This window comes from Schistosoma haematobium, chromosome 1, assembly GCF_000699445.3.
Source record: "Schistosoma haematobium chromosome 1, whole genome shotgun sequence".
Taxonomy (NCBI): Eukaryota; Metazoa; Platyhelminthes; class Trematoda; order Strigeidida; family Schistosomatidae; genus Schistosoma; species Schistosoma haematobium.
Window position 1 is genome coordinate 64355128 of NC_067196.1, and position 265870 is coordinate 64620997.

At 35.9% G+C, this 265870-nt stretch overlaps 5 protein-coding genes across 8 annotated transcripts; 4 read left to right on the top strand and 1 right to left on the bottom strand.

Annotated features, from left to right (window-relative positions):
• Positions 1-8902: 8902 nt before the first annotated feature.
• Positions 8903-29887, top strand: ITGA9_1 (Integrin, alpha; the record flags this gene model as incomplete). Its single annotated transcript, XM_035733650.2, has 5 exons — positions 8903-10543; positions 11101-12568; positions 14686-14877; positions 17077-17202; positions 28360-29887. The coding sequence occupies 5 exons, from the start codon at positions 8903-8905 to the stop codon at positions 29499-29501; spliced, it is 4569 nt and encodes a 1522-aa protein (XP_035587772.1). The 3' UTR covers positions 29502-29887.
• Positions 29888-33518: 3631 nt separating this feature from the next.
• On the bottom strand, positions 33519-114593 carry MS3_00001857 (uncharacterized protein; the record flags this gene model as incomplete). The annotated part of the gene is made up of 16 exons (XM_012939553.3): positions 114461-114593; positions 110625-110756; positions 107826-108010; positions 103693-104363; positions 81639-81741; positions 73655-74211; positions 67767-68088; positions 62631-62826; positions 53545-54114; positions 52281-52567; positions 46453-46555; positions 41590-42059; positions 38543-38855; positions 37340-37522; positions 34550-35020; positions 33519-33628 (listed from the first exon to the last, which is right to left on the bottom strand). The coding sequence occupies exons 1-16, from the start codon at positions 114483-114485 to the stop codon at positions 33519-33521; spliced, it is 4698 nt and encodes a 1565-aa protein (XP_012795007.1). The 5' UTR covers positions 114486-114593.
• A 15502-nt stretch (positions 114594-130095) lies between these two features.
• DHRS12 (Dehydrogenase/reductase SDR member 12) lies at positions 130096-179877 on the top strand. Of its 2 annotated transcripts, XM_051209361.1 has the most exons (14): positions 130096-130369; positions 146967-147453; positions 148355-148752; positions 150235-150411; positions 150786-151266; positions 153343-153466; positions 159841-161807; positions 162968-163027; positions 164772-164997; positions 168139-168237; positions 174143-174277; positions 177630-177839; positions 178346-178484; positions 179298-179877. In XM_051209361.1, exons 1-7 carry the CDS (start codon positions 130338-130340, stop codon positions 160632-160634), a joined length of 2493 nt encoding a protein of 830 aa, XP_051074814.1. In that variant the 5' UTR covers positions 130096-130337; the 3' UTR covers positions 160635-161807; positions 162968-163027; positions 164772-164997; positions 168139-168237; positions 174143-174277; positions 177630-177839; positions 178346-178484; positions 179298-179877. The 2 variants fall into 2 exon arrangements, with proteins under 2 accessions (XP_051074814.1, XP_051074815.1); XM_051209362.1 differs by lacking the exons at positions 130096-130369; positions 146967-147453; positions 148355-148752; ... (2 more) ...; positions 153343-153466; positions 178346-178484 and having other exon boundaries at positions 161695-161807.
• A 2281-nt stretch (positions 179878-182158) lies between these two features.
• SPTAN1_1 (Spectrin alpha chain, non-erythrocytic 1) lies at positions 182159-212257 on the top strand. Of its 2 annotated transcripts, XM_051209364.1 has the most exons (7): positions 182159-182270; positions 187766-188239; positions 193925-194176; positions 205058-205287; positions 208559-208662; positions 210823-210980; positions 211969-212257. In XM_051209364.1, exons 2-7 carry the CDS (start codon positions 187766-187768, stop codon positions 212035-212037), a joined length of 1287 nt encoding a protein of 428 aa, XP_051074816.1. In that variant the 5' UTR covers positions 182159-182270; the 3' UTR covers positions 212038-212257. The 2 variants fall into 2 exon arrangements, with proteins under 2 accessions (XP_051074816.1, XP_051074817.1); XM_051209363.1 differs by lacking the exons at positions 182159-182270; positions 187766-188239; positions 193925-194176 and having other exon boundaries at positions 197286-210980.
• A 7762-nt stretch (positions 212258-220019) lies between these two features.
• On the top strand, positions 220020-253233 carry SPTAN1_2 (Spectrin alpha chain, non-erythrocytic 1). Of its 2 annotated transcripts, XM_051209365.1 has the most exons (20): positions 220020-220213; positions 223284-223429; positions 223465-223567; positions 223600-223725; positions 223764-223988; positions 224022-225870; positions 228220-229666; positions 230527-230626; positions 230662-230810; positions 238487-239046; positions 239130-239374; positions 243952-244092; positions 244255-244551; positions 245987-246208; positions 246272-246681; positions 246773-247085; positions 248230-248412; positions 248582-248758; positions 248843-249274; positions 249809-253233. In XM_051209365.1, the coding sequence occupies exons 2-20, from the start codon at positions 223290-223292 to the stop codon at positions 249932-249934; spliced, it is 7245 nt and encodes a 2414-aa protein (XP_051074818.1). In that variant the 5' UTR covers positions 220020-220213; positions 223284-223289; the 3' UTR covers positions 249935-253233. The 2 variants fall into 2 exon arrangements, with proteins under 2 accessions (XP_051074818.1, XP_051074819.1); XM_051209366.1 differs by lacking the exon at positions 220020-220213 and having other exon boundaries at positions 223241-223429; positions 223764-225870.
• The last annotated feature ends 12637 nt before the right edge of the window (positions 253234-265870 follow it).

A 265870-nucleotide genomic window follows, 5' to 3' on the forward strand; every position in this document is an offset into this window, starting at 1 on the left:
AGATTTAACTAGTTCCACAGTTGATGCCAGTTTGGTATAGGAATTACTTACAAACTTCACAAGACTTCTATTTATTAAACAAACATGTCAGTACTTCCCATTGTCTAAACTATTAAGCAATGGAATGAAATAAAAAGATTTCAAGAAATAAGATAGTAATTCTCAATAGTACATGCACAATTATTATGATTGTAATTAAGTCAGATCTTAGAATCATTGAAACAAATGCTAAACCATTATCATTAAAAATTGATTTTGAACATGAAATTGTATTCTCGATTCTGTGAACCAATGCTCTTGAGATGATTATAAATGAGCTTTCTAAAAGTTAACATTAATCTTATTTTCATTTTTTTTTCACAGATATCTACAACTTATCACTAAAAATGAGTATGATAATAATTCCAGATGAAAAAGTCACTTAGATAAGAACTGGATCAGATTTTGTTACACACAATTAATTATTGGAATTCCTGGTCCATAAAGGAAAATTGAGGAATAGAAAATCATTATTACTTTGTAAAATGTATACCAATATAAATAGTTTTCAACATTTTATTTTGATAAGATTTTATCTTGAATCCTCTAAATTAATAATTTAGACTGGTAAATGATTCACAGGTTATTTCAAGTTATTTTTTTAGCTTGGTATTTATGGGGTAATAATACTTACCTTCAAACATTGGCTTGTACAAAAACATGATTTATAATAAAAAAAACATTCAATTAGATGGGCTGGCAAAATTATTGTAATTTGAAGTTAATTTTCATCATGGATTAAGATCAACGATAGTGAATACTGAGATGTGAGAATTATTAGAAAGCGATTTCAAAATAGTTTGTCTTTGCAATAATGCGAATCCACAACTGCTATAACTGGAGGTGTGACTAAATCAACTGCTTAATTACACTAGTTTGACTATTAAATTAAGAAACTGATATCGCCAACAACAAGAATAAACTAACATAAAGAGCCGAGCAAATAGAAGCCATTTAACAAAATAAGTTAGTCCTTTATATGTGGCATATCTAGATGTGTCTATCTTCACTTCCTGGCTAATCCCAGCTTGCGTTGACTAGACATACCAATAACTTTGAACATTATTGAATTTAAAACCTTCAATTCTTGTAGTGACCACTATACCATTCACCTACGGATTCAGAAATGGATAAACGATATTTCAACCTTCAATCGATTTGTGTTATAACACACTCCTCAACCGAGGACATTCATTCGTCGATAATAGCCTCTATTTCTATTCGATTTACTCTTTAGAACCGGGTTTCAATCGAAACTACAGGAAATACATCTGGAAGTTAGTACTTAGTGAAAACATAAGTACTTATTCATTTATGTGCTATGCACAGATTAGTTTCATACTTCTAAGTCCCTTTAAGCGAAATAGTTCTCGAATATTTGCTAGTTTTTTCCTCAGATTAAACATGTTTGTAAAGAAAATTACCTTCACATTTACATATTTCTTTGTCAACAAAAAATATCTGTTTAACAGACTATTTATATTTTACATGCCAGAAGTTCTGAAGAAAAGTATTTCCTAGTTGGCTGATAACATTCATGCTATTTCTAACCAGAATAAATAAGTACTAAGTATATAGCAAGCACATTAGTTTAAGAATCCAAGACTTCGAAAATGAACTGGTTAGAGCTGATCAGCTGATTATGTAAGTGATGAAATTAGAGCTTTACTCATTTCAAATGCAAAGAATGAAATTTTTATTTGAGGTTATTTTTGTGAGATATTTTACTGATGCTAAAATCTTGTTTTGACTATCAAACTACAATATAACCATTGTGAAAAGATGGCTGTAGTTAATGTTTTGACCGATACATATAGGTCTTTATTGTAGAGAGCAAAGTAGTCGAATGCATCGACAAATTCGCTATTTTTGGTAGTATGATCAGTCATAATGGGCTGGTGTCCGACGAAATCTTTTCACAGATTCAAAGAACTCGTTTGGCTCTCGCCAACTAATGTCACTTATGGCGAAGACGAGTATACTGAGCAGCAGTCTGTTCTGTTCTACTTTATGGCTGCAAAATGTGGCCATTAAGAGTAGAAGATACTCGTAAGTTACTAATATTCAATCACAGATGTCTTAGAAATATTTCCAGCATCTGCTGGAATCATCGGGTAAGTAATAGTGAGGTTACACACAATGTATTAGCGGTTGATGGCAAACCAGTTGATGATGTCATGAATTTTCGTCGACTGAGATGGTCGGGCAACGTGTTACGTATGCCCGAACACAGATTACCACGATGCACAATGCCGACTAGTGTTGGGGATGGTTGGAAGAAAGTTAGGGCGGTCAAACCAAAATGCGGCATCAGTGCTTGAAGTCAATAACTTGTGGTCTGATCCATGTTGGTAGATGCACACTACTTGGTTGGGGTCCGCGTGACTATCGTAACCAATGGCTGGAAACTCTGGATGAAATGGCTCAGAATCGATCACAATGGTGTAGGTGTATACACTCTCTGTCTTCACTTAATCTGTGAGATTAAAATTACATACACATAGTTCCCTTTATTATCTTAAATAGAGCAAGAACAAAGATTGGTGCGGAATAATATGAACTCATTTTTTTTCGTTAGGTTCTCATCAGCTGCTTACAACCTAAATTATTTGAAATTCAAATTATTACAGATATTGACATATTTATACATAAGAGTGTGATTAAGGATCAATACATGTGTATGATGATGTAGCGAAGATTCAGATAGAGTTAATGAGCTCATAAAATGTTTGATTCGAATAAATAAATAAAGTTTGAGAGGGAAAGTTCTGGAACATTGAAATAGTGATTAGAACTCATGAAAATAGATTAATGGTAATAAAGAAAATATGAATTGAAATCAATCAGTTATGTATGATGTAATTTAAACTTCAGAAAGAGTTGCAATAATGACGCAATAAATAAATAAATAGGAGCAAATGAATAGAAAGGGTGGCGGTTATTGTTACCAGGGTAAAGAAATATTTATTGCTGTCTAATTTGTATACATAGATCTGGTTTTAAACGTTTGATTGCTAACGCTTCAGCGAATTTCAAAAGGTTCGAGTTTGATTGTTTGTTAATCACCTTGAAGGACTTCAGTATATCAACTTCATGTCCTGTATCAAGGAGATGTCTTGCGATGACATTGTTGAATGCGTTCAATCCATTTAACCTTAAACTTTTCGGAATATGTTCTTTGAATCGGACGTAGGCTGTCCTTTCTGTTCTACCAATGTAACTGCTTTGGCAGGCACATGTAAATTTGTATACACAGTTGGTGGTAACATGAAAGGGATACCTGTCGACCTTTGATTGTGTCAAAGAACATGTTGTTTTGGACAGGACAATCAATTTCGCTGCAGGATAAGTTCTTGTCAGTGTAGTTTTTGGTCTCATATTGATTGATTCTGTGACATCGTCACCTTTGAATTGAAGTTGAATAGAAATAGGCTTTTTATTTGCTGTAATTTCTTTCGGTTTTTTATCTTCACATTTGCCGTATTTCTCAATAAATTTCAGTGGGTATCCGTTATTTTTTAAACATTTTTTAACATTCATAACTTCCTCTTCTAGTGTATCGGAAGTACATATTCTTTCTGTTCTGTGAAACAGTGTTTTGACCAGTGCGTTTTTGTAACTGATTGGACAAAAGCTATTGAAATTAAGATAACTACCATTCCATGTGTCTTTCCTATAAACTGAACGTTGAACTGTACCATCCTTTCTTCTTTTCATCGCGATATCGAGAAAATGGAACTTGTTTTCTTTTTCATGTTCCATAGTGAAATGGATATTCGGATGTGCTTCGTTGAAAAACTCTAGCAGATTTATTGCTTTTTGTTTATTATTACATACGATGAAGGTATCATCAACATACCTCGAATAATACGTCATTTCATCAATCGCTCGTTTGAGTTTGGTTCTTCCGAGGTTAGCCATGAAAATATCTGCTAGGACAGGACCTAACGAACTTCCCATCGCTACACCGTCGGTTTGTTTGTATATGATATCGTTGAACTGGAACTGAACATCTTTTGTACAAATGAGTAATAGTCGTTTGAATTCTGGTACTGGTAGAGGTAAGATGTCAGAATGTTGACAAATTATGTCTATGGTTTCAAGAAGTGGTATTTTTGTAAACAATGATGTTACATCAAAAAAACCCATAAACTTGCCAGCAATATTTATGTGATTCATGCTGTCAGCAAATACAAATGAATCCTTTAGTGTATAGGTGGCTAATCGTTGACGCACTAGTTCTAACTTATCTGCCAACCATCGTGCAACTTTGTGGTATGGTGAATTGATCATTGACAAAATAGGTCTAAGAGGATAACCTTGTTTATATATTTTCGGTAATCCATACATGTGGGGCAAACGAGACCCACGAGGTCGTAGATTATTGTAAGTAGAGTTATCGATCATCTTCTTTTTCAGAAGATCTCTGAGTACTTTGGTGATTCTTTTCTCAATGGAATCAGTTAAGTCTTTGTTACTTTTTTCTAACTTGAATCTCATATGGTCATTCAAGATGGACTTCATCTTAGAGACATAATCTGTTTTGTTCACTAGAACAACACTTGAGCCTTTGTCTGACCGTAATATCATTATATCGTTATTTCGTTTAATATTTCGTAATGCTGTTTGGTGGTCTTTGGATAAAAGCTTAGACTGTGGTGCGGGTGAAACAAGATATTGGTTTGCAATATCGACCAGTTTAGATTTAAACCAGCCTTTCTTTTCTTCACTAACTGGGTGCAGCTCTTTAATTTGATTAAATAAATTCTCAAATTGAGTTTCTGTGTCGATTCTGTCGGCATGTGTTTTTGGGATATGAAATTTAAATCCAAGTGACAAGGCTTCTGTTTCTATCTGATTTAACTTCATTGTTGATAGATTATAGAGAAACTTTTCGGGGTTTTCCGGAAAGCCAAAACATAAGTGTTCCTTTGATAGAGTCTTTGACAAAGTTACGTGGAAATTCTTGCATTTTTTGCTTTGCAGATCTTTTATAAAGTTGATCCTTCATCACACTCTTATGTATAAATATGTCAATATCTGTAATAATTTGAATTTCAAATAATTTAGGTTGTAAGCAGCTGATGAGAACCTAACGAAATAAAATGAATTCATATTATTCTGCACCAATCTTTGTTCCTGCTCTATTTAAGATTAAAATTACTTTACACCTTTCTTTCTACGAATTAATTCTTTCTCCCCGTATCATATCGTTATACGCAATCTTTCTTCTATATATTACTACCATTGAAGTAACTACTTCTATGACTTTGGTGTTCATCTAGTTGTGCTAATGAGGTATGGGAACTTGGACCGATGCATATATGTGTCTGGTTCTATGTTGCAGATGAATGATTGATTAAAATCTTTACTCATATGTATAGGCTGTTTGCACAAATTAAGATAACTTTTTTCGGTGCTAAATGTATCTTATTCTTGTAAATTTTCCCAGATTATGAAAGTAAACTTGTAAACCAATAGATTCTACTTGAAGGTAAATAGTTATTGATAACCATAACAATGTCAGACCAAACCAATTATACAAGTATTAATTAGGCTTTACATATTTTTTCAAGCTCCGCCTGCAGCACATCTAGGGTTACTGATAGTGAGAGATTTGCAGATTGTTGGACATTCAGCAAAATGGTTATATGTGGCACTACATTCCTCCACAAACACATGTACAAAGCTCCATGGGTCTCACCGGATCACATTCATATGTGTATCACTAAAAATTTCAGGTCAACGCAAGATGTGAGAACTAGCAGAAGAGTTGACATAGCTTCAGGTCACCACCTGGTGGTTGCCAAGATGAAATTTGAGCTAAAGGAACACTGGAAAACTGGGGAAACAGTAGTACAAAGGTTCAATATAGCCTTCCTTCAAGATACTGGGGAACTCAACGAATTTAAGATAGCTCTCAACGACAAATTTCAAGCCTTACAATATCTACTGAAAAAATTGAAACTACCATGGATGACAACTGGAAAATGATCAAAGAAACACTGACTTCAATGTGCCAGGAGGTTCTGAGCCCCAACAGGCATCGTCATAAGGAATTGATCTATATCGAAAACCTGCACACGATTCAGGAAGACAGCAATTAACAACAGCCGAACGAGAACAAAGAAACTCAAGGTACAAGTTGAATACGATCAAGCGAAGTGGAGAGCACTAGAGATTACAAGCAGAAATACGTGGAAGAGCAAGCAATGACAGTGGAAAAACCTGTAAGAGAAGGAAATATGAGACGAATATGTGACACAACGAAAATAACAACAGAGAAATATAGTGATTTTGTGGCCCTGGAATATTTGACTTTAGTAAGATCGGATGAATGATTGTTATTGAAATACATACATCGTCAATCCTCGTATATAATTATCGACTTGATCCACGTTAGTGAATAACGGAACTAAATAAGCCAAATACGAGAACGAGGTTTGAATGAGTATATTTTTTTACACTCATTGATTTGTACAGGCAATCAGAGGGACGAAGCGCAGAGAAGAGAGCGAAGTGAAATGATGTACGGTGGAGAAGACGTATGAGCTAACTCGATTTAACCACAGTAAACCGGAGAGATCAGTCAAGGACAAAAGCAAGCCAATCACTGAAATTCAAGGACAGATGAACAGATGGGTGGAACACTTTGAAGAACCGTTGAATAGATCAGCATCACTGAATCCACAGATATCGAAGTAGCACGTACAGACCTCGCTATAGATATAACTCCACCAACGACGGAAGAAATCAGGATGGTCATCAGACAAACTAAGAGCGGGAAAGCAGTATGACCTGACAGTATACCAGCTGAAGCACAATCTTAGGATTAGGTATATTATTAAGGTATTAATAATAACGAAGTAGACCATAAAATTACAAATATATATATTTTTTATATCCTAATGAGTGGAAAAATTGTACTTCTGACGTTTCGTGAATTAATGTAAGCCACTTATTCAGAGTAAATTATTAATCGAATCCACAAATACAATTTTTCTACTCGTTGTAATATGACAAAAACCATATTTATTACTAACTTTCTACCCAATACTCAATTTATTTGAAACTATCAAATACAACCTTGACATAATACAGGTCATTGTTGAACAATCTATTGAATGGAACTCATCACTACATAGCAACTTCCTTGACTACGAGAATGCGTTCGATAATGTATATAGGAGAAGATTGCAGAACCTTCTTCGACATTATAATGTGACTGAGAAAATCGTCAACGTCATACAGAATTCATACGACAGACTATACTGAAAAATCGTTCATGGAGGACAGCCAACAAATGCATTCGAAGGGAGGACCGGAGTCAGACAAGTCTACTTAGTCTCACCTTTTCTCTTTCTTCTGTTGGTTGGCTGTATTATGAACACCTCCACATATGGGTGGGTGGGGGTGGAAAATGGAATACAGTGGGTAGGTTGGATGCAACTAGACGATTTGAACTTCACAGATTGCCTAGCTCTTCCATCTCATACACACCAACGAATGCAGATGAATACGACTAGTGTAGCAGCAGTCTCTGTAGCGGTAGTTCTCAACAAACACATGGCATAAACCAACATTCTCAAATACCACACGGAGAACATCAACCAAATCAATCACACTTGATGGAGAAGCTCTGGGAGATGTGGAAACTTTCACCTACCTGATCAGCACCAATGATGAACAAGTAGAATCGGATGCAGATAAGAAAGTATAGGTTGACGAATCAGACACGGTATTGGTATGATTGAAGAACATATGGAACTCCAAACGACTATCAACCAATATCAAAGTCAGGATCTTCAATACGAATGTCAAGACAGTTGTAGTGTATGGAGATGAGACGTGGAGAACTACTACAACTATCATCAAATAGGTACAAGGATTTTAAAAAACAGTTGTCTACATAAGATGCTCAATGTCGGTTTACTGGATACTGGTATAAACAGCGTACTGTGGGAGAGAAAAAACCAGCTTCGCACCGAAGAGGAGATTGTGGACAGACGCTGAGAGTGGATGGGATATATATTACATAAATTATCAAACTGTATCATGTGGTAATTCCTAACATGGAGTTGTGAAGGTGAAGGGAAAGAAAGTGACGAACGATCATGTTGTGTTGGGAATCGGAGGCACATATGAAAATAATGAATAGGAATCGGAAATAAATTGGGAGGAGTGCTCAGGATAGGACTGTTTGTTGAGATGGTGGAGATTTGTAGCTCAGGTGGAGGTCAGAGAACAAAACTCCATCAAAAGGATTGGTTGTTGAATGCTGGTGGTCAGTCTATACTCCTCTTCGAGGGGTAACTGGATTAAGTATGTGAGATATTTTTTTAAAATTGTTAAGTAAAGATAATCCTAGTGCCCATATCTATAATTTATTAACCACTGCCTTTAATCAACAGATTTTATTTTCTGGTATCTACCGAAAATCTAATTTCTCATTGCTTCTTATGTAGATTTTATTTTTGATAGTTCAACAAACTACTGAAGCTGAATATTCACGTCAAAACATAAAATGACTGAAAATTACAATAAAAATATTATTGTGTGTGTGTTAACCACATTAAACAATTACGTGGGCTCATTATAAATCAAAGGGGTCTTCTTATGGCAACACCAATAATAATTAACGACCTTGACCAATCGAAAGTGTATTGGATGGGTAGGGATTCATTATCATTCCTTATTTATCAAGTCTATCTGTTAAACGACATCGTAAACTCTACGACTGAATCATTAGTTAGGAGGATAGTTTTTTCAGTCACTGGGCTCAGTATACGTTTATCCAACAGTTACATTTATATGAGTTTGTCCATCATGAAATATATGAATAACAAGTAACTTACTTTACAGAATGTCCGTTTGGAATATTTACTTTATACGGAATTTAAGATTTCGCTGCTTTTGTTTATATGGATTTTATTACTTCACACTAGTTTTGTCATACAGCTTTTTGGAACAACCTATTTTCAGACAATTTACAGTAACGAATATAAGTCAAGAATTGAAAAATTCTGTTGACAAAATTTTAAAGCCAAATTTCCCCAATGAGTATAATTTGTTTCATTGGACTACGGTGACAGGATTTAAAGAAATTGTTAATAACACTCGTGTAGTATGGTTAATTTTTGGTGGATCAATCGATAGGATAAATTTAAGTTCAGTGAATCCATTTACAAAGAAAGCAGTCGGGGTTATTGCTTGTCGATTAACTTACAAATCTAAGTATGGATTATGGCTGCATTTAGATGAATGTTCTCCAATGGAAGTTAAAAACATATCAAATCAAGAAAACGAGCATGATTCAAAACATCATGATGGCACTACCCTTTTAGGAGTGAGCCTTGGTAGTCTTGAGTTCAAAAAACCCATTAGTGGAGCAGTTATTGTTTATTGTGATCCTCTTTGGCATACTGGTGAAAAGAAATATAGAAGTCAGTCTGTAGTGGACATGAAATATCAAGAACAAGCTGGTGGTAGATGCCATATTCGTTTAAGACACAATGGTCAATGGTCACATCAAAGGAAAACAAACCAAATGGAAGACATCATTCAATTTTGTACTAACTCTGGTTATTCACAACCATGTGGTGGAGGATTTTCATTCGATTTACAACAAACAACAAATATTGATACAACTCCTCGTAGTTATCAAAATTACTATGATCATCTCAATTCACAGTTACCAAATATTCGACTTCTTACCAGTTTATTTTTAGCCAATCCAGGTGAAGTACACATTCTAGATGACATATTAATGAATTTTAAAAACATTCCTGATCAACAGCAAGATGAATTTACGGTTCACAGAATTCTAGGTAATCATGTACAATTTAGTCAACAAGTTAGATGGACACCACTTTCCAAGTCTTGGAAACATTATGTCGATTTAGAAGATAATAAATCAATTTCGGGAGGCGATTTATGGATGCATGAAAACCTAGCTATAGTTTCTTCACTAGGCGATTCCTACGGACCAAATATAAAAGCTTTTAACCCCAAGTCTACAGAAGCAGAAGGTTTGTTGGTTTACAGTATCATAAATAAAAACCGGAGCAACACCGAATCATCTGGTGATTTTACTGGCTTCGGTTTCACTATAGAAACAGTAAATATTCCTCAACGCTCAAAGGATAAGAGTGTTTCACGAACTAATTATGGTATTTTAATTGGAGCCCCCTTTGATAGTTCTACGAAACAATACAATCCTAATCATGGAAGGGTGTATATCGTATGTCCAGAAAAACGTATTACCCATAAAACTGGCTTATTTTTCGTAGAAGGGACTCGAAAAACTGAGTTTTTTGGATATTCCATAGCTCGTCTAGGTGATATTGACGGAGATGGGATTGATGATGTGGCTATTAGTGCTCCAGCAATACAATCAAAGAAGATGGAATTACCTAGTGGAAATTTAAATATTTCATTATATAGTGGTCGTGTCTATATTTATCGAGTTACATCACAGTGTACACTAGATCTACAACCTTTACAGGTAAAAACCCATATAAATTTACAATTCAGAAATATTATGACAATTTCATTTCAGTTTATAAATTCCTGAAGCTTTATCTTGTAAGAAATCACCATTTGTTTAAATTATTAACGATTACTTCTGATGAATGTAAGGTATAAATGACCTATGAAGTGATTTACTCTGTAATAGGTTGATTTTGTTGTAAATGGATGATTATAATTCCATTTTCAAACGCTCCATAAACACATCAGGACATAGAACAAATGTCTATCTGTTCAACTTGAGGTTAAAATCAATGTAATCGAATCTCTTATTCAAAGAGTTTGGGTAATGAATAATTTATTGTAGTAATAAGTTGAGCACATCACCCTGCCACTGGATAGTAAAGCATGTTTCGTTCAACTTTTGGTGATAAATAATAAAACTTTTTATGAGTCACTGTAATTTTAACTTATGGTTGCTAGTAAATCATATATTAATCTGTTGACGAATTCATGAGGATTTAGGTTTAAACCATATTCTTTATATAACTTTTCTTCAGGAATGACGTAGACTGCTTTTTTGGTACTTTCTAGATAATAGAATCTCCTAATCCAGAAATCGGTGATGGTTTTGGATTCGGGCTATCAAGAGGTTTTGATGCCGATGGAGATGGTTGGCCAGAATTCGCTGTTACTTCGCTTAAACTAAATGCTGTACCATATTTATTTACAATGCCTAAATTATTGAAATCACAATGTCGAGTAAATATTCCACCGTTATATTCAATGTTACACTTCAAAAAGGGGACAAAAATACCATTTGAAATAAATGTACGCCTGTATGACCTACATTTGAGACAATATATTAACATTCCTGAAGGATTAATTTCTACTAAAATACGTCATCATCAAGTGAATCCAGATGTACTATGGAATGACTATTTACATTCAAACGGTACCACTCAACTTTTCTCATCTGATTTGTTAATAAAACAAAGCGTTGAGTTATCAACATTCGATATGTTCACTATTCAACTCAATAAATTAAAACCTCGATTTCAACTAGGAGATAAAATAAGTAATATACACTTGGATTCATCACAGTCATATATATTAATAAAATTTCATTTAATAGCAATGTACGGATTAGAAGAAATGAATTTAAATAGTATACCATTGAAAATCTCATATAAATCTGAATTAAATTTGACTGAATGTAATTTTATGCAAAACCTTAAGAAATGTAATAAACAAGAACACCCTTTAATTGATTGGTCTGAATGTTCTCAGTTAATACAACTGGCCCAACCAGTTTGCATTCCAGCGAATGAATGCAGTTCCGATTTGAGTTTTAAGAACATAAGTTGGAGTCCAATACATTCAGTGATGAGTATACAAAGTTATAAAAATTCATTGACTGTAGTTAATAACTCGTTTATAAAAATTATAGAATATGGACATCCGAATGAACAACAACAAGTGATTCGATTGAAATTAATTAATTTGGGTCCAACTAAGTCAACTGGACTTCATATTTTGACTCGTTTTTATAATTGGTACCTAGTAGATGATGAAAACCTGACTTTAACTAACGGTATTCAAGGTAAAATCACTCAGATAAATATTAAGAAGTTATCAAAAAATGAAACAAGTTCAATAAATCTCATTAATTTAACAGACTCAAAAATATGGACTATTAATATAGATGAAAATGGTTTATTTGCACTAATTTCATTATCTCCATATTTATGGATTTATCCGGATGAAATCATACAAATTGATATATATGTGTTTATTCAAGGTCTGTTGTCATTGCCGACTCTATCAACAGGTCAAAAATTGAAAATTGATACTATGTCATTTAGTTATTCAAATATGAATTATAAATATCCGCCAAAATTTGAAATTCAAGTAACATCAGAAACAAATGATAAACGAAAAGAAAACAATTTAGTAAGTATATCATATAGAATTCTGTATAAACCAGTGGTGAATATTTTTGCGGGTATACAACCATCAACTATAATTGATGACAGGTTGGAGCCTTATGTTATTGAACAAAGTAAGAATACGCTTTTTTTGTGAATGTTCATTAGCACTAGTGTTTATAATATTCAATTAAGTTATACTTTAGGATAAAACTTATTTAATTGTCAAAAAGAGGTTTTGTGGAGATTGTAGTTCTAAGTTCGAATCCCGCGGATGGAATCGTGGATGCGTATTGCTGAGGAGTCCCATACTGGAACGAAACGGCCATCCGGTGCTTCCAGGTTTCCCAAGGTGTTCTAGCTTTAATCGACTGATGAATCCAACTATTAAATTTTTTTAATTGTACTGAAGAAGTAATCTCATTCACAATAAAATGTTTAAATGTACTTTGTTTTGTCCAAGTTAACAGAGGAATTATAATAATCGACAGCTGTTACATTAATTAAAACATAATCAATACCTTATCGTTTCAAATATTGATAAACTTATAATAATTTGGTTAAAACGTCTTTAAATAAGCATCTCATTTAAGTTTGAATACTTTTTGGCATTCTGTTAATTAGTATCAGAAGGGGTTTTGTAGAGATTGTTACTTACTTACTTACTTACTTACTTACGCCTGTTACTCCTAATGGAGCATAAATTGTAGTAATTTAAATAGTTGAGAGCATGAGTTAATTGAAGCCGGACCACCATGGAAAACCTGGAACCCCTGGACGGCCGTTTCATCTTATTGTGGGACTCTTCAGCAGTGCGCATCCACAATCCCGCCTCGTGAGATTCGAACTTAGGACCTGTCAGTCTCGCGCGCGAGCGCTTAGCAACTAGACCACTGAGCCGGTTCGAATCTCACGAAGCGGGATCGTGGATGCGCACTACTGAGGAGTCCCACAATGGGACAAGACGGCCATCCAGTGCTCACAGGTTTTCCATGGTGGTCTAGCTTCAATTATCTCATGATCTCAAGTACTGAAATTCTATTAATTATAATTTAAGTATAATCATTACTTCTGTGATAATGAAAAAATTTAAATCTCATTGCATAAATACTTATGTTCAAGTCAGACAAATTTTTATGGTGACCAACAGAATTTTCAGTTAGATTTTGTTTCTACCCCAGTCAAAAAATGTAGAAATAAATTTAACCTGAAGATATTTAATCAATCAAGAGGAATTATACAATGACGTAGATTGTACAATTAAGATCAGATAGGATGATAAATTAAGCGAAGTCTAGATTTAAGAAATAGCTGAGTTGAATGCTGTCTGTTTACTAAATCTTTTCTAACTATGAAAAGATTTAGCTATTGGAAATCTCTTTTCAACACAAGATTAGCATTGTAATTTCCTGTAGCTTCTGTTAAGTATGAAAGACAAGAAGGAAAAATCTAACTGAATAACTCATGATATTTAACCAATCAAATATTTAACTTTATTTTTCCTTTACTGCAAATAACAAAATATATAAAATCCCTTTTAATAATGAAGTAAATATTATTAAGGAGTGTATTCATCTCTTTAAGCATCATGGAGTATAACTCCATTTTTATGAACTCGGCTCTATTTTATTTTGAATGTTAGTAATCAAACCTTTTTTTAGTTATTATGATCGAACGTTGACGGTCATACTGTAAGACTGAGAAATTGAAACCAACTAATGACTGAATAGTGATGATCATTGTCATCTTTATTTAGCATCTAGTTCTGATCTACCAAGTTGCACTATGGTCACAAGTTTAAGTGATTTGGTCCCGTAATCACCGTGAATAGCTAAGTGGTAACAATTTGACTGAGACATTGGAGTATACAATGTATACTGATTCCTTTTTGACCGGAGATATGTACTCTTAGTAAGTAATAACGTGAAAAGATACCAGATGCTTCTGATTGCACCGAATCGCTTGATATATTTATGTAACGATGAAAGCTATTAAAAATGTTTAACTAATAATCATTGTGTTGTTTCTTGTGTTCATTTCTGTCTACTATGTAACTTTGGAAAGCCTAACTTGAATGGTTAATATGATGCTAAGCATGAAAGACGGTTTTTTATATTGTCCTAGGCCGAGAACTATACATTTTCATTTTGTTTTATTTTACACTGTTTTATTAAAACTCAACATAATCTCCAAAAAAACTGTTTACATTATTTAATGACAATAAACAACAACTTGTCTTATTGTTTTCTAGACACAATATCACGTAAAATATTTTCGTATGATATTGGACCACGAATTGAACATACTTTCCTTATCGAAAATCAAGGATGGATAACTCTTACTAATCTCAGCTTAATCTTACAACTACCATATGAAACAACTAACGGTCATAGATTACTTTATTTAACTGATCAAATTCGTGAAGCGTCATACACTAATCAAAGTAAGTTGATTGATTATTTGCACTTTATTGAGGACGTGATAAAACAATTTATTGCATTATATTCAATGAATCGAAATAAAGAAGTAAATATTCTACTTATCTATCGTACTTTTAATAATTATGTAAGCGGTCGCCAAGATCTAGTATCAGTTGGAGAATAGGTAAAAAAAAGAGCCTAAACACGTGATTACTTTTCCTTTACAACTTCAAAATAATACTTCTTATATGACCCAAGTTCAAAGACTTCAAGTCAATTAGACGGAGTAAAACTATTGAGTAAAAGTGGTTTGCAATTCAGTTGTTTATTATTTTTCTCCTTTTGTTAAATAAGAATATTGTATAACTGCTGTACAATATTGTCGGTTAGTATTCGTGTTTTGTTTTACTATGGTTTATCTCATGTTAAATCCATGTCACTTATTACTTATACCTGATAACGAAAAACTACTACAATTCCCATGACGCGAACTATGAACATGGAAGACTGATACAAGTGGAAATTTATTCACTACAAAATAAATACCAAGACAACTCTAGTAGAAAATGCACTCATTTATATATTGATTTGTACACCCATTTTGATCAATAATTAGGATAAAATCACATACATGAAAGATACCCGGAGTTATAATAAATCACATACTGCATATCATGCTGAATATAGTTCGTTTTAATTTAATACAAGAATATCTTATCTTGAATAAAACATCACACTGAAACAAATTAATGTTATACCGAACAAAATATCACACTTGGAAAACAAGCACAAATACTTCACTGAGTAATTATCATACTGAATTAAAAATGGAAGTAATGTTGAACAAAAAAGTCATATTGAGTAATGAAATGTAATTCGTCTTTTTATCCCGTCATATCATCTTATAAATCAAGATTTTTAACAGAAATTTCAAAGGATTAAGGTTGAAGCGATTCATTTATAACTAAGAATATTTTAAGTCATTCAGGTTGTTTGTGAGAAGTTTATTCATTTGAAAGTCATTTTCATCGTCTGGTAATAATTAAATACTATTGTTTCTGTCGTAACACTCGGTTTTCCACGTCTACACGAGTGAGACGTTAATTTATCTCAGACGAATATCTACACTAGATCCCCTCCCAGTGTCTATTCTACAGGACTTCACAACCCAGATCAAGAACACGTAATTAACCTGACTTGAACTTAAATATATTTCCACACCAAAAAACCGACAATCACAATAATAATGAGGACAGGAGAATATATAACTTATCCAACGCCTGTTAGACTATCTACTAGTCTGACTAAGCAAATAGTCAATCATTGCCATCCTCACCCACACATCACTTTCATGGTGACATCTGAAGCTTTATATATACTTTCACCAATGAAAATGTCGTGCAACAGACTGCATATATCCCAATGGATGATGATTATGTCATTTGTTTGTCTAAACAAGTTACACAATGTCTCACGAGGTTAATATTAGTAGGTACCTCTATCAGCATGACTTCAATTAACATATTGAAATGACATTTTAAAAGTATTCTTTATAACTCAGTTAAATTTTGAAAGGTATGAATTAAATTTATCCGATAAGAATGTTAAAAGTTAATTATAAAAAATAATTTATTTGTTTTGAAAACAGATCTCATCAAGAAAGAGAATCATTGATAATCAGGGATCCTTGGTTTGAGATATCTTAGTAATATACACCCACGATGATAAACATGTTTGAACTAAACACTTTTAGTCCCATTAATTTGCTGAAATGAGTTTAAACTTTTTGATTGAGATCATGAACCGATTGATGTTAGACCACCTTTGGAAACCTGGGAGCACTGGACGGACGTTTTTTTGTCCTATTGTGGGAATCCTCAGCAGTGCACATCCACGATCCCGTTCGCGGGGTTCGAACCCAGGGCCTTCGGTCTCGCGCGTGAACGCTTAACCTACTGGACCATTGAGCCGGCACCCAATGGTGATAGTGTCTAACATCAACTGTTTGACAAACAGTTAATCGTCTTTAGAATTGTCTTGACTTCTGGTTTAAAATACTTGAGAACTCTTGTGTGAAATTAATTTTTGTCGAGATTTCACTATTTCGTAATAAATTTTTCAGGGAATTTGTTAACTTAATTCCCCAGTTTAAATGATTTTATAATGGAATTTCTTTAGTTACAAACCTGTTATCTATGTTACTATAACTTACTATCTTACAGCAACTCTGTTGAGGAATATTTTACCAACTATAATCGGTTCCGATGGGAAACAATATGGTACTTGTGAAATACCGAAAAAATTCATTAACCCATTAGAGCTTACATTGATGGATTTCAAATTTATCAGTACGTTTGAAACAAAGTATTTTCCTCTTTTATATCCATTATTATTAATATTATTGAAACTATTCAAATATGTAAATATCAGATTAATGTAAAGATTCTGTTACAGAATAGATATAAGGACCTTTAATCTATTATACTCACTTGATTGTAGATAAATAAATTGTACTATTAATCCATATTTAATAATAATTCATTATATTATGCTTTATTTAGTTAGTTAATCATCTAACTGATCAAATTAAATGATAAATTAAAACAAATGTAGGTTCTAAACAATTGGAAGATAATTTCTGTCAGAAATCGATATCATCCTGAGATTTCAAAATAAATAAACAACGGGCATTAATTAGCTGTTTTTTTTACTTTGAAATTTCTGAGTAGTAAGGTTTTAACTTCGCTAGAAGGTGAATCCATAAACTTTAAGTTTCACAAGTCCAAAACATTTGAACTAATGAGTTGAAGCCCAGTGTTTCAAAGTTTTTCTTCAATCAAGTTATGATCTAGCACAATCCTCATCTAATGTTACTAGTTACTTTAACACTTTTGAGTTGGTTATCGTAGATCATGTCTTTCAACTAAAACGTCAGAAAATCTATCATAAGTTATCAGATGATTTTTAATTAAAGTGATGGTTATATAGAGAGTTTTACAGTTATTTTCATCGAATCCTGATCATTTCAATAGAATAAAATATACTTTGTGTACGATAGTAAATACAAGCATTCTAGTCAGTCGGTTTCTAAAACACAGAAGTCTATCAACTTGTAAAGTCACTATGGCATAATAGAAGCTTAAAGTCTAGTCACTGATACAAGTTTTACCTTTTATGACCACTTTTGATGCATAGAGGATAAGTACTGAAATTTTTTAAACCTGGGTTAGAATTAGGAAACCTTTATGGAAACAAAACAAGCAATCAGTTTGTTCATACACTAAGTATTGAAACTCATACTTTACACATATCACATCATCATAATATACTAGGTGGTTTAATGTGTTCAGTAGCTATTATGATCATTTTCAAATTATTCCATTGAACAGTTTTTCTAATACAATATAAATACTTGTTTACTTTTATGCTATTCGAACCCTGGATATTAAATACAAGGGTGATACATATAAAGTCAGACTAATATTGTTGAAAATAAATAATAATTTTGACTATACAGAAAAACAAAAGGTTTTCAGAAAGAATCTGATCAGTGAACCAAATATAACCTATGCTACCGTTAATTGGAAATCTCAGCTCAAGCTGGTAAACAAAATCATGTTAGGACCAAATTAACTTAATCAAGCTAAGCAAAAAAGTAATACTTGTTGATGATTAAAACGTTGACCATATTTCTATTCGTATAATCGATAAAACATGATGTTGATATTTTTTTGATATTAATTAGTGTCTGGCTTGGTTTCTCTGAATAAGGTTATGCTAAATTCCACTGGCAATTAATAGTTGAATATGAATCTAGAAGTCACTAATGAACAGTTATTGTTCTTCCCAAGGGAACTGTGTGTATGATGTTGTTTTTCGTTTACAAATAATAATAAAGATTATTACTAAAATGGTTTTAATAAAATGAAGTTTCATGAGACTCCATGATTATATGGTAACATACAATTGTCTCTGTTTATATCGAAACAAAGTAAAACAATATTGTCTAATTTACATTCATGAAGGAAGCTATTTATACTGGGTCAGATATTAAAATATATTCTCCTTATAATAAATACATACTCATAACTTGTGTTACGGTTTAAAATACATCTAGATGATACATTTCAGATAAAACAAGTACAGACATAAGATTGTTGCTTCAAGTATCATCTGGTGTAAAATTGTCTCTTTCACTAATAAGCAAGTTAAAACTTGTTTATATTTAATCTTATCATTTATCCACTCATTTATTTACAAATCTATATGTGTGGTAATGTTAATTAATCATGTACCATGTACATCTTTATAGCTCAACTATGTTAAAAAAAATAATAATCATTAATTTTACATCTGGTGGTTAATAAGTAATAGTGCAGAGCAAAATTTAACAATCTATTCTCTGATGTTATTGTATATGTTTAACCCAAATCTCTACAAATACCTTAGAGATGAGTCCGGTGTATGGGTTAATGACGGGTTATGTATCATTTCTCCATTGATATTCATATAAACTAGGTTATTTGATTTAGTTTACTGCATATACTTTGTCGTTGTTTTCACGATTTCATTATAATTGCCAACATTCCTATTTATTTAAATTTCATTAATTATGCTACGCTTATAATAGTGATATTCTTTGTCGTCATCTGATTTAAGTTTCTCTTGGTTTTCTATCAAAAAATGTTCGGTTATCTAAGTTCTATTTGTTATGAAAAGTTAATTCATTGTCTTCAGGGTTATATTATTATTATCCATGATTCAATTGTAGTTAAATAATTTTCTCATTTCTGTTACTCAGTGTTTTATATCATTTCTTGACTAGAACTATGATTTAACCAATCTTAAATTCTATTTTATCATGTGAGGTTATACTAATCAAAAGTGATGTCAGTCAGTCAGTCAGTAACAACATAGGACTTCGTACGTACGTACATCAGTCCGAGTTGTCATACCACATTCAAATCCCATAGTGGTAGAGGTAGTAAAAGTATAAGCAGTAATCGGAAAGATTAGGGTTTGAAGATGTTATTCAAGGAGTATAATCCAGTGAAATAAATTTGGAAAGAGGAAAAAAGGGACACTAAGAATTCAAAATCACAATCAAAAGTGATGATAAATAACCACTTCAATATCTAAGTTTACAGTTCATTTTATTACGAAGATTATATTTTTAACTCTATTGTTTATATAGTTTTGCAAGGTTATCTATATTCTGAAATCCATCTGATTACATATATTCAAGTTATTTCTTTGGAATATTCTATCTACTATGGATTGGCGGGATCTGCTAGCGTAAAGGTTATTACTTTTGATTAATTTGTACTACAATTCTTAACTGATTAGGTTTTGGAAAGTAAATTTTAAGCTTCAATATAAAATGTTAAAAGTAATTTTATGCATAAATATCTCAGTGAGTGTTTAATAAATTAACTGACATATTTTAAGTTTATAAGGATGAATCTGTAGTACCATTATGGAGTAATACTGACAGTATATAAATCAAAAGAAATCCAAAATGTCTTTTGTTTAGATCTAAACTGCTTTGACAACATAAACCAGTAACGGCGAACTCATTTACTGTCTATTTAAAGGTATCCCTCATCTAAGTCTTGTTATTAGTAATGCATTGGATAAAAATGGCTAGTTTCTCGTAATTGGAAAGGTTTACATTTATGTACATACATATATGTGTTTACAGAGAGAGAAAGAGATAGAGAGACAATCACTAAATTCCGCCATCACAGTAAGATTTTGTAGGCCTTTCATTAGACAGCCCAACAAATGGTCAAATACGTAAGATATTTTAACTTTTTAGTGACATTAAATTTTGATCATCATAAACATTTTACTTGGAACTGAAATGATTGTTTATCAGAAAAGTAAAGGTAGCACGAAATCTCATTTGATACATTTATATTTGATCTTTTTTTTAGTCTCGAATAGGTTGCATCGCAATGTAGTGAACTAATATAGGAACATTTTCGTAGAATACTTTTTGATTAAGTTGTGAGTTAACTTACATATTATCGTAGCATTTCCTTCAGATTTCAAGCTTATTTTCTGATACCGTTTAAGTAAAGTTTTCCGCAAGTGCATTTTATGTTGTGGAAACATATCGACATTTATTAAAGGATATTTTTCAGTAATACTGAAAATATAAGAAAATCCACAATATTTCATAAGTTAATAACAGGGTATAGGTTAGGAAATATCTTTTATTTTTCAAAATTTCCTCAATTCATCAAATGTATAGCAAGGGTATGACTACATAGTGAAATGATCTATCATAATCAGTTGAGTTTGCTATGTTTTCCTTAAACCCCTGGGGTTTAACTAACATCATTCTCAGTTTTAGGTTTTAAAGATTATTAAATTTCACTGGAATTATGAACCGAACAATGCTAGACCAATATTGAAAACTTTGGAGCACTGAACAATCGTTTATTCACATCAGTTCTGGATTTGAATCCCGTATGCTGGATTGTGGACACACAGTGCTGAAAAGTTCCATACTATGACGAAAAAGCCATTCAGGGTTTTCAACAGTGGTCTATCATTAGACATTTCATGATTTCAGTAATAACATTTTATTTATCAGGATAATATTCATTTATAAAATCATACAATCAGCTTTTTGGTGATGATGTAATTTGAATAAGTTCATAAAAGTACAAACTAGTGATTTCAGTCAGTCAGTCATCTACAACGTAGGACCGGGCACATATATGCATCGGTCCAAGTTGCAATACCTCATTAGCACAACAAGATGAACACCGGATTCATAAAAGTAGTTAATTCAGAGGTGGTAATATATACAAGAAAGATTGCGATAAGGATATAATACAGGGAAGACAGAGTGTATACACTTACACCATTGTAATAGCTTTTGAGCCATGTCACGCAGCGTTTACAACCATTGGGTACGATAGTCACGCGAACACCAACCAAGTAGTGTGCATCTACCAACATGGATCAGACCATAAGTTACTGACTTCAAGCACTGACGCCGCATTTTGGTTTGGCCGCTCTAACTTTCTTCCAACCATCTCTAACACCGATTAGCACTGCACGTCGTGGTAATCTGTGTTCGGGCATACGTAACACGTTGCCCGACCATCTCAGTCGATGAAGATTCACAACCTCATCAACTGATTTACCATCATTCCTTAATACCCTGTGTCTAACCTCACTAGTACTTACCCGATGATCCCAAAAAACTAGTGAAAACTAGTGAACTGCAATTTCCACTAACTGAACCATATTGTTCTTGCCGATAGTTTATTAGTATGAAATGATTAATATTAAAAAGTCCTTTAATTAGATAAAATCACTATCAAATACACTATCAGATTTGAATTGATTCCCTTATTTGATATAAGTTTATAAAATAAACTATATTGATATATACATTTGTCATTAAACAATGTCTGATTATATTAAGAATTTAAACATTTCAAGTTTATATCACTTTAATAATGTTTATCTATAATAATAGAATATATCACAAAGAAATGTATATAAACAAAGAATATCCGTCTGAATTTATTATTTAAAACAAAAAAAAAACAAACAAAACAAAGATTTACTGTATTATCTGATATACTAAACATTTATGACAAATGTACAATGACATTTAACATATGTACTATTATGTACTTACAATTTATCAATGGAAACTTTATGATTCTAAGCATGACATTGTTTTATTGAAAAAATTCTTTGAAAAAAATAATAAACCCTGAAGTTTATTCTAACCATTATATGATTGTTATAACTATATTGATTGGGTTATGAGTCACATATACGCTTACGTAGGCTGAAGACATTGAATATATATATATATATATATATATATATATATATATATATATATATATAACTTGATAATGTCTGGTATCGGTAACAAATAGGATAATTCAAAAAGACCTTTAGTTGATTTTTCAATATAAATGCCCTTTCAGTATTACCACTAGATAAAATTTAAAATCATTGTTTTGTATCATAATTTGATTGAAAATGGAAATGTAGATAGGTGAATTATAACTTAATGGTTTAATGGAATTATATTTTTTAGATCATTTAATTAATTCTTGACTTGTTTCAAACTAGGAAGGTAAAAGGATATAATCTTTTTATGGTTCCAGTGATTCCCAAGATAATTTCATGTTTTTTGTTGTTGTTATTTTCTAGTAGTAATTATTAATTTATGAACATCTTGTTATGTCTGAGGAATGCTTAACTGACTTGTATTTGGTGGAAACACAATGACTCCTGATATAAATTTATTAAAATAATACATAGATACACTACTTTTGAAGTCATTTATTCAGAGTCAGGTTAGCAGTCACATTGGCAAAAAATGGAACTGAATGTTATTTAGCACCTGTTAATCGATCACATACTATGAACAACATATTAAACTTATTATACAACTAAGCATCTACACCTTATCGAGATGACTAATTGAATAAGTTGTGTAATTACTTTTCATGATGTAGTATCATGTCACAGATGATTATGTAAAATCAACTCCATATCACTCACACTTTGATAGATTCAGTTATTCCTCATCATATCACATTTAATTAGAGAAGCGTTCGAGCGCAAGACCGATAGGTTTTGGGTTCAAATCTCACGAAGAGAGATTGTGGATGTGCACTACTGAGGAGTCCCACAATAGGACAAAACGGCCGTACAGTGCTTCTGGATTTTCTATGGTGGTCCAGTTTTAATTAGCTCATGATCTCAACTATTAAAATCACTGTAATATCCACAAAACCCCTTGTGATACTAATTAGAGAAGTAACAGTGAAATTTCAACGATAATATGTGCACAAAAGTTTTATGAATACCACTTTATTAATTAAGCATTATGTGTCAATTAATGTAATTTAATTTTATTCAAATGTAATGTGTTCTCTTAACTGTAGAGATATTTGTTGGTGAGGATTCTATTCTATTCAATTAAATTCATCTTCGAAACGTACTTTATACTAAACGATCAGAGGCACTCAAAAGTAATCTCTAAACCCAGTTTTAGATATTGTTGACGATCATTAATTAAACCTACCTGTAATACTTATCAGATATTTTACAGACTCATAAAGAACATATCGCTCATCACTAGAATGAAACTTTTCGATAAGCTTTGAGATATTGCCAAAAGGATGGGAGATTTAGTCTTTAACAATCAGAAAACATAATAAAGATACATAATTACAGAATAACATTAAAATGAAATGTCTCATGTCTCAAGCGATCAATACATATGATCGGATTTGGCTTACATATTTTGTCATCAGAAGTTATACTTAGTATTACATTTATACAACATTGTTTATTGGCCATTACTAGACCATTGTACTACATTGACGATAGTTGATAAGAATTTCTTATGAGTTTTTCAATATCTTAAGTGTTTTGCAAACATATTTTAAACTAATTCTTTGTAAGTTATGTTACATTGTCATTTAAGAGATACAATTTTAGACACCATTTTTAACTATAACATCATACCACGTTTAAATGTGTGAAAATGTCTGGTTTTTTTGAAATACTAGAAGTTTAAGAATTATAAAGTAGTCTGATTGCACTGATGTAATCGTTAATAAATCAATCAATGTATTCAAATACTTATTCAGTAACTAACTTTCATATGATACACAGCTGTATCTAATGTATAAATACTTATATAAGTATGGTATTATTACACAAGTATGTCCAAATTTTATTATTTTTTAATAGTATAATGACTATTCATTGAATTAAATGACTAATGAAACCAGTTTATAATCAATTATAATAATATTTAACCATATCGTCAACTCCATTTTCAACACTTCAGAATCAAATGTGTGAATGTTAACACATTCAGAATAATTTCATCCTACAAATTAATCATACAAAGTAATAAATAGCACCTATTGATAACATATTGATGATGACCGTATATATATATATATAGCCTGAATGAGACGATTTTTGTTACACACTGATCTCCACTGACGAACACTTGAAAACCATAAAACAATGGACTTCCGTTTCTGCTTTACTTTGAGAAACCTTAATTATGTGTACTTAAAATTCAGGTTTTATAATAATGACTACATTATTCAGTAATTGTAATACGATTATTGTATTAAAAGGTTGATGGGAAAATGTAGTAGACTTAATTGAAGAGTTCTATTTGTGGCTACTAGGATATAATTTCAGACTTATTTTATAAGTATAGTACTGGCTGGAAATGGGTTAATATTTTTAGATGCCCTTACCAGTTATTTGCAATCAGTTTATCAGCCAGTGATTTTTCCAGCATTATTCATCTTTACTACCTATATGACTTTAGCAGGCTAATTCTGTTCTGGTCAAAGTTCTGATGCCTTCGTCCATTACTTTTTTATTTATAAATATGCTACTGAAACATAAATAAGTAGTTCAAAGCAGAACTCTAGAAGTATTATCAGAATGGGTTTTGTGGAGATTTTAGAAATTTCACAGATTGAAATCATGAGTCAGTTGAAGCTAGACCACCATTGAAAACCTGGAAGCACTGGACGGCCGTTTCGTCCGGGTGTGGGACTCCTCAGCAGTGCGCGGCCACGATCCCGCACCACGCGGAGCTCGAACCCAGGACCTACTGGCTTCGCGCGCGAGCACTTAACCACTAGACCACTGAGCCGGCATCCAGCGGTGTTAGTGTCTAACTTCAACCAATCCACGAAGTTGCACCACCGTACACCATTGTCTTCAACTGACTCATGACTTCAATCTGTGAAATTTCTGGAAGTATTGTTTTAAATTTTTGAATCAATCAACTTAGTTCAGGAAGCAGAGTATCCGTAATGAAAGTAAAATTGTGTAGAATTTCCTGGCTTCTCCCTACCAGAATTTACTTTGTCAGCAATTCTAAGTATGCATATCTATCATTATAGGTTAGTGAATAATATATAAGCTACATTTGAGGATTTGGAAGAAAATTCTTTTACGTGGTGAAGATTTCTAATCACTTCAATCCGCAAACATAAAATAACAAGAATCCCCTCGTAGCACACAAATTAGTTGGACTAAAATGATCTTTGAAGTACTGATTTCTATAATTCTATAACTGTTAAATAGAATTCAGAAAAAACATAATTTAGAAAGTCAAGAGGATTCCAAAATTCGCCGACATATTGACCAAATATTCACTTGCTCACTGACTTCGGAATAGGTTATAACTTTCATAAAAAAATTTCGTATGATTTTTTATTTTTAAAACATGTACCAAAAAGGTATATAAGTAAACTAAAGACATTTTTATTGAATAGTATTGTTAGGATAATTAATTATAGCGAGTCATTATCTGGAGGTGGGGTAGGGTAAATGGTAACTATTAGAAATGTCATGTTCTCTAATTTTTATTTTGTCTCACTATACATAAGCTTTAAAGAGTAGGTATTTTATTCATCCCTTTTTCAAAAAGCCAAAGTCCAACTTAAAAACTCATTATTCGTCTCAGAGTACTCAGATGATATAATTCGGTTTGATAAACACGTTAAAAGGGACAATGAATAAGCGTTCAGAAGGGGTTTCTTTTAAATGCAAATTGTTGTCTCAGGATTCATTTGTACAAATATATAGTCTTGCAATATATGATAGAAAGAACAATCAATTTGACATTTCTGTTTGTTCTACCTCACTACTCTTGTAGGTTTATCTTCTGACCGAATTCTCGTTTAACTTTAACCCCTTCTATCTATGAAGCAAGCAGTGTATCTGTTTTTAAATCAGAGAAAAAGTATATCGCTCACTAATTATTTCTCTACTACTTCTAGGCACGGTTTTGAATATAGAAATATGTAAGTCGTTGTTATTCATAAATAGTAAAGCCCTCTAAGCGGTTGATGCTGGGGTTGGTCGAATAGTTTCGAATAAATGTATTAAATCCCTTGAACTATGAACATTCGTCTGTCTAGGGATTTGAATTATACGTAATTCATGCTCATCAACTATTTAGCCAAACAAACTGTTCTAGTCAGTAAGCTTAGTTTTATCCAGAAGAACACATTAATGACTATGCAGACTAATAAACATCAGGATTAATATATGTTCGTTTGCTGTATTATTTCTTGTGCTGAGATACACTCAAAACATGAACTAATTTGGAACTGATTATGAAAAATGAACTGATATTTAAACAGAATAATGACAGAATTTTTGACAATGATTCATTTGTAAGTATTGTTTCAATTTTTCCGTTGTGAATGTTAAGGACTCCAACTAATCAATCACCTTTGGCATATGTTCATCCTGTACGAATTAACTCGATATAACTACTAAATTATAAGCATTAATTTACCCTCTGAACAAGTAATTGGATAACACCTTTGGTGTTTGAAGCGAAAGGCACTAAGTTCGATTCCTAGTGTGGATATCAGCACGAGAATTCAAGCACATCTGGATGATAAGTCCTAAATAGAACAAAACATGCGTCCTGGATTCAAATACTGGTCGCCATTCAACTTAACTTAAAAATGCCTTCGACAATGATCTTTTTCAATCTGTCATAAGACATCAGAAAGTCTTGTCACAGTTAATTTATTGACATAAAGCTACTAAATTTAGTCCCAATATCAGCTAGCTGATATTATTTTTCTTTTGTCTATCGAATTCTGGAATACTTAATAGAACAGAGAAAAATAGAAAGTTCAAAAATGTTGTTTATCAACAAATAACTCGTTAATAAATGAAATTCATTTATTGATTTAAATTCTTACTTTGATTTCGACATTGTTGGTCAAACATAAAGCAGATTAGAACACTGTATTCATTAAATCACTTGAGCATATTATCTTACATTCTTATAAATAAACATAATATATTTGTAATATCCCAATGAACGGAATACACCCATTAAGACATTAAATAAGAAAGATTAGTTCAGCGAAGAGTTCTCTTTTCGGCGAATTCATTTTCAAAGCTGTACAATCGCAAATATATATACTTATTTTTATAGGATAATAATTATACTGATAATAAGCTTTTTTGGTGGAGTTTTGTTCTCTGAGCTGGTATATATATATATATATATATATATATATATATATATATATTTGCGATTGTACAGCTTTGAAAATGAATTCACCGAAAAGAGAACTCTTCGCTGAACTAATCTTTCTCATTTAATATCGCAATGAGTAGAAAAATTAGAATTTCTGATGTTTTGTGAATAAATGTAAGTCACTTCTTTAGACCTTGATGATGATACCTATTTTACATTCTATTTTATTTATTTTTACCTGTTGAAATATTTTTTAATTTGTAAAAATAACATTGAACTTCGTATTAACCAATAGAGTTAGAATGTTTCTTAATCCTTTGAAGAAGTACCAAATAAGCAGATACAATTTTGATTCTATAAAATGGTAATGTATAAACTATTAACACAGAAATGAAACATTATCATTATGACATTCTAAAACTTATTCCAATCAATTGATTTTCATTTTACATTTACATTTTAGATGAAAAACCACGAAAAGTTGCAAATAATTCACTTGTCAAATTTACAAAACGCATTAAACGAGATATTGAAAAGTCTAATAAATTATCAGTATCTTATTCTCCAAACATACAAAAATTCATACCAAATTTAATACCTGATTTACAACGAACATATAAAAATAGAATCATATTAAATTGTCCACATTTAAAACATTTAACAAATAATATTGAAACTATAGAAAATAACTATTTAATAAAATGTATCAACATTCAATGTCATATAAAACATTTTAAACATGGTGATACAGTAAGATTAAAATGGATTGGATGGTTATGGGCTGAAACATTTTTCAAACTAAAAAAATCTGATATACAATTTATAAGTAGATTAAACATTGATCATTGGGGTGAATTACCTTTAATTATTAAAGCTTATTATAATATAGAAAAAAATCTTTCACAAAATCAAAGTTATACAATAAATACTGAAAATAAGTTTATGAATATCAAATATTCATCTGATAATTATTTTGAACTTAAACAATCAATCATTTTTCATGGTGTTCAATTGAAAATAACTCATAAAGTACCATTATGGCCAATGATAGCCGGTTCAATTGTTGGTTTATGGATTTTAATGATTTTAAGTGCATTATTATATTGTTGTGGATTTTTCACTAGACGAAAAAAATATTCTACATTAAAAACAAGAAATATTTCATTTTCCCATGAAAATAATCATCATCATCATGAAAAGAATCATGATAACAATAGTACTAGTAAGTTGTTTGATTGGTCATCTTCACAAGATTCATTTATTAAAACCGAAGATAATCATTGTCATTTAAAACTACCAATACCGATAAAAAAGAATCAGTTTGAATTCGATAACAATGTAGAAACGGATCAATCCAATTTCAATGATAAATTACTTTCAGATGAACATGTTAAAAAGAATAATTTACAAATGATCAATAATGAATATCAACAGAATTTATATAAAACATTGATAGAATCTAATGAAAATGATGATTGTTTTAGTCCATTATTAAACCAATCAAAATTTCTATTATCTGAACAACATCAATCACAACAATTAGAAGCTATTGAAGAAGATAAAGAATCATCTAAATCATCAATTTCTCTTAGCAACAATTTTTAATTATGAAGATGTGAGAATTTTTTTCTGAAAAATAAAAAAAACTAATCATAGGCCTTAAAAAATTCTAAACACCCCTGTTTTATAGCACAAGTTTCATATAAATCTATGTTTTACTTTTATTCCTTTTATTGTTTCGGTGTCTTTTTTACTCACTGAACCATTATTCAAACTTCAAAGTGTAATATAAATGTTTAAAATGGTAGTTTTGTGTTTACAATCTCAACTTTGATGATAACTTTCAGTATAATAATTTTATTGAATATTTGGAATGTCAATGTATCTCTAGGATACTTTTCATAAAAAAAATAATTGTTTTCCTTTTCGTGTGAATATTTATTCAATAAAAAGACTTATTATAAGTTTCTCTAAATACATTTAGTAAGAATAAAATAGTTTCTGATTGTTTTATTTGATATTTTATCATTTTGATTCATTTAGTTCTGTTATATTTTATATTCAATGATAACCATGGGTTTATTGTTGAGCCTAACTATTATGTAAGTTTAATGAGGGTTACTTTCAGTGTTTATCTTGGCAACTATGATTAGCAAGGAAATCGATTTCCCTAACATCCCTATACAGAACAAGACAGAAACTAGTTAACCAACGATCCTTCAACCATATCTTCATGCTTGATGTCACTCTATACAACCGTCACACATCCAGTTAAGTGCCTCCATAAAAAGCAATGTTCCATTTTCCAAATGATAGACGATATCAGTTGATATAAATCGACGATCTTTCTCATATAATCAAATAAGCTCATCAGTAAGTCGAATATCCCAGTGATAAATTACCACTGCTAAAATCCTATGAAGTAAAATTAATCTTGTACAGATGAAAGCAGCACCTTATTAAGCGAAGACCAGCACGATATTTTGGTTATTAGACTATTTTGTCAGTACAGAGTTGTGGAGATTGTTAAATTTCATTGAAATACCGAACCAATCTAAGTTAAACCACTGGATGGATATTTTGTCCTGGTATTTGACTCTTTAGCAGTGTGCACTCACTACCCTGAACGCAGGAACCGAATTCTGGATCTTCGGTCTCGCAGACGAACGCCTAGCCTCCAGATCACTGACCCGGCATCCAATGGTATTAATGTTTGATTTCAGTCAGTCCACGAAAATACGCGACCATTTTCAACCGTCTCTGTTGGATGACCGACTTACACTCGAAATGGTTGAGCTCCATTGATCATAGCTGCTCACTAGAACTCCAGAAACTTCTTTTCGAAGCTAGTTACTAAAGAACACATGATATTAGACTACTTATAGATTACATCAGTAAGTCTTACATTGAAATGTTTTTTAATTAAAAAAAGCAAATTTGTTTTATTAATGTTGGGTAGTTAACTGTAATATCGTAGAATAAATGAACTATTCTCACTCATCTGAACAAATCACCTAGTTGTACGATAAAAAAGCATACGAGAATAAATGTAAAATGAATAATATCGGCAATATAAAACATTTGCTATTTACATAAGCTGAGTCTTAAACCAGTTTAGACAAAAACAATCCTAAGTGTTAGACTTCTACAAACTTTTACTAATAAGTATATCCACCGAAGCTAGCTGGTTATTTATCCTTTCATCAGAAGATTGACTAATGTCCCATAGTTAATTAGTAGATAAGTATCACCTTTGGATTTGTCACTATGTTGTTACTTATATATTTCTAATAAATACAATTACAATATATGATATAAAAGCACGTCGGCTAGTAAGGGTCTCAAGGTGCAACTCTTAAAAATACTACCAATCTGTTGAACATGTTCACTTCTGAAAGTGGAACGGAACGTATGAGTGAAGAACGATAACATGAAATTATTAGCAGACATATGAAGAAAGGATTATGATAGATCTAACTTTGTAGGGACATCAGGAGTTTTTTCTTTCTGGGTTAATTAGTAAACAGAATTTAAATAAATAGGATATAGTCCTATCTTTGGCATCAATGTCCGTAAGCAAGTTGGTAGGTTAGGATGAATCTATGAGAAAAAAGGGATTTAAAAAATTGATGTGTTATCAAAGTATTCGGAATTTTCTACACTAGTAAACCACAAAGTTATGATGAGCTTAATTTTCTCGCTATACTCTCTGTTGCTGCTGAGGCAACGGTTTTAAACTTAGATACCTGTCATCAGAAAATGATTTTCGTCAGAGATGTAATGTGCAATCGTCGAATATTAGGGGGCATTGAACAGCCGTTTCGCCCCAATGTGGGACTCCTGAGAAGAGAGTAATTGAGGCAATATTCCTAAGAGACTTCAATATTTATACTACTGAGTTCAAATTCGACAGTTCAGGTTGCTGACTATAATCGTTCAGCAATACAGCGCGAAACTCAGTCACTCGTGAGTACACGAGAACTGTTTCGTTCTCAATGGTTCGTCGGTGGACATTAACATGCGACAAAAGTCATTTGCGAATTGAATTAGTCTCTCCAACTTATTCGAACAAATAATATCTACAATGGTCGATTAAGTCAATAAAAATATCAACACGGTAGATATTAGCCGATACAATACACAGAATAATGAAAAAAGGATTACATTAGATTGTGTTTTTTTTTTATAAACAATAATAATTATATTAGAACAGCAGTACCATCACTATTTAAATTAATCTACCCATTGTAAAAGAAAAGCAAAACGAAGGCGGAAGTAGTCACACAAGAATGATGTGTGTGTCTCTGTGACATAGAACACTCACATACATATATATTTACATACAGACGACTAACAACAGAAGGCAACCAAACAAAAGATGAGTATCATAGTATTAATTAAAAACTAACACGAGAATGATGATTATGAGGTGATTAATGAGAATAATAATAATAATTATTATTATTGTTATCATTTAAAAGATTTATTTGTTTTTGTTGGTTTATTTTCTTTAAAGTTTTATGTGAAAGAACTGTTAGTGGTAATGGACAAACATGTTTTTTTCTTTTTAATAGAAAGAGAGGGAGAGAGAGAGAAATACAAACATACAAGCACACACACATCTATCTATTTATTGATTTATGTACACCTGATTTTTAGGGAAAAAAAATGAAAAAAGATGATCTCGATAGAAATTAAAAAAAAAAGAAAGGAATAGAGGTTGATAATAATCCTGTCGAAAAATTAACATGACGACTAATGGTTGTAAAAGATTTGATAAATGTTATAAATATAACTATATACTCTTGACTAAATATATGCACAAATACTGAAAATATATCCAAAATGACACAAATCTATAAAATACTCATATCTGTTTGATAAGTTTATATATAATACACAATATATGAAGGTAAACAGCATATTATATATCTATATATATCAGCTAATTTTGTCTAAAAGAAACTATTTATATCCCTTTGGTATACTCCATCATAATATGTATATAGTGGATAATGTAACGAAATATTACGTAAACACACATAGAAACAAATAACTAACATTTTCAATGAACTCAAAAGAAAGATTTTTTTTTTTAAAAAAAAAAAAACAAGAGTGAAATTAAACATGAAATCACAGTTAATTAAAGATTAAAACAACTGATATCACATATTATAAAAAATAAATTCCATCAATTATGATTCATTTGAGGTAATGAACATAGAATGTTTTGTTTTTTTTAATTTTATAAATAATCTATTGTTAATAGTGATAAATTAAAAAATAACTATTGAAGAAATTAATTAGGTAAGGATATATCCATAAAATGAAATGTAACTAAAATATGAATCTATATGTATATATAGTCTAGAGGGCAAATATAGATGAATTGTGTTCATGAATACATTGTAATATTAGATATTAGATATTTCTATTTGTAACAGTTCTGTTTATTAAATAAATGCTTAATAACATGGAAGATCACTGAAAAAATATTTGATTACTGAGTATTTGAAAAAGATAGAAATATTATTTACACATGAACATTCATGATAATACTAATGATTAGGCTATAAAATGTATTGATTGATTTGTAATATTTGATGATTACTATTACATTCGTCATGGTATTGACTGAGGTGAATTCAACCATACAATAGGTCCAGTATTAGTGAATATGATTTCTTTAACACGGCTATAAGCTGTTTCATAATCATCAGTTGTGATAATTGCTATGTAATCAACAGAAAATAGAAATCAAATGAATAAAGATAAGAAAAGAAGGAATACAGAAAAAATTAACAGAGATATTTGTAAGCATCAACAGAATGTCACGATTTGTACACTCTATGAATAGACCTATCTAGATTATACAAGGATGTTTCTCTGTACACACAGTCGTTCATATAGCTTCATAATATTGATCACCAAAAGCTTCTGTACTATAGCTTATAATTCACCTAAAACAAATCCCAAACAATCGCTAGAACTTATTTAAAAAAACGTCTATGGTTTACTAGTATATATTGATCATAAATATTCTGTTTTCTTCATTAATACTTCGAGATTGGTGTCAAAACTTTCTCGTAGTAGACTGACAATGCGTCAAGATACAATTATTATTTGCAAAGTATGTGACTGGTTTAAGAAAGTATACTTCATAAAAATTTGAAATACTGATTCTGCATAAATTTCACTCTATAGTAGTCTTATTAAAAAACGCTTGCTGATGGACTCGAACTAAAGGTTTTAACAACGACATATTATTTAAATTACATTTTTCTGTTTTTAGTTTAATAAAGTGAGTATCTTGTAACAAATACTACTGATTAATTCAAAACCGAGACGAATAATTTACATTATATTACTTGATTAAGAATAGTTAGTCTTCTAAGATTTCTTCAAAATGAAATTATTATTCCAACTAACCTTTTTAATATTTCAGACACTCATGTGCCAAATTTATTAATCAAAATGCTTTGAAGAACTTTATTTCGCAACAATTCATTATTGTAAGTGCTATTCCGAAACACTTTATACTTGAAGACTATATATACATGATTATATGTTAGTTTCAATCTATAGTATCGCCGTCTTAATTAAATAACTAAAAATTCATCAAGGTATACATTACAAAAAACGACGATACATACCTGTCAAAAAGGAAGTAAAATTCTGCAGTAAACGACTAAGTTTACTTTGTAAACTTTTAAAAGCTGCAGATTCAACAGAAGAGCACTTTTTAAGTTTAAGTTTTTTCTGTTTTGTTTGTTCATTTGAACGAGGAGAACGTCCATCATCATTATCATTACCGTCATCGACATCATCATTAATATCACTTTCATCAGTTGGTATTGTCTCAGGTAGCACAAGAATAGCGATTGGTGGTAGTCCAGCTGATTCTAAACGTTTTAATGCTGGCCCACCAACATCCAATAGGCAATGCAATCCTAATTCAGACACTTCAAATACAGAATCTAAATGGGTTCCATATAGATTGCCATTGTATTCACCAGCTTCAAGATATTTATGAGCAGCTATATCAGCGACCATTATTTCTCGACTGATTACAAAGTGATAATCACGACCTTCAACTTCATTTGACCGACGTGGTCGAGTTGTATCTTTAAACGAACAAAAAACAATGAAATTTATAAGTATTGCAATACCTATTAAAGATATTTTTACTTGGTGAAGAAAGAGTGTGTAGTTAAAGTATTTAGTTGACAATATTTTATGCAGTCAATGTGATATTCTTATTTCAAGGTTGCAGTTATGTCTGAAGGGGAAAAATGCAAAATTCTTAGTCAGAATGGACACATTACAAGGGATCTATGGAGTAATACGACACACCTCTCTATTGCTTCATAGTTTTCAACAGACATTTAACATTCATGACAAAAATCTTCAGATTGAATCGATATTCACAAACAACTTAATTAAACAATAATAATCGGGATGAGAATTTTGCTTTCTATTCATGAGTAAGGCAGAGTCTAATCCAAAAGTTTTCAATATCTGATTTTATTTTAATCTATAGGTTAATTAACCATATAACGTACAGTGGATTTAAGTATTACAGAATATTTAGCTAAAAAAGATTATCATCTTTTAGTTGTAAACAATTTACGGCAAGTAGTAAGATTTTAAAACAATTAATAACAATAGCCAGTTCGAATGAATATGTGTGTTTCTCTTTAACAATGTGATTTTTTTGGACTATACGTGCATTCCCCTCAGTTGATGTTAATCAAATTGTATTAACGAATAATATCATACGAACAACTTTGAAATGGTGCTTTATGACATGTTTATAGTATGAACGAATCAAAAAGACAGTTGACAAAAAGGCTAAAACGGAAAACATGACAACCCAGTTTATCAGTGAAATTCCCAATAAACAGTAATAGATGTAGGTCATAATTTCATGAATTCAGTTTTTCTTTTGAATAAGTGTAAATCAATGCGAATAGTAGATGTAAAAACTCTTCATAATCACATAATTTAACTTTACTTAAAAATTTGAAAAGATGATAAGATTTATGACATGAATAATCACAAAGAACATGTAAAAATTGATAATTATCACAAGAACTGACAATGACTTACTCTTGATATCGATAATAAAAACGATGATAGTTATAAGCACAAAAGACATTTGATTAAAATTAAATCAACTGGTAGTTGGATCAAAGAAATCTGAAATAATATGGCTAATAATACCGATTAAACTTGTAGTGACCTATTGTAATCTTTAATCACCTAAGTCATAAGCATTTGATCAAATTTACGCTTGTATAGTGAATAAACATGATAGACAGGTACATGTTGATGTTTGACGTTTTTTTGACCTTTCCAATGCTTACTGCTAACTTAACCGATTATATTGAATGCAAATATGTCTGTCTTCATTTATTCATATTCACTCGTTCAGTTTGCCTACCCACATGGATGTCTGAAATGCAAATATGCAACACCTATTCAGATTTTAATTTTTACTCTGTATGAACGTGATTATTCGACGGAGGATATATGAGGTTAAATAGACTATATATTTCGTTAACAATAATATCGTTCAATCATTTTGGAGTTAACAATAAGGATTAAAAACTTGTCAGCCAGAACAAAATATGACGATTATCTTTTTAAAAACACAGATACATGAATGAAGAATATTCTTTTCAATAAATTCTCTTCAGATTCTATAGTCATCGTTCAAAAGTAATAATTCCAAAAGAGGTGAGGAGTCTAGAAGCAATCATCGGAAGCGTAGAAAACATTAAATGTTGTTCTTCAGCATCAAAAGTTCTTTGATTTGTCCTACTCAACTTTAGCATTAGCATTTTTGCTGGTTGTTGCACCTTTGAATTGTAGCAGTATAGACTGTTCACCGTTATGACGTCACTTTTCTCTTTTCTTGGATAAATGTTTATTTATGAATTTCTCGGGGTACGCACTTATTTTAGGGAAATTATGCACTGTATTTGTTTCTTCACCAACTGCATCTGGGAAGCATATTGACCTAATTCTATAATGAAGTGTCTTAACCGGTTCTTTTTTATGTTGTAGAGAAAAAACACTAAGAAAATTTGTGCATTGGAAGGCCTAAGTACTTCTCTTGTTTGTTTGTTTTTTCAGTGACCCATCTAGTTTGTTTATAAGTAGAATATCTAGAAAGGCTATTCCGCCTCTATTTTCTCTCGTTTAAATTTAATATACTGATAAGTTTCATCAAATCTCTTTTTTGTCATACAACTAAGTGTGACTATGGATTGATACTTTCACTTGTATCCGACTAAACACATCTCTCATACAAAGTATTAGCAACCAGAAACACTATGTTCTCCAAATAAACTGAAGATAACAAGACCAATAGATAAACTCTAAGTAAACATACTTAAAATAGACATTAGATTTAATTGTTTTTAAAAACAAGTACTCACATGGGATAGCGGTTCCAAAGAGATCAGGAAATTCACATAATAATTCATCAGCAATCCTATCTTTCATATAGCCTAATATAACAACAGGTCTAGCAAAACTTAAATGAACCGGAGTAACAGCTATGTAAGATAAGGGATGATGTTGGTGGTCGCGATGACGACGATGGCGAGATTGACTGCGATCTGTTAATGCAAAAAGAAACGAAATTGCCATAGTCCTATTAAATAAAGACGACCAATAATGATGTGGAAAGTTTGTAACTCAGATCAATACTTTTAGTACTGTTGCATAGTATAAACTGGATGATTTAATCAGAAAACTGAACATGTCATCCAGAAGACGATGAAAACTTTGCAGTAAAACTTCCCAAGTCAGATAATGTGACAGTGCCAAAAATTCACGACGGAATAATTCTAAAACGGTCATGTATATACGGTAATAGTAAGCAGAGTAAAAATTAACAAAATATACATTCCTCAATGTTGCGTGAATGAAGGGACAGAAATCTGTTTATAGTTCATTGAACTGATTCCTAGTTCAAACTCTCTACATAGGACAAATCATCTTGATGGAAACGCTAAATCATTAAAATTATTTTAAAAAGTGGTCAATCATGTTATTTACACTTGCGTCACAGCTAAAATTAGTATTCGATAAATAAATTTACGAACACTGTTTCAATACAAATTAATATCAGTTAAAGTGCTATTGAAAATCAAGAAGATCTAAGCAGACGTCTTGTCCTAAATCAGTAGTGTCATGAAAACTGTGTTGAACTAGTTTCTAAAAATCTCTTCCATTCGACAATATTTTGTGAGTGCTTTCGATGCGAATTCCAGAAGTATTAGTCAAGACCCGGAACTATTGAGGTTCGACCAAGTTGAGTGAGACCTAATTAATTACTGTCGGCAACGAATGTGTCACACTAAATTACAAGTTGATCGGTGATGGGACCACATAGATCACTGGATAACATAACCAAATTAAAAACGTTTTGGAGGAAATGAAAAATTGCTATGAAACCGTAGGTACGCGGAAACGGGTGAGGTATTTATACAAATCAACTATCCTTAGGTATGACATATCACCAATAATCTAGCTTTTATAGAGTGATTTGAAGTGTAAATCGTTTGATAAGATTGTGAATCTTCATCTACTGAAGTGACTGGGAAATATATATATAATTTCATATACAAACTTACTTTTATTCCTTGAACTACGTGGAAAATTATTATTCATCGTATTGTTTTTTGAATAATAAAAATCTTTAGATTGATTAACAGTTTCCACCAAAGAATGAGTTGAGTTAGATGTTTTAAATGACTGTTTCTCCTTTTTTCGTCTTCTTTCATAGGGATCATTTGATTTAATTGGTGTGTCAACAGATCGACTGTTTCTAGCCATAAAATTGACATGACGTGTCTTAGTACGTTCTTTTCTTTCTAAGCGTAAACGACTAGGAATTAGACCGACTGGACCAGTTGGTTCATTGGTTTCTGGATCAAATCTCTGGGCCTAGTAAGTAAGTATTTAAAAAAAAAATTGGAATGTATATCACGGTGGTATTGTACAACACACCCAAAGTTATAAACTAAATATCCCAAAGAATCAAAACACTTTTTTAGTTGAACCAACTTCTATTACTACTGATCTACCATAATAACCAAGTTATTTCCAAAGATTGAAAGCTATTGAACTATTGCTTGACTTCAACACTTATTAAAGAGAAAAACTTATGCTGGTCAATGAAGGGAAGAAAAATTAGTGGAAATAATATTCTGGGACAGGTCAGTAATTTTAACACCAATCTAAATTATCATTACTACCCATCAATCTGCTTATTAAAGAAAAAAATTAAACAAACTGATAGCACTTTTCACATTAACATGTTGAATGAAGTGGAAATAAAACTTAAGTCATAACAATATTTGTGATATCGATTACAGATTCAATATATTTATTTTGTATAAGAAAAGATGAACAAGTTGAGTTCCTTATTCACACAACAATTGGTTATTTTACATAAACATCTTTTAATTGTATACTTGTTTAAATTTATAAATTGTGGTACAGTGTATTTTTGCATTTCAACTGTACAATTTCAAGAGCCATAAATTGAAAACATTCAGAAACTTGTTTTGGTTTTTACTGGTCACCTTGAGGAAATTTCATGATTTATCAAATGTTTGATGTACAGTGTAATGGAGGATGAAGGATTTATTATTAGTGACGTAAATAGCATAATAAATTCGACTTTTCTCTTGACATCATACATGAATAATGAGTTAATTAAAGAAATGCTCTAATTCATAGCGAGTAATATGATTACATTAGAAAAAGATAGAAAAATGAATTTATTCAAAGTTATGCATTATGTGTGAAAGAAGCTCTAAATTAAATTCACTTGGTATTCTTTGCTTGAATCTTCCCACTGATGTTTAGGACTGCAATTAATCAGTCTCTCATTGGCATATGTGCATCCTGTGTGGATTGCCTCGATATTGCCTTAAGTCACAAGCATTATAAGCAAAGACGGATGGTGGCTAGCAGTGGAATCCAGGACGCGTGTTTCGTACTATTTGGGACTCGTTAGCCAGGTATACCTACATCACAGAATTGATGTTCACTCTGGGACTCGAACCAGTAGCGTTCACTTCAATTCTATCACGTTATCGACTTAGCTACTGACTCCTGATGGTCACTTGCTTGTGCAATGGGGTGAAGTTCAAATTCACTCGGTATTGTTTACTTGAATCTTTCCACTGATAGCATTTGAGTCGAACAGTACTGGGTTCGAGTCACGGAGTGAACATCAACTCTGAGGTGAAGATACATCCAGATGACAAGTCCCAAATAGGACGAATCGCGCGTCCTGGATTCCACTGCTAGCCACCATGCATCTTTGCTTATAAGCTCTAAATTAATTGAGAACATCCAATATAACACAGGTTTATATTTTAGTACACCCTATTACAATGCAACAATTTAACTCAGTCTTATTCATTCTACAGGTGTAAGTTCACCCAAGATAGTAGTGGAACACATATTTATTTAGACAGCGGATATGAAATGAATATAAATAATTTAGTAAATTAACTAGCTGAAAAAAAAAACAATTTCATTTCGTTTAGCAGTGGCAATCGCTATTAAATTTTTCTAACCTGACCAATGTATACAGAATAAAAATGTGATTAGCCATTCACTCCTATGGTTTATCAAATAACTTTCATTAAATTTTTCAACTATGCCTGTGTTTTCGTCTTATATTGATCTCTTACATAATCTCATTGATGTTCACAAATTTAATTGATTTTATTTCTTTTCTTGTTGAATGATTATGCAGTCAGTTGTCAAGTTCGTTACTCTTACCTAACCTCTTTGATCTTAATTATGACTAATGATTACTATGAAACATGTTTAACTCGGCGTTGTTACTTTCTAACATATGAATACACATCGGTCTTAACTAAGTTTATTCATAAACTTTGTAGTCTTATTATTACAATTTTGGTTACGTTTCAAATATTTATCTAAACTTTACAAAATAAGGTATGCCAAACATGTTATTAATTATATTAATAACTGTAATTTTAGGTTGTCTGCAGATAATAAGAAACCGTGAAACATACTGATGAATTTATTTTGTTTTGCAACCTTAGTTGATCTTGCTCTATTTAAACATATTAATTTTGAGTATGGGAATTTGTCGGAATTGTAGTATTTTCACGAGTCGATCTAAGCTAGACCATCACTGAAAACCTAGAAACACTAAACGGCCTATTTGTCCTAGTATGGAACTGCTTAGGGTTGCGCACCCACGATCCCGCAAGTGGAACTCAAACCCAGGAGCTTCGGTCTCGCACGCGAACGCTTAATTTCCAGACCACTGAACCGGCATCCGACGGTGTTAATGTCTGACTTTAATCGATCCATGAACTTGCACAACTCCTCATCCATTGTTTGAAGTAGATAACTGTCTCAAAACCATCATTGATTAGACTCCACTAGTCACAGCTTCCACCAGAACTCCAAGAGTTCCATCTTAAAGATGGTCACTGAGGAGTACATGATTATTATCAGTATGGGGATTTGTGGAGATTGTAGTATCTTCACAGTTGTTAATAAAGTTACCAGATACTTCGATTACTCTACTAAATATTATCTATGGTTGATACAATAAATTTTATGTCCATTTAAGTTTACATTGGTAAACTAGGCAAGCCAGAAAAACAAAAAGAAACGCACTTACTTGCCACCATTCAGGATCAACTGTATTAATAACGTGAACCAAATCACCCGATTTTAGAGTGAATACTTTTTTAGGTATAGCCTGGTGATGATTCTCTTTCATTGGGTCATAATCAACTTGAGAGCGTAATAATAATACATGAGGATATTCATTCAATTCATTAGCTTCATTTTCTTCATGTCTTCTCTCTTCGCCAGGTGCTTCATTCGTCAGTTGACGCTTTTGCTTTTGTTGACGACTTTGTTGTCCTTTTTTATCAATATGTTCAGTGTTTTTTTGTTTCAGTTTATCTTTACTCATTCCAGATTGCTTTTTATCTTGACAACTGGTAATTGGTGATTCTTTGTCTATACTGTCTGTCCTTGTTCCATTGGCAGTTTTAGCTTTCAGTGAATGTAAACATTTATAAGATAATTTATGACCAACTGCTTTAAGCTGACGACTGAAATGTTGCTCAAAACTGGCATATTCTATATAAAACGTTTACAAGAAATACCGTAGATTTGTAAATGAATGTATGTAAGTGTCATTCACTAATCAAAAATAGTCTGAAAAACTAAGTAATAACAATTATTGAATAAAAATCATCATGAATTCGAAAAGAAAACTGATAATTAGAATGTAGAAATTGATGGTTTCAAGAGATTACACAGATAAAACCAAATTACACTTTTTAGAAACTGTTGAAATACAGTATTAACTAAAACAAGATTAGTAGTTTTGGGAATACATTACCATGAGATACAGACTTTTATTAAAAATGTTAATCACAATTTTTCAAGTAGTCCATTATCTGTGACGTTTAATTTATTTTCAACAAAGCACTCCATCCAGAATCAAATCAAGAAAAATATTAAGAAATTGAGTCATATTGTAGCATCCCATGGTGCATGAAAAGCCATTAGTTATCGCTTATAATCACAAATCCTTTATTCAAAACTATTGTTCTCAAACCCATAATATTCATCAAAAAAGCCACAACTGTATGATTTTCATGACTTTGTTCTAGTTAGCTATTGAAAGGCATGACAATTTTATTGGTAAACAAACTAATTACTCATTTGTGCAAACAGTAATCTATTTTAAGAATTTCAGAATGATTAAAAATGTTCTAAATAATGATTGCTTCTTGATAAAAGCAATTATTATAGAGGAATAAAGAGAGGAAAGGATGCTGTACCCTAGAAGCAATAACTCAAGAACTCCGATTCAACTGACGGATAGTATCACTAGCCCTAACACAGACGTAACTTTAGGACAAGCGAATCAAATTGTACTTGACAAATGAGTTACAATTACTGTCATTATTATCATTTAGCATAGGACAAATACTAAAAAGCTAAGTAGAATACGTTTCTTTATTCAATCTAATGGACGAAAGGAGCATACAACCAAGGATATATATAAAGCTCTATTTATGACTCATCAACTAGATGTATATTCATTCCACTTCACAGATCCTAAATTAAACCCAAACTAAGTAGACATGGGCTACAACTTAAGATCTGCTAAATCACAACAGTAAGTACTTAACTAGTTATATATATATATATATATATATATATATATATATATATATATATAACCTGGTTGGCGATTTTTTAGCAAGATTCCTATTCTACAGGATGGGGTTCACGACCCCATGCCCAACCCTCCTCCTTTATATATATATATATATATATATATATATATATATATATATATAATTACGGTTCACCTTCGATATCATATTAAAATTTAAGCAAAAAAGTTACCAATTCACCAGTGAACTAAAGAAGTTCAACTTGATAATTAACTTTCATTACGAACTGACATTATTCAGAAAGGCCTTATAAACAATGCAGCTTTAAAAAGCTGTTTCATTCTTATTTGAAACTCATCAGTAGTATCCATTCATGATTTGACGTTTGGATGAAGTAAGGAAAAATATAGAACAAAACAAATCACTTTTGTTCCTTATTCTCAATGGCTATATAAATGGTATCAGTTCATGTTAGTATAATATTTTTGAATTGAATGAATCTTTACAAACTTCATATGCATTGTCATATTTAATTAATCTATGAGCATAGAACTTCAAGTCATACAGAAAACTATAAAATATTATTTACTACACTTGCAAATTAGAACTGAACTCTTGTTTCAGATTTCTTCAGTCCATAAACCATTCACGTTTTTTATTTTATAAATTCTATTTGATGTATAGATATTATAAAAAATTATTTCTTCAAATAATGCAGTAGAAAATTTTGATCTGATTAATATTAATTATTTTATGCATCCTTTTGCTATATGGAAATTTACATTTTTGCAAACAAGATGAATGATTGATGAGACTGAATGATAATTAACGTCAGACCAAAAAGAAATATTTCCCCTTCTGCTCTTATCATCATGAAAGTTGGCAAATGTACCATTCCTATTAATATTAGTAGTAATATTATTATTAGTATCAACATCGGTGGTTACATCATACTGATTTTATGCACATATAATATGAGAAGATAGTGATTAGAGTAAATAAGTAAACAAATACATAACTGTACAAAACTGAATATGAGATATAAAAAGACTACTGTCCATTAGCGCATAACCATATGGTCCAAAATAAAACAGACGAGATATAAATAGAACTACTGTCTAGTTATTATTTGCATACGTATGTACACAAAGTAGCTACTTTAAAATGCCTCGTCAAAATTCACAAAAATATCGTCTTAAAGAGTAGTTTGATTCGGAAAGCTAATCAATAAGAATGATTTGTCTTTTTCGATAATTAATGGTCAGTAGTATCATTAAAGAATTCGATGTGACACAACACACTGAATGTAAGAGGAACTTGACATTATTTCACGTATTTTATTATAACAAAGTAATATTGACTGCTACTGAATTTCTCAGACAAATAAATCGATCATTAATCAAGTGAATGAATTCAACCGACCTAGGGGAGATATATTAGACAACTTAGGCATATATTGAACAAATGATTCCTATTTAAACATTAAAACTACGAAGTTAAGCACAGGGATTCCTTTTCAACGAATTTATTATCAAGCTGCGCAGTCTTACAATCAGATACGGGAACATGACCCAGTGTGGTTCTACAAGGGTGAAAGGAAAGCATAAGGAGTTCCATATTTGAACATCTAATCGACTGTAAACATTTTAATGATCCACAGTTTGATTTTTAAATTGTATATACGATTCGTTTAAATCTATCCAGATTTTTTCATATCCAATTCCTAGAAATAACTGAAGCTCTTCCCATCCATGGGCTCAAGGCAGAACTATGTATACAAAAGAAGTACGTCCTATCGTTATATTTACTTTGGCCTTAACTATTGTTATTACTGCATACCTCCCTATACCTATATCTCATATTGTCATTATTTTATTCCTAATTAGTATCAGAAAGGGTTTTGTGGATATTATAGTAATTTTAAGAGTTGAGACCATGACTTAATTGAAGCTAGACCACCATGGAAAGCCTGAAACCAATGGATAGCCTTTTCGTCCTATTATGGGACTCTTAATTGGTGCGCACCCACGACCCCGCCTCCTGCGAGATTCGAACCCAGGACCTATCAGTCTCGCGCGCGAGCACTTAACTACTAGACCACTGAGCCGGCATCCAATGGTGTTAATGTCTAACTTCAACTAATCTACGAAATTGAGCGACCCACCCACCATTGCCTTCAGTGAGTTACTTTCTCACAACACACCCGGTTGAACTCCATTGGTCACTGCTTCTCACTAGAACGCCAGGAAATACCTCTTGAAGCCAGTTACTAGTGAGCATATGTTGATTAATATCAGAAGGGGTTTTGTGGATATTATAGTGATTTTAATAGTTGAGATCATGAGTCAACAGAAGTTAGACCACCATCGAAAACCTGAAAGCACTGTACGCCCGTTTCGTTCTACTGTGGAACTCTTCAGCAGTGCTCATGATATAACTTTATTTATTTTCTACACCTCTATGACCTATAATAATTGCAACAAAGACATTTTAATCATTTTACGACATTCATGTTATAATTCGTTACTAACTTATTAAGTCTAATGTTATTATTCATTTTACGTAATCTAGTATTATAGTCTTTCTATTACATCATCTGCGTTATTACTTAGTTACATTTCCTCGCAGAACTTGTACTTTAACAAAAAAAAGTTTCCATGTATATACGATTGTACAGCTTGATAATAAATTCGTTAAAAAGAGATCCATTCGCTGAACTTCGTGTTTTTAACATATTGAACAGCCATTAAATAGTAATTAATATCATGCTACCTAGCCTTTTGAGCCTATTAAACTCCACCGATCAGCTTTATAATGGAGCCATTTGGGTAAGTGAGGTGTTCTAGAGATCTTTTAATAATGACCAATGATTATTATTAATTGAAAGTTTCCTCAACTACACTTAGAAAGTGTCACAATTCAATGGTTCAAATAATCGATTGCAGTAATGAATATATGATAATAATATATAATGTTTGTGCGTAAATCAAATTTCTAATTATTATATTTTAATATGATCTGACGAGTAAGTTACGTAACTCATTTACTAAGTGCTGGTCGATGTCTTTCAAAAAACTATTAATTTGTAGAAATTCTACGAAAATAATATTTTCCATTCGCTAAACAGATTAGCTCATATATGCCTGAGAAAAAAACGATGAAATACAATGACTTCATAGCGTTCTGCAAACATTTTTTTCGATCCGTTTTTTAAATTTGTGAAGGTAATTTTTTGAACAAGAATACATAAAGTGTAAGCATTTCTTATGTCAAATTTGAATAAACTCTGCTTAATAAACCCAAAATAGCTCGACTTGTACTGTGATATAAAGTAAGCTTACCTTCAGGACTATAGACTAGAAGAAGATCAACACGATCACGCGCATCTCGTAAAGCTGCAGCCGCTTTCTCGTGCCCATACTTAGAGACATCTATGCCATTAACCTGAGGTAAATGTGAATAAAACAAAAGATGACATCATCTTTGAGAATAATCAATCCTAATCATAAATATTATTATCACTTTACTCAGCACGTGCTTGATTTCTGTGCAAAGTGTCCAATATTGTAATAAATTTCGGCCTTATGTACATTCAACTGGTAGATAATCAAAAAGTGTTTAAAAACGATTTAAACAATGATTATTTCTTATTCACATTCATTATCAAGTGTTAACGACCAGTATTGTTATTTAATGATGTTTCATTCCATAATATATTTGATTTATGAATTGTGCAGTAATCCCTACTTGTTTTTTCGAAAGAAAAGTGAGGAGGAAATTATACCAACCAATACGGCGATTCTTTACAAAAGACATTGTTTTCAGATTTGTAAAAATGCTACTTAAGCACATAATTGTACACGATCATGATGTATAATTAATCGAATAAAACGAATATAAAACTGAAAAATTGTTAGTTTGGGGGGTTGTGGAAAATGTTGAATTTCATTAAAATCATGAACCATTCAATGTTAGACCGCCATTGAAAACCTGCAAGCACTGGACGGCCATTTCGCCCTAGTATAGGATTCATTAGCAGAGCACACCCACGATCCTGAAGGCGGGATTCAAACCCAGGAATTTCGGTTTCGCGCAAACTCTTTGATTTATAATTTGGCATATTGGAATTTATTAGTTATTAAAGTTGAGGAGACCTTCAATTTATATCAAGAGATGAGTAAATATGAGTACGTGTACACAGCAGTAATGTGAGTACAAATAACTACCAACATCAACTTAATTGGGACCATTGAAATATCAGATAAATTTACAATTCTAGTTATATTCATCTACATCTATGACCAATATTGATTAAACTACCCTGATCTGCCTAGATGAGTTATAGGAATCATTACAACACAGACTAGTCAAGTGGTTTGTAAGAAATCCAGAATTTGCGTAGTAAACTGTGATACGTCTTGAATTTGAATGGCTTCTACACTTTCTACTATTGTCTATTCAGGTTTTAATGTCTTTTTAGTAAACGGAATATAGCCATTAAGACATTAAATAGGAAAGATTAGTTCAGCGAAGAGTTCTCTTTTCGGCGAATTCATTTTCAAAATAAATAAGTATATATATTTGCGATTGTACAGCTTTGGAAATGAATTTACCGAAAAGAGAACTATTCGCTGAACTAATCTTTCTTTTTTAATGTCTTGTTTAATCCTCCTTAAACTGGATACAGCACAACTTGTTCATCACTGTAGTGGGAAATTGATTAGTTGTCCAACTTACTAATGTATTATTTAATGATTAATGTAACTTATGTTTGCTGTGGAATATAGAATTTTGAACGTAAACTCAAGGGAGGTCGCACTTTATAAATTTACTAACCAAACTGATCTGTAAGAGACGTTATTGAAGGGATATACCACTATCGAATAATATGCTCGTTATTCATTTGGCCGAAACAGTTATTACCATATTCGTGTGTTAGGTTATACGGCACACTGAAAGTGTTGGATTTAACGGTATCGATAAAAAAAAGTTGGATTACATATATTTAATCGTCAGTTATTAAAACTACAGAGCAACAATTCTATAATACATAGTAATAGTATTTATATACGGTATTTGTAGATAAACACTATCAAAATTATTATTAATCGTCGATGTATCACGAAAATACGTTTTATCAGTGTCATCAGATGAAAACAGTTCGACGAAGAAATTTTTCTTCTCGACAATGTTATTTAGTGAATCTGTAGTAGTTTTAGGCAGTGCATGCAATCTCTTACCCAACCACTGATTGAACATCTTCAGTTTTCCTTTATTCATAACTGTTTGTTATCATCGTCTCTATAATTTTTTTTTCATTTCTTGCTCTCTTTCTATATATTTGTCGAGTGAAAATCACTTCTGACACTTCTGTTTTGATCTAATTATTTTTCTTCAACCTGTTGATCACTGCGCAAGTCACTTGTGACACAAGAAATTTCTAAAAATTATATTATGTAACCACTTTCTAATGTTTAATAAACTACTATATTAAATTAACATAAATAAAATTGTACATTTTCAATGAATGATAATAATAAAAAGAAAGTTTTCCTCATTTGATTGTCTTGTTTCCCATCTCCAGAAATACAATAATTTTATTTTACTGCATTACCATGTATCTAATTTGGGATTTAGTAGAACAAACTAAGTGTAACTATTAAAAACAGTAAGTGAAGTATACAGAGAATCTAACAAAAAATTCATAAAATTCATTTTTTCTGATTAACAACTGTTCAACTTAGTCAACCTGAAGAAAAAAAATAATTCAACCAAAAACATTATTTCACTTTTGACAATGAGCAAACTAAACACCCCTCTTTATAAAAAGAAACAAAAATTGGAAGATACGTCTCTCCAAGTCTTCATACGGAGAAAAATATTTTGCATTTATCAACAATCAGTTTTTCTTTTGCTTCACATGTTGTTTTAGTTTAAATTAATACAGAAAAAAAGGTTTTATCTTTAAAAATGAAAACTTATTTGGTGGATGTCATTTTAAATCAAAGGAAATTTATCATCACATGTCAAGACTAATTTAATCTTGTAAAACGATTAGTGAAGATAGAGAGAAACTTCAGAAATTCAATTCCCTGTTGTTGTTTTTTATGTCTCTCACCACTAAACTGTATCTATGAAGTTTAAGAAAACTGTTGTTTTGTAAGAAAATCAAACACATTTAACACAGTTGTTATTACTAAATTATTCTAATAATTGGAACTAACTGCCAGTGCACAAACATTGGTCGATAAAACTTGTTTAATTATAAAGACTAGACATGATAGTACTGTTTATGATTAAGTAACATATGTAATATTAAAATTTCATAAGTCACTGGAAAAATATGTATTTTTCTTCTCTTCTGTTGATTAGGATGTAGCATAAGTTTAAAATGAAGATAGTTATCATATGGTACAATTTTAAACGATATTTCAGCAAACCATAACACTTGACTTTGCAGGTTCGAACACCTATCTGTCTAACTCGGTTTAGGTAAAGTACGTTATCATTATTTATAACACAAAGTGTGGCTACGTGTGACTTATCTAAGGCTGCACGTGATAAATGACATAAGCTAACCTAATAAAATTTGAGTAAAGACAATAATGTAGCCTTACTGAATATTCCTCTTCTACAATAACTCGATAGATGTTATTATACAATCACGCTTACTATCAGTACTAGACAGATGTTTAAGAAAGCCGGATTCTTAAAAAAATAAGCATATGAAACGAAAGAAACTGGGTTTGAGTTTCATAGAGAACATCAACCCTGAGATGTAGATATATCTAGCTGACGAGCTCCAAGTGCAAGGAAACGCGCGTCCTGGACTTTGCTGATAGCGACTACCAAAACTTTATCTAAAAGCACTTCTACTTTTTTTGTAATCATATGTTATGAAGGATAATTCTGATATGTGTGAATTGACCTCTTTATGTCAAAAGTCCTCAAAACAAAACAAAATAACATTCATTACATTAGTGAACACTAAATAACAAAACTAAATTTTGCTTGTATTATGCCAATTACAAGTAAATAATTAACTCATAAAAACTAATAAAAACAAATCAGCCAATGAGTACAAACTGAAGAGATGGGAAAGGAAAATAAATAAACATATCCCTTTAGAATAAAAAAAGTATTCAAGCTTTCTTTTCTTTCATTCGTTGATTTTGAAAACATACCACTGAAAGAGACAAGAATATCAATATTTATTCTAAATACAAACTTATGACGTTCAAGTCAAAAGTGATGATAAACAGTTTCATTCAACAGGAAAGAAGTATTTTATATTTGTTATTTTTTTAGAAAAAGTAAAACACCCAAGAAAATACATTGTCACTTCTTTGATTTTACTGTATATAACGTGAGGTTAACCTAATGGTTTGTTGCAGGTAAAAATACTTCTCATAGGTTGGTTGATTTGGTAGTCTGCATCATCGACTGACCTTAGATAGAGGCTGATAACCAGGAAGCATAGGACAGTTATTGTGTTGGAGTATGTGAACATCCCCGGTCCTATAGAAGATGGGTCTCGTGACGTGAAAACGGCCTTCAAATCACTTATTTGGCATTCAGTGGTTTACCTTTTTAGTCGCAATAAATCCACGACGCTGTATATCCATCTTCCAAATCCATTGGTTAGTTTAGCTCACTAAAAGTTAATTGTTGCTACAGTGCCTATTTATTCAATAACGGTTTGTAATTCATGTCAATCCTCGTACGAAATCGAATGAGATGTAATGAAAATCAAGTCACAGTAAGGAGTTATATGATCGAATAAGTGTACAATATAAGGAATTAAAGCTGACAGAAATATACGACTAGATAAGTGATCCGATAAGTGAAATTTATACAGATTTTAATACCAGGTTGCAGAAAAACAAGTACATGGATTCCTGGTAACTCGTTCATCAATTAAATTACAACAACAAATATAATTTTGTTTAAAGATACCATAATTTTATCTCATGTATCAATTTACCAGAGTGAAGTTAAGTTGATTATGATTTTATATGACATATCCAGGTGAAATCAGATCTTGATCATTATTGGAATAAGATCAAACAGTAACGTGATGGAATAGGCTTATGTACAAGTTTTTATGCTAAAGTTGTTTTTCTAAGAAAATGTGTAAGAAATATTGAAAAGTGTTCAAAAGTAATACGCTAATTAGTAAATAGACTGGTTGCCATTATAAATCTATAGTGAACAAATTCACATTCTACAAGCTATATATTGTCATTTTTCAAACGTAAAGTATGTATTGTAGTGCCTTATATTCAAAACATCTACAGTTAACTAGTCATTACTGAGTAACCCGGGCTCAAATACGGGACAGAGTATCAAGTCCTCAAGGTTATAGGTATATCTCGATGACGAGTTACAACTAACACGGAATATAGGTGTAGTATTTTTTTGTAAACTGCCTTCAACTGTTTAACACAAAACAAATTTTTTATGTTGCAATACGATAATATTTTATTGCTGTTTGGTATCACATCAAGAAATGTACGTTTTTAAAGAAATTTTTCACATGAGGTATATGAATATCCTTTTCAATTCAAAGATAAAAATCACTATCCACTTTTGCATTTTTATAACTCTACATCTAATCATTCTATATTGAAAAGATTTAGAAATGTCAATTATAAAATTTCAACTCAGCAGCTCGAATGTATTGTGCTCATTAAGAAACTTCAAATTACTTGCTCTTATTTATTACGGACGTTTTAGAATGCAATAATAAAGTTTGCTAGTATAAAACAGCCGATCACTTGTCCTTGGATTCCAGGGTTTCTCTGAGTGATACAGGTCAGCAATAAAGGTTATTTTCAACTCTATTCTTTTTTAAATTTTGAATAGTTTAGTTTAATACTATCTGTCTTATTAATTTTACAATACACAAAAGAAATATGGTGTACAGAAAAGCATTATGTCAGACATAATACAATAAATTGAGTATTGAAAAAGAAATGTTTCAATAAAATATTTTCAACAGAAAATTTGTTCAATCATGAGTGAACGTTTTATAATTGAAAATTCGTTTGTACTAGATAATTGAATTATATTGTACTTTTGTTATGTCTTTTCAATTAAATGAACACTTATTTAGACGTGTATTTTCATCAATTCATACTTTCGCTAATTTAAAATCCATAAAACTTACTGTTAACAATCGATCACCAACCAATATCCTTTTTGATAAACCAGCAGGTTTATCAGGTTGTATATGAGAAATAAATGTTGCTTCTGAACCATCACCACCAACAATATTTAAACCAAGATTTCTCCCACTATTTGATGAATATCCACGTTGATTTGTATCAGAATTATCTGTTTGATTTCGATTCATAGAAGTTATTCGTTTACGACCACTTCGATACAATGTAACTAAACGAGCATTTGGCCATTCATTAAGTAAGTTGGACACTGAAGCAGCCGCTGCATAATCAACTGATGAATTACAAAGAGGAAACAAATGAAAATCATATAAAATGCAAAGAAAACTGTAGCGATCCATCGTGTAGAATGGGAAAATCATTCTCAATATACAGTTATTATTGATTTATAGTTCCTAAGCAAAAGATGATGTACCATTCACAAGTACAAGTAAAAATTCTCAAAACTCATATACTTATAAGACTATCTACAGTTGTTCATTGTAATAGAAAGTCATAATAAAGTGTTGGAATAATTTAGTTCTTTATTCATTGTCATCAATCGCATCTGTGGGGAAATGACTTTAGCCTTAAGTGTGTTGACACTTATCAAACACTAACAAATAAAATATACAGGGTCTTCTTGGTCCCTCATACAACTCTGTATTGTTGTAAACGATGACGCCTCAGTTGAGTAATAACCATTCATATGATACCAAAGTGCTAGTTTAAGGACAGTATATATGATGGTTACTATATGATTGTGTAAATCTCGTTCTACATGTTGGTATGAATCTGAATTAATCGACTAGATTGTACGACTTGGTCGTAAGTCAAAGTGCGAACTCACTTATACGACCCAATTTTGATTACCTAAAACCTACTAAAATCAACAGTTTAGGATTCAAAATCGAGTTGAGTTATCTAAAATATAAACTAGGCAACTATTACACATCAAAACACTGTTCTATTCCTGTATACAACTGTAGAAAAATGTTTCAAAACATCAACAAATATTGCAAATATCTCCATTTAACCTGTTCAAAATATATTTAGTCAAATGGAACAGTGAATTTTCTCGATTTCTGTAAGCCAAGATTAACATCAGTGTCATAAATCAAGTTACTTAAATACAACTACTCACGTAAATTATGAATGAAAACAAAATGCGTTAAAATAGTGAACAATCACAAAACATTTAAAGATCTTTCAACACAATTAAATTACAACATAAATCAAAAAATAGGTAAAACAATAACACTTTCTACTCACTTATACCAACCATTCTATTTTCTAATAATTCTTGACCAGTTGCACCAAAGTATGGATTATTTGTTGTTGTGACGGTTTCGTTTGGTTGTGATTTATGACACTTTTCATTTGATAAATCTGGGGAAGAACGATACCGTTCATTAGGTATTGTAGATGATGAATGAACATTTTTTGTAGTCCCAGATTGACGGCGACGATGAGTATGATTTTGATCGTTATGACTTAAATTACGATCTTGTTTTGATTGTGAAAGTACCGAAGGTGATTTTTCATATCTATTCTGTTCTTTTTGTTTACTTACGTCAGACTCCACTGGATGACCGGATGATGATTCAGCATGATAAGAACTATGTACAGATGGTTCTGAAAGTGGAGACGTATGAGATGAAGTGGAAGGAGAAAAGGAAGCCGATCGACGAAGTGGCGATAAAGATACTGATGATGAACACGATTTAGCATAACATGTTGGTCCAACATTATTATCATCATAACTATTTTTACCACTGATATCATTATTATTACAAATAATTACATCTTGATCATTAAGTGCACTTGATTCAGTTTTTATTTCTATCAAAAGAAACGAGAAACAGAGATGAAAAATGAAAATAATGAGATGATAAAAAATCAATTTTAATCAAAAGATTTATATATCATAACCCAAAACATAATGAAATTTAGTTTTGTTTATTAAGTAAAGGAAATAGAAGGTAAAACAAATGGGTGTAACGAAACATTTCCTAAACATAAATATCAATGACTAAGTACACTTGAAAGTTGTAAGAAATTAATACATTCACAGTGGACATGCTATACAAATTAGACAAATAAAGTGACACACTTATTTTATCTAAACCTGATGATATATCTATTGTTTTAAGTGACTCTATTAATGAGATTGATTGAAATAATCAAGTATATTTAATATCACATAACTATTTATTAATATAGGCTTTAGCTTTAAAACGTATACTAGTTTAATTGATTTTTCGATAATGAGCATAAGAAATAACTAAGGATTTCATCGTGTGATTGTTTTAGTAATTATATGGTGAGAATATATATGGATCAGTTTACCATGATGTTATGAACACAGGTCTTGTTTATGAATGAAAACATTTTTCATATTAATAAACTATCAGTATGATTTAATTAATCTGTTGTGTAATTAACCTAAGTCAGTCAGTAACAACGTAGAACTTCGTACGTACGTACATCAGTTCGAGTTACCACACCACATTAGCACAGAGATGCAGTGGTTGATTCTAATCCCGTAGTGGTAGAGGTAATAAGAGTATAAGCAGTAATCAGGAAAATTAGTGTTTGGAGATGTTATTAACCTAAATGATGGATTTAAAAGTGTAATGAAAATGTAAATAAAACATTTGAAACATACAGGGTAATGTTATGTAAGGAACTTTAGAAATATTATTTCTAATTATAGTTTTAAACATATGCCTTTTTCAATACTATATATTTTCTGACAAATAGGATTAAATACTATTTAGTGAAAGATACTACTAACATAAATCCGTTTTAAATAGTTAATTTTGTTATAAATATCCTAAGTGTAATTTTGTTATTTTATTTGAAAGAGATTTCAATTCCACTGGTTAGCTGTATAATTTGTTTAAAATATTTGTTACTCAAATTTTATTTGAATGAATTAGATGAAATGATAATCTATTCGTAATTAAACAATCTAATTATTATGAGAAGGCTACCTAAAAACGTTCATTTTGTATGAGGGTGGATGATATAACAGCTTTGTTTCTGTCAGTGTTGCATTGTAATCATGCGTTTGTTCTAAAAGACATGGTATATGAATGTTTAACATGATGTCTTTGTCAGTTAAGCTTGATATAACCCGACGAGAATAATGAATGGTAAATGTTGGGATCTATTTATGGTCTAATACTATACGTATATTTTTATCGTATAATTGTTAAGTAATCAAAATATGTAAATTTATATTCCTCTTATTATAAGCTTTATTTTAACCCAAAGACTATTGTTATACGATTTACCATTCTTAAGTTATACCCAGTCTATTAATTACACTTTCCCATATTCACAGTCACTTTTGACTAGAACTTGTACAAACGTTATTTCCTATTTTATGGTACGATGCGGTCTGTTTGGTTTGTGTATAAACCCTTACATACTTACTTACGCCTGTTACTCCTCGTCAAGGAGCATAGGCCGCTCACCAGCATTCTCCATCCAACCCTGTCCTGGGCAATCTTTTCTAGCTCCGTCCAGTTGTAATTCATCCTTTTCATATCTGCTTCTATTATCCGACGCAATGTGTTCTTTGGCCTTCCTCTTTTTCGCTTCCCTTCAGGATTCCAAGTTAGGGCTTGCCTCGTGATGTAGTTTGACGATTTGCGTAATGTATGTGCTATCCATTTCCACCGTCTTTTCCTAATTTCTTCTTCAGCTGGAAGTTGGTTTGTTCTCTCCCACAGAAGGTTACTGCTGATGGTATCCGGCCAATGGATGTTGAGTATCTTGCGTAGACAGCTATTTATAAATGCTTGTACTTTCTTGATTGTGGTTGTTGTAGTTCTCCAAGTTTCAGCTCCATACAGTAGAACTGCCTTGACGTTCGTATTGAAGATTCTCACTTTGATATTGGTTGAAAGTTGTTTCGAGTTCCATATGTTCTTCAATTGTAGGAATGCGACCCTTGCTTTGCCGATCCTCGCCTTTACGTCTGCATCGGATCCTCCTTGTTCATCGATGATGCTTCCCAGGTATGTGAAGGACTCTACATCTTCCAGAGTTTCGCCATCAAGAGTGATTGGATTGCTGTTCTCCGCTTTGAATTTGAGGACCTTTGTTTTCCCTTTGTGTATGCTGAGGCCTACTGATGCAGAGACTGCTGCTACACTGGCTGTCTTCATCTGCATCTGTTCGTGTGTACGTGATAGGAGGGCTAGGTCATCTGCGAAGTCCAAATCGTCTAATTGATTCTGAGCTGTCCATTGTATTCCGTGTTTTCCTTCAGATGTTGAGGTCTTCATAATCCAGCCGACCACCAGAAGAAAGAGGAAGGGAAAGAGTAAACAGCCTTGTCTGACTCCAGTCCTTACTTGGAATGCATCTGTCAGCTGTCCTCCATGCACTACTTTGCACTGTAGTCCGTCGTATGAGTTCCGGATAATATTGACAATCTTCTCAGGAACTCCGTAGTGTAGAAGAAGTTTCCATAATGTCCTCCTATCTACACTGTCGAATGCCTTTTCATAATCAATGAAGTTGATGTATAGTGATGAGCTCCACTCAACTGATTGTTCGACGATGATCCGTAGTGTTGCAATTCGGTCTGTGCACGACCGATCCTTACGGAATCCAGCTTGTTGATCTCGAAGTTGGGCGTCTACTGCATCTTTCATCCGTCTCAGCAACACTCTGTTGAAGACTTTCCCTGGTATTGACAGTAGTGTAATGCCTCTGTAGTTTTCACATTTGCTCAGATCTCCTTTCTTTGGCACCTTGACAAGGTGTCCTTCTTTCCAGTCCATCAGCACTTGTTCCTCCTCCCAAATCTTTTTGAATAGAAGATAAAGCATGCTTGTGGTTGCTTCGATGTCCGGTTTCAGTGCTTCAGCTGGTATGTTGTCGGGTCCTGCTGCTTTCCCGTTCTTGATTTGTCTGACGGCCATTCTAATTTCTTCCGTCGTTCGTGGGTTGACATCTATAGGAAGATCTATGTGTGCTGCTTCGATGTCCGGTGGATTCATTGGAGCCGGCCTATTCAGGAGTTCCTCGAAGTATTCTACCCATCTGTTACGCTGTTGTTGAATTTCAGTGATTGGCTTGCCTTCTTTGTCTTTGACCGGCCTCTCTGGTTTACTGTATTTCCCTGATAGTTTCTTCGTTGTATCGTGAAGCTATTTCATATTTCCTTCTCTAGCAGCTTTTTCTGCCGTCGTTGTTAGTTCTTCCACGTATTTCTTCTTGTCGGCTCTAATGCTCCTCTTCACTTGTTTGTTTGCTTCTATGTATTCAGCTTGTGCTTGGACTTTCTCTGCTCGTGTTCGGCTGTTGTTTATTGCTGCCTTCTTGTTCTTCCTTTCTTTGATCTTGTCCAGTGTTTCTGTAGAGATCCATTCCTTATGATGGTATTTCTTTAGACCCAGAACCTCTTGACACGTTGAAGTTAATGCTTTCTTGATGCCTTTCCAGTTGTCCTCCATACTAGTTTCTTCTTCCTTCAGTAGATCTTGTAAGGCTTGGAACCTGTTGTTGAGAGCTATCTTGAATTCATTGAGTTTGTCAGTATCTCGAAGGAAGGCTGTATTGAACCTTTGTATTGCTGTTTGTCCACTTGTCCAGTTCTTTTTTAGCTTCAGTTTCAAATTGGCTACAACTAGGTGGTGATCTGAAGCTACGTCAGCACCTCTCCTGGTTCTCACATCTTCCATTGTCCTTCGGAATTTTTGTTGATGCAAATATGATCTATTTGGTTCTCTGTAGTGTGGTCCGGTGAGATCCATGTAGCCTTGTGTATACGCTTGTGTGGAAATATTGTGCCTCCTATGACCAATTTGTTGAATGCACACAAATTTGCAAATCTTTCTCCATTTTCGTTTCTTTCTCCCAGTCCATGTCGTCCCGTAATATCTTCATATCCAGTGTTGTCTATTCCGACTTTGGCATTTAGATCTCCCATCAGAATAGTTAGGTCCTTCCTTGGGCATTTCTCAATGATTGACTGTAGCCGCTCGTAGAACTGATCTTTATTGTCGTCGTTGCTATCATTGGTGGGTGCATAACATTGGATAATATTCATTGTGATCCCCTCCTTCTTTGTTTTGAATGATGCTTTGATGATTCTGGATCCGTGAGATTCCCATCCTACAAGTGCATTTCGTGCTACTTTGGACAGCATAAGAGCGACTCCCTGAGTGTGTGGAGCATTGTCCTCTTCGTGACCGGAGTATTGCAGCATCTCTCTCGTAGCTAGCCTTTTCTGTCCAGCTTGGGTCCAATGGGTTTCGCTGATTCCCAGTACTGCTAAGTTGTATCTCCTCATTTCCATTGCTATTTGACTGGTCTTCCCGGTTTCCCACATTGTTCGAACGTTCCATGTACCTATAAAAATTTTTGCTCTGGTTGTTAGAAGGGGCATCGGCCTCGTGGCTTCCGAAGGAGCTCGGCTTTCACCATGAAGCGTCATAATTCTTCTAAATGAAGACCTTCTAACTCCCAGGGCAGAGTTAAAATGGGTTGGATTATTTTTTCTGGTAAGCGTTTTTTTAGCGAGTTAGTTTTCTACGGGATGGGGACGCTAACCCCATGGCCAACCCTCCTCCTTCACCCGGGCTTGGGACCGGCAGTAACCCTATAAGAGCTACAGGCGGAGTTGTGTATAAACCCAGTATGTTTAAAATATATGATTCATATCGCGGAGGGTGAGATCTCTGTTCTGAACTCAAGAGGCAAGGCTAAGCAGGAAGAAGGACGTATATGGACTCTATACGGTTCGTGCTGGTTTATGTGTCATTGGTCTGGTTGATAAGACACTGTTCTCTAATTGGCGATATCATTACGTTATATAATGATAGGGCACAAAGCTAAGAGTTATAACAAAGCTAATGGCCATGAGCTTGGAAAACCGTACTTCCATAGTGCTGCATAAAAAAATAAATAAATGAGATTTTATTGTATTCTCTTTTGGATGACAGTTGAGAATTGTTTTACTCAGATAAAAATATGCTCTCAATAAACCAGTTGGATAAATGAACATATGAACAATGAAAGCTTCGTGATTAAACCATTCAACTCAAAGAACGAAATTCGAGCGAAATCATCCACCTGAGCCACAAATCCCTACCATCTCAAGAACATACTACATAAAGGTATTTGACAAAAAGTTAACCGACCACAATTAATAAAAGGTAGCCATGATTATTCCCTATTAATCAAATTACTGAAATAAGGAATATTTCTGATAATCTACATAATAAACTAATACTGTCTATTTCTCATTGTTTTTGAGATAACAAACTTGTGGTGGATTTAACAAGAAGTGTTAAGTATTGTGTGAGCATTAAAGCCTTAACTTACTTTTACTAGTTCGAATCACACATATTTAAATTTGTAACTGTTTTATTGATTTCATACTTATTAAAACCAAACACGCAGATTAAAGAAATAGCTTTTTAACTAATTAACGAGAAAAACAACTGGTGAATTTTTTTATTTCCACATATTGATGAGTACCACACAAAGACATGTGGCTTACGCATAAGAAAACTATACACTAAACATTCACTGCTTTCTTGAAAGCTAGATTACTGCATTCGCCGAAACACATAGACATGGTATATATATATATAAGACAAGTATTTCGATTACTTAGTGTGAGTACATTGATAACTTGAATAAACATCCCAGTAGATATAAAACTCAAATTCCAGCAACCGTCTTTATCTTAAAATACTGATCATTACTTAAATGGCGTCCAACTAACTAAATCAGATTTTACATCCTCGGAAAAGTGGAAAGGAGTTGACCAGCTTATTAAATCTGTGGAATACTTTAAGAATAACTACTAATTTTCCTCAGTTTTGTAGTCAAAGAGCTCACAATATACTTTTATATTTCATAGGTTACTTCAATGGTGACATTTTAATAAGATTTTAGATTAATTTTCATGAAGAAATGACAATAGTTGAAAAGTATTTGAAACATATGTAGTCACAGACAGTATTATGTAAACGAAATCAAATAAAACGGAACATAGGATACTCAGTGGATACAATGGAATGTCAAAGTATAATCCAAACTTCTAACATTTTGCTTTCATTATTTTTTTATTAATAGCGATAATCGGTAAGTTGTTGTCTGACTGCAAACTTGAATACTAAATCATAGTGAAACTTATAGAGAACTGTCACGTAATCAGTGGTATACAAATAGTCATTACACAACAAGGTGTTTATATGAAGATTCCTGTAGAACTATTGTGGTCTAGGAAGCATTAAACTGACTTTTGTTATATTGCAACAAAAATATCTCAATCCATACTGTCCATCATGACATTTGTAAATTCTAAATTTCACTCTGTTTGTAATTGTAAGTGAGCAGTACTAAATAGACCTTTATGAGTTGAATGGAACAATTCTCCACTTTTCAGTAATTTATTAGAGAATAAAATATTCAATTTCATGTTAATTCATAATGAATTTTAATTTTTACTAAAAACTATTAGCTATCGTGATCCTAACGGCCTCATCAACTTTATAGAAAATAAACATTTATTGATCTATTCGAACTCATTTCATAAAGTTCAATAACGAAAAATGAATTTCTGCCTGAAATGTGATTAGATCTTGTCAAACAATAAACATCCTATAAAGTAAACAGAAAACAAAAAGTACTTCATTTATGACATTATTATTTTTACATTTACAGAAAAAAAAAGAAAAAGAAAATCTTTTTTTTCATTCATTTTAGTTTGTTACTGTTAATTAAAATTCCTACTTATATGTAAACAAGATCGATCGATTTTTCCTTTTATGTATAGTTGATTTTCTGTATGAACTTTGAAGAGTAGGATATAAAAAGAACAATGAGGTGAAAGAATATCAAACCATATCTAGTAGCCTTAAGCGAATCAATTTTCACTCGGTCTATATATATATATATATATATATATATATATATATATATATATATATATATATATATATATATAACAAAAAGGGGAAACCAAAAGATATATATATTTAAGAAAGGTTAAGTACAAGAAAAAGTAATTTTATTCAATATAAAATGAACAAAATTCGGGAAATAACTAATGAATATGTAAATTAGTCAACGATTTACGAGAAATAACAACAGTAATTGTAACGTGTTCTCAACTTTATTCAATTCGTGGTATAGTGAGATGATCAACTAGCAAAATTCATAACGGTTCTTTCACTCATAACACGTTTGATTACGGATGGGATCATAGCTAAGGAAAGACGAAACTTCCCATACCAGGTGCAAATATCTGTTCAGTGGTACCTAGTTTTCAGTTTCACATTAATTATAGAACTTTATGACCAGAAACCAATAACAGGTTAAATTGATCTCTACAAAACTTTTGGAATAAGTTAAAAATGTTGCATTTTTATCATCATCGTTTATACTGGTCAGTTTTGTTTCGTTAAAATATCCATACTTTATTACCTTAGTTTATCAACTGTTTGATAACAAATTGTACATATACATCGGTTAAAATTTAACTACGACCTAAGATTTGCGACAATTTTGTGTAGGGATTCTTAAAACTGTGATTTTATTCTTTTTTTTTTCAAGATCAACAGAAAAATAAATCTGTAATATTAAAATTAATTTATGCTTTGTTTGCATTTTAAATTCACTCTGTATAACATTAAAGGAAATATTTCCTTGAAAAAGCTTGGACCAAATTGTCAGGCAAAACGTTGGATTTACTTTGAATCCTTTCGCTGAGATTTTACAAATACATTCTTCCTCTTTAATGTCTCACATCAACTCGGCGCCCAAATACTGTGAAACTATTCGCTTTGTAAAATTATTATAGATCATATAACGGAATATTAAAGATTGCTTTAGGACACTATGTAGTGTTTTCTTGTAAATTTTTAATCGACGACACGAATATAAATACATCAATAATTTCGGATATTTGATTAACTGAATATGAAAAATACTGATGACAAGTTATGACATGGGACAGCCAAAGGAAATTTCAATGTAAATTTTCAGTAAGAAGATTGGAACATTGTTTATCTAACTGTAGTAAAAAATGAGATACTTGTGATAAAAAATTCAAAAGATTCCAAGTTTTTTTCGGTCATATTGAAGTATGACCGAGACCGTCTAAGGATGGGCAAATTTTCATATAATAGGTGTTTTTAAACACTTTCCAACAAAATATGCTACAATAAAACCACTTATTATTTGAGTAAAAACACATGAACATGTAAAAACCACTTTCATACAACGAAAGATTCATGAGAACGAAGCTATATAACTTCAAATGCTAACGTCAAAATCATGCTATTAGTACTTATAACTGTATACGACTATAACCTGACACTTACCTGTTGATGAAGTTTGATCTGATGAATAATTATTTACATGTTTTACCAGAACAAGTCGAACCTGATCACCAGCTTGTTTTAAAACACGGACTGCTTGTTCATGAGTTACATCAATAAGTGGTATATCATTTACTTGAACAATTCTATCACCAATACGAATTCGACCATCTGTTTCTGCAACACCACCAGGAGTAAGCTAAAACCATTTTAAAAACAAGGAGATATTCAAAAGAAGACATTATAGTTATACACCCAGTACTTGATAAATCATATTCAGATATTCACGTAGCTTTAGTCAGTTATCACAGCTGAACTAATTTCCGATTTGTACATTAATTTAAAAGCTAATCAGATTGTAAATTCTGATAAGAAAATTGAAATGTTTTGATCTATGGATTCTTAAAGAAAATCACATCTGTATTTATTTATAACAAATTTATTTAGATTGAAATCATGTTTCGATCACTACTCATCTGAATTTCAGAGGAACTTTCAGTCAACCTAAATTACTGACATGTCATGAATTTCAGTACTAACAACACATTTCCCTTTAAGAAAAGCTAATAGTGTAGTGAACAAGAACACGAGCGGGGACTATCGAATGTATTTGAACACAAAATTACAGAACATCTCACTAAAATCTGAGAACCATAGAGTAAATAATTAATTTGCAAAATATCAATCCAAAGTTGACTGTTTCTTTTGCAAATATCAGTCCATCGTCTCAGATTTCATTACTTGTGCATTCTAATACCAATTGCTTTCCGTTTCCGTTCTTTCCTTCTCGATCTTCTACTGAAATGCATTCTATTCCTGATCATTATATACTACTTGTGTGGATATAAGTAGGTCACATCACAACAGCAGTTATATACAGCCATGCGTTTTAGAGGCTTCACTTGACAAACAAATCACTGGATATTAAGTTTCTTGATGGTGTTATGGAAGCATCATCTTCAGGAATGAATCTCTATCGAAACCCTGCAAAAATCCAAGAAAGGAAGAACAAGAAGTCAGCAATCAACAACAGACGAACAAGAATAGAGAAAGCCAAGGTGCAAGCTGAATACAGAGACGTAACCAACCAAGTGAAGAAGAGCATTAAGGCTGACAAGCAGAAATACATCGGAAACCTAGCAACGAAGGTAGGAAAAGCTGCAAGAGAAGGAAATATGAAACAACCATATGACACAACGAATAAACTAGCAGGGAAATATAGTAGACCAGAGAGACAGGCCAAGGACAAAGAAGGCAAGCTAATCAGTAAGAATCAAGTATAATGGAACAGATGCGTAGAGTACTTCGAGGACCTTTTGAATAGACCAGCACCACTAAACCCACCGGACATCGAAGCAGCATCTATAGACCTTCCTATACATGTCACTCAACCAACGACCGAAGAAATCAGGATCACCGGTCACCATACAAATCAAGAGCGGGAAAGTAGCAGGATACGACAATATACCAAGCGAAGCACTAATGTCACACACAGAAGTAACTGCAAACATGCCTCACACTCTATTCAGGAACATTTGGGAGGAAGGACAAGTGCTAATGGACTGGAAAGATACCTCATCAAAATACCAAAGAAAGAAGATCTGAGAAAATGTGAAATCTACAGAAGCATCACACTATCAGAACCAGGAAAGATTCTCAAGAGTGTTGCTCAACCTGATGAAAGATTCAATAGGCCTCCAGGTTCGAGATCAACAGACTGCATTCCGTAAGGATCGTTCGTGCATAGATCAAATCGCGACACTCGTTGGACAATCACTTGAGTGGAAATCGTAACCATATATCAACTTCATTGATTATGAAAAAGCATTTGACAGTGTGGATAGGAGAGCATTATAGAATCTTCGATGCTATGGTGTACCTGAGAAAATCTTCAACATCATCCGAAATTCATACAATGGAATACACTGTGAAGTCGTGCATGGAGGACAGCTAACAGACTCATTCCAAGTGTCAGGCAAGGCTGCTTACTCGCAACCTCTCTCTTCCTTATCGTGGTTGACTAGATCATGAAGACCTCCATATATGAAGGGGGAGTATGGAATACAATGGACAGGTTGGATGCAACTAGACGATTTGCACTTCTCAGTTGACGTAGCTCTCCTATCACATACACATCAACAAATGCAAATGAAGACAACTAGTGTGGCGGCAACCTTTGCATCAGTAGGCCTCAACATACACAAGGGATCAAAACAAGATCCTCGAATAAAACACAGTCAATACCAGCGCAATCAGACTTGATGGAGAAGCTCTGGAAGATGTGGGATTTTCCATGTACCTGATCAGCATAATCGATGAACGTGGAGGATCTGATGCAGACGCAAAGGCGAGGATTGACAAAGCAAGGTCTCCACCCTACAGTTGAAGAATGTATGGAACTCAAAACAACTGTCAACCGATATCAAAGTCAGAATCTTCAATACGAACGTCAGGTCAGTTCTACTGTACGGAACTCAAACTTTGTGAACTACCACAACCATCATCATAAAAGTACAGGTATTTATAAACAACGGTCTACGAAAGATACTCACTGTCCGTTGAGCCGATACCATCAGCAACAACCTACTGCGGGAGAAGACAAACCAGCTTCTACTTGAAGAAGAAGAAATTAGGAAAAGACCCTGGAGGTTGATAGGAAATACATTGCGGAACTCACCAAACTGCATCACAAAGCAAGTGCTAACTTGGAATCCTGAAGAGAAAAGGGAAAGTGGAAAGCAGAATAACACCCTACGTCGAGAATCGGAAGCAGACGTGAAAAGGATGAACAGCAACTGGAAGCCACTGGAAAGGATTGTCCAGGACAAAGTTCGATGGATAATGCTGAAGGGCGGTCTATGCTCCTCCACGAAGGATAACGGGCGTAAGTAAGTGGTGGTGCTATGACTGTTCGTCAATTGTTATATCTGAATCGCTTATTACTTATACTTGTAAAACGATGAACCACTCCAATTCCTACGATGTGAAGTAAGAACACCAAGACTGGTACAAATGAAGGTTTATCAACCACACGAGACGACGATCCTAGTCGAAAATACACTGATTTATATATTGATTACACACCTATTTTGACTAATAATTAAGATCAAATGACATATGAAAAATACCCAGAGTTATAACAAATCACTGACTGAGTGTCATGCCGAGCTTAGTACATTTTATTTTAATACAAGAATATCAAATTGAATTAAAACAGAAGTACTGTTGAACAAGAATCACGAATAAAAGAATGTAAGTTTGTTTTCTAATCCCATAGTGTCAGATGGTAACCATATTTACAGATGAAGTAAATATTTGATCTCAAATAAAATGATATTGAAACGATTTATGTGCTATATTATTCATTAAAATAGTACATGACAGAATATGAATAAAATACTATAACTGAAAGTATCCTTGGATCCACTGAGCTCATAGCTATAAATACATTTTAAAAAATTAAAGGCGAATATTTCTAAAACACCATATCCATAAAGTATGTATATATTTATACCGTATTTGGTATAAATTGCACAAAATCTTATGCTCTATGCTTGTTAACAGTTATGATTTTTATTATATATATTATTTGTGTATTATACATCCTACATAACCTAATGATTAATAGGCTAAAATGGTAAACAAACTCAAGCAGTCTGGAAAACACAGATAGTTGGTATTTGGAGAAATCTGAAGATGTCTGAAGCAAATGAATACCAAATATCCTTTTTCTGAAAAGAGTTTTGGTAATCTAGCCATTTGTGTATTCAGCAGGTAGAAATGATATAAAGTCCGTGTATAACAACTGATTTAGATAACAGTAAATACGTCAGTGTGTTATGACTTTATGTCCGGCTAGTTAAAACGTGATTTATCCACCAAATGAGATACGACTATACAATTTTCACATTGTGCTAAACCAAAGACGTTTGACTGGTATGAGCAGCCTAGTGTCCTTATTGGTCCCTTATTCGCCTAGACCGTCCAGTTAAATCAAGAACACCAATACAGCTTCCACCATGCGAATCGAATCAAATCAGTGATTTCAGACACACTGGGTTTTTATGTCAACCAAACAGACCGCAACGCACCATAAAAGAGGAAATAACATTCATACACAATAAAGCCAAAAAGTGACTGTGAACGTAGGAGGCAGTAGTCAATAAACTGAACATAGCTTAAGAACAGTAAATCGCACAATAATAATCTATGGGTCAAAATGAAGCTTATAATATGAATATAAATATACAAAATCTAATTACTGAATAGTTATATCATAAGAATATATAGATAATATTAGTCCATTATAGGTCTCAGAAGTTACTCGTGATTTGATCTTCGCTCGGATATAACACAGTGAACATAACTAGCCAATTAGAAGTGATATTAAAGTATGAAGACAAAATATGGAAAAAACCCGATGAAACTCTAACAACTCAAAGTTCATACTTCACTACACAATTAAAATCATCACACTATACAGATCATTATAAACATTTCAGTTGAGGAACTTTCACTTAAATATTTGGTTGAAGATAATGAAATGGTGCTTCAATGGATCAGACCTACTTGAACGATAATAGTGCATCATTCATGAAAACAAACAACCCAAGTCAAAAGGTCCCGTAAAGAAAAAGAAAAAAGAATCTGATTACTAGAATTAGTTACTGATAAAAAATTTCCTACAACAAAATATGTTCAATATGGCTATTCATGAGGGAATTGATCTAATGAATAAAAATTGTTTAACAGATTACTTTTTAATTTCAGAAAATCTCATATAACTTCTCAAAACTATAAAACAAGGGATAGAGCTTAACTTAGCCATTTTAATCGTGAGAATGAGAATTTATGGCAAAGACACATTTTTAGTACAATGATATAGACACATAAATTCAATGTGTATCGTTTGGCTTCTTGAAATCACCTAATGAACATTGAATTATATAACTATAGAACACTGTTACAATCTTGTTCGTAAATCACAAATTTATCAACCGATAAAGTTTTTCACTTCCACTTATAACACCCAGATATAGAAAATATATAGATGATTCATAATCCAGTTGTAAAACAGTATTCTATATTAAATCAGAAATATTCTAATGTAGAATAGAAGTATATAATATTATTACAAACCTTAGTTACAAAAATTCCTGAGTCACCGTTGATTGTTTCATTTCCAACACCACCAGTTATACTGAATCCTAAACCACTTTTTGTCCCTCTAGTGAGAAATACTTCCACAATTAGCGGACCAGGTTTTGGAGGGGGTGTAGGTCTGGTGCCAAGATTTGTAAATTCGCTAGATTGGACGGATCTTTGAGATTTTGTATTTCCAGTCAACTTTTGTTGGCTAGAGTTTTTACTACTTCCTTGTAGACTATGATGACCACGGCCCAACGATGCACAACCAGCAGTTACGCGTTGCAGCCCACTGCACCAAGAAAAAGCTGGAAATCTGTCAATTGGAAAACACATTACAAAAATTTACATTTTTTCAATAACGAGATATAAAATTACAGCTAATCAGAAAATCAAAGGAAAAATACCACCAAAGTTAAAATCAATCTCTAATAAACAAAAAATCAAATATTTCAATTGCGATGTTAACTACTTTACAGCTTCACATATTCGACATTTGGCTACTGAATTTCAGTTTTTATGGAAAATTAGAACCTAAATCTGGAAAGTTAACACTAAGAAAAGTTAGTCCATAATTTGCAAATATTCAGGACAACCTGGTATAATAATCACACACACTTTTAGATTTTATCTCTGGGTGTCAGAGTATTTTTGTAAATAAATTTGAAAACTTAGTCTTAGATACAAACTATAAATTGTAAACTCCCGTTTAACAAAGAATCTTCCGTTAATTTAACTTGCGTCATAAAAATACTGAAAAAATTACAAAGGTTTTTTATAAAATCCGCCTAAAGTAGTCACCATGAAAATTAAAAAAAAAACTTTGCTTACAAAAATGAAATTTTCAAATGGAGTATAATAAAAAGTTTTCGATGTTTATTTGTATCGATAGTATAAACAATCTGACGACAGGGAAATCTTGAAATTTCACAATAAACAATTAGTTCATGCAACAGAATAATACAACATACACAAACAAACAAAAAGATAGATAGGCAAGACCGAAACACAAATGATCACAGAAATATATATTATCTATATTAATAAAATGTGAAATTATTCAATGAAAGAAGAGAATCAACACATATAGTTCACAAATAAGAATTTGTCAACAGCGATTCGTAATGATAGATGTTGTATTTAAATATTCATAATATGAACATAAAAGTATTTGCACCAACAATAAAATGCATTCATTACCCGAATGAAGCATGATCAAAGTGAATTGCTAATCCTTTTTCAAACATACTTTGTAATAATTCGTTATCTATATGGTTGAAGTGAATTACTTAATTCGTATTTTTTAAAAATGGATGACGTTATCTGTTAGGTAGTACTCACTAATGAATGAATTTAAAAGAAATACTCAATTATATTAGAGATATTAAATAGGATTAGTTTGCTTTCTATCAGCCAATCACATCTGCCATTTAAAAATAAATCGGTATTGAAATAATAAGTGACCTGATAATTTACTTGCCCGGAATTATTAAAGGTTTTAAATGGTTATCGGCATTATCTGTTAAATAAGAAAATGAATAATAATAATAATTCGGAAGGAAAATTGTACTTTGAGTTTGTTGAAGCGTTTACATCAAACAACTAAATAGAATTTATCCTAAAGACGCTTCTATACAAACTAATAATAATGACGACAATAAAGATAATATGAATTACCTAGATGAATAGCCTTGTTAAACTATCGAAACTACTTATTTATAGATGTTTTGGTATTATTCAAAGATTTCAACATAATCCAACATTCCTATGTTACTCATTTTTACCAGAAAATGTTTCATTATTTAATGTACCTTCAATATATGCATAAAGTATCAAAGGTAAAAATGTATCATACGTACAAGTTGACGGAATCTGAAGTGAGTCTCTATAACATCCATAAAATATTAAGTAGAAAAGCAACTGTTAAATACTTAAAAATTAAAACACTTATAAGATGATCAGAATTTTACTGTTATTTATGTACATATTTTATTTATAAATACACAAAACAGAAAAGATTAAAACAAATACTAAGGTAGTAATTTACATTATTGGAATAAGCTTATAAGATAGACTGAATTGTCAAAATTAATAATATCTATTGTTCATTTGAACCAAAATCTTTTTTTTTTTGAAAAAAAAAACAGTGGAACATGATAGATATCTAAAAATAGGCGACAAATTGGACAAATTTTACAGATGACTTCATTTAAACGTATTTTTGTTTTTCCCCGACAAAAGTTGGATAGTGATATAGTTACATTTTATTTTATAACCGACAACTTTCATTTAAAATTCTTTAACTTGTATTGAACTGATAGTCATTAATTATATAACAAAAATAAACTAAACATTGAAATATTTTCATTGATTTAATATGTTCAGTTACAATACTGAACGTGTTCGAGTGAACAACATTTTTTTAAATCGATCGACTCCACAAGTTATAATATCGAAAAAATTTGGCGAAATTCATTTCAAAGACAATTTAAAAAATCAAACATTATTATTAGGATGGTTATTTTCTGTTGTACAGTTTTATGGTTATTTGCTTTACAAACTGATATCGTTTTAAAAAAAAAACGGATAAAGAACCATGTAAAACATTAGATAGTCAGTATTTATTTAACAAAATAACAATTAGAGTGTTGTTTTGTTCAGTCTATGTTTTGATCAGTAAATAAATGATAAATAAATTGTTTGTTAGTACTATAACACAGATAGCTCCATTACACGAACTGGTTTAGGCAAAATAAAAATGCACGACTAAATGAAATCATTTTCGGTTCAACTCGCTATTGATTACAATTAAGCGTTCTCGTTAATGTTGAACAGTACTGTGAAATACATGATAATTATATTAGTTTTTTAACTATCAAATAGGATTTTTAAAACACCTCATTCTTTAGTAAATAATCACTGTGTTCAGTTATCCCTAAGAAATAATTATTTCTCATTAATAATTTAAATGGATAAGGTTGTGCAGATCATCATAAAGTGATAAGAACAGCTAAATTAATTTTAAGTAATATACCTTTTAAAGAAATTGGCTATGCATAGACAAACAGTCAAGGTAGAGGAATATATTATGACTAATTATTAAAGTATAAAAACAATTAGTCTAAAAAAGGAGATGTACTAGCTCTCTGAAGTTTCATCAATGCGTTAAATATGTTACAATATAAAAACTGTTTAGCTGTTAATTGTAAATATGATTGGCTATGGAGCGTGAACTGACAGACACATCATACTGACTACTTAATTTTTGATTTTGTTACTATAGTCTATATCTGCTTTAGACTTAATGAGTATAAACACCCTAAGATTATGTTGAATAAAGTATTGTCTCGTTTGAACCCCAGTTTTCTACTTATAATCGTGCATCCAGTCTGTGTATAGCTTATCGATCGCATATGCAGCCTAGGGGTAGCATAACATCTGTCACCAGTCCTATTATCTTGTAATAATAGTATATCGTAAAAACAAAAAATTAAGGATACATTCATAAGACTACTACTTTTTTAAATAGAAAATAAATCCATCCTGTCTATAACACGAATAATCAAAATTAGAAGTAAATTAATATGAAGTTAATGGTATGTTCATAAATCATTCATCATGTTGATATAAATACATTTTTAGATGTTTTAGGGATGGTAAGTGCAATTCTTAGTTGTTTATTTTTTCATATATCCTGACACTTTTCCACTGAAGCCATTAGCTCAACATACATTTCATTGTTCAATAGCAAGATTTCAGTGACCATTGTTTACACAATCACACCCATATACTAACTAAATTAAACATACAATAATGATAAATCAAAACACTTTATAATCAACCCAACTGAAAATTTCAAATTTGCAGGAAACCATTACAATAAAAACAATAATACTAAGAATGTGAAGTATTTAAAGTATAGAAATATAAATGAACTCAAGTTGTCTGTTCCTATGTAATATGATCCAATACAATTTACGAATATATACATATATATGATTCTCAAGGCGAATAAAACGTTTTAGTAATAAAAAAGTAACTAAGATGTTGAAACACATATTGTTATCAGAATGAATGCTAAAACGGACTTGTCTGCCAACTTTTGCACTCGGCTCTTAAGCGTTCTTGAATCAAATAAATGATCAAGATTCAAGCTGTTCAGCTTTATGTATGTTAAAAAAAATGAGAGGTAATTAAGACGCAAAGTCAGAAAACAAATCATTTCAATGACAAATTAGTTTTACAGATTTGTAAAATTATAAAAACCTTGGTTGAATAATAAAACTCATTGTAGAACAAACTAACCAAAAGTCCCATTATTCTTCTATAAATTCAAACCCACGTATTAAATGAATAAGTTATCATGAAAAATTTACCATTATATTTTTAAATGATTGGCCACAAAGTCTCTAATAAATAAACGAACACTAACTAATTTGACCAAAAGGATGCTTAGCTTTTTTTTTCCGTGTTGCCAGAAACATCTTCGTGATGATTTTTATTATTCACAAAACCATTATCCACTAACAGCTTTGATGTGACTGTTCAGATAAAACCATTATTACAAAACGTGTGATCGTATATACTGAAATATTATAATACCTGTGTAATTACTATTCTAGTGCAAAAACTCTAGAATAATATTCCAACAGACTAGCTATTATGCCAAATAGAAAAAGAAACTCATTCTTTTAAAAGCTATAAGTTATTAATTATTTGAATGTGGGTAAAATCGGACTCAATTTTCATTTATGCTCATTATACAGCAATATAACAAAATAATAACTGAGTATAGGAATAATATGACAATAAATGTGTTTAATGTAAACAGTTAACACCAAATCCTAGGAACTAAATGGTCTGAAATCAAAACACTTGACTGAAAAAACTATCTTACGGAAGATTTTACTCATGAACATTAATTTCAAAGATGTAATTGTAGAGATCTTACGAAACCAAATAATCTAATTTTTGAAGAGAACCTTTTATTCAGTTGAGTTACGAATTGTACTTTCCTGCAAATATCCTACAAAAGAATGTACCAAGGATACACTTTAGGCCACCTCAGTGTTTATCTGTCAGTTTACTTTCTCTTTTGCAGCTTATATATCAGATGTACAAACCATGCACTTTACAAACGCATATCCGAACACTATCCAGAATGGTGAGTATAAATCAGTGAGTAGCTCGACTGTTGAACATGTAGACAATTCCGGTCATCTATCTCCACCAGAATCTTCATTGAGGACAACTCACAAAGTAAAACTAGTCAATTTGAACGGAACCTGAATAAGAAACTAGTGCACAGCGGAGAATATGTTGACTGACTCATGCCTGGTCTTTATGTTCAGATCCGATTTATCCAATCCATTCGATTATTATGTTTCTAACACCTCTTCTTATTTTGCTAGTAACTTGAAATGTATTTGGTTCCTCTTAATTCATCTTCATATATTATTCATGTGGACAGTTATCTTTCACATCTCTGTTCTATATATTATTTTGAAGTGTTTGTTCGTAGTTTCATCCTTCTCATAAACATTAAGTGGATAGTCTTTCATAGCTCATGGCTATATTTTATTTCATTGTTATTACCCTACGGCCACTACGTGACCCTGACCCCTAACTGACTTTTGGTACTTCTGACAATGACGCAATAATCTGTTTATTTCTATCATAAACCACTTTACGTACAAAATAACTAAAAATACGACTTTACAGATCTAGTAAACGATATCACCGAAAGGACTTTCTTTGCTGAAAAGTTAATTTTCTCAGTTCTTAATTGATTCAAATTTCACAAACATTAATGAATATATATCAATTAAACGGGAATAAGCATACTATTGGACTATTTGTTTTTAAAAAAAAGAGTAACTTACCCAGCGCATGCTACCCCGCGTCTAGATAATCTTGAACCAGTACTAGTCTGTCTAATACTAGATTGACTACCTTTTTGATTACATTGTATTGTAGCATTATTGAAATCGTTTGGTGGTTTGTTAACATTACTAGACCTTTGATGCTTTGGTTCAACAATAACTTCAGTCATTGAAGGTGATACATGAACACTGGTTGATTTATGTGGCAATTTGTTTGCTGAATTTGTTGTTGTTGAGTTCAATGTATGCTTGCTATCTCTATGATCAAATAGTGATCCGCTTATCAAACTAGTTGTTGTTACACTTGCACCACATTCAATACTTTTCACTCCTCCTCCACTGCCTGTACTTGCACTAGCTAACGATTCAATATTATGTGCATTTAATGATTGATTTGATAAAGATGGTTGATGGTTTGACGGTTGAACAGTTGTCGGTGACGTTTTCATAATTTGTTTCGTAGGATTTACCAAAGGTTTAGGATGAGAATAGGACGAAGAACAAGACATCAGTGAATATTGTTCAGAAATAGCCAGTTCTGCTTTACGTTCAACTATCTGAAGTGAAATGTGTAAAAAACTTTTACGTAATTACAGCTTAAATGTACGAAAAACGAAATAATTTATCAAATCCAGTTTAACAGTTAAAACGTTCAAAATAAATATATCCAACACATATAAACTCTTACAATTCTTAAAAACATAGTAATATGTTACTTATTATAATTGTTTCGAAATAAAAGGCTTATTTAGAGTTACGATGTTGTGATCATCTAAGTATTTTAGCACAACCTGTCAAGCTGACGTAATTATATGATTAACCAAATTTTTATAATAAAAAATATCATAGTGATAATGAAAGACATTTGGAATATATGAGATTTTACACTTCTAACTAAAAAATAGTAAAGAATTTATAAATAAATTAACGATTAAAGAAATAATAAACTTTTAAATTTTCAATATAAATGAATAACTATTATTTACATAGGCGGGAACAGTTGTATATTTCAAAGCTTATTTGATCTCAAATTCATTTTATCCTGAGAAAATTTTAGTACTGAACAGTACTGAACACCTATTTTTACCTCGGTTAGAAGTCCCCGGAATTAGCTGTTTAAAAGTCCGAACGACAACAAATCTATGAGTAAAATATTGTTTATCGAATGAGTCTGTACTAAATTCATGAGATACAATCTGACTATTGACTTTATTTACTTCATATTTCAGTGCTTTAAAACACATCTGTTATTTGATTGTACTACTTTAGCTTTCGACACTAATTAAATCTAAACATAATTAATATCAGAATGAGTAGAAAATCTAATTTTTCAATTCATTGGGATATTACAAGTACATTAATTTATTTATAACAATATACCCAATGCTCAATTTATTCGAAATTATCAAGTCAAATCATAGTAATGATACCTATAATTCTAAACATGTTTAATATTTATGCCATTATGAGATAATGCAAATCACATTCCAAAACTGATCTCTTTTAACAACCAATATTCGACCTTTCAATCACTAATTTTTGATCACTGAATAGACTATAGGATCTCTTAATCCTATGCTTAAAAATTTACAAAACGATGTCTATCTTCTTTCCATCAATATGCAAAACTACTGAAATAGTTTCGAATATGAGACAACAAATAATAGAATAATTCATTACTGTTATTCGTGTTATGAAAACATTATTTGAATATCCACGTATTTGTAAAATAAAACATGCACACGCACATTACTTAGTCACATTAATCTTTTTTACTACATCTCGAATTGATGTTAGTCTGGATTAAATAAAAATAATGATAGACAAAAATTTACGAAAAATTTAATTTCACAAAGAAAAGTCGTTTGTCACGAGTAAACAGAAACAAGTTTACTATGAAATATCAAACCCAACTATTAATGGAATTCAGGTTAAATAAATTTTGATATTAAAATGAATGATTTTTTTCATATCAGAAGGGTCTTGTGAATATTATAGTAATTTCAATGACTGAGATCATGAGTCAATTTCGTGGATTGGTTGAAGTTAGACATTAACACCGTTGGATGCTGACTCAGTGGTCTAGTGGTTAAGTGCTAGTGCGCGAGACTGATAGATCCTGGGTTCGAATCCTACGAGGCGAGGTCATGGGTGCACACGGCTGAGGAGTCCCACAATAGGACGAAAGGGCTATCTAGTAGTTCCAGGTTTTCCATGGTGGTCTAGCTTCAATTGACTCATGATCTCAACCATTGAAATAATTTTTTTGTTTGTTTTTATAACTGGAATACTGTTGAGAAAAATGATACACTTTTGGATTATAATTTTTATTTAAAATTGTGAACAATTTAAAACAGCTGGAATTATTGAAAATTAACCTTACTGAAATAGTTAAAATATATCTGCTATCCACTTTATATGATAAGAATATTAAAACGTTAAGTAATAGTTAAGATGAAAATGACACTAGTTGTATAATCGGTACTAAATTTCATAAAATATGAAAAATTGTAAAATAAATAAATACAAGTGTTCTATTGCTTATAAACATTTAAGTCATAAAATGGAAGCAAATTAAACCTGAATTTAATGAAACATCTAGGATAGCATTTTAAAGTTTGTCATTTTATAAAAAAAACAATCAGTTTTAAATAGATCAACTTTACTAGTAAATGAGAAAAATTATTCTCCATTACCAATTTAAAAAAATAATAACTAGAATTCAGCATAATAGTCGTTTGATTTAGAAATGATTGATCTCCATCATCCCTATGAAGAAATAATTAATATCCAAAAAGTGATAAAAATGAAATAAAAAGATTCAACTGAAAATTTTTAAAGTCCAAGACAAGATATGAATGATATACCTCTTCACTACTACGATCGACATCATCCTTATGGTTACCAACATTCATTTTTTTAATAGCCTGAAAATCTAAGCTCAAATGTTTTCACTAACTTTAATGGCACATATAAACAGTTAATGACTAATAATAATGATGATACATCATGGTTTGATCTACACCATATTTTTTTAAATTAGCCGACATCACCGGAAAATAGTAGACCGTCCGTTGGTAAACATAAAATATAACTCATATATTTTGTTAAACAAGTTGAAATGCTCAAACAATAATAAAATGAATACCAGCTACACTTAATTTCATCAGAATAACCTTTTAAAATTAACAAAAGAACGTCTTTTATCGTCTTAAGAATGATAGTATGGTTATATATATATATATATATATATATATATATATATATATATATATATATATATATATATATATATATATATATATTTTATTGCACAAATGTGTTTAGTGCTTAATAAATTATCAAAATGAAATTTGACATAAACTCCCCACCGCTTTACGACCAACTAACACCTAACTAACTGCATTCAGTAATTGTAACGGTTTGTATTAGGACACAATCAGTCAATTTGCGGTAACATAAGTATTGTGTTAGATGATATTGAACTTATGCTTAATAAATGACCACTGATTTAAGTGATACAACGGTTGTACCATCAACTTAGTTTATTCTTGTTATTTTCATACAGAGGTTCATCGAGAATTCCATCATAAATGATATTATATGATTATTCTACACTGTTTACATGTTCGAACAATAATAATAATAATATAAAAATTAAGAATTTTTCAAATTACGCACTTTTTAGTTAAAGATATCATGCTCTCATTCTGTCATATAAGTTCACTGTTGAAAGGCATTCTATTCATTTTTACTAAAAACCATATTTTTATTCACTAATCCTACGATACTGTGTATATTTAATATAAAAGCTATTCACTAACTGTAGAAACTTGAAACATTTTTTCACAAGACATAAATTGATTATTTATGAAAGTAATGTTCTAATTAATCGAATAAAGAATTCATATGAATGAAACTGTTGAAAGTTTCTTGATAATTAGGTCAAGAATAATGTTTCACATAACATCGGTTTTTGTTATTTTCTATCAATTGAGGTAAGTTTTATGACGAGCTGACATCGACAGAATAACTAGTAAAACTAAAAAATATGTATACAGTTCTTGTTCGTTGACTTGTGATTCCTCAACAGTGCACACTCACAAAATCACACTGGATCAAACATAGGATTTTATTCTTTTTCACATATTTAGGGATAATTACAGCCTTAAATAGTGGATTAATAGAAATACAAGAGTCAAATACGCAACAGTAACTTGAAAACATCCTTTGCATGGTAAAACCATTGGTTATGTATATTAAAGTGTATAGATTGTAGAATTTTTCTAAATTCACATCAAGTTGAAAATAATATAAGACTGTTGATGCTAGTTTGTCTATCGAATACTTACTATTATTATGGTTGTTATATTAAACAAACCTCATAAACCCAATACGAATAGTAACTTGTTTGTACTTACCCAAATAATAACTGTTCAGTTCAGTATGATTACGAATTATCGAAATAAGATTCATGTAATTGTGTCATGACAATAAAGTAGTCGAATACTGTTTTTACTTATTTTCACAGTTATTGTATCTGTTTCGAAAAGCAATATTTCTTAATCAATCAAATTTCAACTTAAACATTTGAAAATAAAACTTCTGATAATTGAATAATAGTATAGCTAAAACATTAAGCTAATCAGGTTAAAACCATAATGGGTTTTTATAGAAAGTATTTTGTCGATCATCATACGGTTGAATATTTTTGTTTCGGAAATAAACTAACCAAATAACCTCTATTTTCAAAGATGTTATTTATCTTTGATTTATAGAGATGGTTTGAATTTCTATTTGTTTTGCTCACTCAGTCATATTGTGATGATAAAAAAACAATGATAAGTAGAAAAACGTAATGAATAAATATGTGTTAAGGGAAGGGAAACAAAAATAAGTAATTTATTTATCTCACATCACTTTCTATGATTAGTTTCGATATTATTATTATTATTATTATTATTACTATTGGTATTAATAATGATATTACAACAATTATTATTAGTACTGTCAGTCCTAATACTGATACTAAACATTATTTATTTAGAAAACAGTGACAGAATTAATTCCAAAGTCAGAATGAATTAATAAGAAAGAATAATAGTTTAGCGTATAGGGAGATATAAGTCACAATAGATTATACTAACGATCAATTTCTAATTTAATGAAAATTCAACCGATGCACTGTGTCAGACCGAAAACAATCCATTAGAAAAACCATGAGAGGAGAAAACAACAGAAGAGTTTTCTAACATTAACAGCTAAATGTATATAGTGTTATTTTACTACTGACTCTAAGACTTACTTACTTACTTACTTACTTATGCCTGTTACTCCTAATGGAGCATAGGTCGCCGATCAGCATTCTCCAACCCACTCTGTCCTGGGCCTTCCTTTCTAGTTCCATCCAATTCTTGTTCATTTTTATCATGTCTATTTCCATTTCCCGGCATAATGTGTTCTTTGGTCTTCCTCTTTTCCTTTGACCTCCAGGATTCCATGTGAGGGCTTGTCTTGTGACGCAATTAAGTGCTTTCCTCAATGTGTGTCCTATTCACTTTCAGCGCTTCTTCCTAATTTCTTCCTCCGCTAGGATCTGGTTTGTTCTCTCCCACAGTACGTTGTTGCTAATAGTGTCTGGCCAATGGATCTGAAGTATTTTGCGTAGACAATTGTTAATAAACACCTGTGTTTTCTGGATGATGGCTTTCGTAGTTCTCCAGGTTTCTGCCCCATACAGTAGAACTGTCTTGACATTTGTATTGAAAATCCTGACCTTGGTGTTGGTTGACAGTTGCTTTGAGTTCCAGATGTTCTTCAGTTGTAAATATGCTGCTCTTGCTTTGCCGATCCGCGCCTTCACATCTGCATCAGATCCACCGTGTTCATCAATGATACTGGCCAAATATGTAAAGGTTTTTACATCTTCCAAATCTTCTCCGTCAATTGTGACTGGATTGGTGCGTGTTGTGTTGCATCGGAGAATCTTGCTTTTCCCTTTGTGTATATTGAGACCTACTGCTGCTGAGGCTGCTGCTACACTGGTCGTTTTCTCCTGCATTTGTTGTTGCGATTGCGATAGGAGGGCCAGATCATCTGCGAAGTCTAGATCGTCTAAATGCATTCTAGATGTCCACTGTATCCCGCGTTTCCCTTCACATGTTGACGTCTTCATGATGCAGTCTATCACCAGGAGAAAGAGAAAGGGTAGGAGTAAGCAACCTTGCCTGACACCGGTCTTTACCTCAGGCAAGGTTGCTTACTGACTTTAATAGGTTGAACTAAAATAAAAAAAAGCACAAAATATCTAGCTTGATGTAAAATAACAAAGAATGGGAGATGGAAGGAAAGAGGAATATAGAAATAATGATAGCCTACCAGTGAAGAGTAACACGGGAGAAGAAGTGATAGGAGAATACACATCTGGATATATATAAGAGTGAAATTAATGGCTAGATGTGAAAATAACAATATGTTTGACCCGAGAAAAAAGTAATAAAAGTAAAATAAGTTGAAAGTGGAATACATTAGAAACGAGAATGTTGATAACTATTCACTCCATCCCAATAGATTATCAAACATAATTTGATCTCATTTCTTACATGAACCATTAGTCATAAGGATTCATGCTAATACCTCTTGTTTTTCTGAACATGAAAGGCCTGTAACATCACTATTTATTTATTAATTACGATGAATGGCGTGAGAAAATTTGCTGATCGTCATATTCTTCTCATTTCATCAATGATTGTGGAATTTCACTACGCTTATTTACATGATATCAGCCATTTTATGACATGAATTTTATTGAATTACTTTTTAATAACGTTTCTCAGGCCATAATTCACTTCAAATGTTGAAATATTTGTTTTATATTAGATCAAATTATTTTAATAATTCTAACATCCAGTACTGTTGTAATGGACGCTACTCACAAGGAAATTTGTATTAAGTGTGCAGCGGAACGTGACATCGAAGTTGCAAAGGAGTGATGAGTTTCAGTGCATCGAAGGCACGGTGATGGCAGAACACTTGGAGACCAGATGAGAAAACACTTCTATCACAAAGCACACCAAAATATGCAGATGGATGACTGAAGGCTATGTATGTGTATTATGTAAATACTTTGTAACTTACTGCAATAAATATAACTTCTTTATGCCTATTGTCTTATCTACACCATTATTACTATAAATATGTCAGTATAGCTCGTCTCCCCTTATTAGGAATAGATGACTATGTTATTGAACCATATTGATAGTAATCAAAAGTTATTTGTCAACTTAACTAAAATCATACCCATTCGGTTGGACAAAAAGGTAAGACATAGCATATGTACATGCCTACCGAAGTTATGACATATTATCTGCACGAAGAAAAGGATTTACAGTGAGGGAAAGCACAACAGTCAAAATAATATTATTAAAAGAAGAGTAAACCAAATATGAAGAACAAAATCTAAACAGATCGCATAAAACTGGAGGTTGAAAAGACTGAAAAAAATATTGTGCTGAACATTCGGAAAAGAGAAAACGAACAATTCTGCATGAATAAATTAGATTTTGAGCTATGGTATGTCAGGTCTGAAACCACAGTTTACGTTTATCCTATAGACATAAGATTTACAAACTCTGGAGTTAAGTGTCTACTAACCATATATGACCTATTCCAGCAAAAGTTACGTACATCCATTTGATCCCACGAATTATCTGTTCTCTTTGATATTGGATAATTGAAGACAAAAATGCTCCTACTGATTGCTTTTAACCGTCTAAAATCTAATACTATGCGCTATGGTGTGAACTTACTTAGTCTAGAGACTAGTTTGTAAACATGATTGAAGGGATTTGACAATAGGATATAAGTTACCAATCAGTGACATATTAGTTTAATCTGTTTTTTTTAAATGGTTGGTCATTCATAACAGATTACCAAATATTTTCGTCTGACTAAACTCGGAAAAAAACACTAGATTTGAACGTACCAATTTTAATTTGGAACCAGCCAGCTGCAAAGCTTTAACTGCTTCATTATGTGTAGCGCCAATAAGACTAATACCATTGACTGATAATATTCTGTCACCAAATCTGAAAAAGTAGAACACGATATAACTCACTTCGTTTCCCAACCACATCTAAAGGATTTATATAAAAATATCTAACCAGCATAGATAAGAGTTTACCGAAATTCTGGTAAGAAGTTATTATAGATTGGGTTTAATCCATCCACCAACGGCATTGGATGATTATCAAGCTATATAATGATTCGATTGACACTAGAAATCTGGACCATTTGATACCAACCTGGCGGTCTGAATATTTCATGTTTGCAACAAGACCTAAAAGCATTTGGTTCAATCCCCAGGTACGAAGCACTTTAGGTTACACGTTGAGACAAAGGAGAATTCAAGAGTTTTTTGCTTTCATACAGTTTCCATCAGAGTTGACTCTGTCATTAAAACTGCCATTAAATTAAACAATATATGCAAAAACTTCTTAACTTTCTAAAAAGTCACATACAAAAAATCCAATATTATGCTCTCAAAAATGTTACACCTCTCATAATACAATTATTCCATTCATAGTGATTTGTTTAATTTAACAAGACAGTTAGTTGTAAACATAAAACTAGAGAGAGAGAAAAATGAAACACCTTAAAATTAGGGATTGTTTGAATAATTTGCATAAACAAACTAAAATATCATTTCTCCCTTTTTATCCTGATAAAATATAATTACATTATTGGAACATTGAAGAGGTAACAGAGACTGTAGCAACAACTAAAGATGGAAAACAAAGACATGGAGAAAAAATTGATCAGATTAAAATCTCCAGTAAACGAAATCAATGGATGAATGAACGGATAAATAATAAGAGAGTGATATCACATGTCGTGTTTTAGTTTCTTCCTGTTGTTGGTTCTTACCCTCCTCGCTCATCATTTTGTTGATATGTATATGGACACTGGTAATATTGAATAAGAAAATAACATATACATATGCTTTCTAGTCGTATGTGATAGAGTGACATTAATATCGTAGTATTCCCGAATTTCGATAATTGGTTACCATTAGTGGTGAGCGAACAAATATCATATTGTTTTTGAACTCAAAACAATTGAAAAAATGCTAGTAATGTTTCTACACTTAAATATTATTCATTGTACACTATCAACATAGTCGAATGAATTGACTCAAAAGAAGCACGAATTAAAAGCTTGAGCATTGTAGAGTCATTAGTGATTCAACAGTTTAAGCTTGAACTATCAGTACAATCTCTCATACTTCCACGGTACTAGAACCTATCCTGATTTGATTTCTTTAGTAGTTAACCCTCTGTCCTTACCTTCTTCTGATCTTTAAAAATTATTCAGCTGTTATTATCACATTCACGTTTTTTTATGTATTCTTCACATCTGTCCAGTAGACAATCATTCCTTACATTTCTGCTCCGTAAGTTATTTCCATCTCATTAGTTTTCCCACAACCTGTAGACCAATACGCAGCCATGTCGTGATACTTGAAATATCCGAACACTTGGTGATTTACTCTCTATTTTTTAATGGGCTTAAATATTTTCGAACTATAACCTTGATTAAACAGCTTCAGCAAACGACATTTCCGAAAACAAAATTCTCTCTGCATAATTGTCTCTAATCTTTTCCTTAATGATCAACGAATTTCTTTAGTGACTTTTGAATCAGCAATGCAATTATTGGTAACACATATACGATGTGATAGAATGAAAGAAAAGGTTTCAACATTAAAAAAAGCCTATCAGTAAGTATTTAAGTCATCTTCACAATGAACTGACACTGGAAACCAAGAAGATGTGAACAGCGATTTCATAGCTATTTGTTAGAAGTTAGCATGAAGAAACTAACACAAGAATGAAATCATGTTCTTCAACTTTTAAGTTGAACACAACGACAATAGGCAGATGCATTGAAATCCAATGGCTAGCATTTCCATCACTATTCTGTTTAAGATATCTTATAATCCTCATTGTACATTACTGGTAAATTTCTATCTCACTCTCAATTTGACAGACAATAAAATTCACAATTTACCACAAGAATTTCTAAAAATAGATAAGAAAGGTAGTTACCGAAAGGATTCCCGACCGTTGCTGTTACCTTGAATTGATGGTTGCGCTTGTCTATCGCAAGAAACCAATCGGCCTATACTTACTGGAACAATCGTTTCTCAAGGTCCTACCATGCCAGAGAGGTCGGTTGAAGAGCGAGAAGACTAAAAGCAGCAAATCCAAGGTCCGAGGGCGGAGTCGTACTGCTGGCTGTACAGAGGTGTGATGGCAGTAAGGTTTTTCCTTCAGACAATCAATGTAACAGAAATGCTGCCTTCCCACAAAGGAAGGTTGGGGTTGTAGTCGTAGCACTAAGTACGAGGGCAGAACAAGCACTTTTAGAATGAATCCCTGTTAACAGTTGCCTATATGCTGTTAGGCTAAACGGCTCCGTAAGAACTCGGAAGGATAAGGACACACATCGTTGCCTCCTCATCGTCTCTGCCCACGCTCCCACTGACTGCAGCCTAAATGAAGTGAAAGATGACCTTCACAGGGAGCTTTTTGAACGTCTTCAAAAAGCTAAACACTCAGACGTAGCACTCGTAGCAGGTGACTTTCATGCCCAGGTAGGTAGTTTGAGACAAACAGAAAAACACTTAGGGGGGTATTTTAGTACTTCGTCTCAGCGAACAGGTAACGGTGACCGTCCACTGCAACTGCCCTCAGACAGTCGTTTATTTTTAGCAAACACAAAATTTAGGCATAAGGGGAGACATCATCTAGCATAGCGATCCACTGCACCAAATCAACGATGGACTCAAATAGACCATATTGCCATAAGTCATCGTCGGAGAGGCTCGACAGACGATTGTCGCTCGATCTGGAGTACATGGTTAAAATCCAATCATACTCCAATACGAGTACGCATTTGCTTGCGCTTCACTTGACGCAGAAGAACCACATTAAGAGGACCTATCAGAGATGAACTCAGTGATAAGAAAGACAAAATTAGATTCCATAAACTACTGAGGTCACACATAGGTAGTTCTGAAAACGAGGCTGACACAGATGTTGCTTAGAAAGATATATGAAAAGATGTGGAAACAGCAGTGACATCTATTAGTGATTTGAATCAAAGAGTTACGAAAAACCAATGGATTACTATTAAGTCTATCGCAGTGACAGATTCGCGTAAACACGTTCCATCTGGCTCCGAACACGATGACGAGCAAAAACAGGTCAGATATAGATTAAACAAAAGTCTACGGAACGACTGTGAGCAGTGGTGGGCAACCATAGCAAAAGAGGTGGAAAAGTCAGCGACTGTAGGTAACACCAGACAGCTTTTCAAACTAATAAAATAAACTGGAATTAAGAAATCAAGTGTGAGTGAAACACGAAACTTATCCGCTCTCAGCCCAGAAGTTTCGAATGATGGGCGGAACACTTTAAGGAGCGGTTCAGATGACGTCTGCAATCACCCACTCAGTAGACCACGAGATTCTGTGGCAGTGTCTGTCATTGAATGGCGTACCTCAGAAGTACATAAACCTTGTGAAGGCTCTTTACTCGAACACTACCAGTCGAGTCAGAGCTTATGGCGAACTATCATCTGCTTTTGCAACCTCAAGTGGTGTCTTTCAAGGCTGTCCACTTTCTCCATTTTTGTTTAACTTCATCATAGACCTACTGATGGAAATAACGCTCTCATCGACTGAATTTTCGGGCGTTGATCTCCTTCCAGGAGGTCCACTTATCGACTTAGAATACGCAGATGACATAGTCCTGTTTGGTGAAGACGCTGATAAAATGCAGAGTCTTTTGGTAGCACTGAGCAACAATGCCAGAATGTTTGGAATGCGCTTCTCTCCATCTAAAGGCAAGTTGTTTCTTCAAAACTCACCTGCGTCAACACCTGAACTAAGGATAGGGAGTGAAGTAGTCGAACGCGTTGAAAACTTCACCTATCTTGGGAGTCTGATCAGCCCTAATGGGTTGGTGTCTGATGAAATCTCAGCACGGATTCGAAAAGCTCGTTTGGCTTTTGCCAACTTACGTCACCTATGGAAAAGGCGAGATATCCGTCTATCAATTAAAAGACGAATATACTGCGCGGCAATTTGTTCTTTTCTAATTTATAGCTGCGAAACATGGCCATTAAGAGTAGAAGATATTCGTAAGTTACTAGTACTTGATCACAAATGCCTTAGAAATATTGCTGGCGTCTGCTGGGATCATCGGGTAAGTAATAGTGAAGTTAGACGCAGGGTATTAGGGAATGATGGTAAATCAGTTGATGAGGTTATGCATCTTCATCGACTGAGATGATTTGGTCACGCGTTGCGTATGCCTGAACAAAAATTACTACGACGTGCCCCCCGAATCCTCTGGTACGGCCGAGAGTGGGGAGAGTCCGCTCTCCCTCTCGAAATACTCTCACACGGCCACGCGTATACAGCCTCTGCCAGGGAAGTCCTACTCATTGCCTTCCCATAGCGGGGGTGTTGTTTACGAAAATGAGAGGACGAAAAGCGAATGTCCGTCGCTTTAACCGGATTCCAAACCAATGGTGCACATGGGCTCCAGTATCCTGCGGGAACAAATGGCGTGCGTTTATCCGGGGACCCTGTGGCATCTTCGTCTGGTCTTGCTGGCGTTGGTGTCGCACTAAGCACTCGAGCTGAGGCAGCACTAGTCGATTGGATCCCCATTAACAGTCGGTTATGCGCTGCTAGGTTAGAAAGTTCCATCAAAGTGAGAAGAAATCGGCGTGAGAAACGATGTCTTTTCGTCATCTCCGCCTATGCCCCGACAGATTGCAGCCCGGATGCAATCAAGGATGAGTTTTACTACCAGTTATCTGTTCTTCTCCAGAAAGTGCGTTCGACAGATATTGTAGTACTAGCCGGAGACTTGAATGCTCATGTCGGGCGTCTAGGCACAGAAGAGAGTCGTTTAGGTGGCCGATGGGGACTCGTCGGTCGCAGGTCTGATAACGGGGACCGTCTACTGCAACTGTGCACAGACCACAACCTGTTTCTGGCTAGCACTAACTTTCGGCACAGTCATCGCCGATGTGCCACCTGGCGTCCTCCCTCTGCATCTCAAGCCTGGACTCAGATTGATCACATCACGATCAGCTACCGCTGGCGTGGTTGTGTAAAAGACTGCCGCTCCTTTTGGAGTACCTATCTGGACTCTGACCATGCCTTGGTCTGCGCCAATCTTGCCTTACTTTTCAGTGGACAACGAAGTGACCGCCATCAACGGATTGATATTATCAAGCTGGTTGCAACTTCTGTTGCACGTAAGTATCGAACCGAGCTAGCCTCTAGGCTAGCTACCACTCCACCGAAAAGTATAGATGAGCATTGGTTGCAATTGCATGACGCCATGAAAATGGCGGGAACAGTCAGTTGTGGGTTTGCGAAACGTCCCGCTTTTAAGCACTGGGTTTCTTCTGGTTCCTTACAACTCATTGAAGCCCGTCGGTCTACTCCGGCTGACCGTGAGTTTGACCATAAACGAAGGATGTTACGTAAGGAAATTGGGCAAAGCTTGCGTAAGGACCGAGAAGCCTGGTGGTCGAAGCGTGCCAATGAGCTGGAAGCAGCAGCTGCATCTGGTAACTACCGGAAGCTCTTCCAACTCATCCGAGCCACTGGCAGCAAGAAGTCTGGTGTGAGTGAAACAATCTGCGAGGATGATGGGATGCCAATCACTAACATCCATCGACGTCTTGGACGGTGGGCAGAATTCTTCGAAGGGCAGTTCAACTGGCCTGCTGCTCCGGCAACATCGGTCAGACTGTCCTGCCCTCCATGGCCGGTGACGACTGATCCACCAAACGAGGAGGAAGTCCGCAAGGAACTCCAACTCTTGAAGCGTTACAAATCACCTGGCCCAGATGACTTACCTCCGGCTCTTTTTAAAGATGGTGGTGACTTTTTGACTAAGGAATTGACGACGTTGTTTACAAAGGTTTGGGAACTAGAGAGTGTACCAACGTCATGGAATGAGTCGATAGTTGTCCCTATCTTTAAAAAGGGTTCACGTCGTTCCTGTAACAACTATCGGGGATAAGTCTACTTCCGATTGCGTCCAAGCTATTGGCTTCCGTCATACTTCGTAGGTTGTTCAAAACCCGAGAAAGATTGACTCGCGAGGAGCAGGCTGTGTTTCGTTCTGGTCGAGGATGTATTGATCATATCTTCACCCTTCGCCAAATGTTAGAACACCGCCATACTTTTCAAAGGCCAACAATCGTAGTGTTTCTTGACATCAGGGCTGCCTTCGATTCGTTGGACAGGGCTGTTCTCTGGGATTGTCTATTGAAGAAGGGTGTGCCTGAGAAGTTTATTAACATCCTAAAAGCCCTATATACAAACACCTCAGGCAGAGTGAGGGCATACAACCACCTCTCTCCATTGTTCCATTCGAGCAGTGGGGTTAGGCAGGGTTGTCCAATCTCACCATTCCTCTTCAACTTTGCCATCGATGACATTCTAGAAACAGCTCTGATGAATGTAAGTAATGGTGGTGTGGATCTGTTGCCTGGAGAAAGACTTCTCGACCTTGAGTATGTGGACGATATTGTCTTACTGTGCGATAATGCCCAAGGCATGCAATCCGCACTTAATCAGTTGACAATCAGTGTCCGTAGGTATGGTATGTGCTTTGCACCTCCGAAGTGCAAAGTACTTCTACAAGACTGGCAGGATTCCAATCCTATACTCACCCTGGATGGTGAGCAGATAGACGTAGTCGAGAAGTTCGTGTATCTGGGTAGCTGCATAAGTGCTGGTGGTGGTGTGAGTGATGAGATCAATGCACGAATAGTGAAAGCCAGAGCGGCTTATGCCAATCTGGGCCACCTTTGGCGCCTTCGTGATGTTAGTCTGGCTGTAAAAGGTCGGATCTACAACGCGTCGGTGAGAGCAGTTTTGCTCTATGCTTGTGAAACCTGGTCTCTCCGAGTTGAGGACGTCAGACGACTCTCTGTGTTCGATCATCGCTGTCTCCGAAGGATTGCTGACATTCAGTGGCAACACCATGTCAGTAATGCAGAGGTTCGGCATCGCGTGTTCAGGCACAGAGATGATAATTCAATTGGTGTCACCATCTTGAAACACCGACTTCGGTGGCTTGGACATGTTCTCCGAATATCGTCCCAGAGAATTCCACGTCGTGCATTATTTGCCGACTCTGGGACTGGTTAGAAGAAGCGGAGAGGTGGTCAGTGCATGACATGGTGTCGTGGTATGAAAGAAATCTGCAAAGGACAGGCTTCTGTCGGTCCTTCACGACTCCCTGGTTGGGGTCCGAGAGATGGTGCTACACAGTGGCTAGAGACGTTATCAGATATGGCTCAGAATAGAAGCCAGTGGCGATCCTGCTGTAACCTTCTTTTACTTTCTTCATAAAAAGTGGTTGTGTCTCCCTTACCTGAAAGATTTCTTCTGATTGTACCTCGTTACTACCACACTACCTTACACCAATCTCTTCGTTATTGTTCTCTTTTTCTTTTGCGCTCCTTAGTTTTTTTTTCTATTTCTCTTCGCATTCTCATTGTTTTGTGTGGCGGATATATATTGGCGTTCTCTTGTACCAATATTTATGTGTTCAAATAAATGAATAAATAACGACGTGCAATGCTAATCGGTGTTGGAGATGGTTGGAAGAAAATTAAGGGCGGCCAAACCAAAATGTGGCATCAGTGCTTGAAGTCAATAACTTCTAGTCTGAGCCATGTTGATAGATGCACACTACTTGGTTGAGGTCTGCGCTACTATCGTAACCAATGGTTGGAAACTCTGGGTGACATGGCTCAGAATCGATCACAATAATGTAGGTCTATACACTCTCTGTCTTCCCTTAAACTGTGAGAATAAAATTACTTTACACCTTTCTTTCTACGAATTAATTCTTTCTCCCTGTATGATATCGTTATATGCAATCTTTCTTTTATATATTACTACCGTTGAAGTAACTACTTCTATGAATTTGGTGTTCATCTTGTTGTGCTAATGAGGTATGGCAACTTGGACCGATGCATGTATGTGCTTGGTTCTATGTTGTAGTTGGCTGACTGGACCCAAGACGGAAACTTTGACGTTGGTCATGTTTTGTTCTACTTTTAGACTGCTTTATACAATCTATCCCATATTTCATAGATAACTGACTCCACATTTTAAATTCTTTTCAAAATGCAAGAAATTATTCATCTACTGAATCAAAATTCAATGGTTTATATCTTCCCAACTTTAGTTTTATTCACTTCAAAAGTTGGTTATTTGATATTTGTGGTCAATGTACATTCTTCTATAAAACAAGACTTCTAATGGAGCAAGAACGGATTAACATCAATGGTTATTATTATTATTTTATTTATAATAAAATATACATTTTAATCAATAATCATCTCTGTTACAACAATAAAACTGTTAAACAAACTGCGCAAATCTAGTTTTTCCTTTGTTGAAAATATTTATTTCTGCGTTTTAAAAGATGGATGTTTCGGTGATCTCATGACGCGTTGTTTACTTTAGTGTATATATATTTGCCCATATGTTTATCAGAAAATAACACGTCACTTTATTTGTATTTAATGAACTTCTGTTGTTATTGATGTTTTCTTTACAACTAAAAGAATTAATAACTATTCTTCTTCATTTCATATTTACTTCCTGTATCATTTAAGCTAAGTGAAGTATCAGTTAGTCTATTTTTGTTCTTGTTTATTGTAATGCAACCAAATATTATAGTAACAGAAAGGTAATAATTATTAAAGGAATCATCTGCCATTACTTTTAGTATGAAACTTTATTTAAGTGTATATTATCTAAATAATCGTTTTGATTGATTTACAAATGGGTTGAACAATAAATAAAGATGAAATTAGTAAATAGTAATTCCTTTGGTCAGTCAGTCAACTACAACATAGAACCAAGCACATACATGCATCGGTCCAAGTTGCCATACCTCATTAGCACAACAAGATGAACACCAAATTCATAGAAGTAGTTACTTCAACGGTAGTAATATATAAAAGAAAGATTGCATATAACGATATCATACAGGGAGAAAGAATTAATTCGTAGAAAGAAAGGTGTAAAGTAATTTTATTCTCACAGTTTAAGGGAAGACAGAGAGTGTATAGACCTACATTATTGTGATCGATTCTGAGCCATGTCACCCAGAGTTTCCAACCATTGGTTACGATAGTAGCGCAGACCTCAACCAAGTAGTGTGCATCTATCAACATGGCTCAGACTAGAAGTTATTGACTTCAAGCACTGATGCCACATTTTGGTTGTTCTGGGTTAAATCAAGTTAAGGCTAGCATTAGTTTTCTGAATGAAATCTCTTTCAAGAATTGTTTACAGTATCATCACCACAAATAACCATGTTTTACAATCTTCACACATAATCAATAATTTTCAGTGTTCTCATGAGAGAAAAATCCTAAATGTTTGTAATGTTATAATTATGGTAGTAATAATGAAAGAAGGACATACATTTGACCAATTAGAAAACAAAACTCTGAATAAGCGAAGATGGATGGTGGCTAATCATGAAATCTAGGCCGCGCGTTTCGTCCCATCTGGGACTCGTCATCTGGATGTACCTGCATCTCAGAGTTGATGTTCACTCCAGGACTCGAACCCAATACAAGCAAAAAATATCAAGTGAATTTAAAACTCTGAATAGTCTGGAAATGAAAGAGTATTTGTGAATTTGTCCTACTAATATAAAATCTATAATGTTATTAAGTGATAGGAATGTGAAATAAAAGTACTCATACATTTTATTTAAAAGGGGAAAATTTGATGAATTATGCTGAAATATTTATTGTATGACACTAATTTATGGAGAGAAAAAGGTCTATTAAAATATTGTATTAAAAAGGAACAAATATAGAAGTACACGTATAAAGAGAGAGGGAAAAAAGAAAAAAAGGTCTTAATTGTTCTATTTTAAACATCTCTCATACAAACAATAATACTTACGACAAAGGATTATTATGGAAACGAAAAAAGACTAGAATAAAATTCATATATGACATACTATTATTAGAACAACAGTAATAGATAAATGTATAGTTGTTTGAATTAACCGACCTCAAAAAATTAATTTGAAACCTACGGTGTATAATTATTTCGAATTGGAGCTCAATATTTGTTTGATAATGAGAAATAGTAAACGGTATTTTGTTTGAAAGCAATGATATAGGATAACTTCTTCCTAAACGTAATGATCACTCGAATAATTACAACAAAAAACATTAATGCTATACACTGAAAATCATTAAAAGATGAAAACAATCCCTTGATAATACAATAAGAATATTATTCAAATAATCAATGAAAAAAATAAATAAACAAATTTATTTTTATTAACCTTATTATTACTAATAATCTCTTTCATTTACTTTGATTGGGGCAGCTAACCTTCAGGTAAACATGATGAATAAAACCCGAATGTACTAAAGTATACACTTGACTACTGAGTTTAGATAATTATAAGTTTAAACTAAAATTAAATGATAAACTTCAAACTGTCATGGTTAATATTTGAGAATAAAACCTATTTGTCTATCCAAATGAGCTTCTAGCTAACTATAAATATAGAAAACTGGTAACATTGAACTATATAAATCTCTCAGAAAAGTATGTTTTGCTGCCCCCAATGTAAGGTAATAATTTTTTCTAAAATAAAGGTTAGGTAGTAAATTAATGTGACAAAACATTAGCTACATAAAAAAGCAACAATATATATATATATATACTTTGCAGTAAACAAAAGAATTTATTAATCAAAATTTGAAAAAAAAATCAAAATCTTTACGGATTAGAATGACTAACCCCTAAACTATAAATACAAAACTTTTCTAATCTTAGAATTTTGATGTCATTAAAAAACTATTTAATAACATTTAAATGAATTTAGTTAAATCTTATTTCATGGAAATTCGTACAAAATTTAGCTACATACAGTAGAATTACTTTTTGGAACGTTATTAAATGTACTTTCGCTAAGTTGAGTATCATATTTGAATCATAAAGTTGTGTGTTTGGATAAATTACATCTTACATTTTTATTTCAACGAACAATGGAAGAAGCAAGACAACCCGATATCGAGGATTGATTAAGTGAACGTCTTTTCCTATTATCCTTATGCCCTAAAATGTTTAAGAGTAATTGCCTTGTGTTCGTAAATACGATACTATTTACTTTGGTTCCTAAACTCAAAGCCCACCTAGTTCCTAGTTGAAAACTCACTTTGAATTTAAAAACAAATAAAGTTGGAGATTTCGAGTAAAGTATCAACTATAATCACTAAAACAGAATGAGATAAATTATCAGAGGATTCCTGATTCTAAATCATTTTATTTTTAAATAATCATTCAATGCTTTGTACCTATAAAAGATCATTTAGATCCCAAAAACCTATATAATAACGCAGCTATTAGAGATACGAGATTTGAATCTCTGGAGAAGTATCAGTTTCGTCATGATTACAGATATACTATAATGTAGAATTCAATACACCATGTGATTTAGATTCAGGTTTTCCCTTTAATAGCCTTGATCATTTAAAGTCTAATAACGTACACTGTGACTGTCGGTCACTTAGTCTGGTGGCTTCAACGAAATTTGATGTTATGTTGTAATTTAATACCTTTTAACTTTTTAGATCTTGCTGTCTGGCATAAAGAGTTGGCTAATGAAAAAATGTCTTATTATATCAGGTTCTATGTTGATCAGCTATACAGATAATTAGTTTCTCTATTAACTGGCTTAATCATAAAGACCATCAAAAATGGTATATAAATTTCTTTGGAAGAAACTTAGAAGTAGGATAAAAATTAATCTATCTGGATAAACCACAATAAACACAAATTTTCTAAAAGTTATCAACACAAATCAAAACATTTCCACATATGCCTATAAAAGATAATACTTTATACCTGAATTTTTTTAATCACAACAATTAGTTTGCATTTATGAACGAACAAATAATATTTATAAAGGTGTCATTGTATTATATTACTATTCTATTGTTGACTAAGAGAAATTTAACAGCACAATTTCACATTTACAATATTTCCATTACCTATCTAACTTGATATCGGGTATAATATATAAATAATACAATACTTATTATAACTATTCCAAAAAGTATACAAACTTTTCAATATATAAATATAACTGACAAATGGAAGTAAACATTAATCAGTTATGCTTTTTGTACACAGAAAAAAGTCTATAACAGTGCTCCTATGCGTAAGGTTTAACATAATACCGATTTTGCAGTTTACAATAGGAACAATAGTATGTGGAAATACTTGACAAGGTAGTGGTTAAAAGTCTGATTCATTTTGTTAATAAATGGTATAGGCGAAAATAAGTACTGAAAAGAATCAAAATACAAAATTTTTCACAAGACAGATTTTCAATAAATCCTACATATATCACTACAACCCCAAGTGATCTCAAATCATTCAAAATACATAATACAGGTAAATAACAGGTAAGGTTAGGTAAATGGGTGTGGTTAGTTTTTTAGAATATATTTATAGGAATTTTCCCATAAAAACATGTTATTGATCTCAGGTAATTTGTATTCTTTAAGATAATATTGAGCTACTGTAACCATCTTCAATAGTAATAATGATCCAAGCCTAGAAATCAATGGGTGAAGTAAATGGATTCCAATGGTGTCGAACCAACTTAATGTCAGAAAAACAAACTTTTGATAAGCATGCGTATATTTCACTGTTAAATCCATTCTAAAGCTTTAAAATTATCCATATTAGTTCAAATCTCTCAACCGAAATCATTCAATCAAAATATTCCTACCACTATCTATTAAAATGTATTCAACTGCTGAAAATATTCCTGCCAATTAAGCATAACATTAATAAACACTGTTAATTTGTTACTGACAATAAAAGGAAGATTATTATTAAGTTATAAAGTTATTATTCCTATAGCAAACAATGCATAATATTCTAGAAAGTAATAAATAACTAGTAATCAGCTAGTTTACTGGTTTAGTTTATATTCTAATGATAAGATAGAAATGCTTGATCCATCTAATGTCAAAGTATACACAGTATGTAATTTACAACTTCCAACAGTTTTGTTTACACAGATAAGTGACTAGACTAAGCAAATAAATGGAAAAAAAATTAGAACGAAATATATGATTGATCACCTGATTGTTCTTTTTTTGCAACCTAAATAGAAAGATTAAATTGTTCAAGTGATCAATACGAACTAATAAGAAAAGATGTTTTTTCAAGGTACAATTTTAAAATAAATGTGTATAAAAAGAAAATACTAATAACCGGAAGTGAATGGGTCAATGGTGATATTTAATGGTATAGTTTCAGCTAAACAATAAATGAACTAGTAAGACCTTTCAATAAAGTGAAAATTCCCATTTTAACATTTGATGAATAAAGGAAACTTTAGAATTTTATAGTAAATTTCTATTGTGAACCAAATATATAATAATCTAAGTATTATATCTGTTATAATACTAATATGAACCTGATAACAGTTAGAAATAATCAAATATGTTGAACCAAGTGATAATAAAACACTGTGATGCAATAAACAGTAATGAATAAGGTTTTCTAGACCACAGATGCCTTAGAAATATTGCTGGCGTCTGCTGGGATCATCGGGTAAGTAATAGTGAGGTTAGACGCAGGGTATTAGGGAATGATGGTAAATCAGTTGATGAGGTTATGAATCTTCATCGACTGAGATGGTTGGCCATGTGTTACGTATGCCTGAACACCGATTACCACGACGCTCAATACTAATCGCTGTTGGAGATGGTTGGAAGAAAATTAAGGGCGGCCAAACCAAAATGTGGCATCAGTGCTTGAAGTCAATAACTTCTAGTCTGAGCCATGTTGATAGATGCACACTACTTGGTTGAGGTCTGCGCTACTATCGTAACCAATGGTTGGAAACTCTGGGTGACATGGCTCAGAATCGATCACAATAATGTAGGTCTATACACTCTCTGTCTTCCCTTAAACTGTGAGAATAAAATTACTTTACACCTTTCTTTCTACGAATTAATTCTTTCTCCCTGTATGATATCGTTATATGCAATCTTTCTTTTATATATTACTACCGTTGAAGTAACTACTTCTATGAATTTGGTGTTCATCTTGTTGTGCTAATGAGGTATGGCAACTTGTACCGATGCATATATTTACCTGATCCTACGTTGTAGCTGACGGACTGACTGACTGAATAAGGTTTTCTAGTTATATGTTAAAGCTAAATAGATTATTCGTAAAATATTGTAAAAGTTACAGCTTCACATGTAATTAACTTAACATTCGTAATAGCTAATCTGAAATTCTTACAAAAACTGACGCTCACCGTAAAACTTGAACATGTGTTATTTGCCGGATATTTATTCATTTACTTGACTTCGAGGAATACTCTATGCTTGAAGGCTAGTGATGCCATCTGATTTTTCATGCCGGACTGAATTGGGATCTTAACCAATAATTTAGTATCAGAAAGCAGAACTTCTCAGCCACTGAGCCACCGCTTTAAAATCAGTGATGAAAGCATTGAGTTGTTCGAGTCGAAATCAAACTCCTTAAAGGCTGAGATTTCCATACAAGTCAGCTACCGAGTAGCAACCGACGTCCCAGTATCTAATCCTTAATATTTACTGAAACCTAAGTACCAGGACTTCCTGTCTATTTTCTTCAACAAGCAGACTTTAAAACTAGATCTATCATTTGATCTATTGATCAAATTACAACTTGGTCAACAGACTACAAACAAGTCTACGAACAACAGAATAAGACACCAGTTACTACTCAATATAGACTATTTCATAATTTTTGGCCACCCTAACTTTACAGATATTTCGACCTTAGAGGAAAAACACTGGTGTTTAGGTACTATTTTTAGTTTTGTGAAACCAGTGAAAACAACAGCAGGAAGCCTGGCAATAGATCGAAAGCAACTTTCAGTATTTGATTCTGTATACAGATAGAGGATGTTGTCTTACAAAAAATAAATTTTAATGAAAAGATAGCCCACCTAGTAGGCATAAATTCAACTTTAGAAAAGTAAAATAATAAACATTCAAAGCTTTTTAGAAAAATATCAATATTCACTAACATTATTTATCCCATAAACAGCAACTAATTTGTTTAACATTTCACGAAGAAACTTTATTGTTCGTGAGTAAAACCAATTTTCCCAATAAACTGACATCAGTTGGAGATCAGATTAGAATCAAGGGATTAATTGCTGTTATTATATCTTAGTATAAGACTTCCCAGTGGTAAACAATCTAAACTTCAGACAGCGTCTTATGCAGAGCCTTTAATTCTCGAGGCGAAGATGATACTGACTAGCCAGTGAATCCCAATCAACGATCCACAATACCGACTTCCATGAATCTCCGACATCACTTTGATATGAGAAGGAACAATATTGATTGTTTTGTTAAAATAAAGTTACGTAAATTCTTGTTTCTTCTGAAATTGCGATTACCAACATTTACAATACCGAAATCATATCAGCCAATCTTAAAATCGATAAAAATAATAGACAGTAAACACCTTAAACCAGAAACAATAAAGAAGCTTTCCAACAACTAACTCAGGGGTCATTGTTAGCAGGATAATGATAATTAGAAAATAATAAGGCTGATACTGTTTGTGGTATTTTCTTTAGTTTTCTATTAAATACTTCATCACTTATGGCGTTAACGCTATTGTTACTGATGTTAGGAAAAACAATGACGAACGATTTATCTATGGTGATTCTTGGGGTATTACCTTGATGGTTGAAGCACTCGCTTTCCAATCACAATGTTCCAACCACTTTTATTCTAGTAGTAAGTAGTATGAGTAGACACATGCACCACAACATAGGAAAGAATTCCTACCAGCACAAAACTATCAATCCGCAATAAAAATCAATACTAGGAATTCGACAGATCTTTTGAGTCGACGTGTTAAAATATCACCCGCTATGTCCCCTTTTAAGTCTAGTCTCAGATATAAGGTCTTTTTACTGACTGTGTCACAATTTATTCTTTTTTAGTACTTTGTACGAGGTATTTTTTAACGAGATTAGCGGGATAGCCATTGTTTCTGTCGAAAGGACGTTTCACGCCGCCAAGCTACACATAATTTTCTCAACTAAACCAGTACTCACACAATTAATCAAGGATAGGTTACCGAAGATGGGCTCTTCCATGTGTTTATACCGATTCAACTGTTCCTGTGGAGCTAGTTACATAGGCCGTACTCAGAGGGCTTTATCCTTGCGTGTTCGTGAACATGTACCAGCATGGTTGGGAAAAGGAGTCACCAAATCGATTAACAGCACCATTCTTCTCACTTGGTAGATAGTGAACATTCTATCAAAACAGAGGAAGCTTTCTCTGTTTTATATCAAGTCCCAAAATATCTACCTCAATGAGATAGACTACAACTGCTTTACATAGCCGAAGACATCTGGATCAACTCCAGAAGACCAAATTTATGTATCCAGAAAAAATATATCCAGCCTCTTTGTTTACCTTGGCCTACGACTGGATCACCAAATACCTAGACTGAATATTATAAACCTCTTACCCCTTTCCTTTATTTTTATTTATTTAATTTTTTTCCCTATTATCATTATTTTTGATTATCTCTATCTTAATCTTCACATTCATCATTCCCAATTCGTTTATCGTAATTACCTTGATAACACCCTCCTTATTACATATTATACTCACACAACAATCTTATTATTATCTCAAATGACAAGATTAAATTCTCCTACAATGCATTTTATTCACACAAAATTTTTTTTGCATTTTCAGCTTTGCTATAATACTATTATACTTATTGTGACTAAACACTTTACTCCAAATCATCCTGACCTTTATTGAATGACCTTTCTAATTTGCAAACTCCGCCTGGAGTCCCTCCGGGGGCTACTGCCGGTCCCAAGCCCGGATAAAGGAGGAGGGTTGGGCATGAGGTTAGCGTCCCCATCCCGTAGAAAACCAACTCGCTAAAAAAACGCTAACCAGAAAAAATTATTCAAACTATTTTAACTCTGCCCTGGGAGTCAGAAGGTCTTCATTTAGAAGAACTAAGACGCCTCATGGTGAAAGCTGAATTCCTTCGGGAGTTACGAGGCCGATGCCTCTTCTGACAACCAGAGCGACCATTTATTTAGGTACATGGAATGTTCGTACAATGTGGGACACCGGAAGAGCCTTCCAAATTGCTGCAGAAATGAGAAGATACAACCTAGAGGTACTTGGGATCAGTGAAACACATTGGACACAAGTTGGACAACAACGACTAACTACAGGAGAGTTCCTGTTATACTCCGGCCATGAAGAAGAAAATGCACCACATACACAAGGAGTTGCATTGATGCTGTCCAAACAAGCACAAAATGCGCTTATAGGATGGGAATCTCATGGACCAAGGATCATCAAAGCCTCCTTCAAAACAAAGAAAAGGGTATTTCAATGAACATCATCCAACGCTATGCGCCTACCAACGACTACAATGAAGACGCTAAAGATCAATTCTACAATAGGCTGCAGTCAGTCGTCGAGAAGTGCCCAACAAAGGACCTGACTATTCTGATGGGAGATTTCAACGCCAAGGTTGGAACGGACAACACTGGATATGAAGATATCATGGGACGACACGGACTGGGAGAAAGAAACGAAAATGGTGAGAGATTTGCAAATCTATGTGCCTTCAATAAGCTGGTCATTGGCGGCAACATATTCCCACATAAACGCATACACAAAACCACATGGACTTCACTGGATCGCTCTACATAAAACCAAATCGACCATATTTGCATCAACAAAACGTTCAGGAGGACTATAGAGGACGTGAGAACCAAGAGAGGAGCTGATATAGCATCAGATCATCACCTGCTGGTCACCAAGATGAAATTGAAACTCAAGAAGCACTGGACAACGGGGCGGACAATATCACAAAAGTTCAATACGGCCTTTCTTCAGGATATTGACAAACTCAACAAATTCAAGATAGTCCTCAGCAACAAGTTCCAGGCCTTTCATGATCTACTCAGTGGAGAAGGAACTACTGTGGAGAGCAACTGCAAGGGGATAAAAGAGGCAATCACTTCAACATGTCATGAGGTCCTGGGTCACAAGAAGCACCATCACAAGGAATGGATCACTGTTGATACACTGGATAAGATTCAAGAAAAGAGGAACAAGAAAGCAGCAATCAATACCAGTCGAACAAGAGCAGAAAAAGCCAAGGCACAAGCTGAATACACAGAAGTTAACAAACAAGTGAAGAGGAGCATCAGAACCGACAAACGTAAATATGTGGAAGATTTAGCAACGACGGCGGAAAAGGCTGCAAGAGAAGGAAACATGAGACAACTGTATGACACGACAAAGAAACTCTCTGGAAATCGCCGCAAACCAGAACGACCAGTGAAAAGCAAAGAAGGCAAGGTAATCACCAACATTGAAGAGCAACAAAACAGGTGGATAGAACACTTCAAAGAACTCTTGAATCGACCAGCCCCACTGAACCCACCCAACATCGAAGCAGCACCCACGGACCTCCCAATCAATGTTGGCCCACCAACAATTCAAGAAATCAGCATGGCAATCAGACAAATCAAGAGTGGCAAAGCAGCAGGACCGGACAACATCCCAGCAGAGGCACTAAAAGCAGACGTAGCGGCAACTGCAAGGATACTCCACATTCTCTTCAGCAAAATTTAGGATGAGGAGCAAGTACCAAAAGACTGGGAAGAAGGACTTCTGATCAAAATACCGAAGAAAGGCGATCTCAGCAAGTGTGATAACTACAGGGGCATCACTCTTCTCTCAATACCGGGAAAAGTCTTCAACAGGGTATTGTTAAACAGGATGAAGGACTGCGTAGACGCCCAACTTCAAGACCAACAGGCAGGATTCCGTAAGGATAGATCGTGTACAGACCAAATCGCAACTCTACGGATCATTGTGGAACAATCAATTGAATGGAATTCATCACTCTACATCAACTTCATTGACTACGAAAAGGCATTTGATAGCGTGGACAGAACAACACCATGGAATCTCCTTCGACACTACGGCGTGCCTCAGAAGATAGTCAATATCATACGGAATTCCTATGATGGATTACACTGCAAAATTGTGCATGGAGGACAGTTGACAAAGTCGTTCGAAGTGAAGACCGGTGTTAGGCAAGGTTGCTTACTCTCACCCTTTCTCTTTCTCCTGGTGATCGACTGGATCATGAAGACGTCAACGTCTGAAGGGAAGCGCGGGATACAATGGACATCTAAGATGCAGTTGGATGATCTAGACTTCGCAGACGATCTGGCCCTTCTATCCCAAACGCAACAACAGATGCAGGAGAAGACGAACATATTTGGCCAGTATCATTGATGAACACGGTGGATCTGATGCAGATGTAAAGGCGCGGATCGGCAAAGCAAGAGCAGCATATTTACAACTGAAGAACATCTGGAACTCAAAGCAACTGTCAACCAACACCAAGGTCAGGATTTTCAATACAAATGTCAAGACAGTTCTACTGTATGGGGCAGAAACCTGGAGAACTACGAAAGCCATCATCCAGAAAATACAGGTGTTTATTAACAATTGTCTACGCAAAATACTTCAGATCCATTGGCCAGACACTATTAGCAACAACGTACTGTGGGAGAGAACAACCCAGATCTTAGCGGAGGAAGAAATCAGGAAGAAGCGCTGGAAGTGGATAGGACACACATTGAGGAAAGCACCCAACTGCGTCACAAGACAAGCCCTCACATGGAATCCTGAAGGTCAAAGGAAAAGAGGAAGACCAAAGAACACATTACGCCGAGAAATGGAGATAGACATGAGAAAAATGAACAAGAATTGGATGGAACTAGAAAAGAAGGCCCAGGACAGAGTGGGTTGGAGAATGCTGGTCAGCGGCCTATGCTCCATTGGGAGTAACAGGCGTAAATAAATAATAATAATTTCTAATTTGCAGATAATACAATTCTGAAGTATATATATATATCGTAACAGATGCAAACGTTCATTTTTTAACACATAACATTGTCAAATTCATTAATACATGCCTTATTTTTGGCCTTTGTAAAATATCATAATAATTATGGACTTATAACTGTAGAGCCTGCTGATGAAGTTATTGAAAACAATTGTTCGCTCAAATATTCTTCATTTTTTGAGAGATTTATTCGTTTTAAAAAAATCAAAAATATTTAATAAGTCAGTACAACTAAACTTTGGATTAGGAAATAGTGATAAAGGATAAAGTTTTACAACCGAACGTTATTTAGAATTTTTTCTTGTACAGAAATTTAAATAAATGTACGAACAAGATGATGAATTATTCCTTATTTATGCTTTAGAACATTAATAAATCTAATCATGTAGGTATTTTCACGTAATTTTAATGCAATACACGAAAACAACAGAAAATCTTGTAAGACATAAATATATGAATATTATGCATGCTATAAAACAGGGACACAGTAAAAGTGATTAAATTTCGATAGAACAATGAGAAGATGGAGTTGATTAAGAAAGCAAGTTTCATAAGGTAAAGTCAATTTAACAGATGTACGAGTTAATCTCTGAATAATTTAAAAATAAAGTCTGCCATTCTTCTACTCACCGTTCCCTATTTTATTTTATAAGCAGCATTTTCATTTGCTTCAAAATTGCAATATATACGTTATACATATATGCTCATAATCAGAGAATACTCAGTGCATGTACACAATAACACAGAAATTGGATTAAGTATTCACAAAATTCCTAGTTTACCGTATGAACCTTTCAAACATGTTTGTTTTTATTAAAAAGGCAGTCAGTAATCCAACCCTTATGGTAAAAACATTTTTAGAGACCCAAGAATAAAATTCCTTTTTAGTAGATAATAAGTCTTTGAATGCATACAAGAAAGATCAGTTATAAAAGTCAGATAACGTACATTTATACTTAAGATTTCTTTTAGCATATTTTACACTTTATTAATATTCAAGCAAATACTGAAAATCGAATCCAAATATTTATTTATTTGATAGCTGATGATGTTAAATTTGTGTAAAAACTGGTTAGTAACCACAAAATATATCCAATTATTCGTTTAAGGGGATAATCGGATCTGTGATACTTAATTTCAGTAAAAAAATAATTTCAAATTTGAGGTTTCGATTACGGCAACAGAAAACAAAAATGATACTTCACGTGTGGATATTTGAGAAATAATACAGTGTATGCATATATATATATATATATATATATATATATATATATGTCTTGCTGGTCTAGGAACAAGGCTAATAATCTTTCCACCTTTTTTCGTCTATGTGCTGAAATCATATAGTTAGCTATCCTATAATAGATGCTGTAAATAGGTCGAACTGTTCTGGTAGCCATTAGTATTGTTTTGTTTTACAACATGGTTAACTATTGCATTGATAAATAATTGTCCAAACCACTATTGGTTGAAATAAAATGTAACAGGTAAACATAGTAATAACAAAACACACAAATTAAAGAAAATGATTCCGCGATATGACAGAGATGAATCCAACACAAAATGTGGAGCATTGATTATTGTTTCATTACTTTCCTATTGAGAAGGGTGCAAATATATTCACGATGTTTCTACTCGACAAAGATGAAGAATTGAGTAATGGCGGCCAGGGTACGCGATACGCATATCTAACCACCGCTCACCTAGATAGGTTATGTTTGGTGGTGTAGGAGTAAGTTATAGGAAGGCAACACAGAAAGTTACAAATTGAAATATAGTCACACTATTAATAATCAAAATACCTAAGTAAATATTGATACAGAAGGTTTAACATTTTCATCAGAATTATGATTTTTTTAACAAAGCTGTTAGTAAATAAAATAAGTAATAATATATGCATGTTTTATAACGAAGGTAAATATTGAATCTAACTTACTGTAAACCTGATTCATGATCTGCAGGACCACCAGGATTAACTCGTGTCACATAAATATCGGTATCATTATCATCTGGACCCAAAGTGTTGTCATGTCCACCTGCAATACTAAATCCAAATCCTTTAGAACTTTTTTCAATAATAACTTCCATAGTAACAGGCAAACGACTGAGTAAAGCCCATTGTCTGTCAATAAATTCATTATTTTCAAGACTATTTGGTGGAATGTCATCATGAATAGACAAAAGATCATTTGAACAAGTACTTTCATCTAATTTTCTAGACAATCTAGCATCAAATTCATGAGTCAAAGTTGATTTCGGTCGTTTTAAACGTTTTTGACGTGGTTTCGCCACCGGAATATCAGGTGACAATTTTATATCATATAGTTTCTTATTAGACTGATCGTCAACAAAAAGAGGATTTTCAGTTATAAATTCAGTATCAGCATTTCTTTTTAGTCGGTTATCTGACGTATTCTCCAATGATGGTGACTGATTTACATTATGTAACGAATTAGATGATTGATATTCATATTTTAGATCTGCTTCCATATGCTTCCATGATTTATCCAAGTTGACCACATGTAGATCATGATATGGTGATATTTGAGTAGGTTGTAATGAATAAGACTTTTGTGAGTTATCCAAGTTAATATGGTACATTGAGCGCTAAAATAAATACAGATAAATCGACAGAAAAGAGTTTATCTATTGATATTCAAGAACAGAACATTAAGACTTATTGAACTAACTGTGAAAAAAATCTAACCAATTATTTTGCTCTGAAAAAGCATAGCATAGACAGTTTGCTGCCGTTAGATTGCAAATATAAACACCACCTTTTGGTGAAAATAACAACTGTTTGTCTATATTAAAGTATCAAAAAATCTGGGCTAACAGGTGACATTATTCATACTTGCGTAATCAATAATTTCTCTATAGAGTAACTACAAGGATATGATATCATTCGGTGAATGAATTCAAAATTCAGAGTAAGCAGAACATCATCAGTTATAACGATTCGTAAATTACCTTGAAATAAAATACACTAAGGTAAAATGTCATTGACCTTGGTTAACTCGATTGAATTCCATAACGGTGAAACTTTAAAGAGTCAGAAACTTATTACAGTAGAATTAGGGCATTATTTTTTGAAAAATCGGAAAATCATAAATGACCCGAATATTTAAATTTAAGACTATCAAGGCAATATAAATAACCCAGATGTGCAGACAAGTCTTTTTAAATGGCTTTCATTTACTTATATATGGCTTATATGATACAGAATTCTAAACAGGTAATAAACTAAATAATATCAAGAGAAAATTTTGAGCACTGATTTAGTCGAATCACAAAAGTAGCTTTGTTGGTCATTAAAATATCTATTTAAGCAACATCATGTATTTTCTTACAGAATGATATCCTTTAAGTAGGCACAGTTATGAAATTCGACAGAATTGACTATTCAATAAGCAATAAAAATAAAGGTGTTTCTAAGAATAAAATTTGAATTTACTACTTTTAAACAGCGAAATCAGTTGTGAAAGTGCTTTTTGTCAATCCCATATATAGAAGGCTTTTGGTTTTAAGGGACTACATAAGGAAAATCACAATCCATTATTAGTATTATACTGCTGTACAAGACTTAAATTTTGTCTTTAGATTGTTGGTAACAAAATAAAGAATAGATATTTAGCACCGTTTTGCATTGGTGAACATCGAATTTGTTTTATTTCAGAAACATGGAGACGGATTTTTACTTGCCAGAAGGAAATGATATACCTATCACTTACAATATAACATTTACTGTCCTGGTAACGTAGCCCTTACTTGATTACACCCTATTGCATCATCATGTCGTTTTTTAAATATATTTTCGATTGGAATTACTTTTAACTGGGCTTAGCTTATTTTATTCTTACTTATGATTACTTTGTGTTCAGTTATTTTCTCACGCGATCACTTAGTTTTACACATAAAGTCTTTCTTTACTATATTCATGAGACTTTTATGGGCTTGAAATAGACATATTTACTCTATCCTTTTAACTTGTTTCAGACCTTAGCTACATAATGCTTTTATTAACTTTTCAGCAAATTCATACCTATATTCAAAGTTTGTCTGCAGTTCTGATATTGAAATATTACAGATTGTAACGGATTGACAAGAAAATGAAGTTTATGTTACTTTATTCAAATCACTGTTCTTTTTTCAGACTACTAAAAGAAACTATCAGTGTTACAAGATGAATAGTTCATTAGTTTGATATATATATATATATATATATATATATATATATATATCATGATATGTGCAGTGTAAAATATCTATAACAGGATGGAAATACGAAACACGCAAATATAACATTCATTTTGTTCTTACATACATACATAAATTAAAAATGATATGAAAATTTTGACTTAACTCATTATGAATTTAATGGAGAATATTAGTCAGTTATCTAAAAAGAAACCATGACATTTCTTATAAGGATGCTAGATGAAATACAAAAAACTATCAACATATGAACATCTAGTGTATTACTACTGACTTAGGTTGACAAAAACTTATCGAAATACAATAGTATATGCGCCTATTCAGTCTATTACAGTCCAAAGATTAATATATATCCGATCAAGCTGTAAGTAATGATGAAAAAGTCAGAGACGAAGCTATCGCAAAGAATTAATGCTATACACTTTGACCTAAACATTTAGTAAAACAGTTCTAATCTAAATCTAGTCTTAATTGTAGTTATTATTATATGAACGTTCTTCACACTTTTATCAATGAAGGATAGAAGTGAGAAAACTGATTTCAAATCAATTAAGGAAACTAATTTATTTTTTTAGAAACTTCTTGAAACAGAAAATATTCTAAGTTTTGTTACGCTACAAATTTGTGTTGTGATAAACAATAAAACGTCTGTGTGTATAAAGAATAATATATTACATTAAAACATACATCAGAAAACCATTCAAATTAGATTTACAAGAATGTAAATGAAATGAGGAAATTTACGCATATATTCTATACTGCTTAACTGGTAATCTACCAAAACCAAGTAAATTTTAATGCTTCCATCATCATTAATAATCATTGAACGTAGATGGTAACAATTTAGTCACTACGATAATATGTGTTTATTTGTTTATAATCCACATGATAATTCGTCGATTAGTAAATGATCTTTTCTAATTATAATTTGTATATAAGATGCCAACTTTATGGACCACGTGAATCTAGCCAATATTATACAACAATAAAACTCATTTATATGGTAAGAGGATAACAAGTGACCATTTTTAGAAGCACTTTTATTAAGACTGTCTTTTATAGGGATATTTAAAATCTGTATATACAATGTTGATCTTTCTAAACGATACAGGATAACATACTTAAAGATAAACCAACAAGTGAAGCAAATGCAAAGGTCATTGTACCCGAAATGGGTTCATAGCTAATAGCGATTTTTATCGCATAAAAGTAAAGATTGGAATTTTTGATAAAAGTGGAGTTTTTAGGAGTATTGCCAAGAATAATTTATGTTCAAAAATAAGGCCACAGTCTTAAGACCTTGCACTTTAAAAGGGAACTAAAACTTAATAACATTCTTTTGAAATGGTTGAATTTATTTAACTTATTTTTAAGTGTATTTTAGCAATTCGTTTCCTTAGAATCACTGTAAAAATTTCTTTGCCAAGTGAATTGTGTAGTATAAAGAAAGATAATTGAATATATAAGACAAGGCTTCATACAAAAACATTTCGTCATATATTATCGTATATTCTAACTAAATACCTGTTACTTTTAAAATGAAAGCACCTAGACGATATATATATATATATATATATATATTCTTTCCTGTTGAATATTTGAAGTGATTTAGTAGGAAACTGTCAACTTTAGTCAACTAGGTGTTTCTATGATTCCAAGGATGACTACTGTCTCTAAGATATTTAATCTCCTACCACGAATTATAAAAAAATCAAGACATGTCATTCTTCATCTACCCGAGTTTTGAATAAATTTACCTAATTCATACTAAGAAAATCACAATATATGGACAAAACGATAAAAGGATTTCTTTAGAAAGGTTATCAAAGAATAAGTTAATACAGTCATACTTACTGCTCTGTCAAAACAATCTGTTTTCTTCAATAAACTATGCGGTATTCTCAAGTCAGTTGTAGAGGCCACCAATGATGGACTTGATATATTTTCCCACCTTGATGCGATTTCAAGAGCGGCTGATGTTTTCTCTTCTTTCGTTTTTTGTGGATCTAATAGAACAGCTTCATAAAATTCTTGTATATCTTTATGTTTTATTTTGTTTTAACCCACAGAAAAAAAACAGTGAAAACGAATAGTTATTTTGATTATAAAGCTGGTTAAGTAGTGTATTAAAATGCAGACTTGTTTTTCATCAATAAAAATAAAATTACCCCTGGTTATTTTTTAAAAACCTGAATGTATCATGAACTTTTAATGCAAATGACTAAATAATAATGATGATAATATTAATAGTAATAGTAATACTCTATGATATGTAACATAACTTAGACTAATAAATGGAAAATTTAGCTGTGATTTTAATAAACAAAAGGTTGTTGAGCACAAGACTCAGGATTTTTTTCTTTTTGTAATCTGGCGTTTTCTTTTTATCCCCAATTCTGACGCTTGTACAACATCTAAATTATCAGGCATATATTAAACCGCATTGTAACTTGACGAAATTCAATATGCTTCTAAATGAATACACCTTTTACTATAAACAATATCAAATAAATATTTTGCTTAGATCTCAAGGGAGATATTACCAGTAAATTATCTGGATCCTTATATACATTTTTCTTGTTACAAAATAAAATGAACCATTTTTAAACAACTTATAAGACTAATGTTAGAGATTAAGCATAAAATCCCTACTTTTCAACCGTACAACTAAGTTAAAAATGCATAAAAACACAAGAGTATCAAAGCTATATACAGATAAAAATATGTTAAGATTATTAGGAGAAACATTATGTAACAAATGTATCTTGTTTACTGGTAGTGAAATTGAATTAAATCATATAAGCTATTGTTTTTGTTGATCGTACGAGTACTATCCAAAAGATTCACATTATCCTAACTAAACTTAACAATTAGCGAAATGGTTAGTATGTGCTATGTGAAACTTTGACATTCTATTCATATGTTACCTAATATACAGCTGCCCATAAAATATCTTCTATATCATCGTTTTGTGATTTTTATCGTTTTAAAAACATGGTATGTAATTGTAAACCGAAGACAACAGGCTTTAAACTCTTAGATCTAGTTATTTTGATGTATTTTGGCCGATTGGAGGAACACTCTTAACTTTACCTTGAATATGAATAGTTTTCTATCCTTCTCTTTGGTCATCAAACCTATGAGAAATTCAAATTTCGAATATAATATTTATGGAAATAAAAACAAAAAAACTTAGTTGAATCCTGTTGAGTATAAGTGCATTTGTGATAGGCTTGATGCTAAGAAGAAGGTATCATACTGAAAGAACAACAGACGTATAAAGTAGCTGTGTGTTTGAGAGTAGAGAAAAGGAGCAATCGTTTACGTGTAGGGGAATCAGCACGGAAAGAGTTAATGAAAAACCACCAAAAATAAATTTTTAAAAATGATAAGTAATATCACTTGAATCAAATTCAGTTTTTGTTTTACCTAATAAATGCAGTTTAGGATCAACTTGCTAGTTAAGTTCAAACTTGTTCTCACCTAAATTTCAGTTGAATTTAACCTGATGAATTCATTTATTTTACAACGATAAGCTAGCTAAGCCTCTGGTCTGAAAAGTTCTTTGCTCAGCTAGATATACCTACATACCAGAATTGATGTTTACTCTGAGACTCGAACCCAGTACCGTTCGCTTCAAACGCCATTGCGTTGTCCACTTAGCTACTGAGTCCTGATAGCCACTTTTTTGTGCAACGGGGTGAAGTTTAAATTCATTTCGTATTGTTTACTTGAATCTTCCCATTGATGTTTTAGGACTGAAATTGATCAGTCTCTTATTTGCATATTTGTATCCTGTACAGATTATCTCGTCATTACTCTAAGTCTTAAGCGATGGAATTTAAGGCAAACGGTACTGGGTTTGAGCCTCAAGGTGAACATCAACTCTGGGATGCAGGTACGTCCAGATGACGAGTCCCAAAAGGAAACACGCGTCCTGGATTCCACTGCTGGCCACCATCCATTTTTGCTTATAAGGCTCGTGAATTAAGACAATATCGGGGCAATACGTAGGGTATGCACATATACCAATAAGAGACTGATCAATTACAGTCCTAAAAATCAATGGGAAGATTCAAGCAAAGAATACCAAGTGAATTTATTCTATGTTATGTTTACTTGATTCCTTACGATTAACTGTTGAATCTATAAACATTTGACAGTAGAGGAGATGTGGTCAAGAGAATACAATTCATCTAGAGGACTCTAACCAGAAAGGACAAAAATAACCCAAATAACGACGAAAATAATTGACCCATGAAGGAAGTATTGGTTTCAAAACTTTTCAAGGGATTAACAATAAATATATTTCCGTGATTTTGAGATAATTTCTTAATAATTTACAATTTGTTTTGGAAAATCTGTTCATGCAATTGTTGTAAATTCGAATATTACCCTTATATCACGGCGTACATATTTTAAAATATTACCAATAAGATTGCTCAACAGAAATTAAATCTTTGATAATATTCAATATTTAATTAACAAATAAAACTGTTCAATGACATAATATTTTTGCTAAGAGACCCTAACGATAATAACAGTTAGAACTGGAAGTTCTTATAACAAAATTCCGATAACGAATATTTTGTAATTAATTAATTAATTAAACAACCATACGTCTTGCAGAATAAAAATTATACTTTAACCTACCAAGTAGACCCAAAAACAGTCTACTTTGAAACACATTCATCAACCGATTAAGAGCTTGAACGAGTAAACCATCTTTTTCATTGTCTAAGCGGTTACGGTAGTTTGTTATTTGATTTAAAGCTAGATGTGCATCTATAAAAACATAAAACAAAAGTACATTTTATAGTTACAATATATAAATTCAGTGCTATCAAATATGACGCGATGGGTAGTTACAAATTTCCATTAGTTTAAAGAAAACGCAATAGTCTGTACTTAAGAAATACGCCGTCAAACTTCAAAACCGTAAGTAAATATTGAAGTATGACAACTTTACACTACTGTATACGTATCACTTAATGTGTAGTTACTGCCAGCCAACACTAAAAATAAACTTTATAAGAAGCTGGCTGACTGTAGATAGCTTTGAAGAATATTCGTTTTCGCTCCGAAAAATTCCGCCTTCTTGTTGTTAATTTGCAGTTATATTGTATGAAAATATCATCAATATGTACAACACCTCATACCACACCCATATTCTATAAACATCTTTGACGTGTTCAGTTAGTAATGAAAACTGAAGAAAATGACGTAGATACTGTGTAACGTCTTAAAGTATCATTCAATTTGTCCCGGAAGCAAGGCCATTTGAAAAGCCACTGTCCACCAACTTCAACATTTGAAGTTTTCAAGTAATGTTGCAGCAAAAATCACATAACGTCTGGGTAAAAATGTGCAGTTTTGTAGCACAGATATGAAATAATTAATTAAATTAAACTTTGAATACCTACAAGTAATGTTATCCTAATCTTACTGATAAGTCTTCATAGACTTTCTGGCTGCAGGTCATGATTTATGTTTTCCAGCTTTCTAGAAATAACTACGTTCACAGTTTATACCGCACCTTAATCACACTTCTTTGACTTTTATATAATGACGTATAGTCAGTCCCAGAAAATACTTATTTTCATGAAACATATCTCCATAGGCTTCAAAGAAACTTCATTTATAATGTACATAACAGAAAATGTATGCTACAAATCGAGCCGGCATAGTTTTTTTTACACACAATGCACAAAGATAGCTTATGTAATGAATTTTCGTGATTTCAATCAAAATCAACTAAATGTTGATTTTCTAGTGGCACTATTGTCGTATTTAGTTATATTTCATAGCCTTCCCTATGATTATTGATACACTTCTCACAATTACACTGTTTTCTGGGAAGCTTGAGTCGTCATCCCAAAAATTTAGTTTTAAAAAACCTGAGAAATTAAAATGCCTTGGGTGAATAGGAATCATAGAATTCTAAATTACGGTGACATAAATTTCGCAGTCACTTAACCAGTCTGAATGATTAGATAATTATGTTAGTTCTTAAACTGCGTAACGCTAACACCCTTCCTTAGTAAAAATCTTGAGTATTTATAGAAATTTCCAGGCGATTCGCTTTAATGAGTTGATCAGTCATGTGCAATGTGAAACCTGTTACACCTGTTCTTTAATACTTTGCCTAAAATCCGAAAAATTCAACGGTTAAAAGGTAACCTTATCATATTCAGGTTAAAAAAAATTGCACAACTATCTGTCAGATAAGCAGGGCACATAAATTACTGCTTGTTTCTAAATAAGAAAATACCAGATGAATATTTACATGCAATCAACGTAAAAATTGATGAAACAGTGCATGATCAATCTTAATCAGTAACCAGAATGGGGTTCACTAGGAGTGACAAGCTATTTTAATCTTTTCCGTCTAGATGGCAATAATGTATTCAGTATACGAAAGGATTATAAGAACTAATCCTACACTTCTAAGCTTCCGAAAATCAAACCACACTTGTTTTCTAACGTAATGAGTGACATTCCTACCGTGAATAAGCCACAACGTGATCAACAAAAGTTGACATACTTGACCAACCACTTGGCCTCAAGCAACCTCATCTCTACTCAAGAAATAATTATCTTCTATACTCGTAATAAAGAAATAACAAATTTTTGATTCTTTACATCCGTGCTTATTTCAAAGCTTACCGAAAATCTGGGACCACAGTTTATAATTTAATATAGTTGAGCTTTCACGGGTGAGAACTGAGTTCATTTGTAGCCCGCTTCCTTTGGTTGCAATAGACCTTACCTTATTTATCAGATCAATGATTTCAACTTTATATTTACTTCGTCCCTGTGCACGTAATCAAAACTATTGTAAAATTAGTAAATCGAAAACTAATTACGAGACAGACTTTGGAAATACCCACAGAAATCACAACCGGTACTCCAAAATTGAAGGATTTGTCAAGTAATTTATCAACCAAATTTTCAGACTACGGTTTCATAACCATTGGTTGATAAAACGTCTGTGGAATCTGGCGTACATATCAAGTACAGTTTTTTTGCAAACAACCGACGCTTATGTATAGCACTAATTTATCAACATTCCCCACTTAGTATCATAATAAACATGATAACGAATTAGGTTGAACATATTACTGCCAGACTACTTCCGAGAATACTTTGTAGAACTGTAGGTCATATTCGGTCTTAAGATTTGAAATGTAAAGCTAGACCAGTGAGTTTATGGATAAATATGAAGGATAAAAAACAAATCATTCTAGAATTTACGGCGGTTGCAAAAACGTCTTTTGAACAAGGCAGATCATTTAACATAAAGATCTATATAGACCCAACATCAGACAATGAAGAACTGAAAGATCATTAAGAATTACCAAAGGCTTGATAAATAGAGTATTTAGTATTAAGTCTATATTCTCAAAAGGAAATCGATAAACCCGCATTTTATAACTTTCAGGCTCATCGTTTATCTTTGGTAAGCTGTTGTATTCATCTAGGAGTACAAGAAGAAACCAGAGAACAACAGGCTGGTTTTTCTCCTTAATATGGTTTAGAAACATAATGAGCATACTGATGTTGTACACTTGTTATAACGTGTCACCCGCATAACTTAAATTGTAAATGGGTGATATCGCATTAATTTGTGCCGGAATATTAGAGAAATATGACTAAGTTTAGATGAATATGGTTGGAAATAAACGGGTGGGCGTTTAATTTATGGACTACCTTTGAGCGATGCTGAAGTGACCTTTGAGAAGTGTAACCATTTGCTAGGGTTCGAGGTGTTAAAAACCAGTGTGAGATATTAGGGTTAATATTTAGAGTCGGTAGTGAGGGTTGAAAATGAGAGCTAGTGTTTTTGACACGAAATGACATCAGCTATAATGAGTTTAATTTAAACCTGGATTTGACTTATTTTTTCCGTAAATCTTCGTCCCATCAATAATTGTCCTGTTTGGAAAATGTGAAAGTGTGGGGATATATCAAAACTAAAAATCTGAATAACTTGTCATTATTATATAAACTGATCTTTCATGAGAAGTCAATTAAAGAAACTTGTGGGAAAAGTGCACGCGCAAAATAAAAGGCTCATCCCTAAAATACAAATCTAATAACGGGATTAATCTTCCACCAAATATTTTATAGGTAGAAAAGAAAATACTTAGTTTCAGTCAGCGTTTCGACAGATAGTATGTCTTGAATTACTTAAGTAACCCTAGTATGGGAGAACAACTAAAGCACATCATCAAACGTACTCAGTACAATTTCAAAATTTAAAATGAGGACTGGGTATTAACAATGTCCAGTTTGTCAAATATATCAGGCTTATATATAAGCCAAAACTGATAAGATTTTCTACAAAATCAAGGGATTGGGTACATTCACTGTACCAAGTTGTACGGAAATTATAAGTCTTAGACCACCGGAACATGCACCGCGTTTTATTTGAAAATAGGAAAATTGTAGCTAACTTGAATAAATGTATATGGTTAATGTGAACTTACCCCTTTTGTTTTTACAAACAACCATTTCTTCATGTTACCGCTTTTTTGCGCATGTACTGTATTAATTGTTTTGAAATACTTTAACAAACCGTAACTCATGCCTGTTTATAGAACTAAACATTGTACGAGAACGATAGCTAGGATCAGTGTGAGGGTCACTATTAGAAAAATAACTTTATTTCCGAAGCATTATTCAGCACTGATTTGATAATTATTATGTCAAATTTGAGAGCAGACAAAGGCATTTTACCACTTCTTCCTTCTCCCGTTTTTCTACTCAGCCAATGTATCATCATCGCCATAAGATGTGCAACAGAAAAGATTGAAGTGCAAATATGCTTATTAATTCCTAATACATTTTGTAGATTTCTAGTCATATAATATGTTTAGTCTCAAAACTGACATCAGTGATATTTACAGAAGAATATCTACTAGAATAGGAATGAAATTCCACTAGGCAATTAAGTGCCTGCATTAAAGAAGTCTTCCAGACTGATCGATCAAATAATCGTTTCGTAGAGGTTCGTGGAGTTCGTAGGGTTTCTGGGACACCACATCGACTCACATGGTATCACACCACTACAAGAAAAAGTAGAAGCTATTATCGATAAAAAAGAAGCAAAGTTAAAAAGATGATGTCTTCACTTTGCTGCCCTATTCAAAAACTGCTTTTGATAAAGCAAAGTCTATGATGCCAAATGCTACTATATTGCAACACTTAAATTCTGAACCCAAAACACACCAAATTTCTGCACTCATACATCTCAGAAAGCTGTAAGTGCGGTATCACAACAACGAGTAGACGACATTATTACACATAAAGCATTCTTCACTAAACGACTCTCGTCAGCTCAGGAACGTTACAGCACCTTTGGATGTGAGTTACTAGCTGTTTATTTAGCAACAAAGCATTTCGCCTTCCTGTTACAAGAACGTGAATTTACGATAATGACTGATCATAAACCCTTATATTATTCCCTTAACACGTCATACTTCCAGCATTTACCACGCGAAGCACGACCGCTGGATTATATCTCACAATTCGCAACAAATATCCAGTTCATCAAAAGGACATTTTAATATCGTAACCGACACTTTTTCTCGAATGGATATCAATATGCTTGTACATAAACAAGATGTTAACCTCAAAACCACAGCTAAATTATAAGTATAGGGTGCAGAACTAAAAACCTTCAAAGAGAAGTACAACATGATTTTCAAACCAATGCCTATTCCTTTCTCTGATTCATCTATTGTCTGGGATGCTTCAACTCGTAACAGTCTTTTTTAGCAAAGCTTATCGACGAAGGATATTTCAACATCTATATGAACTCTCACACCCCATCATCAGTGCCGCAACCAGGCTTCCGGAAGTGAACCATATCAAAACAACAACTTACCATTCAGTAGCTAATTCGTTGGTTGAGAAAACTCACCGCCAAATGAAAAGCTTACTGATGGCGCAATCTGATACATTGGAGTGACGCACTACCAACTGTACTACTTGGAATTCATTTAACTATCAAAGAATATAATGGTCGCACATAAGTCGAACTAGTCTATGGTACAACCTTAACAATACCGGATCAACTAGTCGACCCTGATACAACATTGTCAACTGATCCAACCCGCTTTGAGAGCCACCACTTGCAAACTATGCAAAATGTTAAGCAACACTTCCGCGCGAGCATAACAATCGCGTACAGCTCGATAAACAACTGCAAACACGTAAATTCATCTCCATTCGAGTAGCTAAAGCAACCGTACGAAGGATCTTATCAGGTAATTAGACGGACAATAAACACTTCCTCATTAACAGAAATAAAAAGAAAGAAACTGTCTCTGTAGACAGAATTAAACCAGCTTTCTGCAAAGACCAGCAAGACAAGAAAATACTACCACAGACAAACAGCCTCTCCCATTATTTATTACGAAATTAGAGGAAGACAAAAAAACAAGCAGTAATCCTACATGTTTAACACTCTCAGGCAGAACTGTAAAGAAGCCCAAGCGTTAATTTCATTTTGCTGAATAACGAATCATAACAAACAATCATTGATACATAATACACTATTAAATTCATTCGCTTTTGTAGTAAAAACTACTATTTTTCCGCACAAAGTGTATACAGTTAATTATATTTTTTCCATAACTAATCGTTTTTTCACATTTTTTAAAATTGTCGCAGTAATAGACAAGTGAATTCTCGACAGCTATTTATTAATTATAAATAAAAATAAACATTCAAACATTTTATCAGCATATCAATGGTTTCGCACATTATCACTCTTCCGCCCGATAACATAACATATAACAGTTAGGAACGAATCTGAGGATAGTTAGAGTCCCATTTGACGACAACACTTAGCTAAAAAAAACTAACTTCGGCTCTCGATATCTGAAAATAATACCCAAGACAAAACGGATTAACATTTTGTAGCATAAGACTAGCCAGCTTGCCTGAAGAAATACATTGACTTGAGTAGCAGCAGCAAAAACCCAGAAAATAATGCCAAATCGAAGAAACTTTGCGCCAACGTTTAGAATATTACACTAACTGTGGTATTTTGGCATACTGAATCATTAAATTATGTGGTTACACAAAAGAAATAGCTGATAAAACACAGAACGAGGAAAGCCGACCGCCGTTGCCCACAAAGATGTCGGATATAATTATTATCGCTTCATTCTGATTGGTCACTAAGCAGACTGCCACGTTTACGAAATGGAGTTGCGTTTAATTGAAGCCTGACACACATATAACCGTTCACAAATACAGTGCTGCAAACACACATCGCTTGTTCTCCATTGCCTGTTGCTACGATAACTGAACTCTAAAATATATGTCATCTACATTCATAGACCCCAATCATATTTTCATTAAATATCCATCTGGCTTTAACGCTAGAATTATAACAAATTTCATTAGAATTATTAATCACCCGTAATTGTGGATTATTACACCGAATGCGGCTCAAACACGCCAAGGCCTGTCAATTTAAGTAACAATCCGTAACTTTTTCTTGTGTTTCATTATTATATTTAATATATTAAAACATTGATGCAATAACTTTCTTACCATTTTTGAGTTACTATAATTTTTGGCCCACCACAAGTTAAATAAATCCCCAAAATAGGTACGTCTATAGGCCCTCAGCTTTGATACTGGCTTCATAAGTTTTACTGAGTGCACTCTGGCTGAATCTCCTCGTGAAAGCATCCACATTAGATCATTGTTGGATACGCTCTATTTCTTATCCATTGCAACAATTAAGCCGCTTAAGTTGTATACATCTCGAAGCATCAACAGTTTTCCGAATATATCCTTAGACCTCTTCATTCTCAACTTCAAGTTTGACTGGCTTGTGCCCCTCAATTAGATGAGTGTTAATGACAAACGAATATCCATAATATATTTAGATTTTACATGGTATAAGTATTGAGCGATAAAAATATATGCAAGAACAATAAATTTGTCAGGAACCACGTGATTAGTTTTCCAAAAATCGGCTGCTACAGCCCGTTTTGCCCATATCTAGCTATTTTAGGAATTTGGTGTCATTTATGGATAGTCTGGGGACTATAATCACATATTGCCCAATATCAATTGCGAAAGAAACTCAGTTTTTGTCATCCGACCTTCGAGCGAATAAATTATATACCTTAGTCGTACCATACCACAGTGTCACAAAACATTTGCAAACGTGACTTAGAAACAATAATATTTTAACTGCTTCAACGTCTGGCTGAACTGTAACAGTGTGTTCTGGCTACAACCTCAACAAAGCCGCGGTGTAAAAACATAATAGTGTGGTATACGCAAACCACAAGGACTCCTGGAAATGAGGTGTAGCCGAGCGTGGCATCGAAGACGCAATAATTGTCGAACAGAGTAAAGGGTTTGGTTTTTCATACCCCATCACCTATTTTATTTAAGTAGCAAAAACATCACCAATAAAACGTAGTCTGCAATATTATGATATCCACACTCATTAGACTTTTTACTCTTGATACATGAGCGTTATATTCATTTTTAATTGCTGAATACATAAACTTTTTACCCGTAAACACAAGATGAGTAATATAAGGCGAATACATATAAAAAGGGGTAAGTTACAAAAGAACGAAGAATCTTCGACTAAAGTGAGTGATGTTAGCTGCGGAAGCAGAACTAAGGTGTTTTTTGATAGATAGATAGATTAATTGAACAGACGTTCCCATGGAAGCCGATTCTAGTAGAAAGCTAATGTAACAGCTGAGGTTGATTGGTTAAGCGTTGACCTCAAACAACTAAGTATTTGTCAAAACAATAGAGATTAACTATTCATTCAATTCATTATTTTGTACAGGCATTATATTTGCTATTGTCTTATATTGATTGTTGGAAAAAGTGTGTTCAAACGAGTAACCTCCCCTCCACCGTGTACTCGTTTCACGAGAAAATAAAGACCTATTCACTACTAGTATGGTTTCTCCTTTGAATAGGACGGTTAGTACCTACAGGCGTGAAAACTGCATACGCAGCATAGTGAGAGCCATTATCAGTCACTAAAACCATGGGAATCCCATCTCGACTAAATACCCTTCTTAATGCTCGGATTGTGAATTCAAAATTTGGTGAAGTTGTGAAAAAATTCAGGCCAATTCGGAAACAAATCAATAACAACATGTGCATAGTATCTGCCAAGAAATGAACCACAGTAGTTCGCATGAATTCTCTGCCAGGCATCAGATAATACTGATCATGGAGTCCAATTCGAAGAGAGACTTTTCGACTTATAACACTTTCCAAAATCGTTTGCCACACGACATATATCCGCATTTATCTCCGGCCACCAACATGTGAGCTTTGCCAGGAACTTCATCTTGTCAACACCAAAATATCCACTATGACGATCTTCATGAACAGATTCACGTAATGAAGAAACAACAGCAACACTATCATTAAGACACAGAACACCATCTGGAGTAGTGGTGAGCTCGTACCGCCTTGAAAAACAGGCAGGAATTCTACGTGTCATATTGGCATTCCAACATTTTCGTGTGGTACTGAGTACACATCCAAAGTATCGACGGGTTTATTTGACGATATCTTGATGTCTCACTGGTAAAGATTGCAATAACAAACGGTTTGAAGTATTGACAGATCTATCTTGTAATGATTGCCGATAAATATAGTCAACTCATTGAGCTTATTTGGCACCTCTTTGATGAATCGTATAGTCATAGGCACACAAAGCAATACTCCATCGTTGAACCATGGCAGATGATGGACGTGCAATGGAGTTTTCAGGATGATAAATGAACATTAAAGCTTCATGATCTGTAACAATAGTCAATTTCTTTCCAAATAAATACTAATGAAGTCTTTTGATGGTCCAAAACACAACTAGTGCTTCTCGCTGAGATTGCGAATAACTTTGCTCATCAACACTAATTGTGCTTGAAACACAGATAACTGGTCTAAATTCCTACCCCAAAACCGTAGCAATACCCACAAGTGATGCGCCAGTGATAAGTACAGAATGTACACTGGGGAGTAAGTTCGAGGAATAGCATCACTTTGAAGAAAATTCAGTAGACTTCGTAAGCATGACTCTTGTTGCTGACCCCATTTAAGCGTATTGGATATCAAAATATTAAGTAAACAATTGGCACAACGAGAAAAATCAGAGATAAAACGTGAATAATATTGAAGATCACCCACTAGTGAATGTGAATCTGTAAGATTTTTCTGAAATGGTGCATTTGTCAGTGGAGCTTGTTGTTTCATATCTGGTCTCAAACCATTACTATCAACTAGGTATCCAAGACATTCAAAACTAGATACACAAAATGAACACTTATTTGGATTCACCGTAATATTCTTCTCAATTAGACGACGCCAAAAAGCAATAAGTCTCCGGTCACGAACTACCTTATCGGAATCATGAACAATGAAACCACCTTGACCAACTCCAACACCTTCAAGATCACTGACTACCATACTAACCACTACCTGGTGTGGATAGAGAACAACTTAGACCGAACGGAAGGAAATGGAGTTTGAAAAGGCCACAAGGAGTGCTAATTGTCGTCAAAATAGATGAAGATTGACCTAAAAGGTATTAAAGAAAAGCATTTTTAAAGTCAACTTTCGGAAACACTTTAGAACCATAAAATCCATTACGAATATCTTCAACTTCCACCGTCGTGCATGTTTGCTCCAACAAATGGGAGTTCAGTGTTAGTCTATAGTCTGAATCGGTTCAATTATAACTTTAGCACACTAATCCTGTAATGACTTATTTACTTTTTTTCGAAAACCATAAGGAATTACTCGTCGTATAAGAAAGACTGGGTCACCATGTACTTGAAGTTTTATGTGGCTGAATTCTCATCCCTGCACTGCACTGTGCACACGCAGCTATCAAATCTTAAGGTAAAATACCAGAGGTTTCCTCAGAAACTGGTAAAGAAAACTCCACTTTAAGCCTTTTCAATTTTTTTAAACCCAGTATGGACAACCCCGTTTCGCTAACTAAAAGTTCACAAGGCATGTATGAAGAATTATCATCTTTAATTAACAAGTCGCAGCATTCTCGAGTCGACAGTTTGCGTCCAGTAATCTCCAATATTGAGACTTCAGTGGGTGTTACCACAACATTAGGATCCAAAGATTTCAAGTTCTTGAATGAAATAATGGACTCCATACTGCTTGTGTCAATAGTAATGTCATGAAATGAACCAAGATATATATATATTATCACCTTAGTATATGAACATTGCTCTTCGAAATGGTGGATAAAGACAAATGATCATTAAGGACACCCTGAATAATAGGATCTAAATTAAAAGCTTTAGTATTACTTGCAGAAAAATCAAGATAACATTTGCATACTGACTAAATTAGTCATATCTTACCACATTTAAAACATTTAGCAATACGAAATGAACATGAAACACTTGAATGAAATTTTCCACAGAGTAAGCATTTACCAAACACGTGCTCACAGTTGTGGTCTGCTTTGCAACTCCTTGTTGAATCGCCTTCCATATTTTCACGACAATAGGAATCACTATTAAGCAAACGCAAGTTTGATTGACCATGACAGTGTACTTCATCATCACGACTGAGCAAAGTATTAGAAATTCTCACCGACTGGTTATCAAGTTCATTCACCGTCACATAGTTGACACATGCAGTTCTATCATCTTGGAAAGAACAGTTCGGCATTTTAACAGCACTCTTTCCAGGTATTGTGTGCTGGGTCTTGCAATCAGTCGATCCCTCAGCTGCATGAAGTTGATCATCGAATTCGCACTTCTAAGCTTGTGTTTGAGATCCAAGGATGAATTTCCTAACCCTCTGGTTATTCTGACGAATCATCCTGTGTAATTCCGGTGACTCACGACATCCAAAATTGGTGCACTATACATGATTTAATAGTAGTTCCCTGAAGTGAAGTGACATAGGCTTTTGTGGAAATGTCACCGTTTTTAATAAACTGTAGGCTTCTTTTCCAATCAATGTGAGGAAGTGAGCGACAGTTTTATCAACCTTCACATCTTTCTTGGTCATGCTCCAAATTTAGAATATTTCTATAAAATCTTTAAAAGCTTCAGAATTTCTGTGTATGTTCATCTATTCTATCACAGGCTCCATCGCGTCGCCAATGTGATGAGTAGAAGTATTTGAACTACCAAACGAACTAGGACTCCCAGAAACATCGCAATTTAAACCAGGAAGAACTAGGTGGGCAGGAACGAATGTTCTGTATTTGGGATTCAAAATCAGAAAGACATCGAACACAAAGGAAACATTAGTTCATGCAATCATCACAGTGAGCAAGTGATTATGATACTAGAAAATGCCTGTAGCGGTAAATAAATCCACAAAATAAATAGTTCTGTAAGTTTTCGACATTGGATGCTGACCATATGTTTTAGTGGACTCATCTAGCTGAAGGCGCTCGGTCAGGCATCCGCACCAGTTCACGTGTGGTAACGCTGTGCTCAACATCTATCGCAATCGCTATCCACATTAGATCAGAGAATTCCGATATGTTGGTAATCGCCAAATACACTCTTCCGATCTCCTCGACTCTGTCTTTTGATTTCTCTGGGTGGTTACGAATTATATTAGGTGTTACTGGTAGAAGCGTTGTCAAACACTGAATACCTGTGTCATCCTCATTGGTGAGCCCGACGTGATCTGGTACACCGAATTGCAAGTGTGAGTCTGTTCCTTTTTAGGAATTTTTTTATATATTATTGCCTTAATTTTTATTTTTTTATACATTGTGATATTTTTCCCTCGTGTTTCAGGATATCTATATATTTTTCCCTTGTATTCTCGTACTTATTATTCCCCTATGACTGAACAGACTCCTAAGGTATTTAAGATTAAGACCATGTCTCCACCCTCGTTCCAACTCATGCCCTTCTGGCTCGACAATATCGAAGCCTGGTTCTGTTACGCAGAAGCCGACTTCCACGAGCACGGCGTGAACGACACACGTGCACAAGTCCTCGCAGTTGTCAAGGCAAGCAGTTCTGGTCTCGTTTCAGAACAACGCCTAAGACGAACTGGCTGCATCTGCTGATCGTATCTTAGAAATCTTCTACTACCGAGGTATTTTCAGTCAAAGAAAAGCCTCACACGACTCAGAATGACATAACCGAGTTATGTCATACACTAACGCGTTATCTTAATCTTCGTAACGACCGTAAGCGACCACACACCCCACGTAGAAGCATTTCACGTAAGTGATCTGTCTCTAGACCACGAGAGACGGATAACCCCAACTGGTGCTGGTATCACGAGACCGACTAACTCGAAAAACAACTCGGGAAACTTCCAAGCCGGCACGCGTTAACGGCAACCGTAGCCGGCGAACATAGCCGTCTGTTGTACGTCACAGATGTGACAACGAGAGTTCGCTACCTCGTCGAAACTGGCACAGAAGTTAGCGTTCTCCCAGCGAATCCCAACGATCGGTTTAACGAATCGGCTCGAAACTTACAGGGGGCAAACGGAAAACCTATCGCTACCTTAACGTGGGTTTACGCAAACTCATTCACTGAATCTTCGTTGTTGCAGATGTTTCTATGCCAATTATTGATATGGACCTTCTACAACACCATAATCTAATCATCGATAGTGGACGAAAACACTAATTTATCCGTTTGCGTAACTTCTTTTTCTGGTTGCAGATTATCCCCAGTCACAATTAAACATACGATAGACCCATTTTATCAACCGCTACTCGATAAGTATCCTGGGATTCAGCGAACGCAACCGAAACTACCGTATGTAACCAGCAACGTTACACATCACATCACGACTACAAGACCACCTGTATTCTCTAAAGCACGACGACTAGCTCCTGAAAAGCTAAGAATGGCGAAAAACGAATTCGATCACATGATAGACTTAAGAATCATACGACCGTCAAATAGCCCATATGCATCTCCGTTGTACACGGTCCCTAAAAAGGACAGCAACGATTGGCGTCCAACTGGTGACTATCGGCGATTGAATGCAAAAACCATTCCCGATCGTTACTCGTTGCCTCACATTCACGATTTGACAGCTACCTTGAAAGGTACAACTGTCTTTTCGAAAATCGACTCGGTTAAAGTGTATAACCAAATCCCTATGGCTACTGACGACATACCGAAAACAGCTATCATAACTCCTTTCGGACTCTATGAATTTTTGCGAATGCCTTTCGGTCTAAGAAATGCTGCTCAAACATTCTAAAGATTCATAGACGACGTCTTTCGAGGTCTCAACTTCGTACACGCGTATGTTGACGACTGTCTCATCGCAAGTCCGGACAGAGAAACACATCTCAAGCATCTGGATCTTGTTTTCGAACGACTTCAAAAACATGGCATTACTGTAAACGTTCAGAAATGCCAAATCGGGACCGACTCGTTAGACTTTCTGGGACACACTATCGATGCTCAAGGCATTCGACCTCTTAGGACCAAAGTGGCGGCCATTCTGGATTACCCAGAACCGACCACCGTCAAGCAATTACGCACGTTCAACGGCCTCGTAAGTTTCTATAGACGCTTCATACCGAAATGAGCATTACTTATGAAACCTCTGACCGACCAACTTCGTGGAAATGCGAAATCCATCAATTTGGACGACACCGCACGGAAAGCATTCTCCACAGTTAAGGAACTGATTACTAAAGCAACAATGGTCGCACATCAGGACACCCGAGCACCCATTAGCATCGCAGTAGACGCATCCGACTCAGCAATCGGAGGAGTCTTACAACAATGGGTTAACAACTCCTGGCAACCCTTGGCATTTTTCTCTAGAAGGTTGCTAGACACCGAATCAAGGTACAGCACATTCGGTAGGGAACTCCTAGCTATGTATTGTGCTGTACGGCATTTCCAACACTACATCGAAGGTCGTGAATTCACTCTTTTCACGGACCATAAACCGCTCACTTTCTCGTTAAGCTCTCCTTCTGACAAGTACTCTCCCCGTGAGTCTCGACAACTGGACTACATTTCGCAGTTTACTTCAGATATTCAACACATCTCTGGAGCAAACAATGTAGTTGCAGACGCCTTATCTCGCATAACTTCCTTGAACAGTTTCCAAGGCATCGACCTTCTTAAACTCGCCGAGCTTCAAAAAGAAGACAGTGATCTTCAGCACGAGTTATCGTCCACAACACTTAAACTACGCATCAAACAGGTGGGAACAGGTAAGGAAACCTTACTTTGTGACACATCTACAGGTAGGGATCGCCCAATCGTGCCGAACCATTATCGACGCAATGTCTTCAACACATTGCACAAACTTTCGCATCCAGGTGTTCGTGCAACCATCAAGCTTATAGCAGAAAGGTTTTGCTGGCCTGGAATGAATAAAGACGTGAGGGAGTGGGCACGCTCCTGTGTAAGCTGCCAAAAATCTAAGGTCATCAGACACAATAAATGTCCCTTAGGCTCGTTTAAAACTCCCGATGCTCGTTTCGACCATGTTCATCTGGATTTGGTAGGACCTTTACCAGATTCAAATGGATACTCTTATCTTTTAACCTGCGTAGATCGTTTCACTCGATGGCCAGAAGCAGTACCTATTAAGGACATCACTGCTGAAACAGTGACCCGCACCTTCGTCGAACGATGGGTAGCAAACTTCGGCTGCCCTTCAACCATCACTACAGACCGCGGACGTCAGTTTGAATCTGATCTTTTCCGTCGTCTGACCACACTTTTATGAACCACTCGCTTCCGAACGACTGCCTACCACCCACAAGCAAACGGGTTGGTAGAACGTTTTCACCGACAACTGAAAGCTTCACTATCAGCTGCAAACGTTTTACAGTGGACCGACGCTCTTCCACTCGTCTTACTAGGTATCCGCAATGCAGTGAAAGCTGACATTGGATACACTGAGGCTCAACTCGTTTATGGAACGACACTTCGACTTCCAGGAGAATTCGTGGATCCTTCATCCTCTTCAATGAACATGGATCTAACCTCCTACACGAACAGGCTTACAAACGCAATGCGTTCAGTTAAACCTGCTTCCACTCGACCTCAATCAACCGATGCTTTCGTTCGTACACACGTTTTCGTTCGTCGAGACTCGCATCGACGATGTTAATGATAAAACATCATGATGTATCCATCTTAAACTTCTGGGGTAATTCTTTTCACTCAGCTGACCGAATGTATTAAACTCTTTGGAGACGGATTGAGAGTTATATGATAACGACGCATCGCACCACTGATAACTAAAAGTATTCGAATTAATGTACTAAACATTTTTGAAATAGTGCTTTTTTGGCCCTATATATGATTAAGTTTGATCTCATGAATGATTATTGTTATCATTATTATACTTCCTGGATACCCTCGTATATAATCATCGACTTAACTCGCATTAGTGAATAACAAAATTTTAAACGCGTATATTTCGTGCAAACTTTGATTTGAATAGACAACCAGAGATTGCAGAGAAGGAAACGAATCGAGAGAATAGCGGAACTGAATGACACAAAAGTGAGTGAGCTAACTCGATTTACTTTAGTTTTAATTGAACAAAAATAAATTACAGACATATGATAAATAGGATAAGAAGTGCGCACACACTCACATGAAAACAGTCAAGGCTGATAAGCGAATGAATGACAGTGTAAAAATATGGCTCGAGAAGAATGAAGAGAATTATCTGTCCAGAGGGCTGCTATTAAACGCAACTCAATTTAGTAAATGTGGCCTTCAGCTTGTCAGCCAGTCAGAATGAGGCGGGAATTATTATATCCGCCATCTTTGTTAGCAGCGGCGGTCGACTTTCTTCGTTCTGTGCTTTTTCAGCTACTTGTTTTGTGTAGCTACAGAATTTAACGTTTCACTGTGCTAAAACGCGGAAGTTAATGTAATACTCTGAATGTTGGAGCAAAATTTTTCCTAATTTTGCTTTGTTTTCTGGGTTTTGGCTGCTGCTACTGGAGTCAATGCATTTCTTCAGCCAGGCTGGCTAGCCTTATCGGTTTTGTTTTGACTTGTTTTCTAGGTATCTAAAGCCGAAGCTCGTTTTTTCGCTAAAATAATTGTTACTGCCGTCTGTGACTCTAACTGTCTGCATGTTCGTTCCTAACTGTCCTTTATGACGTTATCAGCAAAATGAAAGGAAACAATCTGCGTTTTTTAATTTTCTTCAGTATTATGGACAGCACTATCCCACCAACGAGTCAAACTAATACAGAGTGCCCAGCAGTAGGGTATATCGGTATTGATTTCGAAAGGACCCAGACTTCCGACAACTATTGATGAAGTCACAGATGCTACCAATCTATTGCAGAGGGTTTGTTATGAAAAATATGCCATATTGCAGTAATAGAGGGGTTGTACTCATTACGCAGTGCGTTAAATCAAGCTTAACATTGAAAAGCCGGAAATCTGCTGCCAGTGTGTAGTGTATGTTTACTGTTTTGGCCATAAAAGGAAGCCGGAGGGTCATGATCAGGGAGTAAAAAGGTAATTAACTGTTATTAGGCTCACTTTTTTATGGATCATATTTCACCACTCGCAAATATGTTTTTTTACGGTATGATGTCAACCGGTACCTAATATGTTCACCCTTACGATGAAAAGTACCTGCAAATTTTCACCTTCATATTCGAATTATTTTCGGACAACTGTCTTCCAGTTTGAGTGCTTCGTACGCCCTGGGAGACTAGATTCCTACATTATTCGTAGTTCCAGTATATTTTTCTCAGTAAGTTCAAAGTAGACACTAGTCTTTCTAAATAAGCCTGTTAAGCTAATATCCGTATTCGCTATTTCAGCTAATCGATGAAGACATGTACCATGTGCATCTGCTGTATACTGCCATTTTACTCCAATTCTAACTGCTATATCTTCTGAGAAATAAATTTGCTATATGCAGCAAATACAGACTTATTTGTTTTGATGGATATAGGGTTATTCATGGGATTTTTAGCTGGACTGTAGTAATATTCACACTAAAATGCTAAGCAAGTGCGTAGACCAATGTAAGGTACCATATAGGGTGCATTTGAGTTACTAGTGCTCCATTAGTGCGGGTAAGGGCATTGCTTGCTTGTCATATGGCATTTGAATTAGAAGCTATAAGGTAAGATGCATGTACGGTTAGGATGTGTAACGCGTGTCCATCCATCAGCTGCCGTGACAATTCATGGTGGTTAGAATAAGTTATGAGAGGACCGGAGTCTGTAGGTTTCCCAAGAAAATGACGAAGATATGTACTAAATCACTTAAATTTACTACATATGAACTAGATGCTGAGAGGCTCATATATCACAAGTTTCTTGCAATGATTAAATAGATAAAACAGAGTAGCATTAGATTTAAAAATTTATTCAGGAACTTTCATTAAGAATCGAATATCAAACAAAGGTTTAAACGAAGTCCCCGTCTAAAAGTTGCACTGGTAACGTCAGGCTTCAATCTGTGTTGTTTTTTTCCAAACGAAAGGGTAAAAGAAGTAACTCAAAAAGTACTGGAAGTGGTTGTGAGACTAAAATGGACACCCAGCATCCTTTTTATAATCTGGTGTTCGTTGGGTCTCCCGTAAACCGTTTCATAGGGCCATAGTTCTAAGGACGAAACAGTTCGTAGGACCTGTGAAGGCTCACTCCTGTTGCATTCTAAATGAGAAAATAGTAATGAATTTAGTCAGAAATGTGGAATAGATAAATGACTAAATTACATGTTTTTTTAGCAAAGAACACTCATCTTCTAAGACTGTATACTGCTCTTCTGCAAGCAAATAAAAGCTCAGACACTTAGCTATCCTGCCACCGATGTTATTGCTGGGGAAATTGTTTAATGACAGTGGTCTTGAAACATGAACAGTGTTAAACGTACTGTCTACAAATAAACACCAAACGTACTTAAAGCTATATATTACAGCAACAGCATCAACGACACGTTTTTTCCTGTTATTAATCAGACTGATTTGAATCAGTATACTCACTAAAAACAGGCAGCTCTACTTACTAAACTGATCTGTTTCGTCACAGGCTTCAAGCACTATATTTAAGTATACCATAATCCTATCGACTAATCTAAAGTATAACGGCAACCAAGAATACTAAACTAAGCAAGTGTCATAATTATTGTTCCATTTGCACAGACATGTTGCTAAAGGGAGTAAAATGAACATTATTCAGCCGATAAAACCAAAACACGAAATATAGGCCATTTGAACTTACCTAACAGAAGACGAAGGATACATATATATTGCTTTCAGACTGAAGATAACAATCAGTTGTTCATAAAAACATAGTCTACGGTACAACAAACATTTCTTCAGTAACATCATGCACCTACGGTCTATCTGGAGACAATCAACTATGTGATTAAACTAACTATGAATTGAGATATCATTCCAGCGTGCAATGAACGTACAGTGCAACGCAGTCAGACGTGGCGAATAAAAATTAAAAACAGAGCAAAATTAAAAACACAATCTAGTTATTCAATAAAAAATACATATTGAAATGACAAAATCTGTGGTCACTTAAACGCACAGATGACCATTATTACACTGGGCGATACATTAAGTTTACATGGTTGAGTTGCGGATAAATTCACCCCTCCAGAGGCTATAATAACCTATCTGGGCTTGACATAGTATCATCCCCTACAGTGCTGTTTGATTAACGTGGAACCAGATGAGCAAAAATGAACGTACTACATTTGTAATTCATAACCAACACCCAATCAAGTACAAAGGAGTCATCAGCTAGCATAAATACTACAATCACTAAGGTTCTTATGAATACCAACATATCAGCTATGCAATTCAGTTTCAAAACTCGTTTGGGAAGACGTATTTAAGATAGATCGCGAATCTTTCGTGATTAAGATTTCTTTGTCATGGAACTTCATGTTGGTTACAATGGTGACAATAGTTTATTGTAAAGTTTCAACTGGAGGAAATTGCTCAGTGTTATTCCATGTTCAGTCCAAAAATCGTTAAATAATGCTCTTACCCTTTATTTTTAAAAAGAAGAAAGCAGTTATTATGTCTTTCTATAACCAAGAAAGCTTTTCTGATACCCATAGAAAAATCCATTGGCGTTTGAACTACGAAGTTTATGTGTGCGTAAGGCCACTCACACAAGGTGCGGTCAGTTCAAAACTGTCGGAAAGTCGTCTGGCGGCTACTTTCTATATCTGGTTTTTCATCACAGTTACTTGTGACCTACTAACTTCCAGGAAACAGTTTAAGTTATCTCTACAGGGTACTCAACAAGTTTCCGATTCCTAGTGGGGTTTTTGTGCTACTCCCAACCTTTCCAGAAATATGGAAAGGCTTCATAAGGATCTAGTCACTTTGATATAATTCTTTAGCAGCCAGCAAATGTCTGGGTTACCGAACCTCACACCAATAAGGTAGGTTCTCAGTTAATTGCTCCAATATCAGTTCATATCCAAGTCGTTTTCCATTTAATTCTGTTAGCCTGACCGAAGTTCCCGACAGTGCAAAAATATGTTTGTGTTGCGCTTTCTTACCTTGAAGTTAGTGGAACTAGCTGTAAATCTTTATTTCGTTAGACAGTGTAGCGCCTGTGCATATTTCCCCTAGAAAATCAAGTTCACTCACCTCCCATTTTCCCCCTTTAATAATGGTCAAAGTCTGCTCATCATTACTAGTAAAAAATAAAGCTGTCTAACATGTAAATATTGTCATTTGTTCGATTTCCATTTGCATACTATAACGTTCTGATTGAATCGTTTAGGAAGCCAAACGTCATATTTTCGAAAATTTTAAACAATTGTACAAAACTATGTTAGCCATAGTTTTCATACATACCTCATCTTATTGCCTCACAGTTGTATTGTTTGGGTTTGTAATCGATTTCGTCCTGAGGTTTCCATATATATATATCAGGAGTGCTAGTAAACTACAAATCGTTGTGTTGACTTAAATCCACTAAAAATTCTCCGAGAGGAAGCAATCAAAGTATATTATGTATAAATTAACATCATGACACAAAATTTAATAGTAATGTTGAACAGGTCTCTGCCACTATGACTAATTCTGAGTCGTGTTACTCGATCGCAATAATTGTGCTAACCACAACTAAATAGTTCACACCTGAAATTACCTCAGCATGTAGACTTGAGTGCTGTTAGAGGTATGAAGACAGTTATCACTTCTCGACTGCCCACACTACGAAAGGGTTCTTATGGAGGTACCTGAAAAAGACATTGAATTAGGGGTAGTCTTAGTGGCCTGAAAGCGCGACTGCAGTGCCCAAAAAACAACTGCTTGAGGTCGGTCACGCACGCCCTTTTTGTGAGTAATCTTCGTGTTATCTCCGTACTTGTTGGCACCTTACCGCCGGAAACGGATATCCATGAGATAATGCGAGGTGTTCATTTTTAGGGATGACCCTTTATAACCTCGCCATTCCTTTGTGGGAATGCAGCATTGCTGTTATGCTGGTTGTCTTAGGGAAACACCTTACTGCCGTCACACCTCTGTGCAGTCAGTAGTACGACTTCGCCCTCTGACCTTGGATTTGTTGCTTTTAGTCCTGTCGCTCTTTAACCGACCTGTCTGACATGGTAGGACCTTGAGAAACAGTTGTTCCAGTATAGCTCGATTGGTTCATCACAATAGGCAAGCCCGACCACCACGTCAAGGTAGCAGCAACGGTCGGGAGCATTTGATAGCTCTGTGTGCGTATCTCATTCCCCAACCATTTTAGTTGGCGAAAGCTTACAGCTTCCACGTAATTGCCACCTGTCAAGCACGAGAAAATTGATTGTACTATCATACACCAACACTTTGAAGCATCCGTGGTAAAGTTTTGGCAACCCATACAGCTTCTCCCTTTACGAGCCAGGCCCCAGCTGTAGCACGCTGCAGAGTAAATTGATGCGCAGTACATTTCCCTTTTGATAGAAAAATGGACGTCTTGTCTGAGCTAAGTGCTATCTCCTCTTGCCAATACTCCATAAGTATTTGAGCTTAAACGCTTAATTAACTTTTACAATAAGAATTTCCTACCTTGGAAATACTACAATGTATGATAAATCTTTAACGTTGACTCAAACAGTCCCTATCACCATGAATATACAGGTTCTTTATTCCGAATAACAAACGCTCATAAACTAGTCAACACAAACCAGAGGAAGCGTTAAATCAAAGTATCAGATCGCATCTATCGTAGTTTGACATTATTATTGTCCCACACATTGGAGGCGTGGATACAAAAATCCGTGCTTGTTAGATGAATTTCACTTTATATACTCTGTCATGTTCTCTTACAGTTGATGACGAGGAAAGCACTCATCTTAGAGTACTCTCATATGTTCACTCGTTTTCAGAAAAGTTGTACTTATTTCCTGTATTGCAAAAGTGTTCTCGCAAAAGGAAAGTGATGAAAACAAAAGTTTGCCGATTCCATCAGGTTATTAAGTATAAAAGATCCACTAAGATAAATTTGGATTCCATACGAGTGATCCATGTGTACTTCGAAGTACTGAAAGAAAAAATGGCATGTAGACCTATTTTGGTAACCTACTACCGGAACGTCACGTCTGACCTTGTCCTACTTCCTCTTGGATTAAACCTGATCAAAAGATCAGTTATGTCTATTAAAAACCACTTGCTTCTGTTTAGGTTCACAGGCAGTATCACAACCAACACAAAATTTGCCACAACACGAAAACTCCCTTTATAGACTGGTCATTTTGTCCACCCTGATTCCAAACCAATGATGCACATGGGCTCCAGTATCCTGTGGGAACAAATGGCGTATGAACCAATCGTTGGTCACTGGCTACCATGGGACTGCATCTCCTCATGATGCTCCACTGCCTTGTGGATCAGACCTTCAGGTCGAAGGCTCGGGGTGTGGCCCCCTAAGAACACCACCTGCTTTGGTTTGGGCACCCTGGCAACAACACAGCCCTCACATATATCAAATGATATGTGTGGCGCATATGTATTTGGTGCCTCCTTGTACCAATATCCATGTGTTAAAATAAAATAAATAAAACTTAGTATACATGTGATGTATACTGTTAAAATGTTATTTCTTACTCCACTTAACACCTGATCTTTGTTAAGAGTTGTGTCCTATCCATACAGTCTTAAGTCACAAAGTAATAGATCTGTGAAACCCGTATTCATGCGCAAAATTTAATCCGGCTGTTCTAGAACCATGAGTACTTAAACTTTATACCATTGATGTTTATACTTAAATCCAAGTCATGTAATACGCAGTCCTTAATATATCTATGGAAAGTCTCGCTATTACTGTGTTGTTTCAACGAGATCCATATTCAAGATCCCAACCAAGCTCTCATCATCTCTTTTGTGTTTACCTGTGAGGTTGGTGGTGTGCCAGTAGTCATTTTCCCATGGATATTTCTTCATAGTGTTGTTATTCCGTTCTCTGTAGCCTAGATTCTGACCCCGTATTGTGCTAAACATTTTTGTTTTATAGTGACAATTGGAAGTTCCCTAGTATTTCCTTACGCTTAGAAACGGATAGATCATTATGTAAAGATTCTGTGTAAAGAATCTATAGTCCACATGAAATTTCCTCGTTATCTTGCTCAGAGGTGGGAATAATTCTTAAAAAATGTAATTTACTCAAATGAGTAGAGCTATAACTAATGGTCTAGATATACGTTTGACAATAAGTTTTGTGCAAATTAACATTTACTTCACCCTTTAAGTTTTACTTCGGCTTAGTTAGCTGTTAAAATTCTAATGCAAAAGTGTACATGGATCAGCTAAAGTCCCTTTATTCTATTTAATCAACTACTCCTACATACTCAGTCAGTCAATAACAACGTAGGACTTCGTACGTACGTACATCAGTTCGAGTTGCCACACCACATTAGCACAGAGATGCGGTGGTCTATTCAAATCCCGTAGTGCTAGATGTAGTAAAATTATAAGCTGTTATCAGAAAAATTAGGGTTTGAAGATGTTATTCAAGGAGTATAATCCAGTGAAATAAATTTGGAAAGAAAAAAAGAAAGGGACATGAAGAATTCAGAATATTAGAATTTGGGAGAACACAAAGAGTGGATGCACCTGCGCCATTGCAAACGATTTTGAGCCATGTCATTCAGGGTCTCTAACCATCGGTTGCTATCATCTCGCGGTCCCCAACCAGGTAGTCGACACCTACCAACATGACTCAGTCCACTTGTCAGTGACTTCATGGACTTGTGCCATGTTTAGGTCTGGCCGCCCCTAGCTTTCTTCCAATCTACTCCTATACAACAAAACATCGCACATCGAGGCAGTCGGTGGTTGGGCATACGTAACACGTGTCCCAGCCATCTCAACTGATGAAGTCTCACTACTTCATCAATTGATTTGCCATCCTTACCTAGTACCCGTTTCCTAACAACTGCATTACTTACTTGATGGTCCCAGGATATACGAGCAATATTTCGAAGACACCTATGATCAAATACTAGTAACGTACGGATATCCTCTACTCTTACCGGCCATGTTTCACTGCCATAAGTTAGGATGGAACGAACTGCTGCGCAGTAAACCCGTCCTTTGGTTGATAGACGGATATCTCGCCTACGCCATAAATGACGCAAGTTGGTAAAGCTAGTCGAGCCTTCTGTATCCGTGCTGAGACTTCGTCACACACTAGACCACAAGGGCTGATGAGACTTCCAAGATAAGTGAAGCGGTCGACACGCTCAACTACTTCACTCCCTATGATTAGTTCGGGTGTCGATGCAACCCAATCGTGAAGCAACATTTTGCATTTTGAGGGGGAGAATCGCATGCCGAACATGCCTGTATTGTTGCTTAGAGTGGTCAGAAGACTCTGCATTTTGTCAGCGTCTTCGCCAAATAAAACTATGTCATCAGCATATTCTAAGTCAACAAGTGAACCTCCCGGTAGAAGTTCAACCCTTGGAAATCTAGACGAGGAAAGTGTTATCTCTAAAAGTACGTCGACGACAAAGTTGAACAAGAATGAAGAGAGTGGACAGCCCTGACGAACACCACTTGAGGTAATCAATTCTGATGACAGTTCGCCATAAGCTCTCACTCTACCAGTTGTGTTCGAGTAGAGAGCCTGTATAAGGTTAATGTACTTCTTTGGTACTCCTTTCAGTGCTGCTGAGATCCAGTGTTTCTCCCTAACCTTGTGGTTTACCTTACTAGCAGATATCACTGCTGTTTCCACAGCTTTTCGGATATCATTCCATGCTGCCTCGGGGTGGGCATCACCTATATGGCTGCCTAACTGTTTTCCTAGTTGTTCCTGACATAAACTCTTAGCTTGGCTATCATTAAGTGGGCCCCTAAGAGGTTTCCTTGCAGCGTCTCTCCTACGTCCAGTAAGACGCAGACAGATACGCGCTCGTACTAGAGCATGATCTGAATCTAAGCATGTGCTCCAGAATGAGCGACAGTCTTCTATCGAGCCCCTCCATCGGTGGCTGATAGCGATGTGATCTATTTGGTTCCAACGTTGGGACGAATTAGGGGGTCGCTATGTTAAAAGATGTTTTTCCTTATGCTTAAAGTTAGTATTTGCAAGGAACAGGCGGTTATCTGAGCATAGCTGCAACAGACGATCACCATTATCTGTTCTTTGAGCCACGATGCTATAAGATCCACCCAGGTGTCTTTCCCTATCGCTTAGTTTACCTACTTGAGCATTAATGTCACCGGCCACTATTACTACATCCGAGCGCCTAGCTTTTAGGAGGAGGTTGGAGAGCTTTCTGTAAAACTCATCTTTTACATCATTTGCGCTGCAGTCAGTGGGAGAATAGGCAGAGACGACGAAGAGGCAACGACGAGTGTCCCTATCTTTTCGGATCGATGGCGCGGGATTCTAAAGTCCTAGTTAGGAAGCCTGTTGTCCTATTTGGCACAGTGTTCGGACGTTAAAAGCTCCTACGTGTAGTTTAGAGCGTGGTTTCAAGAGACCAGGAATAGCGTTCCGTGTACTCGAATCGTTTGCCCTAGCGGTGCGAGATGATAAAGAGACGTGAGGAGGGTTAGTCATGGAGATAAGAGAGGTATTAGGGGGTGTAGGAAGGATTTGAATGTGACCAACTTGGTCTCGTGTGTTGTTACGGGTATGAGGGCTAATATCACTTCCCGGCTGCCCACACCGTGGCAGGGTATTTCTTGAGGAACCTGAAAAGGAAATTGGATTAGTGTTGGTCTTGACGACCTGGGAGCGTGACCGCAGAGCCCAAGGGACAACTGTTTGAGGCCGGTCGCGCACGACCTTTTCATGGAAGGTTTTTAATGTGTTAGCTCCGTTCTTCAAAGGGCCTTACCGCCGGAGACGGAAATTCGTGAGGTAAGGTGAGGTGTGCATTTTTAAGGTCAACCTTTTCTAACCCCACCCCTCCTTGTGGGAAGGCAGCATCGCTGTCATGCTGGTTGTCTGAAGGAAACACCTTACTGCTGTCACACCTCTGTACAGTTAGCAGTACGACTTCGCCTTCGGACCTTGGGTTTGTTGCTTTTAGTCTTACCGCTCTTTAACCGACCTGTCTGACATGGTAGGACCTTGAGGAACAGTTATTCCATCCAGTATAGCTCGGTTGCTTCATCACGATAGGCAAGCCCGACCACCACGTCAAGGTAGCAGCTTCGGTCGGATTTCTTCGAAATGTTAGATACACAGATCCTATATACTCAAGTTGGATCTGTATATCAAACATTTCGAAGAAATTCGATACTGAAATAAAATATAACAGATGTAACGTTAGTTTAATTTCCAACGCTTTGGTATAAAATATAGGTCCAATCATTTCCCGCATATTCTCGTAAAATTTGCTCCCAGAAATGTTCGACAGCTCTCAGAATTCAGTCATCACTGTCTCCACAGCACTGTTCACATTGTGGAAGTTGTTATTACAATTGGTGCAGTTTTTCCAAATGTTTGATGGTCAAGGCTTATTTTATTTATGTTACCCCAGCGGCTCCCATGTCAGGTGTTATCCACAGACTCTAAGTGCTGTCATAAAAGTAGAGAGTATTCGAGGCGTTTGGATGATAGGTAGTTATGTTGAATTGGCAACACCGCTTTTGATGGGACTACAAAGATGACACCTCAGTAGCTCCAAATATTATCAGAACTGGGTTGCAATTAATGGTAATGCCAGTCTTGTCATTTTTATGTCATACGTAGATGGTGATCTTCAGAAAGCAGCAGAAGTAAAATGAACTGGTTGTTTGTGCCCGGATTGTTTGCTCTGTTATTGTTAAACCTGATTTTGATAATGCTCTCATTTCTTATTGTATTCAACGACTCTTGAACCCTCTGTCATAAGGAAATTTTGTTAAAGACTCTGGGTGACATGTCTCAGAATCGATCACAACGCTGTAGGTGTATACACTCTTTGTCTTTCCTTAAACCGTGAGATCAAAATTACTTTTTATCTTTTTTTCTACGAACTAGTTCTTTCTCTGTTTCATATCCTTATATACAATCTTTCTCTATATTACTATCATTGAAGTAACTGCCAGGAATTTGGTGTTCATCTTGTTGTGTTATTGAAGTATGGCAAGTTGGATCAATGTGTGTATGTGCCTGGTCCTACGTTGTAGCTGACTGACTGAAATAAATTTTGTCATAAATACAAGAAAATACAAACCTCGACTATATAAAAAAGAGTCTAGTGCGTAATCCAACAACTCCGACCGTTGTTGCTACCTTGACGTGGTGGTCGGGCTTGCCTATCGTGATGAAGCAACCGAGCTATACTGGATGGAGCAACTGTTCCTCAAGGTCCTACCATGTCAGACAGGTCGGTTGAAGAGCGGTAAGACTAAAAGCAACAAACCCAAGGTCCGAAGGCGAAGTCGTACTGCTAACTGTACAGAGGTGTGACAGCAGTAAGGTGTTTCCTTCAGACAACCAGCATGACAGCGATGCTGCCTTCCCACAAGGAGGGGTGGGGTTAGAAAAGGTTCGCCCCTCGAATGCCCTGGTACGGCCGAGAGTGGGTGAGTCCGCTCTCCCTCTCGAAATACTCTCACACGGCCACGCGTATACAGCCTCTGCCAGGAAGTCCTACTCACTGCCTTCTCGTGGCGGGGGTGTTGTTTACGAAAATGAGAGGACGAAAAGCGAATGTCCGGCGCTTTAACCGGATTCCAAACCAATGGTGCACATGGGCTCCAGTATCCTGTGGGAACAAATGGCGTATGAACCAATCGTTGGTCACCGGCTACCATGGGATTGCATCTCCTTACGATGCTCCACTGCCTTGTGGTTTAGACCTTTAGGTCAAAAGCTCGGGGTGTGGCCCCCTGAGATAACCACCTGCTTCGGTTTAGGCACCCGGGCAGTATCACAGCCCGCACACAAATGATGAACTCTTCATGTCTATGGAAATTACTTTTCTTGCTTCGAAAAACAACCATTTGATTCAAATTATTATCATTACAATTATTGTCATTATTAATACTATTATTATTATTATTACTATTATTGTCATTATTATTATTATTATTATTATTATTATTATTATTATTATTTTCCACATTATTCACCCTCTTTTATACTTATACAGCGGCTCGTCTTTGGTGGAAATTCGACTATATCTAAACGTTCTCGAGTCACTGTCCGGTTGAAAATTGTATGTTACCACCGAATACGAGAACTGAAGCAGTTTTTCTGAAACCACGTGCACCATTCAAACTGGCTGCCTTCAACGTTCGCACACTTATGCAGGTTGGACAACAGATAGGGCTGGCTATGTCTTTGGAAAGTCTTCATATCGTTGTCTGCTGTCTATCCGAGACCCGTATTCAAGACTCTGGTGAAGTACTACAAATTCGCTCTCCATCTGTCACTTCAAAAAGCTTGTTTTACATGCGCTTATCCGGGGACCCTGTGGCACCTTCGTCTGGTCTTGCTGGCGTTGGTGTCGCACTAAGCGCTCGAGCTGAGGCAGCACTAGTCGATTGGATCCCCATTAACAGTCGGTTATGCGCTGTTAGATTAGAAAGTTCCATCAAAGTGAGAAGAAATCGGCGTGAGAAACGATGTCTTTTCGTCATCTCCGCCTATGCCCCGACAGATTGCAGCCCGGATGCAATCAAGGATGAGTTTTACCACCAGTTATCTGTTCTTCTCCAGAAAGTGCATTCGACAGATATTGTAGTACTAGCCGGAGACTTGAATGCTCAGGTCGGGCGTCTAGGCACAGAAGAGAGTCGTTTAGGTGGCCGATGGGGACTCGTTGGTCGCAGGTCAGATAACGGGGACCGTCTACTGCAACTGTGCACAGACCACAACCTGTTTCTGGCTAGCACTAACTTTCGGCACAGTCATCGCCGATGTGCCACCTGGCGTCCTTCCTCTACATCCCAAGCCTGGACTCAGATTGATCACATCGCGATCAGCTACCGCTGGCGTGGTTGTGTAAAAGACTGCCGCTCCTTTTGGAGTACCTATCTGGACTCTGACCATGCCTTGGTCTGCGCCAATCTTACCTTACTTTTCAGTGGCCAACGAAGTGACCGCCAACAACGGATTGGTGTTAGCAAGCTGGTTGCAACTTCTGTTGCAAATAAGTATCGAACCGAGCTAGCCTCTAGGCTAGCTACCACTCCACCGAAAAGTATAGATGAGCATTGGTTGCAATTGCATGACGCCATGAAAATGGCTGGAACAGTCAGTTGTGGGTTTGCGAAACGTCCCGCTTTTAAGCACTGGGTTTCTTCAGGTTCCTTACAACTCATTGAAGCCCGTCGGTCTACTCCAGGTGACCGTGAGTTTGACCATAAACGAAGGATGTTACGTAAGGAAATTGGGCAAAGCTTGCGTAAGGACCGAGAAGCCTGGTGGTCGAAGCGTGCTAATGAGCTGGAAGCAGCAGCTGCATCTGGTAACTACCGGAAGCTCTTCCAACTCATCCGAGCCACTGGCAGCAAGAAGTCTGGTGTGAGTGAAACAATCTGCGAGGATGATGGGATGCCAATCACTAACATCCATCGACGTCTTGGACGGTGGGCAGAATTCTTCGAAGGGCAGTTCAACTGGCCTGCTGCTCCGGCAACATCGGTCAGACTGTCCTGCCCTCCATGGCCGGTGACGACTGATCCACCAAACGAGGAGGAAGTCCGCAAGGAACTCCAACTCTTGAAGCGTTACAAATCACCTGGCCCAGATGACTTACCTCCGGCTCTTTTTAAAGATGGTGGTGACTTTTTGACTAAGGAATTGACGACGTTGTTTACAAAGGTTTGGGAACTAGAGAGTGTACCAACGTCATGGAATGAGTCGATAGTTGTCCCTATCTTTAAAAGGGTTCACGTCGTTCCTGTAACAACTATCGGGGATAAGTCTACTTCCGATTGCGTCCAAGCTATTGGCTTCCGTCATACTTCGTAGGTTGTTCAAAACCCGAGAAAGATTGACTCGCGAGGAGCAGGCTGTGTTTCGTTCTGGTCGAGGATGTATTGATCATATCTTCACCCTTCGCCAAATGTTAGAACACCGCCATACTTTTCAAAGGCCAACAATCGTAGTGTTTCTTGACATCAGGGCTGCCTTCGATTCGTTGGACAGGGCTGTTCTCTGGGATTGTCTATTGAAGAAGGGTGTGCCTGAGAAGTTTATTAACATCCTAAAAGCCCTATATACAAACACCTCAGGCAGAGTGAGGGCATACAACCACCTCTCTCCATTGTTCCATTCGAGCAGTGGGGTTAGGCAGGGTTGTCCAATCTCACCATTCCTCTTCAACTTTGCCATCGATGACATTCTAGAAACAGCTCTGATGAATGTAAGTAATGGTGGTGTGGATCTGTTGCCTGGAGAAAGACTTCTCGACCTTGAGTATGTGGACGATATTGTCTTACTGTGCGATAATGCCCAAGGCATGCAATCCGCACTTAATCAGTTGACAATCAGTGTCCGTAGGTATGGTATGTGCTTTGCACCTCCGAAGTGCAAAGTACTTCTACAAGACTGGCAGGATTCCAATCCTATACTCACCCTGGATGGTGGGCAGATAGACGTAGTCGAGAAGTTCGTGTATCTGGGTAGCTGCATAAGTGCTGGTGGTGGTGTGAGTGATGAGATCAATGCACGAATAGTGAAAGCCAGAGCGGCTTATGCCAATCTGGGCCACCTTTGGCGCCTTTGTGATGTTAGTCTGGCTGTAAAAGGTCGGATCTACAACGCGTCGGTGAGAGCAGTTTTGCTCTATGCTTGTGAAACCTGGTCTCTCCGAGTTGAGGACGTCAGACGACTCTCTGTGTTCGATCATCGCTGTCTCCGAAGGATTGCTGACATTCAGTGGCAACACCATGTCAGTAATGCAGAGGTTCGGCATCGTGTGTTCAGGCACAGAGATGATAATTCAATTGGTGTTACCATCTTGAAACACCGACTTCGGTGGCTTGGACATGTTCTCCGAATATCGTCCCAGAGAATTCCACGTCGTGCATTATTTGCCGACTCTGGGACTGGTTGGAAGAAGCGGAGAGGTGGTCAGTGCATGACATGGTGTCGTGGTATGAAAGAAATCTGCAAAGGACAGGCTTCTGTCGGTCCTTCACGACTCCCTGGTTGGGGTCCGAGAGATGGTGCTACACAGTGGCTAGAGACGTTATCAGATATGGCTCAGAATAGAAGCCAGTGGCGATCCTGCTGTAACCTTCTTTTACTTTCTTCATAAAAAGTGGTTGTGTCTCCCTTACCTGAAAGATTTCTTCTGATTGTACCTCGTTACTACCACACTACCTTACACCAATCTCTTCGTTATTGTTCTCTTTTTCTTTTGCACTCCTTAGTTTTTTTTCTATTTCTCTTCGCATTCTCATTGTTTTGTGTGGCGGATATATATTGGCGTTCTCTTGTACCAATATTTATGTGTTCAAATAAAATAAAAACAAGTAATAAAAAAAAGAAAAGGTTGACCCTAAAAATGCACACCTCACCTTACCTCACGGATTTCCGTCTCCGGCGGTAAGGCCCTTTGAAGAACGGAGCTAACACATTAGAAACCTTCCACGAAAAGGTCGTGCGCGACCGGCCTCAAACAGTTGTCCCTTGGGCTCTGCGGTCACGCTCCCAGGTCGTCAAGACCAACACTAATCCAATTTCCTTTTCAGGTTCCTCAAGAAATACCCTGCCACGGTGTGGGCAGCCGGGAAGTGATATTAGCCCTCATACCTCTAACAGCATTCAAGACCACTGTATTTATAATCAACCTCCGTCTTCACTTCCTATTATTCCTCCTACATCGACTTTCACATCTAAACTTCCTTTTTTCGGCTTCCTCCTCAAATGTCAACATAGCCGACGATTCTAGTGCTCAAAACACTGTCCCAGGTCTACTGAAACTTCGCTCCAAACTACACATTGGAGCCTTCAACGTACGCACCCTGTGTCAAGTCGGTCAACAGGATTCCTTGGCTAGAACCCTAGAATCTCGTACCATTGATGTATGCTGTGTCTCTGAAACACACATACAGGATCCCAATGTGGTCATCATTCACTTGACCTCACCTCGTCAAAACGGAGAGCCAGCGAGATACATCCTCCGTGTATCTGGTGACCCGATGGCCAGCTCTCGTGAACTGGCAGGAGTAGAGATAGCACTAAGCATGAGGGCGGAACAAGCACTGTTAGAATGGTGGTCGTCTGTTGTAACTGTGCTCAGACAATCGTTTATTTTTAGCAAACACAAATTTCAAGCATAAGGAGACACAGCGTCTAACATAGCGACCGCCTACACCAAACCAACGATGGACTCAAGTAGACCATATTGCCATCAGTCATCGTTGGAGAGGGTCGGTAGGAGATTGTTGCTCATTCTGGTGTACCTGCTTGGACTCCGACCATGCCCTAATACGGGCACGCATCTGCTTGCGCCTCACTGGACGCAAAAAAGCCACACTAAAAAGAGCCATTAGAACTGAATTGAGTAGCGAGAAAACCAAAAGTAGGTTCCAGGAACAATTGAGGTCACAGTTAGGTAGTTCTGAAACCGAGGTTGACCCAGATGTTGCTTGGAAAGCTATACAAAAAGCTGTGGAAACAGCAGTGACATCTATCAGTGATTTAAACCACAGGGTTACAAAGAACCAATGAATTTCCTCAAGGTCTATTGCACTGATGGATTCTCATAAACTCATCCCGTCAGGCTCTGAACACGATGAAGAGCGTAAACAAATCAGATCTAGGTTAGGCAAAAGTCTAAGGGACGACCGTGAGCAGTGGTGAGCAACGAAAGCAAAAGAAATGGAAAAGGCGGCGGCTATAGGTAACACAAGACAGCTCTACAGACTAATAAAAGAAACTGGAATTAATAAGTCAAGTGTAAGTCAGACTATTTCGGAAAAAGACGACACCCTCATCTGCTCTCAGTCCAGACGTTTAGAACGATTGTCGGAACATTTCAGAGAACAGTTCAGCTGGCCTTCAGCTACTCTACAACTACCCTCCATTCCCAGACAGTGTGAATGGAACATTGAAGTAGGTACCCCAACTCTAGCAGAAGTTCAAAAGGCTATAGCTAATCTGAAACGAGGAAGGGCAGCTGGTCCAGATGGGTTGGCTTCAGAGGTCTTTAAGAATGGTGATCCAATTTTAGCGATTAGGTTGACTAATATTTTAGCTAAGATCTGGGAGTTAGACGTTATTCCATCTGACTGGTCACAATCACTTATCGTCCCAATATATAAGAGAGGGTTAAAATCATCCTGTGACAACCATAGAGGGATTAGTTTAACTAATATAGTATCTAAAATACTAGGCTCGATAATTATCAGACGCCTAACTAAAACTCGTGAACTGCAAACACGAGAGAATCAAGCTGGCTTCAGACCTGGTCGTGGCTGCATCGACCACATATTCACCATTCGTCAGGTTCTAAAACATAGGCATACTTATCGGCGTCCGACAATGGTGGTCTTTCTTGACTTAAAAGCAGCATTTGACTCGGTAGACTGCGAGATTCTGTGGCAGTGTCTGTCATTGAAAGGCGTACCACAGAAGTACATAAACCTTGTGAAGGCTCTTTACTCGAACACTACTAGTCGAGTCAGAGCTTATGGCGAACTGTCATCTGCTTTTGCAACCTCAAGTGGTGTCTTTCAAGGCTGTCCACCTTCTCCATTTTTGTTCAACTTCATCATAGACCTACTGATGGAAATAACACTCTCATCGACTGAATTTTCGGGCGTTGATCTCCTTCCAGGAGGTCCACTTATCGACTTAGAATACACAGATGACATAGTCCTGTTTAGTGTAGACGCTGATAGAATGCAGAGTCTTTTAGTAGCACTAAGTAACAGTGCCAGAATGTTTGGAATGCGCTTCTCTCCCTCTAAATGCAAGTTGTTGCTTCAGGACTGGTCTGTGTTAACACCTGAACTAAGGATAGGGAGTGAAGTAGTCGAACGCGTCGACAACTTCACTTATCTTGGATGTCTGATCAGCCCTAATGGGTTGGTGTCTGACGAAATCTCAGCACGGATTCGAAAAGCTCGTTTGGCTTTTACTAACCCACGTCACCTATGGAAAAGGCGAGATATCCGTCTGTCAATAAAAGGACGAGTATACTGCGCGACAGTCCGTTCTGTTTTAATTTACGGCAGCGAAACATGGCCATTAAGAGTAGAAGATATTCATAAGTTACTAGTACTTGGTCACAGATGCCTTAGAAATATTGCTCGCATCTGCTGGGATCACCGGGTAAGCAATAGTGAGGTTAGACGCAGGGTATTAGGGAATGATGGTAAATCAGTTGATGAGGTTATGCATCTTCATCGACTGAGATGGTTGGGCCATGTGTTACGTATGCCTGAACACCGATTACCACGACGTGCAATGCTAACCGGCGTTCGGGATGGTTGGAAGAAAATTAAGGGCGGCCAAACCAAAACGTGGCATCAGTGCTTGAAGACACTAACTTCTAGTCTGAATCATGTTGGTAGATGCAGACTACTTGGTTGGGTCTGCGTGACTCGTAACCAATGGTTGGAGACTCTGGGCGACATGACTCAGAATCGATCACAATGGCTTATGTGTATACACTCTCTGTCTTCCCTTAAACTATGAGATTAAAGTCGCTTCATATCTTTCTTTCTACTAACTAATTCTTTCTTCCTGTACTATATCCTTATTGCAATCTTTCTTTTATATATTACTACCGTTGAAGTAACTACTTCTATGAATTTGGTGTTCATCTTGTTGTGTTAATGAGGTATATTTGCCTGGTCCTACGTTGTAGCTGACTGACTGAACTGAACAACCAAAATTCACTTACTGCCCTATAATGCTATTTTTCGCTCTACAATATAAATTTTTATGTGCGCTGACCTTAGAGGAAAAGTACATGTTATGTAACATGTCGATACAGTGTGCTTCAATAATGTGATTAATGTGTTTGAAAGCTTTCACACTGACATTACAACTAAGAATGCTGTACATCAATAATACCTTTTTGATTTTTACGTTTTTTTTTATCTGTGTGTTTCCCACCATCAAATAGAGCGATTATTATTACAAAATTTTAGCTCTCGGTTTTTTTCATGCTTAAACTAAACCACCTAACTGAATGGGTCTCATTCAGTGAATATAATTAAAAGTTAGTTCTTTGGTTCCCGAGGTTATATTGATAAACACTGCAATATCAGCTGCCTTTCTATCTAGCTTAACTTGCACTTTGTGGCAAGCAGGAAGTGACAAACCCCCTCATACCTCTAATATCACTAGAAATCTTTTCACGGTCAAATCCCCTCTTCACTTCACGCTATTCTTTTTATCCCCACCACCAACCTCTCTCCTATTACTTCATTCATATCCATCATCATTGCTAACTATTCGAGTTTGCGAGGCTATTTCCAGTCTCTTGAAACCTCTCTGTAAACTACACGTTAGGGGTCTTAGTGTTCAGACCTTATATTAAATAGCCCAACAGGCTCTCTTAGCTAAGATTCTAGAATCTGTCATCATTAATGTATATTGTCTCTGAAACATCCTGCAGGATCCAAGTGTGACCATCTACTTAACTTTATCTAGTCAATACATAGAAACCGCACGATTTACTCTCCGTGTATTCAAAGACTTGAATGCCGCCTCTCGTTGACTTGATGGTGTTAGCATACCATTAAGTTCAAACGTGGGACAGGCTTTCATGAATTGAATCCCAACAGATAGTCGCCTTTGCTCTATTCAACCAGATGCAGAAGCGAGAACACGGAAAGATGGGAACATGCACTGTCGTATCCCTCTACGCTCGCACTGACCGCAGTTCGGAAGAAGTAAAGATTGGGTTTTATGGGAATCTCTCTGCTCTCCTACAGAAGTAGTAATCGTAGCAGGAGACTCACGCTTAATTAGGTAGGCTAAACGAAAGTGAAAGACTGAGGTAAGTCTTACATCATCTCAGCTCAGCAAACAGAGGATGGCGACTGGTTACTGCAACAATGTTCAGACTTTCTGGCGGCCAAAGCAAGACGCGATATCAGTACATGAAGACACTGGCTGTTGGACTGATCCGTGTAGGTAGGTGCAGACGACTTGATTGGGTTTCGCATGATTACCTTAACCAATGACTAGAGATTGAATAACAGCCCAAGGTCGTTCGCAATGACACAGAGGCGCATTCACTTAGTTTCTAGGTCTCTAAATTCCCCGTAAATATTTTCGTCACTGATTTATATCTTCTCGAATCGTTGTTTGGACACAGTCTTTTCTACTATTACTACTACCACTCTGGGATTTACCCCGACAATTTCGTCTCACTATACTGATGCGGTATGGCAAGCTGAACCAATGTACACATGTGCCACGTTCTACGTTGGGTTTGACTCACCGACTAAATTATAGTTCTGAATAATAAATTAAGAGGTTTAGCTCAAATTTCTTCAATTTAATATTAACTATCCATAACCCTACCTATATTTTTCAAAGATCATCTATACAAACTGTAACACATCTCGTAGCTTCCTTTTTGAATTTTCAGTAATTGAATTTACTTAATTCTTTTGTGACAGAGTGGAGAAGGTCGCACCTCAAATAACAGAAGTTTCTGAAGCTCAGAACATAACGGTTGTGTCACGTTTATCTCCCCATAAAGGGATTCAGTACACTCGCCCAACTCATAACTTTATTACTACCCCTCCTCGAGATTCGGTTGTTTCTACTGGCTCTGTTGTTGTGATTCGACCAATTGGCAATGCTTCTACTCCAATAAATGTAACTACTGCAGCTTCTTCAACAGGTCTAAAAATCACTCCTATTGTTCCCTTAAAAATATCCTCGATTCAATCCACATCAAATGTATCTCGTTCAAATTCCATACCAACTCAACTACGAAATACTGCGGTGTCATCCTCTGCAAGGGCGAGCAACCTCATTACTCATTCTGTTCGTCCTCAAAATGTTCAGTCAGGAAGTACTGCACTTAATGATGTCTCTGAGAAACTCAAAACCATTGATGAGAAACAAACGTCTCAACGTAATGTTATCAGAGAGATGCAGGTACGATATTTACCAAAGTCTTAATTGGGCTTTTTAAGATACCTAATATAAACTAAACACTTTTAGTCAGTCTAATTCACTGTAGTTGTAGAAGTAAATTTATAAGGACGATTTGAAATTAACTTTATTACTGTTGACAATAAATGAAAATTATCTGCACAAGGAAGAACTGTACGGTCAACACAACAGTTAACTGGCAATTATTCTAGCAGTGATCAGCTTGTAACTGTACAGTCGTTTAAATTATAACGTTTCAAATTTAAAACAAAATCTTCAAGATGCACAACAGTTCATTAGCCATACACATGTCTTTCTGAGTCATACCATGTAAAAACGTGCTATACTACTTAGTATTTCAAACAATAGCGGAGCAGGTTTAGACAGGTGAATCACTAGTTAAAAACTGATGGAGTACGTAGGTTCAATCAACCTCACAAACATTTTTTCAGTATAGACCATATATAAATCAAATTAATTCAGAAGTTGTCTGAAATGATAAAACGTTAAATGCTAAGTTTGTGTGATAGAAGAAAACAGTTATATACTAAAGGGAATTATTGATCAGTATCAGAAGGGGTCTTGTGGAGATTGTTGAAATTATTGATCGTTTGATAATTAGTTTTGACAAAAATGTCATATGGAAATTAGCAAACAATTTCTATTATTCATATGATTTAACTCTCTAGATCGAAATAAACCGTCTTTGTATCACTCAAAAAACTAGCCACGGATAAGTCCAAGAGATTGTAAAGTTCTATTAAAAGTAGTACTTTTATTAGCTTATATGAAAATACTAAAATCAATAAATCATAAATCGATCAAACTAAGGATTTTGTACCTCCCGAGATTTTAATTGATCTTATTTGCCTATAAATAACACAGTTGTGTCTTCATATTTTAGGTTAGAGTTCCAAACAAGAAGGACAAAAGATTTAGTGTATTGCGTTTCCATGCAGCTGACAGGCTTGATTTATCATCAGCCCCTGAAGTTTTTATGCAACGTGAAAATAATCTTAAGGCTTATCGGAGTTTATACAATACAACCGAAATGCCAGACACTGGTGCTGGTAGTGAATTCGGCCGCGAAGCTAAAGAAGAGGCAAGATTAAAAAAATTTGGTGTTGTACGAGAAAGTTATAAGCCAGATGATCAACCTTGGCTAATGACGGTTGGAAAAGGCAAGGCTAATCGCCGTCGTTTTAGAGGAGTTCGAGAAGGTAGTGTGTCAGAGAATGTCGAATATTTTGTATTTTGCCAGTGCAAAGATGGTAATTTCGATGCTTATCCGGTAAATGCTTGGTAAGTAGCTTTTTGGTTCTATATCGCCATTTACTGTCTACCCAGCCGATCACTGCGTCCTACACTTTACTGATTTCAATATGAAATTTACACGTTAATTTCCAAATGGAAATATTCGTGTGGCCCCGAAAGTTTGTTAAAAGCGTGATCACTTCATATTAATAGTCTTTAAACCTACATATAAAGTTTTATCTTTAGACGCTTCACTGCGCATAAACTAAATAAAACATTATGGTGACCACTCAGTGAGCTCTTATTACACCACATTCAAAAATCCGTAGTGTTCTATGCTTTATGATCTTTTAGTGGCCCTGTATATCTGACTCTAGTTAGATCGGATGAATGATTGTTAATGAAAGATATGTATCGTCAATCCTCGTATATAATTATCAACTTAATTCGCGTTATTAAAAAAGCGAACTAAATAAGTTAAATACGAGAACGGATTTCGAATACATATATTTCATACAGTTGTTGATCCAGACACAAACGATCAAAGAAACTGGTTTGTCCAGAAGCTAGAATAAGCTATGTGGGCTCGACATAGGACAAGTTACTACAATCCCACCTCGCTTTGAATGATACTAATTCATTGGATTGTAAATCGTTTGGTTAGATGTTCAAATCTAAGTATTGATGTGATGCATTTTTCACATTGCGGTTTCAGGTAACAGCAGTATGATTAAACCAGGGTATGGTTAGTGTTTTCCACTTTATTTCAGTAGTTTTATCGTGAAATAGGCATTTTCCTCTCACTGTGTTATTTTTGGATTGTGGTTTAATCAATGGACGATCATTGTATCGCGTACCTCATCTTAATCTATATTTTAGTGTGTTACATCAATGATTCGTACTAAACTGATGTCTCCATTACATGCTTTTCTTTGAAGGTGATTTTACAAATCCTGTAATTACCTTGACCAAAAGAGTTTAAGATGTCCACCAGTCCAACTTTCACACATTTCTGTTCATGATAAGATTCCCTTTCTAGATCGTAATGTCAGTCAAACTATTTCGCTATATATTGAAAAAGTCATAATACATTTTCTCAATTCCTTTTGATAATACATCTTACTCTAACTGTAGAATCCTTTACAGTTTCTCATCAAAAATTGTATTCCACTTAACGGCGTTTTCAATACATAATGGGTTTTTTCTCAGTGCTTAAACGCTCTAGAACAGTCAGTACATAACACCAGATAAGCTCTAGATATTCAATGAAGCAAAGTTATACGAATTTCCCCACCGGTAAAAATATTGTAATGTTTGCTTAACCATATTAACTATCATTTCTACTACACCAAATTATAAACCGTTTCCATTTACCGTTAAGAATATTGCATATTTTTGACTTTTTGCTACCCCGTTAACAAAACATTGTCTTTCAGTATGACGCATCACCTCAATGATACTGCAATCTTTTTTTCAAATTACCTAATACACTTGCAAATATTCTTTTTGTTATTTTCGATTTATAAATAGGTACAAGATGAAACCGGAAATAAGTTATCGTTTTCTTCGAGAAGATGAAGCTGAAGCAGAATATAGCCGCCTACACAAAACCCTCAACTTATTTAACGTTATGGTTAAACGGAAACTCACCGATAACGTTAGCGACGATGAAACAAACATGGATCGAGAAATTTCGAAGGGATTAAAGTAGGTCCGATTATCTATATAACAACTCTTTACATTAGGAGCATAAATCCCCATTAAAACTAGCTAAACTTTTCTAGTAAATCGGATCTTTTTGATTAACTTATTCATTAGAACTCAGAATTTCAGACTACTGTTTTTTTATGCATTTCATTTCAACTCATTAAGTAGCAAAATTTTGTATTTCTCGGTACTCATTCTAACATGTGTTCATCAGAGAATCAGTGTAGATATGACTTTTTTTTGTTACTCAACTGACTCAAAAGCTTTGTAGTAAGAATATTTTGGAACAATAATCTAGATTCAGAACCCTAACACTTTCATACCAGACATGAATTTCAGTTTTATTGTTTTCACTCATTTCATTCTGCTTTTAGGTTTCTAACTTCCCTCGGAGACTCCAATTCAAATCAGCGAAATTCAACAGAAGTAAAAACTAAGGATCTGAAGCCTGAAAACACTTTAAAGCTTACTGATTTGGAAGAATTGGACAGTGGTAGTGAGGCTGATGATGACGATGATGAAGATGATCTGGGTGATGATAATCGCTTGAAAAATCCGAACGCCGATCCACTCAAAGCAGAAGAAGGCCCAAGTTCTAGTAAAGGGAAAGGTCTCTTGTTTGAAGATCCTGATGATCGTAATAAAGGTGGATCTAAAGGTGGTTTACTAAAGACGTCCGAACGCACTCGCCTTGCTAAAAAGAAGCAGCGTGCAGCTGCTATTGTTACAAAAATGAGACGTGGTGTTAAAAGGCGTAAACGAAAAGCTATTAATGTGGGCTCCTCCGATGAAGAAGATGATCCAGACGAAGAAGCACAAGATGAGAGTGAATTAGACGATCACGAAGGAGATGAGGTAAAACATATTTCTTTATTGATACCCTTATTTTATTTATTAACTTGTCTTAACCACACCTTTTGCTTTCTCAGGAATCTGTCTGTAACTTTAAAGCTGGGAATCGTGGCACATATTTAAAACTAAGAAGTTGATATATACCGTTTTTTTTTTATCAAATCATTAAATATGTATGTACTCTTTGAATTTGTTGGCTTAACGTATACTTGACATAAAGTACATACTTTTATTTTAATGATGATAGTATATATATACTGAATGTAATTACAGAATTCACGCCAGTTTACAGGCGTGATCAGCTTGATGTAAGTAGTAACATTGAATGTAGAAGACAAACATGTGATATAAAATTGTTTTAAGTGTACTAGTTCAACAATTGTTTAGGTAGTACATTTATGACATGTATTGAAGCAATGAAATGCATCGGCCGGGAACTTTTAATTCTTCTTAAGTGGACATGCTGTTGATTTATGAACGGTGCATTTTAGGTCATTTCCTGCGTCATAACGAATTAATTACAATCATCTACAACTAGAGAAAGTAAAATGGAAACAGATAGCACGGAACAACATAGCAATAATTACCAAAATATGTCAGTCAGGTCTTCCATAATGGATATGTCATGTGACTCAGTGATATACTGTTCATTTTAGGCATTATTCAAATTAGTTAGAATTCCCGCGGACAGTGTTAACGTAGAGTAACAACAGGTAGGTGGTTTTACTTAGTGAACTCAGTAATACGAATGTCTAAACATTTAAAATTTTTATAATCTCACTTCTGGAATAAGATACCTGCGCTAGATTTCATGCATTTTCAGAGGAGCAGTTATGCATCGACGCAGCGAACAAAGGATGGGAGTAATTTTATCTTACAGATAGATTGTGGTAGGTTATTCCACAGTCTGGTTGTAGTACTCGAAGTTTCAGCTTCGTACAGTAGAACTCTCTTGATGTTCGTATTGAAGATTCTAACTTTGATATTGGTTGACTGTTGTTTCGAGTTCCATATGTTCTTCGACTGTATGAATACTGACCTTACTTTGTCCATCCTCGCATTTACGTCTGCATCGGATCCTCCATGTTCCTCAGTGATGATGTCCAGGTCCATGAAAGTTTCCGCCTGTCCCAGATTTTCTCCATCAAAAGTGATTGGATTGGTGTTCTCCATGTTGTATTTGAGGATCTTGCTTTTTCTCTTGTGTATGTTGAGACCTACTGATGCAGAAGCTTATGCCACACTGGTGGTCGACTTGCATTTGTTGGTGTGTATGTGATAGAAGGGCTAGGTCATCTGCAAAGTCCAAATCGTCCAGTCGCATGCTAGCTGTCGATTGCATTTCGTGTTTCCTTCCATATGTGGAAGTCTTCATAATCCAGTCAACCACTAGAATAAAGAGAAAGGGTAAGAGTAAGCAGCCGCGTCTGACACTGGTCCTCGCTTGGAATACATCTGTCGGTTGCTCTTTGTCCACGACTTTGCAATGTTGTCCTTTGTAAGAATTCAGTATGATTGTGACGATCTTCTTCGACACACCATAGAAGTGACACTCACAGGACGAAATATGATTTAAGGAAATTTGTATTACTACTTCATCTTATTCTAGACTGTTGTAATATTTACGTATGACAATTAAAATGGAATCTTAGATTCTACGGTCCATAAGTAGTTTGTTACTTATACACCAGTAATTTGATCTTTAACTTATTTGTAATAATATTCTGATCATTTTGAATATGTCATTATTTTTTGTGATTTGTCAATTTTATCGGTTCATCTAACGTATTGATAACAATTTGTATATGTTGCCTCCGGTTTATTACATGTGTTGTTTTCCCGTACAAATTTAACTTTGTAGTTGTTTAAATTACAAATAAATATCTGTGATATCAAAGAGGTCTATTTTTACACAATCTTCTGTAAACCACATTTTTCAAACATCTGTTTTTGAACTTGTACGTATGTAAATTATATTATTTCACTCCATCCCACAATGTTTTTAATTCTTGTTTCATGTAAGTTTATTGAGGTAACTATTTATTTGAGGTTTTTACAATCTTTCTATCGTAATTTTAGGTAGATTACATGACTAATTCATCATCAGATGAAGAGAAATTATCTAGTGAAGAACGCGAGAAAATATATGAAGAAACTGGGGTTGATGAGGAAGTCGCCCTGAAAACTCTGCTTACTGACATCAGTGAGTTGTTTTTGATTAGCGAAATTTATTTCCGCATACTCATGGAATATTGATAGCCTTGTATGGAGTAGATGAACGGTAAATGTCAATCACTTGACCGCCTCCTTAAATACTAGAATTCACTTAAACACTAACCTAATTTCTCATTCATCCCAATTTTTTTCACTATCGTCCGTGTATGCTACTTTTTTTTTTACATAAATTCTTCCTCCTCAATATCTGATGCTAAATAAACAAACGTATCGAATACCATAAAACTACAGTTCAAACAGTATGTTCAGTCAGTCAGTAACAACGTAGAACTTCGTACGTACGTACATCAGTTCGAGTTGCCACACCACATTAGCACAGAGATGCGGTGGTCTATTCAAATCCCGTAGTGCTAGATGTAGTAAAATTATAAGCTGTTATCAGAAAAATTAGGGTTTGAAGATGTTATTCAAGGAGTATAATCCAGTGAAATAAATTTGGAAAGAAAAAAAGAAAGGGACATGAAGAATTCAGAATATTAGAATTTGGGAGAACACAAAGAGTGGATGCACCTGCGCCATTGCAAACGATTTTGAGCCATGTCATTCAGGGTCTCTAACCATCGGTTGCTATCATCTCGCGGTCCCCAACCAGGTAGTCGACACCTACCAACATGACTCAGTCCACTTGTCAGTGACTTCATGGACTTGTGCCATGTTTAGGTCTGGCCGCCCCTAGCTTTCTTCCAATCTACTCCTATACAACAAAACATCGCACATCGAGGCAGTCGGTGGTTGGGCATACGTAACACGTGTCCCAGCCATCTCAACTGATGAAGTCTCACTACTTCATCAATTGATTTGCCATCCTTACCTAGTACCCGTTTCCTAACAACTGCATTACTTACTTGATGGTCCCAGGATATACGAGCAATATTTCGAAGACACCTATGATCAAATACTAGTAACGTACGGATATCCTCTACTCTTACCGGCCATGTTTCACTGCCATAAGTTAGGATGGAACGAACTGCTGCGCAGTAAACCCGTCCTTTGGTTGATAGACGGATATCTCGCCTACGCCATAAATGACGCAAGTTGGTAAAAGCTAGTCGAGCCTTCTGTATCCGTGCTGAGACTTCGTCACACACTAGACCACAAGGGCTGATGAGACTTCCAAGATAAGTGAAGCGGTCGACACGCTCAACTACTTCACTCCCTATGATTAGTTCGGGTGTCGATGCAACCCAATCGTGAAGCAACATTTTGCATTTTGAGGGGGAGAATCGCATGCCGAACATGCCTGTATTGTTGCTTAGAGTGGTCAGAAGACTCTGCATTTTGTCAGCGTCTTCGCCAAATAAAACTATGTCATCAGCATATTCTAAGTCAACAAGTGAACCTCCCGGTAGAAGTTCAACCCTTGGAAATCTAGACGAGGAAAGTGTTATCTCTAAAAGTACGTCGACGACAAAGTTGAACAAGAATGAAGAGAGTGGACAGCCCTGACGAACACCACTTGAGGTAATCAATTCTGATGACAGTTCGCCATAAGCTCTCACTCTACCAGTTGTGTTCGAGTAGAGAGCCTGTATAAGGTTAATGTACTTCTTTGGTACTCCTTTCAGTGCTGCTGAGATCCAGTGTTTCTCCCTAACCTTGTGGTTTACCTTACTAGCAGATATCACTGCTGTTTCCACAGCTTTTCGGATATCATTCCATGCTGCCTCGGGGTGGGCATCACCTATATGGCTGCCTAACTGTTTTCCTAGTTGTTCCTGACATAAACTCTTAGCTTGGCTATCATTAAGTGGGCCCCTAAGAGGTTTCCTTGCAGCGTCTCTCCTACGTCCAGTAAGACGCAGACAGATACGCGCTCGTACTAGAGCATGATCTGAATCTAAGCATGTGCTCCAGAATGAGCGACAGTCTTCTATCGAGCCCCTCCATCGGTGGCTGATAGCGATGTGATCTATTTGGTTCCAACGTTGGGACGAATTAGGGGTCGCTATGTTAAAAGATGTTTTTCCTTATGCTTAAAGTTAGTATTTGCAAGGAACAGGCGGTTATCTGAGCATAGCTGCAACAGACGATCACCATTATCTGTTCTTTGAGCCACGATGCTATAAGATCCACCCAGGTGTCTTTCCCTATCGCTTAGTTTACCTACTTGAGCATTAATGTCACCGGCCACTATTACTACATCCGAGCGCCTAGCTTTTAGGAGGAGGTTGGAGAGCTTTCTGTAAAACTCATCTTTTACATCATCTGCGCTGCAGTCAGTGGGAGAATAGGCAGAGACGACGAAGAGGCAACGACGAGTGTCCCTATCTTTTCGGATCGATGGCGCGGGATTCTAAAGTCCTAGTTAGGGAAGCCTGTTGTCCTATTTGGCACAGTGTTCGGACGTTAAAAGCTCCTACGTGTAGTTTAGAGCGTGGTTTCAAGAGACCAGGAATAGCGTTCCGTGTACTCGAATCGTTTGCCCTAGCGGTGCGAGATGATAAAGAGACGTGAGGAGGGTTAGTCATGGAGATAAGAGAGGTATTAGGGGGTGTAGGAAGGATTTGAATGTGACCAACTTGGTCTCGTGTGTTGTTACGGGTATGAGGGCTAATATCACTTCCCGGCTGCCCACACCGTGGCAGGGTATTTCTTGAGGAACCTGAAAAGGAAATTGGATTAGTGTTGGTCTTGACGACCTGGGAGCGTGACCGCAGAGCCCAAGGGACAACTGTTTGAGGCCGGTCGCGCACGGCCTTTTCATGGAAGGTTTTTAATGTGTTAGCTCCGTTCTTCAAAGGGCCTTACCGCCGGAGACGGAAATTCGTGAGGTAAGGTGAGGTGTGCATTTTTAAGGTCAACCTTTTCTAACCCCACCCCTCCTTGTGGGAAGGCAGCATCGCTGTCATGCTGGTTGTCTGAAGGAAACACCTTACTGCTGTCACACCTCTGTACAGTTAGCAGTACGACTTCGCCTTCGGACCTTGGGTTTGTTGCTTTTAGTCTTACCGCTCTTTAACCGACCTGTCTGACATGGTAGGACCTTGAGGAACAGTTATTCCATCCAGTATAGCTCGGTTGCTTCATCACGATAGGCAAGCCCGACCACCACGTCAAGGTAGCAGCTTCGGTCGGATTTCTTCGAAATGTTAGATACACAGATCCTATATACTCAAGTTGGATCTGTATATCAAACATTTCGAAGAAATTCGATACTGAAATAAAATATAACAGATGTAACGTTAGTTTAATTTCCAACGCTTTGGTATAAAATATAGGTCCAATCATTTCCCGCATATTCTCGTAAAATTTGCTCCCAGAAATGTTCGACAGCTCTCAGAATTCAGTCATCACTGTCTCCACAGCACTGTTCACATTGTGGAAGTTGTTATTACAATTGGTGCAGTTTTTCCAAATGTTTGATGGTCAAGGCTTATTTTATTTATGTTACCCCAGCGGCTCCCATGTCAGGTGTTATCCACAGACTCTAAGTGCTGTCATAAAAGTAGAGAGTATTCGAGGCGTTTGGATGATAGGTAGTTATGTTGAATTGGCAACACCGCTTTTGATGGGACTACAAAGATGACACCTCAGTAGCTCCAAATATTATCAGAACTGGGTTGCAATTAATGGTAATGCCAGTCTTGTCATTTTTATGTCATACGTAGATGGTGATCTTCAGAAAGCAGCAGAAGTAAAATGAACTGGTTGTTTGTGCCCGGATTGTTTGCTCTGTTATTGTTAAACCTGATTTTGATAATGCTCTCATTTCTTATTGCATTCAACGACTCTTGAACCCTCTGTCATAAGGAAATTTTGTTAAAGACTCTGGGTGACATGTCTCAGAATCGATCACAACGCTGTAGGTGTATACACTCTTTGTCTTTCCTTAAACCGTGAGATCAAAATTACTTTTTATCTTTTTTTCTACGAACTAGTTCTTTCTCTGTTTCATATCCTTATATACAATCTTTCTCTATATTACTATCATTGAAGTAACTGCCAGGAATTTGGTGTTCATCTTGTTGTGTTATTGAAGTATGGCAAGTTGGATCAATGTGTGTATGTGCCTGGTCCTACGTTGTAGCTGACTGACTGAAAAAAAGGTCTCATTAACCATCCTCAGGTGTAAATATTTATTTAAGTGTCGTGACGTGCACAAGAAATCCGAGTTCAGTCGTCCGCATGATATCACTGGTTTTATACTATTAACCTTCATTAGCCTTATGACGACCAATGAATTCTAAAATTGTTAGTGCTTAGAACAGAGGTAATATCGATTACTGAAGTTTCCCTATCAAGTTTCATGTTATTCAGGGAGTTTTTCTTCGTAAAAGAAAAGAACGAGTAATATCTGCCAGTGTTACTGTAATTAATTTTTCAAAATTTAATAATTCCTCTTGAATTATATGTTCAAAACATCTAACAACAGAATTACGTTTTGCAACCGCATCTAAACAGGCCGCTAGTTTATTGTTTTTACATATATCCTGGACTTCTGAAAAAAATTGATGTTGTGGTCTTGTAGTTTAAATACGTAACCCGCAATTGTCAGGTTTCACACCATAACATTGATTAAAACCCATTGATTAAATCAGAGACCGGTAGTATCAATAACGAAAATTATGACTTAGAGCCCAAGTACATGAATCTGTTGTTAATTACTGAGTTATATTAAAGCTATTAGACAATGAGACAATACTGCTCTGTGCTTTGAAGAAATCTGAAAGCTATATGTGTCTTTAGTAGTTCATGTATTGCCTTGATTATAGTTATGACTGTTAGAAGTTAATTCTTGGAATCATGTGACTAGTGTTATTTTGTCAAATATTTGCTCATCTGCTTCACTCGAAAATTTTCTTTTGTCTATCCTCTGATAGATGAAAGTTCAAGCACAGTAGAATCAATACATAACAATTTGATTTCAAAAGCCCACTTATACTTGATGTAACATGTCTATGTTGCATTATTTATGAAAGTCTATTACCTTCTTGGTCAGAAATAAATGACTGTTGGTTCTAATATGAATTTCTTCATTTATTTATTCTATAATTTAAAACACATAAACATTGGCACAAAGAGGCATCAAACAGATATGCGTCACATAAATCATTCGATTTGTGTGAGGGCTGTGATACTGCCCGTTTGCCCAGATCGAAGCAGGTGGTATTCTTAGGGAGCCACACCCTGAGCCTTTGACTTAAAGGTCTGATCCACAAGGCAATGGAGCATCGTGAGGAGATGCAGTCCCATGGTAGCCGGTGACCAACGATTGGTTCATACGCCATTTGTTCCCACAGGATACTAGAAAAAATGTGCATCATTGGTTTGGAATCAGGGTTTCCCAATTCCTCTATGTGGACTCTGCGTGTCCATTAACCCGATTAAAGCGTCAGACATTCGCTTTTCGTCCTCTCAGTTTCGTAAACAACACCCTCGCCACGAGAAGGCAGTGATTAGGAGTTCCCTGGCAGCCCCCAAATCCCCTGGTATGGCCGAGAATGGGGTGGGCCCGTCATCCCTCTCGAAATGCTCTCACACGGCCACGCGTACACAGCCTTTGCCCGGGAAGTCCTACTCACTGCCTTCTCGTGGCGAAGGTGTTGTTTACGAAACTGAGAGGACGAAAAGCGAATGTCTGACGCTTTAATCGGGTTAATGGACACGCAGAGTCCACATAGAGGAATTGGGAAACCCTGATTCCAAACCAATGATGCACATTTTTTCTAGTATCCTGTGGGAACAAATGGCGTATGAACCAATCGTTGGTCACCGGCTACCATGGGACTGCATCTCCTCACGATGCTCCATTGCCTTGTGGATCAGACCTTTAAGTCAAAGGCTCAGGGTGTGGCTCCCTAAGAATACCACCTGCTTCGATCTGGGCAAACGGGCAGTATCACAGCCCTCACACAAATCGAATGATTTATGTGACGCATATCTGTTTGATGCCTCTTTGTGCCAATGTTTATGTGTTGAAATAAATAAATAGACTTAAAAACTTACATCATTATATGCCTCAGCTAGAAGACCGCCACGCACCACAAATAAAACATATCAGTTTATGCGAAACTAGGTTATTTGTGGTATAATACTGAGTAACTCGTATACAATTAATCAGTTGTATCAATGAAAGAAACCTATCGTATCTATTTATTTTGTTTTATCAATTGTAACTTATGAACAGCTAAAGATATATCAGCAGTTAGTAAGTTAAGCGAAAGCCTATAGTATTGTAGTTTACTCCAAGTCTCAATGTAATTGTTTGTTCAAACCATCCTATCCATTCTATGCAATTTTCAGCCCTTGCTTTATTATTATGTAATATATATTGAAAGTGCTTTTTTCTTGTATTGGGATTTTTCTAATATTGATTTTTCGTTTTTACTTTCCCTCTAACAGGTAGTGAAGAAGAGGAAAAGTCTGAAGATGACATGCAAGACGTAGAGGAAAATCCACCTGTTGATGATGAGGATAATATCTTTTCTAAGAGACGTAGTGAAATAGATGATATGACAAAACCTCAAAGAAATGATTTCCAAAAGGGTACAAAACATTCAATATCCATCCATAAATCAGATGATAGATTAGAGGCCACTGCAAAATCTCATCGTAGTCATAAAAAACATCAAGACAACGACAATGACAGTGGATCATCATCAAGTTCGAGTTCTTCATCGGCTGATGATTCTTCTACATATTCTTCATCTGATTCCGACCTTGACAACCGGCTTAAATCAATACAGAAAAATGCGAAAAAAGCTGAAGTGTTGCAAAAACTCTCAGAAACCATTCATGCACCTTCACTTTCATCTGGAATTAATAGTGGTAGCAGTCCAATTGACAATCAACCAGTAAGCTGTGGCAATAATTCAAATTTAAAACGTTTACCTACTGATTTATCTGCATCTGTTAATTCAGACACCTCAGCAGATTCACCCGCTGCAAAAAAATTGCGAAATGACACACCATCTGGTACATCAACAATTTCAACTGACAATGAATTAGTAAATACTGTACGTAAATACTTAATGAGAAAGCCTATAACAGTTCGAGAATTATTAAAGAAAATTCGTCTACGTAAATTGGTTGGTAAAAATGAAGATGCACAAACAGTATTGGCTAATGTATTACGTCAGCTGAGACCTATCAAACAGACAATTAATGGACAACACGCTTTATCTTTAAAACATTAATTGTCTGAAATAAAAGTTATATTTTTAAAAAAATTGCATGTATAGACATTGCTTCTTCTTTTCCTGGTTATATTTATATATTTTTTAATAATGAAAAGAAATATATGTATATTTGTACACAAGAAATGTACATGTATTTTTAATAATTTATTTGAACATATTCATTGTGTATTCTTTAACAAAACATTTTTTGGAATAGTCGTCTTTCTCTACAAATTACTTATAGTTTGTGTTTGAAGTTTGCCTGGCTATAATGTGTGTTTGACTGCACTTTTAGTATGAAGTCATACGTTTGTCTTAACTGGTGCGAATATATTTCGAGTTGAGTGGGTAATTTCTTTTAATAGTCACTTAAAGTACAATACTCTTTCCGTAGGTTACTAGCGTTTTATCATAGATGCCCTGGGATCATTGCCCGCTTGTGGTGAGACAACCGAGTATGCAATGTTGAGGTTGGACACATGGTTCTAGGTAAGAATGACGAGTCGGTTTACGAGGTAGTTATTTGTTATTGATTGAGTAGATAGGAGAATGTGTTAGGGTACGGCCAAACGAAAACATGGCATTGACAGTTGAACTGAGCTGTGTAGGTAGGTGCAGTCTATTTTGCTAGAATCGGCGCATTATCCTAGATCAGCGGTTAGAGACGCTGGATTATATGTCTCGGGACCATTCATTCTTTTTCTTTCACTAGGTCTTGGGTTTTACTATTATACACTTTGTCGGGCTGGAGTTATTTTCAGCAAATTATATTGGGAAATTCTCGTTATGACCTGCTAAGTTTTTAAAAATCAGGACTTTTGTTGCATCATCTACGACACTTAATTGATGTACTTTGATTATATCTGAACTGGGATGTAACAAAGCTTGTTTTATAATTAGAAAACAGACTACAAACTAGATAACGTCCTTCTGTGTTCAGCCGTTTCATAAGATGTTTTTCATGCTACTTATTATTACCGAGTAGTGTAAATATTGTTTGTGTTCAACTTGAAATAAGGTGATTTGTTATCATTTTCACCACAGTGCCAATCCTGTTGAAATTTCCATATCAATTTTAGAACGACGCTTCTCGATGTCATAGTTATCTTTATCCCATTTAATGATAAACTGGTTGATAATCTCTATCAGTGGAATATTGGGATTTGGATTGTTATCCTTTACGTCATCAATGTAAGTTCTATCGCGTATTCTTCACGTTGTTACCTCTGTCAGTACATTTTGAGTGATGAATGAAGTTAAAGATCTTTCTTGTGAACTTCTTGATTTGTTCTAATACAATGACTCCTTATTGATTTTCATTAAAAGTGATAGATCGGTGTATTGTACTTGAAACATTCACTAAAAGTAAATCTACTTAGTAAAATTTACCATCAGAAAATCCTTTTTTTTGTAACCAAATGTGATAAGATTTTTCATTAATATACTGGTGGGACTAACTGTATTTATCTATGATTCTGTTAAGATAAATAGTTTATCAAGAGAGAATGTGATTTATATAGTATTTGCAGAAAATATGGTCCTATTACGAGGAAATACTGCCAAGAGATAAGGTCTCTTGAAGGCTTTGGATGCTTATCCATGGATTTTTTGAAAGTGTCTGGCACCTCCATATCAATTTATTGTAAAGTTGGACATGCTTCTCTAAATTGTTTACTTCGGCTAAGTAGAGAGTTCATTTCTATTTTGTTTTCCTATTCTGCTTATGATTCTGATATTTTATGTATCATTCGATATCAAGGATGGGGTTTGCTTCGCTTGATTTCTGTGTCTTACATCATGGTTATAAGATGTACATTAAGAGTATCTTAACAGAGCGTGTTTGGTCATTTTCTCCCTAACTGTTACGATGTGTCAAACCTTAAAGTGTTTCACTATTGTGTGAAGTTTAACATTTTAGATACCAATATGTTTTTGCCCGATTTGGTTTTCATTTTACTCTCTCTCCAATAAATATATCAAAAGAAACATATGCCACAGCACATTTCAGTCTCTTATGCAATTTCAGGAGTAACCACAGGAATTCGCTTACGTTACTTAAAAATGTTTATCGTTCTCAATTAAAATACTTCCAATTTCATGGATCTGCCAATTAGTAGCTATACAAAAAAGCTTACACTGCCAGTGTTTTAGCGAATTCAGTCTCAAACAAATTTGCCTGATTCTAGGTTACATTTGTTTGCTCATTACTTATTTCTATTTTGTCGCTCGACCTTCAACATTTTCACTTACCGACTATCTCTTTGATCAGTTATTTGAATAATCATCAAATAATTCCAGTTAACACTCTTCATTTGCTATTATTTTTAACTCACCTTTTCGTTTAACTTAAGGATCATGTCTGCATTTCGTAATCTAGCCTGGTTTTCAAAAGGGATGCGTGAATACACAAAGTAAGTAATTTTATTTAAAACTTCATACGATTTCTTGAGTATCCAAATGATTATAATGTGGCATACATATCGGTTTTTATATATGGGTCTGATATTTTTGTCATATTTTGTCGCCTTTTGCCCTATTAATATATAACGTAATGATACCACAAATTGGAGAGCAGTGGCTTATCGACCGCACCAATGACGCATAACCACTTATGAACCGTCTAGGGTCCTTATCCGTCCTTCTTCCTGACTAGCCCTACCTGCTGAGTCCAGAACACTAATCTCAGCCTCCGCTATATGAATCATATGTTTCAAACATACAGGGTTTGGTTGATATACACACCAAACAAACCACACCGTACCATAAAATAGAAAATAACATTTGTAAAAATCTAGCCAAAAGTTACTGTGAATGTGGGAGACTGTAATTAATAGATTGGGTATAACTCGAGAATGGCAAATCGCATAGTAATAGTCCGTGGATCAAAATAAAGCTTGCAATAGGATGAACCTGAATATTCATAGTTCAGTTACTTAATTATACAATAAAAAAGATATGTATCGTATTAGTCCATAAATAGTTTACAGAAGGTACCATTCATAATTCTCGTCGGGATATAACAATTTTAATTTCTCAGCTGTGTCAAAATCCAGATTTATTTGAGCCTCATATTGTTCCACATACGTGTAATGCAGAAATAATGTGTCTGATTTAACTTATGCATGAGTATGTACTCAGCTCAGTCATACTATTTGTCTAGTGGATAGGGATACTATCGAATTAGAAATAGTGGAGTTCGAAACTGTTACCGTTCTAGGATTAAAACTACCTTGCAACGCAAAACTATTAAGAGCTAGCTTCATCACTATGTAACGGTTTGCTTGATACGTTATTAAAGTAGTATTAAATCAAATTACGAATGCAGTCGAGTTAGAATCCTGATGAGTATGTGTTTGACCATGTATATAAGCGTTAATTTTGTTAGTTCGTAAAGCCTGTATTCATGATATCCTTTCACGTTCCAAACATTAGCTGTTAGTCTTTGTTGCACTCATATCTAAAAATATAACTAGCTAACTGTCAAATGCGTTTCTATTTTTAGCTTCATCTCGACATTACTTCTCCTTGCCTGTTACGTTACACTCTTAATAATTACTCAATATTTCAAACTGTTTTATGGCTTGTTTGGTGTTGTGCATATTTTTTTACGTTAATTTCATCATGTGTTCGCCGCTATTTGAAACTTAGTCTGTTTTTGAACGGTTTGTCATTCCTCTAACTTTGGATTTTTGCCGTTTCCAATGTGACCTAATAATTCTGTATAACTTGTGCACTTCGTATTCAATAACCATCAAGTCAATATTAAAAATGGCCGAATGATTATTCAAAAAAGATATTTCAAGCTGTGGAAAAGTCGAGTAGCTGAAAAACTTTATTTATTGCTGAGACATATACCACTCAACAGAAAGGAAGGCTGAATTTTAAGCCGGCCTAAACAATTTTTCCAGAATTTTTGTATCTGACTTCAGGGTCACACAACAACCAAATTAAATTACTGATCTACATTATAAACACCAGGCCTTTCATAAACACACTAGACATGTCTCACGTGATGTTACGCGCAACTCTTTCATCAGAACCTCGGAATGTATTTACTAACAAGATCTAATGTCTTAATTGTGTCTAGTGTTGTATGTGATGATCATTTATTACAGATCACTGCTAAAGTCCATTACTCTTTTTTCATTTATTCAGGTCAGGCTATGAGTCAGCTGCTTCACATTTTGATCCTAATGAGTTGAAAAACGTACGCTTAGACAATCACCGTGTTTTGATAACTGGAGCCAATTCAGGGATCGGCCTCGTGTGTTGTAAAGAATTAGCGAAACATGGTGCAGAAATCCATATGGTTTGTCGCAGTAAACCTCGTGCTGAAGAGGCACGTCAGCAGATAATCTCTGAAACTGGAGTCAATGATTCGGTTAGTTATTCTTTTTATCAAGAAGTATGATGGAAACGTTTCCTGTGACTATCTTTTTCAATGTATGTGTTTTTTTATGAGAATTACTAAGAATGTATGCCGCTGGTGATGCTGAAGTTTCAAGTAATGCATTCGGAAGAAATCAATTTTAAACTTCGCCTATTGATTTAAAATGAACTTCGTTCAGTTAATTTTCAATCCATTGTTGATGTACTGCGGTTTTTCGTTCAGTAGTGATTGTTCAATCTGATAAAATTATGTATTTAATAGTCATTGACACGTAATTTGAATAAACGTAAATGCAAATTAATTCTTCCGGATTCTCTATCAATACAACTGCTATACGAAATGAAGTTTCCGTACAGTTGGCGGGATGGCAAGAAAAGTATAGAAACAATCTCGTTCATCGTATTGAAATTGATGTTTTGGAAACTAGCTGAGACTACAAACATCGTCCTGTCTCTTGTCATCAAAATTACTAAGGATGCATACTGCTTGAACAATAAATAATGGCTCTAAAAGGTTGTTCAGCTCTTAAGAATATTTGTCGAATTTTGATTTGAGTGGCTAAAGCAGCTAACTGGTATGTTTCGAACTCAATCATACTAGTACGAATGTATTCACTCCTTATCTAAATACTGAATGTTTTGTGATGACTGATTATTTATTTTTCCTCCTTGATTTCTCATTTTTGTTAACCTTTTTCGTCATGCATTTGTCAATACCGATAGTTTGAATATTTGTTCGTTTGACACGATGCCGGTGAATGTCGATGATACACGTCCATTTTGTAGTTTCTTTTAGTAAACAGCCTACATAAATGTCAGCCCATCCCTTTATCTCCAAAATCAACATTTTTAACCAAATGTTTTAAAATACATTTCAGTAACTCTACATAATGATAAATATGTGAAATGGTTTGCTGTAATATCAATTATCCTAACTACCTTTTGAACTAGTATATGACAAGTTCCTTCTCTTCTAATCACTACTTCTCTAAACTAAATTCTTGCAAGAAGATTGATTTAAAAAAGAGGCGGGAAGAATTCATTTTGTACATTGGTTCATTTATTTATATACTGGTTAAATCCAGTGTTTAGTAATTACGAAAATTATCAAACTGAACAATGAACAATTGAACACAAAATTACCAATAATTAATCGATACTATAAATATGCATTAAAATGAAAAGAAAAAAGTTCACACTGAATTAACATAGCAAACAATATTTGAAATCAATATTGAATTTCTTTCTTTTGAATTCTATCCGAGATCTTACACCCTCAGCGGTATAAGTCACTGAAATACTTCGACCGTATAGACGTTCTCCTACATGGACTTCAATCCTTATCGGGTTATATGCGTTACATTAGATTAAGGAGTTATAAGCGACTGTCACCAGTTACAGTTGGTAGGTGTTCTAATCTAAAAACAGCCAGCTGAAACTTTATATTTTTACCGATTCACACTATTTGTTTGATCATGTTTTTTGGCGGGGATAAATACAAAGTTTGAGCTTTCATTCTCCTGAACTATTTATTCAGGTTTCCAGTTGTTTTGTTATATTGTGTACAATTAATCAAGAACGGGAAAGCAGCGGGACCCGACAACATACCAGCTGAAGCACTGAAATCAGACATCGAAGTAACCACAAGCATGCTTTATCTTCTATTCAAAAAGATTTGGGAGGAGGAACAAGTGCCGATGGACTGGAAAGAAGGACACCTCGTCAAGATTCCAAAGAAAGGAGATCTGAGCAAATGTGAAAACTACAGAGGCATAACACTACTGTCAATACCAGGGAAAGTCTTCAACAGATTGTTGCTGAACCGGATGAAGGATGCAGTAGACGCCTAACTTCGAGATCAACAAGCTGGACTCCGTAAGGATCGGTCGTGCACAGACCAAATTGCAACACTACGGATCATCGTCGAACAATCAGTTGAGTGGAACTCATCATTATACGTCAACTTCATTGATTATGAAAAGGCATTCGACAGTGTAGATAGGAGGACATTATGGAAACTTCTTCTACACTACGGAGTTCCTGAGAAGATTGTCAATATTATCCGGAACTCATACGACGGACTACAGTGCAAAGTAGTGCATGGAGGACAGCTGACAGATGCATTCCAAGTAAGGACCGGAGTCAGACAAGGCTGTTTACTCTCTCCCTTCCTCTTTCTTCTGGTGGTCGACTGGATTATGAAGACCTCAACATCTGAAGGAAAACACGGAATACAATGGACAGCTCAGAATCAATTAGACGATTTGGACTTCGCAGATGACCTAGCCCTCCTATCACGTACACACGAACAGATGCAGATGAAGACAGCCAGTGTAGCAGCAGTCTCTGCATCAGTAGGCCTCAGCATACACAAAGGGAAAACTAAGGTCCTCAAATTCAAAGCGGAGAACAGCAATCCAATCACACTTGATGGCGAAACTCTGGAAGATGTAGAGTCCTTCACATACCTGGGAAGCATCATCGATGAACAAGGAGGATCCGATGCAGACGTAAAGGCGAGGATCGGCAAAGCAAGGGTCGCATTCCTACAATTGAAGAACATATGGAACTCGAAACAACTTTCAACCAATATCAAAGTGAGAATCTTCAATACGAACGTCAAGGCAGTTCTACTGTATGGAGCTGAAACTTGGAGAACTACAACAACCACAATCAAGAAAGTACAAGTATTTATAAATAGCTGTCTACGCAAGATACTCAACATCCATTGGCCGGATACCATCAGCAACAGCCTTCTGTGGGAGAGAACAAACCAGCTTCCAGCTGAAGAAGAAGTCAGGAAAAGACGGTGGAAATGGATAGGACACACACTACGCAAATCATCAAACTGCATCACGAGGCAAGCCCTAACTTGGAATCCTGAAGGGAAGTGGAAAAGAGGAAGGCCAAAGAACACATTATGTCGGGAAATAGAAACAGATATGAAAAGGATGAATAATGACTGGAAGGAGCTGGAAAGGATTGCTCAGGACAGGGTTGGATGGAGAATGCTGGTGAGCGGCCTATGCTCCTTAACGAGGAGTAACAGGCGTAAGTAAGTAAGTACAATTAATATTATTTATCTGACTTTTCTATGTTACGTAATAATACTTTATCGATAATTTGATTTTAGCGTATAATTATTCATCCATTGGATCTTTCTAAACCGAATGATGTCCGCAATTTTGGAAAACAATTTGCTAATAATAATGATTCACGTCTAGATATTTTGGTAATTAGCAATAATTGATTAATAGCTTCATTATTTCCATTTTGCTATATATATTTTTAAATTATGCTCTTTGCTACTGTAAATTTCATTTGTTTAATTGGTTACATCACTACAGTAAATATGGTACATGTGACTGAGAAAGTTCTTTTCTCTTCTAAATAGGAATTGATTAAGTTGTGTTATTATAATTTGGTCTAAATTTCACGTTGAATAAAGAAAATATCACATACAAATAATTTACAGATAAATTAACTTGATTTCTAAGTCTTTCATAAATATCTATGTCTATGAATGTATTGTTTCAGTTAACTATTCAGAACTGTAAAGTTTATTCCTATACCTCAGAGATATTTCAAATCAACTCTATTATATCCTTATATAAGTTCATAACCTTAGTTGGAAATTAGAGTGGGATACTGTCAACAGGAAAGATAATTAAAAATCGAAAAAAAAATAAGTAAGGAAAAGAGACTCCCATATAAATTGCAAAAAGACTCCATCTGTAAAACATTTCAAAATCTTAATTGAAGACTTTACTTACTTACTTACTTACTTACTTACTTACTTACTTACTTACTTACTTACTTACTTACTTACTTACTTACTTACTTACTTACTTACTCTCACTCACTCACTCACTTACTCACTCACTTACTACTACACTCACTCACTCACTCACTCACTCTACTACTACTCACTACCTACTCACTCACTACCTCACTCACTCACTCACCTCACTCACTCACTCACTCACTCACTCACTCACTCACTCACTCACTCACTCACTCATCACTCACTCACTCACTCACTCACTCACCACTCACTTACTCACTACTACTTACTTACTTACTTACTTACTTACTTACTTACTTACTTACTTACTTACTTACTTACTTACTTACTTACTTACTTACTTACTTACGCCTGTTACTCCTAATGGAGCACAGACCACCGACCAGCGTTCTCCGACCCAATCTGTGCTGGGCCTCCTTTTCTAGTTCTACCCAATTCTTGTTCATTTCTCGCATGTCTTTTTCCATTTCCCGGCATAATGTGTTCTTTGGTCTTCCTCTTTTCCTTTGGCCTTGAGGATTCAATGTGAGGGCTTGCCTTGTGACGCAGTTAGGCGCTTTCCTCAATGTGTGTCCTATCCACCCCCAGCGCTTCTTCCTGATTTCTTCCTCCGCTAGGATCTGGTTTGTTCTCTCCCAAAGTCGGTTGTTGCTGATAGTGTCTGGCCAATGGATCTGAAGTATTTTGCGTAAACAGCTATTAATAAACACTTGTATCTTTTGGATGATGGCTTTCGTAGTTCTCCAGGTTCTCGGCCCATACAGTAGAACTGTCTTGACATTTGTATTGGAAATCCTGACCTTGGTGTTGGTTGACAGTTGCTTTGAGTTCCAGATGTTCTTCATTTGTAAATATTCTGCTCCTGCTTTGCTGATGCACACCTACACGTCTGCATCAGATCCACCGTGTACATCAATGTTGCTGCCCAGATATGTAAAGGTTTTTACATCTTCCAAATCTTCTCCATCCAGTGTGATTTGATTGTTGCATGTTATGTTGTATCGGATAATCCTGCTTTTCCCCTTGTGTATATTGAGACCTATTGCTGCTGACGCTGCTGCCACACTGTTCGTCTTCTCCTGCATCTGTTGTTGCGTTTGGGATAGAAGGGCCAGATCGTCTGCGAAGTCTAGATCATCCAACTGCATCTTAGATGTCCATTGTATCCCGCGCTTCCCTTCAGACGTTGACGTCTTCGTGATGCAGTCTATCACCAGGAGAAAGAGAAAGGGTGAGAGTAAGCAACCTTGCCTAACACCGGTCTTCACTTCGAACGACTTTGTCAACTGTCCTCCATGCACAATTTTGCAGTGTAATCCATCATAGGAATTCCGTATGATATTGACTATCTTCTGAGGCACGCCGTAGTGTCGAAGGAGATTCCATGGTGTTGTTCTGTCCACGCTATCAAACGCCTTTTCGTAGTCAATGAAGTTGATGTAGAGTGATGAATTCCATTCAATTGATTGTTCCACAATGATCCGTAGAGTTGCGATTTGGTCTGTACACGACCGATTCTTACGTAATCCTGCCTGTTGGTCTCGAAGTTGGGCGTCTACGCAGTCCTTTATTCTGTTTAACACTACCCCATTGAAGGCTTTCCCAGGTATTGAGAGAAGAGTGATGCCCCTGTAGTTATCACAGTTGCTGAGATCGCCTTTCTTCGGTATTTTGATCAGAAGTCCTTCTTTCCAGTCTGTTGCTACTTGTTCCTCATCCCAAATCTTGCTGAAGAGAATGTGGAGTATCGTCGCAGTTACTGATACGTCTGCTTTTAGTGCCTCTGCTGGAATGTTGTCTGGTCCTGCTGCTTTGCCACTCGTGGTTTGTCTGATGACCATGCTGATTTCTTGAATTGTTGGTGGGCCAGCATGGATTGGGAGGTCCGTGAGTGCTACTTCGATGTTGGGTGGGTTCAGTGGGGCTGGTCGATTCAAGAGTTCGTTGAAGTGTCCTACTCACCTATTTCGTTGTTCTTCAGTGTTGGTGATTAATTTGCCTTGCTTTTCACTGTTGTTCTGGTTTACGGTTATTTCCAGAGACTTTCTTTGTTATGTCATACAGTTCTCTCATGTTTCTTCTCTTGCAGCCTTTTCCATCATCATTGCTAAATCTTCCACATATTTACGTTTGTCGGTTTTGATGCTCCTCTTCACTTGTTTGTTTACTTCTGTGTATTCAGCTTGTGCCTTGGCTTTTTCTGCTCTTGTTCGGCTGGTATTGATTGCTCAACTTCTTGTTGATGCAGATATGGTCGATTTGGTTTTGCGTAGTGTGATCCAGTGAAGTCCATGTGATGTTGTGAATGCGGTTATGTGGGAATATAGTTCCGCCTATGACCACTTTATTGAAGGCACATCGGTTTGTTAACCTCTCACCATTTTCGTTCCTTTCTCCCAGTCCGTGTCGTCCATTCCATCCTTGGCATTGAAATCTCCCATCAGGTTGGTCAAGTCCTTTGTTGGACACTTCTCAACGATTGACTGCAGCCTATTGTAGAATTGATCTTTAGCGTCTTCATTGTAGTCGTTGGTAGGCGCATAGCATTGGATGATGTTCATTGAAATGCCCTCTTTCTTTGTTTTGAAGGAGGCTTTGATGATCCTTGGTCCATGAGATTCCCATCCTATAAGTGCATTTTGTGCTTGTTTGGACAGCATCAATGCAACTTTTTGTGTATGTGGGGCATTTTCTTCATCATGACCAGAGTATAACAGAAGCTCCCCTGAAGCTAGTCGTTGTTGTCCAACATGTTCCACTGGTCCCAAGCCCCTCTAGGTTGCATCTCCTCATTTCTGCTGCAATTTGGAAAACTCTCCCAGTCCCCCACATTGTACGAGCATTCCATGTACCTAAATAATTGGTTGCTCTGGTTGTCAGAAGGGGCATCGGCCTCGTGACTTCCGAAGGAACTCGGCTTTCATCATGAGGTGTCATCACTCTTCTAAATGAAGACCTGACACCCAGGACAGAGTTTTAAAAGTTTGAATATTTTTTTTCTGGTTAGCGTTTTTTTAGCGAGTTAGTTTTCTACGGAATGGGGTCGCTAACCCCATGCACAACCCTCCTCCTTTATCCGGGCATGGGACCGGCAGTAGCCCGAGGAGGGATTCCAGGCGGAGTTAATTGAAGACTTTAGATGCTATGTATTCTCAATCATATTAATTATAACTAGAAAATTATATAGTTCTTTCGTAGGTCTAAAATCTACATTGATTTTATAATTTGTTTCTATATCTCACAATAGTTATTCCAAAACTCTGTTGACCGTATTTCCGAACATTAGACGTAAATTTAAATTATAATTAATTACAAGCAGCACGTGTGCTACCATGTTCTTCAGTTGTATGAAAAACAGAATCCACCGCTATGTATCAATTAAAAAGTGGATTAATACTTCACTATGTATTGATTTCTAATCGGTATCTGTTCTTTAAGAGGAGATATTCTCGAATTCCTAAATAATCAGTGACATTTAATTTGACTGCATCTATGTTCTGACTATGTCACGACAATATTTTCTCACTATACCATCATGCGATTGAATTTAGAAATATCAGTCGAAAAGTTCGACTATGCATGACTATATTCGTTAAGATTGGGCGAATAGATGAGAATTTAAAACTGCGAAAGATAAACTTTGATAAGTATATTTTTAACGTCAATATATTAAAAAGTGGTACATGATACTTTTATATTGTCCTAGTTTTTAACCTTTATTTCACTCATTAACTGTTGCTACATCTGATACGTTCGCACATTAACCAAATTGTTTGCAACTCCGATTTCAATGCAGCAAATTAAGCTAGTTCTATCTTCATCCCTGCCCGCTAAGTGAAGTAAAAAATCCAGATTGTGTAGATGATTTTTTAATAAAGACCCCAGTAGGACTGGTTTTTATTGAGAGAATTGGCATGCTTATATTATGAAATACTAACATAAACATGGTAAAATGACATAGGCAACTAGAGAGAGTTAGTTTGTAGGTCATTTAGCCTCTAACCTATAATTGTTATACCTAGCTGAAGGGCTCGTATTAACATCTTTTTCTGCTCATAAGTTATCGTAACTAACTATAAACCTGTTATTCAGCTTTGTACCATAAACGTTCTGTGGTGCGTGCTACTTATATTGACATAAGTAGTATATAACGCGAGTCAGGAATGTAATGTCTGGTAGCAGAAGATTGGGAAGATCAAGAAAGGAAGAACGGGAATAGAAAGCAACTAGTATAGAAATGCAAGAACAATCAAGTCCGAGACAATTATTGAACATTTTGCAAATTAATTATTATAGTATGGTTTTTCTATTTTAGCAAGTAACTATGTAATGTTATGCTAAATGTAGTTCGGTTGTCCTCACCTGTGTTCCCCTTCGCTACAGTCCTAGTTTTGTATGTATTGAGTTTGAATAATCATGGTACCTCATGGTCTTGTATTTTGTCTATATCATGAGGCGAGCCTTGAATTCATTTAGCTGGTGTTCTGTTTGGTAGTTTTGATATCTGTTAAAGGATTGTTACTATTGTGGCAAGCCCATTTGGCCACTGTATCACTTGTCTATTCATTGTAACTCAGACTCTTAATTCACTATGTTAATTTCGGTGTGTATGATCAAATGCATGTCTGTAAATTAACCCTTAAGCTATCCTCCTATTGGTTTCAATGTGCAGATAATCGATAATTTATCCACACCCGATTAACTCGCAAAAATATATATGGGTTTTAAACAGACACACACTCACTCCCTCTGTTTCATCGTGTGCTTCCTCACCGTACGCTTGTGGATTATTATTATTCATTAACAATAAACTATCTCTATAACTGGTGTTCAGGCTTCTCAATAATCTCGTGTAAATTCGCAATTCTACTAGGAGATTAAGCCTACCTAAAATACTCAGTTACGGGATATTATTTATTGGAGTCAGATATTGAGGACATTAGCCTCAACACTATGCCTAATAACTGAGTTTATGGAACTCAAGTTAACAACATAGGTAAAACAGCGGAACTTGAAGATATTTACCAAAGGAGTTGATAACTTTTGGTTTCATTTTACTTTCCGTCATTATTTTTCAGTGTTGAAGAAGTCATATCAGTAAATATAGTTTCACCATATGGTTGCTCAGTTGTCCATAGTTGTTACTCATGGTTTTGGTTAACTTCGTGTTTATCGGATTTCGTAAACCACTTGACTGATTCACAATTTCAGTTTACAACCAGTCCATTTTTACCAACCTATGAATTTTTTTATTTTAAATGCTTAGTCTTACATTAATTTATTACCGCATAATTGCTGTTTGCTTTCATATATCTATCTTAAACTACTATAGATTAATAATGCTGGCTGCATGATTAATGAATATAAAACTGATGAAAACGGCATAGAAGCTAATTTCGCCACAAATACACTTGGTACTTATATACTTACTGAAAGTCTAATACCTGCATTAAAAAAATCACCTGATGTAAGTATGAACAATAATTTGATAACATTTTGTGGTTTATAGATTATGTAGAACGATTAGCTTTAAATCGTAACTGTAACCCAGTCAAGTAATTTTTCAACTAAATTGTCCAACGTTATATCAGTCCAAATATTTCGTTGATATAAAAGGGCATGCTATTGAATTAATAAGTTTACAATGTGATCAGTTTTCGAAATCGGTAGTATACATATGTCAGTTTCAAGCGACTGTTACAGAATTTATATTTAAATGTGTATTGTATTGATAATTCACTTTGTCTCAATACTGAATATTAACTATTTTCAAATACAAATATTGCAATTTTCAGACGTCTAGGTAGATTACTACTAAACTACTCACTAAATCTAATCTTTATTTAAAAAAAAAATAAATTATTTACTGGTGTTTTTTGTCTGTTTGTTAGTTTTCATGTATATCTTGCACCTATGTTGTTATTACATGTTGGGCACGAAATACAGTTAACCAATGTCATGTATATCAGGTACTTCTTAGTTATGATCGAGTCCTATCGACCAAGTTGCAATGTGGCCGCCAGTCTATTTGATTCGACATTGCGTGCACTATGTTGAGATAAGATGGTGGTTGGATGTAGTCAACAGGATACCCTGGACCTAGGTTTCGTGATACTTGGCATTTGTCAGCAAGGTTTACCAGTAATTTTGAGGAAATTGATCGATAGGATTTGATCGGCACTAAGAAGCACCTAACATACATGACATTAATCACTATGCAGTGATCAATCAGTTGTAAATACATCTCAGTCCTACAGGAGGTCAGATGCGGCCCGGATAGCTCAGTGGTAGCGTCTTTGACTGTGAAGCTGGATCACACGGCGTCGAATCCGTTAGGCAGCATCTGGTCCCTAAAGCTTACACGTACACCTTGCTGACAAGTGCCAAATAGCACGAAACCCTAGCTCCAGGGTTTCCCGTCGACTAATACCAACCACTATCTTAAGAAATGTGCTATTTGAGCGACAGTTGAAGTTCTTAGTCAAATTACGCACGCAGCTGCTGAATCACTCATAATTTGGAGATGCGATGGAAGTGGATGGATTAATTTCTCATTTGCACACTGAGCTGGAAAATGATTGCAGCCTCCATGAATCCTCGACAAACAGTATTTCAAACGATACAGCAGTCACTCAAGATCCGCCCAGTGGTCCAGTACTCTCCATTTCAGAATTATGCCCGGTAATGGATTCAAACTCCATTATCCCCTAAACAGTATGTGCTGACAGTGACTCATCCAGCTCACAAACAGACGCCCTGTTAAATGTTCATAGAATTGTCGCAGTAACCACCCATGAAACAGAAAACAAATCGAGCAGTACACTGAATCCAGCTGCTCCAAATGGATCTCATCATTCAGCGACAGAAGTTTCTGACAAATCTAATTATCGAGATTCTCTTTTACCAGAAAATATGTCAGATGCATCAAATGATGATCAGAAACCTAATACAATTTTGATAGATGCTGATTACCTTGATGATCCATTATCTACAAACGAGGTTCCCAATAAATTTGGTCACAATATTTCAGAAGAATCAAACTTCGATCACCTTATATCAAGCGTCGTTCAGCCTCACCACTTAGTCACTTTCAGTCGAGTCTCTTCTCAATGTCACAAATATGTTTTAAATAAATTCAAATTAATTATAACTTGGGAATATGAGGATCCAACACTGTTTCGTGGGGGAGGATGAACCCGGAAAATTTAAAGTCTGGATACCAACACCGGATCTTCAAAAAAGGGGAGGTGTGTTAGGTCTCGATAAACACAATGAATGGTAACTTTGGGATCCTTTTATGGACCAATACTAAACGTATATTTTTATCATATAATTGTTAAATAACTAAACTATTCATATTCATATCCCTCTTATTATAAACTTCATTTTGACCTATGAACCATTATTATACGTTTTACCATTCTTGAATTATGCCCTGTCTATTAGTCACTGCCTCATACATTCACAGTCACATTTGGTCAAATTTTGTACAAATGTTGTTTTCTATTTCGTGCTACGTTGTGGTCTGTTTGATTGGTATATAAACTCAGTATGTTTGAAATATAAGGATTTATATTAAAGAGGCTGTGACTGGTGTTCTGGATTTAACTGGATGGGCTAGGCGGAAAGCGGGACCAATCAGGACTCTGGGCTTCTCGCACGTGTTTTACGCGTCCTTGGTCTGATCGATAAGTCACTGCTCTCCGATTAGCGGTCAAAAGATATAACAAGTACACACATTTATTTATCAATGATTGTTCACTATATATCTATCAACATAAAAATCATGTAAAAGAAAATCAAAATAATAAACTGAAATATAAATGAGCTACTTATTAAATACGTAGAATGAACTTCCACAAAATGTGAAAAAGGAACGATTGACAATGTTACAAGCATTGATATAAGACAAACGGAAAAATATCTTTTGAATGCTTTACATATCCTTTACAAAAAACTCACTGGGGTCTTCTTAGCTACTGTTTAAATTCCAATATTTTGTTGAATTCACTGGATCTCAAGATTTTATTTTAAACACATACAGAAATAAGAAAAATACTATGTTGGCATTTAGAAATTTTAGTGACGTTGTTACTTAACTATTTTACAGCACTTCATGACAATGGAGCTAGATTCTATATTTAGAAATTTTAAGAGATTATACTGTGTGTTAAGCTAACTTTCATTGGTTAGATATGAAGTATTTTATTTTGTCATCTAATTGTAATCTTAATGCTTTGAAGTGACTTTTCAATTAACATAATTACTTTTATAAACAGCGAACCTTCTGGTAAAGTCAGCTAGTTATTCGATCAGACATTTTTTATAATATCCAGTCGATCGAAAATAAAATCTTAATATATACTACTTATGCCTGTTACCCCTCGTGGAGAAGCTTGGGCCGCCCATTGACACCCTCCATCGAACTCTGTCTCGGGCAATCCTTTCCACTTGTTTCCATTTGCTATTCACCCTTTTGATGTCTACTTCCACTTCCTGACGCATTGTGTTCATTGGTGTTCCTCTTATCCTCCATCTGTAGCTCTTCTACAGCTACTGCTGATTCTAAGTCCTGGTTAAGAAGGAACGTTGGGCATAGGGTCAGAAACCCCATCTCATGTAACAAAACGTTGCTAAAAAACTAACCAGAATATCTGAATATATAGTCAGTGTCAAAATTCTATTCATGATAATGATCAATATTGGAGCTGGAATATCAACTTGTTAGTAGTTTTTCATTCTATTTATTTAACATTTATAAAATTCACATATATAATTATTCTCTTTTACTGTTAACACTTCTCACCTATCGTATATAGGCTCGTGTTATTACTGTTAGCTCAGGTGGAATGTTAGTACAGAAATTGGATCATGCTGATCCAATGCTTACTACTAGGCACAACAAATTTGATGGAACAATGGTTTATGCACAAAATAAACGTCAACAAGTTGTTATGACTGAAATGTGGTCTAAGAACTATCCAGAAGTATTCTTCTGTTCAATGCATCCTGGTTGGGCTGATACACCAGTAAGTGTTACTGGCATTATAGTTTTTAATAATTCTGATAAAAAGTAGTTGAATAGCAAGTTGCTAAGCGTTCATTTATTGTTCTTTCACATCAATATAAACGACAATCATCCGTTTATCTATTACTAGATAATCTATTTCTATGCGAGAGATCTCATTTAGTATTACTTAAGCTAACGTTTATTAAATAAAAACGACTGATTTCATTCAGAAACTTTCGAATTCTCCTACAACCGAGATATTACCTAACAGCTGTTTCCTACGTTCCGTTATCATTCACTACTTTAATTCTTTAGATAAAGTTGATTACGATATCGTGGATAACGTGGTTCCCTTAAAGGTCTTAAATATATTTAGCTGTTTTGTAACTAATATAATACGATACTTCATATCAGCGCTTATTATCCACAATTAGGACTTATCCACGCCTTTTGTGTGATTTCATTCTGTGACCATTTTTCTCCGTACCACTTTAGATATTCTCTCTTTTAAATACATAATTTCAGGCTGTCGCACTGTCTATGCCATCATTTTACAATAAAATGAAAAATAAACTAAGAACACCAGAACAAGGTGCAGATACAGCGATCTGGTTAGCAGCGGTACCAAATGTGAGAAGATTCCAAAACGGTTCTTTCTTCCAAGGTTGTTTTTAACAAATATCCCATTTTTTCAATTATGCCTCAAAACTTTGTTGTTCTTGTTTTCTTCATAGTCATCGTCATCATTAAAAATCTAGCGCATAATTTGGCACATTCGGTACTTGAAGGCTAGGCATAGGCTTCCTAACCCATTCCTTATCCCCGAAAATCTGCAATTAATCCCTGACGAGAACAAAAAATAGAAAGTATGAGAACACTCTCCACTTATAAGGTTTTTTCAGGTGTAAAACAAGAATATTTTCGAGTTTATATGTGCCATTAATTGTTTAGAAGATCCTAGAAACATGCTGAAATCAGTGACAAAAGTAGTTGCTGTTCAATAAAGGTATAACACAATCCGTCTTTTTTCTCTAGGACTTCAGAAAGTATCTATTAACCCCTAATTGTACAAGGTGTTTAAAGCCTTTTTCCAGCTTTTGAAGACTTTGGTGAAAATAATTATGAATTGTTTATTGAGCTATGTATTAGTGTGTTTAAGTTGTGAAGCCGCAATATATAAAAATGAAAGTTTTGGTTCCTTAGTACTTTTTATACTACAAGTTGATATTCACTGAAATTAACTTTTGGAATATCTGCATCGTAAAAGAATTATATTTTACAAATATGGATTCTCTTAATATATGACCTTTAAATATCATGAAAGTGAGTCTTTAATCCAATGTATACAGTTTTGCTGACTGACATTTTCGTTCACTGTCTTTTTACATACGTATTACTGTTGCATACGATGTAGTCGATTCTTTTCATATATATAATGATTAAAAAATTGTAATCATTTCGTTCTCTCATTTTGCAGATCGTCAAGTAGTTAGTCAACACCTAAAATTGGCTTGTACACATTCAAAGGATGATGAGAAACGTAAATTCATGTCTAATTTAGCTGATATTGCAGCACCTTTTCTTAAATAAACTCTACCCTAGTCGGTAAAAGAAAATTATCACCGCTTATAATTAAAACAGATGCGTTTGGGTTTTATTCTTCATGCTGCGTAGTTATGAGCTATTTTTGTTTTAGTTAGTTTGTCTTTTTTTACTACAACTTATTTATTCTGTGCTTCAATTTATTTTATAACTTTAGTTTTTTTCTATGTGGATGTGTATTTAAATTCAGGGAGTATAAATGGTGTGTTGCTCAATTGTGATATTGCATAAAGGATCATTTGTCGTTGTTTCTTTTTCCGTAAACTCCATAATGTGTGAGTTCTACATGACAATAAAAGACACTTTCAATATTTACAATTAAGTTTTAAATATTCAACCCAACTTTTTATATAAATTTATATCTCTCAGGGCTATTCTTTTACAAATTCTAATGATATACCATTACTAATTTTCTCAATATATTTATTTGTTTATAAATATATTTATATATTTTGAATTCTAAGAATTAATCGCTCACTGTCACTTCCAAATTTGACAATCTGAGACTTTCATGCGTCAGTAATCACTTAAAGAAACCAGTCTCCTCATGGACACATCCTCCGTTTATCCGTACAAATCTCGGACAACATTAAATGCAAACAGATCCAGAGCTTTAGTAATGTCTGGGGGACCTAGTGAACGTCGTCGTTTTATTTCAGTGTCAGAACCTAAGTGATTATGCACGATATCTGAAGTCTCCCTAATAAGAACATAAGTGAACAAAGCAAACAACAAGACTTGCCATTAATTCATCAATGAGGATGGTAGTGATGATGTCTGTGAATTCGTTACAATTTTTCCGTATTTGATTTCACTTATACGGTTTACTAATCTTGACTATGTATACAGAAAGGCTGTACGTAAATAGATTTTTTATGATCAACTACAGGTCTTGGTGTGACATCTGTCTTAAGGATTTTTTTCAGCCCATTGAATCTACAAGGGTTGGTGCTCTTATGCTAGAGATGATCCCAGTTTGTATTTTAAGGTCCGTAGCATTTTGACTGTCTCGTCTTTTAGCCTACTTGGAATAGCTCTGAATTTGTTGATTATGGTTTTTTGCATTATTTATTGAAAAGAAGAGTAGTCTCAATCGGTAGGATCATTGAAATTCAATATAAGGTAATGGGAACTATGATGCCTACATGAAATAAGTGATCAAATTTTTGGATTTTATGTTCTGACATCGACATAGATGTTTGCGACTATCTAATCAATTAACCTAAGTTGTTACAGTAAACTTTTCTTTGTTTTGGAAAGTGAGGGCTCACAAGCTATGTTTTATAAGGGTCATGAGAACTGTAGAACTCAAAAATAGACTTGAAGACGACTTCTGACGGGTACTTCACAAGAAAACCCAAAATTTACTTTATTTCAACTAGCACGGTAAGATAATGTGGGAGATGTTTATCCCAGGTCGGTTTCCTTATTACTAGCCAATATTTCCTCTTGAGCCACATGTTCCAGTTTATTGCATGTGAACGGTACGTGTTAGAAGTATTTGATTTTGATGAGAATCGGCGAAATGTTCGAATTTCGGTGACCTGCCTGCTAAATTATTTGCTTGAATTCTGGTGACATTTCGCCGACTCGACACACTCTGTGTTACTATGGTTTCGGGATTCTCTTATGAATTCTGTAGGTCAGTAAAATGTCACAATGCTCTATCTATATCAACTGGTGGTCAAATTACTAAATAGTGAACAGTCAATTGATTTTCGTTAAGGTTAACGAGAGTCAACAACGGTTTGTAGTGACTTATTTTCATCACGAGAACACGATTGGTTTAATGAAAACAATCTGTGAAATTTCTAAAATCTCCACAAAACCCATTCTGATAATAACCAATTTTACCAGCGACTGTTTAATGTGCTCTTTGTTTAATTGTGCTTCGGTTGTGTCCACGCGCGAATCCAGTTACGTTCTGTAACCAGGCTGGTATCCTGGCACGATCTCGGTATTCTTTCGATACCACAGGGCGCCAGCAAATATATCTCGACTTGGTCCATTAAATGACTTCTGATATTTCGCTTCCAGGGGATTTTATGGATATCCTGGCACTCGTTCCCTTGTAGTGGTGTTTATAGTCAATTACGACTGTAATCCTCGCTACAAGTTAGTTGCATGTCACGGACTGATCTGTGTGTTAGTGGTGGCTGACTGTTTTTTTGTAGCCAGTCTATTTATTACATTTTCGTAATAACGTACTTAGTGTTGCGCGGTCCTTAAAATCGCCATAGTACACGGATATGATGAAAAGGTATTGAGCGATAAACAATAGCCGTGCAATGTGACTTCGATGTAAGTTGATTAGTTGCATCTTGCTCGTCTCACTCGATTAGGCTCCCAACCATTCAACGGACATCACGTATGTTAGTGATCTAAAGTCAATGAAAACTCAGGCATTTTTGGAGACAGCATATAATTTTCCCAAATACCCAAGAAACCGCCTAGCACCTATCTTTATCTAAGCTTATTCTCGATTATAGTATCCACTTGTAGTGATATATGTTCATTTACCGCCAGATATGAAGTGTCGTTACTATAAACACTTATCTAGATGCATCGGCTATCATCTGGAGTGTTCAATTTCTGTGAATAACGAATAAATGTAACAGGATAATTGCGCTTAAGTTTTGTGGCTCAATGAATTGAGGATTTCTAGGGTTTTTTATGAAAATATTGTACAGTGTACTTTATTATTGGAATCCGAAAAATTCTTCTACGAAGCGCGGTATTTCGAGAGTGGGCGGTATCAGAGAGGTTGTTGTGACCTCGTGCAGGCAGTTATCCCCTCCATTTAAACACCTGTTTCTCCTTTTAATATCTTTAGCTTAGTGAAACAAAAGTACGAAGTAGCTTTTGTCAAATATTGTTTGTTGATATTGTCATATTTAAATGCATGTGACTTACAAATGTCTAATTCAATGTTATATTAGTTTTCAAGTGAATAAAAGTTTATCTTGGTTGTTTACCACCGTAATAAAATATTGCACCTTTTGCTGCGACTTAAGATTCTGGAGGACATGTCGGATATATCTAAAGTATAACAGTTGGGCTGTTTATTTTAGATTTTGATAATGTATAAAGTGCTTACTTTTAGAGCTGTACAATATACCTTAATCCAACGGTGTACATTTCACATAGTTTTCTGAATCACACCGTTCATCATTTTATTCAGTTTTGTTTAGATTTGTACTTTTTAAGTGCTTCAAGCTGATTAAGATAACACAGAAGTTACTCGCCTTATGGCCACAATCGAGTCAGTTTGACTGCCTGAAATATTAACCTGAATAATCATATGAAACTTTGATAGGTCTCTTGAAGAGCAAATTCAGGATAACATGTTCGGTTTCTGACTTCGATGTAGACGCGCTGTCGGATTATTTCATTCCCTGTGAGTTTCAATCACACTAGCCTTATGGCAACACGATGTTTTTTTAACGGAGAGGTTCTGTGGATGTAGCCACCACCAAATCGTTAGCTATGTCTCAATCAATGTGCCTGAGGTTTATACAATTTATTTGGTTTTCAGTCGCTAAGACAAATTTTTCGGGTATGAAAGTAATAAATTTTTCTATTCACAAACTAGTGAACGAAAAGTGAGTTTATGTTTTATAAAACCACATTGGTTGTGAATGTATTGATTTTAGGATTCGATAGGCGATGTCGAAATCCGATCTGGTTTCAAACTTGATCTCTCTCAACGTCAAAGTGGGACGATTTATCGGTAGTCTAAGTGCTATTGTTGGTAGGGCGGCTACATACTTTATATTTTACAAACCGAGGGATAGCTAGTCTATTACTATTGCCTTTCACCCGGAGTACTTGTTGCTTCAGTGTGTTATCTGTATTGGAATCTTCAGGAAGTAACTTCCTTATTGTTTCTTGTTGGTCTAGTTTTTCTTATCTAGAAGTGCAACGTAAAAATAACTAAATATAGCCCCTGCTTTACTAATTAATTTCGGTGCATTCACTTCACAAATTACGGTAGAGGTCCCATAATGACATGTACTTTTGTATTTAATGCAAGTGGGAAGCTTAATATGGTCTGCGCTTCCTTATCAACGGTTATTTTTGAATAGAGCAAGAACAAAGATTGGTGCAGAATAATATGAATTCATTTTATTTCGTTAGGTTCTCATCAGCTGCTTACAACCTAAATTATTTGAAAATTCAAATTATTACAGATATTGACATATTTATATATAAGAGTGTGATTAAGGATCAATACATGTGTATGATGATGTAGCGAAGATTCAGATAGAGTTAATGAGCTCATAAAATGTTTGATTCGAATAAATAAATAAAGTTAGAGAGGGAAAGTTCTGGAACATTGAGATAGTGATTAGAACTCATGAAAATAGATTAATGGTAATAAAGAAAATATGAATTGAAATCAATCAGTTATGTATGATGTAATTTATATTTCAGAAAGAGTTGCAATAATGACGTAATAAATAAATAAATAGGAGCAAATTAATAGAAAGAGTGGGGGTTATTGTTACCAGGGTAAAGAAAGATTTATTACTGTCTCTTTTTGTATACATAGGTCTGGTTTTAAACGCTTGATTGCTAACGCTTCAGCGAATTTCAAAAGGTTCGAGTTTGATTGTTTGTTAATCACCTTGAAGGACTTCAGTATATCAGCTTTATGTCCTGTATCAAGGAGATGTCTGGCGATAGCACTGTTGAATGCGTTCAATCCATTTAACCTTAAACTTTTCGGAATATGTTCTTTGAATCGGACGTAGGCTCTCCTTTCTGTTCTACCAATGTAACTGCTTTGGCAGGTACATGTAAATTTGTATACACAGTTGGTGGTAACATGAAAGGGATACCTATCGACCTTTGATTGTGTCAAAGAGCATGTTGTTTTGGACAGGACAATCAATTTCGCTGCAGGATACGTTCTTGTCAGTGCAGTTTTTAGTCTCATATTGATTGATCCTGTGACATCGTCACCTTTGAATTGAAGTTTAATAAAAATAGGCTTTTTATTTGCTGTAATTTCTTTCGGCTTTTTAACTTCACATTTGCCGTATTTCTCAATAAATTTAGCGGGTATCCGTTATTCTTTAAACATTTTTAACATTCATAACTTCCTCTTCTAGTGTATCGGAAGTACATATTCTTTCTGTTCTGTAAAACAGTGTTTTGACCAGTGCTATAATCTATCTGTACATATCTGTGCCTAGCCTTTACTTCAAAATACCATGTTTTTTAAAGCGTCAAAAGCAGCGAAATTTCAGTGAGCCTTTTTGTTTCTCAATGGATAGCAAATTTTACAAACGGAGGACAATCCTTACCTTTCTCTGAAAAAAGTTACGTTACTTGACTATATTCCGGTTCTTAAAAAGCATAGTCTACTTTCGATCAATACTCGAGTCTGTTCTCTAATCTTAAAAGCTCTGTAGCTTTCTTTCGCAACCTTAGTCTACTGCGGATTAGGACTAACCAAGTTTCTACTGGGAAGACTATGGTAGCACTTGGTAAAAAGATTAGTGGAGTGTTAGTTATTTGCGAATCAGTGGATAAATTATTGTCTTAATTAGTCTCTGTAGGAAATTAATAAATCAAGGGATAAAAAGTGTCTAAAAGCTTATTTCCGTTAGAATTCGATTTTCAGCAGCTAAAGACTTTATTTCTCTATGTATTGCAAAAAGTCCTGTGGAATAGCACTGTGTATAGCTACTATGTTGCAACATCCCAGAGTAGTAGAATTAATATCAGCAGCAGTATAACATATTAGGTATAGAAGGAAGAAACAAAGTGTAGAGGGTTTTCGGTCCGAATGATCTAAGGAGAGATAAAATGTAAGTTACTCTCATTCACGTCACTCAGAGCGGTCGTCGTGCAAATTTGAAGTGGGCAGTCTAAACTTACGTATATGGCCCAGTTCAATTGTTCGTGGCTTCATTAAATTATCCAAAACTAACTACTATGATATCAACATTTGACTACAAATTACATTTAAATGTTACAGAGTAAATACGGTCCTCTTCAGTTTTTCTCATACGCCATGGTTAATATATATACGTTACGTGATATTACACTAGTCACTTCAGTGCAGTTACACAAGATGATCTATAATGAAATTTGTTTACTTGGAGAAATAAATTAGACGTATGTTGCGGCTCTTTTTTAATTATCTCACTTTTTCAGCAAGTTAATGTTTAAATTTAGTTTGCATCTCTACTCTCATTTGAAATTCTTGTGACATATAAGTAGACATAGTGAGTGACATAGTTGTACGAAAGTACTACGGATGACTATGATCGATAAAAATAAATAGTCTTGGTCAGTTACTTTTAGCTCCAACAATATCAAAATAATCTAGACGTAAACGAGTTGATCGACTAGGTTTTGTAGTGTTGGGGACAAATAGTTATTTCCAACAAATTCACCAACCGTTACTTGGGTCAAAATCATCCTGTGACAACCACAGACAGATTAGTTTAACTAATATAATATCTAAAATACTAGCTTCGATAATTATCAGACACCTAACTAAAACTCGTGAACAGCAAACACGAGAGACTCAAGCTGGCTTCAGACCTGGTCGTGGCTGCATCGACCACATATTCACCATTCGTCAGCTTCTACAACACAGACATACTTATCGACTTCCGACAATGGTGGTCTTTCTTGACTTAAAAGCAACATTTGACTCGGTAGACTGCGAGATTCTGTGGCAGTGTCTGTCATTGAAAGGCGTATCTCAGAAGTACATAAACCTTGTGAAGGCTCTTTACTCGAACACTACTAGTCGAGTCAGAGCTTATGGCGGACTGTCATCTGTTTTTGCAACCTCAAGTGATGTCCTTCAAGGCTGTCCACTTTCTCCATTTTTGTTCAACTTCATCATAGATCTGCTGATGGAAATAACTTTCTCGTCGACTGAGTTCTCGGGTTTTGATCTCCATCCAGGAGGTCCACTTATCGATTTAGAATACACAAATGACATAGTCCTGTTTGGTGAAGACGCTGATAGAATGCAGAGTCTTCTGGTAGCACTGAGCAACAATGCCAGAATGTTTGGAATGCGCTTCTCTCCCTCTAAATGCAAGTTGTTGCTTCAGGACTGGTCCGTGTTAACACCTGAACTAAGGATAGGGAGTGAAGTAGTCGAACGCGTCGACAACTTCACTTATCTTGGATGTCTGATCAGCCCTAATGGGTTGGTGTCTGACGAAATCTCAGCACGGATTCGAAAAGCTCGTTTGGCTTTTACTAACCCACGTCACCTATGGAAAAGGCGAGATATCCGTCTGTCAATAAAAGGACGAGTATACTGCGCGACAGTCCGTTCTGTTTTAATTTACGGCAGCGAAACATGGCCATTAAGAGTAGAAGATATTCATAAGTTACTAGTACTTGGTCACAGATGCCTTAGAAATATTGCTCGCATCTGCTGGGATCACCGGGTAAGCAATAGTGAGGTTAGACGCAGGGTATTAGGGAATGATGGTAAATCAGTTGATGAGGTTATGCATCTTCATCGACTGAGATGGTTGGGCCATGTGTTACGTATGCCTGAACACCGATTACCACGACGTGCAATGCTAACCGGCGTTCGGGATGGTTGGAAGAAAATTAAGGGCGGCCAAACCAAAACGTGGCATCAGTGCTTGAAGACACTAACTTCTAGTCTGAATCATGTTGGTAGATGCAGACTACTTGGTTGGGTCTGCGTGACTCGTAACCAATGGTTGGAGACTCTGGGCGACATGACTCAGAATCGATCACAATGGCTTATGTGTATACACTCTCTGTCTTCCCTTAAACTATGAGATTAAAGTCGCTTCATATCTTTCTTTCTACTAACTAATTCTTTCTTCCTGTACTATATCCTTATTGCAATCTTTCTTTTATATATTACTACCGTTGAAGTAACTACTTCTATGAATTTGGTGTTCATCTTGTTGTGCTGATGCGGTATGGCAACCTAGACCGATGCATATATGTGCCTGGTCCTACATTGTAGCTGACTGACTGACTTGGGTTCTGAAAAAAATAACCACTTCAAGCATTCAACTATAGTAAAATTCAGTGTACATGATCCTAGTTTAAGCAGTTCTTCTTGAAAACTGAAGGGTAAAAAGTATAGCATTCAGTACTACGTCATACCTGCATGAATTATTCTGGCTTTTGAACAGATCAATTAGTTTGTTTCTTTTGAGTCATTATCCACACATGTTATGACATTGTCGTTTATTCACTTACAACCTTGACCGTTTTTTAATAATTGTAAGTAAAATAACATATTAAATGATTTTGTTTTATAAACGTACATACAGTTTACTAACTGCTATTAATTCCAGATTTTGTATTACTCTTTAGATGAATCCTCATCGATTTTCGTGTAGTGTTTGCAATATATGGTGTGACACTGAGAATGTCCTACGAGCTCATGAAACGGGGAGAAAACATCGCTCTAAATGTCTTGCTTTAGACAGTTTAAACATAGTGGATCATATTAATTATCCCCTAAAAGTTTCCTTACCAACACTAGTTACTCCTGATTCGGGCTCACCGAAAGATTCATTCTTAGATACCACCTCTTATTCTACAGGGCCAATGAGAAATTCAATCTGTGATCAAGAATCCTCTTCATACGTAGGTTTCATTGATTCTAGTTCAAATTGGACAAAGCCAAACCAGTTATCTTCAGCTTCCGAAATTTCCTTTACCTGCAACTTATGCGGTATACATATGAATTCTTCAGATCAATATACTTCTCACCTTCGTGGTCGCAAACATCAAAGCAAAATAAATCTTAATTCAGTTTCTAGTCTGTCTTCAAGCGATACAGCAGTAAGATATGGCAAACCTTGTTTTTATTCGTTTGTATCTTTCCTGTTTCGGGTATGAATAAAACCAATTACACCAATAAATAAATAAATTCTCTAAGTTAGTAAAAAAATTAAAAATGTATCTCGGTTTTGACTCCCAATACCCCACATCACAACTAGATAGGAAATGACAAGCATAGAAGAAGAATTGATACGTCGAGTGGAAAATTAAAAAAATATGGTTCAAGAGGAAGATATATAGTGAGTTCAGTTGTGATCTATGGAACCCATCTCCTACCACAGATTATGAGTATTACGCGTGACAGTTTTAGAGAGTCTACGTCTATGTACAACCTAAACCGACATTCAGGAGATTAATTCCATGTTTTGACACTACCACCCATAGATTTTTAACCTATTCTTCCTCCGATTATTGCTGCGAAATCCGTAAATTTGTTAATTAATTTATTACTCATGTTAACAAATTAACGTTCATAAAAAACTGAATAAATTAGAAAGCACTATCTTATATCATGGACTTACAGTGGTGGATTAATGCACGGTTATAAATTCACCGGAATCGAACAGTAAAGTTTTATAATATCGTTAGTCCGGATTTTTAAGTGACAAATTTTCACTGATTGTTTATATCACTGTGGTTCTCTGGGCTATTGATCTCGTCGATTTCATCTCCCTATGCTGATTTGAATTGTGACAACTTAGAGCAACAGATATCTGCATGAAATTCTACGTTAGTTGTAACTAACTGAAGTACAAGTTCGTATACTGGAATCGGAACCACAGTTTATATATATATATATATATATATATATATATGCGCTGCTTCGGCTGAGAGTGGGAAGAGCCCACCATCCCTTTCGAACTGCTCTCATACGGCCACGCGTATACAGCCTCTGCCAGGCAAGTCCTACTCACTGCCCTCTCGTGGCTGGAGTGTAGTTTACGAAATTAAGAGGACAAAAAGCGAATGTCCGGCGCTTTAACCGGGCCGGTGAACACTGGGAGTCCACCTAAGGGAGTTGAGAAACCCTGATTCCAAATCAGTGGTGTACATAGGCCCCAGTATCCCGAAGGAACAAATGGCGTATGAACCAATCGTTGGTCACCGGCTACCATGGGACTGCATCTCCTGACGTTGCCCCACTGCCCTGTAAATCAGACCTTTAGGTCGAAGGCTCCGGGTGTGGGCCCCTAAGAATACCACCTGCTTCGGTCTGGGCACATGGACAGTATCACAGCCTTCACAAAAATGGAATGATTTATGTAGCGCATATGTATTTGGTGCCCTCTTGTACCAATGTTTTTGTGTTTAAATAGATAATAAAATGACTTGTGTCTCGACCGTTGTTGCTACCTTGACGTGGTGGTCGGGCTTGCCTATCGTGATGAAGCAACCGAGCTATACTGGATGGAACAACTGTTCCTCAAGGTCCTACCATGTCAGACAGGTCGGTTGAAGAGCGGTAAGACTAAAAGCAACAAACCCAAGGTCCGAAGCCGAAGTCGTACTGCTGACTGTACAGAGGTGTGACAGCAGTAAGGTGTTTCCTTCAGACAACCAGCATGACAGCGATGCTGCCTTCCCACAAGGAGGGGTGGGGTTGAAAAAGGTCGACCCTAAAAATGTCACACCTCACCTTACCTCACGGATATCCGTCTCCGGCGGTAAGGTCCCAAAAAGTACGGAGCTAACACAAAACTTACCCATAAAAAGGTCGTGTATGACCGACCTCAAGCAGTTGTCCCTTGGGTACTGCAGTCACACTCTCAGGTCACTAAGACCACCTCTAATCCATTTTCAGGTACCTCCAGAACAACCCTTCCACGGTGTGGGCAACCGGGAAGTGATATTAGCCCTCATACCTCTAACAGCACTCAAGACCACTGTATTTATGATCAACCTCCGTCTTCACTTCCTATTCCTCCTCCTACATCGACTTTCACATCTAAACTTACCTTTTCGGCTTCCTCCTCAAATGTCACCATAGCCGACGATTCTAGTGCTCAAAACACTGTCCCAGGTCTACTGAAACCTCGCTCCATACTACACATTGGAGCCTTCAACGTACGCACCTTATGTCAAATCGGTCAACAGGATTCCTTGGCTAGAACCCTAGAATCTCGTACCATTGATGTATGCTGTGTCTCTGAAGCACGCATACAGGATCCCAGTGTGGTCATCATTCACTTGACCTCACCTCGTCAAAACGGAGAGCCAGCGAGATACACTTTACGTGTATCTGGTGACTCGACGGTCAGCTCTCGTGAACTGGCAGGTGTAGGCATAGCACTAAGCATGAGGGCGGAACAAGCACTGTTAGAGTGGATCCTTGTTAACAGTCGTTTATGTGCTGTTCGGCTAAACGGCTCCGTAAGAACTCGGAAGGATGAGGACACACGTCGTTGCCTTTTTGTCGTTTCTGCCTACGCTCCCATCGACTGCAGCTCAGATGAAATGAAGGATGAATTTTACAGAAAGCTATCTGAACTTCTTCAGAAAGCTAAACGTTCAGACATTGTACTCGTAGCAGGTGACTTTAATGCCCAGATAGGTAGTTTAAACCAAACAGAAAAGCATTTAGGTGGGTATTTTGATATTTCGGCACAACGAACAGATAATGGTGATCGTCTGCTGTAACTGTGCTCAGAAAATCGTTTATTTTTAGTAAACACAAATTTCAAGCATAAGGAGAGACATCGTTTAACATGGCGACCGCCTACTCCAAACCAACGATGGACTCAAATAGACCATATTGCCATCAGTCATCGTTGGAGAGGGTCGGTAGGAGATTGTTGCTCATTCTGGAGTACCTGCTTGGACTCCGACCACGCCCTAATACGGGCACGCATCTGCTTGCGCCTCACTGGACGCAAAAAAGCCACACTAAAAAGAGCCATTAGAACTGAATTGAGTAGCGAGAAAACCAAAAGTAGGTTCCAGGAACAACTGAGGTCACACTTTGGTAGTTCTGAAAACGAGGTTGACCCAGATGTTGCTTGGAAAGCTATACAAACAGCTGTGGAAACAGCAGTGACATCTATCAGTGATTTAAACCACAGGGTTACAAAGAACCAATGAATTTCCTCAAGGTCTATTGCGCTGATGGATTCTCATAAACTCATCCCGTCAGGCTCTGAACACGATGAAGAGCGTAAACAAATCAGATCTAGGTTAGGCAAAAGTCTAAGAAACGACCGTGAGCAGTGGTGGGTAACGAAAGCAAAAGAAATGGAAAAGGCGGCGGCTATAGGGAACACAAGACAGCTCTACAGACTAATAAAAGAAACTGGAATTAATAAGTCAAGTGTAAGTGAGACTATTTCGGAAAAAGACGATACCCTCATCTGCTCTCAGTCCAGACGTTTAGAACGATTGTCGGAACATTTCAGAGAACAGTTCAGCTGGCCATTCGTCAGGTTCTACAACACAGACATACTTATCGACTTCCGACAATGGTGGTCTTTCTTGACTTAAAAGCAACATTTGACTCGGTAGACTGCGAGATTCTGTGGCAGTGTCTGTCATTGAAAGGCGTACCACAGAAGTACATAAACCTTGTGAAGGCTCTTTACTCGAACACTACTAGTCGAGTCAGAGCTTATGGCGAACTATCATCTGCTTTTGCAACCTCAAGTGATGTCTTTCAAGGCTGTCCACCTTCTCCATTTTTGTTCAACTTCATCATAGACCTACTGATGGAAATAACGCTCTCATCGACTGAATTTTCGGGCGTTGATCTCCTTCCAGGAGGTCCACTTATCGACTTAGAATACACAGATGACATAGTCCTGTTTAGTGTAGACGCTGATAGAAAGCAGAGTCTTTTAGTAGCACTAAGTAACAGTGCCAGAATGTTTGGAATGCGCTTCTCTCCCTCTAAATGCAAGTTGTTGCTTCAGGACTGGTCTGTGTTAACACCTGAACTAAGGATAGGGAGTGAAGTAGTCGAACGCGTCGACAACTTCACTTATCTTGGATGTCTGATCAGCCCTAATGGGTTGGTGTCTGACGAAATCTCAGCACGGATTCGAAAAGCTCGTTTGGCTTTTACTAACCCACGTCACCTATGGAAAAGGCGAGATATCCGTCTGTCAATAAAAGGACGAGTATACTGCGCGACAGTCCGTTCTGTTTTAATTTACGGCAGCGAAACATGGCCATTAAGAGTAGAAGATATTCATAAGTTACTAGTACTTGGTCACAGATGCCTTAGAAATATTGCTCGCATCTGCTGGGATCACCGGGTAAGCAATAGTGAGGTTAGACGCAGGGTATTAGGGAATGATGGTAAATCAGTTGATGAGGTTATGCATCTTCATCGACTGAGATGGTTGGGCCATGTGTTACGTATGCCTGAACACCGATTACCACGACGTGCAATGCTAACCGGCGTTCGGGATGGTTGGAAGAAAATTAAGGGCGGCCAAACCAAAACGTGGCATCAGTGCTTGAAGACACTAACTTCTAGTCTGAATCATGTTGGTAGATGCAGACTACTTGGTTGGGTCTGCGTGACTCGTAACCAATGGTTGGAGACTCTGGGCGACATGACTCAGAATCGATCACAATGGCTTATGTGTATACACTCTCTGTCTTCCCTTAAACTATGAGATTAAAGTCGCTTCATATCTTTCTTTCTACTAACTAATTCTTTCTTCCTGTACTATATCCTTATTGCAATCTTTCTTTTATATATTACTACCGTTGAAGTAACTACTTCTATGAATTTGGTGTTCATCTTGTTGTGCTGATGCGGTATGGCAACCTAGACCGATGCATATATGTGCCTGGTCCTACATTGTAGCTGACTGATGACTTGGGTGGTGCATATGTATTCGGTTCCCCTTTGTACCAATATTTGTGTTCAAATAAATAAAAAATATTGGTAATAACTAGTTCACGCCACTTAAGCAAATAAATCCACCGCGTATTAGTCGGCATTAATGTGACTAAGTTAATAAATCTTAATATCACCGTAGCTCAGTACTGTAGTTGAAACGCTTAGTTATTTTTGTTAGTTAGCGTGTTCGCTCTTTATCTTATCTGTTTCGCTATCAGCACTCTGTTTTTTAGTTACTGTACTTTATCGAACCCATATAGGTTACTTTAGCTTCTGGATAGGCGAATTTATTCATTCATCTCAAGCCACATTTTGAGCTTGTCAGTTATTCACTTATCAACCATGACTGTTTTGATATGGTCGTATGTGTGTTAATTACTTATCCTATTCATTACTTGTCTGTAATTAATTTTTGTCTGAATATAAATATTGAGTAAAGCTTTATAAAATGGAGCTGGCTCACTGCGAGTCATCTCGTTTCGTTCCGCTCTTTTCTCTTCGCTTCGTTTCTCTGGTCGTCTATCTGGATCAACAGTTTTATAAAGTATATGCATTCAAAATCTATCCTCGTATTTGACTTATATAATTCCGTTATTCACTAACGCGATCATTGTATACGCGGGTCGCTGGATACATATTTCGGTAGTAATCAGCATACGATCTAACTGGAGTCATATGTAAGGCCGCTAAAGTTTGTTCATATATCTGGATGCTTTGTCACCTATTTACTTCTAACTGCATCATTCACTAAACAGCGTTTTTTTCTGAAAAATTATTCACACCAATAATATTCCTAATTTTTAATGGATATCTTTCACAGTATGCAGTTTCTCAATGTATTTTAGATGTCACCATCAAGTGACGAAAGCTCAACTTCTGTTTTTTATCAGTGCAATATTTGTCAATTTGTAATATTCAGTTCAATGAAACTGAAACATTTGGAGTCAGAAGAGCATCAACTGAATGTTCGCAAGTTAAGAGAAAAATCAGTATCATCAAGTCCACGTGTAGACAACTCTCACCTACGTAAATTTAAACGATCTTGTCGAGAGGTCTTAGTACCCGTATATGGATCAATTAAGTTCACATCTGCTGAGGTGAGTTAATTTGCTGTGGTATGTTTACTTACAAGACTATACTAATATTAAATTCAAAGAAATTTTGATTGAACACTTCAAGTTGCAGTTTCTAAATGCATTGAGTAATATTATCTGTGTAGTACGTGCAACCATTGAGTTATCAGTCAGTTCTTGGGTTGGGCGTACGGTACTAGCCAGAGACTGTAAAGTGGTCGATCACATAGTGAGTCTTTGCAAAACAGAGCGATTAAATATCCGTTGGGCTTGTGTAATTACTACCTTCTCCCATATACTGTACTGGCTCTCACGGAAATAAGTAGCAGGTTTAGTGGCACCCAAATGAAGATATGACAGTCTGTCGTACATTATCAACGTGGCGCTTGGCATAGTTGTTCGTTGGCCCATGTCGCCATACCACATTAGCACAAAGCGATGAAATTAGCAAGGTGTATGAGAAATGAGACTGTAATAAAGTAGAACTGACAATGAAAAGGACTAACCATTGAGAAAACGGTCCAAAAAGGCATAGTAGAGAGGTATCTATGAAGGTGTACTGAAATTTAATATCGATAGAAAGATAAAGAGTAAGTGCATCTTTGCCACTGTGAACGATTATAAGTCATGTCACCCAAAGTTTCCAGCTAATGATCGCAGTTATTGCATGGCCCCCGGCCAAGTTGCTTTCATTTACCATCATGGGTTAGACCAACAATCAGTGACTTTATGGATCGATTCCAGTCAAGATCTGATAGCTCCCAACTTTCTTCCAACCTACTCCTAAATCAAAAAAGACCTGTCAAGTTAATCGGTGAATCCGCTTAGATGATGCATGTCGTAACCACCTCAATTGATAAAAGTTCACCTTGTCAACTGATTTGCCACCTTTGCCTAGTGTCCTATGCCTAACCTTGAAATTACTCACTTGATAGTGCCAGGATTGTTTTAGTTTTCGAAGGACATCAATTACGAAGTTAAATAAAAATGGAGATAGTGGGCAGTCACTAATGAACTGCACTTGAGATTGACAGTTTGTCTTAAGTTCTAACTTAACTGATAATGTCTTGGTAAATAATCTCCACAAGCCTTATATCCTTCTTTAATACACTTTTCAATCACAAACAAGACCACAAAACCTGAAAACCGAGTCAAAAGCTACCTAAATATCAAGTGTCGGTAAGTATGAGTATGTTCTAAGATATAACGAAGAGTGAATATTTGGTCAATGCATCCATGACCTGGCATGGAACCAAACTGGTTTTTCCGGATTTGCGTCGAATGGTTGTAGATCTTAGTATTGTTGACACTATATAGGCCACACTTCCTCTCATTATCACAAGGCGATTTTAGTTCTTTCATCTGAACTGAAACAGATGGATTAAAAATGTGTTTATCTATTTGAATCCACTGCTATCCCTCCTTATAGATTGTCTAGAACCTAACAAGTGTATTTAATGCCTGTTTCCTTGATGAGTCGATCAAGCTATTTATTCCTACCTATCACCGATGCCTTTTCCATCGTTTACATTGAGTGCCCACCATTGCTGAAGATCATAAACCTTTTGTTACAATACGTGTGAGTCGTCGCTCTTCATCGTTTTCTAAGTCCTACAAGATAAATTTTCGACTTTCTATCAATTCATAAAGCGCAGCCGAAATTCATTGATCTATTTTAACCTTTAAATTTGACCTCTTTATAGATGTCCTTGTCGTATATAAAGTTACAAGGATATCATTTGACCTAATTAGAAGTCGCAGCACGTGTCAACTCCCCATTCTGGTTGCTTGGAAATAATGGGTAACTGGAGTTCCGTTGAACTGATTGTTAGTGTTCTGTTCATCGTTATAATCTCTTGAACTGAGAGTAGATCATGGTTCTATCTTCTTCAATCTCACTAACTATTGATTTTTTATAAGCCGTTTTCTTGATGAGTCGGTATAGTTGTCCAGTATTACCTATCACAATTGTCTTTTCCATCTATCTTGCTTTCATTAGAGATTCCTCCTTACGATCATTAGTTTTCGTTTAATTTGTCTTCCCTCTTCATTTTTCTTAAAATCCGATAAATTCGTGCGTAGTCATTAATCAAGTAGGAGTTTCGTAAATCCAATCACCTTTCCTAATCTTTCGATTGTGACTGATATCATATCTGCATTTAAATCTGTTTGAGTATCGTTTCAAGTTTCTTTGAGATGAACCTTTTTCCTATAATCGACTAAATGCCTAGTTAATTTTCCCTTCACTCCATTATCAAACGTTTCGCTGGTGTTCAATCGCATAAATAGCAAGCACTCGAAAATGAACAATGTTTATATTTGGTAGAGTGCCATTAAGCAGAACTTTACTCATAATCAGGTGTAGAAATCCCGCTGCACATATCAGAAGTCTACACTGATCTAATGTGATTTGCCAGTTCACTTCACAGAAAGCAAAGCACTGTGTTAAAAGGTTTTCTTCAAACGAAAACTTTCGGAAAGCTCTCTCGTAAATTATCATTTAACATTGGCACCCGCCATAATATAAAATCTCGTTTTGTTTCGTGTCAGTGATTCGATCTCACCCTCACAAATAATCCTGACGCTAATCTTTTACATAAATATCTGTAACTAATGTAAGGGATGTGTCGCACGTACAGTACAAGTACAGGCGACCTTTGTCAGTTTTCTAAACATTTTAGTATATGGTGAATTTCGAATAAATAGACTAGTAACTGATAATAGCGTAGTGCATCTCGCGTATCGATCAAACCATAATGATATTAACCTTGCTTGAAAATATCTCAAGCAAATAGACCACAAATCCGTAAGTGTTTGTGTTCGTAGAAATTTAATGCAGAATTCGTCTAATTTTTCCTCGTAAATTTGGCTAGTGTCTCCATAGGTACCTTATGTGAAGGAACAAATACCGAAATGCATAAACGGTCTTTGAATACCTATCGATACTGTTGTTGTGTAGGAAAATCGATTATTAGAATGAAGTCACGCTCAGATTATTTATTTATTACCAATGCCCGCTTTTCTCATTTAACAGTTCGGTATGAAAGTGTTTTGTTGTGAAACGAAAAAGTGATTGGGATGTTGAGTTGTCAAAGTTTTAGGACTTCGAATTGTGTTTCTATGCGATCGAATTATTGCATTACATATTTCTTATGATCAAATGGTAATTGCTACATTTGTCATATTCGTTATTATATGCTAAGCTTTTGGAGAATTCAGCGAAAGGAGATCAAGATTGTGTTTTGTTGTTGGATTCATTTGCGGTCGAGATCGTATTGCGATACATCTGGCAAATGCATTACTGATAGCTAATAAAAATCTATCAACTATCGACTCGTCACGTCCAACAACAAAACACAATCTTGATCTCCTTTCGCTGAATTCTCCAAAAGCTTAGCATATAATAACGAATATGACAAATGTAGCAATTACCATTTGATCATAAGAAATATGTAATGCAATAATTCGATCGCATAGAAACACAATTCGAAGTCCTAAAACTTTTGACAACTCAACATCCCAATCACTTTTTCGTTTCACAACAAAACACTTTCATACCGAACTGTTAAATGAGAAAAGCGGGCATTGGTAATAAATAAATAATCTGAGCGTGACTTCATTCTAATAATCGATTTTCCTACACAACAACAGTATCGATAGGTATTCAAAGACCGTTTATGCATTTCGGTATTTGTTCCTTCACATAAGGTACCTATGGAGACACTAGCCAAATTTACGAGGAAAAATTAGACGAATTCTGCATTAAATTCTCTACGAACACAAACACTTACGGATTTGTGGTCTATTTGCTTGAGATATTTTCAAGCAAGGTTAATATCATTATGGTTTGATCGATACGCGAGATGCACTACGCTATTATCAGTTACTAGTCTATTTATTCGAAATTCACCATATACTAAAATGTTTAGAAAACTGACAAAGGTCGCCTGTACTTGTACTGTACGTGCGACACATCCCTTACATTAGTTACAGATATTTATGTAAAAGATTAGCGTCAGGATTATTTGTGAGGGTGAGATCGAATCACTGACACGAAACAAAAACGAGATTTTATATTACTGGCGGGTGCCAATGTTAAATGATAATTTACGAGAGAGCTTTCCGAAAGTTTTCGTTTGAAGAAAACCTTTTTAACACAGTGCTTTGCTTTCTGTGAAGTGAACTGGCAAATCACATTAGATCAGTGTAGACTTCTGATATGTGCAGCGGGATTTCTACACCTGATTATGAGTAAAGTTCTGCTTAATGGCACTCTACCAAATATAAACATTGTTCATTTTCGAGTGCTTGCTATTTATGCGATTGAACACCAGCGAAACGTTTGATAATGGAGTGAAGGAAAATTAACTAGGCATTTAGTCGATTATAGGAAAAAGGTTCATCTCAAAGAAACTTGAAACGATACTCAAACAGATTTAAATGCAGATATGATATCAGTCACAATCGAAAGATTAGGAAAGGTGATTGGATTTACGAAACTCCTACTTGATTAATGACTACGCACGAATTTATCGGATTTTAAGAAAAATGAAGAGGGAAGACAAATTAAACGAAAACTAATGATCGTAAGGAGGAATCTCTAATGAAAGCAAGATAGATGGAAAAGACAATTGTGATAGGTAATACTGGACAACTATACCGACTCATCAAGAAAACGGCTTATAAAAAATCAATAGTTAGTGAGATTGAAGAAGATAGAACCATGATCTACTCTCAGTTCAAGAGATTATAACGATGAACAGAACACTAACAATCAGTTCAACGGAACTCCAGTTACCCATTATTTCCAAGCAACCAGAATGGGGAGTTGACACGTGCTGCGACTTCTAATTAGGTCAAATGATATCCTTGCAACTTTATATACAATTGTTAGTCGTGCCGGTTCTTTATGTTGGCGAGTTGAGGTTAATTGAATGACTGTACTTAGATTTGGTACGTTTGGTCGGGGGACGCAGCATATATCGATGGCGCGCCTTTCTAGTGTTCTAGCTATAAAATGTCTGTGTTCCTATTTGTTGGGGTGATCTCGGAAACTGGGAAAGATGCCAAGAAATGCTCTGAAGACACCTAGACGTATCTTATCTAATCTGCGTTCACTAGAAGGTTTGCGAGAATCATCTTGAAAGTGAAAATTCACCTGTCGAGTTTCTCATCGGATGATTACTCATGTTACTACTATGTTCTGTAGCATTCCAGGATTTTCTGAAAACGCAAGGACATCTCAAATGCTATAAAATCAATAGATTTTCTGTATATAAACGAACCTTTGGAGTAAAGCGTTTTCTTCCATATTTCTCGCCTTTTTGTCTCCTGGTCAAGTCTCTGTGTCGATTTAGGCTGGGGGTACTAGAAAAGCTTAGGAACTGAATCTAGCGTTTAATTTGAAGACTTATCAGTCGCAACGGTGAAAACCACATTGAATATCTCTTCGAACCAAGTAGAAACTTATATTGAGGGTTAAGGGAAGCGGTTTGAACACTCTCGAATCTGAATCATGGAAGCCCTTATGCTGAAATTTTGCCTGTCCCAGCCAAACCCTGTTTCTGGTGAATTACAAGTATCTCATACTTTTTTAGTCATTAATGCAATCTATGAATTTAATTTTGATGGTGTAGCAGGTGTTACTTTTGACTCTTGGTCTAAGAAATATAAAGATTTGTTCCATATTGAGCTCTGCAGACTAGATCGCGTCTCAAAAGTCAAAATACTTCGAAGAAAACTTGGGACGACGGAATGTGAACGCTATAGTAATTTTATTTTGCCGAAGAACTCACGAGACTTTGATCTAACGAATAAAACCCTGTTTAGATCTTTGGAGAACAGTCATATCTATTTAGCATCCGTTATCAATGCTTGAGGATAACGAGAGAACCAGATGATTGGGTGAAACATTCAGGTATTGTAGACCGAAAATGTGAGAGGTTCAAGTTGTCTTCCATGACAGAAGACCAGTTTAAATGGCTAGTATTTGTCTATAGCCTGCGTTCACCCGAGGATGCTAACATCTGAACGAGAATTCTAAGCAAGCTCGAACATCGCCTCAGCATGACCCTACAGGGAGTAACTACCGAATACCAAACGTTAGTGAAGCTTGATACCTCAGTGGTAGGTAGAGAACGGTAACCGGTTCCTTCACACTAACGCAGTCAAGAGAAGAGTCTTATGAAGTTCTAGCACGCAGAATTATCGTAATGACAGTGGCAAATCATCATTCCCATGCAGGTTGTGGCGGTTCGCATATCAAAAGGTCTTGTCCGTCTGAAAATCATCGTTGTACTACGTGTTCCTGAAAACGGCACAAAGAAAGTCATTGCAACACCCGGAAATGCCGTCGACCGAAAGTACATTCTAAAAGATTCAAGCTGCGAACATCTAAAGTAGTTATTAACAGAACCAGCTCCCAAAACCGTACGAAGTATGTTTCTCTCCAGATTAATGGGTATGATGCCCGCTTACAGTTAGACACCGATTCCGATATAACACTTATAAGCAGAAAAACGTGGGGGAGGGCGACCGCGAATATATTTAACTCATCAATCAGGACATAGTGCATCCCAGGGAAATTCTAAACATTGCTGGTGAGATTCATAGCGAAGTCACAGTCAAAGAGTCTACGGAGAAGGGAGCAATATTTATCACAGAACGTCCATCACTCGGCATATTGGGGCTTCATTGGATAGAAAGGTTGAATTTAACAGATTGCCCCATAAACTCGGTCTGTAATAACGTCAGTACGTAGAAATTTGAGGAGAGAAACTCAGTTGAAATGTTATCGAAACGACATAACATGGTATTTGGTGAGGGTCTTGGAGAATGCACTAAATTTAAAGCTGCTCTTAACTTTCCCTATGGATCAAAGCCTGTATTTCAACCTAAAAGACCTTTACCATATGCTGCCCTCTCAGTGGTTGAACATGAGCTCGAACGACTTCATAAATTGATTGTCGTTGAACCGGTGAATTTCTCAGAATGGGCTGTACCGATAGTGGCGGTGAAGAAGACTGATGGTAGTGTCCGTTGATGTGCCGATTGCTCAACGGGCTAAATGAAGCCCTAGAAACTCATCAGTATCCATTACCCCTGCCTGAAGATCTTTTTGCTAAACTCAGTGGAGGTGAGCTCTTTACAAAGCTGAATTTGTCGGAAGCTTATTTACAAATTCTTGTTCCTGATGAATGTAAAAAGCTGCTCACCATAAACACACACAAGGGCCTATTCCGGTATAACCGACTACCTTTCGGAGTCAAGACGGCCCCATCCATATTTCAGCAAGTAATGGATGCTATGCTACAGGATGTTCCAGGTGCTGCAGCTTATCTGGATCATATAATAATTATGAGAGTAAATAGAATAGATTTAGAAAAGAAGCTCGACCAGGTGCTGTCGCGAATAGCAGAATATGGACTTCGGCTCCGTCCAGAGAAATGTAACTTTTGTATGCAAAATGTACGCTACCTCGGATTTATAATCGACCAAGTTGGCAAAAGACTAGATCCAGAGAGTACCCAGGCAGTGAAAACTATGCCTAGACAGACGGGCGTCCCCACACTACGATCCTTTTTGGGACTAATTAGTCATTATGAAGCTTTTATTCCTAACCTTCGTCACTTACGTACTCCTTTGAATAACCTTGTGGCGAAGAATGTAAAACGGGATTAGTCTGCAAACTGCCAAGTTGCTTTCGAGGTAATCAAGAAAATACTAGTCTCGGATCTGTTGCTCACTCATTACGATCCATCTTTACCCATTGTATTAGCATCAGATGCTTCGAACTACGGCATAGGAGCAAATATTTCTCACATCATGCCAGATGGATCTGAGAAAGCCATATCACATGCGGCCAGATCGTCAACTACAGTCAGATCGAGAACGTAGGATTGTCGATTATCTTCGCTGTAAAGGCGTTTCACAAGATGATATTTGCACGCCAGTTCACTCTATTAATTGACCATAAACCATCGCTAGCCATTTTGGGTCGAAGAAAGTTATCCCGGTATACACAGCAAACAGACTGCAACGGTGGGAAACTACACTCTTGGGTTATGACTTCAAGATCAAGTACCAGCTCACTACTGATTTTGGACAAGCTGATACTTTGTCTAGACTGATTGGTTCACAAGTAAAACTGGAAGAAGATACGTTAGTGGCAGCAACTGACACGGAAACAGAAGTGCATCAAGTATTGGAAGACACAGTTGGTGGTGTACCAGTTTCAAAATTATCAAAGAAGTCACGGGAATGACAAGATATTAAGAGAAGTTAGAGGTTACGTTATCACCAAGTAGCCGGACCGTCTTTTTCGAAGAGAAGTGCTGCAGTATTTTCGCCGGCGGGACTCACTCATGATGGTTGATCCATGTGACAGAATTGTTGTTCCAAAAATATTATGCCACAAGGTTCTGAGACAATTCCACAGAAGTCATCCTGGCATCAATATGATGAAAGTGTTTGTTCGAAACTATGCTTACTAGCCTACAATGGATCAAAATATCGAAACCAGGTGCCGCAATTGTTCGTTGTGTTTGCAAGCAGCTAAAAGTCAAAAGAAGTGTGTCACAACAATGGGAAAAACCTAATAGTCTCTGGGAGAGGTTGCACGCAGATTTTGCCAGCCCAATACGAGGAAGAATGTTTTTAGTCACAGTGGACGCACCCACAAAATGGCTACAAATCTATGTCATGGCCAATTGCACAACCAGTGAAACAGTCTGCAAGTTATCTGAACTATTTATTTGCTTTGGAGTTCCGGAGACTAGTGACCGATAATGGCTCACAATTCACTGCAGAATCATTCAAGCCCCTTTGCAACATTAATGGAATTGTACATATACGCTCTCCATCCTATCACATTCGATCAAATGGATAGGCAGAGGGCTTCGCGGACACACTCAAAAGATCGCTACTGAAAGGGGAAGGCGAGGAGACAAGCCAGGTAATTACGAAATTCTTAGCAATTTATAAAACTACGCCTAACCCTATCGTCCCAGATGGGAAGTCCCCTGCTGAAGCGATGTTCGTAAGAAGTATCCAATCTATATTCGACGCCATGTTGCCACCTAAACCAATGGATGTGCTCAGACAAGATCAGAATATCCGGAATTTTAACGTGGGTGGTAAAAGTAGTCGTCAAGTCATACATTAGAAAAAGTCTCTGGGAACCGGTAGTCATTAAAAAGAGAATGGGAAATGTTTTGTACAAAGTGCATGGGATTTTCGCAACGTGGATTAGACACATCAATCGTTTGCAATGGCGCAGGTGCATACACTCTTTGTGTTCTCCCAAATTTTGATCTCCTTATTCCTCCTTGTCTCTTTATTTTTCTCTTCCCGAATTTATTTCACTGGATTATACTCTTTAAATAACATCTCCAAACACTAATCTTCTCGATTACTGCTTATACTCTTATTACCTCTACCACTACGGGATTTGAATCGACCACTACATCCCTGTGCTAATGTGGTGTGGCAACTCGAACTGCTGTGCGTACGTACGAAGTTCTACGTTGTTACTGACTGACTGACTGACATCAATCAAATACACAAAGGAAAAAGGACGCTAAACACTGTAGATAGTCGAAGAAGAAGACTTATCACTACCTGACAAAAGGTTCGAACATGTTTACAAGAAACCAGGAATAGCATTTCGTGAACTAAAATCATTGGTGGCCCTCGCGCGTCGTAATAACTCAATGTGGCAGTTCCTACTGGAACTCATACCATTTCAGACAGCCTGGTTGGGCAGGAGTAATGCTTAAAGCAGCAGATCGAGGTCTTGTTGCAGAGTGTACGGGAATCCGACGGCAATAAATCCTGTTCTTAAGACATTTACGAACTGCTATTACAAACCTGAAAGCGCTCTCTAAACTGCAGTTTTAAGCGTTTAGAGACCGAACCTTGTACCAACTCGAACAATAGGATTTTTTGGCGAAGACTGTTATCTCTAGACTTTTGATGTAAGCTATGTCACCGGGATACATACAGGTTCTATTTTGATCAATAGTGTGACAATCTAGCCAGTATAGAGAGGTACCGCCGTATACTCTTTCTACAACTTAAGACGCGATAACAACTTTCAGACTTGGCAGTATGTGTGAAAACACTAGACACTCCTTGATTTATTTCCTGTTGATGTTTGCTTGTATTTTGCTTGAATATACAGTGTAATTAGAACTAAGTATTTAGTCGATTATAGGAAAAAGGTTCATCTCAAAGAAACTTGAAACGATACTCAAACAGATTTAAATGCAGATATGATATCAGTCACAATCGAAAGATTAGGAAAGGTGATTGGATTTACGAAACTCCTACTTGATTAATGACTACGCACGAATTTATCGGATTTTAAGAAAAATGAAGAGGGAAGACAAATTAAACGAAAACTAATGATCGTAAGGAGGAATCTCTAATGAAAGCAAGATAGATGGAAAAGACAATTGTGATAGGTAATACTGGACAACTATACCGACTCATCAAGAAAACGGCTTATAAAAAATCAATAGTTAGTGAGATTGAAGAAGATAGAACCATGATCTACTCTCAGTTCAAGAGATTATAACGATGAACAGAACACTAACGATCAGTTCAACGGAACTCCAGTTACCCATTATTTCCAAGCAACCAGAATGGGGAGTTGACACGTGCTCAAACGTCTAGCTAGGCCAAAAGAATTCGTATAGAGTTTGAAAAGACAGCAGGATCCATTGGGTTTTGAAAATTTATTTTATTGAAGAGTACTTTAGTTTTAGCAGTTATGTTTCCTACTATATTTTCTAGAGTTTGGCAGTCAAATGAATGCCATTGTACTTCTATGAGATCGAATTATTGCATTACATATTTCTTATGATCAATAGGTAATTGCTACATTTGTCATATTCATTATTATAGGCTAAGCTTCTGGAGAATTCAGCGAAAGGAGATCAAGATTGTGTTTTGTTGTTGGATTCATTTGACGGTCGAGATCGTATTGCGATACATCTGGCAAATGCATTACTGATAGCTAATAAAAATCTATCAACTATCGACTCGTCAAATCCTTCTGCTCCTACCTGGGTAGTATGGGTTCTACCCAAAACAGAATGTTCCTCAGCTAACTCGATTTCTGTATTTGGATCTCAGTAAGTGTGTTTCTAAAAGTATCTCAGTGTGAATTCCATAGTAATATTTTGAATGGTATTCTTATTTTGGAAAGATAGGTATCTACAATTGGGAATGTAAAACTATGAATCTTATAAAAGTGTGAGATATTTTCTGCCTACTATAAATGTCGGCAAGTATTTCTTTAGTGTTGGTGGCTTAATGGTGACCCCCGAAATGCCGTGGTGCGGCTGAGGTTACGAAGAGTTAGCTCCACTTCTCCAAATGCTCTCACATGGCTCGCGTTTACAACCACTGCCAGGGAACTCCTACTCAGTGACGAGGTTGTTGTTCACTAAGTTGAGAGTACGCAAAGCGAATGTCCGGCGCTTTAACCGGGTTGACGGAGATCGAGGTTTTACCTGCATCTGTTTAGGCGCCCGGACAGTATTATAACCCACACGCAGATCAAGTCACTTATGTAGACATATGAATTCGTTGCTTCTTATTACCAACATCTATGTGTTCAAATAAATAATAATAAATGTGTTAACTAGTTTTAACTCTGCTTAATGTCGAGAATGAAGGATTTTCTTCATTCTGAATCTTGTCTTTCTAAATTTACTTCTGTGGTTCATAATTTTGTGTGCAGCGTGTTGTTGATGAAACCTTCTTACTTACCTTTTGACGAATTATTTAGTTTGATTATTGTGCTTCTTGTGTCAGTACTTGGTGAAAACACTGATTGTATTCCTATTCCAATTTCTAATTTGAAGTCTTAATTCTTGCTACTCACACTAATCGATAACCCTGTTATGAAACTTGTAAATTGTCGATTTAATTTGAAGTTTATACAGCTCTACAAGATTATTAGGTGTTTTCTTCATGTACCTAATATATTTTTTGGCTCGGGTCAAGATTTCACGTGATTACTCTCCAATATAGAAGCCATCACAATTGACAGATCCTAATTTGCAGACTCAGTTCTGTGTTGACATAAATGGGAGTTTTTCTTTTGAGTAAACTAAAGTATTTCGAAGTGTGTTCGTTGTTTTGTAATTTAATTTACTTCTGTGTTGTTTTAAAATTCTTTGGAGTTCTTCTGTTGTACCATGACGGTATGGTAAAACTGCAGTACCAATCCATAGTATTTCATTCGAATTATTATTAAGCAGTGAAACGTCTCGTTTTAATACATTTCTAATAATTTTCCTATGAAAATTATTAAATTTTAAGATGTTAATTACATTCTTTTGTTCTTTTTGTTTATAGTCTTCCATTATGATAATCTCGTTAACTCTTCTAAAAAGATTTAGGGCTAGTGAGATCTTTGCACTGTATGAATGTGCTGAATTTAAGTCAATATAACGATTTGAGTATGTACGTTCTCGGTAGATGGATAGATTTAGAATTACATTATTTAAATTCACCGAAACACCGTCAAACCAAAAATTTAGAAAAGGTCAAAGAAGAAAATATATGAAAACGTCAGTAATAAAATCTAGTTCGCTTATAAATCACCTTGACTGAAATGACACGACATTGACTTGTTCAGACCTGTTTTGGATTGATCGCACATTATATTATTGCGTTGTTCCTTTGTGTTATTTAAACTTGGATTAATTTTGACTTGGTTATTTATTCTCTGAGGCAATGGCTTACAATGAGTCACGAAACGTCAGAAAATCTTATTTCTCTGCTCATTGGGATATTACAAATCTGTTAATTTATTTAAAAGATTTATCAGTTATACAAGTTATGAATAACTACTAATTATTGATATGCGATGGAGAAGAAAGGGAATTAGTTTTTTCCACTATTTTTATTCTTAGTACCACATCCCGATATTCAGTATCATTCAAATACAATGACAAAAGCCATTCGAATTTAATTCTCAAAACTTTGTGTGCTAAATATGTGTAGGTTCTTTCTCTATGTCTATATTTTTCTAAAAATAATCGTACATTACTACCTTAGTTGTTATATTTTTGCGCAAGTTATTCACCTTTCATCACACTCTTAACTACTCCAATAAAGTTGCGGTCGATTATTCGATAAATTTGGCTAAAGTGATAAATAATCGATAAATAATACAGAATGATACGATGCCATCATCGGCTAATAACTTCATAGAAAATAATTACCGGCAACCTCTTTCTCTGAATGAACTAACATCGAAAGTTATGGGTTGCTAGCGAAATCAGTTTTCCCTTTATTAATATCGGATGCTTACTTACGAAATATTCAATAAAAATATATAATTATTTAGTAATCTTACTTATTTACGCCTGTTACTCCTCGTCGATGAGGACAGGCCGCCCACCAGCACTCTCCATCCAACCCTGTCCTGACCAATCCTTTCCAGTTGTTATTTATCGTTTTCTTGTCTGCTTCCAATTCCCGACAGTGTGTTCTTTAACCTTCCTCTTTTCTGTTTCCTTTGGGATCCCAGGTTAGCGCTTTCCTCATGATGCAGTTTGATGATTTCCATAATGTATGTTCTATCCACTTCCAGCGTCTTTTCCTGATTTCCTCTTCACTTGGAATCTGGTTTGTCCTCTCCTGCAGTACACTGTTCCTGATGGTATCCCTCAACGTATATTGAGTATCTTGTGTGGACAACTATTTATAAATATTTGTATCTACTTGATGATGGTTGTAGTAGTAGTTCTCTACGTTTCTTCTCCGTACAGTAGGAATGTCTTGCTAAAAAACGCCAACCAGATTAAATTAATAAGTGGTTGAGAAATATTAGTTTTGTAGATCACCTAGTTAGTAGGACTCTTGGTTTTCTTTTCTCACGTTACATTACCTATAGGAAAAGGTGACATCATCCACATGTGGCGTAGGAATAAATTTCGTTAGAACGACAGGATGAATAGCAGAAAAGATCAAAATAATATGGTAACAGGGATAATCATAAAGAATGAACATTAGGAATATGGTTCGAAAAAAAATTGGGGAGGTATTAACGAAGGAATACTGGATTTCAAGGTCAAGAAGAAGACAAAGAGTGAATGCATCTTTGCTATTATGAGCTATATCACCCAAAGTCTTCAGCTACTGATCGTGGTTATCATATGCACTTCAAAATTGTCCATATTTATTCTAATTATAAATGTTGCAGTTTTATTTGAATTCATCATTGTAGTAGGACATTATTTAAATTTATTGCATAGAATATTTTCTATTCACTTATTTATATTTTAATTCATTCAATTGTATTTGAATAACATCAAGTAAATTCTACATTTTTATATGTTCATGTTGTATATTAAAGAAAATTTCACCAAGTTTCTATTTTCATTATAGATCAGATAATGACAATAATACATCTCAACGTCCTTTAAAAATTGCCTACTTACCTTGTGATGTAAAAAAATTAACACAAGTTGATTTGATACTTACAACCTCTGGTAGGATTTCTTAATTTGTTTTGCTTTTGTTACCATGATATTATATTATTGTAATAATAATAATAATAATAATAATAATAATAATAATAATAATAATAATAATAATAATAGTAATAATAATAATACTGTTCAATAAATAGCTGTTGGCTCATGAATTCAACTTCGAGCCACACATTTTTGTATAAACTGGCCAGACATACTGTTTAGTTGTTCTCTCAATTAGAAAAGTAGATGATATTATGGTATTGTTATAATTTCTCTTATTTACGACCCAGTTATTTATGTTGCTTAGTATTTTTGGACACCAATTCACTCGACAAGTCCCCAAATCAGAACACGGTTGAACAGGAACGAAATTATATTTCAAATAACAAGGGTATGACTTCGCCCTTGGACTTTTGGTTTGCTACTTTTAGTCTTATCGCTCTTCAACAGACCTCTCTGGACCTTGAGGAACAATTGTCCCAGTATGTATGGCACTGTTGATTTATCATGATAGGCAAGCCTGACCACTCTGTCAAGGTAACGGAAACGATCGGAATTGTCAGGTTAGGTAAACATTGTAATTTGTACGCGCTATCAAATAAGATATCTTATAATTGCCAACAAGTACAATTCCTTTTTTTTCACAATATCAGCAAATATCTGATAAAAAGTTGAAAAAATAAAACTGATAAAAAGCTATTATTCATTATCTGTGACTACAAACTTCTAGATATTCATACATAGAAAATCCATATTTATGTTTTATCTCATCATAGTATTTATTTACTTGAATAAATTTCAATCCGTATTAGAGATGTTAGTTAAGTGGAATTGTACAAAATACTTCCACAATTTAGAATCCAGTCAACACTGAATTTATAATTATTCACGAGAGTACACTTGTCCTATTGATTTTGTCGAAACCACTCACTTCATATTCAGTATTTGCAACAGTTGTTTCAAACTATACAAGGTCAATTATAGTTTCTTTACTCATACGGGTTTGGGTGAACGTCTGCATTTTAGTTCTTTGACTCGAGTCTAATTAGAGTGTGTAGTCGATGGAAACAGCCTTCACTCAATGTAAAAATTAGTATACTCAGTTTGTCTCATGTAAAACGGTACATCTAAAAGACAATTCTAAAGGCTGAACAAATCTAAGTGCGATATAGAAATTACTCATGATAGAACTTTAATTGTGTAATATAGTACAATCCATCTCTTCCAACCGTAGTTTTTCTCCAATCTCCATTATATATGGGATATATCACTATGATCGTGTTTGTTTATATAAAAAATGGAAAAAATGATATTGCGAATAAGCATTTATCAGTGCAAATACAAATCGAAACTCTTTCGGTGAAAACAGTCTATCTATCTAATTTCATATGTACAGCTAACGAGTAAAAATTTACAATAATCTAGTCCTACATGGAGCTCTACAGTTACTCTCTCACAAGTCTGACGTGATAAATATTGTGCATCGTGCAGCTGGTTAACTGTTCCTCTGAGATATCACAGATAAACGCTGTAAAAAAGGTAATCGATTCAGCTCATGAATGTGAAAAACTTCAGGCAGGTTATAATATAGATTTAAAGCATCACTCATCTCCTACTGTAAAACACGACATTAGGCAAGAGGTGTGTATTTATACAATACATTATACATAGCCTTCAATCTTCCACTTGCATTTTACGGCGTGTTCTGACATCTGAACTGTCTTCTTGTGGGGTTTCCAAGTATCTCGTCCCCACTGTGCTTTCCATGCACTGAAATCCTCTACTTCATTTGACAGTCGTCGCATATTCGACTTCACGTTCCGCTACATACTACTTTCAAACAACCTTGTCAGCAGCGCCACTATCTACACGAAGGAACGTTTGTTCTAGAATGAATAATAACAAGCACTTCATAAAATTGAATCTAACCAGTTTGTGTGTGTAAAAGGAAGTAATTTATTTATTGAAGAATGCACAATTGTTTTATATACCTATGAAAGTATATATCCATATTAAAGATTATATTTCGTTAAGAGGATGATTGTAATCGTTTTCTCCTCATTAAGTAATGGACATCCTAACTTTCATAACACAAAAAGTTGTGATGCATTCAAGTAAACAAAATATACCTAATAATAAATGAGTTGTATTGTTTTACGTCCCTCTTCAACACAGATTTGTTTGTTGAGCACTTATCAATTCTACTAATGAAACAAGCATTTATTTGTGGCATAATTATTCATGATGTCGATGTAGCGTTAAAAAATGAAGAGTTTTGCAAGCTTCTTCATCGTTATCGTCAAGATTATACAAACCAACATAATCGAGGCCGAGTAAGTTGACGAAAAATTACTTAATGATTATCTATTTTGTTTATTTCTCTTAAAAATTAATGATGTAGTTAACTGAATGATTCCGTAGATAATAATTTGCTGTTTCAGATACAGAATATTCACTTTCCCATTTTCATTGAAAAAAAAACTCACTGAAATGTAAATATATATTTAATTGATTAAAACATGATACAATTTAAGCTCCATTCTATGGGAAAAAATTAGTCAGTTAGCTACAACGTAGGATCAAGTACATATGTGCATCTGTCCAAGTTGCCATACCTCATTAACACAAGATGGGCACCGGATTCATAAAGGTAGTTGTGGTAATATATAAAATGAAGATTGCAAATAAGGACATAGTACAGGAAGAAATAATTAGTTCGTAGAGAGAAACATATGAAGCGATTTTAATCTCAGTTTAAAGGAAGACAGAGAGTGTATACACATACGCTATTGTGATCGATTCTGAGTGATGTCACCCAGAGTCTCCAACCATTGGTTACGATAGTCACGCGGACCCCAACCAAGTAGTCTGCATCTACCAACATGGCTCAGACTTGAAGTTAGTGACTTTTTTATGGAAAAAAAATACTCAGAGTTACTTTACATATATATTTGTATGTCAGCATAAACATCTGAAGAAAATGTTACCGCCGTAATTAATAGCCGACCAATTTAGAAGAGTAGGTTATTTGCGATAATCCCTCATCAGCTAGTATTCATTGTCAATCCATTTGTATGCTAATCTGAGTCATCTAACAAGAAGTACAAATCAATTATGTAATTTCGAGTTAGCTGAATATTAGTAGTAATGAACGGCCAACAATCAAATTTGGAGTACATTGTTCGTTACTAGTTGTCAGTTAATTCATCTATCTTTAATTGCTTTGTAATCTTTTTGCTCTCTATATATTTGTCTGTGTGCGTCGAATAATAGAAATTTGTATCATATATAGACATTATCTTTTCATTTCAATTATTACAGATCATATGTTTTGGTCGAATGAAAGTAGAGGAAGACAGCGTTTTTTCGTCGTTCACACAGTACGGTTAAAAAAAGGCACAAATTCTTAAGCAAATGAAATATACATAGAAATGTTTAACAGATTATTTTAATCATAAGAGAATAAATATTTGAACGATATAGATCTGAACCTCTTTTCAATTTGCTATTATTTGCAAACTATTATCATCAAACAGATACATACTAATTACATTTATTTTCCATTTTCTTTTTTACTTGTTTCCCGGAAAAAATAAAATTGTTAAATATCATTGTTTTCATTTTAATCATGTACAAATTTACTTTTTCTCTCATCTTATTTTAAGTGAATATTATCAAATTTTATATGTGGATTGAATCGCATATTTGTTTATCTGACATATTCCACTTCTGATTGGTGTTATATACTAATTATGTCGATATAAGTAGCATACTCCACAATAATAGTAGTAGTCTTTTGTCAAATGGATAATGATCAATTATTGGTTGTTCACTGAGTAGACGTAAAAATGTGAAGAAGAAAATAGTTTTTGTAGTAGAAAAAAATTGGGAAGCATTCGATGACCGTGGTTGAATAAATATGAATCTGTATTGTTGAACTACTGAATTTTCAGTTGTGCATTTGATTCTGTTTTGAACGCCTTGTGATATCGATTTATTTGGCTTGGTAGATGGTTCTGATAGAACTGTTTTACTCCAGTGATGACAAATTGTTGTAAAATTAAATTATTGATATTCAATCTGTTAAAGTTAATACTCGAAGAGGTTGTTGAAAAAAGTAGTGTGAGGCTAGTATGATCTCTGCAAGCACAAGTAACATTATAAAAACACATTTGAGCTTATTATGTAAATCTACAGATCAGGTACTGAATATGCGGTAATACGAAAATTAGTTCATGGTTGTAAAATTCTAAGTGCCAACTATGATAAACGTAAAAATGTATAAAGAATAAATAAACAATTGATACTTTATCATAAATTGTTATTACTATCGATTTGTTACTTCATTATCTTTGGTTGTTCACTCATATTTACAAATAACAATGCATACGGATATATTCACCAATGTATTTCGGAAGCATATATTATCTATGGCAGATTAAGAATACTGATTGCAAACAATTTTAAAAAAAGTGGTTAGGACTCTTCAGCAAACAATTGGAGTTAATGTTGTGTCATACCAGTAGAATGTTCAGTACTATGACATAAATAATCATTAGTTTCCGCTCCCTTAAATAATTTTGTTCACTTGCAGTAATTTCATATTCATTGGTTTAGAAAATTCATATCCTGATGTAATTTTACTCATCTAACACCTAAATTACAGTAACCACTTGTGTACATGCTGCGAATATAGACCAGATAGAGGTAATAAGTTGCAGTAATAATTATTTGGCAACGGAACCTAACGTATCGTTACCTTTATGCTTTCCGTTTAGATGGAACCTATAAAACAAACAACTAATACTTATTTTTTTGTAAAATTGTTGCACTCACAACACGAATTTCATGGCAATGCCAAGTTGTTTCACCTTCCTCAGTCGAGAAACTCTCGCAACGATTATTCCGTTCTTACATTTCTCCAAACGAGCAATAAGCAAAAGAAGCCTTTTAGGGATCGTGACAGGAGGATGTTATCTCAACAAATTTGGAAGAACTAAGTGGCGTGATCAACAACTTAGACGAAGGTGTTCAAGCTTACGAACTTTACAACGTGTGTTAACAGAACAGACGTTAACTTTTTATTTCAATCTTGATTAAGGACTAAAAAAATATATCCTAATACAAATATGCAAGAGTCTATGATGACTGAACGTATGGTTTAGTTTTTCCGCACAGTATTGCCAATATTGTACATGTTGATGCAGAAGTCGTGAGAGTTTCATCCTGTAGGTAATCTATATTTCCTGGTCATTATCATTATGACATTGTAATTAGTCAAGTGAAAGTACAGTCAGAATGTTTGCTCATATTTAAGGAATACTAGTTTGCATTATGTCTTATAAACATAATTCGCAAATGATCAGTTTAACAATTCAATGAACTGATTGTGTTAGAAACTCAGTTGATAACAAATAATACTAGTTTCTTGAAAGTTGCAACCTAAATCATTTCACATATTATACTCTTCATAGTATTCTACTTCTACATTATTAATTTATTGATCAATATTTGACCTTTTACTACATTTTATTGTTTATTATATGGTGTGACTAAAATATTTGGTTAGTATAGAGTTATCTATCAACACTGTGATTTCAACTCATTATATATCGAAGTAGCTTAAGAAAATTTATTGTTAAACACCAGTGAAATGGTTTCCGGAAAATTTTTGAAAATATCTGACTTTAAAATCATAAATTTCATAAGAATTCCACATCCAATCAAAATGCTTCTCGTGGAATTCAACTAATCAGACTTACAAACGATTAAATAGTTATTTTAGTTGGAAAAAGTGTGACCATAGATAAACTGAGTACATATTACAATAGCACTCAAACAGATCACAATTTTTTTAATATATGTGGTCATACACTTAAAATTTATATTTAGTGGTGCATAAACATCCACAATCAGTTTAATGTGAATCAGCCTATCAGATTAAACTGATCATCGTGTTGGTAATGTGATAACCTACACCCTTTGTACATTCATTTAATCGAAAAACAAGAGTATGTTTTACATTTATCATAAAAATAATCTCTCCAACCAAGCACACTAACTATCATGAAATCTCTTATAAGTCCGCTGAGATTAATCTATGTACAATAGCTAGTGAGATGACAAAAATGTCAATCTTATAAACTTTCTATTATTATGACTCAAAACTAACGATATAAATGGAGGTCGTATTATTTACCTATGTAGATTTGACTCTTTTCTTATTAATTTACCTTCTGAGGAATCTTCATAAGATTCTTAAAAAGTAACACCAATCTGAAATGGAATGCCTGGTAACTGAAGGCTAAGGAGATTAAACTGAAGAAAACAGAGAGGGAAGCATAAAGTAATTCAGAATTGCAAGAGTCATAAAGGACATAAAAGACAATTGATGGAGGATTTGCAAATGAAGTATTTAATGTATGGTCTTCACATTTTACGAAAGAACCCTGTAATGGCACAGTAGTTGTAGCTCCGTACAGTAGAACCATCTTGACGTTCGTATTAAGGATCCTCACTGTGATATTGATTGATAGTTGTTTTTAGTTCGATACATTTTTCAACTGTAAGAATCCTGGCCTTACTTTGCTAATTCGTAACTTCACATCTGTATCAGATCTCCTTGTTCCTCAAGGATGCTGACCACATACGTAAAAGTTTTGTACCGCTTTCGGAGCTTGCTCATCAAGTGTGAATTCGCTGGTGTTAACCGATGTTTACATTTCATTCAACAGCAAGAAGAGAAAGGTTGAAAGTAAGCGGCCTTGTCTGACACCAGTTCCCACTTGGAATGCATCTACCAGCTGTCCTCTATGAATGAATCTTCACTGTAGTCCATCGTGTAAGCTCCTCACGATATTGGCAATCTTCTAAGTTACTCTGTAGGGTCATGAAATATCACTTGGCCCTAGCCAAGTCGTTCAATAATGGGGTCACTGAATGTCGATCAGTCTATCGATCCTCGTCAAGGCCAAAGACAACTGACGCGCACCAGTCAGTTCTACATCATGGCCTGGTCCATGCAACTGTAATCGCAATTCGTTCTTGTGTCTATTCTTACCAACAAATTTCTACCATGACGTTATGTTTTAGTTATACAGTCATCAAAGTATCCATGGCGCCTGGATACGATGAAAGTGTAATCTACGTTAGATATTGTCTGTGAGGCATGACTTCAACAAAGGTGATTGGTCATTCCATTCCCATCCAACTCAAAGAGACACCTAATCACCGACACAGATCGCCTACGTTGGCGATTTACAGCATTACAATGTGAAAGGGAATTCCATGAGTTTCTCCTATCCACGTTGTCAAATGCTTTCTCATAGTCAAGGAAGTTGATGTATAATTACGAGTTTAGATTAGTTTAATTTTCACCAATGGTCAATGTTCCCGCGATTCGGTCTGAGCACGACCGATTCTTACGCAATCCATCCTGATGATCTCGAAGCTGTGTGTCTTTTGAATCTTCCATTCTGTTGATTGCAAGACCCAGCACACAATACCTGGAAAGAGTGCTGTTAAAATGCCGAACTGTTCTTTCCAAGATGATAGAACTGCATGTGTCAACTATGTGACGGTGAATGAACTTGATAACCAGTCGGTGAGAATTTCTAATACTTTGCTCAGTCGTGATGATGAAGTACACTGTCATGGTCAATCAAACTTGCGTTTGCTTAATAGTGATTCCTATTGTCGTGAAAATATGGAAGGCGATTCAACAAGGAGTTGCAAAGCAGACCACAACTGTGAGCACGTGTTTGGTAAATGCTTACTCTGTGGAAAATTTCATTCAAGTGTTTCATGTTCATTTCGTATTGCTAAATGTTTTAAATGTGGTAAGATATGACTAATTTAGTCAGTATGCAAATGTTATCTTGATTTTTCTGCAAGTAATACTAAAGCTTTTAATTTAGATCCTATTATTCAGGGTGTCCTTAATGATCATTTGTCTTTATCCACCATTTCGAAGAGCAATGTTCATATACTAAGGTGATAATATATATATATCTTGGTTCATTTCATGACATTACTATTGACACAAGCAGTATGGAGTCCATTATTTCATTCAAGAACTTGAAATCTTTGGATCCTAATGTTGTGGTAACACCCACTGAAGTCTCAATATTGGAGATTACTGGACGCAAACTGTCGACTCGAGAATGCTGCGACTTGTTAATTAAAGATGATAATTCTTCATACATGCCTTGTGAACTTTTAGTTAGTGTAATGACTTTAAGTTGCGGCCGATTTTTACCCTGTGCTAATTGTTGTGACCTTGACTGGAAAATTAGAGAGCAGCGTACTTATCGATCGATTACAGTGAACAGTGACACGTAAAACACGTAGTGGACGACCCAGTGCCCTGATTGGCCCTGCTTCGCTGTCTGTCCTAGCCAGTTGAGTCAAGAACACAAGTCACAGCCTCTGAGTTATGAATCATTATATTTCAAACACATTTTGTTTATATACCAATCAAGCATACCACATCGTACCATAAAAATAGAAAACAACATTTTGTACAATATTCAACAAGTGAACAGATATCGACCAATAGGAAATGTCCATTTAAAGTCCAAGGACACTATTGGACTTAACATGATAATTATTGGTCTATTCGTCCGCATCCACGACAGTTAGCGAAACGGGGTTGTCCATACTGGGTTTAAAAAAATTGAAAAGGCTTAAAGTGGAGTTTTCTTTACCAGTTTCTGGGGAAACCTCTGGTACTTTACCTTAAGATTTGATAGCTGCGTGTGCACAGTGCAGTGCAGGGATGAGAATTCAGCCACATAAAACTTCAAGTACATGGTGACCCAGTCTTTCTTATACGACGAGTAATTCCTTATGGTTTTCGAAAAAAAGTAAATAAGTCATTACAGGATTAGTGTGCTAAAGTTATAATTGAACCGATTCAGACTATAGACTAACACTGAACTCCCATTTGTTGGAGCAAACATGCACGACGGTGGAAGTTGAAGATATTCGTAATGGATTTTATGGTTCTAAAGTGTTTCCGAAAGTTGACTTTAAAAATGCTTTTCTTTAATACCTTTTAGGTCAATCTTCATCTATTTTGACGACAATTAGCACTCCTTGTGGCCTTTTCAAACTCCATTTCCTTCCGTTCGGTCTAAGTTGTTCTCTATCCACACCAGGTAGTGGTTAGTATGGTAGTCAGTGATCTTGAAGGTGTTGGAGTTGGTCAAGGTGGTTTCATTGTTCATGATTCCGATAAGGTAGTTCGTGACCGGAGACTTATTGCTTTTTGGCGTCGTCTAATTGAGAAGAATATTACGGTGAATCCAAATAAGTGTTCATTTTGTGTATCTAGTTTTGAATGTCTTGGATACCTAGTTGATAGTAATGGTTTGAGACCAGATATGAAACAACAAGCTCCACTGACAAATGCACCATTTCAGAAAAATCTTACAGATTCACATTCACTAGTGGGTGATCTTCAATATTATTCACGTTTTATCTCTGATTTTTCTCGTTGTGCCAATTGTTTACTTAATATTTTGATATCCAATACGCTTAAATGGGGTCAGCAACAAGAGTCATGCTTACGAAGTCTACTGAATTTTCTTCAAAGTGATGCTATTCCTCGAACTTACTCCCCAGTGTACATTCTGTACTTATCACTGGCGCATCACTTGTGGGTATTGCTACGGTTTTGGGGTAGGAATTTAGACCAGTTATCTGTGTTTCAAGCACAATTAGTGTTGATGAGCAAAGTTATTCGCAATCTCAGCGAGAAGCACTAGTTGTGTTTTGGACCATCAAAAGACTTCATTAGTATTTATTTGGAAAGAAATTGACTATTGTTACAGATCATGAAGCTTTAATGTTCATTTATCATCCTGAAAACTCCATTGCACGTCCATCATCTGCCATGGTTCAACGATGGAGTATTGCTTTGTGTGCCTATGACTATACGATTCATCAAAGAGGTGCCAAATAAGCTCAATGAGTTGACTATATTTATCGGCAATCATTACAAGATAGATCTGTCAATACTTCAAACCGTTTGTTATTGCAATCTTTACCAGTGAGACATCAAGATATCGTCAAATAAACCCGTCGATACTTTGGATGTGTACTCAGTACCACACGAAAATGTTGGAATGCCAATATGACACGTAGAATTCCTGCCTGTTTTTCAAGGCGGTACGAGCTCACCACTACTCCAGATGGTGTTCTGTGTCTTAATGATAGTGTTGCTGTTGTTTCTTCATTACGTGAATCTGTTCATGAAGATCGTCATAGTGGATATTTTGGTGTTGACAAGATGAAGTTCCTGGCAAAGCTCACATGTTGGTGGCCGGAGATAAATGCGGATATATGTCGTGTGGCAAACGATTTTGGAAAGTGTTATAAGTCGAAAAGTCTCTCTTCGAATTGGACTCCATGATCAGTATTATCTGATGCCTGGCAGAGAATTCATGCGAACTACTGTGGTTCATTTCTTGGCAGATACTATGCACATGTTGTTATTGATTTGTTTCCGAATTGGCCTGAATTTTTTCACAACTTCACCAAATTTTGAATTCACAATCCGAGCATTAAGAAGGGTATTTAGTCGAGATGGGATTCCCATGGTTTTAGTGACTCATAATGGCCTGTGAGTGGTGAATAAACGAGGCGTAGGCATACCAGTTTAAAGAAAGTTAATGCGGTGGTGGGTGTTTCACTTTATCATTGGTTGATTCGTTTATCGATGACACTTTACAGTGCAGATATTTGTTCACTGCTCACGGGCAACTTTACTCTAATGGTAAGGCGGAAAATTTTGTTATGACTTTAAAAATCGCTATTTGTTTTATTGCTGCCTCAAGATTTGATGGACTGGAGGGTGGAATGTATTAATTTCTACTACAATATAGAAATTTTAGACATTCGGTAACGTAAGAGACTCCAACAAATCCATTGAAAGGAGGGATTCTTCGTTCGAATATGAGGTGTTTGGAGTCTGCATAAGATACATATTATCGTGGTAATGATCTCCGACCAGCTACGGGAATTGTAGTGGAGAATGTCGGGAAATCCATGGTGTAAATTCTAGATATCAAGGATTTAAATCTAGTGGACCCTTATTTGACTCCGATTGGATGGTGTGGATGTTATTGTAGTACACATGACGCCTAACCTCGTATATAATCATCGACTTGACGATGAATAACGGAATTGAGATAACTCAAATGCAAGAAAAAGTTTCGAATGCGTATATTTTGTACAATCATTGACCCAGTCAGACGATCACAGGAACAAAGAGAAACAAAATGATGCGCTGTGGAGGAGGCATGTGAACCAAGTCCCTTTAATCAAGAGTTAGTCAATATTCATAGCCGAACATAATTAAGTTAAAGACATATGATTAGTCAAATAACAAATTCGCACACATACGCTTACATAAAAATAGTCAGAGTTGATAAGCGAAAAATTTACAAGATCAAAACGTGACCTAAGAAGAATGGATAGGTTAAGTCATATCAGTCAGGTAGTAACCAACACTTCATTAGTACACACAACCGACAGGTCAATTTAATACAATTACAGGAACCGGGTGAGTCTGTTCATATTTCAGTTGTTAATTCTTATACTAATGAGTATATTCTAAAACATATGGAGTGTAGATTACCAAAGTAGGTGATCTATGTCAAATGATTGAGTACGTACTCAAGTTAATGAAACTATCACCGCATCGGAAAGTCAATGGCATCCGATTAACTTATGCCCGTTGGTTGTCGTCAACTTTGACGGCGATCGATGATCTGTTGTTGTTTTGTTGACGACCAAATAAGAAATTGTCTACTCAAATACACAATTTACCTCCATTCCCAATAGCACTAATCTTAAGTTGCACCCTGTTATGTGGAACTGTTGAGAACCTTACTGAAGTCGATGAAGGCCACATCTATAGATAGCCTATGATATTTCAGAGCACGCCAACTCTCACGGACTACTAATACGTATATGAGACATGAACAACCTGTTTTCAAACCGTACTGCCTTTAAGAAAAAATCAAGTTTTCGCCTAGATACTGGAATAAGTCATTTCGAATAATTTTTTGTAGAACCTTACAAATCGCTCTGGCTAGGCTTATGGACCGATAGTTCCCACACCTGTTTGAATGATAACAATTACTACAGAGTTGTTTTAGTTCTTCGGTAATTTGCCCTCGGTTACAAATAGAATAAAACATGTTCTTATGTGATTCGTGATAAACTTTCATAGCTCTTTTTGTAATGTAGGATGTACTTCACCGGATCCCTTAGATTTGCCTACATAAAGCTTTTTTGGCTTCCTAGTATTGAGACTTTTACCTCATCAATAAACAGTAACTTAAACCTCTTCCTTATCTTTTTCTATCTACTGGGAAACGTACAAACCTCCTTACTGAATCATATTGGTGGCTTCTCAGACTCCCTGTTGTAATTCAATAACGTGAGGTGTTATAACTTTTATGTGTAAATTTGCAAAGACTTATGGTTCTATTGTTCAATCTACTTAGGATGCTGAGTGCATAATTTAATGTGTATTTACTTTTCAAGCGTTTAGTCTGGCTTGGGCTAACACATCGTTGTTGATAACCATACGAAAATAAAAATTTGTGACTTCATGGTCACTCTTACCTAGTGGTGGCATTAAATCGAGGTTTGTGACCTCATCTTCATAACGAATTAATATGAGGTACAGTAAAGATTATTCGGAGTCCAAGTTGTGTCTAGCCGCTCTTCTCACATGTTGCGCCAGGGCACATATGATAACCACGTCAACTGATTATGTTCAAAAGAATTGTTGAACAGCTCAATCCTCATATTTTTCCAGTCTATAGTAGGTGAATTGACGTCTCCTAAAATTAAACACCAACAAATTGAAGAACGTGAGTTGAAATCGCCTAGAAAAATTTTATTTACGTAACAATCCGGGATGAGGTAAACCAAACAAATTAGCAGCTCTCGTACTTCGAATTACAAGCAGAAACTAATTAATTAATGGGCCCGACTTTCACGGGATAATGGTAATGGGAATAGTATTTCCAACAAATAAAGCTGCTATTTATTTACGCTCCCGAGTTCTCTTGAATTTCCAAAACTAAGTTTCCTATTATCTACTATATACTTCTATGGTGGCGAACACATCTGACTTGATAAAATCAATCTGCACACCCGGCTTCGGTTGCTTATTGAGGTAGCTCCTGAAATTCATGTAACAGATACAAAGGTCATTCAAGAAGTTTCATGATGGACCCAAATTAATGTCGATATTATTCTCAGTCGACGCTTCACTACTCGAAATTTACAGTTCACATGTCCTTTTCATCGGCACCTAATCTTAGCTTCAGCTCACTTTCAGCTTCTCGTTTTTTCATAAGGTCAGTAAGCGACAAAGTGTGTAAGGACAGTGACTCCTTGTCCTTTCAGTTTACATCGATTTTGTGTTTTTATATCCCTTCCATGGGGGTGTTTAAATACTACCTTTAGAAGCCTGGTCCGGTTATTTTTGAAGTCTGTCTAGCTACCTAGTCTATAAGCCTTTAGCAAGGTGATGTCAGAGGTATCTTCAGGTTTTAGCTGTCCAAGTAGGCCTGTTAGCCCTTCAATGCCGTTCCCAAAGCTCTGAAAGTTTGCTTGCCTTGACTCTTAAAGATAACTGGCCTGTTACTGTGGTCACTCTCCGATTGCTAACTACGGCTAAGGAAACCGTGTTTCTCTTGTGGTGTTAGGTTACTTCTTACTCTCACTTAGTATCCATTCATCAGTAGTACATGGAGTAGCGATTTTAGTTGAATTACAAACATTGTGAGATTCCAAAGAATATTCAATGACTTACTGACCAGGTCATGGCTTTTATTGTTGTTCCTGTTGGGAAAGCTACTTTCTTGAGTTCCTTACAGACCTCTTTTAAGTCGGTCTTTCATACGCTCACGTGAATCAGTCGATCTTCATCACACTTGACACGACTGCCTTACGATTTGTGCAACGATGGATCAACCACCATCAGACTCACTTTAGTTTGGTCCAGCGGAATTGGGCCTGCTTACGCTACTTTTAGTAGTGTTAACTACTGCAAGCTCTTTGCGTCCGAGCTGCACCGTTCGCACAACCACACACATTCAGGTTTATTAAACCTTTTAAAAGTTAAAATTTTAGATTCGCAAACACCTCGTGGTAAAACTCATTGCACGCCTGGCGTTGCATAACACTATCCATAGGATATCTACAACCTTGGCGTTAGCAATTTTTTATATTGCCCGGTCGTCCACCATAGATTTCCAAATAACTTGGAAAAACTATAGCCAAAATAAGTCGAGAAGTAAGAGAAAATGAAGCGAAACTGAGGTTAGGACTTTTATAAGCAGAACAAGTAACACCAAAAGTTGATGTCGCTAAGCATACGCAAGACGTTTGAGTTTGCGTGATCGTACTAAGAGGATGGTAGGTTTGTATCAGTGTTACATATTATTTGTATATGAGGCAAAATGAGTGAATCAAAATTGTAAAAATGATGTGTTATTGTGCTTCTTCTTTTCATTCCAACTTATCTTTCTTTAATCGTATAAGACAATTTCATGTGTTTAATTGCACCACTTTGTTGTTCTCCCAGGTCTAAGCAGGTTTCGTTTTTGTAGACTAGGATGGCTGAGCCTCCAACTAAGGTGAAGATATTGGAAACTCCTGAAGATATTCGTGAACGTCGTGAGCAAGTTTTGTCTCGCTATTCTGCATTTAAAGAGGCAACGCAGTATCGTCGTCATAAGTTAGAGGAAGCTAAGAGGTAATATCTAATACGACTAAATGTTACTTTCGAAGGTACCAGTATTTTAAGCGTGATGCTGATGAACTTGAGAGCTGGATTAATGAAAAGTTGCAGACTTATGCAAATGAGGATTTCAAGGAACTGAGTAACCTCCAGGTAAATTATTTAATGACTGACCGTTTGGTTAGGCCAAAAAACAAAAGCATCAGGCTTTTGAGCTCGAAGTCACAGCTCACTCCGAGACACTATCAGCCTTAGATTCTTCAGGTGAAGAGATGATAGGGCAAGGACATTATGCTTCTGAGATTATTAAGGTAAGGTCTTTCTCTGCGTATCTACGTAACATTCATAGAACCGGCTCGATGAGTTGCACGCTCTTTGGGAAAGGTTGATGGCCATGTTCAGAGAAAAATCGCGTCTCATTAACCTGACTCTTAAGTTCGTTCAGTTCTTACGTCAGGTCGATGAGATACTTTTCTGGACACGTGAGAAGGAGACTTACGTAACTTCTGAAGATTTCGGTCAGGATTTAGAGCACGTTGAGGCACTACAGAAGAAATTTGACGAGTTTATGAAGGTTTGTCATTGTTTGATGATTAATATTTTTCAGGACCTTGAGTATCAGGAAAGTCGTGCAGAAGACATTTACCACAAAGCAGATGAACTTTTGAAAGAGGAATTTCCTGAAGACACCTTGGTAATAGAAAAGTCACGTGAGGTTCGTGAAGCGCTAGAACGTTTAAAAAATCTGGCTAAGATGCGCCAAGATAAACTTCTTGAAGCCTACGAAATACAACGTTTCTTCCGGGATACAGATAAAGCCATATCGTGGGTAAATGAAAAGTCTATTCCTCTATCTATTGAAGACTGTGGTCGTGACTTGGCTTCAGTACAAGCACTGCAAAGGAAACATGACGCTTTGGAGAGGGATCTAGCTGCTTTGGATGAAAAGATTGGTCAACTAGGAGATGATGCTTTGGCTCTTGCACAGAAACATCCAGACTCTAAAGACACAATTCAGGGTAAATATGAAGCTTTAATTGCTGCTTGGGAGAAACTTAAGAATCAATTTGTGGATAGAAAAAGTAAACTGGAAGAGTCTTTCAAGATGCAGCGTTTTCTCGCCGATTGGAAAGACCTTAGTATATGGATGACAGACATGAAAGGGTTGATCTCTGCTGATGATCTAGCAAAGGATGTCGCTGGTGCTGAGGCCCAAGTAGAACGCCATAAGGAATATACTGCGGAAATTAACTCGCGAAACGATAGTTTCGACACGTGCATGTTAGAGGGTCAAGCACTGATCAGTGTTGGCCATCCATCTAGCGGGGAAATCGCTGCAAAGCTTTCCAATTTGGAAAGAGAAAAAGCTGCCCTTCTGGAACTATGTGAAGAGAGACGCGAGCAACTAGAACAATGTATGGGTCTTCAGTATTTCTATCGAGATGCAGAACAGTCAGAGTCTTGGATCGGAAAACAAGAAGCACTTTTGGAAATCAAGGATGTTGGCGATTCTCTCGATTCCGTTGAGGCACTTATTAGAAAGCACGAAGATTTTGAGAAGTCGTTGTTAGCTCAAGAGGAAAAGATGCATCATTTTGATGAGTTGGCAAAGAAACTTATAGAAACGAATCACTACGCTGCTGCACAGGTCACAGAGTTGCAGCATTCTTTGGAAGATAGACGAAGAGCCTTAAAGGATAAAGCTAAGAGGCGCCGTCAGCGTCTTGAAGATTCTCACCGTTATCAGATGTTTGATCGTGACGCCGATGAAATGCAATCTTGGATATCGGAAAAACTAAAAAATGCACTTGATGAAAGCTATAAAGACTCAACTAATTTACAGACAAAAGTTCAAAAACATCAGAACTTCGAAGCTGAGATACAAGCTAACCAGTCTCGTGTTGAAGATATTAAGAAAACAGGTCAAGATTTGTTAAACGCAAATCACTGCAATTCAGCTGAAATAAAACTAAAAATCGACCAGTTGGATGAGACTTGGTCTTATCTTATAAATGCTATGGCGAACAAGAAGAAAAATTTAGATCAAGCCAGTCGACAACAACAATTCGTCCGCAATGTTGAGGATGTCGAGTTGTGGTTAGATGATGTTGAAGCCCAAATTGCATCAGAAGATGTTGGCCGAGACCTTAACGGAGTAATGAATGCACAGAAGAGACTCAACTTACTAGAATCTGATGTTGCTGCCCATCGTGAGCGCATAGAAGCATTTAAAGTCCAAGCTGACACATTTGCTTCTGAGGGTCATTTTGATGCTCCCATAATCCAGGAGAAGCAGCGGCAGCTGTCCCAACGTTACTACGATTTGCAGAAACCATTAAATCAACGCCGTGAAAAACTGTCAAATGCTTACAAGTTGCACCAGTTCTTTAGGGATGTTGAAGACGAGGAAGATTGGATTCGAGAGAAAGATCCAGTCGCGGGCTCCACTAATGTAGGTAAGCAGAAAAATTAATTATTTAGTCGGCACCCGTTCCCCGTACACATGTGTACGGTTTTTATGTGCCGTAAAGCAATTAGCTTCTTTTCACAGCAGTATGCAGTAGCAGTATGCTGCCTTTTGCAGATGCTCATATGTTTTTACCTCAGATATCCGATTTTATTTTCTGACGATATATGTATGGACTGTTGTCACTAATACGTTTTGATAAATCATTCTGAGACCCGGGACAAATATGTATTGGCTAAGGTCTACATATGTACTGATTTGCTTCAACTTCTGTGTAAAAATTTGGTCGGTACACAACCGTGCATGGTTCTACATTGTTAATGGTTGGCTTTGGTTTTTGTATGCTCAACCATAAAAACAGGACTCCACAAGTAATATCAAGTCGAAAATGCACCAAACAGATGTTTTTTAATGAATTAGGCAGACTCATCATGTTAGGGTCAGTACATACCAAATATCGGGTCATGGAATACTGTACTTATAGGGTAAAGTCCGTTTTTCTGTTCTGATTGTTCGAAATGCTTTCTACTTTAGTCACTGTTAGCCCCATCCACGTATCCGTTGGTTGTAAATTAAAATATGTTTGTGGTAACCCATCTATACTTGCGTTGATAATCTTGTGGCGGTTCGTTGTACTGTCAGTCAGTCGTAGTTAATGTGCGTTAATCCGGACTTTTAAACCTCATCACAACGAAAGGAACTCAACAAGATAAACAGTAATGTGGTCGAATAATCTTAGTGGTGCCGATGGTGAGAATGACTAAATATTGTGAATATAGTTAGTAAGCCACAACATGGAACCTGTACGTAAGTTGCCATACCCCATTAGCACAGAGATGAAGTTTTCAGACCGAATCCGAGAATGGTAGGGGTCATAACAGTGTCCGTCGTAATTGAAAGACTAGGCATTGGAGATACGACTCGTGAAGAAAATATTGATGAGCTAGACAAAAAAAGTAATGAGGAATCTAGTAACTCAGGATTTGGAGGACGACAAAGAATGGGTGCAGCTGCACTATCACAAATGATTCGGAGCCATGTCATTTAATGTCTCTAACCGTTGGTTACGGTAATCACACGAATCCTGACCAAGTAGTCTGCAACTATTAACATGGCTTAGTCTAATTGTCAGTGACTTCATCGATTGATGCCATGTTTTGGTGTGGCCACCCCTAGCTTCAGGCATACCTTTGCACCAAAAAACATCGCCCGTTGAGGTAGGCTGTGGTTTGACATATGGTTTGAAAAGACGAAGTAGAAAGGCATGTATGGTAAAATAATGGAGGTCGGGACCTAGGAAATGATAAACAAGGAATGCTGTGCTCTGCTCTGAACAATGTCATACCAGTGTTGCCAGCCAGTAGTCGCGGTTGTCACTGAATTCCAACCACTTATTCTACACCTACCGACGTGGATCAGAGAAACGGTCAGTTATTTCATGGATTAATCACACATGTTGATTTGTTCGCTCGTAGCTCGTATCCAACTTGCTCCTACTCCAACTGTAGTCTTTACAACTTCATAACCCAGGGTACTACCAATTAACGGATATCTTCACGTTTATAGATTGTTAGATATAAACAGACATAACCCTTTCCGAAAGAGGTTCTAAATCACGGTTTGTGACTTTCGTGTAGCTTGTTACATAACTTTTACGGAGTTTGTCGTTATTTGCACTTATTGTGACAGTGCTACTCTAACTCAGGAATCGTGTACAAATTTATGTACTCGGCTTGGGAAAGGTCAAACAATCCTGTTCAGTTTCCAAAACTGAAATAGACACTAACCCAAAAGCCGGGAGTCGAGTGCTGAACTCACAACTATTCCAATTATATAGTAAAACGATTATACTCGGAAAACTTTGGTTTTTAAACCTGGTCGCTTAAATAACTAACTTTCTTCAGTTGGTCGGAGATCGCTAATACACCCTTCGTCTTCTTTTATCACCTTCAGCTGTTTCACATTTGTTGGATTTTGTGTTTACAGTTGGTTCTCATTCCCCTATTTCATTTGTTCGGTGCCATATCTTTATTTCTTTACTATTGGTATTATCGTTTTAGCTCTATTGCTCTACATTGTATTGTGATGTCTTAAACCGGTGTACATTCGGTATCAAGTCCTACTTTGTGTGTATTGATTATTTTGAGTAGTGGATAAGAAACCTAACAAAAAGTTAGAATATTCCTTGTGTTTTTGATGAGTTAAGTAAGTTATATCTATTTCAAATACAATATTTCAGATTTAATTATGCATTCAGGTGGCCCCTACTACTTGTTCATTGTTTTCGGATGTATTTATATATGCCTCCCCCTAACTGATCACTTTAAATATATTTCAGGTCGTGATTTGATTGGCGTGCAGAACTTGATAAAAAAACATCAAGCAATATATGCGGAAATAAATGGTCACTCACCACGCATTGAGGAGGTTGTTCAAGAAGGTCAGGCCATGATACGCGCCAACCATTATGGGGCTAATGACATTGAAAGACGTATAACCGATTTAACTACCGATTGGTCCCAACTTTGTGAAAAGGCAGACCGTCGACGACAGCTGTTGGAAGATTCATTGCAGGCCCAACAGTACTTTGCTGATGCAAGTGAAGCAGAAAGTTGGATGCGAGAAAAAGAACCATTGGTCGGTTCGTCCGAGTTTGGTCGGGATGAAGACTCTACGGAAGCACTCTTGAAAAAACATAACGCTCTCCTTGCCGATATTGAGGCATATGGTTCAACCATTGAAGCTCTCGGCATTCAAGCTAGTAGTTGCCGGATGCAGGAAGCCCCAGTAAGTGATCTACTCGGCAAAGATGTAGTTATTGCTTTATATGACTACCAAGAAAAGTCTCCTAGGGAAGTTTCGATGCGGAAAGGAGAGATCTTAACCTTGCTAGCCAGTAACCACAAAGACTGGTGGAAAGTGGAAGTGAATGATCGCCAAGGATTTGTTCCTGCAGCGTATGTCAAGAAAGTTGAGGCTCCTGTTTCTGACACTCAAGCTGGTTTAGCAGCCAAGCCACTTACTGTAGCGTCGCAGCAGCAACGTTTGGAGGAGCAATATAATTATCTTCTTCAGCTGGGTCGTGATCGTCGAGAGAGGTTACAGGATTCCGTCGAAGCCTACCAACTAGTTAGAGAGGCTAACGATTTACATCAATGGGTAGTTGAGAAAGAACTAGTTGCTGTCACGGAGACCATCGTCCCTGGAAGACTAGAGGAAGTAGAGTCAGAGAAAAAGAAGGTAGATGAGTTTGTTATGGAACAAAAGGAAAGAGAAGCTAGAGTAACAGAATTGTGTGCCAAGGCAGATAAACTCAAGCGAGGTGGCCAGACTGAAGCTGTTGAGAAGATAGAAGGTATTATCATGCAACTCCAAAAGAAGTATGAACAGTTAGAAGAAGTCACTGCCAAAAAGGCTAAAGAATTAGAAGATATTGATGCCGTTCAACGCTATCACAGAGAATGTGATGAAGCGAAAGAATGGATTGAAGAGAAGGAGAATAGATTACTAACAGATGATGTAGGTAATGACTTCACATCTGTTCAGCGTCTTATACGTAAACATGATGCATTAGAAAGGGACCTGGTAGCTTTGGGAGAAAGGGTTAAACAATTAGATTCAAAAGCTGCTGACTTGATACAGATCCATCCTCAGGATGCAGAAGCTATATGTACACATCAAGAAGAAATCAACCATTTGTGGGATAGTCTAGCTGCAACTGCTGAAAAACGAAAAGCCAAACTTTTAGATTCCTTAGATCTCCAAAAGTTCCTCGCTGATGCAAGGTAATAATTACTCACAGTTATTTATGTATATATCATGCTATATTCCGGATAAATATAAGATTATCTAGTTTCACTCGGTAATTATAGTCTAATTGTTCAGCTGTTGGTCGAAAGTTTTCTCGACCTATCATTTCACACAGGAGGCTTTAAACCAAATTTTCTGTGGCCTAGTAACATTTCTAGAGTAAATGTAGTAAGTTTCTAATTTACGAATGGATAATTAAAAGTTAAACAATTTAACTATTAACCTATTGCTCATGTAGGTGGTACAACATGCAACCCCTAGACTAGTATATTTATTCAAGTTGTTAATCTAAAATGGTAAGTAAACTAATGGTTGATATAGTTTAACGCTTCTAAAAAAAGCCCAGAGAAATAGGAGGTTGACTAAGCGTATAATAACGAGCTTTTAAAATATACGAATGTACTTTTATCAACAAGTACCTTTCAACCCATCCGAAATTTATAGTCGTTACCCTAGTTTTCGTAATTTTGCTTATGAGATGCGTTTTGAAATAGTGCTCTTTTCCTAGGTATTAAGTTACTGTTTTCCCTTTCAGCTACATAATCCTACTTTTGAAGAATAGTTTTGAAAGTACTAATCAACTAGTTTTCCGTGCTATTTACTTCCGATACCGACTTATTATAGCAACTTACGTCTCTTCGTACATCTGACATATAAAGATGTTCGGTTTTATTGGGTCCCACAGATGTCAATAATAAACGGACGTCTAATTATTATTGTCTCTAAGCTTAATTTAAAACACGTTATTATTTGAGTAAATTAAACTAAAGCTTGATATTCTGATCTCTTAACAAATAGTAATTCCGTTTGTTTATGTATAACTTTTTGTTTTCAGGGATCTCCAGTCTTGGATTAGTACAATGAATGGTTTGGTATCGTCAAAGCAAGTGGGCACATATGTTACAAGTGCAGAATCGTTGTTAGATAGTCACCGTGTAAGTCATTTCATTTACATTATTTATCTTCACAGGAATACCGCACGGAAATCGATACTCGTGCTCCAGCTTTTCAAAACTTCGAATCCTTCGGTAAGGAGTTACTTGATAATGGACATTATGCTTCGGAGGTCGTACGGCAAAAACTCCAAGAAATCACAGAAGCAAGAGAAGCTCTTAATGTGTAAGTTAATACTTTTATGAGGAAAATAAGTGCTTTTTGTGTACAGTTTGCACTTTCTCAGAACATAATTTGGTTCTTTGGACCATGTAATAAATCCTCATATCATCTTATTTTAGTTAAAATATGGATATAAATTCGTATGTTTTTCAACATTTACCAGGCTTTAGTGCTTACTATTTACACTGATAAACCATTCAGTATTAACCAAAATTATTTTATTTATTTGAACACAAATATTCGTACAGAGGCACCAAATACATATGCGCCACATTAATCACTTAATTTGTATGAGGGCTGAAATACTGGCCGGGTGCCCAAACCGAGGCAGGTGGTTTTCTTAGAGGGCCACGCCCCGAGCCTTTGACTTAAAGGTCTGATCCACAAGGCAGTGGATAAACGTCAGGAGATACAGTCCCGTGGTAGCGGGTGACCAACATTAGTTTCACACGCCATTTGTTCCTTCAGGATTCTGGAGCCCATGTGCACCACTGGTTTGAAATCAGGGTTTTCCAACTCCCCTAGGTGAACCGTCCGTGTCGACTAACCCGGTTAAAGCGCCGGACATTCGCTTTTCGTCTTCTGAATTTCGTAAACACCCCCGTCACTATGATGTAGTGAGTAGGACTTCCCTGACAATGGTTGTATGCACGTGGCCATGTGAGGGCATAACACTAGTAGGCCATTCTAACAATTCGTATTGTTTCAGACTTAAAAACTTCCATGATTATTTGCCTCAGCTAAAAGACTGCAACGAACCACGAATAAAACATCTCAGTTTATGCGAAACTAGGTTATTTGTGGTATAATACTGAGTAACACGTATACACTTAATCGGCTGTATCAACAAAAGAAACCTATCGTATCTATTTATTTCGTTCAATCAATTGTGAGAGCATTTCAAGAGGGAGAGCTAACCCTCCCCAACCTCGGCAGTACCAGGGCATTTGGGGCAAGGGTCCCACATGCAAAATGGGAATGTTCCCAACTAGGATACTAATCAGCTACAATGAAATTACCTTATAAAATGAGTGCGAATAAAATGTTTACCACAAGTCTCTTTTGGTGAGAAGTCATTTTTCTTATAATGCATAATACTGACTTCAGATTCGCGCTCATTATTGAGGTTTTCAATTTCGACTTACTAAAGTTCATACATAAAAGTTTTTACTCACAAATATAAATAAACCTAAAAAGCAAACTTTTTGATATTGTGAAACCCGTTCTCTGTATGTCATAAACCCAGCCAATGAAATGATCGGTCAATGTTACAGCGCTCACCGAGATTGTCAGTTTACAGGTCTATTATTTCCATCTGAAGATCAAAACTGGCTCCCTGGATGTCAGAAAAGATCTAGTAGTCAGCAGGTTAAAGTGTGTTTCCAACGCTCTAGAATCTTCAAAACGTTTCGCGGTTAGTGATCGGAAGAAAAAATAGTTACTTTCCTAATGTCACTCAGACTGATAATTGAATATAAATCTCTAATTCTCTGAAGTAATTCCTCCGTACACATTTCTCGTGAAATCCAATGGCATACCGTAATTGATCGACCGACATGACATAGTCCTGTTTGGCGAAGACGCTGATAGAATGCAGTCTTTTGGTAGCACTGAGCAACAATGCCAGAATGTTTGGAATGCGATTCTTCAAGACTCACCTGCGTCAACACCTGAACTAACGATAGGGAATGAAGCAGTCGAACGCGTTGACAACTTCACTTATCTTGGATGTCTGATCAGCGCTAATGGGTTGGTGTCTGACGAAATCTCAGCACGGATTCGAAAAGCTCGCTTGGCTTTTGCCAACTTACGTCACCTATGGAAAAGGCGAGATATCCGTCTATCAATTAAGAGACGAGTATAATGCACAGCAGTTCGTTCTGTTTTACTTTACGGCTGCGAAACGTACCCATAAGGAGTAGAAGGTATTCGTAAGTTACTAGTACTTGATCACAGATGCCTTGGAAATATTGCTCGCATCTGCTGGGATCACCGGGTAAGCAATAGTGAGGTTAGACGCAGGGTATTAGGGAATGATGGTAAATCAGTTGTGAATCTTCATCGACTGAGATGGTTGGGTCACGTGTTGCGTATGCCTGAACACCGATTACCACGACGTTCAATGCTAACCGGTGTTCGGGATGGTTGGAAGAAAGTCAGTCAGTCAGCTACAACGTAGGACCAGGCATGGTCCAAGTTGCCATTTTATTTTATTTGAACACATATATATTGGTACAGGAGTGCGCCAAATATATATGCGCCACACAATTTCAGTTCATTAATTGCGTGTGGGCTGCGATACTGCCCGGGTGCCCAGACCGAAACAGGTGGTTATCTTAGGGGGTCACACCCCGAGCCTTTGACCTAAAGGTCTAACCCACAAGGCAGTGGAGCATCGTAAGGAGATGCAGTCCCATGGTAGCCGGTGACCGAAAATCGGTTCATACGCCATTTGTTCCCGCAGGATACTGGTGCCCATGTGCACCATAGATTTGGAATCCGGTTAAAGCGCCGGACATTCGCTTTTCGTCCTCTCATTTTCGTAAACAACACCCCCGCCACGAGAAGGCAGTGAGTAGGATTTCTGGCAGAGGCTGTATACGCGCGGCCGTGTGAGAGTATTTCGAGAGGGAGGGCGAACCCACCCCACTCTCGGCCATACCAGGGCGTTTGGGGGCACCAAGTTGCCATACCTTATTAACACAACAAGATGGACACCGGATTCATAAAAGTAGTGAATTCAGAGGTGGTAATATATAAAGTAGAGATTGCAATAAGGATATAGTACAGGAAGAAAGAATTAGTTCGTAGAAAGAAAGATATGAAGCGATTTTAATCTCATAGTTTAAGGGAAGACAGAGAGTGTATACACATACGCCATTGTGATCGATTCTGAGTCATGTCACCCAGAGTCTCCAACCATTGGTTACGAGTCACGCAGACCCAACCAAGTAGTCTGCATCTACCAACATGACTCAGACTAGAAGTTAGTGACTTCAAACACTGATGCCACGTTTTGGTTTGGCCACCTTTAACTTCCTTCCAACCATCCCGAACACCGGTTAGCATTGAACGTCGTGGTAATCGGTGTTCAGGCATACGCAACACGTGACCCAACCATCTCAGTCGATGAAGATTCACAACTGATTTACCATCATTCCCTAATACCCTGCGTCTAACCTCACTATTGCTTACCCGGTGATCCCAGCAGATGCGAGCAATATTTCCAAGGCATCTGTGATCAAGTACTAGTAACTTACGAATACCTTCTACTCCTTATGGGTACGTTTCGCAGCCGTAAAGTAAAACAGAACGAACTGCTGTGCATTATACTCGTCTCTTAATTGATAGACGGATATCTCGCCTTTTCCATAGGTGACGTAAGTTGGCAAAAGCCAAGCGAGCTTTTCGAATCCGTGCTGAGATTTCGTCAGACACCAACCCATTAGCGCTGATCAGACATCCAAGATAAGTGAAGTTGTCAACGCGTTCGACTGCTTCATTCCCTATCGTTAGTTCAGGTGTTGACGCAGGTGAGTCTTGAAGATATAACTTGCATTTAGAGGGAGAGAAGCGCATTCCAAACATTCTGGCACTGTTACTTAGTGCCACTAAAAGACTCTGCATTTTATCAGCGTCTTCGCCAAACAGGACTATGTCATCCGCGTTTTCTAAGTCGATGAGTGGACCTCCTGGAAGGAGATCAACGCCCGAAAATTCAGTCGATGAGAGCGTTATTTCCATCAGTAGGTCTATGATGAAGTTAAACAAAAATGGAGAAAGTGGACAGCCTTGATGGACACCACTTGAGGTTGCAAAAGCAGATGATAGTTCGCCATAAGCTCTGACTCGACTAGTAGTGTTCGAGTAAAGAGCCTTCACAAGGTTTATGTACTTCTGAGATACGCCTTTCAATGATAGACACTGCCACAGAATCTCGCAGTCTACCGAATCAAATGCTGCTTTTAAGTCAAGAAAGACCACCATTGTCGGACGCCGATAAGTATGCCTATGTTTTAGAACCTGACGAATGGTGAATATGTGGTCGATGCAGCCACAACCAGGTCTGAAGCCAGCTTGATTCTCTCGTGTTTGCAGTTCACGAGTTTTAGTTAGGCGTCTGATAATTATCGAGGCTAGTATTTTAGATACTATATTAGTTAAACTAATCCCTCTGTGGTTGTCACAGGATGATTTTGACCCTCTCTTATATATTGGGACGATAAGTAATTGTGACCAGTCAAATGGAATAACGTCTAACTCCCAAATCTTAGCTAAAATATTAGTCAACCTAATCGCTAAAATTGGATCACCATTCTTAAAGACCTCTGAAGCCAACCCATCTGGACCAGCTGCCCTTCCTCGTTTCAGATTAGCTATAGCCTTTTGAACTTCTGCTAGAGTTGGGGTACCTACTTCAATATTCCATTCACACTGTCTGGGAATGGAGGGTAGTTGTAGAGTAGCTGAAGGCCAGCTGAACTGTTCTCTGAAATGTTCCGACAATCGTTCTAAACGTCTGGACTGAGAGCAGATGAGGGTATCGTCTTTTTCCGAAATAGTCTGACTTACACTTGACTTATTAATTCCAGTTTCTTTTATTAGTCTGTAGAGCTGTCTTGTGTTCCCTATAGCCACCGCCTTTTCCATTTCTTTTGCTTTCGTTACCCACCACTGCCCACAGTCGTTCCCTAGACTTTTGTTTAACCTAGATCTGATTTGTTTACGCTCTTCATCGTGTTCAGAGCCTGACGGGATGAGTTTATGAGAATCCATCAGTGCAATAGACCTTGAGGAAATTCATTGGTTCTTTGTAACCCTGTGGTTTAAATCACTGATAGATGTCACTGCTGTTTCCACAGCTGTTTGTATAGCTTTCCAAGCAACATCTGGGTCAACCTCGTTTTCAGAACTACCAAAGTGTGACCTCAGTTGTTCCTGGAACCTACTTTTGGTTTTCTCGCTACTCAATTCAGTTCTAATGGCTCTTTTTAGTGTGGCTTTTTTGCGTCCAGTGAGGCGCAAGCAGATGCGTGCCCGTATTAGGGCGTGGTCGGAGTCCAAGCAGGTACTCCAGAATGAGCAACAATCTCCTACCGACCCTCTCCAACGATGACTGATGGCAATATGGTCTATTTGAGTCCATCGTTGGTTTGGAGTAGGCGGTCGCCATGTTAAACGATGTCTCTCCTTATGCTTGAAATTTGTGTTTACTAAAAATAAACGATTTTCTGAGCACAGTTACAGCAGACGATCACCATTATCTGTTCGTTGTGCCGAAATATCAAAATACCCACCTAAATGCTTTTCTGTTTGGTTTAAACTACCTATCTGGGCATTAAAGTCACCTGCTACGAGTACAATGTCTGAACGTTTAGCTTTCTGAAGAAGTTCAGATAGCTTTCTGTAAAATTCATCCTTCATTTCATCTGAGCTGCAGTCGATGGGAGCGTAGGCAGAAACGACAAAAAGGCAACGACGTGTGTCCTCATCCTTCCGAGTTCTTACGGAGCCGTTTAGCCGAACAGCACATAAACGACTGTTAACAAGGATCCACTCTAACAGTGCTTGTTCCGCCCTCATGCTTAGTGCTATGCCTACACCTGCCAGTTCACGAGAGCTGGCCGTTGGGTCGCCAGATACACGTAAGGTGTATCTCGCTGGCTCTCCGTTTTGCCGAGGTGAGGTCAAGTGAATGATGACCACACTGGGATCCTGTATGCGTGCTTCAGAGACACAGCATACATCAATGGTACGAGATTCTAGGGTTCTAGCCAAGGAATCCTGTTGACCGATTTGACATAAGGTGCGTACGTTGAAGGCTCCAATGTGTAGTATGGAGCGAGGTTTCAGTAGACCTGGGACAGTGTTTTGAGCACTAGAATCGTCGGCTATGGTGACATTTGAGGAGGAAGCCGAAAAGGTAAGTTTAGATGTGAAAGTCGATGTAGGAGGAATAATAGGAAGTGAAGACGGAGGTTGATCATAAATACAGTGGTCTTGAGTGCTGTTAGAGGTATGAGGGCTAATATCACTTCCCGGTTGCCCACACCGTGGAAGGGTTGTTCTGGAGGTACCTGAAAATGGATTAGAGGTGGTCTTAGTGACCTGAGAGTGTGACTGCAGTACCCAAGGGACAACTGCTTGAGGTCGGTCATACACGACCTTTTTATGGGTAAGTTTTGTGTTAGCTCCGTACTTTTTGGGACCTTACCGCCGGAGACGGACATCCGTGAGGTAAGGTGAGGTGTGACATTTTTAGGGTCGACCTTTTTCAACCCCACCCCTCCTTGTGGGAAGGCAGCATCGCTGTCATGCTGGTTGTCTGAAGGAAACACCTTACTGCTGTCACACCTCTGTACAGTCAGCAGTACGACTTCGGCTTCGGACCTTGGGTTTGTTGCTTTTAGTCTTACCGCTCTTCAACCGACCTGTCTGACATGGTAGGACCTTGAGGAACAGTTGTTCCATCCAGTATAGCTCGGTTGCTTCATCACGATAGGCAAGCCCGACCACCACGTCAAGGTAGCAACAACGGTCAGGTTGGAAGAAAGTTGGAGGCGGCCAAACCAAAACGTGGCATCAGTGTTTGAAGTCACTAACTTCTAGTCTGAGTCATGTTGGTAGATGCAGGCTACTTGGTTGGGTCCGCGTGACTCGTAACCAATGGTTGGAGACTGGGTGACATGACTCAGAATCGATCACAATGGCGTATGTGTGTACACTCTGTCTTCCCCTAAACTGAGATTAAAATCGCTTTATATCTTTCTTTCTACGAACTAACTTCATGTACCGTCCTTATATGCAATCTTTCTTTTATATATTACCACCACTACTTCTATGAATCCGGTGTCCATCTTGTTGTGCTAATGAGGTATGGCAACTTGGACCGATGCACATATGTACCTGGTCCTACGTTGTAGCTGACTGACTGATACCGTATTTGGCTTACTAATAAAAAGGATACTGTATTTCAGTGTTCTATAAAAGGTAACAGTCAGTTTGTTTTTTCAGTCGCTCCCCATTTTACAAGTATAAGCAATAAGCTATTCAGGCATAACAATTGGCGACGCAGTCACACCAATTAACAACCAGTCATAACAGTTTTGAGAGTATAAGTTTGACTTGTTTTGTTAAGTGAAACATTTATTTAATCTTATTTGCTTTAAATCCTGTGATTTTCTGGATAAAATCTAGTTTGTGAATGACAATGCAATTCAGCTTATTGATTCAAATTTTTGTAGGTTCCTCACCTATATGATTTCCAGTTTTGTGGTAATAAAATAGAGACTTTATGAATGCTATCAGACTTGTGAAACAATTTGTCATCATTATGATACACTAACCGATAAAATTGTTCAACATTGTGTACTCTAAAGCATCTTGACACGTATCATAGTAATCTGTGGCAATAAGAGATATAAAAAAGGTGTCATGGCCAAGGTAGTAGATCGTCAAGTATTCTCAAATCAATGTTGATTATAATAATTGCGGTATAATGAGTATAAAGGCACTACTAAACAGTGGGTTTATTAAATCAAAAAAAAATTAGTGGCAATAATAAGGTTAGCTTACATTTTAAATAAAAACAAATGCGATCTAACGGCCATTTCCGCCTCTTAAAATCGTGTAAATTGTTCGTATTAAGTTCCAGCAGTTTATTTGTTTTTTCATTCTAGAGCCTGGCTAAATCGGCACAAACTATTAGAACAAAATCTAGAAGAACAGCTATTTTTGCGTGACTGTGAACAAGCTGAGGATTGGATGGCTATTCGCGAAGCATCTTTAGCTGGTGATGATGTTGATGGGAATAAAGTTGATGCATTAATAAAGAAACATGAAGATTTTAACCGTGCAATCACCCTACAGGAGGTTAAGATACAGTCTTTGATGGCGAATGCTGATAAACTTCTGGAAGCTGATCATTATGATGCAAATGCAATTGAAGCTAAGCGTGGTGAGGTTTTAAATCGTTGGACTCACTTAAAAAATGCTATGATTGATAATCGTAGCAGGCTAGGAGACGTTCAAACGCTTCAGGCCTTCATTCGAGATGCTGATGAGATGGAGCTATGGATAAACGAAAAAATGCAATTTACAATGGACGAACCTTATAAAGATCCTACCACAAATATTCAGGCTAAACATCAGAAACATCAAGCTTTTGAAGCAGAGCTCGCTGCCAACGCAGAACGTCTCCAAGGCATTTTGGCAGCTGGACAACGTTTAAAGCAGAAGAGTGAGTCAGCCTATTTCTCGTCAAGAATTTTCTTTCGAGATAATTTTATTTTCAAAGCTTATATGTCCTCTATTTCGTTGTAGATCAATGTATGGGGCAGGAAAGTGCCGTTGAAGAACGTATCGCCAAACTCGCTAACCAGTGGGATAATCTTGTCAATCGATCTCATGAAAAATCCGAAAAGTTACAGGAGGCCAATCGTCAAGCTGCATATAATGCTGGTATTAAAGACATTGAATTTTGGTTAGGTGAAATGGAAACATCACTCGTTAGTCCCGATCATGGAAGAGATTCAGCATCTGTTGACAGTCTTCTGTCAAAACACCAAGTATGTATATTTGTGTGGTATCTTACATGCATACATGTTTTCAACATCTAAGTCCCTATAGCAGGATGTTAATTTGCTTATTTGCATCACAACTTACTGTATGTATGGTGTAATCAGAAATAAGCTTTCTAAAAGGATGGTTGCCAAATAATCCTTGTTAGCTAGTTTTGTTTTCAACTTCAACTATTAGGTCCCGTGGCCCCATCATTTATTTGTTCGTAGCTGCTACCTCCCGGTTATCATTGGAGGCTCATGCTCTTTCTAGAGGAAACGTCCAGATTAATCATGAGTTCTTGTATGTCTACCTTACTGGACGTTAAAAGTGTAACAAGAATGCCTCTTTGAGATAAAAAAATCGAATACATTTAAAATAAAACCAACTAAGCAATGAGTCGGCCGTATAGGAGACATTTATTCTGTAGTAGTCTGATGTGTTATGTAGTCCTCTGTAAAGACAGCAGTCAGACCTATTAATGATTCGAATCACAAAACTAACACGTCAATGTATCTCAGAAGCCTCTTCTAAACTAATAGATCTTCAGATCTGTCCAGAACATTAAAAATCAAAAATAGGTTTGATGTTGACTAATGGAAAGTCCGCTTAGTAATCGTGGACGGTGGTGGGGGACAAAAACAAGAGATAAGATAGCGGTCACAGATGATACTGTCCCGATTCACCATGAAGACAACCATTGAAAAGTGAGGCGGTTATAGGAATGTAGAAGATAAATTCATAATCAACTCTCAGTCTACAAGATTAAAACCACGAGCAGAACGCTCAATGAAATATTTCGACTGCTCTTTAATTACCTTCTGTTCCCGTACAACTTAACTGAAAAATTCACCCTTGATCAGTATCTTAAACATGTACATTACTAACTGGCACCCAAAAATATTAGTATTTCATGACCTCAAGGGGACATTGAATTCCTTTTATCTAGAAATTTTGTGAGTGTTTGTCATTTGAAAGTGTGCCCAAGAAGTACTTTAACTTTGTTAAGACTTGTTACTCTAATACATGTGAATTGGCAACCCCAAGTGTTCTCCAGGGCTGCTTACTATCCTTCTTTTTATTTAACTTTGTCATAAACAGTCTTTTAGCAATAACGCATTCTTCGCTTAGTCTATCTGCAAACTCACCAGTTTAGGACAAGAATATGACTTAGTTATGTTAGATCCAGATACTGACAAAATGCATAGCAGTGTAAATGTCATTTTTATCTTCAAATATATTATTAATCATCACTTTCCTTTGTCGATACACCCTCTGCACCGTACCAATCCAATTTTATTCAGTGTTTCTAGTTAGTTATCGTAACTAAGCAAATTCGTCCTCACCTTTCGTGGCTGATGTGTCAGTTGTCAGTGTGTAATTTTCCTTTACATCTTCCCTTTGAGTGACATGATTCCAGTCTAACAATTAATTCTCACTCACTAAAGTTGTCTACTAAAATTTTTACAATTATTAACCTTTCTTGACTCGGAAATTTCGAACTAGTTTCGGTGTTATGCTTGAACAACTTAGTGGTTTGCAGTCGTACCAATTATACTATATCGGGAAATTTCACTCAACCTAGTTTCTGAAAGTTTTTCATTTTTAAGTAGTTATTTCTGTAGCATCGTATTATTCACTGACCGACTTCGTTTTTTTCACGACATAAAAATATTCTTATTTTGTACTTACGCCTGTTACTCCTAGTGGAGAAGCATAAGTCGCCCACCAGCATTCTCCATCCAACTCTGCACTGGGCAATCCTTTCCAGTTGCTATTCATCCTTTCGACGTCTGATTCCGATTCTCGGCTCAGTGTTCTTTGATCTCCCCTTTTCCTTTTCCCTTTAAGATCCTAAGTTAAGGCTTGCCTCATAATCCACTTCGATGATTTCTACAATGTATGTCTTATCTACTTCCAGCGTCTTTTCCTAATTTCCTCTTCACCTGAAAGCTGGTTTGTTCTCTCCCAGAGAAGGCTGCTACTGATGGTATCCGGCCAATTGATGTTGAGTATCTTGCGTAGACAACTGTTTATAAATACCTCTACATTTTTGGTGATAGTTGTGATAGTTCTCGAAGTTTCAGCACCGTACAGTAGAACTGTCTTGACGTTCGTATTGAAGATTGTGACTTTGATATTGGTTAGCAGTTGTTTTGAGTTCCATATGTTCTTCGACTTTAGGAATGCTGTCCTTACTTTGTCAATCCTCGCCTTTGCGTCTGCATCAGATCCTCCATGTTCATCGATGATGCTACTCAGGTACGTGAAAGTTTCCGCCTGTCACAGAATTTCTCCGTCAAAAGTGATTGTATTGGTGTTCTCCATGTTGCATTTGAGGATCTCGCTTTTTCCCTTGTGTATTCTGAGGCCTTCTGATCCAGAGGCTTCTGTCACACTGGTTGTTTTGACCTGCATTTATTTGTGCAAATGTGATAGAAGGGCTAGGTCATCTGCGAAGTCCAAATTGTCTAGTTGCATTCGAGCTATCCATTGTTTTCCGTGCTTTCCCTCAGATGTCGAAGTCTTCATAATCCAGTCGACTAGAAAAAGAAAGAGGAAGGGTGAGAGTAAATGGCCTCGTCTGATTCCGGTCCTTACTTGGGATGCGTCTGTCAGCTGTCCTCCGTGCACCACTTTGCAGTGTAGTCCTTTGTATGAATTCCGGATGATGTTAAAGTTTTCCTCAACTACTCACACCTTAGTGTCGAAGAAGTTTCCATAAAGTCTTACTATCCTTACTGTCGAATGCTTTCTCATAGTCAAGGAAGTTGATGTATAGTGAGGAGTCCCATTCAATTGATTGCTCAACGATGATAATCCGTAGTGTCGCGATTTGGTGTGTGCATGACCGATCTTCACAGAATCCAGTCTGTTGATCTCGAAGCTATGCGCCTATTAAATCTTTCATTCTGTTGAGCAACACTCTTGAAAACTTTTCCTGGTAACGATTGTAGTGTGATTTCTCTGTAGTTTTCACATTTGCTCAGATCTCCTTTCTTTAGTGTCTTGACGAGTTGTTTTTCTTTCCATTTCATCGGCACTTGTTCTTCCTCTCAAATCTTCCTGAATAGAGTGTGAGGCATATTTCCAATCACTTCTATATCTGACTTCAGTGCTTTAGATGGTAAGTTGTCGGGTTCTGATGCGTTCTCACACTTTGTCTGACGGCCACCCTGAATTCTTCGATCATTGGTGCATTGACAGCTATAAGGATGTCTGCTTGTGATGTTTCGATATCCTGTGGTTTCAATACAGCTCACCCATTCAAGAGTTCCTCAAATTGTTCTGCCCATCTGTTCCTCTGTTCTTGAATCTCAGTGATTGGCTTACCTTCTTTGTTTTGACCGGTTTCTAGTTTACTATATTTCCCTTCTAGTTTCTTCGTTGTGTCATATAGTTGTTTGATATTCCCTATCCTATAAGTGCATTTCGTGCCTCTTTGGATAGCATCAGAGCAACTCCCTGAGTGTGTGGAGCATTTCCCTCTTCGTGACCGGAGTACAGCAACATCTCTCCCGTACTTCGCTGTCCAGCTTGGGTCCAATGGATTTCGCGGATTCCGAGCACTGCTAGGTTGTATCTCCTCATTTCCATAGCTATTTGGTTGATCCTCTCGATCTACGTTTTACGGACGTCCCATGTATCTATAGAAGTTGTTGCTGTGGTTGTTAGAAGGGTCATCGACCTCGTGATTTCTGAAGAACTTCGGTTTTCATCATGAGGCGTCATAATTCTTCCTTCAACTCGGAGGGCAGAGTTTAAATGGTTTAATTTGCTTATTCTGGTTACCGTTTTTTTAGCAAGTTTGTTTTTACAGAATGGGGTTGCCGACTCAACGCCAAACCCGTCCTTTACCCGGGTTTGGGACAGGCAACAGCATTAGAAGAGCTACAGGCGGAATTTTTCTTTTTTTTGTAGTGACCTAATAATAATACTAAGAGTAATCAAGTGGTACATTCGTTTTGAGTGAAAGTTTTATTATCATGTCGTTCGCGCTGAAATACTGGTGTGTAAACTGTAGGATTTCTTGTCATTTTTCTCTTAGCATTCAAAACCTGATAATAACATTGAAAGCAAACGGTTTCTTTTACACAGATTTACCACTGGCATAATATTTGCTAATCTTTCTTACTCTTGTAAGAGTGGCTTGTTCTGCAGCTTCTCAACACACATTTTATTAATTTCATTAAACAAATAAAAACTACATTCTAATAAGGTGAATCTATTGAATCACTTAAATTTCGATCACTGTGCTGTAAGTTCAAACTGTTCTGATTTGGTTTGTGTAAGCAGTTATTTTCTTTGATCTTCACGCAAGTATGACTCAAAGCTTAATAAATACAGTTGTCATTAGTAAATGAGTTATATCGTTATTCATCATTTTGTTTTATGTTTGTATAATTCACTTTATAAAATTGAAAGAAATGTTCAACTAAATATTTTCATATGTTTCATAACTTTTTAAGAAAAACAATCCTAACGATTTTTTGCGTACTTCTTTTGTTATTCTCATTCTCACATATGGTGAGTCACTGTTTTTTTATCATGTTATTATACATGTTTCACTACTCTTTATTCTCAGGTACTTGTTACTGATATTCGAGCCCATGAAGATCGTATTAAGGAATTAGATGCACGCGCAGATGAGTTTATTAGGTCCGGTGCTTGGGATGCTGATATGGTCCGTGAGCGCAAAAAAATGATTAATGAACGATATGAAAAGGTAAATGATTTATTACATTAAAAGAATCGGTATATTATAGAATTATCAGTGCCTTTTTATGTTCATCCCTTCGTTCTGTTTGATATTGTGACGACAAGCAGCTTACTACTATAGTGCTCTTTATATGACCTAATCACTGATCGTTTGTAATAAACCTTATAGATTCTGGATATGTCAGAAAATCGCGCTGTAACGCTTGGCAAGGCTAAGCGTTTGCATGATTTTTATCGCAATATTGACGATGAAGAGGCTTGGATCCGTGAAAAAAAGATTTTGGTTAGTTCAGAGGATTATGGACGTGATCTTATTGGAGTACGCAACCTACGCAAAAAGCATGAACGAATTGAAAATGAGGTAGCAGCTCATGATCCATTCATCAAACAAGTTATTGCACAAGGAGAGGAACTTACTGTTGGTGTTCAACTTGCTGATCCTGAGGAAATAAAAAAAAGAATTCAGGTGAATTTATGATAATAATAGTTATTATTATTATTATTATTTCTTCAAACACATTTATAAACTAACTTTTCTGGTTTACTTCATAAATCTACTGAAAAATCGACAACTTTCTTAAAACACAAATTGAGTGCTGTCATCAAATTTTAATTCTGATGGTATTATGTTTTCCCGGTCCGAGTCCTTCACATTATACTTTTCTTAGCGCTGACTCGACGAACTACGCAGAGTGAGACGACTAAGAATCTTTTGAAAACCAAAATAATGCACATGGTTCATGTATATACTTAACATTTACTGGATTGGTCTGAATAGGAATATATTAGTGGGAGTAAGGCTAGGTAAATAATTTGCTTACTTATAGTATCCTTCCCACGCTTACATTCCCTGCTTGCTATGTCCCTTTGAAGGAGCCTGTGATCTGTCTAGAATCTCTGGGTAAACTACTTACTACCCGTATCCAACTTCTTGTTGATCTATATCTCATATTTTGCTGCTATTTAGTGTATATAGTTCATACATGACCATCTGAAGTGTCAGAATGTTCTCTCAATCTGTAGAATGTTGTTTAGTTCAGTCGTAAATATAGTTTGTATACAAGACTGGAGTGTTTAGTGGCACTTAAGTTATATATATCGTATCTGTTCATTTTCCATATGACAAAATGTGTTCTACTAAAGATTGTCCATAATCCCGATGAATAATTAGATTAGTTTTCTTATTGGGGTTGTTATCAGTAATAAAGTCGAGTTATGAGCGAAAAGACAAGTTAGCGTGTACTCTTTTCATGTTAACTTAGTCCTAGATGTATATCACGTACCCGGCTCCAAGATTCTGTCGATCATTCAGTTAGCTACAACGTAGGACCAGGCAAATATATGCATCGGTCCAAGTTGCCATACCTCAATAGCACAGCAAGATGAACACCGGATTCATAGAAGCAGTTAATTCAATGGTTTTATATATAAAAGATTTGGTATAAGGTTCTAGTACGGGAAGAGAGAATTAGTTCGTAGAGAGAAACATACGAAGCGATTTTAATCTCAGTTTAGGGGAAGACAGAGTGTACACACATACGCCATTGTGATCGATTCTGAGTCATGTCACCCAGTCTCCAACCATTGGTTACGAGTCACGCAGACCCAACCAAGTAGCCTGCATCTACCAACATGACTCAGACTAGAAGTTAGTGACTTCAAACACTGATGCCACGTTTTGGTTTGGCCGCCCCTAACTTTTTTCCAACCATCCCGAACACCGGTTAGCATTGAACGTCGTGGTAATCGGTGTTCAGGCATACGCAACACGTGGCCCAACCATCTCAGTCGATAAAGATTCACAATGTCATCTGAAGCTAGCCTGATTTTCTCGTGTTCTCCAAAGATTTTGTACAATAGTTTGAAAGCACTAATCTGTCAATTTTTCGATTTTTTTCAAGCGTCTCCAAACCGCGTGGGAAGAATTGCAAGGTCTTACAGCACTTCGACGACAGAAATTAGAAGAGTCATTGGCATATCAAGACTTTATTGATGGAGTAGAAGAAGAGGAGGCTTGGATTCTCGAGAAACAACATTTACTTAGTAGTGAGGATTATGGCGATACTCTTGCTGCTGTGCAAGGCCTTTTAAAAAAGCACGATGCCTTTGAAACAGATCTTAATGTAAGTAAAACTTTTATTGGGAATCTTTGTTTGGGAGTTGACTGATTTATTTTTCTATTACAGATACATAATGAAAAGTGTAAAGAACTTTGTTTAACTGGATCTGATTTGGTGCAATCTGAGAATCATAATCGTTTGTCTATTCAGCAGCGATGTGAAGGATTGATGGAAAAATTGAATGCACTCAATCAGGCTGCCCAACGTCGCAAAACAAATCTTACTGACAACTCAGCATTTTTACAGTTTATGTGGAGAACGGATGTCGTTGAATCTTGGATAGCTGATAGGGAAACGCAAGTACGTAGTGATGATTACGGGCGAGATTTAAGCAGTGTTCAAATTTTGCTGACGAAACACGCAACTTTTGACACAGCGTTGGAATCTTTCCACACAGAAGGAATTCAAACAATTACTGAACTTCACGATCGCCTTATCGCAGCAGAGCACAATCAGAGTCCAGCCATTAAGCAACGGTTAGTAGCAAACTGTTCATTAAATAGTACAGTACTTTATTTCTGGTTCAATGAATAATGTCACTTGTTCTTAACATATTATTGATTTCAGTTTCACCTCGCTAATGGATCGTTGGGAACGTCTACGTCGTGAATCTGCCCGTCGCAAAGCTGATCTCATTCAGCTACAAGAACAATATCGAAAGGTTGAAGAACTTTATTTGGCGTTCGCTAAGCGGGCATCAACCTTCAACTCGTGGTTCGAAAATGCTGAGGAGGACTTAACTGACCCCGTGCGTTGTAATTCCTTGGATGAAGTTCATGCACTTTGTGAAGCTCAAGAGCAGTTCAAAGCATCTCTCAAAGCTGCAGAGTCTGATTTTCAACAATTAGCTCAATTAGATCGCGAAATCAAAAGCTATGGCGTAAGTACTTATCGTACGATGGCATTCATGTGTATATTCCTCTACAAGTAACTTTTTTGGATTGAAGAACTTAACTAGAATACCCTGTGCTAAATAACAGTGGCAAATCATAGATTTCAGTTGCTGATCACGAGAATCTACCATCATTGTAGGTACAATAAGAAACTACAACTCATTTTCTCACTTTTCATTCCTACGACTTTTGTGTCTAACATTATTTTAAGATAAAATAACCGGTTCATGAAACATTTAATTCAAGGTAACATCTGATAACATCACTTGACCCAACATAGAGGACCAAACAATTCGAATATCTGATATGATATGACGTTTAGAAAAAGGTGGTCCTTTAATCTATTAAAATCGTTCTTAAACGTTTATTTGTTGGACAGTGATGACAATCGCGTTCACCCCATTGGTTCATAGTAAACTAATATGTTACGTTCACCTTTTCTGATATGATCAGCGATAAACATTATGACGTTCGCTCCATTTCATTTCTCTCCATGTTTGTTGGAGAAAATCGAGGAGTTAATATTTGCCATCTATGATAAGTTAATCTCACTAGAAAATGTCAGATGCTGAGTAACTAAAGAAAGCTCAACTAGCTCTCTCAAACAATTTTTAAGACGTAGACTTGTGAAACAAGCTCATTGAAAGTTGATTTTAGTAATGAAAGACACTAGTTAACAAATCTCTATTCGATGGGTTTTGTGGATATTGTAGTAACTTCAATGGTTAAGATCATGAGTCAGTTGAAGCTAGACCACCATGGAAAACCTGGAAGCACTGGACGGCCGTTTCGTCCTATTGTGGGACTCCTCAGTAGTGCGCATCCACGACCTTGCCCCCTGCGAGGAGGCGCTTCTGCGTAATAAACAATTCAAAACTAAAGAAAAAATATAACTGTACTGCTTGGTTTATTTAAAATTATTTTTAATTATGAGTCATCATTTAAAAGTTTTCTGAATTTTTATTTAAAATTGGACAGTCAGATGGATACAACGAACTATGTACTATTCCAACTTTCCTACTCGACTACTTTTTACTTATGTAATGAAGGATGATATTTAAATTCTGTCATATTTATTTTTACTTCGTTTGCTAAATATTATCACACATTCTTTTCTATCATATTTCTAAGGTTGGCATGAATCCGTACACTTGGTTTACAATGGAGTCACTTGTGGAAACTTGGCGTAACTTACAGAAAATCATTTTAGAGAGAGATGCTGAACTTCGACGTGAAACGGTTCGACAAGAGCAGAATGACCAGCTTCGTCAACAATTTGCAGTAGCAGCTAATTCTTTCCATCAATGGCTACAGGTAAGTAGTGGATAGCTTCTAAAAATTGTAGCCAAATTTATAGGTTTAAAATTCCTATAGTATATAGCTGTTCCCACTATTTGTTGTTGACTAGGTGCTACTTTTCTTTACTCGCGACATATGTATGCATGATGTATTGACTGTTTTATAAAATTGGTTCTCATTACAGAAAGTTCGAACATCGATGATGGAAGCCAGTGGAACTCTAGAAGAACAGTTAGAAGGTATTCGGGAAAAATCTTCAGAAGTTAGAGCCCGCAAAAACGATTTGCGAGAGGTTGAAAAATTGGGTACTTTGCTGGAAGAACATCTCATTCTGGATAATCGATACACGGAACATAGTACTGTAAGTTAATACCTTTTTTCGATTTTTGTCACTACATTTGTTTCCAATTAATAAATGGGACTTTATGATTACAATTATTTTCAGGTCGGTCTAAGTCAAGCTTGGGACCAGTTAGATCAACTTGCGATGCGTATGCAACACAATTTAGAACAACAAATCCAGGCTAGAAATGTTAGTGGAGTAAGCGAAGAGGCACTTCGCGAGTTCTCTATGATGTTCAAACATTTCGATAAAGATAAATCTGGGCGTTTGGATCATCGCGAATTTAAATCATGTTTACGTGCACTTGGCCATGATTTGCACGAGGTTGGAGAAGGTCAAGTAGATGCTGAGTTCGAATCTATATTAAACGTGGTGGATCCTAATCGTGACGGTTACATAACGCTTCAAGAGTTTATGGCATTCATGATAAGTAAAGAAACTGAAAATGTTCAGTCTCGTGACGAAGTCGAAGAAGCCTTCCGTGCATTAACTAAAGAAGGAAAAGAATACATCACCAAAGAAGAGCTATATGCGGTGCGTCTTAGTCATTTAACTTGATTTTATTCTGTCTATATTTATTCAACTTCGCTAAGTATATATGTACACCATGTATGGTTAATCACATACCAGTTGTATCTATAATGGTTTGCTCTAAGAGTTGACCATGTGAAATAAATTACCTTGTTTTAAGTGTTAAGTTTCGGAGTCCATTTTTATTTCGTTATAGAGTGTTCTAATATGTTAGCGAGAAATTTAGCATCAGTCAGTTTGATGAAGTTCTGTATATTCTGTATTAGTTTCTCCGACTACGTTAAAAATAGGTTTACCATTTACTATTATATATATATATATATATATATATATATATATATTCGAGGCTTTATTTTTGAAGTAACTATGGAATTTAAATATAACATTACTATTCGAATTATGTGCGTACAATAAACTCACTTTGAATATGAGCAGATAATTGCAAAAGTAGCTACTCTTTGTCTAAACAGCTTTGTATCTGTCCGGTCATTTTTTTTCATTTTTTGCTTCTATGAATTCATTTTTTTTATATTACAGAACTTATCCAAAGAGCAGGCGGAATATTGCAGTCGAGTCATGCCTCCATACTACACTAAAAGTGGTCAGGCAATTTTGGATGCCTACGACTACCAAGCCTTTACGAGACAACTTTTTGTGAGCTAGTTACAACAAGCTGATTTTAGTTGGTTTCTGCGCTTTCGTTATATAATTTTCTTGGTTTCATTTTCGCTTACTCATTCGCTCAGTTTCGCCTAAGTTGCAACTGTTTCTGGTTTTAATTTCATTACTGATTTCATGTTGTGGCGTACTTTTTGTAGCTTCCTGAAATCCAAAATCATATTTAATGCACTTTCATATTGTTGTGAAATGTTGGATTTAGTTTCAATTTTAAAGTCTTGTGATCAAAATCTGTTTTCTGGTTGGTTACCAGTTGCACCTACATTTAATTTTCAGTTTTTGCAATAAATTAATAGATCATAATTCCATTTATATTTTTCTTTTTCCGGCTCATTAAAGTATGAACAGATATAAGGCTTCAAAACAGTTTTCCTTAAGCCGTAGTTGTCTGTCATGTTTTACTAATAGGAAAATGCACTTTTAGTACACCGTATTACACATTATGAATCAGACCTTCGTTTTCCACCATTTTACCTCTGTTATTGAACAAATAACACACTACTTTTTCTGTGAATGATTGCCGTTATAAATTTAGTCGTATATGGAATATTAGTATCATACAAAGAAATCATCTAATGAAGTAGTTTATTGTAACTTAATTTTTTTATTACTTAATGAGAAATTAATAACAACTCAGCGAAGAAAATTTCTCTCGACAATATCATTTCCTCGATCTGTACAGTCGTAATTCAGCTGAAGTCTGTCGAAAAAGAGTAGGAGAATTACGTAATTTCAAGTGTCAAACGAGTTTTGTGCAACGGTCAGCAAGTTAGAGAATAATGATAAGATGTATTCGTGTATATCAATCAGTCGATCACAGCTGAACGCCTGATGAACAGCAGAAACTGAGATAGTATTGCTGAAGGTCCATACCGAATTAAGACAACAGAGATCAGTGTGTCTTTTAGATTCATATCTCAGACCACAGTTCCATATGAAAGTCAATCAGCTACAACGCAGGACCAGGGATCGATCTAAGTCGTCATACCTAATTAGCCAAAAAAACACTGCGTCCAGAATTGCAAGCAGACATAAAATGGATGAATGGCGACTGGAAGAATTGTCCAAAACAATGCTGGTGGGCGGCCTATGCTCCTCCACGAGGGGCAGCAGGCGTAAGTAAGTAGGTAATTAGCATAAGAAAATAAACACCATAACCATAGAAGCAGTTACTTCAATGGTGGTAATATAAACAAAAGAAAGACTGCATAAAAAGATATGATGCAGCGAGAAACAATTAGCTCATAGGAATGAAGGTGTATATATAATTTTAATCTCACTATTCAAGGGAAGACAGAGAGTGTATACAAATACGCCATTGTGATCGATTCTGAGCCATGTCACCCAGAGTCTCCAACCATTGGTTATTGCTTATAATTGTAAAATGAGGAGCGACTGGAAAAACAAACTGACTGTTACCTTTTATAGAACACTGAAATACAGTATCCTTTTTATTAGTAAGCCAAATACGGTATCAGTCAGTCAGCTACAACGTAGGACCAGGTACATATGTGCATCGGTCCAAGTTGCCATACCTCATTAGCACAACAAGATGGACACCGGATTCATAGAAGTAGTGGTGGTAATATATAAAAGAAAGATTGCATATAAGGACGGTACATGAAGTTAGTTCGTAGAAAGAAAGATATAAAGCGATTTTAATCTCAGTTTAGGGGAAGACAGAGTGTACACACATACGCCATTGTGATCGATTCTGAGTCATGTCACCCAGTCTCCAACCATTGGTTACGAGTCACGCAGACCCAACCAAGTAGTCTGCATCTACCAACATGACTCAGACTAGAAGTTAGTGACTTCAAACACTGATGCCACGTTTTGGTTTGGCCACCTTTAACTTCCTTCCAACCATCCCGAACACCGGTTAGCATTGAACGTCGTGGTAATCGGTGTTCAGGCATACGTAACACGTGACCCAACCATCTCAGTCGATGAAGATGCATAACCTCATTAACTGATTTACCATCATTCCCTAATACCCTGCGTCTAACCTCACTATTGCTTACCCGGTGATCCCAGCAGATGCGAGCAATATTTCCAAGGCATCTGTGATCAAGTACTAGTAACTTACGAATACCTTCTACTCCTTATGGGTACGTTTCGCAGCCGTAAAGTAAAACAGAACGAACTGCTGTGCATTATACTCGTCTCTTAATTGATAGACGGATATCTCGCCTTTTCCATAGGTGACGTAAGTTGGCAAAAGCCAAGCGAGCTTTTCGAATCCGTGCTGAGATTTCGTCAGACACCAACCCATTGGCGCTGATCAGACATCCAAGATAAGTGAAGTTGTCAACGCGTTCGACTGCTTCATTCCCTATCGTTAGTTCAGGTGTTGACGCAGGTGAGTCTTGAAGAATCGCATTCCAAACATTCTGGCATTGTTGCTCAGTGCTACCAAAAGACTGCATTCTATCAGCGTCTTCGCCAAACAGGACTATGTCATGTCGGTCGATCAATTACGGTATGCCATTGGATTTCACGAGAAATGTGTACGGAGGAATTACTTCAGAGAATTAGAGATTTATATTCAATTATCAGTCTGAGTGACATTAGGAAAGTAACTATTTTTTCTTCCGATCACTAACCGCGAAACGTTTTGAAGATTCTAGAGCGTTGGAAACACACTTTAACCTGCTGACTACTAGATCTTTTCTGACATCCAGGGAGCCAGTTTTGATCTTCAGATGGAAATAATAGACCTGTAAACTGACAATCTCGGTGAGCGCTGTAACATTGCATTTAGAGGGAGAGAAGCGCATTCCACACTATTATATCCTAGTGAAATTTGAATTACGTTTAACGTCTAAGACCTATTAACGGACTTATATTGTTTAGATTCCCTTATAGTATAACTATTCAGTAGGTAGATTTTATATATCTATATTCCCCTTGTTATAAGCTTTATTTGACCTATAATTTATTATTGTACGATTTACTATTCTTAAGCTATGTTCAGTTTATTGACTACTGCCTCCCACGTTCACAGCCACTTTTTGGCTTCATTGTGTACGAATGTTATTTTCTATTTTATGCTGCGTTGTGGTCCGTTTGTTTGGCATATAAACCCAGTGTGTCTGAAATAAATGATTCGCATAGTGGAGGCTGTTATTGGCATTCTGGACTCAGCTGGACGGGCTAGGTAAGCAACGGACCAATGGGACGCTAGGCTGATCAGACCGGTCGAACGTGATTGGTTTAGTTCAGTATAAGAGCGAATAAATCGTATTTTGATTGGCGAATAGATTACGTGATGACAAGCGGCTCATAAAGTCACAACAAAAACATTCTGGCATTGTTGCTCAGTGCTACCAAAAGACTGAATCTTATCAGCGTCTTCACCAAACAGGACTATATCATCTGCGTATTCTAACTGGATAAGTGGACCTCCTGATAAAAGATCAATCCCTGAAGGTTCAGTCGACGAGAACGTTTTTTCCGTCAGTAGGTCTACGATGAATTTGAACAAAAATGGAGATAGTGGACAGCCTAGACGGACACCACTTGAGGTTGTAAAATCAGGTCCCCAAATGCCCTGGTATGGCTGACTGAATCCCCATTAACAGTCGGTTATGTGCTGTTAGATTAGAAAGTTCCATCAAACTGAGAAGAAATCGGCGTGAGAAACGATGTCTTTTCGTCATCTCCGCCTATACCCCGACAGATTGCAGCCTGGATGCAATCAAGGATGAATTCTTCCGCCAGGTAACTGTTCTTCTACAGAAAGTGCGTTCGATAGATATTGTAGTACTAGCCGGAATCTTGAATGCTCAGGTCGGGCGCAGAAGAGAGTCGTTTAGGTGGCCGATGGGGACTTGTTGGTCGCAGGACAGATAACGGGGACCGTCTACTGCAACTGTGCACAGCACACAACCTGTTTCTGCCTAGCACTAACTTTCGGCACAGTCATCGCCGATGTGCCACCTGGCGTCCTCCCTCTGCATCTCAAGCCTGGACTCAGGTTGATCACATCGCGATCAGCTACCGCTGGAGTGGTTGTGTACAAGACTGCCGCTCCTTTTGGAGTACCTATCTGGACTCCGATCATGCCGTGGTCAGCAAATTGGTTGCAACTAAGTATCGAACCGAGCTAGATTCTAGGCTAGCTACCATTCCACCGAAAAGTATAGGTGAGAATTGGTTGCAGTCGCATGACACCATAGAAATTGAGAGTAAAGCCGCTTGCGGCTTCGCGAAACGTCCCGCTTATAAGCACTGGGTCTCATCAGGCTCCTTACAACTTCTTGAAGCTCGCCCAAGCCATACAATCCGCACTTAATCAGTTGGCAATCAGTGTCCGTAGGTACGGTATGTGCTTTGCACCTTTGAAGTGCAAAGTTCTTCTACAATACTGGCAGGATTCTAATCCTGTACTCACCCTGTATGGTAAGCAGATAAAGGTAGTCGAGAAGTTCGTGTATCTAGGTAGCTGCATAAGTGCTGGTGGTGGCGTGAGTGATGAGATCAATGCACGTATAGTGAAAGCCAGAGCGGCGTATGCCGATCTGGGCCACCTTTGGCACCTTCGTGATGCCAGTCTGGCTGTAAAAGGTCGGGTCTACAATACGTCGGTGAGAGCAGTTTCGCTCTATGCTTGTGAAACCTGGCCTCTCTAAGTTGAGGATGTTAGACGATTCTCTGTGTTTGGTCATCGTTGTCTCCGAAGGATTGCTGACATTCCGTGGCAACACCATGTCAGTAATGCAGAGGTTCGGCATCGTGTGTTCGGACACAGAGATGATAATCCAATTGGTGTCACCATTTTGAATTGTGAGAACATTTTGTTCGACGTTTTGAAGAAACAACCTTTATCCTAGTAACTTTTTTTTATGGGTTACATCGATCGTACTTTAGTTGAATGATAAAATACTAGCGGGTAATAACTTCTTACAGGATCAATTTATTAGTGTAACACTCCCTCAACCAGATACAGCAGAATAGAAGACCACTTACAAAGAGAACAGATTTCTCACTTAATAAAAGAACATGCTCATATACAAAATACTGAACACGAAAGGAAACATGATTAAAAGTTAGTCGAAAGATGAACTATTGAGAAATGCTGATTTGATTGGTCATTCAAGTCCTAATAAAGTAATGATCTAGATGGTGGTTGGAGGTAGTCGACGGGAAACCCGGGTCCATCTAATCTCAACATAGTGCACGCAGTGTCGAGTCACCTAGACTAGTGGCTACATTGCAATATGGTCGATAGCATTCGATCTGCACTAATAAGGACTTGACATACATGATATTGTTCACCACCCAGTGATCAATCAAATGTTAAGTAATGATCTGACTATCAAAATGAATTCTTGTCAAATATACCAGTTTATTCGATCCAGAACGTTGCTGTTGAGCTAAGTGAACTACAAGTAACGTCTTACTGCAACTGTTATGATGTATGTATACTGTTCAACGATGTCTATTACTTTGATCACCAAACAGAAGTATATTCTGTGCGCTTGATAAATCACTAAATTATATATCCTCTTGTTCTTTTTTTCAAGTCTATCGTGACGAAGTGAACAGTTACAACCAAAATTAATCCTTTCCTTGCCCTCATTTTCCTGATGACTCTTCACCGTACAGTCACACTTTAGCTTAACAATAACTTTATAGTACAAGTTCATTATCCTCTAAAAAATGTCTAGTGGTTGAATGTAATTACTATAGCTGCTATTACTGTGTGCTTTAGAAAGAAGATTAATTTATCTAGCTGTAGAGTTATATTCATTATTATTTACGCAAATATGTTTTTGGTGATTCAGATTTGCTTCGAAAACAAGTTCTTCATTGAGTTAATAATTTTGTGAATTGAGGGTTGTAGTTAAATCTACCAGATGTAGAAGACCTCAAGATAACAAGAAAGAATTCAATTGATATCTACGTTATTTCGTTATGCGCACGTCAGTGAAGGTTTTTCAACTTCTTAAATGAACTCACTGGTCAAAATGAGTGCCGTAAACCTTCTGGAAATGTTTTCTTGGTAGCCAATCAATATCGGACTTAATAAAATTCAAGATGACATGATTTAAACAGCATATAGATATATTCCACTTTAAAATGAATTAGAACAATAAACAATCTACGAAGATCGTATGCACTCCATGATGGTTGCACTGAAATTAAACCTCGGAAACATTTTTTCACCATGACCATATTTAGATTTCAAGATGTTATTATAATCAATTTCAAGAAAAAATAATTCTTCAAACAGCTGTTAATTCAAGATTTCAGGAAAGATCAAAAATAAAGATTTACTTAATTATTCATCGGCAAAAAACTAAAGTCTGTGCAATTTCAAGTGTTATCTTCAAGTCCAGCTGTATTGTAATTATTTCTAAAAGTAAAATGAGTTATTTAGTGAAGGAGAACACAGGTGAGGACAACTGAATTAAATTTTAAGCATAAAATTACAGAGTTACTTCATAAAATAGAAAAACCATACTATAATACTTAATTTGCAAAATGTTCAATAATTGTCTCGAACTTCATTGTTCTTGCATTTCTATACTAATTGCTTTCTATTCCCGTTCTTCCTTTCTTGATCTTCCCCATCTTCTGCCGCCAGACATTACATTCCTGACTCGCGTCATATACTACTTATATCAATATAAGGAGCACGCATCGCAGTTACCCACACAAAATGAATTTAGTTTTTTTACTGCAAACAAATCACATTATATTATACAATATACCCTGTTAATGATATTTTCGTTGCAAACGCGTATTGTTGAATAGTTGTAAAATATTACTAGATTTTATTATGGTTCGTACAATAAGATTGTCGCTACTCTACAATATACTATTGCAAAGGAAGTTCTTTCCATAGAAGTTGTACTTGTTTCATTGGTTAATTAGTTAATACATTTTCAAGGACTATTTATTGATGTTCGGTTTATGGTGTTTTTATGTAGTTTCAGTTTAAGCATCTCTGTTTAACTAATTATTAGTCAAATCTTTTATGTAGAAAAAAGGGCAGTCAGTTAATAATGGACGGGTTGATCAGTATTATTATAGAAATGCCTTATTTCGTACTTTGCATCACAGACCGACCTGAGTTAAACGGTCATTGACAACAAGGATCTCTTTGGTTGAGCGAACCCACGATCCCACTGGATATAGAACCCAGTACCTTAAGCGTTCGCTTGACAAGCGCTTAGCTTCTGGGTCGGCATCCAATAGTTTACAGTTCTAACTTCAATCAATGCGCGATATTGCACAACCATCTTCCAATGTCATGAATGAACCTCATTAGTCAAGGCTTCTCACTAGAACTCCTGGAATTATCTCGAAATCAGATATTAACATGAAAACACTGTGAATTGTATTTCTTTGCTTTCATACATAAGCTAATTTGTTTAATTATTCTCAATTAATAAAATAATTTTGAGAATGAACTGTCAATCAATAATAAATAAGTTGTTTGTTGTCAAGGAAGTTAAGGATTAAAGTTTTAAAATTTCTGAAAACAACAGTTCTAGAATATCAAGATAATCTCCGTTGGTTAATATAACAGACTTTTTTCATAGTTTAGAAAGTTAAAGTGGACATATAAGGTCATCTTACTAAATTATGGTTATAATTGACTGTAAAAGGGGTCGAAATGTTATAAAGGTTACTGAAGATTGATTACTGACGCTTTTTGAGTGTAACGATCATTTTAAAGTCTTCTAATTGTTATGGTTTCTACGAATTTCAGTAACATGGAATTGGACTACATATTAATAACTGTGAATACATTCATTAAATCCACGTTATCCTCCATGTCTAATAGATGACGTCTTATTGATTAGGTTCACAATAGTTACCAACCATGCATGTGAAATAAATTTAAATTTATATTTCTATATAACGTTTCTAAACTTTCTCACAAATTTTCATAATATTCAATATTATAAGTGAATAATTATTATTGTACTATTAATTCTATACAAATGTATATATTTTCGATAAAATTAAGTTAAATCAAATTCTACATTAATATTTGATGTACGTGATTTTGTAACATTCACTATGACAATTTTTAAGTTCATTTTGTATTATTTAAGGTTTATTTTTTTGGTCAATAAAAGCCTTTAACCAATAAGCATTGAGTAAGATATGAATTATTTATGCCAAATCAATAAGTTGCATGTTCCTTGGCATATATTTGTAAGAGAGAGAGAGAGAGAGAATATACATATTAATCCTCGTATACATTATGTTCATTAGGTCAAATCAATTATTTTCTGTATTCAAAATGAAATTTAGCATCTGTATCTATTACGATATTAAATTATTTAGTAGTTGGCCATTTTGGTCATATTTCTATATATTTCTGTATAATACCATTCTAACTCAAAGATAGCATATGTTTCAACCGAATCAATAATTAAATTTGCTATAATCAATCACGTTACTTCATTTACATCAGTCATACAAGGGTATAACTCACCGACAGTGGTTGTAGGAATTAGCTCTTTATTTTTATTTGATATAGATAAATCAGACAGTTGTACTGACGTTACCTGTAATAGTTGGCGATGGTGATTGTCCAATGTCATAAATCAAATTACTTTTAAAATGTGAACCATAAGATACTCAGTAGGGTATAAAGGTCCTTGAATCGACCTCTGGCAAAGTTGTAGGTGAACACTGTTGGGAGTCCTTAACTAAGATAAAAGATTTTTCCAAATATTTTCAGTAATTGTCTGGATAAATGCTAAGATAAATTTATGATACAAAACTATCTCCCAGTTGAACAATCTGCACAAACATCTTATCTTAAACAGTAAATGAATTCAATATTTATAGTGATGTGGTATGACTGGTTGGAGAACCTTTAAAAATCAGGAAATACTGGACAACAGTTTATCTTAGTTCAATACTCCAACAATGTACACTTATGATCTTAAACAGGATAGAACCAAAACTTTCATGAGTCATGATGAACACGGTACATTCTATCTAACCTCTATATTTTTCACTCACACACAATTTCTTATACGAATATATGGATAAATGAAAGAAAAGTCATAGACTTGATTAAAGAATGAACAGTTATTTAAGTATAACCTTACAATACAATTAAAGTAGATTACAATCACAATCATCTGACCATAAAATGTAATCGGAATTCTCTTGCAAATCTCTTAACATTGAAAATTCTATGATAATTCTTTTAGTAAATCGGATCAGGAGAATTATTTTCAAACTTTTCTTTTTAACTCTATTTACTCTTACAGGTGACTCGTTCAGTCTGTATTTCATTTATAACATCGTTTCTGTATCTACTGTATAAATCATAGGGTTTTATTTTAAACTAACAAATCAATTTCTTACTAGGAAATATAAAGCAAACTTCACTGTTCAATCTTATTCACCATGAAAATGAATTATATAAATTGTAATCAAAATGTTGCAATATAAATATAATACAATTACAGTAAACTGCTTAAATTACGAATTGAAGTGTATATGAATAACTCATATATATACATATATCCGGGAATATATGTAATGCTTATTTTACTGAATAGAATCGAATAGCCACTGACTACAAGTTAAAAAGTACAATGAATCTGAACAGAAATTCAATCTCAATGGTTGAGATGAGTCAGTTGAAGCTAGACCACCATGGAAAACCAGGAAGCACCGAATGGCCGTTTCGTCCTATTTTGGGACTTCTCAGCAATGCGCATCCACGACTTCGCCCCCTGCGAGATTCGAACCTAGGACCTACTGGTTTCGCGCACGAGCACTTAACCACTAGATCACTGAGTCAGCATCCAACGGTGCTAATGTCTAACTTCAACTAATCCACGGAATTGAGCCACCGTCCACCATTGTCTTCAGTGAGTTACTATCTCACAACAGACCTGGCTGAACTCCAGGTCCTTGGTTCGAATCTCGCAGGGGGCGAGGTCGTGGATGCACACTGCTGAGGAGTCCCACAATAGGACGAAACGGCCGTTCAGTGCTTCCAGGTTTCCCATGGTGGTCTAGCTTCAACTGACTCATGATCTTAACCATTGAAGTTACTACAATCTCCACAAAACCCATCTGATAGAAATTCAATCGATAAAAAATCATGTTTTCAAACAAGAATTTCTTATTCTGTTATTTCTATCGAATCAAAAGAACAAAATTATTATTTTTGTAAATAATGTCGCCACTTTTGTTTTCTATTGTGAAAATTAAATTGATTACATTTTAAGAAATGAATATTGATTTATATATTATAACTACAATATGGGAAATAATTCAATGCCAAATATTTTTAACTACTTTCCATTTTAGTTCTTTTTATAAACTACATGTCCTTTTACCATAACGATTTTACAATAATTAATACAACAGAAAATCCAATAAGGCAAATAGAATAATTTGAAGATAATTTATGAAATTAGTTCAGTAGTGATCAATATGAAATTATAGTGCAATACTTATTTACCTTTTTAGAATACTTTCATTTGATCACAAATATAGGATCCAAAGTAAATTAGAGGTCATTCGATATATAAAAAGAACCCATGGATTTAAAACAGATTTGGGTCTGTGCTAGGGTTGAAGCTATCATGAGTTGACTTGATCTGCGAACAAGAAACAAGACTCGGTGACCAAAGATCATTAAGCTAGCTATTGATGTGTCCCAACCCCACTAACTAAAGTGAGAAGTTCAAGCTTGGAATGGGGAAGTATATTCTGCAAACAGCCAGAAACGAGGGATAACAACAAACACAATCCAAAACATATGTATACAGTACAAAACCGTCCTTGGGGAGAGTTACCAAACAGCATACTAAAAGACGCAACGGACCAATAGCATCTAAGATATTTCCCAGTGGGAAATACAACATGAAGGTGACAACAGCGCCTTTGGCGCGAAAATAAAGAAATTCAACTTTTCTGAATAAAATTACAAAGTTAGGTCCTTTCCAAATGAGTTCTGGGGATCTAACGTTCCCAACAGTCTGGCATCAGAACAAGAATGTTTTTATTCATTATATAATAGTATTATTTACAATGTTAAATATAAGTAACAATTAAATTGTCCTTGGAAATTTTTAGTAAACAGAATACATTCACTAAGATATGAAATACGAAAGATTAGTTCAACGACTTCGCCGAAAAGAGAACTCATCTCTGAACTAATCTTTTTTAATTAAATTGTCAACCATATATTTTTTTAGAGAAAAACAGAAATTCGAATTTTATCAATGCATCATTTAAAAAATTTGGTTTTCCTCTAATACAATACCAGGTTGAAGTGAGTTTTTTGATAATAATCAAAAACGTCTAAGACAAAATGTTCAAAGTTTATTTTATTATCATCGATCTAAAGTTCAACTTGTTAGATATTGTCTGTGAAACTATTTATTTCAAATTGTACAAATTTAACTCAGTTATCATGTAAACAAGTATGTTTGCTTTATTTATTTAGGATTGTAATCTTCATTCTTGGACTATTGAATCATAGTGACCACCTGTAATGTATAGTACTTTTTAGTTTAGTAATCGAAAGTAATGAGTATTCTATTCTAATTATCATAAAGCGTGCATGTATACCGACCGAATGTATTTACAAATCATCAAAAAACACTCTCTCTTGTTCATTACTATTCTGAGAATTCCGATATATTGGTCATCGCCAAATATACTCTTCCGATCTAATCTGGCTAGCGATTGCGGTTGATGTTGAGCACAGCGTTACCACACGTGATCTGGTGCGGATGCATGACCGAGCGCCTTCAGCTAGATGAGTCCACTAAAACATATGGTCAGCATCCAATGTCGAGAACTTAGAGCTATTTATTTTGGGGATTTATTTACCGCTACACTATATACTATCAACGACTATCACTGAGATTCATATATTCTTGAAAGGAAACTATCTTATTAGCAACACGTCATTTCCATTTACTTTTATTCACTTATTGTTGAGAATGAATAATTGTAAACAGTGAGATAAGATTAAGAGAAAAGTAGCCTTAAGAATGAATAAATAACTGTGAAGGTCAATATCGTTAGCATTACTTACAAATTTATTATAAAAATCAGCATGACTGGATCAGCTATTTATGAAAAATATACCCATAAGTTTATTGAATATACTTCTAAATTAAGAGTCTGATAGGGGAAAATCAGGTAAAAATAATGGTACTAGCACATGAAATATTCACTAATCTGAAGTTCACACTACCAGTTATAAAATAATATATTTACATTATAGTGATACTTTAAAATATAACCATTTTGCTCATCTTTTTATTCATAATTCAATAGGTTTTCCTGCTGATAGTGTTAAAAAACAATGACTAAAGTTCTTAGGCTCTGTACTTTCTTTGTAAAGGAGGTCAACACAGTTCCTCAAAGGTTATAAAAGTTCACATTAATGTTTTAAATTTCAAGAGTTATTTGGATAGAATTTATGAACTATATTGATCTATATATATTTTTTTCAAATCATAAACTATTTAAAAGTTATAAGCAAAGATGAAAGGTGGCTAGTAATAGAATCCAGTACGCGCGTTTCGTCCTTTACGGGACTCGTCAGCTGGATGCACCTGCATCCCCGAGTTGATGTTCACTACGGGACTTGAACCCAGTACCGTTCGCTCCAGACGTCCGAAATGGGACAAAACGCGCGTCCTGGATTCCACTGCTAGCCACCATCCGCCTTTGCTTATAATGCTTGTGACTTAAAGTAATAATGAGGCAGTACGCATAGCATGTACGTATGCCAATTAGAGATTGATCGATTGCAGTCCTAAACATCAATAAGAAGATTCAAACAAAAGATACAAAATATTTAAAAGTTGTTTAGTCCTATGAGTACTATTATCTTACTTTAACAATGCAAGGGTCGTGAGTTACTATTTTGTCGATTCTGTTGACCGGATTTTGTTCATTCTTAGTTGACAACCTGTTCAACCAGTGAGGATTGCTTAGATATAGCCATTTTGTCACAAGTTTTATAGAAGAGATGGACTGTTTTGAAATGTCTAAATATTGTGCAAAATAAACGACTAGAAAACATATGCTGGTTAGGCAAGCAGTTGCCAGATTAGATAGATGTGATTACACTGAACAGAATGGCTATCTGGTTACTAAATAGTTTAAATCATGATTAAATTCCAATACTGTTTGAATGTTAATTGGAAGAGAATGTGCACATGAGCATATGTCACCAATATTTTCGGTAAAGCTGAAGCCTACTGTTAAAATCTGAGTAGTAAACTGAAGAAAGAATAATAATTTATGTCTTACTTAACAGTATATTATAAGACAGTAAGAGGGTTCTTAATGTCATGGGCCAAACTTAACTCTGAAAAGTAGAATGATTGAAATATCATTTTTGTTGACGTTAGTATTGTTTGGCTGATCCACATTGAATGACTTCATAATAAATGAATGCTACCCGACTACGAAATGATAATGAATTTACGGTTAAACTTATGTTACCAAAAGTTTTCCCTCAATCTATGGATCGGTTGATTAATACTTGCAACTAATGGCAAATTTGGTAAGTAATGCGATAAAGTTCTTGTTCACTAGAGTTGTCTGGTCCATCGCTATCGTAACTATAGATATCCTAGCTGAGAATTTTTGTAATGTTTCTGTTCTTCTATTTGACAAACTAAGTTGTCAAGGAAGATGAGGTTTTAACATCACGGATCCTGTTCGATAATTCTAACACTCCATTTTTGGTACCAACACCTCCATATTGTGGTTCTGTTTCTGTTTAGTCTGGTTTAAAATCCTTGATTAGAGCTTAGATTCGATAGGAATATCTAGTGAAAGTTCGCACGATGGATATTCTTATTATCGTTATCTAGACAGTGATAATTAACATTGTTGCCAATACTTATTGTACCAGTGCATGAAATTGCTGTAATTGTCGAGTAAACGGACTCCTGTATCATTATTTTTTCATTGGTTCTGTTCTCTCAGTTGAGTATTTCACTCTCAGTTTTGGACATGGATTTTCCAACCGCGAGTTTTTGCTAGTCCCAGTCGTACCTGGCTTATAACTGTTCGTTTCTGGAATGAATTTTGGTTTGATATTGGGTAGAAAACGGATCTACTCTTCGTTTTGATCTTATATCGGTTCGACTGTAACCTTTGGAAATTATTTGCGAAAGGTTAAGTACTATTATTGGTCTGTGTTTTCTATAATACCTATGTATGCGGAGAAACGTGAGCGTAAGGTTGTTTTTACTGTGAGTGATGATCTTATCAATAGTTACTATGTTGGTGTATTTGACAGCATTCTTGAAAGGTGAGATTCAATGACTAAATTATTTCTTCTAGCTAGTTCAGATAGAGCACTTTTAGGCTCCCAAAGTATATACCTAATTGTGTTGACGGAGATTACTTAGAATATTCTAGTTTCGTAGACGAGATAGATTTAATGTTTTTAGGTGAGGATTTAAGTGAAGAGATGATATTAATTTATCTATCTCATCAATATACTGGGAATGCAACAAGTGATATTATTTGTTGTAATCCTTTGCATCCCGCTCAAGATTATAAGGAAGCCCGGAAGATTCTTTATCAGAGGTTTGGGAGATCACATGTGACTGCTCAAAGAGTGTTTAAATTGGTAAGAAGGAAATATATGTCAGACCAAGAATGATGCCAAAGGTTTGATTTGATCTTCAGATAATTTGTTGCTGTACAGAAATACAACGATTTCTTCAAATTTATAACGTAACTAATATCTGGTTTCGATATTGGGACCAGGATTAATGAGGCTACCTACCGGTTTGCAAAGTGAGTCAAAGCCATGAATACAATGAAAGGTGTTGAACCAGGTTTCTCTGATATACTAAAGCTGTTACAAGATAATGTTAGCTAGTCAACTAGTGGGACTGAAAACGTAGTTAAGCAGACAGTGAGTTTATTGTTCATGGAAGAACTTTAGTTATGAAACTCAATAGCTCAGAGGTAGATCCAGAAGGATGTATCTTTGTCTTCCCTTAAACTATGAGATTAAAATCGCTTCACATGTTTCCTTCTACGAATTACTTCTCTCTTCCTGCAATCTTTCTTTTATATATTACCACCACTGAATTAACTACTTCTATGAATCCTGTTCTCATCTTGTGGTAATGAGGTATTGTAACTTGGACCGATGTATATATGTGCCTGGCCCTACGTTGTAGTTGACTGACTGACTAACTAATCTTGGAAGAGAAATAGCATCAGATGGAGCAACATGACGAGTTTGTGAGGCTTGTTATTAGTCAAAATTTGGAGTTTACAAGTAAGAAAATATGGTCATGTAAGTAGGATGTGAAAGCCACCCGCTGTTGGAGATAGATAACAGAATTTCTCATGAATATCAAGTCAGCTGTTTGATAAATATGGCGAACTATGCTAATGAAAACGAATCAACCGGGTTAAACAATGTTAATAATGTAATTAACTTAAAACTAAATCCTGAATTAGGTACTGAGCAGAACCTGGGACCTCTAGATTTATTTAATGCAGGCATAAATACTGACGAAATTGATGTCGTCATAAAATAGTATGGCTCTGTCCATTGAATCAAATCCCCATACGGACTATGTTAGTGAAGAAAGTTTGATTTGTAGATTAGCTAGTCATCAAGTGAAGGGAAAGACAGTAATATTTTTAAATGTATTGAAAACTTGCAAGCTCATCTTGGTTTCGCTATGTCAATCGCTGTGACTGATGGAAAAGGGCTTGAGTTTGCAACCGTACAAATGACTAACCATCTGGCATCTTTGTTGCGTATAAGTTTTACCAATGTTGAATTGTACCTTTTGCAAGTTAATTCATAGTCCATAGATAAGAACAAACAGTTTTAATGTTTTTATGGCAGCGCAAATGATCACCTATATCTCAGTTCACTAGTATGTAGTGTATGTTACAGGAGGAACCCGAAGTATT

Coding starts and splice junctions, on each gene's coding strand:
- DHRS12 (XM_051209361.1), top strand. CDS start 130,338: ATGTCTGGGTTACCGAACCTCACACCAATAAG. Junction 150,412..150,785: donor GAAATTTCGAAGGGATTAAA/GTAGGTCCGATT, acceptor TTCTGCTTTTAG/GTTTCTAACTTCCCTCGGAG. Junction 153,467..159,840: donor AACTCTGCTTACTGACATCA/GTGAGTTGTTTT, acceptor TCCCTCTAACAG/GTAGTGAAGAAGAGGAAAAG.
- SPTAN1_1 (XM_051209364.1), top strand. CDS start 187,766: ATGAATCCTCATCGATTTTCGTGTAGTGTTTGCAATATATGGTGTGAC. Junction 188,240..193,924: donor TGTCTTCAAGCGATACAGCA/GTAAGATATGGC, acceptor AATGTATTTTAG/ATGTCACCATCAAGTGACGA. Junction 194,177..205,057: donor TTAAGTTCACATCTGCTGAG/GTGAGTTAATTT, acceptor TCATTATTATAG/GCTAAGCTTCTGGAGAATTC.
- SPTAN1_2 (XM_051209366.1), top strand. CDS start 223,290: ATGGCTGAGCCTCCAACTAAGGTGAAGATATTGGAAACTCCTGAAGAT. Junction 225,871..228,219: donor CGCGGGCTCCACTAATGTAG/GTAAGCAGAAAA, acceptor AATATATTTCAG/GTCGTGATTTGATTGGCGTG. Junction 244,552..245,986: donor AAATAAAAAAAAGAATTCAG/GTGAATTTATGA, acceptor ATTTTTTTCAAG/CGTCTCCAAACCGCGTGGGA.